Source organism: Ursus americanus, chromosome 3, assembly GCF_024610735.1.
Source record: "Ursus americanus isolate L20-20 chromosome 3, mUrsAme1.1.p, whole genome shotgun sequence".
NCBI lineage: Eukaryota > Metazoa > Chordata > Mammalia > Carnivora > Ursidae > Ursus > Ursus americanus.
The window spans coordinates 6,620,867-6,892,106 of record NC_142129.1 but is presented as its reverse complement, the minus strand read 5'-3'; the positions used below and the strand labels follow the sequence as shown (position 1 = coordinate 6,892,106).

Below are 271,240 nucleotides of genomic sequence, written 5' to 3'. Positions count from 1 at the left end.
TGACCTTTCCCAGGAAAATACAATTCTATACTTGTATACACAGTGTCAAAATATATAAAGCAAAAATTGTCAGAAATACAGGGAGAAATTGACAAATGCAATAGGTTTTAATACATCGTTCTTAGTAACTGATACATCAAAAGGCAAAAAATGATAAGATGGAGAGGACACAAATAACACAATCAATAACCTTGATTTGATAGACCTAACTGATCCCTACAACCAACATTAGAAGATATACGCTCTTTCAAAGCAAACATGGAACGGTTTCAAAGATTTATTACATACTTGATTACAAAGCAAGTCTCAGCAAATCCTTAACATAAAGCAACATCATACACTATATTCTCTCAGTATGAGGTAAAACTCAATAACAAAAAGATAACTTTCAAGTATAAACTATAATGATATAATAACTTTCAAAAGGACCCATACATTTTGAAACTAAATAGTACTTTTGAATAACCTCACGGATAGAAAAAGAAATAATGAAAACTAAAAAATATTTTTAAATTGCAGCCATTTTCACATGGAGGTGTGGACAGCACCATTTGTCTTTAAGAGAAAGCTAGCCAATTTGGGAAAACTATAGCTGGCTAATTCACCAAAAGCCAATTCACAGAATGGCCAGGTAGCTAAAAGCCAAAGATGATGAAAATTAAACCACTGAATATCGATTTGCTGCAAACCCACCTGAATTATTAAGCTTTTAAAAAAAATCTGTTCCATCTGCACTCCTGCCTTTGTCCCTGTCCAGAACTGCCAAATAAACACTTTGAATGGAATTTAGGACAGTTTTCCACAATCATCTTGCCATGCAGATACAGAGGCAGGGGGGATGCAGGAATGGGGTCAGAGGTACAAATAAAACTTTGGGGGTAGAGGGATAGGAAGGTTTCTCAATTACTGGGAGAATTGGCCATTCAGCAAATTGAGTTTTGACAAACTGGTCATTCAGCAAATTGGATGTTGGTGAATTAATTTTAACAACAGCTGACCCAGAGTCTACAAATGGGGTCCAAGCCTGATCAGGTAGAGGGAGGTTGAGTCAAAGAGGTGCCAAGACTCTGTACATGCTACATTAAACATGTGTCTGGGGTGGAGATATTACTTTTTTCTAAATTAAGGGATTTTAAAGTTTAGGGATCCTGAACTGAGAGCCAGTGTGGGGGGGGGCACTGAGAGAAGGGCCACGCTAGCTAGTAGGAGGAAGTCTACCTCAGCAAGAATGTGGGTCACACAGCACAGGCAAGGGGCTTACCACAAGGCTCTATGGCCTTTAGGGATCCTGAGATCAGGTGATGAGCTTGAAGCTTTCCTTTTTCCATGTCCTGAAACGCTTGCGATATCTTTAAATCCTCCTACAGCTGGCTACACAGACACACACAGCTGCTGTGTCAGCGATTCTTTAGGTCTGAACGAGGGGGCTTGGCCCGGGTATAGATCTGGGCAGTGACTGAGAGTGGTCTCCCCCCACGCCTTTCCTTGGAGGCCAGGCCAAGGATGTCAACACTGTACCCCAGAGTTCTGGGAGGTGACCAGCGGCAAGGCCAGCGGAGACCCATCGCAGGCCAGAGCTGCTTCAGGGACCAACACTGGGACTGCTGGGCGAGAAATTATCTTTCCCCAAATATTCCAGAGGAAGAGACCCTACGGGGTAGGGAAGCGGGCTCCCCAGGCAGCGGGCTCCACGGACGGCGGGCATCTCCGCCTCGCTGGACTCCTGCTTCTGTCTCAAAGAGCCAGTTTGGCTCCACACGGCCACCTTCCCCGAGCCGTTCTAACAGGGGGTGGTTCTCCAAAGCCGGAATGAGGCTCCCAGTCCTCAGCCGGGATCCGCCCCCCACCCCCAGCCCACCGCGTCCAGCCCAGATGAATGGTGGGGTCCACGCTTCATTCACTCATCACACATTTGTGAGGGCCTCCTACGTTCCAGGAGCTTCTGGGGTCACCTAAATCAACTAAATAGACCAGCAACTGGTCACACGAGATGTGAGCCGGCTCGATGCCGGTGAGGGAGGGAGCGGGGTAGCAGATCTGAGGGTGCGCGGGGGTCTCGCAGCCACTCAGACCCACCCCCGACCGCGGCCAGCGCAGTCTGGCCTGCAGCCCCCTCCCCACCCCGGAGGCCGCTCCCCTCCCACCCCACACCTCCCCGCGGCCTCGGAAACGGTCGGTTTACGGGATGTGACCTCTGGGAGAGGCGGGTCCCGTTTCAATCCGAGCATCTCCACCTGGCACAGAAGATGAGCTCAGTAAACGTTGGATGAACAGATGATGGATGGATGATGACGGATGGATGCGTACCTCGGAAAAACACATCCGCAAGCTGGCCACCAGGCGGGACCCGGCGCCGAGTCCCTCCCGGCAGCTTCCTGGGGTCTTGAGCGAAGCAGGTGGGGAGGGGGCTTCAAGGAGGCGGCCCCGGCTCCGCCCCCGGCCCGCGCCGCGGTGCCCTCTGGGACGTGTAGTTCGCGCCTGCGCCCAGCGGGCCGCCGAGGCCGGGGGTCTCCGGGCGGAAGCCGGACCACTCCTCTTGTTGGGGGGGGGGGGCGCCTGGAGGCCCGAGCGTGCTCAGCCTCTCCTTTCTCCCACTGCCCGCGACCCCAGCTCCGCTTTCTCCCGCGCTGACCTCGGTCGCCGCTGTCGCCGAGGGTCGCGGCACAGTCTGCGGCCGGGGAGCGGGCGCCGCGGGCCGCGCCGGAAGCTGAGAGCGGAGGCTGAGTCCCGGGATGGCTCGTCAGGTGAGGCGAACTGGGAGGACAGACGGACCGACGGAAGCCTCGGCCGGTCAGCCAGGCGCGGCGTGGTGCGGTGTCGTGGTAGGGGGGCAAAGACCCGGGGATCCTCCAACTTTGGTATCGGGCTGTGCTCGGCCGGGCGGGCCTGGTGCGCAGGATTTCGTGCGGAGAAGTCGAGGCCCTCGGACGACCCCCGGTCTCCTCCCCAGTCCTCGTCTCCCAGTACCCTGTACGTGGAGCTTGTCTCTACCTTCGGAAACTCGTTCCTTTGGGTTACGCATCTCCCTCCCTCGGCGCGGCTTCTTTTAATTATTAGTTAACCTGGGAGTCGTGGGCATGAAGGCCTCAGAGGAATGAGTAAATCTGATGTTTTTATTCTTGGTAGGATCCTGGACCCTTGTTGGAGGGGGCATGAAACAAGGTCCCAGGTTTTATCCACCTGGTAGGGTGTGTAGATTTTAGAGCTGGAGGAAGAGCCCCATCTGCCACAGCCTGGGCCGTTCTGGCGAGTGTGCGGGGTTTGGGAAGACGCCAGGAAAATATGATGATACCAATGGGGAGTTGTCGCAGTTCCTGTGGGTGGGCGCCGGGAGCCAGTTCTGTAATTTTCGTGGCCATGAACTCGGGCCAACCTCAGCCAATTGTAGACTCCGTGGTTTGGAGGTGGGTGGGTAGTGGGATGGCCGGATCTAGCCTCCCAGATCCAGAACCTCCAGTCATTCATGGCCGGCAAGCTCTTGGGAGAAGCCGGGAAAAGTGGGTGTTGTGGGAGCAGGGGCCTCCTTCCTTGCAGCTCTGGCCGTGCAGTGAAGCAGCCTAAGGACACCCTTGCTCAGGTACCCTCTGGCCCTGTGCTAGGCTCTCCTCGGGGTGCAGTTTCCTGTTCTCCAAAATGAGGGGTTTGGACCACCAATCTTTCAGGTCTGCTGATCCAGAAGGATGAGTCCTCACCCTGTGTAGCTTCATGGAGTGACTTTGGGGGCGGTAGATAACAGATGGATAGTTATAGGGAACACCGCTTGTCCTTCGGCCCATTGTGGCTCCTAAAAGCCCAGGGATGTGTGAGCACACCCCATAAGTGGGGAGCAGCAGGGTGCAGGGTCCAAACTGGGAACGCAAGCCTGGCATGCTGGGAGAATGGGTCTAGGCTGGGAAGGACTGCGGAAAGGTGGACGGATCCTGTGGGCACCCAAGCTGTGGTTTTCATGCTGGGCTAGTGACAGGGTAGAAGGAGTGTTTTAGTAAGACCAGCATGGCAGCGGTGAGCTAGGAGGCTGTGCAGTTAAAACAGTCCTGGGTCAAGGGGGGCCTGGGTGGCTCAGTCGTTAAGTGTCTGCCTTCAAGCAGGGGCTTGGGGCAGAGGGAGATGGAGAAGCAGACTCCCCGCTGAGCAAGGAGCCTGACATCCACATGACATCGAAGTCGCAGGGCTCCATCCCAGGACCCTGGGATCCTGACGTGAGCCAAAGGCAGATGCTTAACTGACTGAGCCACCCAGGTGCCCCTGTGTCCAGGACTTCTTAAATGCCAGATTGGGCCACTGATTGGACCAGCTGCTGGGAATGTGGTGAGCCACCCATTACTGAAGGCATTCAAGGAGAAATTGAAGAGACATCCCATTTTGGGTGGAAATCGGCATTAAATGATCACTGCTCCTTAAAGGTCTAGGCAGTTGTCTGATATCTGGTTCACAAACACACAACGTTTGAGAGCTGGCTCCTGGGAAGAAGGAGGGCTGGGTCTGTTTTCAGGGGTCTGTTCCCCAGCATACTTTCATTCCCAGCAGGGCTGGGCAGGGCTCCAGCCTATGACTGGGCTGCAGTGCTCCCCTGCCCTGGGGCTCTAAACTGAGAAACTGTGGAAAACGTAGATTTCTGGTCTTACTGCTGGTTTAGTAAATCGAGGCAGGGAAATCAGCCCTAATAATTAAAAGGAGCCTGAAGTAAATCGTTTGAACCTAAAAGTGCTTTTGTTTTTTCAGTCATTATGTTGTAAAAAGCTTCTGGTGGGAGAAGCTGAGGAGAGAGTATTTTTCACTCAATTTGTTAAACAAAGAACTTGTCTGCTGACATCTGGGGATAAACTGCCTCCCCTCCCCCAACTGTCGCGTGGCTCCCCTGGGGCCTTACGCCCATGTTCCCTTCCCCATCCAGAGCAATGCCATTTGGACTCTGCCACTCAGCAGTGTCTATGGGAACACTTCTTTGTACCCAACATCTGCCACTACAAACCTTACTGGGTAATAATAATTTTGAAAAATAGATGTTTGATGCTTGTTTTTAAGGTTTACCAAGATCATTGGTTATTATAGTCACAATTAAGCACAGCAGAAAAGGCATCCAGATCTCAGCTCAGAGGTCCCAGTCCTAGACTTGGCACTGTAGTTGTCTACCAGCTCAGCTCGCTGCTTCCCCGCTTGGCACTGTGGAACCCTCACCTGTCACGTGGGCTAACAGTGTCTGACCAGCCACCTGCAGAGATCCGTTTTGTGAATTGGTGAGCTCTGAAATGCTCCGAAACGAAGGATCCCACTTCTGATGTCTGGGTGCCTTGAGAATAAAGCCTGCGCGGGACGCAGCTCACTTAGCGTCCAGCAGAGTGCCTGTAACATGTGAGTGTTCGGGTGAGAGGGGACAGGGAGAGGAGAGGGAGCCCATGTGGGCCGAGTGTCTCGGGTGCCTGTGCACGCGCACGATAGCACGTGTCGGGAAACCTGGCCACATGCCCGTGATCTCCGGCTGTCGCCATCAGGGGGGAGATGCTCAGGCCGGCTGTAGTTCACATGACCTGCGTTCCATAGAGAGGGCACGGGGAGAGGGTCAGCAGGTAGACCCTACTGTTGGCTCTGTTGTATCTGTCCAAAATCGGGGAAGAAATGGGCATGGCTCTTTGAGAGGATGTCTGAGCGTGTTCCTGAAAGGGAGCAAGCGTACTTGGGCTAGAGGGTTGGAGATACTTCCAGAGGGTCTGCTGGCTGGCTGAGAGAACTTGAGAACTCGGGACCAAAGGCAGATAGGCCGTGGAGAGGCTGCTTCCAGCCGGGGATGTGGACCGGGTCTGGACCAGTTGAGCGGAAGAGTGGAGGGCAGTTGCTGTGACCGTATGGTGTCAGCTGTCAGAGGGTGACAGGTAAAGTGGGGGGCAGATGCCACTGGTGACCATGGCGAGAGTTGGCAGCAGTGATGGTTTTTAAGATCACTGACTTGAGTTGATGAAACAAGGCAGTAGATTAACTTCTTTGCTTTATTAGCAGTGTTTTCATTTTATTCGATCATTTTTCTTACAAATAGTTTAGCATCTGTTTTACATCAGAAGGACCCTTCCCATAATTTACATTCTGTTTGCTAAATTTGCATGAAGTTAATTTTTGCTGTAATTTTAGATGCATGCCTATCAGGTGCTGGTAATCTTCTAAGGTCTGATGGCCATTTTAAAGCCCACTTAGTGATGATTTTTAAAGAATTTAGGACAGAATGTTTCTTGTATCTTACAAAGCAGGGGATGCTGTCCAAGGATGATTCCAGGTCTCTTCGGAGCCCTTCCCTGCAGAGCAGGCCGCAGCGTACCAGGCTGCAAGCCCACAGGGGTGCAGAGTGGAGAGGTGCAGGAGGGGGCCAGGATGGGGGAGTGGGGACGGGGACAAGGAGGCCTGGAGGATGGCCTGGAAGGGCTCCTGCAGAGCGTAGTGCCCACGTGCCGCACGGGCTTGGTGGTAAGTGCTCTGGGTCACGGCCGTGGGGATCACCGTGAGACCAGGAAAGTGAGGGCAGGCTGAGCCCAGCACAGGCCTGGAGTCCGGCAGAGCAGCTGGGCCAGAGGGTCCGTAGAAGCACTGTGGCCGTAGGATTTGGGGTACCATACTAGCATCTCATAATCAGAAGGGCAAAGGCTTGTGAAGATCAAGGGCCACCAGTGAGCACAGGTCTATTGGCTGCTGTTCTCTGTTCCCAGTCGCACGGTCATCTGTCTGTCCTGGTACGGGAGGGTCTGCCTCCTCTAGACGTGCCAGGCTGTTTGAGGTGTTCTCTCTCGCTGTCCTTGGGCGGAGCCGCGTAAACACTCTGCCTGTTGGTTCCTGACTGTTGGGTCATCCACATTACAAAGTACGGAGTGTTTTGATCTTTGTCGTACCTGCTGTCCGTTTTATCTGTGATCTTGTTTTAGTGCCCTAGTGATAGGACCTCACGTCCTTGCACGTTCGAGGCGAGTTTGCTTATTAACTCCAGTGACTCTCTCCCATGGTGAATTTAGGGCCGGCTGGGCTCCCCAGCCTGGAGCTGGCCTTTTCTCAGGCCCAGACTGAGGGCCACGGACTGGGGGGACCACGGACGGGGAGGGCTTCTGTGGGGCGCTGTCACAAAGTACCACGGACTGGCACAGACTGGCAGGCTTCCCTGGCAAGTGGGTCCTCTCGTGGTGCTGGAGGTGAGGGAACCACAACCAGTGCAGGGGCGGGGGGGAAGGCTCTGGGGCAGGACCCTCCCCCTCTCCTCCAGTCTCCGGTGGTCCCACGTGTTCTTGGCTTACGGCTGCATCACTTCCTTCTCTGCCTCCATTGTCACAGGCCTTCTCCGCCCCGTGTGACTGTGTCTCTCCTCTTCTTATGAGGACACCGGCCATACTGGGTTAAGGGCCCCGCTAGGCCAGTCTGACCTCACCCTAACTACATCTGCAAGGACACCATTTCCAAATAGGGCCCTGTTCATGGGGGACTAGGGTAGGGACTTCAGCATACCTTCTTGTGGACACAGTCCAAACCCCATCACTGTCTGGTGAGCAGATTCCCGCCACTCCTTCACCTGCGCCCACGTGTCAGGCCCCCGCCACACTCTCACTGCTCCCCACTCCCTGGTGTACCCCTGGATACACGGCGAGGATGGCAGCGCTGGGAGGGAACCGCCAACTCCCCGGAGATTGTGCCCGCAGGTGTCCGTGGCCTTCCAGGACCTGGCAGTGAGGTTCTCGGAGGAGGAGTGGCAGCTGCTGGCGGAGGGGCAGAGGGCGCTCTACCGGGACGTGATGCGGGAGAACTACGAGACGCTGCGCTCCCTGGGTAAGGAGCCTGCCCCAGCCCCGTGGGAAACGGAAGGGAGGCGGGATCCAGGACCAGGCAGGTCCTGAGTCACCCTGAGCCTGCCAGGCCTGAGTCTTATCTACAAAACGAACAGCGTTTGGTGGTGTTCTGAGCACCTCAGGCTGAGCCGAGGGCCTCACAGATCTTTTATACCGTTATTGTTTCCCTAGTCTGCACCAGGGTTCTGGGTAAGATTTGGTCGGGGCACCCCAGCACGGGCAGAACACTGAGCAGCCTGGTTTCTGAGCATCCGGCGGCCCCGCAGTTCTCGGGATTTGGGTGATCACACGAACACACACGTAGACAGGTGCATGCGTGATTGTGGTGGGTGGAGGCCAGCTTCCATTCCCAGGGGCTGTCCCTCCCTCTTTTCTTTCCCAGGGACAGATGAGCTGCTCCCCCTCTCTGCCTTCCTGTCTCCTACGGAGGCTGGAGGAGCCATGGAAGGCAGGAGCTCCGCTGGCGAGGGGCAGGAGCCTTCTAGGGGAGGAGGCCCCCCAGGTGAGTAATCTTGACAGATGAAGGTCGGGCCCCGTTGGGTGTCCTGGTCCCCCGGGCAGCCTGAGCCAGGTGGACTCACTCTTGTCCCTTCCACTGTGAGGTCCTCTGCCCCTGGCTTTACTCCTCGGGGAACACTGTGACCTCAGCCCTTGCTGTGCTCTATACCCAGACCTCTCTGTGACCTTTCACCCTTGGCCCCCCGGCACGCTGTTGCCCGTTGTGTGCAATGCTAGGAAGACACCTGAGGTTGCCTGTGGAGAGTATCCGCTGCTCAAGCCCCCCTTCCTGCCACTGACGTGCAGAGCCAGGCTGCAGCTCCCGAGGGCGCAGCCACAGGGCTGACCTCTGGGGGCCTCAGAGGATGGATGTAGCTGGGAGGGTAGGGGTGCCAGGAAGGGAAGAGGGCCCGGCCAGTGGGAGGGGGTGGGGAGGCAGCCCTCCGTGGCATTCCCATCAGAGAAGTACCAAGTGATGAGGGACACTACCTAGAGTCCCCAGCCCGTAGTCCCGGCTGTGCCCGGGGCGGGGCCTTTTCACTTCCCAGACATCAGTCTCTCCTTGGCCGCTGCCCGCGTGGCAGGAGGATGGCACGACACGCTGGTTGGCAGTCCTGCCAGAGCGTGAGTGCTGAGCTGACCGAGGGCGTGGGGGTTCAGTGCGGCCTCTCTGGCAGGAGGAGCACCCCCGCACAGCCTGCACCTCACTGCGCTGGTGCAGCTGGTCAGGGAGATTCCGGAGTTCCTGTTTGGGGAGGTCGGCCCGGAGAGCGAGAGTGGGAGCGCGGCAGTCAGCCTGGACGGGGAGCGGGGCAGCCCCGAGGGTAAGTCGGACGACGTAAGTTCAAGCTGGGTGCCGTGGGCCTGCGCAGCCCCTGCCAGACCCTGGGTGGAGTGGCCTGGGTCGCGAACGCCCCGGTAGCACGTCTGCCCCCGAGAAGGCATGGGTGGTGGGTGAGACAGTGGCGCCTGGCCTTTCTCGTGCTGTCCCATTGTGCCCTGTGTGGCAGGTGAGGCCAGTCCCTATTCTGGAGATGAGGGGGACGAAGCTGTGCCCAGTTTGCGTGGCCAGTGGGGCCCAGTCCCCCCCAGTCTGTGCTCCGCCCACGTCCCCAGAGTCTTGGTCCTCCCCCTGCCCTGTTTACCAGGTGCTTTCAGCTCAGACCGTACCTCCTCGAGAAGTCTGTCCCCACCAGCCCTGGCCTTTGAGCCTGCTCAGTGGATGGCAAATGACACAGAAAGTCGGGGTGGGGGGATCTTACCAGAGCAAGACTGGGGCTGTGAGTCTATGTGTCAGAGCCCGGGAATGACAATGCAGAGGATACTGACATCGGGTCATTGTCAATGGCACAGGGCAAGGAAGGGCCAGGATGGGACAATGTTGGGGGCATTTTACCCACTGCTGGGCTTAAGTCTAGTTTCACATGTCCTCTCCGTCCTCCCCAATAGCAGCTGTGACCGTGGAGACTTGTCCTCTCCGAGGTCTGCTCAGCTGCCTTCCAGACACGCCGACAGGCTGGCCGCGCCTGGCCGCCACATCTACCAGCAGCTCATCATCCAGTGATGTGCCGGGGGCCAGGGGCCAGGGGAGCCCCCTTCCCATCAGTGAGTACAACCCAGCAGGGGCAGGGCTCTGACCCTGGAGGCAGGGAGACTGGACTCTGTGCCCTCTTCATTATCTCTAGGACTCAGTTTCCCTTATTGCTAAAGTGAGCTGGCTCCCCAAAGAGCAGGACAAGGGCCCCTTTCTGTAGAGCAGAGAGGAAGTGTGATACTCGGTCCCCGAGCAGCTCTCTCCCAGCCCTGCATGCGGAGTCCTGTGCACTGACTCACCGTGAGCAGAGGGCAGTTTCCAACATGCAGGCCTGTCGGTGAGGGACACCTATGTGTGCCTGACCTGAGTCTCAGACCTTCTCACCAAGGCAGCCCTAAGAGCAGAGGAGGGCAAGGGTAGCCACTAGAATTTCTCCGGGGTCTCACTGTATTTCTAAAAATTCTTGCAAACTTTGCATTTGTTGGGGTATCTGTTTTTTATTTAAAACATTTTAAATGAATATGGACTAAAATTGGCACTCCTGAAAAACAGACCCCATTTAGCCTGTGATTTTAGGTGTCACCTGGCAGATTGGCTCTGGGGGTCCACATGCTTAGATTTGAGAAGCATGAGTACAAGTTTGGGCCCTGTGTGTCAAGGCTGCTGGACTCACTGAGCCAGAGTCAGAGGCTGGCTTTGGAGGGTTCCGAGTTATTCACAGCAAGCAGTCTTGGTGTTTACAATGACACCAGAAGGAAACAGGGAAAGGAGCCCTGCCTTTGCCGGGATGGACTCCCAGGACAAGCCTGCAGGAGCTGACTCTGCCACAAATCCAAGTTTCCAGGACTTGGCTGCCTCCCGGGGATGCGGGGGGCGCTGAGAGGCCTGTCCTCTAGGGGGACCAATCTGGGGCAGTTCCTCAGGGCCAGGAGCCAGAGCTAGAAAGACCTTTCTGTCTCTCCTCTAACAGAAACTGCTGACAAACCAAGATCTACAGAGAAGGAGGGCCCAGAAGCCCCAGGTGGGGAGCCCAGCCCTCCTACCTATAGCCCCAGCAGGAAGAAGGGCCACGGAAGACAGGAGAGAGGGACCCTGGGGACAGGTGAGAGGCTGGCTCTGCCCAGAGTGGGGTGTGCCCTGGAGCTGAGCAGGGAAGGGAAATGGAGGCATGCTTGGTTCACACAAGCCTGTCAGGTGGCCCTTTCATCTCGGCCCCCTGACAGCCCTGCACGCCAGGTGTCCGGGTTCACACAGGTGGGAATCTCAGGCCGTCTCAGAGTCCCATAGTCGCCATCATCAGGGCGGCCCTGACCTCGGCTGGTCTTGCAGGTGCCGTAGGAATCCCTTCTGGGAACAGCCCCTTGCAAGGCCTTATCAACTGCCTGAAGGAAATCCTTGTGCCTGGGCCGCAGCACCCTGAGCTGTCCCCAGGCTTGCTGCCTCCTGTCCCCAGCCAGGGCGCTTCTCAGCTAACCAGAGCGGAGCTGGGGCCTGGGAGCCCACCCTGGGGAGGTGAGTCCCCTGGGGACCTGTCTCCGGCCAAGGTTTCTGAAGCCCCTGAAAAGCTCGAATTGCCCTTCTGTAGCTGTTTCTCTGTAAATACGTCTTCCCGGAGGAGCACGCCCGGCACAGCTGCTCCCCTATCATCAGCGGCCTGTTTCTGGAGCCAGGTGACTTTCTTAGGAGAATGACATTTGGTCTGCTGGTAGAAGGAAGCTCAAAACAGACTTGGCTCTGGGTCCTTTTGTGTTTTACTTGTGCTAATACGGGACCTCTGAGCAGGAGCTGCTGAGCGTCGCTTTGCGTTGACTCTAAACGGTGCAGAGTAGGGGGTGCAAAGGGCATCGGGCGGCGTGGTGGGGGCAGGAGCAGTGAAGACTGTGAGAGGCGCCTGAAGCCTTTGAGCCTTGGTTTCCCCATCTGTGAAAGGGGGTCATTGTTCCCACCTTCAGGTACAGTGATGTATTTGCGCGTGTGTGTGCGTGTGCGTGCGTGTGTGTGCGCGTGTGTGTGTGCGTGCGTGCGTGTGTGCGCGTGCGTGTGTGTGTGCGCGTGCGTGCATGTGTGTGCGCGTGCGTGTGTGTGCGTGCGTGTGTGTGTGTGTGAGAACAGCTTGGTCCTCCTCAGAGAGAAGCTCTGCTCAGGGCCCAGGGAACCGCGGGCAGGTAGGGACCTGTCCACTCGCTTCCTTCTCCATGTATGCCCCCCCCCCCCCGCCCCCTGCCTTGAAGCCGCGCCTTCTCATCTCCCTCCTTCCAGTCGTCTGCTTCAGGGAGGTGTGAAGACAGGCTTTTTTTTTTTTTTTTTTAGACTTATTTATTTATTTTAGGCGAGGCGAGGCGGGGGAGAGGTGGGGGGAAGGGTCAGAGGGAGAAGGAGAGAGAGTTTCAAGCAGACTCTGTGCTACGTACAGAGCCCAACATGGGGCTCCATCCCACAGCCGTGCCACCCAGGTGCCCCAAGACAGGCATTTTTAAGCCAAGCACCAAGGAGACAGTGGCCTGTGCAGGTCTAAATCAGCTGCAAGAAGACCCACGTTTCCCGATTTCTGGCCCTCATCTGGACTGTCCACTTTTTGTTGTTTGTCGTGGCTGGGCTCAGGGCGAAAATGCCTTCCTTTTTCCTATAGTGAAGACAGAGGCAGTTTCCGGGGCTTGTCCCCTCCAGGGTCTGCTGAACTGTCTGAAGGAGATCCCAGAGGCCCGGCACAGGCATCCCAGCCCCTCAGGAGTGGGGGACCCACCGCTGCAAGAGGACCCAGGGGCCTGCCAAGGGAATTCTGGAGGTAAAGGCCATTGGCTGGGCAGGGGGGGTGCCCTAGGACGACATCTGTTTCGTTTCTCTGCTGCAAGCAGGCCTCCACATCAGGCCTCAGGCCCTCGCCTCTGCGTGTAGGTCAGAGTTGCCACATGTTAGGGACCATCCTTGTCGATGGAGTTAGGCAGGTGCTATGAGGTGTTTCATCAGTCCATGATCACTATCCAGGCTGGCTATTAGAGTAGGGCTGAAAGTTCCAGAAGGGAGGAACAGACCTTAGGGAGGGGGAGGCCGAGAACAGAAGATAGAGCTCTGGTCCTGTAGACGCTTGGGGCATAGTTTTGAATTGGGGGTTCTCGTCATGTTCGCGTGGGCTGGGGTAGCGTTTCCGGACACTGTAGCGCCCCCAAGACTCGGTAGCTTCTCAGACTGTTGGTAAAGTCGAATTGATACAGACTTGCTGGCCTTGGAGGAAAGAGCCTGATTTGGTGCCACCCGAGGAGCCCGATGTGGCTTCTCTGAGTAGAAACCTCTGGAGGCGCCCCAGAAGGCCCAGGGCAAGATGGGAGCGTGAGCTGCTCCATGTGCTGGTGTTCGAGCAGTGACCGCCTTGGAGCCAGAGACTGCGGTGGGGCCAGGGGCCTTGGGAGCCCTGTCCTGACCCTATAGCGCCCTCACGGGGGCTTCCCACAGAGCCCAGACCCCTCCAGACCCCTCCTCCCAGCCCTGGTCCAGGAGCTAGCAGCGCGCTTCCTGTGGTGAAGATGGAGGACGGCTGGGCCCAGAGCCCCCCAGTGCCTGCATCCTGTCAGCTCAGCAAGTGGACCCACAGCCCCTCTGCCACCAGCGGCCAGGGGGGTGATGGAGAGACCAGAGGGGTCCGAGTGCCCAGCTGGGGTCCCATAGCTCAAGGTGAGGCCTGGGGGCATCTCTTAAGTCCTCCAGTGGGATTCTCAGCCCCACCGAGGTTTTGCCAGCCCACAGGGAAGGGAGCAGGTCCTTCTCAGGCAGTGACTCCCCTCTCTTCACCCACATCCTCCTAAATCCGGGCGCTTGCCTGGGAGCTTTCCATTGTAAGGACTTCTGTTTACAGAGATTTCCTGCCTGTCAGGAAACTGGCCACTACATACATGTGGGTCTCCCTACCCCACCCCTGGTCAGGGGCACAGATTGTGTCATTGCCCTGAAACAGTGAATCGAAGTCCCCCACAGGGTGTCCTGCCTGGCAGGCCTCCACACCTGGTGTAGGACTCGTCACCCTGCTGAAGGCAGGTTGGGGCAGCCAGCCTAGGGCCGGGCCAGGGGAACGTGCCCGAGATGGTGATAGGGCCATCTCCCCTGTCCCAGCCGGCAGTGCCTCGAGCTCACCCCTGGAAGCCCTGGAGGCCTGTCTGAAGGGCATTCCCCTGAGTGGGTCGTTACCTCCCCAGCCGCCGGCCGCCTCTGGATTCCGGAGCCCTCAGCCAGGAGACCCCGGGTCTCAGAGGCCCGAGCTTCAGCCCTGCAGATCACACAGTGAAGGTAGACCGGGCCCTGGGCTCAGGGGTGCTGAGGATGTCATTAGGCGCTCTGCTCCTCATCCTGGGCCCCTGGAGGTGCAGGCCCTTCTATAGCTCCTTACTGATGCCTCCTCTAAACATTCCCGAATGTGGTGGAAGCCCAACTCTTCCTGCCCGCTGCCCCCTCTGAGGGCTCTTACTAACTTTCTAGTCCCATGAGACCAACAGTTGGGTTCACGTGGGTTTTTTAACCAGTGCTTGAGCCCCTAACCTAAGGGGAGACCCTTGTGGGAGATCCTTTGGGATAGGTGTTCTGGGTGCCCACCTCCAGCCCAGGGCCCAGGGGACCTCTTGTCCAGTGGCTTTCTCATGATGTCAGCTGTGCTGTTTCCTGCAGAGGTGACTGTGGGGCCTCTTCTGGCTCTGAGTCTGCAGGGCTATGTGAGAGGCAGCCCCGCCCTCCCCTCAGGTCCCCTCAGCACCCCTCCCAGCTTCTCCTCATCCAGCAGCACCGATGGGGACCTGGATTTCCAGAGCCCTGGGGGCAGCCAGGGACGTCCGCCTGGAAAAGGTGAGCTGGCAGGCCTGAGGCTGGGAGTCAGTCCTGGGGAAGCATGGGAGACCTCTCTGACCCAGCCCGGTCAGGCTGCCATGCCCGGCGTGTGGAGCAGAGCTGGGGAAGTGGAAGCAGGAGCAGACAGGGGACTTGTTGCAGGGTGGCGGTGGGTTGGTGGGGTGGGGTGGGGGTGCAGTATCCATTTTAGCGACTTGGCTCCGAAGGGCAGGACAACATCTGAGACCCCTTACAAAATAGAAAGAGGTCTTCTTTAGTGTCAGCTTCTTCCTTACCCCAGCCGTAAAGGAATGCCTGTAATACCGAACTGATCTCTGACTTAGGACAAATGTCCCAAGGTTCATGTAAAAGCACCTTAAGGAGTGTCTTGGTGACCTATGTCTCTCCAAGCCCCCCCCCCGCCCCCCGCCATGCGGAGGCGGCCACGGTGAGCTGTCACACCTCTTTGGAATCTTGCGGGACTCTGTAGTGTCCCCTCTGGACCTTTGTCCCCACTTGAATCATCCAAGCGCTCTTCCTCTGCCTTGGCCACAGACACCGGGTCCCCCGTTGCCCGCCTCTGTATCCTGCCTCGTCTGTTGGCTGCGGAAGGCCTGGAGCTGCCCCAGGACTCTGCCCTGGGCCAGCGGGAGCCTTTGGAGCCGTGCTGGGGCCTCCAGTGCCCGTGGCCACCTGGATCCCTGCACCCACTGTGGCCAGCCGCTCGCTGTGGGGGCTTTCCCTCTCACAGGCGGTGGCATTCTATACACAGCTTTCCCACCTTGCTTTTTTTATTATCTCCCTTTGGCACCTTCCTGAATTCTGTCTATATGTCTCTCGGACACTAGCAGCACCGCGTTCGTCCTGACCACTGCGCAGTACCCATCCACAGGGGTCAGCACGTGGCTTGTTTGTGTGGCCTCTGTGAGTTAACTTTGCTTTCTAAGGAACCCAAACCGCAGGAGAGTTCTTGCTGCCTTGTAGAAGCTTCCAGCCTCGCCGCCCAGCTCCCTCTGTTGCTCCAGAGCTCAGGGAAACCGCATCTGGGGCTTCTGTAATGGAACTCTGCCGTGCCAGCCCCACGCGGCAGCGCAAAGCTCCAGTACTCTCTCTTTCTTTGTGCCCTGCCTCGTCCGGCGTCAGCGAACGCCTTCAGGAGAGAGCGTGGCCACGATGTCAGCTCACGTAGGAAGGGCCTTTCCTTTTTCGGACTGTCCGTTCATCTGCTGCTTCCACAGCTCTGTCACTAGAAGTGCAATATTTGCAATTTATTTGTTTTTTCCCCCAAGTGGCCACTACACTAGCCCTGGCCTTCTCAACCCGCTACATCGTATCTGGAGGTGAAGGCACCTTTAGCGTTTCCCTGTGACTAGTGGAGGGGCCCTTACGGTGCTCGGTCCTCAGGGCTGTCTGTGGGCAAGGTAGCATGGTGGCCTCCCAAAGGTGGAGCGCAGTGTCCGAGGGAGCCCAGCCTGTGCCTGTGGCTGATGGCCCTTGTCACAGCCCACTGACCAGGTTCTGTGTAGATGGCTCAGACAGGTTGGCCTGCCCAGAGCCGGGACAGACACGTGGTGGGGACAGGGCATGACAGGTCCAGTGCTCTGTGCCTCCTCCTGTGGCCCCAGCTGCCCTGGACACAGGGCTGTAGGCAAGGCTCCTGGGCTTCGCAGAGACTGAGCTCTGTCCATCCAAGATTGCAAATGTTGGATTTTTCATAGGAAGCCCAGTGGGCAGCTCCCCACTCCAGGGCCTGGAGAACTGTCTCAGAGAGATACCTGTGCTCAGGCCACAGTCAGCCTCGTCCTGGTCCTCAGCAGGGGACAGGGGGCCCCAGAGAGCGGAGCCCAAGAACTGGATGGCAGACAAGGAAGGTAAAGCACAGCTGCCCCAGTGTCTGAGAGCAGGGAAGGGCGACTCTCACACGGCCAGCCCTGGCCCTGCCTCCCCACGCAGCTGGCCGGCCCACATCCAGCCCTGAGAGGAGAAGATGCTCTGGAAATGGCCTGGGCAGAGGCTTGTGTGAGGCCAGGAAGCCGAACAGTGCTGCCAGCCTCTGAGTCGTGGGTGGAGTCAGGGCAGGATACCCAGGGCTGCATCGGGCCTGGAGCCCGGGCCGGGCTGGGGCTGGGGCTGGGGCCGAGGCTGGGGCCGGAGATGGGGCTGGGGGGCTGGAGCCTGGGCTGGGCTGGGGCTGGGGCTGTAGCCAGGGCTGGGGCTGGGGGTCTGGGACCAGCCAAGAGGTGAATTGCAAGCCCTGCCATCTGCTCTGAGTTCAGGCCTGAGCCAGGGCCTCGGCAGCAGAGTACCTTTCGGTCCTGACTGTGTCGGCCCCCCATGCCTTGGTGTCCAACACAGTCTCTGTGCTGTGGGGCCCCCAAGAGTCCAGGTGGCCAGATGTGGGGATAAAGAGGTCCTGGAAGATTTGGGTGGCTCCTGGGAACATCTGTAGGCCTGGTGTGTGTCCCACACCTGGAGCTCATGTGCCTGAGAAGCCAACAGTGGCAGAAGCTAGTCTCTGTCCAGTGACTTCCTTGCCTCAGTGCCCCATGGGGCATTTCATCGAAACAGGGCTGAGAGGCGAGGCCTGTGAGTCAGCTCACCTGGGACAGAGTCAGGGGGAAGCACCCACCAGGAGCTTCCGGCTGGGCAGCCCCCAGGCGCTTACCTCCGGCAGCGTGCCCATCTGCTACCAGCGAGGACTCAAAGACCACGGGGCCACCAGGCCAGGGCCGTGGAGGTGGCTCCAAGATGGTGAGCTGACATCTGCCTTGGGGTTTCATGGCATGTCTTCCCTCCCAATAAAGTCTTCGACGAGGGACTAGATTCCCCCTTTAGTCTCCTCTGCTCCTTCCACCCCCGCCCAGTGCCCCGGCTGGCAGCCTGGGCTGCGTGCTGCGTGCTGGAGCGGGTGCATTCCCCAGACTGCTGGCTGCATGCCCCAAGGTGCGCTGAAGAAGACCGTAAACTGGATCGTGGAAAAGAAGGGGGGAGGATGGTTTTCAGCAGCTATCAGGTTTCTCTGGGAGACGACTGTTCTTTCCTTTATTGTAGTGGTTGCCTGGGGCCGTGGGGGTAGGGTGGCAGGGTGAGGGAATCTTTCTCCACTGTTGGCACTGTTCATTTGTACTTACAGCGGTGTTCCTTCCTAGTCCTGCCGGAGTAAGCTGGCAGGGTCCAGTTTATTTGGATAAATGTGGTATTTCTGAATATTCCCAGCAGAAAAGAACTGGCTCTGGGGAGCTTCCTGTGGACAGGACTGAGTCTCTGTTCTTGGACCACTGGTCCTGAGTGAAGCAAGTAGGAGGGGCCACCTGGCTCTAATACCCTGGGCCTGTCTGCAGCCAGCAGCTGGCTAGTACCAGGGACTTGAGACTCCAGGAAAGTTCCCTGCTGGCTTTGCTCCTCTCCACCTTCCATGGCCAGAGTGGGAGCTGTTCAGGGTCTCCCAGAGCTTGTGTGAGGCCGTTGGCTGACCTGAAAGGGGACCAGCTCTGCGTGCCTGTTCACTAAGGTAGACGGTCCTCCGGCCTGTCATCAGGCTGATGGACAGAATGTTCTGTTGTCATTTGCCCAGGTGCAGCCACGAAGCTGTCCCCGCTCCATTGTCTGGAGAACTCCCTGAAGGGGATCTTGCCTGGGAGGCCCTTACGCTTCGCCTGCTTGGCAGGTCCCAGCCCCAGCCCCAGCCCCGGCTCTAGCTCCAGCTTCAGCAGCTCAGAAGGAGACGAGCTCTGGCAGCTGCTCCCACAGGGTGAGCCTACAGGGAACAGAAGAGGCCAGGGAGCCATCTGCCCCCCCCCCTCACCGGGGTGCAGCCACTGCCCTGACACCGGCTTTGTGTTGCCAGAGAGGGACCGCCTTCCCGGCTGCAAGGCTCCTGGCCCTCTGTCCCCGCGCCCGGACGGCATCCCCACCGGCAGCAGCTCTGGAGAAGGCCCAGGGAGAACAGAGGCCGGGGACCACTGCAGGCCCAGTGCAGGTGAGCTGGGGGGCTCCTGGGAGGGGGCCTGTATTCTCACTTTGCCTGACTCTCGCCGAAGTTCTCTGCTTTTGTCTTGCCTGAGTTCCCTGCCAGTTGAGCTGCATCTGAGAGAGAAGGTAGGGCATCGTGCCCCAGGATTGTTCAACAAGTGTGTTGAATTAGAAAGCCGGGCAATGAACCTAATGTGTATATGTGCTCGCTCTATAACGTGCACGTCGTGTGCGCCGATAACGTCTGTTCACGTGTATAGTGTTGTGTTGGTCCCAGCCTATCGGAGGTGGCGCTCTCCCAGCCCATGTTACTTGTAGGGAGCCCCGTGGACATTGACCCCTCTGGGGCTAGTCCTGTGGCTCTTATAATCATAGGACGCATGTCAGCAAAAGCCATCAGGGAACTGGGAGGAGCGGGACTTATTACTGCAGTCCCCGCGGGGCACGCAGCGTGGTCGCAGGTAGGGAGGCAGAGCGAGAGCAGCGCACGCACCTGGGCCTCAGCCTGTGTTTGGTTCCAGGGTGGGGTGTCCGGCGGTGGGTTCGCTCTTTACTGGTGAATTCAAAGCCTCAGAGCGGGAGTTAGGGCACGGGGAGGGAGAAGCGGGGGTGCTCAAGTGGCCAGTTACCTAAATGTAGGTGTCGCTGGGCCTTCTGACCGAGGGACATTCATGGCTCAGGTGGGGCTGATTCCTTGTCTGGGGGTTTGCTCATCGCTGTGTCGGGCAGCCAACAGTATGTTCAGCCAAGACAGATGTCTTCTGAATGGACGGCGCAGCGATCCAAAGCTCTGAGTCAGGCACTTCCACTGTGTGTCCGTGTGTGTGTGTGTGTGTGTGTATAATGAGGATGATCGTAATATACATTTTCCAAATTCGACAATAAACAAAAGCAGTGTCAACAGGGAGATTCTCCCACCTGGGAGAACTTAGAGGTTGTCCTGCCGTGAAAATGCTGCCTGCTCTCCCGGCAGCCTCGCTCCTCAATGCAGGCCCGACCCGGTGTTCCTTCCTGCAGGAAAAGCAGAAGTGAAGACGGGGGGCAGGTCCCAGTTGCCCTGGAGAGATGTGTACTCGGAAATCCCGGGCCAGCCTGGCCCCCTGGGCCGTGCTGGAGGAGGTAGGGGTGCGGTGAACAGTCGGGGACGGGAGCTCCCTCACGGCTCAGTGGGCCTAGTGGGACAGGGCAGAGTGGGCTGGGCACCGACCAGTTTCCCGTGAACCACGGGGCGCCACCAGCACGTGCCTGGGGGACCCTCACTGGGGTGGGGCCTGCAGATCACAGCCTCTCTGTCTGCTCCCTCCGGCCTTCACCTCGGGCTAGAGCCAGAGGGGTCACTCCCTGGGCGCAGAGGACTCCAGAACTAATCCAGTGCACCCTCATCACACGTGCCCCAGTGGGCCATTCGGCCAGGGTTAGACTCCCTGACAGGCCAGGCGTGTGTGTCCTGCATCCCATCTAACCAATTTGTGAAAGTTGAAAGTTCCATTTTTTAGGCCATGTCCAAATACCCGCAAATCAGATAGGGGGCTATCCCAGGTGCTCTGTGCTCTTTCTGCAGGGGCAGCTGGAAACCCCTGCCCTGCCCCTCAGCCGGAGAAAAGGCCCGGGGCGGGGCCCTGCCAGCCTCTTGGATCAGCCCCTGGGTCCCTGTCCTGGAAGCCCAGGGTCAGTGAAGAATCCAGGGGTCTGGCGCCTGGAAACGGAAGACCAAATGTTGCAGGTGAACTGGTGGCTTCCCCGTCCCCTCAAGTTGTCAGGAGCCCTGCGGGCACAGGGTGGGCAGAAGGTTGGCATCTGCAGTGGTCCCCCGCCTTCCTTCCCTGCTAATCAGCTCCTTCCCGTGGGGCAGGCTGGCCAGAAGCCTGGGGGAAGCTTGTACCTAGCAGCCTTCCAGCTCGTTCTGTCATAGGCAGGAAGGGTCTCACCCTGAACTCCAGGTTGCTGTTTCATTCAGTGTTTTCTCACAGAAATAGCAGTCTTTTTCATAAAAGTACTTTCTAGAGGCAAGCCTACTAGTGTAGATGACCCCCAGAATCAAAGTCTGGGGTTTGAGGAGACCTTCCAGAGAGATGAGGAAACCGGCCCAGTAGTGTTGAGTGACGTGGCCCAGGGCGTCCGGAGAGACGGGGGTCTGCCTCACACCTGACCCCGAGGGAGCTCCTCCCCGTACCTGTTAGAGGCACGGAGGGAGCGCGTGGGGCTCAGTCTCCTGGCTCGCTGTGGGACCTGCGCCGAGACCCTCACCCCGGCCGCTTGGTTGGAGCTCCATGGCTGGCTCACCGCTTCACTGCTCTGGAGGCACAGTCCCTCAGGTTCGGGTGGACCCGCCACGCTGCCAGCGTCCTAGCCCTTAGCTTAGATCCTTCCTGAAGACGCTGACCAGGCAGCATTCCAGGCCATCGGAGGTGCCCATGGTGCTCCTCAAGTCACTTCCTTCTCCTCGTGCTTCTGTCTGGAGCCTGGGCGTGCTGAAGAGGGGGCAGAGCTGGGCTGGGGTGCAGAGAAGCGGGGGAAAGCAAATCCTACCCCCCAGTCCGGCATGGTAACCAGGCTTTCATGTGAGGTTTGCCTGGGGTGGAGACCAGTTCCAAGGGGCCTTATGGTGAAGGATTAGGTGATTTTTTTAAAAAGTTAATTTAAGCTCTAAAATGCTCGGACTGTGACCTCAGAATAGGGAGGGCGGAGGTCAGGACGGCTGTGCTGTTGAGCAACAGTGCTGGCCCTGCTGCAGGCCCCTGGCCACCCCACTAGAAGCGTCCCTGCCCCAGGCTGCTCCGGCCCTCCGGGCCCCTCTCCCGGGTGCTGTCCACAGCCTTGGCCTCTTGCTGTCTGCCAAGCCTGCTCCAGACCCTGCCCTCTGATGCGGTAGGGCAGGGTTCGGTGGTCTGGGATGCCATTTGCTCTGAAAGGTGGTCCTTTTCCTAGCAGATGGCAAGGCCACTGACTGTCCTAGGAAAGCTTGAGACCCAGTCCATGGTTTACCCTGTCCGTGAATTTGGGGAGCAGCCAAGAGATGTGCCCCCTTTGATGTCCTGAGCACTGGCATCCGTATTCTTGAGCCTGAGTCATTTCCGTCCCGTCTAAAGCCAGGCCTCAGTGCTGTAGGGGCCCCTTGCGGGGAGAAAGGTTCTGACAGCCCGCGAACTCTCACCCTGTGTCCTTGCTTTGGTTTTAGCCGGGACCCACGGGAAGCCACTTCCCAGAGGCCTGCCAGAGCCACCCCCCGCAGCTGCCCTCCGCCCGGCTTTGCCGCAGGCACCCCCCCAGCCGTGCCCCTGCGGAAGCTCTCTGCAGCCCGAGCTCCGCAGCCTCGGCGCCGCCCTCTCGGAGAAGCTGGATCGGCTCGCTGCGGCCCTGGCAGGCCTGTCTCAGGAAGTAGCCACCATGAGGACCCAGGTGGATCGGCTAGGGAGGCGCCCTCGGGGCCCTGGGCTGAAGTGCCAGGCTTCCTGGCCATGGGCCCCCTCCCGGGGACCTCGCTGGGCCAACGGCCCTGCTCACAGGCACCAGCCCTACTGGAGACAGAAGGGCCCCGCCAGGCCGAAACCAAAGATCCTGCGTGGTCAGGCGGACGGAGGCAGGGCTGGTGACGCCTCAGGCCTTTCCTGCCGAAGGTTCCGCCCAGTATCTCAGCTGCCTCCAGATGCCCCCACGGCAGAACCTTCTGGGCCCCACTCCAGCCCTTCCCAGCAGCCACTCTCAGCACGCAGCTGCCGTGCCGTGGTGCCTGTGCATGCCTCCCTTGGACACACTGGGGGTCACCAGAGTCCCCCCACCCCTTCAGTGCCTACTGCCTTACCCCCACAGGTGGCTTCGGCACCCAGGGTCGATGCAGAGCCGCTGTTTGCAGCAGCGGTGCCGCCTGGGGCCCGAAGCCGGCCCAGGGATCCCAACGGCCTGATGGCGGGGGTCCAGAGAGCCCTTGAGGTGGAACTGTGGGGTGGGGAACACAGGGCCCCGAGGTGGGGGGCCCCTAACCACCTTCTTCATCAGCTCAGTCCTGCTGAAGCTGTCCCCAGCCTGGCCACTTCTCCTAGGGGCTGTTCCGTGCCCTCGCCCTGCTCCAGCCGAACCTTCCCCACTTCCGCGCCATGAAGGGGCTGAGCACCCCTGACTCCAGGACGCTGTTCGCTCAGGGAGGCTGCTCTTCGGGGTGCATTTCTCAGCCACGCCTATGGCCTTCTTGGCTCAGGTTCGTTCAGATGCTGCTTCCCCGTCTTGTCCTTCCCCCCCGGATCGGTCCTAGCTTGCAGGTGGCCGGTGTGCCCGCGCGCACGTGCGCACCGCGTTTGCCTAGACGCTCCAGCAGCCGCAGTGGGACCACGAGCGCCCTGCTTCCTCGCACCTGCCCTTCCTGATCTCAGCACTGAGGAGGGCTTGGCCCTCGCTTTCCTGGTACGTCAGGCGCATGGGTTTCACTTGGAGAGAACCCTGCCCCTCGGCTGAACCTGCGTTTGCCCGTGTGGAGTCTAACATGAGAGAAGTGGGGTACTGAGAGAAAGGCCCTTGGCTCCTAGGAAGGGGCCCCGCGGGGCCGGACCGGGACCGCTGTTGGGTCTGTTACCAGGATGAGGACCTAGTCGGCTCAGCTGCCTGCCTCTCCACACCCTCGAGAACTCCGCGGCCTCCCGGAAGGCTGGGAAGATCGGCCGCGGAACAGAATTCGCAGATGGGTCCTTGGGAGAGCCCCGCACATTCTACCGTGAGCGCAGCCCACAGACCGGGCAGGGTAAACAACCGACACTCACTCCCACAGCCTGGAGGCCAGAGTCGGGGGTCAGGATGGTGGCCGGGCCGGTTCCTACTGACGTGGTGAGGGGGAGTTCGCCCCAGGGCTCCCTCCTGGCTTATCACCGGTCATTTTCATGTTCACGGGGCTTTCCCCCTTTGTGTAGGGACAGTGACCGTGTCAGATGGGGCCTGCCCTGATGCCCTCACTGTGACTTGATGACCTCTTTAAAATCCTATCTCCAGATAAGGTCACGTTCTTAGGTACTGGGAGTTAGGACTTCATCATGAATTTGGGGGGCACGATTCAAAGGATAACACGTGTAAGGGACTGGGTTAGTCTTCTTGAGTTCGTCTCGGGAGAAGAAGGCATGACTAAGGTGTCTCCAGGCCAGAGGGGCCTGCTCTGGGCCCCACCCCTCGCGTGGCACTCGGTCGTGTATTGGGAGTACTGCTGTGGCTTACCTGCCTCACATCCTTCCCCAGGGTCAGATCTTTTCCCCCAGCCTTATGTTCCCACTTTCGTCCTTACGAAAGGTGAAGGTAAGAAGAGGTGAAGAATCTTCGGGAATTGTCTGTGTACACGTTGCCCAGGAGGGGCCGCCCGGCCCGTTCTGCTGTCGGGGAACACAGGTGCCGGTGCTGAGGCCAAGCCAACGCGGGGCCCAAAGGGGCCGTAGCCCTGTGGCTGCTGTGCCTGCTCGGGCTCGCGGGACACGCGCAGGGCCCGGCCTGTGCTCCCGGTCGCCCCCGTGGCAGCAGTGCAGGAGGGAAGGGCTGGGCTGACAGCCTGTCCCTGGATGGGCTGATTGCCATGTGTTCAGGACTGAGTCAGTCCCAGGAACCGGCTCGGAAGCTCATGTCTAGAAGGTCACGTAATTGGATGCTTCGAATAGGCAGTGTTTTCACATCTAGCCGCAGTTGACAAGAGAATAAGGAATAGAAAACTTCTAGATTTTCCACCCAAAGACCTCAGGAAGATGAGCCCGTTCCTTTTCAGGCTTCAGCGAGTGAGGCTGGGCCTGTTTCGGAGCCCGTGGAAAGGGGAGGACAGGGCTGGGGGAGGGGGGCGGAGGGTGCAGTCAGGAGCAGAGTTCTGGGCGCCCCTGCTCACCTGCTGGGTGACCCTCCTTGCAGCCTTCATCTCCGCAGCAGACAGGGATGCTCGGGGTGAGCCCGGTCTCAGTGGTCCAGATCCCATCCAACCATGTAGGAAGTTCAAGTCTTTGTTTTTTCTTTTTGTTTTTTAAGAATGTGGAAAACAAGTAATAAAATGAATGGTGAGAAGCTTCCTGATCTGCGTGTTTGCCTCACAGGTGCACTGCCGCACAAGCACAAAACCCTTTTACGGTTGTTAACGAGAAAATCGAGACTCACTAATTTGGTGGGACATCTGTGTGCGGTTTAGTCCGTGTGCATCTCCGTCACCTGCTTCACGAGGAAATGCGGTCTTTGGTGAGGAGGACAGAGGGGCCTTTCTGAACTCAGGAATTCCAGGGGTCTGGGGGGGCAGGGGCGGGGAGAGCAGAGAAGGCTCTAACTCTGCCTGCCCTCTTGGTGGGAAGTCGCTCGGAGAATGGCTCCCAGCTGACCCGGGTACAAACCTCGCCCACCCCGAGCTCAAGGCAGGGGTCCTTGAGGACTGCCCTCTGCTGCCTTCCAGCCTGAGGCCCGGAAAAGTGAGAAGGGGCGCAGCCTATCAGAGTCTGAGCGGGCTCCCCACAGCCTCCAGGCCAGCGGCGGAGGGCTCCAGTGGAAGGGGGCTGCCGTGGGGTAGGAGTGCGCATGGACCACAGTTTGCTGCCCGATGCCTGATGTCACCACTCCCTCCCGGAGGCGCTTGGCACACTGGCAGACCAGACTTTACTCCACCTTTCTGTGTCTGTTCCAGACGTGGCTTCTGTAAAGAGCCTACAGTTGGATTTTATTTTTTAATCCAGCTGGACAAATTCTTTTCTTTATTTAGAGCCCTTAATCCATTTATGTGTAATTATGATAGATTTAGATTTAAATATACAGTCTTATTTTGTGCTTATGTTTGTCTCGCTTGTTCTGGGTTTTTTCTTCCCGTTCCTGCCTTTTTATTTTATTTTTTTTAAGATTTTATTTATTTGAGAGAGAGAGAGAGAAAGGGAGGAGCAGAGGGAGAAGCAGACTCCCCGCTGAGCACAGAGCCTGGAGCGGGGCTCTATCCCACGACCCCGAGATCATGACCAGAGCCAAAATCGAATCAGATGCTTAACTGACTGAGCCACCCAGGCGCCCCTCCTGCCTTCTTTTAAATTGACAGGCTTGTGGATTTTGTCTGTGTTTAATCATTTCATCTTCCCTCTACTAGCCTCAACATTTAAAGAACTAGGAGGAAAAACATCCAAATTTACAATCATATTTGGGCATTTTTAGCATATCTTTTTCAGAATTTGACAGAAGCAGAGCAGGAAAGATATAGATTTGAACAAGCCAACTAATGAAGTCGGCTTGATGGATGAATATATAGAACACTGAACCACAGAAGCCCAGTATATACCCTCTGTTCAAATATACACAGGACATTTATAAAAGTGACCGTATCCTAAGCCCTAGACCAGTTTAAACAAATTTAAAAGTACTAGGATTATACAGAATATGTTCTCTGACCATATTTTACTATCAAGAATCTTTTATTGCTTCCATACTAGAAGCAATTTTTTTTAAAAGATTTTATTTATTTATTTGACAGATAGAGACAGCCAGCGAGAGAGGGAACACAAGCAGGGGGAGTGTGGGAGAGGAAGAAGCAGGCTCATAGCGGAGGAGCCTGATGTGGGGCTCAATCCCACAACGCCGGGATCACGCCCTGAGCTGAAGGCAGACGCTTAACCGCTGTGCCACCCAGGCGTCCCTAGAAGCAATTTTTTTATGAGAAATTCTTATATATTCAAAATCAAGCATTAGGCTCCTTGATAACCCATGTGTCAAAGAATAAGGTATAAGAAAGTACCCTGTATCAAACCTTGTAGGAAGCTAATTCAGTACTTAGAAACGTGACGGCACACACAGGTATGTGAAAAAGGAAAGGCTGGGAATTTGCAAGGAGGTACAAATAGGGTAGCAAAGGAAATCCCCCCCCAGAAAGGTAAGGGCATGTAAAAAGAAGAAATCCGTGCAGCAGCATACATAGAGTAGATCCAATCAAGAAAGCCAAGAACTAATAAAACCGACCGGCCTGTGGTGTCATTTATCAATTAACAAAGAGAAGGCACAATAACCAATCTCAGGAGTGAAGAAAGTGACATCACTACAGAGGCTCCTACAGACCAAATAAAAGAATACATTTCAAGCAACTCTTTGCCAAAAGTTTGACAATTCAATTACAATATACAACTCCCGCGAGAATACAACTTAACAAAACAGACTCAAGAAGAAATAGGAAATCCGAATTGTTCCCTATCATGGAAAAATTGCTTCTGTGATCATACATTTCCCATAAGGGAAGCTACAGACCCAGGAGGCTTCCCTTGTAAATTCCACTTCACATTTGAGGTTATTTCAATAATCAGACTGTATAGGAAGTTCAAGTCTTTATTTTTTTTTTAAAAGAATGTGGAAAATAAGTAATAAAATAAGTGGTAAAACTCTCCCGGTCTTCACCTGTGTTCTTCCCACAGGTCCACCGCCACACAAACATAGCGTCCCAGAGAACACACTTTTTGCTTTCTTTTATGAAACTAGCATAATCCTGAAGCCAAACTTGAGGACAGTACCAGAGAAAATCACAGGCTAAGCTACAGTTACGGAGCAGCAACAATTCTAAAAAAAAAAAGTTTATCAAACAATCTAGCAGTTTATAAAACGAAAATATGACAGAGTTGGGTTTCTCACAGAGGTTCACAGATGGTTTTAGCATTTGAAAATCACTTGTGGTAATCCACAGTCATGAAGGAAAGCATCATGTGGTCATCTCTATAGCTGCAGAAAGATCGTTTGATAAGAGCCAACATCCATAAATAAATGAGGATGAGAAAGGAAATTTCTTAATTTGATAAAGATTATCTACAAAAAAAAAAAAAAAAACGAAACCCAACCTTATAGCAAATAATACTTAATGGTGGAATATTGAAGTGTTTGCTCGGATCAGAAGCAAGAAAAGGAGCCCACCCTTATGCTCTTATTCAGCATTACAATGGGTGTGCCCGGATAGTAAGACAGGCAAAAAGAAGGTAGGAGGACCAGAAAAGAAAAAACAATAGCGCCATCACTCACAGGTGATTGGACTATAAACATAGATAACCGAAAGGAATCTACAGATAAATGATTAAGCTTAAGAGTTTATAGGGTAACTGGCTAAAACCCAATATGCTGAAGTAAGTTGTATTTGCATGTATCCACAACTAGCAGAAAAGAAAAAATTAAATTTTCATTTACAGTAACACAAAATTCAAGTATCTAGGGATAATATCCACGGAAGATTTATACGGAGAAAACTATTGGGCACTTTTTAAATGATTTTCTGTTCTTTGTTCCTCAGAACACTTTAGGTAGATATAAATTAGATTATTACCAGTCTTACTGAACAGAGGAGGAAACTGAAGCACAGAGAGGTTAATAAACTTGCTCAAGGTCACACAGCTGGTGGGGGATTGAGCTGTGCTGGGAGCTGCGGTAATCTGGCTTCAGAACATGGCAGGGGAAGAGCACCCTGAAGGCTGTGTCTTCAGGCTGGATCTGGTCGAGTCTGAAGCCGTTCAGGGAGGAAGAAAAAACATCCACGTTTAACCTAACCTGCAACATTTATTTGTATATTTGTTAACTGTCTGCTCCCCGCCTCCTGTTATAAATTCTACCAATGAGAGCAGATGCGTATTGTTCACCCACCCACACGGGGTGGGGGGGTATTGGGGGGCAGAGTTGGGGTTCGATAAACATGTGCTGTATTTGGATAACGTTTTCATCTGGAATTGGGACTCCGGGGAGCGAGGGCCTTGGATTCTAACTGATACTGCGAGCTGGTACCATCGGCACTGGCACCGGGAGCTCAGCACTATTTCCCTGTGTTAACAGGCTGGTCATGCCTCCTTACAGGAAAGAAGTTAGAGATGGCTTCCTTCCTAGTCCTGGAGCCTCGCCACCACCCCCCGGACTCAGACACCCCATCCTCTCCACTGTAAAGTTATAAAATGTTTCGGACTGGGCGGTGATCTTTAAGGTGGTGAAGGACAGGAGGGCCCTAGAGCTGCGGTCCTCATCCCTCCCGGCACACTGGTAAAGGTTTCAAGAAAGCTGCTTCCCGCCCAACGTACAGATTCTAGTTCTATTGGTCTGGAGTGGGGCCCAGCATTGATATTTCTGTCTTTCTATCAATCTATCACCTATCTTTAGACTTTCAGGCTATTGTGAGCAGAAAGGGAGGCTCTTCCTGGTCTGGGATGGCTCTCGCCGTCGGTCACCTCGCAGGGGACCGCGCGGGCTGGGCTCGGTCATTTCCGGAGCCGCATCTCCGGAGTCCTGGCCAAGCTGGGATCTGGACGACAGACCGGGCCTCAGCGCCACCCGCAGGGAAGGACGAGCACTCACAGCTGGCAGGCTGTTCGCGCGGTGCAGGTGCCGGAAGAGAGGCTGAGAGCTGGGGGTCGGCCCCTCTTGCTCCAGACGCAACTTCAAGGGCCCCCTCGGAGCGCCCACTGTCCTGCACAGGAGGCCATCCTGTGTTCCCGGCTCCTGCGGCCACCATGCTGGGGGGCGGTGTGGGGCAGCTCCTCCAGACTCCCCAGAGGGCACGGAACCGAGTCCTAGGCGGTAGGCTGGCTGGCACCCAGAGCCTTCCGTGAGCGGCCGGGACACTCGCCACCCTGCACTCGCCCACGGACTTCTGTTCCAGCCGCGCTGGGCTTCTCGCCGTTCCCTGTGCAAGCTGAGCCCATGCAGGTGCCTTGCTGCTCCCCGCCAGCAGTCCCCTTCTTCGACGGTCACGTTTTGTTTGACTAAGTCCACTTTATTAGTAAAGCCCAACGTGGGTGCCTGCACCGAGATTCCTGCCCTCAGAAGGGATAAAGTCACAACAGCGACGGCTCGTATGCAGTAAGCACGCCCTATGTCCAGGAACGGTGCTAAGGGCTTGCAAGGTATTTAATCCTCTGAGCAATCTTAAAAGGTAAAGTGTGTTATCCCCTTTTTATGCGTTCAAGTACTGAGCTTCAGAGGTACTGAGTTTGGGAGCTTGTCCTAAATCCCAAATTTCAGAGGTAGTGGGGACTGACTCCGCCTGTCGTTGGCTGCTGCTCTCTGCTGCCCCCTTCCGTTACTGTAGCCTCCGTGTTTCCACGTGACCCTGTCGTTTCCCATTATAATTCTATCACTGACAATATTCCAGGCAACTGAGGCCCATCATTTATTTAGACATCTTTCTACTGCTTGATGTTTGCCTTGCAGTGAACAGCTTTGTGCTTGTGGCTTTTTTCCTGCTTTCAGATCTCCAGAAATAGGCTCACTGAACATGTGCATTTTAGGGATCTGACAGGGAAAGTCTATTGTTTCTAAACGTATTATTTCTTTGACATTAACAGTAGCTAGCTGTATCAGTTTTACAAATATATATCATGGAGTGGAACTGATATTTTTCCCTTTAATTTCAACCCTGCAGAAAACGGGAGAGAACCCTACGATAAACATCCGTATATACTTCACCCAGGATTCACCAGATGTGAATATTTGCCCACAGTTGCATTATCGGTCTATCTCTCTTTCCCTTTCTCTTTCCATATATATGTACAAATTTTTTCTTTTTTGCTGAACCATTTGTAGGTATATTTCAGACATCAGGGTATTTCACCACAAAATATTTCATCATATATATCTTTTTTTTTTAAGATTTTATTTATTTATTTGACAGAGATAGAGACAGCCAGCGAGAGAGGGAACACAAGCAGGGGGAGTGGGAGAGGAAGAAGCAGGCTCATAGCGGAAGAGCCTGATGTGGGGCTCGATCCCAGAACGCTGGGATCACGCCCTGAGCCGAAGGCAGATGCTTAACCGCTGTGCCACCCAGGCGCCCCTCATCATATATATCTTAAGAGGAACAATCTCCCACATAATCATACTACTGCTAACGCCCTGCAAGAAACTGAATATTGAGATAATAACATCACTGCACAGGGGCACCTCGGTTAAGCATCCGACTCAGTTTGGGCTCAGGTCCTGATCTCAGGGTGGTGAGATTGAGCCCCACGTCAGGCTCCACACTCAGATATTCTTTCCTTCTCCCTCTGCCCTTCCCCCACGTGCGCCCTCTCTCTAACATAATTAAATCTTAAAAAAGATCACTGCACAATGCATATATTCAGATTTCTTCAATTGTCCCCAGAATAATTTTACAGTTTTTTTGTCCATGATTCAACTAAGAATCATGCATTGTATTTGATGGCCATGTCTCTTTTTCGTCTCTCTTAATCTAGAACTTTCCCTTACTCTTTTTTCTTCCATGATATTAACATTTCTTTCTTTTTTCTTTTTTAGGGTTTTATTTATTTATTTGACAGACAGAGAGAGACCATAAGCAGTGGGGAGCAGCCGAGGCAGAGGGAGAAGCAGCCTTCCCGTTGAGGAGGAAGCCTGGGGCTTGATCCCAGGACCCCGGGATCATGACTTGAGCTGAAGGCAGATGCTCAGCCGACTGAGCCGCCCAGGCCCCCTGTTTTAGACAAATTAACAGGAATCTCTTTGCAGTGAAAGGTGGGACCCTGTGTTCCACAGCATCTAGAGATCGCTCATGTGCGGTTCTCAAACCTGACTGCGCCCGGGGGTGAGGGCGGCTCTGGTGCAGAGCGCAGCTGCCCCCCACCCCATCTTGATACGCGTCAGCAGTTCTGGGACAGGCCCCAGGAATGGGTGCCTTCCTCCCAGCCTCCTCGCCTGCGGGTCCTCTCGCTGGGAGCTAAGTCCTCAGCATTCTGGGGCCCCAGGGAAGGAGAGGCCGGTCTCTGAGCTAGCTGACTCGGAGCCCTCCAAATGCTATTGCTTATGACATACACAATTAAAAGTAGGCCTGAGGCTCCTGGGCTCAGTCGGGTAAGTGTCTGACTGCTGATCTTGGCTCAGGTCCTGATCTCAGGGTTGTGAGTTCAAGACCTGCTCTGGGCGTGGAGCCTGCTTTTAAAAAAAAAAAAAAGTAGGTCTGCTGTGGGAATTAGACTTTATGTTATCACTACTATCTGAGAGAGAGATGCCGTCTAATGAGAGAGGAATGTCCACAGTGCCGAAGTTAGACTGTCCGACCTGCCCTCATGTGCCCCTTGCATGAACCACATCCCACCTGTGCCTATTGCTCATGGGCAACTTTTCTCCTAAAATCCACCCCCTCCTTATTCTCTCATTAACGTGGTTCTTCACTTTGGGCCTCTCCACCTTTGCTGTGACCCCTGTTTATTGAGCCGTCCTAGTAAGGGGAAGAGAATATTCTGGAACACTCATGTGGGAGGCTTTCCCTCTGCTCTGCTCAGCAACATGAAAGGTGTTGCCTATGAGTTAGTGCTTAAGACAGACAACAAAAAGCCCATGCCAAAATACCAAACAAACCAGCCAGTTAGGGTCCATCCACCCTCCCAGTCTCAGACGAGCTGGGAAGATGCCCTTCTGCACTTACCAACGCTCTCTCTCTTTCTCAGGTGCCATGGTCATACTGCGTCTTCTTTCCCAGACCCCTACCCCTGTAAAACCCGGACCCCTAGCCCCAGAGGGTCTCCATTTTAGATTAAGAAATTATGAGTTTAGAACTCTGGCATTTATCTCAGAACCACTAAACTGACCATGGAGAACAGCCTCCCACGTGCCCCCATGATCCCACCTCTTGGTGTTTAGTCCTTGGTGTGATCCCCTCCTCTGAATGTGGGCAGGAACCTGTAACATGGCCTCTGACAGATGGAATATGACAAAGGTGACGGATGTCACTGCCACGGTCACATTAGGTTTGAAGAGTCTGAGTCTTACCAGCAGACACTCTCTTGGCCTAATGAAGTAAGCACCGTGTTGAGAAGCCCACACGAACACAGACACCTTCAGAAGAGCTGCAGGCGACCTCGGATCCAGGGTGGCCTCCAGCCATCACCCAGCGGGGAGCCACAGCCCCCAGTCCTGCAGCCACGGGAAATGCATCTGCCAGGCTGAGTGAGTCCAGAGCGGATTCCTCCCAGCTGAGCCTCGGATGAGAAAGCAGCTGGGCTCACCCCCTGATTGGACCCTGGGGACCCTGAGCAGATGACCCAGCTGGGCTGTGCCTGGACTTCTGACCCGCAGAAGCTGTCAGATAACTGTGTTGTTTCCAGCCACCGAGCGTGTGGCTCTCTGTCCTGCAGCAACAGATTAGAAGTACGCTTCCATGTGCCAGCTCCGTCGTCTTCATATAGGAATCTTCATTCTGATAGTTTATAAAACGTCGTGACAGAAGATCTGGGAAAGGCAAGAGTATGAAGAAGCACTGCAGATAGCCCACAATATCTCACACTTCTCGAGTGCTGACCATGTGGCAGGGACAGAGCACCCGTTTAAGACCGTGTGATGCCGGCCCCTGGTCACAGTGGATCAAAGCGGGGGTAAACGTGACCTCAGCTTAGCTGCTGTTTCTCTTCCAGGAATTTGGAACTGACCACACTGGTAGCAGGTAAACGTGGAAGCCGTGGGAGGCCACTTTCACCATGCCACGGGAAAAAAGAGGCAGGAAAGCTGGTCCGTGGAGAAGGAATGAACAGATGCAGAGAAGCAGGGGTGAGAAAACCCCTGTCTGGTGAGTCACCCCAGAGGAAAGCGGCCGTCCCAAGGGTGCACTGCCCTCACTGGGGAACAGCGCGGACTGCCAGCGTCCCCTCGGGGAGCCAGCGACTTGGAGGAGCTCAGCCAGCACCTGTGAGAGGAAAGGTCAGGATTCCAGCAGCCTCCTGCCCTTCAGAGGACACTGTGCCAGACGACACCACCGCCAGCCTAACGAGACCTTTCTTCCTCCCCTCCAGCCTGCCATCCCCCGGGAGGGCCAACTGAGGCAGGGAGAGTGAAGAGGAGTGGGGAAGGTCAGGGTGGAGAGACACTGAGGCCTGCGGCTACTTCCCGTCAGTCTACAGAGGCACAGCCAGCCCCGAGCGGGAGGGGGTTCGATCAAACCAGGCGGAAAATGAGGCTGTTCAAACGCCCGGGACATAGGAGGTGCACCTGCTGCGCGGTGCGGAGTGGCAGACTGTCCACAAAGACAGCCGCGGCCCCTCCCGCTCTGCCACGTGACTGCTGCTGTCTGCTCCGGGGTGGCTTCCTGCCTCTTGAACCTGGCTGGCCTTGTGACTTGGTTTGATGGAGAGAACGCACGAGAAGTGACATCGTGCACGTCTCAGAGCCAAGTCCTCACAGACTCTGGTCCCTCCCACCTCTTGAAATACAGAGGCACCCCGTTAGGGAGCCCGGGGCAGCCTCCTGGAGCAGGAGGGGCCCAGCCAAAGCAGCGCCAACCCCCAGACACCGGAATGGGGCCAACTGGGACCAGCCAGGCTCTGTTGAGCCCCAAAGCCACAGGATGACTGCATCTGCGTGGACCCCAGCTGAGAGCGGCCCAGGGTGCTGACCCACTGTGAGCACCGGCCCGTTTTGGAGTGATTTGTTGTACCGCAGTGTAAACCCAGTACCGTGGAGATGGCAGACCTGATAGAACGTGTTCCGATGTGATGAGGGGAGAACAAGATAGTGTTTCTCTTGCCTCTTGCTCCCCAACTACCCAGCCCAGCTCACTGATGAACCAGGTGCGTTTGCAAAAGGCAGATCCCCACGGTGATACTGGACAGGTCCTCGGAGTTTTCCCCCCAGGTCTTCTCAGGTGCCTACTTGACTTAAAATGGATCCTTCGAGTTTCTGGCCGTCTCCCTGTCCCACTCAGCAGTGGCTGTCCAGGCATCACCCCACAGAGCTGTGGACAGCTCAGAGGACTAGCACAGACCCAGGAGGAAAGGAGAAGCCTGCGTCCTGACCGGGAATACAAGTGGGGGTGAGGGTGAGCCCTCACTCTTCTGTTTGCTTCCCGAAACAAAGCTCGGGGGAGCCAGAGAAGCATCGGGCGGGCAGCTGGGGGAGAGCTGTAACGTGAAGAGCCCCTAGTCAGGCTGTTCTTCCCAGAGGGGGGCAGCTCATGAGTGTGCAACCTGGGCTTTCTGGGTCCACCCAGCTAGGCCTCCCAGGGGTGCACTCTGGCCCCCAGGCCTCGCCAGGTGGGTGGGCCTCCATCTGGGTTTGGAGGCAAAGCAGGGGCTGGGGATGGGAGTCCTTTGGCTAATTATCTGGATCTGGCCCCAGGCTCTCGGCCCCCTAAGTTGTGGGTTTGAATATCTCACCCTCCCTAGGCTGCCAAACGAGAAGGTGGTTACAGAGCAGGGGTGTTTGTCTGGCCCCACAGTGATCCCCAAATTGCCTTTAGGCTGGTCCTGCAGTAGGGGCAGTCCGGGCCCAGCGTCACAGGGGGAACCGGACATCTGGTAGCAGGGCCAGCTCTGGAAGACCCTCACATTCCACCTCTCCTTTCCCCCCACCCTTCAGTCCCAGCAGGGGTCTCTCTCCTTCTCTAGCCTTTGCTCTCACATGTGTGGGATGAGGGGTTAAAGTTGGTTCTTAAGCCAGCTTCAGGGACCTCGAGGGCCATGGATGGGCTTGCACAGGTGTCCACGTTCCCTCTGAACTGACATGCACACTATTATTTCTACACCACTTTTCTGAGGAGAGCTTTAAGCAACTTAACAATGTGCTTGGTTAGGCAATACAGAAGGTTAGGAACGTCTGCTCTAGAAAATTCCCAGTCCCCTCTGACACTTGGCTCTTGCTTTCCCTTTCAGTACCCTCCCCAAGTGTCCTCTTCTCCTCTCGGTCTGTGTGGCTGGCTTTTCACCTAGGAGCATACGCGGAGAGCGGCTCCGAGAACCACAATAAAGATGGCACATGACAATAAGGCTGTTAGCGTGGGAGAGACGTGATGTATGTGGCATATACCAGACATCCAACTGGGACAGTGGATCCGAGCAGTAACCTTAGCTTTAAGCGTTCTGGCAGCCAAGGGAGAAAAGTAGATTGGGGCATATTGAGTAATTCTCTAGAATTTGCACTTTGGCTGTCACTGCAACTTAGCTCAAAGCTTTAACTCTGAGCAGGTGGACTCTAGGCCCTAAGGCTCCCTAGCGGGGCAGAGATTTTGAGGAAGGTGGGCTTTCGGAAGGCTCTCTTCTTCCCACCACCCTGTTCAATAAGCTTGCTGTCCAGGGAAGGCACCAGGTCCCGGGAATCCAGAGGAGTACATACCACACCTGGCCTGAGCTACTCGCGGGGGGCTGGGGAAGACAAGGCCGTCACACCCAGATGGCTTACCCGTTCCGAACCTCACCTTCTGTGCCTGTGAGATGAGCATACTAATTCCCCATCAAAGGTGACGGGAGAATTCAGCGAGAGCCTGGGTCACAGTAAGCCCGTAGTAACGTTGAGCTGTGTGGAAATGACTGCATGCATGTCTGGTAAAGTGGCAACCAGCAGGTCCCCAGGGACTCGAAAAGGAGATCCCTGTGGCTGGGCCCTCAAGACAGGCCACCCTGAGGAGGGGACCCCCATCTGGGCTTAAAGAGGAAGTCAGGGTGGGTGGGCACTTCATGATGGGGAAACCAAGGGAGGCAAGGAGGGGAGATGGAAAGGCCTTGGCAGGCTCGGGAGACAAGAGCAAGATCTGTTGGGGGTAAGGGAGGGTTTGTACCCAGGAAGTTTGGAGAATAAGTTCAAAAGGGGTTGTCGGGCCAACTGCAGAAGGCTTTGGATTAAAACCACAAACGTGTATTGAGTGCTGGCTGGCCAATGGGTGCCAGGCTGGGCACCAAGGGAGCTCCCAACCTGTGGCAGGAGACGGATGCATGCAGAGCAGACATAAGACAATGCGCCAACCACTCCGGGGTTTGGCTATTCTGACTCAAGATGCACTTAAGTTATAGGAAATGAATGAAAGTGTATATAGCAGGCTGTATAAGTAACAAGTTAAAGGAAGACCAACCCGTCAGTTTTTGGATAAATTGCGAGGCAGGAGCAGCTGAAGACCAGACCTGATCGAAGATATCGATAGTCCAGGTGGCCCACAAGCCTGGACCTGTGTGGATGGCCAAGTGCCGCAGGGGGAATGTGCATCAGGACTACAAGTGTGCCTTGGTGGCGAGAACCATTGTTCTGGAAGAAAGGATCCCTATGGCCCAGCCTACTCAGAGAGAGTCAGCCTCATCCTCTAAAACTATAGCCTTCTGGGAAGAAGCCATGGCACAATGGTGGTCTCCAAGGGCCCCCCGACAGCCCTCCAGGGAAAGCTTGGGAGGAGAAATCCCAGCAGGAGAAAGGGGGCTCTGCGCTAGTCAGGAACTGCCTCCCTGGGCTGGAGGAGAGCCCAGGGTCTGGCTTCTGGAGAGCCTGAAGGAGAATCCAATTTGCAATGCTCCTAATGATGTTACATAATGACGTTATGTAAGCCCGTGACATAAATCCGTGTTCTGGTGTCGACCAAGAATGCCCCTGCCCTGAAGCTGACCTAAGCCTAGTCTGAAGCTCTGGCCTCTGTTGGGTAGTTGGGAAAATCTGTTTCCTAAAAGCTTTCCATCAGGCCCTGACGGCAGTGCCTTTTCTGCCCAGTGCCCCCTCTCCCCAGTTGCTGCTTCTCAACTCTGCATGGCCACAGCATGCACCAGCCTTTCTCCAGACAAAAGCTCTCAGGAAAAGATAGGATGTCACCTATTTACCACAGAGGGATCACTTCTGACTGTGAAGTAGAAGACTTGTCTCTGGTTAAAGAAATTCCAAGGATAAATAGAAAGCGAAGAGTCATTTTTCTCCCACCCTGGGGGGGCGGGGGCATTGTCTCCCTCCCAGGCCCTCGGAATCACTTTCCTCCCAGACAGCATCTGCCATGCTGTGACCACAGGCCAGGTTCTGCCTCGACACCAAGGAGGGGTCTTGAGTAACCAGGGGCAGGAAGAACTTGCCCTACTGGAGACCAACCTGTCCTCTGCCCTCCCTGTCCCACCATGTCCTGCCCGGCTTCAGTCTGCCCATACTCTCCCCCAGGATCCTGGCCGGGACCCCGCCCCCCCAGCTCCACCATCCCTCCAAACCACCCCCGCCAGCCCCTCTTCAAACTCGCTCACCCCTCGAGGGAAGCCTCACTGCTGTGTGGCTCCTCCACGCTCTATCGCTTCACAGTTAAGCCCCAGAGCAGGCAGGTGCACGCGCACACACACACACACACACACGTTTGCGTGCGGTTTACAGAAACACTAGACAAAGCCGTCATGTTTGATGGAAGATTGCTCCGTTCTCTGATGCTCCTACAGTCACTTGAAAGACAGCTGTGCTTTTTTGTTTGTTTATGGTCATGCCAAAGCTATTTCACTGTTAGAGAAGTAAGGAAATATAAATTTAAAAACTACTTGTGGAATAAAGGAACACAAAGCAAAATTTTTGTCTTTCGGCTTCTTTGAACGCTAGGATGCATCTCCAAAAATGCCCAGCCGATCGCCGTGCCAGTACAAGAGCTCGGGGGAACGCAAGCCGCTGGAGAGCCCAGGTCCGCTTCTGCCGGCGTCTGGTCAGAACCCCTGCCCGCAGCCCTCCCCTGACGGACAGAGCTGGCCCCGTCTCCGTCCCGTCCCCGACCGTCCCCGCCCAACGCCAGGACCCCGAATTCCCGCCTCTCCTCCTCAAGCTGTGGCTCGGCATCGCAGTGAAGCTCTGTATTCTGGGTTGAACCCTGTCCCCTAAAGAGACGTGTTGAAGCCCTAACCCTCGGTCCCCGTGAAGGTGACCTTATGTGGAAATGGGGTCTTTGCGGGTGTCATCAAGTTAAAATGAGGCCATTTGGGTGGGCTAATCCAATGTGACTGGATCCCTCTAAGAGGAGACACGGAGACAGACAGATATACACACACAAGACCACGTGGGAACGGGGGCAGAGATGGCAGTGATGTGCCTACAAGCTGTCAACCTCAGAAGCTAAACAGCAAAGAGTATCCAGCAGCAAATGAGCTCATTTGGGAATAGCACAGGAATCGCAACTCGGAACACACCAAGGATGGGGAACCATGGGCAAGTCTGGAGAGCAAAGGTGGACCCTGACTTTTATAGAGGAAAGGGGGAATTTGGGAAGGGGGTATTATGAACAAAAGTTCATTGCAGGAAAATGGGAGCCCAGAGTGGTGGCGGCCTCTCATTGGCTGCAGGAGATTGAAATGGTGACCTCTCATTGGCTGTAAGAGCTTGAAGTGGTGCCTTCTCATTGGCTGCAGGAGATTGAAGTGGTGCCTTCTCATTGGCTGCAGGAGGTTGAAGTGGTGACCTCTCATTGGCTGCAGGTGAGGGCAGCTTGCTGCTGTGGGGCTGAGAGGAAATCTTCCTTCTGCTGTAGAAGGTGAGCTACTGCGGGTGGTAGTGCATGATAGCCATCCCTCCGTGACTTTTCAGACTCCATTTTGAATAAGGTTACCTTTATTAATTTTCACAAAGACAAGGAACGGCCGGTAAGGATTGCCAGTAACACCGGAAGCTGGGAGAGAGGCCTGGAACGCATCCTCCCCCCTCCCCGACCCGAAACTTCAAAGGGGCAGGGCGCGGATGGTGGACTCCTGCCCTCCAGAACTGTGAAAGAATACATTTCTCAGTTTCCCAGTTTGTGGGACTTTGTTGCAGCAGCCGTGGGAAGTAATCCAGTGCCTTTGGTGAAGGAGCCCTGTAGCCGACTCCGGGGTGTGTGCGTGCGTGTGTGTGCGTGCGTGTGTGCGCGTGCAGGGGAAGCAAGCAGAGCTGGCAAGCTAGGCAAGCAACTTGGAGGCAGGTCTCAATTCCGGGGCCTGGAGATGGGCCCCAACTGGGCAGCGTCACTAAATTTGTGATACATAGGCTCTTGCCCCAGATTCCTACCCACCTGCTCCATGAACACACCCTTCCTTCCTTGTGTTCCTCAGAGCCTCTGTCCACCCTGCCGCATCCCCTCTGCGATGCACTTGCTGGACACTAGCCCCTCTTCCCGCTGCCTCTGTTCAGGATGTTACAAAATGTGCTTACCATGGAGACTAAGCTCCATCACGCGACGAGTCCTCACTACTAAAAATCACAGCTGGCAGCCTTCTCACCACTCAGCGTGACTCCATAACTCACAGTCGCTCCGGGAAGGAGAACATTTTGCAACAGAGGCTCAAGCCCACTTCCAGAAGCTTTGTGTTTTTTCTCAGGTCTGTGCCACCTGGAAATGTGGCTTCCTGTCTTGGGCCTCAGGGGCAGAAGACCCTTTTTCTCTCCCAGGAGACACATGTGCACTAATGCAGTGGGGCAATGTGAACACATGGCCGAGAGCCTAGTCCAAGGGACATGGCCTCAGCAAGTTACCTCACCTCCTCAGAGAGGCCCTCCCGACCCTCCAGGTCTGATCCATTGCTTCCTACTCTTCATTCCAGGACTCTTCATATAACTTCCCTTATACATTGACCCAGTGGGTCCACCCACTTAAGCTCCTTGAAGACCAGGAATGTGAGCATCCTCTCTGCAAGGAAGTAGCAGAGTCAGGTGTACAAAAGTACGGGCCCTAGGAAAATGCAAATCAAAACCACCATGAGAGATCAACTTACACTCATTAGAATGGCTACTATCAAAAGACCGGAAAACAGTGAGTGTTGGCGAAGATGTGAAGAGATTGGAATCGTTGTGCACTGGTGATGGGAAGGCAAAATGCCACAGCCACCGTGCCGAGCAATGTGATGCTTCCTCCAAAAATTGAAAATAGAACTGCCCTACGGTTTAGCAATTCCGCTCCTGGGTGTACACCCAAAAGAACTGAAAACAAGGCTACAAAGAGATATTTGCACATCCGTGTTCCTAGTCGTATTATTCACAATAGCCAAGAGGTGCAAGCAACCCAGGCATCCCTTGATGGATGAGTTGATAAACAAAATGTGATATGTACCTACCATGGACTGTTATTCAGCCTCAAAGAAGGAAGGAGACGCTGCCACACGAGACAGCACGAATGAACCTCAAGAACATTACGCTGAGTGAGATAAGCCCATCCCAAAAAATTAATATTGTGTGATTCTACTTATCTGAGGGAGAGTGGTCAAATTCGTAGAGACAGACAGTAGCATAGTGGTTGTCAGGGACTAGAGGGTGGGGAGTGCCTGGGGAGCTGTCATCTAATAGGTACAGACTTTCAGTTTTGCAAGATGTATCAACCAGAGTTCTGTAGAGAAACAGAACTAATAGGATGTGCATAGAGAGAGAGAAAAGTTTGTTATAAGGAACCGGCTTACGTGATTATGGAAGCTGCCAGTCAGACTCTGCAGGGGAGGCCAGCAGGCTGGAGACCCAAGCAAGGGCCTATACTGCAAATCATGGTTGTTACCCAGAGAAGGTCAGGCTTGGCTCCACTCATGCCTTCAGCTGGTTGGGTGAAGCCCACCCACATCATGAAGGGCAAGTAGCCTTCCTCAAAGTCCACCTATTTAAATATTAATCTCATCCCATCACACCCTCCAAGAAACATCCAGAATAATATTTGGCCTAACATATGGGCACCATGGCCCAGCCAAGTCGGCGCATAAAAGGAACCATCACACAAGACGAGGAGAGTTCAGGAGGCGGACGGACGCGACCGTCGCTCAGCAATGTGAGCTCACTGAATGCCGCTGAACCGTACCCCTACAAAGGGTTAAGATGGTATCTGTTCAGCCTATGTGTATCTTCCTATGACTCAAGACAATCTTGTTTTGTTTTGTTTTGTTTTTAAAGGACCAGCTCTAGAACCAAACCGCTGGGATGCTTTCATCATGTACTGCCGTGTGATTGTGGGCAAGTGACTTAGACTCTCTGAGCCTCTTTTACCTCCTCAGAAAAACTAAACCAAGGACAATGACGCCCACTCATAGGGTGGTAGTGAGGAAAAGGGAGCAGCCCCTGCAAAACCCTTAATTGCGGAGTACTTAGTACAAAGTAAGTGTTCAAGATATTTTAATTTATGACTGTTATTCCCAGCATCTCACAGTGCCAGACACGTAGCAGGTGCCCCATTCATGTTTGTTGAATGAATGAATGTCCTCATTCAAATGACTTACTCACTCTGTGCGTCAGTTTCCTCATCTATAAAGTGGAGATAATAATGGTAGTTATTGTGAAGATTGGCCGCGTTTGTATACACACACACACACACACACACAACACACACACACTCATATGAAGAACTCAGGTCGGGGCCTGGCACACAGCAAGTATTAGGTAAATATTAGCTACGAGTATTACTGGTGGTAGTAACGGCAAACCCCTCTCATACCACCTGCTCCAACCCTCAGTAGCTGCTTTGGAGGGGCTGATCCAGAGAGGTGTGGTGCCCCGGCAGCCAGCTTTGTGAAGTGCTGTGGAAGAAAGGAGTCCCGATTATCTGATGTCCCATCAGAGGAACCAGAGACGTGGGTTTGCTGTGCACTGGCGCTGAGCTAGACAACCCCAAAATACCTGACCTCCGGGCGCATCGAGCCTGACTGCACAGCTCAGCACTTAATTACGCGCCATCTTGGATTGTTCTGGATTCTCCCACCTCCTCTCTGTCTGCTCCGGTGCTGGCATCCTTCAAGACTCACTCGGGAGCCTCGTACGTACCAAGCCGACCCTGACTGCTCTGGCCCGCGCCCTCCCCTTGTCCTGTGCTCATGGCTGGGCCATACCACCACATGGGAGGGTCTGGGGGTTTTGCGAAGCTCAAGTCTTCTCTCCCTAAGGCTCAGGTTTGTGAGTCAGGATGTTGGCTTTTATTTCTTCGGAGTCTCCTGGAGCAGCCAGAATGCTGGGCCCCAGAGCAACCCACGGCTGGTCTTCTCTTCTGGACTCTAAATGCCACGAGGGCAAGATCTTTCCTTGAATTCCTACAGTGTTTGCACAAGGCTGGGTAGACATGAAAGCTCAGCCAATCTTAATGGGTGGAAGATAAAAATCCGGAGTGTCCCTGCCTGCTAAGTTGACCAAGCCTGGGGAAACGCATGGAGTCTTTTTGAGGTGAGATTCGTAGGGATGTCCGGCAGGTCCCACTGACCAGCGGGTCCCCTTGTCCAGCCCTGCCGATGGAGGGGGAGAAGAAACAGGAGGTCAGGCCACATGGAAGTTTCTTTGTCTTACTAACATGGGCTAGGCAGATTTCACTAAAGCCTGGATTAAGTATCTCATACGTTTACCCACTTCGTTTTGCTCACTTCATGGCTGCCAAACACCCTCTTTAGCACTAATTTAATTTCCCAAGCCTGGCGTCATCTAGAAAGACAACAGCAACAGTCTGAGTACACTGGCCATGTGTTTATCTGCAGCACGCCAGGCTGGTTCCTTCACTGACCCTCTCCCCTCCTGCCCAAGGTGACAAGCAGCAACAGCACAGGCGTGGAGAGCCCCCGCTCATTGGTATTCATGCTGGAAGGAGCAGTGGAGCCGTTGGCGATGGTCCTGCAGGCCCAGGCAGGTAAGAAGCACCGTCTTCTGTTCACCACTGTGCTCTGATGCAGGAGGCCAACACAGTTCTTCATCTTTCTCTGCCTCCGCCGGCACCACAGTCATCACCAGAATGGCTCTGGGGCTGCATTCTAAGATCTCCCAGTTAGGTCAGTTGGAGGTTAGGAGTTTGGGATAGGAGGGAGGTGGGAGCCCAGGAGACCTAGAGGAGGGGAAGAGTTTGTCAATCAGGACTCAGTCCCTTGCTCTTATGTGTACAGATCACGTGAGTGGTGATGGCCACCAACAGTCCTGGAAAATGATAGCAATAAGATAGTGGTCCCAGCCCATCCATTTGAGATGCAGTGGAGCTGGGATACAGAGAGGCCTGAGGACTGTAATAAAATCTAGGCCAGAGGAAAGGCTAGGTGGACACCTGGTGGGGGTCAGGCCTCCACGGTGTTTGTCGTCTCTGTGAACTATTACTGTTCAGGGAAACCTGCTGGATATCCTCTACTTCGGTGGCAAGTGAATTTGGACTCCATCTCCCTCACGTGCTAGAACTCAGATCTGTGGGATGGAAGAGTTTTCTAACCTGTTGGCAGCTGTGGGGATGTGAGGTCATTCTCCCAGCTACCAGGACTGCAGGCTGGGCTCTAGGGCAGCTTCCCCCGCCACCCCCTGCTAACACAGCAGGCCTGTACTGTCCTCTCCCTGACCCCAACGGTAACCTTAGTGACATACGCCATGACAAAAACCACAATGGGACAGAGTTTCTGTTTGGGATGAAAACGTTCTAGAAACATAGCAGTGCTGTTTACAGAACGTTGTGACTGTACTTAATGCTACTGAAGTGTGTACTTCGAAATGGTTAAAATGGTCCATTTCATGTGCTGTAGATTTTGCTGTGTTGAAAGGAAAGTTTGGGAATCACAGTTTCTATGGCAGTTAGGAGAGAGGGGGAGGGTCACTGGCTGTGACAGAGCAGGACCAGAGGACCCCACGGGGCTTCAAGGGGTGTGGGAGAGAGGCGTGTGGGGAGAAGGCGGGGTTCGAGCCATCCTCTCCCTCCCTCCTTGCCTGGGCCGGACCCCGTCTACCCAGCTCTGTGTTCAGGCCCACATCTTCCACTCTGTTCTCTCCAGTCTTCAGAGCCACAGAGCCACTCAGCGCTTACGTGGCATTTCCTTGACATTCATCTCTGGTGTCCAGCGTAAGTTCCTGACGGCCACGTAATGTGGCTAAACGCCTCCATGTTTGTCTGTGGCTAGTACAGCCGGGGGGTGCAAAGACCGGGTACTCTCTACCCAGTGGCTACCGTCAATCTTTGTTAGGAACAAGATCAGGGAAAAATCAATAAATTTTAGTGAGTTAATAAAACATTTTGTTTTCTACATAGAACTAGAACATTTGTGCTTTACTTCACGTGCTGGAATGTGGTTCTAAGGTAAAAAGGCAGATGCTTTACCAGGATGGTCATACTGGGCTGGCTCCCCCCAGGGGCGGCGTGGGGGGTGTATCCTGTCGGTGAGACAGCCACTGTTCCGCTCGGAGCCCCTCCCTGGAAGCAGCCCTCCGGGATCCCGGTCTTTCATTGCGGACACACTGCGGTTTTGAGCACCATCTCCTGTTTTGATGACCACCAGGCTCGACATTAAATGCCTTAACTATTTGCAAACAAACTCAAAGGCCAAAGACACACCTTGTCAAGAAGATTCAAGAGAATGGGAAGTCCTGTAAATGTCTGGCACATGGTCGTTCTCCCCAGATATGCTGCAGGATCTAAAAGCTGTGTTTTTTTTTTCTTTTTGTTAAGAGAGAGCGAGCGCGAGCGTGGAGGGAAGGACAGAGGGAGAGGGAGCGAAAGAATCTTGTTTTTTTTTAAAGATTTATTTATTTACTCGTGAAAGAGAGCATGCACCCTTGCATGAGCGGGGGGGGGGGGAGGGGGCAGAAGGAGAGGGGGGAGGAGAATCCCAAGTGGACTCCCTGCTGGGTGCAGAGGAGGCTCTCACGACCCCCGAGGTCATGACCTGAGCCCAAATCCAGAGTCAGATGCTCAACCGACTGAGCCACCCAGGCGCAAAAGAATCTTAAGCAGGCTTCATGCCCAGCATGGAGCCCAACGGGGGGCTCAATCTCAGGACCCTGAGATCATGACCTGAGCCGAAATCCAGAGTCAGATACTTGAACCAACTGAGCCACCCAGGCGCCCCTAAAAGTTGTTTTTACACAAGAATTCCAGAATGTTTAGAGAAATATAAACATTGGTATAACCAACATAAATGTCGCTTTCATGTGTTTGATTTTCAAAGTCTGTGAGGTTACTTTTTTTAGCAGGAATCACAAGTTCAGTGCCTGGGAGGCCCAGGAGGCAACTCCAGAGAGCACAGCCAACGGGGCGGCCGAGGGCCCAACACACCGCGCCCCCTCTTCTACGTCTGAAGAGGCCAACTTGCGCTCAGCTCCAGCCACTAGTCGCTGCGTCTTCCAGCTGTTCCAAGATGAGCTGGAAGTCCAGAGTTTCAAGTGAAATTTCCAAGTATTTAAAATGCTGCTGGGGCCAAACTCAGTGGCTCCTATTTGTGGCCTCACAGCCACAGTCACGGGGAGTCACCTACTCATTCTTGGCCACAAAAGCTAAACTCCCTGCTTTCACAGCCACGTGTCCTCCTTCCTTTGTCTCACGGTCAAAGGGCCTCCTATGCCACCTCAGTCGTCTGCCGGCGCCTTGGTCTCATTTTCTCCTACCTTCTAGGGGACTGTGCATCTGTGATTCCCCGTCGCAACCCGAATTCTGTCCCCACTGCCCCAGAAGCAGCTCTCACCGAGGCTGCCAACGATCTTGCTGCAAAATCCAGGAGGATTCGGAAGTTCTTATTACTTTTTCTCTCGACCCCCTTCAGCTGCTGACTTCCTCCTCTTTCCAGAAACACTGCCTTTCCTCAGCCCCACTGTGCGTCTCGGGGCTTTCCTTTCCACTCTCTGGCACCGCACGCCCCCGATCTTTCCAGGCTTCTCTGCATGCCATCTCCTGAACGGGAGTGTCCCGGGGGTTCTGTCCCAGGCCCCCTCCACACTCACTCCACACTCGCTTCTCACCGACCATCCACTGCCCCGTAGCTTGAGAAACCTGTCGATGGGCCTCAGACCTCTCTCCAGCCCAGACCCCTCCGGAGCTCTGCCCCCACATGGCCTGCTTCCTACTGGGCGCGCACTGGTTGCACCCACTCCACAGAGCCAAGGCTGCTCCTCCTCCCATGTCGCCCATCTCAGGGGAGCGCTGCTGTCGGGTAGTCAGTCATCAAGCAGAAATCACGCCGACGTCACCACCCTCCATCTCCCTCTCCACACTGGGCAACTCACCCCGTGCCTGGTAAGTGTGCCTGGTAAGTGTCTCTTCAGTCTTTCACTTCTCTCCATCTTCTCTGGCACCGCCGTGGTCCACAGGCCCCACCACCTGTCTCCGGGATTGCTGATGGGCTGGTCTCCAGCCTCCCTGCCTCCTGCCAGCCCATCCTCTATAGGCAGCTGGTCATCTTTCTAAAATGCATCCGTGTCAACGTCATCCTAGTCCTGCCCTGCCCAGTCCCTTCCATGGCTTCCCGCTGCCCTTGGATAAAGTCTGAGCTCCCTGATCCGTGCTGAAGGCTTTCCTAGTCTGCCCATCCTCGTCCTCTTTCTCGGGCTACTTGGACCTCTTATTTAGTGCTCACTCTCCACGCCCCTGTGCTGGACTTTGGCCCTCTGCGTGCCGCATCTTCTCCAATCTCCCCCTTCACCTGGCTCCTCGTGCTCATTCTTCAGGCCTCACGGTAGAGATGTCTTCATCCTGCCAACCTCCCTTGACCTTTCCTAGATTTGGGATGCCCTCACCACATACCCGCAAAGCCCTCTGGGCTCGCCCTAGCTGAGGATTTCTGACATCTTTTGCAAGTCTGTCTGTCTCGCTTACTATTGTTTCCCAGTGCCTAGTGTAGTGCTTGGCAGGCAGAAGGCACCCAATAAATATTGGCTAGGGTTATTTTTGGTGATGGTAATGCTAGAGTTGGAAATGGCCTCAGCCCTCATCAACTGACAATCTACGGTAATGAGAAAGCAGAGTCACAAGAAAATGAATGCTCTGCTCCAAGTCCTATGAGAGGCACAGGAGGGGTTAGACCCGAGCCTTCTCCAAGGCCAGCATGTTTCCCATCATCCTCCACTCCCCTTCACCGCCAGCCAGCCAGCCAGCCAGCCACATGCAGCTACAGAGACATCTGGATCGGGCATCCGTCATAAAGCCAGAACGTAGGAAAATGGTGTTGGGGAAGCAACCTTCACCTGCTGCTCATGTCCTTCCTCCCGCTGCCAGGCAGTTCTGAGATCCCCCGGGAGAGTTCCAGAGCCCACCGTTCAGCGTGCCATCTCCATGGGAATGGCCAAAGGGCGCCCTGCCCCTCTCTGCACTCCCTACAGCTGTAGTCTCAACACCCGCCATGAGAAGTGCATGTCCATCTTCCATCAGATGTCTGAGCTAGAAGCAGGGAGCAGGACAGCGGCTTAACGGTTACCTCTGTTATATTCGCATTTGGTAGAGCCATTACCAGCGCCTGGCTAAATTTAGCTCACCCCGATAGGAAGGGATGGTCCTCTGGGGAGGACTGAGGTGCGGCAGTGGATGAGAAGAGTCAGGGGCTCCCACCCTGTGCTCATTTAACAGCCCCCAGAACCTTCAGAATTTAATTTTAATGACACTTTAAGTACACACATAACCATTCTTTCACTCCCCCTGGAGAGGCTCCTGACCCAGTCAGTCCTTGGTGGCGCGGGGGTGGGGGGTGGGGGGGTGTCCAAGAAATAAACGTCTGCTTTCTGATGGGGTCTCTTGGTGGGATTCTTTTCGGGACTCACGCCTGAACTGTTCCCAGCAAGGGTTCACTCTTAACATTGTCTTTGTCACAGAATGTCAAAGCTGGTTATTTTTTCCGGACTTCTCTCCAGCAAGATAAAGAGGGAAGAAGAGCCATCGGGGCCCAGGCCATCCTGCCCACCGTCCAGAAGATCTCCAGCGTGGGTTTCTCCAACCAGCGAGCCAAGGAAGGGTCCTGGAGAGAACAAGGCTCAGAAAAAGAGGGGGGGCGCTGTTACCTCTGTGGGAGCGGGCCAGGCTGGGGCCGAGAGGTCGGCGTCGGGGGCCGGGTGGGCGGCTTCGCCGTGAATGCGCTGGTGCCGCACCAGGTGGGTCTTGCGGCTGAAGCTCTTGCCGCACTGCGGGCAGGAGAAGGGGCGGGAGCCGGTGTGGATGGCCTGGTGGCGCACCAGGTTGGTTTTGGAGCTGAAGCTGCGGGCGCAGACGGCGCAGGCGTGGGGCCGACTGCCCGTGTGCACCGCCTGGTGGCGGCCCAGGTGCGACTTGCGGCTGAAGCGGCGGCCGCACTGCGCACAGGCGAAAGGCCTGGCGCCGCTGTGGGCTCTGGAGTGCGCGACCAGATTGGGCCTCGAGCCGAAGCGGCGGCCACACTGCGCGCAGGCGAAGGGCCGCTCTCCCGGGTGCACGCGGCGGTGCCGCGCCGGGTGCTGCCCGTGGGCTAAGCCGCGCCCGCAGTCCGCGCAGGAGGACCGCTCGCTGGCGGGAGCCCCCTGGGTCGCCGGGGTGTCTCCGGGCGCGCAGGCCAAGGGCTCGGCAGCGGCGGGGTCCACTGTGGTGCCCAGCGCGCATTCGTCGCACCCAAAGGGGCGCCCCTCGGCGCGGTGCAGACGCTGGTGCGTGGCGAGGTTCTTCTTCCAGCCGAAGCTCAGGCCGCACTCGGAGCAGGAGAAAGGCTTGGGCCCGGGAGGGGACGGGGTGGGGGACGGGGCAGGGGAACCCGGCGAAGCGGGCGCGTCGGGGGAAGATGGGGCGCGGCCGGCCGCCTCATGCACCCTTTGGTGCCGCACCAAGTGCTGCTTGTGCGTGAAGCTGCGCGAGCACTGCGCGCACTGGTAGGGCCTCTCGCCGGTGTGGATGCGCTGGTGGCGGATCAGGTGCGTCTTTTTGCGAAAGCGCTTCTCGCACTCGGTGCAGGGGAAGGGCCGCTCGCCCGTGTGCGTCTTCTGGTGCGAGCCCAGGTGTATCTTCTGGCTGAAGCGCTTGCCGCACTCGGCGCACGGGTAGGGCCGCTCGCCGGTGTGCGTGCGCAGGTGGCGGGTCAGGTGGGCCTTCTTGCTGAAGCGCTTGTCGCACTCGGAGCAGGGGAAAGGCCGCTCGCCGAGGTGGCTGCGCAGGTGCAGCAGCATGTGCGCGCGCTGCGCGAAGCTGCGGCCACAGTCCGGGCAGGCGCAGGGGCCCTCGCCGCGGTGCAGCCTCTGGTGCAGCCGCAAAGTCAGCTGGTCCCGGAACCGCCGCTCGCACTCCCCGCAGCCATAAGGCTTCTCCGAGGTCGGGGCCCAGCCGGCCAGCGCGAGTCCGTCCAGTGCCCCTGGGGCCCCAGGCTCCAGCTTGTACGCGGCGGCCAGAGGCCCCAGGTCCGGCGCTGGAAAAGGGCCGGGGAGTAATGACAGATGCTGGGGCCATTCGACCTCCTCTTCTGCCTCCTGATCGTCCTCCTCCACCTTCACCTTCCGTATCATCCACTCATCCCCTGAAAAGTCAAAACCAGACGAGCCAATTAAGCCCCACTTTTATTTATGCCACGTTTATTTGCCAATGGGACCACCACTTCTGGAGCCCCGCAGTCTGGCTTTTGTTCTTTCCATTCTACTGGAAGTTTCCGGGGAATGACCAAATCCGAAGGTCACCGTTCAGTCCTCCTCCTTGGTTATTTGCAGCCCGGGAAGCTGGTGGGAGCCCCCAGCTCCTCCCGGGGCCGTCTCTTACGCTTCCGCCGGCGGAGGAGTGTTTTCCCTGCCTCTGCTGCAGAGGCACAGTGTGCTTGTGTGTCCCCGAAGATAGACGTGGCTCCAAGTTCGGTCCTCAGGCTTCACTCTAGGTTCATCTGCTCACGTTGTTGGCTCCCCCAGATCTTGCAGCCCTTTTTGGAACCAGTCTCCCATGAGCTGAGCAGCTCTAACTCCCCTCTGGTGGCTGCGGAGCTGCCCCTGCCCCTAACTCCCTTCATTCTTGCCTCTGGAGCCAGGTGGGAAATCCCAGTTTAGGAAGAGGAGGATGGAGTTTACAGGAATTGGGGAACCAGTGAACAGTGCCAACTCTGGAGAAGTGGGGAGTGCCTTCTGGGGGAGCAGGTTTGAGGTGGGTCCCACTGGAGCTTTGCCCCTCTTGGGCACTGCAATGGTCGAGCCAAGAGAAAGGAGCTCAGGACCCAGACTGGGAGTGTCTACTGTGTCTACTTGGGTTCTCCTCTGCCACTAGCCAGTACTGTGACCTTGGTTCGCTTACCTCTGTCACTGCTGTGAGCTCACCGTGTTAGTTTGCTTAGATAGAAGGGCTGTATTAGTTCACCGTTCCTAAGCATGGCGCCACATCATACTCTCCTGGGGACTTTTACCAAATGCATCTGTGGGAGCAGGGTGCATGAATGGGTTCTCTTTCTTTAAAGCTCCCAAAGTCATTCTTGTTTAAGAGCCCTTGAACCAGATGATCTGAGTTGCTGTCTGGCTCTGAAAGTCTGAAATAGCCCGAGCACTATTGGACATGCGCACACGGACTGTCACAGATTTACTCTCAATTTCTTTTACTGATCCATCAGTTCCAAACAACTATTTATCCTATTGTGATACTGCTTTCATTTTCATTGCGCCACTGTTCTACTCAAGAACCATCAATAGGGGCGCCTGGGTGGCACAGTGGTTAAGCGTCTGCCTTTGGCTCAGGGCGTGATCCCGGCGTTCTGGGATCGAGCCCCACATCAGGCTCCTCCGCTGGGAGCCTGCTTCTTCCTCTCCCACTCCCCCTGCTTGTGTTCCCTCTCTCGCTGGCTGTTTCTATTCCTGTCAAATAAATAAAATCTTTAAAAAAAAAAAAAGAACCATCAATAGCTCCCTATCATTTACAGGATAAAGTAAGTTCCACCTAGACCAACTTTCTTACTACCTCCAGGCATAAACGCTCTTCTGCAGCCAAGCTGGTCTGCTCTAACCCCAGCCACACGTCAACTTTTCTGTATTAAAGTCTCTTCTCAGCCTAGAATGTTTTCCCACCCTCTACCCCACCATCAGAGCTGATGTCTACACCTCCCTCAAAATGCAGCACAGATCCCCAAAATCTTTGACAAATCCAGCAGGTGAGGATCTCTTATCTACCCATAGCACTTAACTGTTAACGCCGCTACATGGCCTTGCAATGGCTTTATTTTTATTTGTTCTTTTAATTCCTTATTCTATTCAAATTAATGTCATCTCAGCTAGATTTTAGCTTCTGAAAGGCAGACATCTTGTGTTCCATTTCTGTATGTGTCTAATAAAAATGAGGATTGCCACCATTTATTGAGTGCCAACCACAGATGACACCCCGTCCGTCCACTGTCCCAAAGCTTCGAAGCAACCATGAAGTGACTCATCTCCCTGCTCACAGGTGAACAAGCAAGCTCCTGGAGGTGAAGGAGCCTATCTAAGGTCACTTGTAAGGAAATGGGGAGGAAGGATTCAAACCAAGTCTGTGTCAGCCTAGGGGCAATCTCATTCCCTTCTGCCTAACACAGCCTGGACCCAGCAGGCACTGAATAAACCCCTGGAATAAATGATAGCAGTCAGGCAGAAGGTGCTAAGCATGCTGGTAGTGGAAGGGAGTGATGGCAGCATTGTGGAGAAAGAAATCAACTGTTCCATCACCCTGGGTGTGGGGGAGATAAGCCCAGTGCAACGGATTTAGGGCATTTGGGTACCCGTGAGACCAGTGGAGATTTGGGGGAGGGAGCTTGTCTGGGGTGAGGCAATGAAAAGGTAGGTCTTCATGGCAATGGTAATTCAAGTCAAGTCAGCAAGTACACACGTAGACGGGGAGGTGGAAGGAGAAGACTTCTAGAGGATGTTGAGGTGAGGGTCAGTTTCTCTGGGTGACCGGCCTCTCTGAGTTCTGTCTTCTGTGGTGTGGAGTTCCCTCTGGGGGCGGAAGCTCTACAGCAGAAAGGGGCCAGGGACTGATTCATCTTAAGTTGGAAGGGCCTGAAGTGGCTGCCTCATCAGATAGCAGCTGGGAGTTGACAAAGCCCCTGTCCCTGCTGCCTGGGCCCCAGGTGGGCTGGAGAGGTGGGCAGACTTACCTGGGCAGGAGCCCATGGGCTCGGCTTTCTGTGGTGCGCATGCCTGGCCTCCTCTGCAGGCGGCTTGAGCTTCTTCCGTGTGGGTGCCTTCCTCTGGTCTGGGGGCCTCGTGCCCTGGCAGAGAACAGGCTACCTCAAGGACTCCAAAGACATCACAGCCGGACAGAGGTCCCCACTGGTGCTATCAAGCAGGGGCTTTTGAAACCCTAGTCCCAGCCCCACCGGCAGGATCTTGTCCCACATCATACCTGCAGGGACTGAATTCCCAGCCTCCCCCAGGCAGCCTCAGGCTCCTTCAAGCAGGGGCAGCTGCAAGCAAAGGCTGTGCAGGTGGTGAGAGCCACAGCTGTGAGAAGCTTCTGGAATACGTGTGGGAGGTAGTGGAAGCAAGGAAAGGTCCCTGCCCTGAGGCTTGCATAAGACTCCTAGGAGGACAGCTGCAGACCTCCCAGCCACCAGATGGACCCAAGTGCCAGGCAAATCCTTGTGCAAGATCAGAATGTCAAGAAGCCAGACGCGGGCCTACTTTCCGCGTCTTCTCCCTCTGGGAGCTCCTTAGCCACCTTCCTCACCTCTTCCAAATCTTGCTCAAGTCTTACCTTCCCAACGGGGCCTGCTCTCACTCTCACACTATTTAATGCTGCAACCCACCCCACCCCCACCTCGGGCCCTTCCCCATAGCACATATCCCCTTCTGACACAGTTTATAAGTACATTTATTTTTGTATTTGTTGTTTGCTGACTTTCTGCCCTAAGATTAAGCTCCTGGAAGGTAGGGATCTTTATTTGGTCACTCAGGTATTCCAAATATGGAGAATAGCACCCTGGCATTTAGTAAGTGCTCAACAAATAGTTGATGAAGAAGGAAAGGTAGATCCCACCCCAAGCCACTGCTCACGGTCCCCACCTACTTACCAGAGGACGTGCCCAGCATGCTGTCTTCCCTGGAAGGGGACATCCGCTCCTGGTTATTATGGGACCCTTCCCCAGGCTCACTTTGGGGGGCCATTTCCGGCTGTCCCACAGAGAATCCTGTTACAGGCAGAAGGATGGGACCAAGTAAAGCGTCTAGTACAGAACAGGTGATCAAAGGGAGGGCCTCTTTCCCTTCCCAAACACAGCTCAGGGGCTTGTTCCAACTTGCTCAGGAAGGAAGGGTCTCTAGCCAGCATGACAGGGGACAGCCAGGCTCCCCAGCAGCCTGTCCAGGTATCCACCTCAGTCCCTTTGCACTGAGTCAAGGGCAGGTGAAGGAAGAGAACAGATTTAAATATCCGGGTGCTCTGTGAGTCCCCATGTGCGCCTGTGCGCATACAATGCGGCACAGCCTCCGCAGGGCCAGACATGGAAATAGACCCTGGTGGAGCTGAGGCTGCCCTACAGGCTCCCTGGGGGTCTCTGGGGTCTCAGGGTTGCCATCTCCTGACTGTCCGAATGGTAGGGAAGCAGCAGGCCTAGGGTGCCCCTGAATCCTGCCCCCCATCCACCCACGTTCCTTGAGTGCTGCTGGCTCACCCAGGGAGCTGAGGGCCTCAAAGGTCTCTCTCATGGCAACCCAGGGTAGCTCCTCCTGGGAATCAGGCCACACACCCTAAGGAGAAAACACATCCTTGTTCACATTCTTCTCCGGACAGCTGCCACCTGGGCCTTGGCTCTGCCCAGCCTCTCCCCATCAGCGATCCCCAGGAGCTCCAAAGGTGATGTCCCCAGGTACAGGTAAGGGGAATGAGGGAAGATGGGTTTCAGAAAGCAAAGAGATCTTTGAAGGCCAAGGCCTTGAAGCCACTTCTGCAGGCTCTGGTCAGCTCCAGAAATCAGCTGCACCCCTACCCTCACCTGGCAGGTCTCTGAAGCAGGCCCAGCCCACCAGTGCTCCCCTGCCTGGGGACGTCAGGAATCAATCGATTCTCTGGGGAGAGGGTGGAGAGTGGAAGACTGGGGTGGGGAGCGGGAACTTCATCTCCTGGGCCCTCCAGCTGTCACTGCAGGAGCTGGTGAAATAGGAGCCAGCGGAGGGGGCGGAGGTGAGTGTCACTGTTGGGCAACTGGTGGGGGAGGCCCTCAGAAGAGGGTCTTTGCTGAAGGCAGGAAATGGCTTTTGCTTCCTCTCCCCAAAACCCTACCTCAAAACCATCGCCCCTCCCCCTCAGGGCTTCCCCTGGCAGGGACACCCCGCCCTCGAGCCCCCTTCCCAGCTCCTCCTCCAGCGGATTCCCTGCCCCTCCCACTTCAGACTCCCCTCCCCCCCATCTCTCTGGCAGCCTTCCCTCTGCCCCTCCCTTCTCCGACTCCCTCTGCCTTCCGCCCTCTCTCCCCACCGAATCTGGCCGGCTCCCCAGCTCCGCCCCCTGCCCCGCCCCTCCGGCTCCTGCCCCTGCTCACAGCCGGGCCAGCCCCTCCCGGCCCCCACCGGTAGGCCCTCCCCAGCCACCGCCCCCCTGACCCTCAGCTCTGGGCAGTCTCGGCGACAGCGCTCCCCTCCTCCTCCCCGGCTCAGGGCCGCCTTTCCCTTCCCTCCCGGTTCTCCCCCCAGGCTCCATCCCCCTCCCCGGCTGCACACCCTCTCCCTTCCTTTCCCCCTCCTCTTTTCCTTCCTCCCTAACGCCGCCCTCCTCCTCCCCGCTTTTCTCCCTCACCCCGCACTCCCCTCCCCTCTCCCTCTCCTCCCCCACTCTGGTTTCCCTTCCTTCTCCTTTCCTCTCTTCACCTCAGTTCCCTCCCTCCTCCCCCCTCCCCAGCCCTCCTCCCCTCTCCCCACACCATCCTCCTCCCTCCCTCCCTCCCTGCCTCCCTCCTGCAGCTTGCCTTCCCCTCTGAGGCCCCCGTCTCCCTTCCCCCTTTGCCTCCCCAGCAGGCTCTCGCTTCCCTACCCTCCCGGTCCCCAGTCCCTAGAACCGCTCTTCCCCTCCCCCTTCCAGTCCGCTCCCCGAGCTCCTTCCCTTGTCCCCAGGCTCCCCCAAGCCTGGGAGTCTGTGGCTTACGGCTCGCTCTGGACCTTCTCCCTGACTCTGCTCCTCCCCACCCCTGCCTCCCAACACACCTCCGCTTTCCTCCCCTCTCTCTCAGTGGCTACCTTCCCCATTTCTGCTCCCCACTGACTTCTACCCCCCCCCCAAGTTTTCCTCCCGACCAAACCCCTGCCGTCCCACCTCCCCGCCTCCGTTTGTCCCCTAGAGCCTCTCCTCCCAGACCTCACTCCAAGGCACGGCCCCTCCCCGGCTCCTGGGCTCACCTGTCAGCGCCCTTCTCTCCCGCCCCTCCCGAAAGGCCTGATCCCTTGGCCTCGGTGCCCCCCTTCCCCCACGACCCCCTCCCACACTCTCTCTCCCCATTCCGGAGACTCCTCACTCCCTCCCCTCGGGAGCCTCCCAACCTTCTCCCACCGGACACCCACCCGGCCCCCACTCTGCAGCCTCCGCCCCTCCCTCCAGACCCCCGGGCTTCCTTCTCCTCTCTACTACCGCGACCACCCCCTAGCCAGGCCCTCTCTCCTCAGCCCCAGCCCCTCCCTCCTCCAGCCCCTGCCCCTCCCCTGCCCTTTCTTCCCCCCCCAACCCCACCCCACCCCCTCCAGCGCTCCCAGCGCCCCCACCCCCGGGGCTGTCACCTGCGCGGAGCGGGCAGTGACTGAGTGTCGGTGTAGAAGGGGAAGCGGGCGGAGCCGCCTGCCGCTGGGCGCCTCCACGGCCCGTACCTGGCGGGCTGGCCGGTCGGGTCTCCCCGCTGCTGGCGGGACCCAGGCGCCCGGGCCTTCTGCCCCGGCCGGTTCTGCTCGCAATGGCGCCCGCTGCCTGTAGCTCGGGTGCCGACTGCCCGAAAGACTGACAGACTGACAGCCCCGAAACTTCGCGGGGAGGGGAGAGGAAAAGACGCGGAGGGAGCGGGAGCGGGGAAGCAGCGCCCGGCAGGGGGGAGGGGAGCGCGGAAGCGGGAGGGGAGCTGCGGGGCACCCCGTGGGGGAGGTAGGGGCAGGGGGGTGCTGGAGTGGGGTCGCGGGAGGGCGCACGGCGGGGTTAGGCGTGCAGGTGACGGTGTGGAGGGACGGAGGCCCAGAGTAGGTGATGGAAAGTGGGAGCCTAGGAACGAGGAGGGGGGGAAGGGAAGAGGGGGAAGGGAAGGGAGGAGTGTGGGGGAGGGGTGGAGGAGGGAGAGGAGGCAGGGAGGAAGGGCACGCTGGCTGCGCGGGAGGGTGCTCGCAGGCGCCGAGGGAGGAGCCAGGGGAAAGGTGGAGCGCGAGGGGAGGGGGTGCGGTGAGGAGTTGGGGAGGGGAAGAGGAGGGGGCGTGCTCGGGGGAGGAGAGCCCGTGAGTGTCTGTTTTGCTGTCTTTGAATCGCGAGCCCCCCCCCTGGAGCGTATCCGTGCAGCGCTTCGCGGTGGGATCGAGTCTCCGGACTGTCGGTCTGTGGTGTTGGTCTGGGAAACTCAGACCCGCCCCTGCTCTCCACTCCGATTCCACCCGGATCCGCTCAGACCCACAACCGCCGACCCCGATTCCGGAGGACCCGATGCGACACCCGCGGCGGGAGCCGGGTCCCCTGGGGCAGCGAGGGGTGGCCGTGGCCGAAGGAGACAGAGCTGAGCCTCAGCGAGAACGGGCCCTTTGAAGCAGAAATTGGGGTGGGGGCACTGAGCCGGGTCCCCAGGGAGAAGGCGGGGCTGGAGAGGAGGCACGGGGAGGGGGGTGAGGCTGAAGACGGGCTGGGCAGAGACTCTGAGGGCGGGGTCCGGGGGAGGGGGCTGCGGAGAGGGGCGAGTTCTCTGGGCGGGGTGGGGGCTGGTCCTCCTACTGGCCTGGAACCCTGTCCCAGTTAGGTGTGGAGCGATGCCCTCCGCCCTCAGATCCGGTTTCTGGGGGGACTTGGGGGTCTTGGGAGTCCCTGCCTGGGTTATGATGGTGTTCTTCCGCCTTGCCACCCAGGCACCTGACTCCTTTTGGAAGCTCCCTATATCCTGTCCTTGTGGAGCTGAAATGTGGGCTGGTTATTCCAGGCCCCCTCTCCCACATCTCTTTCTGCAATCTCCCCTGGCTTCCAGCTTCCTCCCTTCTGTCCCCTTTAGGGGAAAGGGGCATTGTGATTTGGGTTTCTCCCCAATCCAAGGGTTGCCTTCTCACCTGCGGTTAGAATCCATAGCTGGGAGTGAGGCCTCCAGAGAGAAGCACAGCGCACAGCAGGGGCACCATCAATATTCCTTGATGTTTAGGAGAAGCATGGGAGCAGGTGGTGCCTGGAAGAGCGCGGGGTACCTTGGAATCAGCTGGGAAAGGCTCTTCAACCTCCTGGATGGGCTCCTTCAGCTAGGCAGTGCCCCCGGCCGTCTCATGGCCCTGGGAGCAGAGTGTGTCTCTGTGCTAGGGTGAGGTGTGAGCACTTGTGAGACCTGCAGCGGGGGTGTGGGAGAGAGTGTATGGGGTACATGTGTGAGAGATTAGCAACAGCAACACACCCATGGCCCAACCCTGGCCTTTTCTGAGGACCCCACCTGAGAGTTCCCTGAGGAACTCCCTGCACCCTCTTTGGGCCACAGGACCAATGGTGGGCCCAAGAGAAATGCCTAGCGTGGCTCTGGTTCCCAGCAGCTTCCTGGCCCTAGGTGGGGTAACTATGTGGGGTGCTCAGCAGGACAACAGATTTAGGGGATCGAGGTTTACGGAATCTGAGGCCCAGGCCACATTCTGGCCTGGGTGTCCTGGGAATTGGTAACCAAGATGTAACCAGGATTCACCTGGGCCACCTCCGGCCCCAACCGGATACTCAGATGATCCCATCCGGCTGCCTTGCCCCCAGGGTTGGGGAGCTGCCTTCCAGCCCCTCTGTCTCCTACCCCCCCCCACACACACACACTTTCCACCCTTGCCAGTCCTTCCTGAAGCTTGCTCTGTTCCCCTGCCCAGGCTTCCTGGTTCTGGACCTTAGGAGACTCTCTCAAAAGAAGACCAGGGTGTACCCAGCCAGCCACACATAATCACCCCCAGTAAGAAGTCAGACCACAGAGGAAAGGGCACATGCTCTCCCCCTGTCTCCACACAGTCCAACCAGCCTGGAAACTCAGCTCCTTCAGCTCACTGGTCCTGGCTGCTCAAGTGCCTGCTGGGAGAGGGGGCAGGAGGAGGCAGGAAAGGAAGCAGGGAAAGAATCAGAGTCAGAATTTTAGGGCTAGAAGACCATATCAGTCATTTGGCACAATAACTTGACCATTTTGTGGGGTCCTGGTTCCTCTGGAGAATTGAATAACAATTACGGAACTATCCTCAGGAAAATGTGTACACACACAATTTCTTTCTTTCTTTTAAGATTTATTTATTTGAGAGAGAGTGGGCGCTTGTGCAGGTGTGAGGTGGGGGGAGGGACAGAGGGAGAGAGAGAATCTCAGGTAGACTCCATGCTGAACGTGGAGCCTGATTTAGGGCCTGATCCCACAACCCGGAGATCATGACCTGAGCCGAAATCAAGAGTCCGATGCTTAATCAGCCGAGTCAACCAAGTGCCCCTGCCCACACACAAGTGGAGCCCCTGAGTCCCCCCCCCCCCCCAGCATCCCTGGGAAGTCCCTAAATTTTTTACTAGCAAGGAAATTGAGGCTCAGAAAGAGAAGGTGGCTTGTCCGGAGTCCGCCTTAATTTGAGGTACAATTGAGGGTGGAAAAATATCAGAGGCTCAGAGTGTCTGGCTGTGGCCTGGGGCACATGCACTCCCCCACCGAGCGCACAGACACACGCGAGCACGCACACACACATGCATATATACACACACACAAGAAGGGTAGGAAGGGGACTGTTTCCAGGGAGAGCTGGCCTCTGAGGGGATTGTGCAATGTGCAGGCAGGTCCAATCTGGTTCCGAGCAGCTGGTGCCCCAGGGCACGGGCCGAGATAAAGCCTCCCCAGCCCCACGGGCCTCATTCTAGCTGTTTGGGCTGTCTTGGGCACATCGACGCCTGGCTGCCGGAGACTGCAGTGTGGGGCGGGGAAGCCCAGCACTGGCCTTTCTGCTCACCTGCCGCAGCATTGCCTTCCCCAGACCCAAGCCTCACAGCCCCCCAAAGGTGACCTGGGGGGCAGCACCATGCTGCTGCCTGCCCTCCTCTTTGGGATGGCATGGACCCTGGCTAACGGGTAAGCAGCCCAGCCTGGGGCCCCTCTGACGGAGGTCCTCTGCTCCCGCCTCACCAACAGGACCCTCTGGGGCAGCCAGGCGCTGTCCCCTATGCTTCTTGCTCCCAACCAGCCTCCTCCTCAGTTTGCTAACACTTCCCTGGGAGGGACTCTCTGGGGAGTGGGATCACAGGACAGGGCTTCTTGGCAATAGAAGGGCTGGTGGCAGTGGCTGTCCCCATCTGTGGGCAGGCGGTGGTGTGAACATACGGAAACCTTCCTGGTGGAGGAGGAAGTGACCCCCCGCCAGGAGGACCTGGTGCCCTGCACCAGCCTCTACCATTACCAGCGCCTGGGCTGGCAACTGGATCCGTCCTGGAGTGGACGTGCCGGGCTCTGTCCCATCTACAAGTGAGTGAGGCTCGGAGCCTGGGTTAGCTGCTGAGCAGGAGAGAGCAATGGAGCCAACATTCTGGGGGGAAGGTAAACCGGGTGGTATTCTGGGGAAGCAGGTGTTAGGGCAATAGGTCCGGCTGGGTTTGAGAAGACTCAGGGGTGTGGGGTTGGGGATAGGCAGCGCAGGGATCAGGCAGCGCAGGGAGAGGTACGATGTCTGTTCCCTGTGCCTCCCCTCCACTCTGCCTTCCCAACATCATTCTCACTTTGCACAAGGGGAAATTAAGACCTGGAAGGGAAATTAGATGCTAAAGCACTCAGAGAATAGAGGACCAGAGTGAATGTCCCAGGCCATACTCAGGGACCGAGATGGGGCTGGGATAAATACTAACATCTTCTCTCTGCTGCCCGCTCGGTGGACCCAGGCCCCCAGAAACCCGGCCTGCTGCAAGGAACCGGACAGTGAGGGCTTGCTGCCCAGGCTGGGGGGGCACCCACTGCACGCTGGGTAAGCACCTGCTATTAGCCCAGATCTGTGGTTTCGTGGAGGCGGCGTGGGGAGGGAAGCTGGGTCCAGGCTGACTGTCTGGGTCGCCCCGTTCTCTCCCTCCAGCCACCACAGCCCTTGCAGGAGCCAGCCCTGGGGGCCACTGCTTTGCCACACAGCAGTGCCAGCCGCAAGCAGGCTCAGCTAATGCTTCTGCAGGAAGCCTGGAGGAGTGCTGTGCTTGGCCTTGGGGACACAGCTGGCGGGATGGCAGCTCCTGGGCCTGCCTCAGCTGCTCTAGCCGACACCTCCCAGGTGGGTCTGCAGCCTTGGCCAGCACTCTCTCCCCCTGCAGGCACTGCCACAGAGAATTCTTGAGCTCTGGGCCTTCCTGCAGGGCTCATGCCCATTCCCTTGTGCTCTCGGATGAGTCACCTCCCATCCCTCCCGCGTCCAGAATGACCATTCACTCTGACCTGCCCCCTGCTCTGGGAGAAGCCCTGCATCCTCATCCTCCACGCTCCTGCCTTTGCCCTCAGCGGCTCACCGTGGGTGTATTTCCTCCAGGCAACGCTCCCGCGCCAGCCCTCCTGCAGCCCCTGGCGGGGGCCGTGGCCCAGTTCTGGAGCCAGCGCCAGCAGCCGTCGGCCACCTGCGCCACCTGGTCAGGCTTCCACTACCGAACCTTTGATGGGCGCCACTACCGCTTCCTGGGTCGCTGCACCTACCTGCTGGCAGGGGCCGCTGATGCCACCTGGGCTGTCCACCTCACGCCCAGGGGGCATTGCCCCCAGCCTGAGCACTGTCAGCTGGTGAGGGAGGCAGGTGGGGAAGGACACAGGAAGGGAGCTGGACGTGGGAGGAGGTGAGCCACTGAACCCCTCTTCCACCCTGTGTCTCCCCCAAGGCCCGAGTAATGATGGGACCTGAGGAGGTGCTGATCCAGGGCAAAAACGTCTCTGTGAACGGGAAGCTGGTACCTGATGCGGAGTCTCAGCTGCTCCACGGTACTGTAGGGAGCAGGGGACTTCCCAAGGCCCCATCTGTTCCTCGGGGACAGCCTGCCTATCCCCCGGGGCAGGGGGCAGCAAAAGGGCCAGCTGAGTGGGAGACTGCTGTCCCGCCCCCACTGCTACAGGGAGGTATTTGGAAATGAGGGAGGCCGCTGAGGAGCCAGGCACGGACCTAGTGTCCAAGTTGACTCCTCCTCACAGTGTGGCTTAGGGCGAGTCCCCCTACTTAACCTCTTTGAGTGTCAGGATGCCTGGCTGGCTCAGTTGGTGAAGTATGGGACTCTTGATGTCAGGGTTGTGAGTTTGAGCCCCATGTTGGGTGTGGAGATTACTCAAAAATAAAATTGTTAAGGGGCTCCTGGGTGGCTCAGTTGGTTAAGCCTCTGACTCTTGATTTCGGCTTAGGTCATGATCTCGGGGTCATGAGATGGACCTGGTCTTCCGTCCATGAAGTGAGGTGGGGGTGGGGTTGTGTGTGTGCTCGCGGGAGCTTTGTAGTTTAATTACTACTTTAGTACTTGCTCAAGAGAGCACCTGTAGTGTCCACGAACTTCTCAAAGAGGGCTCTGATGGGAAAACCACCTCCTCTCCTTCCCTGGGCAGTCTGTGCCTTGGCGTGATGGTGGAAGGGGTAGAAAGGGTGACTCCTGCCTTCTCCTGCCCAGGGCTAAGCCTGCAGTGGCAAGGGGACTGGCTGGTGCTGTCAGGGGGCCTGGGGGTCACTGTGCGCCTGGACAGGTCCAGTTCGGTCTCCATTTCTGTGGACTATGAGCTCCAGGGACAAACTCAAGGTCTCTGTGGAGTCTACAATGGCCAGCCTGAGGGTAAGTGGGCATGCCTCGGTTGCGGGTACAGGAGGGAAGGAAAGACTGGAGAGCCCAGACACCACACCTCTGCCTCGCCCTTCCCCAGATGACTTTCTGGAGCCTGGAGGGAGACTGGCTGTGTTAGCTGCCACCTTTGGGAATTCCTGGAGGCTCCCTGACTCAGAGGTGAGCCTACAGGCCTCACGGAGCCCAGGCTCTCTGCCGTGCTCCTGGTGGCCCCCCAACTCCTGGCTTCTCTGATACCTCCAAGCCTCTGCTCTCTGTATTCATCACTGGCCTTTTCTCAGGGACAGGGCCTGGCCCTCTCCCAGGTCCTTGGTGGGGGGCAGGTTCAGGGTCCCCATGGAATTTAAGTGGTGAACTGACTACCCAGGGGACACACTCAGCAACCCGGTCACTGACCAGTTTTGGTTAACTAGCTAGTTATCAAACCTCCTGCCTCTGGGTTGATGTGACCCCAGCTCCCCCACCCCCTACCAGAACTTATGACTTTGTTGCCACCCCCCAACCTCAGGCTGTCTGGGCTGGTGGCCATGACAGTGCAGACTTGAAGCAGCCATGAGGGTAGTGTCCATTTTCCTGGTGTCCTGGTTAATGTCCCTCATCCCCCATTGACCTGAATTCAATTGTCTCCAGCCTGGGTGTCTGGATTCCGTGGAGGCAGCCCAGGGCTGTGAGGACCCCCCAAGCGGCACAGAGGCAGGCATGGAGGCTGAAGCCCAGGATGTGTGCCACCAGCTGCTGGACAGTCCATTCAGGGAATGCCACGCCCAGGTATGGCTGGGGGTGGAGGCGGTCTCCACCACCAGAGGAGCGGGAAAGGGTGGGTGCTAGAGAGGTGCCAAACAGGGACTCTGGTCCTGTCACTGCTTTGTATGTAGAATCTCAGAGGTCCCTCCGAGTGCTCATTCTGTTTGATTATAATAAGTCAGGGCACGATGGAAACAACCTGGTGAGGCTGGTTGACTGAGGGGCTGTCCTTTCTCTGAAGGTTCCCCCTGCTGAGTACCACCAGGCCTGCCTCTTTGCCTACTGCTCTGGGGCCCCAGCAGGCAGTGGGCGAGAGGCCCGTCGGGAAGCCGTGTGCACCACCTTGGCCAACTATGCCCAGGAGTGTGCCAAACAGCATATCCACGTGGGCTGGAGGAAGCCAGGCTTCTGCGGTAGGGCTGGTGCCTGTCCCTCCTTTGCATAGCCCCTGGCCTCCCCACCCGGCAGAATTGGGAACGGCCAGACAGCAGCCCTATGACCCTGGTTTCCTGAGAGCTGGGCCTCCTCCCAAGCACCCTCTCTTCGGGCTGCAGGCAAGGGGGGTCTGGCAGGAGGAGGAGGACCCTCGGACCTCACAGCCCACTCCTGTGCCCACAGAGCGTCTGTGTCCTGGGGGCCAACTGTACTCGGACTGCACCTCGGCCTGCCCACCCAGCTGCTCGGCAGTGGGTGAAGGAGGGGAGGGGTCCTGCCGGGAAGCGTGCGTGAGCGGCTGCGAGTGCCCGCCCGGCCTCTTCTGGGACGGCGCCCTCTGTGTGCCTGCAGCCCGCTGCCCCTGCTACCACCGGCGCCGGCGCTACGCCCCGGGAGACACCGTGCGCCAGCTGTGCAACCCGTGGTGGGTCCGCCGGCTGGCCCTTGGCTGGGGTTGGAGTCCGCGCGGTCCCCTCGGAGCCCTCCCTTATGCTATCTCCTGAACCTGCCTCCCCTTCCGGGGGCCCCTCACAGGGGACCTGTGACCCCTCCTGGCATAATTGATGGCCCTGCTTAAAGACCTAGCTAGTGACCTCCACCAGCTGACCTCCAGACCTTGCAGGGTTAGAGGGGTGGCTGGGGGAGGGAGGGCCACGGGCTTGGGCGGGGGCAGGAGGTCTTGGGCGCTGAATGAGTGCGCTCCCCGCCCCGTGCGCCCAAAGCGTGTGCCAGGACGGCCGCTGGCTCTGCGCGCAGGCGCCGTGCCCAGCCGAGTGCGCGGTGGGCGGGGACGGCCATTACCTCACCTTCGATGGGCGGAGCTTCTCCTTCCGCGGCAGCCCGGGTTGCCGCTCCAGCCTGGTGCAGGTGGGTAGGGGGTTAACGCGGGGCGGGGGGAGCCCTCATTGGGGTGCTGTGGGGGAGAGGTGACTGTCGGGGAACCTCTAAGTAAATCAATGAGAAACACACAGTCATTCCGGGAAAAGCTGAGAGAACCGACTCTGGGGGAGGATGGCTTGCCGCAGACCCCTAAAATCTCCCCTTGGGGTCCTCACTTCCGCCTTAGGTTCCCGCGAATGTTCCCACCCTAGCCCAGGAGCACAAGGCAAAACCCATCCTCACAGTCCTTTCTCACAGATGGGACAGGCTGGGCTTATCACAGGCTATTTCCTGCAAAACAACCCCAGGAGAAATCTGGGTTCTCCTTCCTCCCCAGCCCTCCCCCAATCAAGTTAGGTGATTTACCATGTTCAGGTCCATAGACACAGGCAGGTGTGTACATATGCAGCAGGCTCATGCCAGTGCACATAGATTGAGCTGTGTATGCATAGAGACAGAGACATGAGACTACATACCCACGGGGAGGAGGGGGGGAGGCATCTTGCACCAACATGCACACACACACACACGTGTGCACACACACCTCTACACACTTTTACACACACACATGCCTGTGTGCATACACACATAGAGATACTCGAGAGTGCCAACGCTTGCCAGGGTTAAGCCCTATACCTCACAGAGTCTGGCTGGCAGGAAGGTGGTCATGCGCTGGGTGGGAGCTGCCTCCGGGTGGGTGCTGTAGGTGTCCTGGAGAACAGGAGGAGGTGCAGAACACTCTGTTCTCGGGGTCCTCCCCATCCCCACCCTACCACCTTCCTCTCCATCTGCCCCAGGACTTGAAGGGGCAGCTGCTGATTGTGCTGGAGCACGGGGCCTGTGACACTGGGAGCTGCCTGCACGCCATCTCTGTCTCCCTGGGGGACACCCACATCCAGCTCAGAGACTCAGGTAGCCCTCTCCTGTGATGTGCTCCCCCCCAGTCCTCATCAGCCCAGCCCCGCAGGGGCAGCCCCTCACAGGCTCCCTATTCCAGGGGCTGTGCTCATTGATGGGCAGGATGTGGGCTTGCCGTGGAGTGGGCCTAAGGGCCTCAGGGTCTCCCGCGCCTCCTCCGCCTTCCTACTGCTGCGCTGGCCTGGGGCCCAGGTCCTCTGGGGAGTGTCTGACCCTGCAACCTACATCACTCTGGACCCCCGCCATGCCCACCAGGTATGCTGGGGGGCAGGCGAGTGGCTGGGCAAAGCTACTGTGGGCATGGATTCGACTGTCCCATGCCCACTCCTGTGGCCCAGGTGCAGGGTCTGTGTGGCACCTTCACCTGGAACCAGCAGGATGACTTCCTAACACCTGCTGGCGACGTGGAGACCAGCATTGCAGCCTTTGCTAGCAAGTTCCAGGCAGCAGGCGAGGGAAGGTGCCCCTCAGAAGACAGCGCCCCACTTTCCCCCTGTGGCACCCACACTCAGCGCCACGTTTTTGCGGAGGCAGCTTGTGCTGTCCTGCGTGGCCCAACCTTCCAGGTAGCCAGATTGGGGGTGCTCCTGTTCGCACCGGTAAGACGGGGTCAGCACCTGCTCTGCCCTCACTCTCAGCTATTGGGAGGGCCCTGCTCCCTGCCGTGGCAGGGCTACCAATCACAGGGAGGTGGCAGTGGAGACCCGAGGGGACAGGGGAATCTGCGGAGGAGGGGCCGACCCAATTTTTCCCTCCTCTCCCCCCTCAGGAATGCCAAGGCCTGGTGGACAGGGAGCCCTTCCACCTGCGCTGCTTGGCAGCCGTGTGCGGCTGTGCTCCTGGCAAGGACTGCCTGTGCCCTGTGCTCGCTGCCTTTGCTCGTCGCTGTGCCCAGGAGGGTGCCCTGTCTCTCTGGAGGACCCAGACACTCTGCCGTGAGTCTGCTCAGTCAGCCAGACCCTGCCCTCTCCCCCCAGCTCCTCGTCCCCGCCCCTTCTAGGAATGGCCCAGAGGGCTCCAAAAGCTTCACAGCAGGGGAAGGTCCCCAGGAGGCCCTCTGACCTTGGCAGATTGCTGGGTTTGCCTTCTTTCAGAGGCATAGGGGGTGTGAATTCCAGAAGGGTGGGCGGAGCAGCAGCAGTTATGCCCCTGACCTGCATGTGTCTCTGTGCCCAGCTGTCCTGTGTCCTGCGGGCCAGGAGTACCAGGAGTGTGCCCCAGCGTGTGGTCAAAACTGTGGGGAGCCAGAAGACTGTGGGGAGCTGGGCAGCTGTGTGGCTGGTTGTAACTGCCCCCCAGGACTGCTGTGGGACCCCGAGGGCGAGTGTGTGCCCCCCAGCTTGTGCTCCTGCCAGCTTGGAACTCGTCGCTATGCCCCTGGCAGTGCCACCATGAAGGATTGCAACCACTGGTGAGGGCGGTGGCCTTGAGGGGAGGCAAAGAGCTTGGGGGTGAGGAGGGGGAGCTTAGAGAAAAGGGGCCAGGCTTGTAGCCTTGTGGGTTAGGGCCTGACATGCACACACCGGGTGACAGAGCACTGATAACTTCTCCTTGGTTCTGGAGCACTTCAGGCCTATAAAGCTTAAGTTGTCTTATGTAACTCTACTGAATTCTTACAATGACCTAGTAAAGTAGGAAGTGGAAGAATTGTTCCCATTTTGCAGATGAGGAAACTGAGGCTCCAATAGGCCACACCACTTGCAGAGTCACACAGCTGGTTAATGATGAAGGGCTAGAACCCAGATCTCTGCTTCAGTGTGGTCCAGAGGCTCTTCCAAGGGTGAGGGAGAAGTAAAGGCTGGTTCTGGACCCGTGGAGGCAGGGCCAGTGGCCGGCGCTCGGTGGGTGAGGATGAGACTTCAGAGAATCCCTCTCCTTCCTGGCTGGGAAGGGGGCTCTTTGAGAACCTCAGAGCCCAGAGAATGGCCCCACTGGGGCCGGGGCAGGAAAGGGTGGCTGTGTCCATCCCGGGTATGGCTGGTGCGGTGAGCAGCCCCACTTCCTGTGCTTATAACTGGGGTGTGGGGACGAGACAGTCAGGTCTCTGGAGTCTCCGTTAGGGGCTTGGACGCCCCTGGGTTTCTGAGACTCTTCCAGGTCAGACCAGAGGCGCCTGGAGGTGAGTCCTGCCTTGGGCCTGCCTCTTACCTGCCTCCCAACCTCGGCAGTGTCTGCCAGGAGAGGGGCGTCTGGAATTGCTCTGCTCACCGCTGTGGTCCCCAGCAGACATTCTGCCCCCGTGACCTTGTCTACATCCCTGGTGCCTGCCTCCTCACCTGTGACAGCCCTGGTGCCAGCCACCCCTGCCCCCCGGACAGCACAGGGAGCTGTGTCTGTCCCCCAGGCACCGTGCTGCTGGTAAGTCTGGGACGGGCTGCTCTACGCAGGGCACTGGCCTAGCCCCCTGGCTGTCTGAAACAGTGGGTGGCGGGTCAGGCAGCCCTCCAAGGTGCCCCTTTGTCCCCGACCTCTGCCCAGAACGAGCGCTGCGTGCCTCCTGAGCTCTGCCCCTGCCGTCACGGCGGGCAGTGGTATCCGCCCAACGCTACCATCCAGGAGGACTGCAACATTTGGTACGGCTAGCTCCTTGCACTGGGTTGGGGTGGGATATCCACACTGGTCTGGGCAAGGGGAGCACTCCAGGATTCCCCCACATTGAGGGTCTGCTGCTTGCAACCTGGACAGCTACTTCCCCTGGATACAGCCCTGGGTCTTTGTCCTCATGCCTCTGTCTCCCCCCCCCCCGCCACAGCGTATGTCAGGGGCGGCAGTGGCACTGCACCAGCCACCGGTGCGGCGGATGGTGCCAGGCGTCTGGTGCCCCCCACTACGTGACCTTCGATGGGCTGGCTTTCACCTTCCCTGGAGCCTGCGAATATCTGCTGGTGCGAGAGGCCAGCGGCCGGTTCACCGTCTCTGCCCAGAACCTGCCCTGTGGGGCCAGCGGCCTCACCTGCACCAAGGCGCTGACCGTGCAGCTACAGAGCACTGCTGTGCACATGCTCAGAGGTGGCCACCACGTGGAAGGGTGGCACTGCCAGGGGGGAGGGGCACGCCGGCTGGCATCACACTTCTGTAGGGGGCCAAGGCCTGGGGTCCCCCACTGCTCACCATCAGTGCAGTGGGGCGGGTGCCTCTCCTCTCTCCTCTTGGTTGGGAATCCTAATTCTGGAAGGCTCCAACAAATTAAGGCCCAGAGAGGCCTAATGACTTGACCAAGGTCACATAGCCAGAGAAGCAAAAAAGAAGGTTGGAGGCAGGCTGGGAAAGGGCTCTAGGAATCTGGGAGCCCTTCGACTCCAAGGCAGAGACGGAATGCTTCTCTTCCTCCCTAGGCCGGGCAGTGATGGTGAATGGGGTGAGCATAACACTCCCCAAGGTCTACACGGGCCCGGGGCTGAGCCTGCGTCGCGCTGGTCTCTTCCTGCTGCTCACGACCCGCCTGGGCCTCAGCCTACTCTGGGATGGAGGTCAGGCCCCCACCCTTAACCACCTGACCCATGCCCACCTTAGCATCGTGAGGCCGACTCCCTCCAGACTCTTCCTCTTCCATACGAGTGGTGGGAGTTCCCAAATTATGTTTTTAAAATTATGTTTCTCTTCAATGTAAAAGCAATACCTCCTCGCCAAAGAAACATTTAGAAAATACCCAGTTTGGGAAAGAAGAAATGAAAACAAATCTAACCTCCCACCACCCAAACCCAAGCAGTTAGCATTTGAGAAATACCAGTTACTAAGAAATTGAGGAAAACCGAAGTAACCCCTGACAAGGGAAGGAGTTGCCTCGGTAGCGCAGTGGGGCTGCCTCTGAGCCTCCGGCCACCAAGGTCTCTGGGGCGGGTGGGTGTCACAGTCCGTCTTGGAGCCTGGTTCCCACCTGGAATCCAGCCCACTGGAGAATTTCCCTGCTCCCCCTAACCTGGGTTTGGTTAGGAGAGTAGGCTCTCACTTCTGCCCTTGCCCCCCAGATGTACGTCTCTTATCATGGCCAATCAGCCTCTGGGAAAAACCAGGCGATGGGCCTTGTGCAGATGGTTGAACAGGCCCACAGAACACCAGCCCCTGGCCCTGAGGAAGGTCCATGGGGTCATTTCTCCACAACGCTGCCCCCTGCTGCCCTCCCTGCCCAGGCACCCGGGTCCTGGTGCAGCTGTCCCCGCAGTTTCGCGGCCGTGTGTCTGGGCTGTGTGGAGATTTTGATGGAGATGCCAGTAATGACCTGCGGAGCCGCCAGGGGGTCCTGGAACCCACAGCTGAGCTGGCTGCCCACTCCTGGCACCTGAGTCCGTTCTGCCCCGAGCCAGGAGACCTGCTACACCCCTGCACTGTGAGCATGGGCAGGCAGGGGGAAGGGCGTGGGGGGCAGCTGCAGGAAACCTGCTGGGGGTGGGGGAGGATCCGGAGGCTGGGTGCTGTGGATGGGGTCTGGTGGCCCACGGTGCGGTGCCCGCAGGTGAATGCCCACCGGGCCAGCTGGGCACGCACCCGCTGCGGGGTGATGCTGCAGTCGCTCTTTGCCCGGTGCCATGGAGAGGTGCCCCCACAGCAGCACTACGAGTGGTGTGTGCATGATGCCTGCGGGTGAGAGGGGCGAGCCTGGAGACAGGGTGGGAATGGGTCGGGAGGGGGTGGGGAGGGGGTCCAGCGGCTGAACAGTCCCTTCCACAGCTGCGATTCAGGGGGCGACTGTGAGTGTCTCTGCTCGGCCGTAGCCACCTATGCAGACGAGTGTGCCCGGCATGGGTTCCACGTGCGCTGGCGCAGCCAGGAGCTCTGCCGTGAGTGTGCCCTGCCCTCGATCCCCAAAGCCCTGTCCCACCATGCCCTCAGCTCCTTTGTGCGTGTCCCTCCCGGCCTGCAAGCAAGCCATGTATTCATTCAAGGGCAAATATGTGGGGTGGGCACACTTTCTAGATGAACCAAGCATGCTGAGCTTGCTTTCCTGGAGAACTTTCATGTTGCAAACAGCCTTGGGAGGGGCTCAGTAAGAGTCTACACTGTGCTCCCGGTGCCCTCCGTGTGAATCATCGTGGGCTGGTTTTCTTGCTGCCGTTGCAGCCTGGCGCCCTTGCACCACAGTGACTCAAGCCTCTCTCCTCTCTACCCAGCTCTGCAGTGTGAAGGGGGCCAGGTGTACGAGGCCTGTGGCCCCGTGTGTCCCCCCACCTGTCATGACCATGGTCCTGAACCAGGGTGGCACTGCCAGGCTGTCGCCTGTGTGGAGGGCTGCTTCTGCCCCGAGGGGACTCTGCTGCATGGTGGGTAGGGTCAGAATCTGAGGGGGGGGCAGCGCTGGGACGAGGAAGACAGCCACAGGGCCGTGGTGACATGGCTGGCGCTAGGAGCCGCTGTGTCCCATCTGCTCCTGTCCTGCCCTCTGTGATCCCAGGAGGAGTCTGCTTAGAACCCGCTTCCTGCCCCTGTGAGTCAGGGGGCAGCTTCTTCCCGCCGGGGACTGTGCTGCAGAAGGACTGTGGCAACTGGTGAGTGGGGGGGCCCCAGGGGAGCCCCTGACCCTGGGCTGGCAAAGCCCAGCGCCGTGGCTGAGCCCAGGATGCTGTGTGCCCAGCACATGCCAGGAAAGTCAGTGGCTTTGCGGGAGCACCGGGACCCGCTGTGAGGAGCCGGCGCCTGGCTGTGTGGAGGGGGAGGCCCCGTGCCAGGAGAGTGGGCACTGTGTGCCCCACACGTGGCTTTGTGACAACCAGGATGACTGTGGCGATGGCTCAGACGAGGAGGGTGAGTGTCCTTGCCCATGTGGGGCAGTGGCTGAGTGACGGGTCGGTCCTTGTACATGTCCCTAAAACGTGTCCTGAGCTGCTGCTCACACTGGCTGGCGGGCAGGGCTGTTCTGGTCTTTCGGGGTCAGGGGGCTTCTCTAGGACTCTCTGTCATCCTGACCCTGCCTGTTTGCCCCATGCCAGGCTGTGCCACCCCAGGCTGTGGGGAGGGGCAGATGTCTTGCAGCTCCGGGCACTGCCTGCCCCTGGCCCTGCTCTGTGACGGGCAGGACGACTGCGGAGACGGGACGGACGAGCAGGGCTGCCCATGCCCCCACGGATCACTGGCTTGCACTGACGGGCGCTGCCTGCCTCTGGCCCTGCTCTGTGACGGGCATCCCGACTGTCCTGACGCCGCGGATGAGGAGGCCTGTCTGGGTGGGTGGTCTCTGCTCTGGGCTCCAGTCCACCAGGCACCCCCTCCCATAGGCCTGCCTTGTGAGCCCCAACCTTCCTGCCTCCCCTCCTTCACCAGATCAGGCTGGTGCTAGGAAGCTGGCACCCAGAGATGTATGAATAGGGGTACCCCAAACAGCGAGTGTGAGGGGCGGTGCCTTGGGACCAGCTCCTCCTTTCTCTGGCTGCAGGGCAGCTGAACTGCACTCCTGGGGAGGTGTCCTGCGTGGATGGCACTTGCGTGGGGGCCATCCTGCTGTGTGACGGAATCTGGGACTGCCCAGATGGAGCCGACGAGGGACCTGGTCACTGCCCCTTCCCTTCGCTGCCCACTCCCCCAGCTGGCACTCTGCCTGGCCCTTCTGCTGGCTTTGGGGAGACTGCACCCACTCCCCTGGCCAGCACCAGCCCCGGTGAGTGTCCTAGAGGAGCAGCGGTGAGAAAGCTCAAGTCCGGAGCCTGCAAAACGGGGTGGAGAGAGCATCTCAGAGGGAGGCACTAGGGCAGGTGCTGGGGAGTGAGGAGCAGGCATAGACCCAGCCTCCTGAAGGGGGTTTTGAGAGGGCCTGGAAGAGTCCAGATCTTACTTCCTGCCATCCGAGGCGCTCCCACTGTGAGGGGGTTGGGGTGATCAGCGGAATTCCTGGGCTTGGGAAACCAGTGGCGGGGTGGGGGGGGTGGTGGAGTGTGAAATGCGGGAGCGCCTGGACGTGGGGAGGGGCTGCAAGTGGGGGAAGTCCTGGCGCAGGAGAAGGGCAGGCGGGCCGACACCGGGAGGCGGGTGGGTGGCGGAGGCGGATGGGACGGCGGGCCCGCAGCCGGGTCTTCCCGCCGGGTCTAGCGCGGGTGCCCGCCGCAGCGCCGCCCTGCGGCCCCCTCGAATTCCGGTGCGGCAGCGGCGAGTGCGCGCCCCGGGGCTGGCGCTGCGACGGCGAGGAGGACTGCGCCGACGGCAGCGACGAGCGCGGCTGCGCCTGGCCCTGCGCCCCGCACCACGCGCCCTGCGCCCGCGGCCCACACTGCGTGTCCCCGGCGCAGCTGTGCGACGGCGTGCCGCACTGCCCCGATGGCTCGGACGAGGGCCCCAACGCCTGCGGTGAGAGCCCGGCCGGGGCGCAGCGGGCGGGGCCCCGGCTCCCCCCAACCCCCTCTCCAGCCCCACCCGGCGGCCCGGAGAGCCGCTTAGGTCTGCGGCATCAGAGCCTCCTTTGATCTTTTTCATGAAACTCTCTTTGAAGACTTTTGCCCTCCCACCCAGGCCCAGGGGAGAGAAGAAAGGGGCTTTTGTCTTTGCCCACATTTGGGCAAGAAGGGATAAGAGAGTGGGCAGTGGCTCTGCAGGCGCGGGAAGGGAGCCTGTTTGGGGGGCCACCCCTCCAGCTCCACCCCACCAGATCCGGGAGTTCCCTTTGTGCCCCTGCAAATCAGCCCTTCATATCCGGGCCACCTGTCCCTGGGAGGAGGGGCCGCTGTCCACAGGCTCTGGCTCCTGCCCAGGTCGGCCTGCCCCTCCTGGACCCCTCCCAAAGACGCTTTTGAGCTAGCTTCAGATTCATTGTTGGCTCTGCCTCCTGCTTGCCCTCCCCTCCGGGCGCCTTTGGTTCCCCCTGCAGCCCCTCTGCAGAGAGAGGGTTGGAGGCCCAGGGGCTCAACAGCACACTCTTCTGGGGTCCACAGGCTCCCCCCAGCCGCCCCGGCGGTGGCCTCTTCTCCTGTGGTTTGGCTTCCCAGGTGTGCCTGAACCTCGAGCAGCTCTGTGATGGGCTGTCTGCCTGTTCCCAGGGCAAGGATGAGCTGGGCTGTGGTAGAGATGCCAGTCCCCTGATGGAGGCCAAGGCTGGTGGGGGATGGAGGGCAGTTCTCACTCCTGGTCTGTTTTCTCTTCCCTTCCCCTCAGAGGGGATGACAGCCCCAGGAGGCCCCAATGGGACCAGGGTTCCCTGCCCGGAATACTCCTGCCCTGATGGCCTCTGCATCAGTTTCCAGCTGGTGAGGGGCGGGGTGGGGGGGAGAGGGTGGCTCAGGAGGCAGAGCCATTGTGCCACCCAGCTGGAAAGGAACCTTGCTCCCCTTCCCTCCCCAGGTGTGTGATGGGCAGCCTGACTGTGGATTCGCAGGGGAGCTAGGGCCTTCCCCAGAAGAGCAGGGCTGTGGGGCCTGGGGCCCCTGGAACTCATGGGGGCCATGCAGCCGGACGTGTGGGCCTGGGGTGCAGAGCCGGAGCCGCCACTGCTCCCCCCCTGATCTCCCAGTGCTGCAGCACTGCCTAGGCCCTGAGCACCAGACTCAGGCCTGCTTCACGGCTGCCTGCCCAGGTGCGGGGCCTGGAGTGCCTGGGAGGGCCAGCGGGGCAGGTGGGGGTGCAGAGAGAGCAAGGGAGAGAAAGACCACTGGGCTCACAGCCCGACTTCATGCCCCGTCCCCACCAACCTATCTGGCCCCTCCTCCTCACAGTGGATGGCGAATGGACCTCCTGGTCTCCCTGGTCCCCGTGCACTGAGCCATGCATGGGCACCACGACCCGTCAGCGACAGTGCCACCCACCCCAGAATGGAGGCCGGACCTGTGCCATGCTGCCAGGGGGCCCTCCCACCACCCACCAGACCAGTGAGTGCAAGGAAGGAGGGCACAGCTGGGAGGAGGGTGTGGAGGGCTTGCTGGTGGGTGGCTTGTTTCTGCAGGGGACCCACCTTTCCCAGACTCTGGCTCTGATTTTCTCTCAGGGCCCTGCCCTCAAGATGGCTGCCCCAATGCCACCTGCTCCGGGCCGTTGGTGTTCTGGCCCTGTGCCCCCTGCCCTCTGACTTGTGACGAAATCTCGGCTCAGGCTGTGTGCGAGGCTAACCGGCCCTGCAGCGGCCCAGGTGAGGGGGCTCTGGGCCCAGGGGGTGGCAGGTGTGTCTGCGGAGGGGGAGCTCCCCGCAGGGAAGCCTCACCCTGGGCCTCCCCTAGGCTGCTGGTGCCCTGCAGGCCAGGTGCTGGGCAGCGATGGGCGGTGTGTGTGGCCCCGGCAGTGCCCCTGCCTGCTGGATGGCACCCTGTACCGGCCTGGCCAGCGCATCAAGGCCGACTGCCAGCTCTGCACCTGCCAGGACGGGCGGCCCCAGCGCTGTCGGCCCGACCCAGACTGTGCCGGTGAGGCCCTGCCTTGGCCTTCCCCCAGGGGTCCCTCGTCCTCTCCCAGGCCACCCAGCTGGGCACCAACGCCCCTCTGACTCCTGGCTCTTGGCCCTCCCTCAGTGAACTGTGGCTGGTCCTCCTGGTCCCCCTGGGCTGAGTGCTTGGGCCCCTGTGGGAGCGAGAACATTCAGTGGTCCTTCCGGAGCCCCAACAACCCCCGCCTCTCCGGCCAAGGTCGCCAGTGCCGGGGCATCCGCCGCAAGGCCCGCAGGTACTGGCACCCACCCCTGCAGGACCTTTAGCCCTCACCTTCGGCTCCCAGTTAGGAAGCTGCTGGTGAACTCTTTCTCACTCCGTTTGCTTCCGTATGTACCATGGACCCCAAATGAGGAACCCCCCCAAGCCCTATTAGTCTAAACACCAGGACTCCCAGCAGAGTTTTGGGGAACCCCTGGCCTTCTCCTGCATCAGCTTTATGCCTTCCAAGTCTGAAAGGGGTTTGTGGGGAACCCAGAAGTCTGGGGGCAGGTATGGGTCCTCTGGTTTGCACCCCCGTGCCTCTGAAGGTAGCGGGGTTGGTAGGAGGGCTTGCAGGGGTGTAGCCGTATCTGCCCGCCCAGCCCCCATTTCAGAGGCTTTTGGCACAACTTGCTTCCACGCCCCTCTCTGGGGCCAGTTGCAGTTTCTCCGGTGCAGGGGTGGGATCTGGGAGAGAGAGAAACCAAGCATCCTAGTCGGCCCAGGACTTGCCTGGTTTTATCACTGGGAAGTCCTGGGAAGCCACTCACTCAAGGCAAATCAGGACAGGTTGGGGGCCCGGGTGAGCCCACTTGGCAGGCAAGCGGCGGCCCTTCTTCCAGGTGCCGGACGGAGCCCTGTGCGGGCTGTGAGCAGCAGGGCCGGCCCCAAGCCGTGGGGGAGCGCTGGCGAGAGGGCCCCTGCGGAGTCTGCCAGTGTCTGCACAACAGCACCGTGCGCTGCTCCCCCTACTGCCCACTGGGCAGCTGCCCCCAGGTGAGCGGGCAGAGGGGCCGGGGGGGGGGGCAGGGGGGAGGGGCAGGGTGCAGAGGCCAGGGCTGCAGGCAGCTGATAGACTGGGTCAGAGTTGGAAGGTGACCAGCTCGGCATGTCCAGCCTGACTCTTGTGTCTGCAGGACTGGGTCCTGGTGGAGGGAGTGGGAGGCTCGTGTTGTCACTGCGCCCTGCCTGGTGAGTGGGTCTGGGGAATGGCAGGGGAACTTCAAGGGTAGGAGGATAGCAGGTGCTCAGCGGGAGCCCCAGGGGGCAGCACTGAGTCAGGAGGTGGTTGGCTACCCCCGCCTCAGGGTGGTGGGAGCCTGGATCCTGGATGCTGGGGAAGGAAGGGACCCTCTGGGTAGGAGAGTTTGTTTCTGCCCTCCTAAGGTCAGGTCTCAGTCTCTGCCTGCTTCTGTCCTTTTGGGGCTTTCTGCCTCTGGCCTTGAGGGTGCTTTATTCTCTGGTTCTACTCAGCCAGGTCTGGTTCCCTCCCTTTCCCCTAAGAGCAACCAAGATGAAGTTGAACTTTTTCAAGAGTAGCTTTACTTGGAAACCGAGTTATAAATGAAACAGGAAGGGGCGCCTGGGTGGCTCAGTTGGTTGAGCGTCTGCCTCTAGCTCAGATCATGATCCCAGAGCCCTGGCCCCACATTGGGCTCCCTGCTCAGTGGGGAGCCTGCTTCTCCCTCTCCTCCCTGCTTGTGCTCTTTGTCTCTCTCTCTCTCTCTCTCTCAAATAAATAAGTAAATAAATAAATAAATAAATAAATAAATAAATAAAATCTTTAAAAAAATAAAAATAAATAAATGAAACAGAATATACAAAGGCTCAAAAACTAATGCATTCATGGGTCCAGATTCCTTATCCGTAAAGTGTACCTACAGGTGGCTGAGGTTAGAGGAGAGCCAGCATACACAGTTGTACAGGTTGTACACTGCACAAGTTAGTTGGCAAGTGGGAGCTAGACCACATCCCTGGCTTCCATCCAGAGATACTCTTTTCTAGTGCCCCCAAAGGTCCCCTGTCTGCAACAGTAGCCTTGGATGCGGATCTGCAGCTGCTTGGTCCTGGTCCTGAAGTGGTTTCAGACTGGCGGTTTTATTCTATGTTCTCTCAATATTTGGTGCAAGTGGGAATCCCCAGCTCACGCCAAGGGAAGGAGGACAGGCCTTTCCCAGCTGGGAGGTGGTTCTGGGGGCTCTTGGGAAGTCCTGGGAGAGAACGTGCTCCAAGAAGTGGGGAGAGACTGAGTGCCAGGCCAGGGGCTGGTGTGAGCCTGCCTCTCTGCAGGTCTCTCCCTCCTGAGCCTTGAGTCTCCCTACACAGGTGAGAACCAGACGGTCCACCTCCTGGCCACTCCTGCCCCCTCTCCAGCCCTCAGTGCCCAGATCGGATCGCCTCTGGTGGCCCATGTTCTGCCTCCGCCTGGAGGTGAGGGCCACGTGCTGTCGCTGTCGAGCGGAGGGTGGATGTTGCCCGGGGTCGCCCTGCCTAGGAGGGGAGGCAGGCTCGCTGGGATTTACCCCCGCTTTCCATGGGAGGACAGTTATCCTAAGGATCTGGAGGTCATCCTGGCTCAAGTTGCTGGTCTGACTCTGCCCTCTCTGGACCACTCTTCCATCCCGGGTCAAGGTCAACGCGGAGCCCTTGGCATCCCTTAGCTCCCCTTGTGACTTCCTGACTGTACCCCTGGCAGGCTCCTGCCACCCTCTGCCCTTCTCCAACTGCAGCCTCTCTCTCCTCTGCACCCAGACCCCTGCTATTCTCCGCTGGGCTTGGCCCTACTCCCTGAGGGAAGCCTGAAGCTGGAGTCCCCTACCCAGGCTGCCCTCCTGGGGGCTCCCACCAAGAGGCCTGGTTTTCTGGGTCGGAGCACTCAGCAGCATACCCGGCCCCCCTACCTGCAGCTGGACCTGCTGCTGCCCCGGAACCTCACTGGTCAGTGTGGTGGGGGGGGGGGCTGGAGGACTGGGCGGTGATGGTGGGCTGGGGGTGGGACTCACTCTTTCAGCTCGGACCCCTGCCCCACCCCCCCAGGCATCATAGTGCAGGGGGCTGGGTCCTCGGCCTTCCTTCAGTTCAGCAGCGATGGTCTACACTGGCACAACTATACTGACATCCTGCCTGGTATCCTGCCCCCAGCCAAGGTATGGCTGCCCGAGCCTCCTGAGCCGGTGACCCACCATGCCTCTTTGTGGGTCCCACCGTCTTTGTCCCTGAGGGCCTTCCAGTCTCCTTGAGGGACATTCTTACCTTAGAGGCTTGTTGAACACCTGCTAGGAGCAGGGGCTGTCAAAAGGGCGACAGAAGCAATCACGGTGGCTGAGGTGCAGGGCAGGTGTGCAAAGCTCTGTGGGGGGAGGGGACTAGCGTGACATCAAGTTCATTGAGGATCTCAGGGACCACGTCAAGAGCAGCTGGGACACAGCCCTGCCCTGATGGGGTTTGTATCCTCCCCAGGGAGACAAGCCTCACGAAGCAGGAGGAACCAGTCTTTACCATGTATTTACTCTTAATTCTGTCTCTGGGGAAACACGAATGGCCACAACGTGGCCGCGGCCCTCGAGGCACCAGGGCCAGAACCCACAGCCTTGAGGGATGCAGATGATTCACGCCAGGAAAGCAGGAGCTCTTCGTGCCTTGAAGTCTGGGGGGCTTGAACAGGGTGGGGCCGCTCAGCAGGGTCAGGGTGGCAGCCCGGAGAGAAGGCCGGCACCCCTGTCCCTGCAGCTTTTCCCTAGGAACTGGGGTGATGGGGCCCCCACAGTGCAGATGTTCGGCCAGATGGTGCAGGCGCAGCACGTCCGGGTGTGGCCGCACGTCCCCCGCGGTGACCCCAACCAGAGCATCCCCCTGTGGGTGGAGCTGCTGGGCTGTGAGCCAGGTACCGTGGGCTGGGGGCGGGAGGGGCAGACACAGGAGGAGGGACAGACAGGAGCTCTCAGCCACCCTCTCCCGCCAGTGTCCCCGCTGGCTGCGCCCCCGTGCCCAGGGGGTGGGCACCGCTGTGCCAGTGGCGAATGTGCTCCACGGGGGGAGCCGTGTGACGGGGCAAAGGACTGTGAGGATGGCTCCGATGAGGAGGGCTGCGTGCCCCTGCCCGCAGCCACCGGCAGGTAAGGGGTGCCCTGCTGCCCCCTCCGGGGAGGTTAATACCCTGAAAACCACTGGGATAGTGTCCTCTTTGTCTAGTCTCAGTGGGCAGTGCCCTCCTGGAGTGCCCCAGCCCTGCCCTGCCCAGGGCCCACCCAGAGAGAGCACTGACCGCCCTGCCTGGGGTGGGGGGGCTCTGAGGTTGGGAAAGCCCCTCGAGTCCCTTGCTGATTTGTCTTCTCAGAGTCTGGTCCACAGCCAGGACCCCCGCGCTCTCCTCCGTGCAGCCCGGACAGCTGCCCTCCCGGCCCACGGAGGTAAGTGGGGAGCTGCAGGCCCAGCAGGTGGGGTGCAAGGCACGGGGCCCCATGTTTGCTTGCCCCACCATCCCCCTCCCTCTTTTCACACCTTCAGCCAGCACTGCCTCCCTGTGCATCCCCGGTCAGCTCTTGTAGTCAGCCTCAGCCTGTGAGCCTTCTGGGGGCCAGCCCGGTGCTGCATGGGGAGCTGGAGGCCAGAGGGGCAGGGAAGCACGGGCACATGCCTGCCCGGGAGGGGTTTGGCGGATAGGACAGGTCTTCACCGCTGGGCAGTGAGGTTATGCCCATGGGGCTGGCACCAGGGCCTCAGGCGCTCAGAGCTGGGAAGAGCCCTATTTGTCCCCAGGGTCCTCAGAGGCTTCCTGGAAAAGGCTTGAAAGATGAGGAAGTTCTGTAATGTGGAGCTGAGGGGTACACACTCCATGTGGAGAAGAGCCTGGTCAGGAACCCAGAGGGGAGAGTGATCACAGCACTGAGGTCCACACGTGTGGATGCTGGGGGAAGACAGGGGTTGGGGGGGGACAGGAGCCGAAGCAGAACCCTAGGCGGGCAGTGAGAAGAGCCCCTGAACTCCTGGTATCTGAGGTGTCCAGCCCGGAGGTGTACAGGGCAGTGGGGCTCCACTTCCCAGCTCTACCCTGCACGTGGGGGACAGGTGAGGGGCCGTGGGACCCAGGGGCATCCTAGTGGGAATGAGAGGTGGGTGCCTAGTCACCAGGCAGAACTGGCCTCAGGGCCCAGACCGCATGCATGGCTGAGCCCTCTCCCTCCACAGGGTCTGGCAGAGGCTGAACGCTGGCATCCCTCGCGAGGGTCACCCATAGCCCCCACAGGTATGTGCACAAACTCCAGCCCCCGCCCCGTCCCCAGCTCCCAGGGTGAGGGACCGTTACATCTCAGCGGTCAGTCTCCTGCTGAGCTCTGACGTCCTCAGTGGAGCAGGGTTGCCTCCAGGAGGACGACCTGGTCATCAGGGACGCCTCGGCCGAATCCTGCCCCTGCCCACCTTCCTGGATTCCAGGGTGGGATGCGTCGCAGTATGGCTGCCTTCCCCAGGCCCCTGGCTGGGACAGGTCTCCCTGGGGCTGTGGAATGAGTGCTGCCCGGCCCCACCTGCGCTCCCTCCGCTCGCCCATGAATGTGGCAAGGCACCCCTTTCTGAAGGCCTTGCTGGCAGCAAATGACAGGGAGGATGGGGTCACCAAGTTAGCACATTCCTAAACTGGATGAGGAAGGAACTCCCTGCTGGTCACGTCCTAGGCTCCCCACGGCTGCCCGGTCTGTCACGTGTGCCTTAGCCCGAGGAGAGCTGTCTCGGAGTGAGGCGGGGAAGGGGTGGGCTGTTCTTTTGTGAAAAGCACATGAAGCAACTTGTCCCATCACTTGAGTCCGTAACACGCAGACTATGGATGAATTCTAATGTTATTCTAAATCTGCTTTTAGAAAAACGGCTGTCTCTTAGTATTCATCTCTTGTCGGCAAAGAAGCGTCTCGAACCCCTTTTCACTGTAGCTGCCAGGAAGTCCTCGGGTGCAGGGCCTTGAACACTGTACTGTCCCTTTGACTTGGAAGCTGCCACATGTGTCTCCTCGAGAGGCGGGGACACATCTTGGCTCCAAGCTAAACTCTTTTCTACTTTCATGTAAAACCCTCTTGTGCTCCTTGGACTACGGAATCCCACTTCATCTGTGGTCTGAAGCCCCTCAGAAGGTGGGGTATGGTCTGGCCTCACCCTGCACCACGCAGAGCCTGGATGCCCTTCCGAGAGCCCGTGTCTGCTTCATTTCATGGGAGGGGAGCTGGCAGGTCTCACCCTCTCCCTCCTGCACCCACAGGGAAGGAGCCAGCGACTCAGGCCCCAGCCTCCGAGGCTCTTCGGTTGAGTCCTAGGGAATCTGTGCAGACCATGACCACCACCCCCACATCCCAGATGACCCCAGTGGCCCCTGCTGGTAAGATTCCGTCGTCTTCTGCCTGCTAAAGCCTAGCATCCCAACAACGTCCCTGTTGGAGAAACAGAGGCCCTGGGAGGTTAGCCATTTGGCTCAAGATCACACAGCTTGAGGTCAGGGTTGTGGAAGGAACTAGGACCACGCCTCCTGAGGCAGTTCACGACTTTTCCATTGTCCCAAGAGAGGCAGGAAGCGGGGGCACACCAGACATCAGGAGGAGGGAGGTTGGGGGCCGAGGGAGGGAGGAGGCGGTGGGCAGGTGTTCCATCAGCAAGCTGTGGTGATGCCCACAGGCCAGAGCGTTGCCCCAGAGCCCTTCCCACCTGTGCGGTGCAGCCCGGGCCAGGTGCCCTGTGAGGTGCTGGGCTGCGTGGAGCAGGGGCAGCTGTGTGACGGCAGGGAGGACTGTCTGGACGGCTCCGACGAGAGGCACTGTGGTGAGCAGGGGGCCCTCAGGGCGCCCTGGAGGGTTTCAAGTCATGTGGGTGGCGGTTGCAAAAGGGCTTTAGGTTTTGGGAAGTCTCTACCCCCTGCTGTGAGCTCAGCTGGGAAGGAACTGTGAGAGGCTGGGGGTAGCAGAGAGAAAAGAAACTGAGTGGGTTAAACAGCCAGGAGTGTGTGTGTCTTTGGCGATGGTCAAGAGGGGAAATAGGGTAGGTCTCAGGTCCTAGCCTGCTTCACAAACCCTGTCTGATCTTTGAGGAGATTCCTCTAACCATCCATTCATCCATCCGTCTCCCCATCCATATACCCACTTACCCACCCACTCACCAGCCAGCCCTCCAACATTCGTTCAGCCACCCCATCCATCATTCCTCATCCATCCATCCGTCCGTCAAAAGTAGATCGCTGTGCTCAAAGTCTAGTCTCTCAGTCAGGGAAGGGGCACCCCTGGAAGTCCCCATTCAAGAAGAGGGTATCCCAAGGAACTGTTCTTCTAGGCAGTTTGACCTCTCTCTGGACACTCAGAGCCATTACCAGAGAGACCGTGTGAGAGCCTGTAGCGAGCACAGAGCCCCTGATCTCACCCACACGGAGTACAGAGAAGGCTGCGCGGAGTGTGGGAAGCTTCAGGAGACAGGAGAGGCAGGACCTCTGGTCAACAAGCTGCTCTGCTCTTGGCTGAGGTTGAAGGGGCTCAGTTTATCATCGGTCAGGAAGGTCAGGAATCACTTATGTGGCTCCCTTCCCCCTGGCCTCACGGGCAGCGAGCCCTGTGCCCTTCACGGTGCCCACCACAGCCCTGCCTGGGCTGCTGGCCTCGCGAGCCCCCTGCTCCCCGAGCCAGCTGAGCTGTGGAAGTGGGGAGTGCCTGCCAGCTGAGCGGCGCTGTGACCTGCGGCCAGACTGCCAGGACGGCTCTGACGAGGACGGCTGTGGTATGTGCCTGGCCAGGGGACACCTCTGAGGGCCCCGCTCCTGCATGTGCCCCCTCTGAGTCCCGTGCCCCCGTCCCCCTGCAGTGGACTGTGGGCTGGCGCCCTGGTCTGGCTGGAGCAGCTGCAGCCGCACCTGTGGGCCGGGCCTCGCCTTCCAGCGCCGGGACCTGCTCCGGCCTCCCCTGCCTGGGGGCAGCTGCCCGTCTGACAGGCTCCGCAGCCAGTCCTGCTTCGTGCAGGCCTGCCCAGGTAACTGGTGCCCAGGCCTCCTCAGGACCCCCAGGTGGGACACCTGCCGTGGGCTCCCATCCAAGACCCACACCAGGGGGATGCCTTTGCTCTCCTAGGGACCCCAGGGTCCAGGCTCCTCTCCGGGACTCTAGGAGGACAGCCCCTTCTGATGTCACAGCCTCGTGCTTCCGGAAGGCTAATCAGGAAGACTGCCCCTGGCCCTGCCCTTGGCCCTTTTCCTGCCTTAGTGGTTCTGGATGGGTCCCTAACCTCGAGTGTGGGAACTAGAGCAGCAGAGCTGGCCCCACTTCAGAGTGAGGGTGGTAGGCTGTGCCCAAGACCTGTAGCGCTTTTGTTTTGTAGATCCGGGGGAGTAGTTCCGGCCTTGCCTCTGCATTGCAGACAGGGGCTTCCTGTGCCGGGGTCTCATGAGCCCCATACCTGGCCTCCTAACCTGGTCTCTGTCTGCTGCCACCAGGAGGCGCCCTGCTCCAGGATTCCCACTGTCCCAGCCTTTTCCAAGGGACCAGAGCCTTTATCCTGGGAGGCACCCAGAGATCTTTGCTCAGGTCCCCCCACCTAGGGGAGGTTTTCTGGGACAGGAGAGGAAACTGTGGAGTCCCCGTAGTGCTGCCCTAGGCCACCTAGCTGGCCACTGCCCAGCCTCCTCTCTGCTCTGCCGCCTTGCTCTCTCCAGCCCAGTCCGCGTCTCCTTGGGCTGAGCTGGTCCACCTCCATTCTTTCTTCCCACACAGTGGCCGGGGAGTGGGCTGTGTGGGGGGCTTGGGGGCCCTGCAGCGTCTCCTGTGGGGGTGGCCATCGGAGTCGTCAGAGGAGTTGTGTGGACCCCCCGCCCAAGAATGGTGGTGCTCCCTGCCCCGGGGCCTCCCACGAGGGGGCACCCTGCGCCCTGCAGCCCTGCACAGGGGACACAGGTAAGGGAACTGGGCTGGATGGGGGCATCCAAGGCTGGAGCCCCGCGGGGGTGGGGCTGCTGGGGAAGGTCCCTGGGCCTCCTGTACCCACCCTACCTAGTGTCCCTCTCCCGCCAGACTGTGGGCTGGGCCGGATACATATCAGCGCTGAGCTGTGCAGGAAGGGGCTGGTGCCCCCGTGTCCACCCTCCTGCTTGGATCCTGAGGCCAACAGAAGCTGCAGCGGACACTGTCTGGAGGGTGAGCCACACCCAGCAAGCAGGAGTGCGGCTGGCAGAGCCCTCGGGGAGGGTGCCCGTCAGCCCTCAGTCTCCAGCCTCCCCTCCCCACTGCCCCCTCCTTGGGGCTGAGCGCCTTTCTGCCTACACCCCAGGATGCCGCTGCCCCCCCGGGCTCCTCCTCCATGATGCTCACTGCCTGCCTCTCTCTGAGTGTCCTTGCCTCGTGGGTGAAGAGCTGAAGCCGCCGGGGGTGCCCTTCCTTCTGGACAACTGCAGCCGCTGGTGAGCGTGTCTGCTCCAGTGGGGAGGGCCAGGGTCAGGCGACCAGCCAGTCCTGACCTCTGCCTTCCCCTCCCCTGCAGCACGTGTGAGAAGGGGGCCCTGCTGTGTGAACCAGGGGGCTGCCCCGTGCCCTGCGGCTGGTCAGCCTGGTCCTCCTGGGGTCCCTGTGACCGCTCCTGCGGCTCTGGAGTGAGGGCCAGGTTCAGGTGTGCAGGACGGAGCCATTGGCGGAGTGGGGGAGGGGAAGGAGTGTGGGAGAAGGAAGGGAAGGAGGTGGTGGAGGGTGGGTGGCGGTTGGAGGACAAGGAAGACGGGGTGAGGGCAGGGAGAGGAGCGGGGGTGCTCAGGCTGCCTCTCCCCCCAGATCCCCTTCCAACCCTCTGGCTGCTTCCGGGGGTGCCCCGTGTGAAGGCGACAGGCAGGAGCTTCAGGCCTGCCACGTGGAGTGCGGGACAGGTACATTCAGGAGCCAGGATAGGAGCCAGGACGCAGGAGCCTGCTACCCATCCCCCAACCCCCGTGCCTGCCTCCCTCCTCCCAATTGCTGCCCTAGGAACACAGCACGACGGACCGGGCCACTGGTCACCTGCATGGTGGCCAGTGCGGCCTTCTGCTCCAAGAGGCAGCCCTGGAAGAAGCCTTGGTGCCAGGGCCTTTGTCGGGGACCAGACAGAGGGTGGGGCCCGGGCGGCATCCTCCTCCCACATAGACAGCCCAGGTGCCACGAGCAGGCTGGTCTTGGGGGCACAGGGTGTCTGAGAGCAGGGTTCATGAAGCTGGTCCTGCTGGCCGAGAATGTGAGGCTGGAGCGGGCCATCAGGAAAACACAGACTCCAGAAGGAGCCCAGGCTGTCTCCCTCTCCTCTGCCCGGGGTCCCCTCAGGCACAGGAGGTGCACCAGAGACTGCAGAGCAGGCAAGGGTGGGGGGTGGGGGCGGAGGCGAGAATAGGAGTCAAGGGCGCAGGCGTGGGTCCCTGGGGTCTGGGTCAGAAGTGGGAGGAAGGGGGCAGCGGAGCATGGCTGCTGGGGCACTGACAGGTGTGATTGCCAGGTGTCTGTGGGGGCTTGGGTTTCCAGCATTGAAGCTGAATGAAGCACAGTTGTTTAGAAGATTCTGGAAGAGTTGATCTGGGGGAAAATGTGAGGGTGGGTAGTGGACACGAAGTGCCAGCTGGGCCCACAGATAGAGGTGTGGCCTGAGCCGGAGCTTGGCTGAGCAAGGGGCTGTGCTTGGAGAGTGAGCCGTGGGCCCTGGGGAGGGGGTCCCAGGGGGACAGAGGCTGAGCCTAAGCCCAGAGAGGCTACCCATCTTCATGAGTCCTTCCCCGGCCCCCATAGCGTCTCAGACCCAACCTGGCCTCCCAAGCCTCCCCGCTCTGCCAGGATCCCCATGTGGAAGGCCTGCCCTTTTCCTGCCCTTTTCCCTCCAGAGGCGCCGGGCTGGACCCCCTGGACACCCTGGTCCGTCTGCTCCCGGAGCTGCCTTACCATTGGAGGAGGCCCCGGGTGGCGCAGTCGTTCCCGGCTCTGCCCCAGCCCCGGGGACACATCCTGCCCAGGAGAGGCCACCCAGGAGGAGCCCTGCAGCCCCCCTGTGTGCCCAGGTATGCCCCCCTCTGTCCCTGGAGTGGCCTGGACACTAGGATGAGATGAGGAGCAAAGGGGAAGAATGACTCCTTGGGCAGGTTCTAAACACCTGGGGCGAGGAGGGGGCAGAGGGGCTAGAGCAGACACGTTGTCCCGAAGCTTCTCCCCTGCCCCCAGCCCAGGATTAACAGTGTGGGCCTGGCCTAAAGGGATGTTCGGGACAGCCCTGGCTGCGCAGATGCAGCCGAAGACACAGTTCAGATCCTGCACACCACGCAGCACCCCCTCCCTGCTCCCCGCCCCCTGCCACACCTCTGCCCACGTCCTCTTCCTGACAGTGCCGAGCTCCTGGGGTCTGTGGGCTCCCTGGTCTGTCTGCTCAGCCCCCTGTGATGGAGGCATCCAGAGACGTGGGCGCAGCTGCTCTGGCTCCACCCCCGGGGACCCCGAGTGCCCGGGACCTCACAGCCAGACCAGGGACTGCAACACGCAGCCCTGCACAGGTGCCAGCCTCCCCCCACCCCTGCCCTTCTCTACCCAGCCACACTCAGCCTGCCCCTGGGGATATGGACCTCTCTTCATCCTACCTACTCACATCGCTGCCCTCTGGCTCCAGGGCAGGCCATACCCTGAGCTAAGAGGCTTCCGAACTCTCTGCGTCTCCCTCCTCTGGCTCCTGCACCCTGGGGACCAGGTACGGGTGGTGGCCCAGGGCTCAGGCTCTTTCCCCCGCCCAAGGTCTCCTTCCCAGGCATGTGGCTGAGGAAGTCAGACTGGCCTTTGGGCAGAACCACTCACTGCAGGATTAGCAAGAAGCAGAGCCTGCCTGTCTTTAGAAGCCCCCGGCCCCATTGCCCTCGCCTTTCTCCTTTGAGCCCCCTCCTGGCCCGGTGATCCTGGCCCGGTGATCCTGGCCTGGTGACTGCTCTACTTTCAAGGGTATTTGTGTTGGGGCTCCCGGGTGGCACAGTCGGTTAAGTGTCCGACTCTTGGTTTCAGGCCCTGATCTCAGGGTCTTAGGATCAAGACCCACATCGGGCTCCATGCTTAGCATGGAGTCTGCTTAAGATTCTCTCTCTCTCTCTCTCGCTCTCTGCCCCCCACCCCCTGCAAATAAAAAGAAATCTTAAAAAATAAAAAAAATAAAAGGATATTTGTGTTAAAGTTAGACAATCTGTACTGGCAATCTCCAGACGCTGGAGCGAGCCTGCAAAGAAGGAGAGTGGGCGGGGGGGCTTCCTCTGACTTCTCAGTCCCACTCCCCAGTCACCTGCATGTGGCTTCCTCTCACCCTCCTATCGCCTGACCCTTTCCTCTTGCCTATGCTGAGACCTGCTCTGTCTTCCCATCCAGCCCAATGCCCGGGGGACATGGTGTTCCGCTCAGCAGAGCAGTGCCAGCAGGATGGGGGCCCCTGCCCTCAGCTGTGCCTGGCTCAGGACCCTGGGGTAGAGTGCACCAGCTTCTGCGCCCCTGGCTGTGCCTGCCCCCCCGGCCTCTTCCTGCACGATGCCAGCTGCTTGCCCCGCAGTCGATGCCCCTGCCAGTGGCACGGGCAGCTCTACGCCCCAGAAGCACGGGCTCAGCTGGATTCCTGCAATAACTGGTAGGCCACCAGTGTCCATCGAGGGTGGGGGAGGGGCTCGGTGGCCCCAAGGGTGGGCAGGCGTGGACACACCCCCTGCAGGGTCGGTACGCCTCTGTGGTGCCAGGCCTGGGCCCCGGGAATACCAAAGCGAGTGAGGTACTGCCCGGTCTCCGGGCTGGGCATCCGTGGGGAAACTGAGGCTCAGATAGGTGTGGTGATTTGTGAGGGAAGTAGGGGCTGGAGAGGGTCTTCTAGCCTCCCCTTCCAGTCACCTCCACTTCCTTTTCCTGGATGTTCTTCCCTACCTGGAATCCAGTTGATCTCTGCTTAAAAACCTTGAAGCCCGGGGCACCTGGGTAGCGCAGTCGTTAAGCTTCTGCCTTCGGCTCAGGGCGTGATACCGGCGTTCCGGGATCGAGCCCCACATCGGGCTCCTCTGCTGGGAGCCTGCTTCTTCCTCTCCCACTCCCCTGCTGTGTTCCCTCTCTCGCTGGCTGTCTCTCTGTCACATAAACAAATAAAAAAAAAAAATCTTTAAAAACAAAACAAAACAAAAAAAAACCTTGAAGCCCATACCGGGCCCTGCCAGCAGAGGGCACCCGCCTCCTTGTTCTTCCCACATTTTTGTTTTCTTTTCCTACCTTTCAATTCGTTTTCTCCGTTCTTCATGTTCCTCTTCCTTTTTCTTCTCTGTCCCCTGCCCCCCATTCCCCTCTTCATGCTTCCTCTCCCCCACCCCCTTTCTCTTTTGCTTTTTCTCTCTTAGATTCTTTTTTTGGAATTTCCATGTATTTTGAAGGGGGGGGGGCTTTAAGCCACTGGAGAAAAATAAAAGAAAAGTACACAGTTCTTCCCAAGAGACTCAGGCTAGGGTCTACTCTTTCTAAATCGCTCCTACCTGGCCCTGAGGAGCAGCTGTTCAAAGTCCTTTCCAAACTGTAATAAATACCAACAGAGTGAAAGTATGCAAAGGTGACTCCTTGATCAAAGTGAGGAAGGAAGGACAGCAGGGTGCGGGGGGGGGGGGCGGTGTCAGGGAGCCCACGGGGGGGGGGGGGGGACTGGGTGGGAGGGACCGGATGAGAACCTTCAGTCACCTCATGAAGTTTGAGGGGGACACGGGGCAACTTGCTTTTCTTTCTAGACCCTCCCTCGGGTTTCTGTTCTGTGTGGTGGACACGGCAGTGCCGGCCGTGTCCCCCTGGGGACAGGTACAGAGCCCCACGGGGCAGGGCCTGATTCTGGCCATGACCGGCCCTCTCTCTGTAGCACCTGTGTCTCCGGTGAGATGGTGTGCACCTCGGAGCCCTGCCCAGGTACCCCTGACCCCCAGGAATCCGCAGTGGTGGGTCCCCCGGGACCATAGAGGATGCTGGCCCCTTCAGATCGACTCCTGGGGAGTTGATGCTGCCCCAGAGAAGCTGGGGACCAGGGACGACTTGATCTGGCTTCACACCTGCTATGCCCCTCCCCACCCCCACCCCGGCAGTGGCGTGTGGCTGGAGCCCCTGGACCCCATGGAGTCCCTGCAGCCGCAGCTGTGACGTGGGCGTTCGGCGGCGCTTCCGGGTGGGCACTGCGCCCCCAGCTGCCTTCGGGGGTGCTGCGTGCCAGGGCCCCAGCATGGAGGCTGAGTTCTGCAGCCTGAGGCCGTGTTGGGGTGAGAGCTGGGACTGAGGCCCACAGAATCCTCCAGAGAGGAGCAGGAACACTGCAGTCACTCCCCCAGACCCCAAGAAAAGTGCAAGGGCCTACCCTAAAAGATGTCAGGAAGTGTCCCCAGAGAGGCCCGAGAGTCATTCCCTAAGAGGGGTCCTCCGTGGAGGCCAGCCCCGCTCCAAGCCGAGAACCGAGAAGGAGTGAGGCCCCCTGAGGTGGGGCTGTGATGCTGCAGGTTTGAGGGAGGGGTACCCTCGGGTGTCTGGGTGAAGGAGGGGGGTGTGGTGGTTGTGGGAGGTAGAGCCCGCAGTGACCTGGCTGCCACCCCAGGTCCTGGTGGGGAGTGGGGCCCCTGGTCTCCGTGCTCCGTGCCCTGCGGCGGTGGCTACCGGAACCGCACCCGAAACGGTGGCCTGCACGGCCGTGTGGACTTCTCTGCCTGTGGGCTGCAGCCCTGTGCAGGTGAGGGCTGTGGTCACCTGCTCCACTGTGCCTCGACCCTCAGTAATCATCCCGTCCAACCCAGGGCCCTGTCAGCCCCTCCCTCTCACCCCAGGGACCCCTGTCCCTGAGCTCCCGTGCTGCCCTAGGACCCCTCCCGGCCACTCCTAGAGCTGATGCCTCTCCTGGGTTGGGAGCCTGGGGAAGAATTGCCTGGGCTGGGCTGTCAATTTCTGTGTCCCCAGGGCCCGTGCCTGGCATGTGTCCCAGGGGCAAGCGGTGGCTGGACTGTGCCCAGGGCCCTGCCTCCTGTGCGGAGCTCAGTGCCCCGCAAGGGACTGACCAGACCTGTCACCCCGGCTGTTACTGCCCATCCGGGACGCTCCTGCTGGTGAGTGTCTTCCCTGACCTGACCTCCTTGGGCCCTGGGCAGGGGCAGAACCAAGGGCATGGGGCTTCAGAGTTGAGGAAAAAGCACTGAACTCAGGGTCACGGCTCAACTCTGCCAGCAGCCTACAGGTGACCCTGCGTGAGTCGTATTCGTGCTTCCATGAGCCTCTCTTTTTCCTGTTTGTGACATGGTGATGGGTCTAGAACATCTTTATGATTCATGTCTACTTGAGCACTCAGTTCTCTTATGTTATCATTAGTTATTCATTGAGCACCTTGGCGCTGAGTCTTGGGGGGGGGGTCTATGCCATGGAGAAAAGTAGACTCTGCCCTCAAGGAGCCTCTAGTCTGGGGAGACCAGACCCAGAGCCCCTAGAGTGAAGATAGAACCATCCTGACACAGGAAGTGAGCTTTGCATATCGTGGAGCTCAGGATGCAGACTGGCCAGGGCTGGGTCAGTGGCGGCGGGCTTCCCAGAGGAGGTGATCCTGATTGGTCTGTCAGAGACTGCAGGGTGTGGAGAGCTGGAGGCGGCGCCGCTGGTGGAAGGCAGTGGGAAGCAGGCTGGGAAATGAGGCGGGAGCCATGGAATCTGGACAGAGGCTCGGGGGGTGGTGGGGAGGCTCACAGAGGTGCCGCTGAAGCCTGGGGTGTGGGCAATGGGCCAGGCTCCAGTGGGGTCTGAGTTCAAATCAGACTCTTCTACTAGGAGCTCTGTGACTTTGGGCTGTGGAGTCTTGTGCCTCAGTTTCTTCATTTGTCAAATTGGGGTAATGACGTGCCTAGCCATCCGAGTCGAAAAGGCTGATGTGCCTCCCAGGGCCTGGTCCACACCTCGGTACACTTGACTTGGAATCGTGTGCTGCTGGATGGCAGTTTTTTAAAATTTAAGACACTAGCAACTTCTGTCCAAACTCCCTGTGTGTATAATTTCATCGGTTTAAATTTTCTTGATGAAATGTGGAATTTTTTTTTTTAAACATCATTGCTCTACGAATTGCACGTTGTGTATTTTGTTAGCTGATTTCATGGGCATTTGATAGTTCAGTCCCATGTCCTGCAATTGGAGATGGCCTTTGGCTCCTAGAAACTGGGGGTCCATGCCCCTGGCCATGGCTCCTGTAACGGCTGGCATGCATTTCCCCGCCGGCGGCAGTGGGAACAGACGGGCTGTCTGTGGAAGGAGCATGGTGGCGTTGGAGGTTGGGAGCCTGGGAAGGGATGCTGGGTTCTGACTGTGGGGAGCAGGCCGGGCCAGACCCACCTGGAATGCAGAAGATGATGGAGGGTTTTTGGTTCCAGAACAACGTGTGTGTGCCCTCCCAGGACTGCCCCTGTGCCCATGGGGGGCGCCTTTATCCCCCAGGCAGTGTGGTGCTTCGTCTGTGCGAGAACTGGTGAGGACCCCCCACCCGTGGCCGTGACTGAGAGCACCTTGCTGTCCGGCTCAGCGTCAGGGATGCCGGCCTCCAGGGGGCCGTGGAGCCACCCCTTGCCCCTCGGGCACAGCTGACCCACTCCCTGAGGCCCTTGCCCACGCCCTCCCCGCCCACCCATTCTCTCCCCACCCTCCTTGGTCGGGTCTGGGCTGCAGCAGACCCGGGGCATGTTCTCTCACACTTCTGGAGACAGAAATCCAAGATCAAAGTGTCAGCAGGGTGGTTCCTCCCAAGGGCTGTGAGGCAGAATGCACTCCAGGCCCTTCTCTTCCATGGTTGCTGGTGACCCCTGGCTTGTGGCTACATCCCTGCAAGCCGCCTTTGCGGGGCCGCCTTCTCTTTGTGGCCCCCTCTTCACATCATCCCCCTTGTGCACGTCTGCGCTGAGTCCATGTGTCCCCTTTGTAGAAGGACACCAGTCATGTTGGACTAGGGCCACCCTAGCGCCCTCACTGTAACTCGATCACCTCCGTAAAGACCTGGTCTCCAAGGTCACATTCTGAATCCCGGGTGTTCTGGCTTCAGTGCGGGAATTTGCGGGAATACGCTTCAGCTGCGGCAGCACCCTGACCTTCTGCTGTTTTCTTCCAGCTCCTGTGTTTCTGGGCTTATCACGCACTGCACCTCCTGGCCCTGTGAGGAGGGTGAGAAGGGGGCTCCAAGCCTGCCCCCTGCCGGCTCCCTACTGGGGAGGAAAGCTTGGGCAGAGTGGAGGAAGGGAGGAGGGACGCTCTGCCCACGCCAGTGTCCCCAACCTGCCCTCACTCCATCCCGTTCTGCCTGTCCCTCCTGTGTACCCCAGGTCAGCCCAGGTGGTCACCGTGGACCCCATGGAGCGAGTGCTCAGCCTCCTGTGGCCCTGCCCGACGCCACCGGCACCGCTTCTGCTCCGAGCCCCCCACCACGGACCCGTCCATCCCAGCGCTGCTATCCCCACCAACACTGCCTACCCCTCTTTGCCCCGGCCCCGACGCTGAGGAGGAGCCCTGCCTCCTGCCAGGGTGTGACCGTGAGTCCCCTGGTGCCCAGGACGGTGCCCTCCACGCTCTGGGGATACCCGCTGCCTTGCACCGGCTGGCCCCCAGTCCTCGCCAAGACCCAACACCCCCCTGACAGCTGCTTCCTTTGCTGTCATCCCAGGAGCTGGAGGCTGGGGTCCTTGGGGGCCCTGGTCTGGCTGTAGCCGGAGCTGTGGGGGAGGCTTGCGGAGCCGGATCCGAGCCTGTGACCAGCCCCCACCCCAGGGCCTGGGGGATTACTGTGAGGGGCCTCGGGCCCAGGGAGAGGCCTGCCAGGCTCTGCCATGCCCAGGTACCGGCCAGAAACGGGGAACGGGGGGCAAGGAGCACCAACTATGGAGAGACGGGCCGGGGTAGGCCACCCACACAGCTCTCAGCCCCTCCTGTCCCCTTCCCCAGTGACCAACTGCACCGCCATTCAAGGGGCGGAGTACAGCCCGTGTGGCCCTGCCTGTCCTCGCTCCTGTGATGACCTCGTGGTGAGTCCGGCTCCCTTGGAACGAATGCCTGCCTGACCTCTGGCCCCAAGGGTCACTTTGCAGGAAGGCAGGGTACGGCTTTGGGTCATGACCTTCTCAGGCCGGGGGCAGCCTAGCACTGGTGGGGAGGGAGGGGATAAGTGCCCTCCAGGCTGGCTCCCCTTTGTTCCAGAGAGTCTCTGGAGTGAGCCTCCCCCAGCAACCTTGCGTTCATTACATCAGGCCTTTCTGAATTTAAAGATTGCTTGACAAAAAGAACATAAACACCTAGGAAGGGGGAATCATCCTATTACATCATCTTAAACACTGCGAGCATGTCGGTGTGTGGACCCTGACTCTGAGGGTACGTGTGCATGTGTGTGCACATCGGTGTGCTGCTGGGTGAGACTTCACCGAACGCCAGGCCAGCACCATGGAGAGGGACAGAGGCACGCACACCCAGGGTCCCCGACCACGACCACGGAGCCTGCAGTGCAGGGAGGAAGCTGACCAAATCAGGGATGCCCCGGGATGGTACCATGAGGCCCTGCACAGGCGTCTAAGGGGCCAGGGAGGTGCCACATGGGGTTCGCAGGGGGGAGGAAGGGCCAGTGCCTGGCTCCTGGCTTCCCCAGGGGACTCCAGCTCCTTCCCAAATGATCCCCTGCCCCAAGCCAGCTTTCTGTTGCCCTCCTCCCTACGTTCTGGGGAGGTCTGGGAAATGCGTTGGTTCCCAGGCACGGACCAGGTCCCCCATGGAACCCTCCACAGGGTTCACATTTGGAGAACATTCCCCCCCTCCCCGTCCCGGGCTACCCTTCTCAGGCTCTCGTTCCTCCTGCCCTACTCCTGCCCTGGGGAGGAGACGAGGCAGAGACTGTGTTTAAACATAATGACTATGAACCAGAGCTCCACGCCTCCAGCCTCTGCACCCCTCCACCTCCTCCTTCCCTTCATCTTTCCCCTGTGGCTCTGTGCTCTCCCCAGAGCACCCCTCCCTGCCCCCTTGGCCCTGTCTTCTGCCGACCCGAACCCTCCCTTGCTGCCTCCAGCACTGCGTGTGGCACTGCCAGCCCGGCTGCTACTGCCCTCCAGGCCAGGTGCTGAGTGCCGACGGGGCCTTCTGCGTGCAGCCCAGCCACTGTGGCTGCCTGGACCTGCTGAGCGGGGAGCGGCACCGGCCAGGGGCTCGGCTGCCCAGGCCTGACGGCTGCAACTACTGGTGAGGCGGGCATGGGGGTGGCAGCAGGTGCCTGGGTGAGGGCAGGGTGCACCTGAGCTCTCCTGGGTCTCAGCTGTTGCAGGCTAGACTCCACGATCCCCGAGGAGATGCGGGCAGGCATGCTCACCCCTGATAGGTGGGGAAACTGAGGCAGCCAGCTCTGTGTCTGCCCTCTGGGAGACATGGCAGGCTGGGTGTATGCTCGGAGGGGAAGAAGGGGTGACAGGCACAGAGTTCCTCCTCACTGTCTGGCCCTGGCCAGCAGCAGACTACCTATGGTCATTCCCCAGTAGGGCACACTGGCCAGCGACCAGCAGGGAGCCCACAGGACACCTGAGGGGTCCCTGAATAGGACAGAGAGCAGGGTCTGGATGCCCTGGAAAATGGCAAGAGGGCATCTGAGACCCCGAAGGCAAAGAGGGGCCTGGGGATAAGGGGAAGGGAAGAGGCAGCTTAGGAGGGGTGCGCGTGGAGGGCAGGGGCAGGGCTGAGCTGCCACTCTCCTTCCTGTGCCTGCGTGCGCTGCCCAGCACCTGCTCGGAGGGGAGGCTGAACTGCACAGACCTGCCTTGCCCAGGTATGTATGTCCCAGCTCAAAGGGAGGTGAGGAAAAGTGGCCAGGGTCACGGAGAGGGCTGGGACTGGGGAAGGGACACCTGCGCCCCAGTGCCCTTTCATCATCCCCTGCAGTGCCGGGTGGCTGGTGTCCGTGGTCGGAGTGGACAGCGTGCTCCCAGCCCTGCAGGGGTCAGACAAGGACCCGCTCCAGGGCCTGTGCCTGCCCCGCCCCTCAGCATGGGGGGACCCCGTGCCCCGGTAAAGCAGGGGATGCAGGGACCCAGCATCAGAAGGAGTCCTGCCCCAGCTCCCCCGAGTGCCCAGGTGAGATGCTCCCACTAGTCGGCTCAAATCTCAGTAGGCTGGGCACCTCCTAGGCCTCCTAGGACAGGTGATTCTGTCTTCTTGGCACAGTGGATGGAGCCTGGAGCCCGTGGGGACTGTGGTCTCCCTGTGACCCGTGCCTGGGGCAGTCCCATCGGAGCCGGGAGTGTATCTGGCCCCCCACCCCTGAGGGAGGCAGGCCCTGCCCTGGGGGCTACAGGCAGAGTCGGCCCTGCCAGGACAATTCCACGCAATGCCCAGGTGAGGGCTTCTGCAGAGGTCTGGGAGGGTCCCTTAGAAGGCGAGGGGGAATACTGCCTCTGACCTTTGACCCCAATATACACATGCATGTCACTTCCTTCCTGGGGCAGCCCTTAGATCACTCACCCCATAATCCTGGGGCAACGTGGAATGCCAGAGCCGGTGGGGGGCGTGGCAGGAGGGCTTGTCACCTGCATGCCGGGATCCTTTAGGCTGGGCCCCCCCGCTCAGCGTTCACCCTCTCTGCTTCCCTCCTGCCGCAGACTGTGGGGGTGGCCAGGGTCTTCTTCCCTGCGGGTGGCCCTGTCCCCGCTCCTGTCAGGACCTGTCTCCTGGGAGCGTGTGCCAGCCAGGCCCGACGAGCTGCCAGCCCAGTTGTGGATGCCCCCCCGGCCAGCTGTCCCAGGATGGCCTTTGCGTGCCTCCCGTCCACTGCCGCTGCCACTACCAGCCCGGAGCCATGGGTCAGTCCTTCCCTTTGCCCTCTGCCAATGATCTGGAGCACTGCAGTGCCCACCTGCCTGGCCTCTGCCCATCTGCCCCCGGGGCCCAGCCTGGAGCGGCAGGAGGGGAATGGGCAGCTTGTCCTCCCTGATGCTCCAGGTGCGTGTCTCCCATGCATCCCACGGCATCCCGGGCCTGCCGCAGGTTGGGGCTTCCACCTCCCAGGCCCAGGATCTGGGGCACCATGGGGTGAAGGCTGAGAAGGAGGGAGGTAGAAGCCAGTGGGGTAGGAGGAGGGATTCAGGGTGGGGAGCACACTGAGCTATCTGGAGTCCCACCTCCACTCATGCCTTCAGGGATTCCTGAGAACGAGAGCCGGTCAGCAGGGCCAGGGCTTAGCTCCTGGGAGAGCCTGGAACCTGGAGAGGTGGTTACTGGGCCCTGTGACAACTGGTGAGCCCAGAGAAGCAGGGAGGGAGTGGGCTGCAGAGCCGGGCAGTAGGGCCCTTGGGGGAGGTGGCCGGGGTCCTGTCTTCTGAAGCCCCCTCCCTGTCCCCAGCACCTGTACGGAGGGCATCCTGCAGTGCCAGGAGGTGCCTGGCTGCCCCGGCCCTGGGGTTTGGGGTACCTGGGGCCCCTGGGAAGACTGCAGTGTCTCATGCGGAGGAGGGGAGCAACTCCGCACCCGGAGATGTGCCCGCCCCCCCTGCCCTGGGCCTGCTCGCCAGAGCCGCACCTGCCACACCCAGGTCTGCAGAGGTGAGCCCCAGCCCGGGTTCCGCCCTTAACGCTCTCACTTAGGCTGGATACCCACGTTGGCCTTTAACATGGACTCATAGGTGCCTTTGCCCTCTTCTATCCCATCCCCGTGGGCTGCCCTCTCCCCGGGCCAGTGGTGGGCAAGCGGAGGAGGAAGTAGCCAGATTCAGGGAGGGGAGCCTGGAGGAGGGTGTGACATTGGTCCTGAGGGGCACAACCCAGGGAGGATGGTGTGGGCACAACTGGGGAGCCATGGGAGGGTGCGCGCAGGGGTGAGTAAACAGGTGGTGGGGCGGACGTAGAAGTAAGCACCGCGGGCAGCGCAGGCCAGAGCTGGGCCCTGATGCAAGTGTTGCCCCAGAGGCAGGCTGCCCAGCTGGACGTCTGTACCGGGAGTGCCCGCCCAGCGACGTGTGCCCCTTCTCCTGCACCCACGTCACTCGGCAGGTGGCCTGCTTCTCTGATGGCTGTGAGGAGGGCTGCCACTGCCCCGTGGGCACCTTCCAGCACCGCTTGTCCTGTGTGCAGGTCAGAACCCTCTCAGCCAGGAGCCCAAGCTCCCCCCTCCCCTGCCTTTCCTTCCTCTCACCTGCAGCCGCTCACCCCTGCAGACCCTGTCCTCTGGACAGCGCCCAGCTTCCTCACGTGACCCCAGGCAAGCATTTGGCCTGCAAGGCTGTCTGAGGCCTTTGCTGCCTGAGTTAGTCAGGCGGAGGTCGAGCTCCCAGAGCAGACAGCTGGTGTGATGCCCCTTCAGGATGTCGCTGGTTCCCTTGCCTGGGCTCCCGCTCTCCAGCAGCGGCTCTCCCTGGCTCCCTGGCTCCCTGGCTCCCAGCTCCCGCGTGGAGCTCCAACATGGAGCCAGCCATGACTGGCATGTGGTCAGGTGCTCCCCTGCCCCCAGGGCAGTTTCCTGCCAGGCTCAGTGCTCCCCCCGCCATTCAGGCCATGGCCAGGAATCGGGGGTCCTCACTCTCCCAGTTCCCCTGTCACACCCCTGTGGGGAAGCAGACCCTCACCTTTACTCTGCCTGGCCCCAGACTCCTTGTTTCCTGTGCTCTGGGGACCAGACAGCAGGAAGGTGCCAACTAGGTCTCAGGGGGCCGTGGTTCCAGACTCACTGGGATGCTGAGCTCTCCGGGTGCGTGGGGATTTCGTTCCCTGTCTTCAATGCTAATCTTGAAGCTGGTGTCCAGTGGCTGCCCCAGCCAGAGTTCCAGAATGCCCCTCCCAGAAGGGCCTGAGCAGCCGCCTGCCTGACGCAGAGCTGATGACACTGCGTGAGCTGCAGGGAGGGAGGGACACACCAGGTCACAGACAGTTATCGGTAAAGCTAGCAACCAGGTGCCTGATTCCTGGCTGAGGCTCTTTCTGCCTCCGTGTTCCCTCCAAGTCCCGCCCTGTAAGGGCCTCTGCTGATCCTGCCTGGGTCCTAGCTAAGTGCTCTATGCAGGAAAGCCATTGGCCATCTCGGTCAAGCTCATAGGCCACTAGTCTCTCACGTTCAAACCCCTGACGCAGGGAAGCAGTCCCACTTACTCCAGGGAATGCTCTTCTGGGGCCCAGAGCCCCTCTCCCCCACAAGCCTCACAGGCCCTTCCTCCCTGTCCCCCTCATGGAAGTGCACAGGTGCAGAAAGCTGCCCGGGCCTGTGGCCTGTGCGATCGCACCTTCTCCTCTGCTCCCGCCCTGCCAGGAGTGCCCCTGCGTGCTGACAGCTTCACTGCTGCAGGAGCTGGGAGCTGCTGGCGCTGACCCTGGGGCTCGGCCCCCCATTCTGGGACAGGGTGGTCAGCCCCTTGGGCCTGGGGATGAGTTGGGCTCAGGCCAGAGCTTTCGTACAGGCTGCAGGAACTGGTGAGGGGATGGTGAGAGTGGGGGAGATTTGGAGCCAAGGGAGGGGGTGACACTGGCTGCCCTGCCCCTGCCCGGCCTGACTACCTTGGGTCTGCCCCTTCACTCTTTGGGGCGGAGACCCTTGCCCACCCCCCTTTCTCTCAAGGTCTGTCCTGCCCAGCCCCTCACCCCCATGCCTGTTCCCCAGCTCCTGTGTGCATGGGCAGCTGTCTTGCTCGGTGGGGGACTGCTCCAAGGCTGCTGATGGCTTCAGTCCCTGGGGGCCATGGGGCCCATGCTCCCGCTCTTGTGGTGGGCTGGGTACCCGAACCCGCAGCCGCCACTGTGTGCGGCCGTCCCCCGCTCCAGGCAGCCAGGGCTGCGAAGGGCCCCGCCAGGACCTCAAGTACTGCCCCAGCCCAGGCTGCCCAGGTGAGGGAAGCGGGAAGGGCGAGCGTGGCTGTGCTTGGGGCATGGGGTCCATGGGAGACCCAGCTGAGGGAAGGGCTGAATCAGATAGGGGTGGGTTTAGAGCTTGGCCACCAGCCTCAGGTCTGGTCCCGGTGTGCTGCATGTCAGAAACATTCTGAGCAGCGCTTTTCTTTGGCACAGGGGCCGGAGGGTCCACAGTGGAGCCAGTGACAAGCCTTCCAGGTAGCCCAGACTCTGTGGATCCCAGGCCCAGACTGCCTATACCCCTCACACGTGGCCTCCCTCTGGGAAAACAAGCCCAGGGCCTCCTCCCTCCCCATCCCTGCTTCCTGGGAGGCCAGGAGCCCAGGGTTGACTCAGCAGGAGATGCCTCTCCCTTCTTTCCCCACAGTTGGCTGGGGCCCATGGTCCCCATGGTCCCCCTGTTCTCACACCTGCACAGACCCCACCAACCCTGCTTGGCGCAGCCGCACTCGCCTCTGCCTGGCAAACTGCACCGGGGGGGACACGTCACAGGAGCGCCCTTGCAACCTGCCCTCCTGCACAGGTGCGCCTTCTAGTCTTGACCTCTGACTCTGGCCCGCGACTGAACTGTGGCCATCCCCTCTAAGCCCAGCATCCTCCCCCCAGAGGCTCATTCTGACCCCCAACATATCCAACCTCAGAACCCCAACATTTAATACTTTTGAAGCAAATACCGAGTTCTTAGCCTGACATCGAATCATGAACCCATGTGTGGCTCTGGACCGGGGTGCTCTGAGCCAGCCCTGGCTGCTGTTGGGGAGCCCTGCCCACACCGGCAAATCCTCACTTGTGTGTGTACTGAATACTCATCCAAATTCCCATCCAAATCCCTGAGCATCCCGGTGAGTCTGGAACCACGGCCCCCTGAGACCTAGTTGCCAAAGCCCCACAACAACCAGTATCAGATCCGAAACAAGACCCCGAGGGTCTGGATGGGGCCCGGCCGGCCCCGGCAGATGAGGAGGTCTGACTTGCGCTGAGGCAGGGGGGTCAGGCCTGGCTCCAGCTCGCTTCGTTTGGTCCTGTCTCGGCCCGCAGAGCTGCCCCTGTGCCCCAGCCCTGGCTGTGTGGCTGGGAACTGTTCCTGGACTGCCTGGGCCCCGTGGGAACCTTGCTCCCGAAGCTGCGGCGTGGGCCAGCAGCGCCGCCTTCGGGCCTACCGTCCGCCAGGACCCGGCGGGCACTGGTGTCCCGACATCCTTACCGCTTACCAGGAGCGCCGCTTCTGCAACCCACGGGCTTGCCCAGGTGAGAAGGGCTGGTGAGAACCAGCGCATGCCCTACCCTGGCCCCAAGTGCCCCTGTGCGCTTCCGTCTTAGCGCGGGACCCTGCCCCAGGCTCCTGGTACATTGGGGGGGGGGGGCTCTGTCTGAACTGGATCCTTCATGTGGCCCTTCTCTTTGCCACACAGTGCCTGGAGGCTGGTCACGTTGGAGTCCCTGGTCCTGGTGTGACCGGAGCTGTGGGGGGGGCCGATCCCTGAGGAGCCGCAGCTGCTCAAGCCCCCCACCCAAGAACGGGGGTGCCCCCTGTGTGGGGGAGAGGCACCACATTCGACTCTGCAACCCCTTGCCCTGTGGTATGGTGGTGGGGACATCACATCCCTGGTGGCCTTCGCACTGTGCACAGCTCTTCCCATCTCATCCCTAATTTAACTCCCATGACACCTTGTAACAGTGACATGCAGCGGCCAGCCGAGAAAACTGAGGCCCGCAGGGGTAGATGGCAGGATCTGGGCACTGTGTGGGGACTCGCTGTGGCCGGGGCTGAGCTGCCAGAATCCGTGCCCCTGCCTGCCCCCACCCTGCACTAGAACTCATTCTCATAGGTGTGCCCACCCTCCGGCTCTGGAAGGATCAGCCAGCAGGTCAAGATTTCCGGAGGGTTTGAGGGTTACAGTCAGGAGTGCACCTGCGCCTGGGGTGTGCACAGAACCAGACCCACCCCCTCCCGGCTTCGGCTCCTGGGATTGGTCCTTCTGAGCTCCCGACCCCGTGGACCTTGGTTCCTCTAGGGCCTTCCATCCTCATACCCCCTCCAGGTGAACGTAAAGGAGCCGTGCAGGTGAGCGTGTTCTTAGATGCACCAATTCAGTCCAGCTCAGCGACACTTACTGGGTGCCGGGCTAGGTGCTGAGAACCCCCAGGTGGGTAAGAGGGACTCCCTGTCACACAGAATGTCCCAATCCCGGGGGTCTCCCCAAGGCCCCATGTTTCCATGAGCACCAACGTGGGGAGAAGGACGGGAGTATAGCTTCACAGAGGTAAGAATGGTTCCCTGGCAGGCAGGCGGAGGGTTTCTGAGCCCCGGTGCTCAAAGCCCTCTTGACTCTGGTCCTCCCCGTCTGCTCAGAGGAGGGCTGCCCAGCAGGCACGAAGATGGTCAGCTGTGCCAACCGCTGCCCCCGCCGCTGCTCAGACCTCCAGGAGGGGATCGTGTGTCAGGATGGCCAGGGCTGCCAGCCAGGCTGCCGCTGCTCTGAGGGTAGGACGTCCCCAGCCCTGTGGTGTGTCAGAGTGGTTCAGTGGGAGGGCAGGTGGGACCTGGGTGCTGGCACAGCTCTGGAGGGCTGCCTCCCCTGCAGGCTTCCTGGAGCAGGATGGTGGCTGCGTGCCGACTGGGCACTGCGAGTGTACAGACGCCCAGGGCCAGAGCTGGGCCCCAGGCAGCCAGCACCAGGAGGCCTGCAATACCTGCACCTGCGAGGCCGGGCGGCTCTCCTGCACAGCTCAGCCCTGCCCAGCACCTGCCCACTGCGCCTGGAGCCGCTGGTCAGCCTGGAGTCCCTGCAGCCGCTCGTGTGGTCCCGAGGGGCAGCAGAGCCGCTTTCGGTATGGGCGGGGCCAGGCTGGTGTCACCTCCCCCAACCTCAGTCTCCCACTACCTGGACTCGGTTTCCTTCTGACACAGAGCTCCTGGATCTTGCCCGCCTGTGGCATACCCTCTGTGCCCTGGCCCCGGCTCTCGTCCCTGGTCACCCTTGCTTTCTTTAGCCGCCCCAGGTTTTCCATCAGGTATCTCACCAGGAGACGGAGGAGTGAGGAAGGGCTCTGGGCCATCTGTCGCCTACTCTGCCCCGGGCCCTACCCAGGTCCTCCACATCGGGCTCGTGGGCCCCAGAATGTCGGGAAGAGCAGTCGCAGAGCCAGCCCTGCCCTCAGCCCCCGTGCCCACCCCTGTGCCTGCACGGTGCCCGCCTCCACACCCTGGGGGACAGCTGGCTGCAGGGCGAGTGCCAGCAGTGGTAAGCCTGGGGCAGGGGCAGGGTCTGGGTGGTCCGTACGGATCTGCCGGAGGGCAGCACTCCTGAGTCCAGGCTCCTCCCCTCAGCTCCTGCACCCCGGAGGGCATCATATGTGAAGACGTTGAGTGTGCAGGTCTGGCGTTTCATCCCAATCCCACCTGCCCCCACCCTCCTAGCCTCAGGCTGGCCATTCGCTTGCTCCCTGTCTCGAATTTCCCTCCCAGCCCTGTTCACCACTGCTGCCCCCTGTGCCATGAAGTCTCTGACCAGCCCTCGGGGCCTCTGCTCCTTCTGGCTTCTCTAACCTCACCTGTGCCCTCCCACAGTACCCGGGGCCTGGACGCTCTGGTCCCCCTGGTCTGAATGCCCTGTCTCCTGTGGAGGTGGAAACCAGGTTCGCACCCGGGTCTGCATGGCCTCGGCCCCTGACCACAGGGGGGGCCCCTGCCTGGGCCCTGGCACCCAGACCCAGCGCTGTGGATGGCAGCCTTGCCTGGGGCTGCTGGAGGCCTGCTCCTGGGGCCCATGGGGGCCCTGTTCCCGCAGCTGCGGCCCAGGCCTGGCCTCCCGCTCTGGGTCCTGCCCCTGCCCACTGGCTGAGGTCAACCCCACCTGCAACGGCACCTTCCTCCACCTGGACGCCCAGGCCTGCTACCCAGGGCCCTGCCCAGGTAAGTGTGCACAGGGCAACGAAGCCCCTCCCCTGATTTCCTGCCTCGGGAAAATCCAGGGAGTAACGTGGTTTCCCAAACCCCAGATTTTGCCCCCCAGATATACATCTATCTCCCTGATATTTTGTCTAGTTTCTTTCCTCTTCTCACCATCTCTTCCTCTGAGCTCTTGGGGATGTGCCCCTTGCCCCTGGGTGACAGGAAACACAGTGAATTAGGACTTGTCTGAATTCTTGCCTCCCTTTTGCCCTTTTCCTGTACAGGGTGTTGGCTGGGGCTGGGATAAGAGTGGAGGGGAGGGGAGGGAGGAGCAAGGCTGGAGGAGCCTGGCTTGCATCCCCCCACCTTGGTCCCTAGAGGAGTGTGTGTGGAGTAGCTGGAGCAGCTGGACGCGATGCTCCTGCCAGGTGCTGGTCCAGCAGCGCTACCGGCACCAGCACCCAGCGCCCGGAGCGGTAGGGGCCGGGGCGGGCTCTCCCTGCACGCGACTGGACGGCCACTTCCGGCCCTGCCCCGTCGCCAACTGCTCGGGTGAGGCCCCGGGAGCAAGAAGCCAGACAGCTGTGCCCTGGCAGGGCCTCCCAGCTCCTCTCCCAGCAAACCTCCATGCCCCCATGGCGGGTGCCCTTGCCTGCGCCGAGCCCTGCCCTCAGCAGCCCAGTTACTCCCCTGCCTCGCCCTCAGCTACTCTCCCCTCCCGGCTCCACTGTGATTTCCCCACTTTGGAGCTGCAGGCTTTGTCCACTGGTAGCTGCGCCCGGCACAGAAGGTCTTGTCCACCTCCTGTGGTAGCCACCGTCCTGTGTCCCACCCGCCGACCCCGGGAGTACCTGCCAGGCCCCTAGCTCCCCAAAGGTCCCGTCCTCTCCGAGGCCCAACCGTCATGACCCTTCCTAGAGGCACCCACAGGGGCTGAGTGGGTGCTCGATGGGATGACACTAGCCAGTCCTTTGGGCAGCATGGGGACAGGTTTGTCCTCTTACAGGGAGACCCCAAGGGGCCTTGAGGGGATCGTGTACTGTGTGCTCCGGGCTTGGGGGGGTGGAGGGTGTCTCTGGGCGTCCCCCCAGCAGCCTCTGCTCCCCCGCAGAGGACAGCTGCACACCTCCCTTTGAGTTCCAGGCCTGTGGGTCCCCCTGTGCTGGGCTCTGCGCCACACACCTGAGCCATCAGCTCTGCCAGGACCGGCCGCCCTGCCAGCCTGGCTGCTACTGCCCTGCGGTGAGGGGCGGAGCTGGGGGAGACACCCCCGGAGGAGGGGGGCTCTGTCCACACTCCTACCCTTCCCCCCATCATGCCTGTGGCGACACCCCTTCGCATGATGTCTCTTAAGAGTCCCTCACGTTCTGCCTCGTGCCCACGTGCCCACATGCTCAGCAGATCATCAACGCACCCGCCCTGAGCAGACACAGTAGTGGCACTAGGGTACAGAGACGGCTGCCACACAGTCCTGTCCCTCTGTCCCCTTCTCAGGGCCTGCTGGAGCAGGCCGGGGGCTGCATTCCCCCAGAGCAGTGTAGCTGCCTGCACCTCACAGAAGAGGGAGCCTGGGTGACCCTGGCCCCCGGGGACCGCCTGCACCTGGGCTGCAAAGAGTGGTGAGTGATGGGGGTGGGGAGGCGGCGTCAGAGGGCTGGGGTCAGGGAATGGGGGGAAGGAGGCCCCACAGGGAAATGCCCTAGGCCTGGGCCCAACCCCAACCCCAACCTCATTCTGCTCCAAATGAGCCCAGAGCTCAGGTCACCCCTGCATCAGCCCCCCAACCACCGCTCTGGGCTGAGTCTTGCCTCCGCAATCCCACCCCGACCACCCCTTCCCACAGTGAATGCCAGCGCGGGGAGCTGCAGTGCACCAGCCAGGGCTGTCAAGGTAACTCTGGACTTGAGAGACCTGCCGTCCCCATTTGCCCAGGACTGGGGGGGTTTCCCGAATCTGGAACTCTTAGTGCTAGGACCCGGACAGTCCCAGACAAACCAGGACAATGAGTCACCCTACCCTGGCTCCCTGACACCTCCTACAGCCTTTCCTGTTTCCAGTCCTTCCTGGTCATACCTGGGGCTCCTCCCTCCCCATCCACTGGGATTCGTGGTCTGGGGGAGGGTCCCTGGGAAGGGTGCCCACTCGCTGCCCTTCCTAGGTTTTCTGCCTCTGAGTGGGTGGTCCGAATGGTCACCCTGTGGACCCTGCCTGCCCCCTGGCGTGCTGGCCCCTGCCTCCAGGACTGCCCTAGAGGAGCGCTGGTCTCAGCACCCCGCTGGCCTCTCCCCGACTTTGGCCCCCTCGCTGGCTTCGGAGCAGCACCGCCATCGCCTCTGTTTGGACCCTGAGACGGGGAGGCCATGGGCTGGGGACCCAGACCTCTGCACCGCACCACTCAGCCAGCAGCGCCTCTGTCCGGACCCTGGGGCCTGCCATGGTAATGAGGAGGGGCAGAGACCAATCGGGCAGGAGGGAGCCTGAAATGAGAGTGGTGGGGGGACCTGGCCAGGTAGGGCTGGGCCATGCTATTTATTTCAGTAGCCAGGTGAGCAGGCCTGCTAAGCCTCCTGCTTGCCTCCAGGGCCTGCTGGATTTCATGACAGGTGGGCCAGCGGCAGGGAGCATCCATGCAGCTGCTGAAAAGAGGAGGAAGGGGGGTCCTAGGGGCTCAGGGCATGTCAGAGTGTCTGCAGGCCTGGAGCCCAAGGCCTTGGCGTGGAAGCAAGAGGCAGAGGGGAGGTGGACCCTGGGTACTGACTTCCATTTTATCTCCCCAGACTTATGCCAGTGGAGTCCTTGGGGGCCCTGGAGCCCCTGCCAGGTGCCCTGCAGTGGGGGTTTCCGGCTACGCTGGAGAAAGGCAGGAGGCCCCCCTGGAGGGGGCTGCCGGGGGCCATGGGCTCAGACTGAGAGCTGCAACGTGGGGCCCTGCCCAGGTAACCCCCATGGTGGCATCTGGGGGAGGGGCCAGGGACTGTAACATACAAGATAGCGCCTGAGGGGATGTTGCCTCTGCTCCTGGAGGCACGCCGTGGAGGGCAGGCTGCTGTCCTGGGAGCCCAAGAGTTGGCTCCCGACACAGACTCCTACCTTCTGGTCCCCAGGGGAGAGCTGCGAAGCCCGGGACACTGTGCCCACCCTTGACTGTGCCAACCGATGCCCCAGAAGCTGTGCTGACCTCTGGGACCGTGTGCAGTGTCTGCAGGGACCGTGCCGCCCAGGTGGCCACGCCATGCCCGCAGCCCAGCCTGGGCACCCTAGGGCCTCTGACCAGGGCAGCCTGCTTCGCTGCCTCCTGCTTCCAGAGAGCATGAGACCTGTGGGTGGGGGGGCATGCTCGTGTACTGGATCATGGGTGATAGGGCAGTAAAGTCGATCCTTGGGTCACTTTCGGCAACCAGGTAGGGTTCCTGCATAGAGCGAGCCTTAGCCAAGATGGGCTGTGTCCGTGAAGATGCTCTCAGGCAGCCTCAAGGGTTCCTGGGGTGGTGCCCACACAGGGTGGGCTACAGCACCCCCTTCCTGTGCTCCAGCGGTGGAAACAGCATGGAGACCAGGTCAAGTGGGGACTGGGGGTGGGGGTGAGGGGAGGGGGCTTCAGTGTCAGCCTGAGGCTTTGGACTCCGTCTGGCTGCCAGAGGGATCCTTTGTGCGTGCCGGCCGGAGAACCAAATCCTCCCCACCCCCACCTCCAGGCTGCCGCTGCCCCCCTGGCCAACTGATACAGGATGGGCACTGCGTGCCCATCTCCTCCTGCCGCTGTGGCCTTCCCAGCCCCAATGCCTCATGGGTGGTGGCCCCAGCCGAGGTGGCACAGCTGGACTGCAAAAACTGGTATGACTGCCCACTGGTGGCCGGGGTGGGGGGGCGCTGGGGAGCTTTAGGTGGGAGTCTTGGGGCAGGTGAGGGTTATGGGCATTACTGGGCAACAAAGGCTCTGTTCCCCTTGACTCATGCCCTGGACCCCTGTTCACAGCACCTGTATCAACGGGTCCCTGATGTGCCCACACCACGAGTGCCCGGTCCGTGGGCCTTGGTCGGTGTGGAGCAGCTGCTCTGCTCCCTGTGGTGGGGGCACTATGGAGCGACATCGGAGCTGTGAGGAGGCTCCTGCGGGGGTACCATGCCAGGCCCGGGACACAGAGCAACGGCAGGAATGTAACCTGCAGCCCTGCCCTGGTGAGCACCTGGGGTGGCGGGTACCCCTGCTCAGGCCCCCGTCCCAGCTGGCGTGCATTCACCAGGGCAGGGGAACAAATGTGAGGCAGTCCCTTCCCCGGGGCCTCCACCTCACTGTCCGTGTGCTCCCCCCAGACTGCCTACCTGGCCAGGTGCTCAGAGCCTGTGCCTCCACGTGCCCGCGCCTCTGCTCGCACCTGCAGCCTGGCGCCCTCTGTGAGCAGGAACCCTGCCAGCTGGGCTGCGGCTGCCCTGGACAGCAGGTACGTCCAGATGCCGTGTCCTGACCCCGTAGCGGGAGCGGGCAGGTGTGCGTGGGGAGAAGTGGGTCTGATTATAACCGGAGCCTGCACTGCCCCAGCTGCTGCACAATGGCATGTGTGTGCCCCCTGCTGCGTGCCCCTGCACCCAGATCTCTCTGCCGTGGGGGCTGACCTTGCCCCTTGAAGAGCAGGCCCGGGAGCTTCCTGCGGGGACTGTGCTCACCTGGAACTGTACCCGCTGGTGAGGGCCAGAGGGCTGGGGTGGGGAGGGGGCGGAGGGCGGGGCTGCTGAGAATGGGGGTGGGGAGCAGGGCCTGGGAGGCATCTGAACCCATGCTTCTGTCTTCCTAGTGTCTGCCAAGACGGAGCCTTCAACTGCTCCCTAGCCGACTGTCATGGTGAGATGTGGCTGTCTAGGCCCCCACCGGTCCTTCCAAAGCTGGGGGCGGGGTTTGGCCCTGCCAAGGGCAGAGGCAGTGCTATCTCTTTCAAGGAGCCCCTTCCCTGCTCTGTCCACATGGGTGTCGAGGGCATTCCTGTGTGCGCACAGAGCAGGGCTGTGAGCGATGCAGGAAATGGAGGGCTCGTTCCCTGAAGAGGAGGAAGCAAAGGTTGAGGGGGTGAGCTAACATAGGACCCTGTCTGGCAGTCCCCCAGGCAGGTGATGTCTGCCCTGTGCTGTTTTGCCCCCATGTGGTCAAAGTCAACAGGCCTTTGCTAAGGGCTCCCCTGGGCCCAGCCCTGGCACACTGGGCTCTGTGTGGATTCAGAGACACACAGGTATGGTGAGCCCCGGGCACCCCAGGCTGGCTGCTGAGGGCAGACTCACCCACCAGAACAGAGACAGGAGACGGTTTCTGGTCTACTGACAAGCAGGCTGCACCCACAGGATGGGAAATCGGTGCCACAAGAGAGATCAAGGTGGACAGGACTAGTCAGGGGAGGCTTCCTGGAGAAGGCAAGACTCGAGTTAGGCCCCACTAGTATTTGGGAAGCTGGACAAGAGCAGAAGGCTGTGTTTGGAGGCCTAGACATGCAGAGGCTGTTGGAACCAAGTGGGCAGCACTGGGGAGGGAGGAGGGACGCTAGGGGTGCCTGGCACGGGAAGGGGGAGAACTGAGGTTGGACCCAGGGCTGACCTGAGTGGTGGGGGGTGTGCGGGTCTTCCCTGGCAGAGTGCCCCTCTGGGGAAATGTGGCAGCAGGTGCCCCCTGGGGAGCTGGGGCCGTGCGAACGGACGTGCCGGGAGCCCAACGCCACGGAGACTTGGGGCAACTGCAGTGCGGGGCCGGCCCCGGGCTGCGTGTGCCAGCACGGGCACTTGCGCAACCAGGCGGGCCTCTGCGTGCCCGCACACCACTGCGAGTGCTGGCGCCATGGGCGTCCCCACCCGGTGAGACACCACAGCCCCTCTGTGCCACCCGGCCCTCCTCAACCCAGGCCTCCCTCCTGTCCGTGGGCTCCTCCCCCTACACCAGGGCCCGCAGCAGCGCGCAGCTGGGCCATCGGCCATCGGCTATCCCACAGGGACGGTCTCTGGGCTCCGTCGTCCCACCTCCCTCCTGAAACTCCTGTTGCTACTTCAGTCTCTGGCCGCTGGTTTCAGGGAGGGGGTCGTAGGGTAGAAAAGTCTAACCAGCAGAGAGATGGACATCGAGATGGAGAGGAGAATCTCCCCCATTCTCCCCAGCCTGGGTCCGAATGGCAGGAGGCCTGTGAGAGCTGCCGCTGCCTCCGTGGGAGGAGTGTCTGCACCCAGCACTGCGCCCCCCTCACCTGTGCCCAGGTACCCACCAGCAGCCTGGCTGCCCTCTCAGAGCGGCTCCCTGCGTTCCTTCCTGGGTCTCTCCCCAGAGGCTGGTCTTAGGGTCTCGAGCAGGCAGTGCCAGGGCCCTGGGGCCATCCCCCTGAGTAGGCTGAGGACCGCTCCCTCCACAGGGCGAGGTGATCGTGCAGGAAACAGGGAGCTGCTGTCCCACTTGCCGCCAAGAGATTCTGGGTATACGGGGGACCTGGGGACTTCCCGCCATGCCTCTCCCTGCTCTGGGCCCTTCTCCCAAACTTCCCCCATGCCCACCCTAGGAGGCCTGCCTTTCCCAGTGCTGCCGACCATGGGGATTAGTGGAGTGGGGACCCCCAGTGCTGCCTCGTGGCGCCTGGCCGCCCCTGCCCCAACAGCCGCAGGTGCCCCTCAGGTCCGCGCACTGCTGTCCCCTTCACACAGAGCCCCCTTGCGTTGGCCTTCTCTCTCTGCCCTGCCCCCACCCCCTGCATTCATCCGCTCCTCCCCCACAGAGGAGCAGCCAGCCTCCTGCCGGCATCTCACCGAGCTGCGCAACCTCACCAAGGGCCCCTGCTACCTGGAGCAGGTAGAAGTGAGCTACTGCAGTGGGCACTGCCCATCCAGCACCAACGTCATGCCTGAGGTGAGCGAGGGGGCTGCCGCGCACCCTGGAGGGCCTGCCACTGCCAGCCTAGACCTGGGCAAGGCCTGGGGGACGTGAGGGTCGAGGTCAGTCTCAAGGGGATACAGATCAGAGCCAGGGGTGACTTTTTACCAAGGTGGTGGCCTCCACCTGCTGCTTGGCCCTGTGACCCTCTGCGGGGCTTGGGCTCTAGAACCTACTGCAGGCCTCCACCCCTGCCAGGGGCGTCTTCTCCTGCTGTCCGCCCACCAGGGCATGAACAGGAAAGGCATAAATTAGGAGCTAAGTTAGGCTCTGAAATCACAGTCCCGCCCACAGTGAGAAGTTCCGTGGGACAGACCGTTCATGCACAGCCTGGTCCCAGACGTTCCTGGCAAGGCATTATGAGCATGCCCCAGCAGACGGACAGAGCTCGGCCCTGCACTTGCTCTCCTCCGACCCAGACGGCCCAACTCTGCTCTTCCCCCACCCGACTGCCCGGCTTGGCGAGGACTATTGGGATCCGGCCCTCCCCCCCATGGGAAAGGCCACGAGAGGGAAGGCGGGTGGTTTGGGCAAACGCGTCTGGCCCCGGACCAGCTCAGCCGCGCCCTCCCGCAGGAGCCGTACCTGCAGAGCCAGTGCGGCTGCTGTAGCTACAGCCTGGACCCCGAGAGCCCGGTGCGGATCCTGACCCTGCGCTGTCCCGGCGGCCGCACGGAGCCGGTGGTGCTGCCTGCCATCCGCAGCTGCCAGTGCAGCGCCTGCTTGGGTGGGTCTGGGCGGGGCCAGGGACAGGTGTGGGGGGGAAGGAGGGGACTGGGGGGGCTGAGCTCTCCCCTCTCCGCCGCGGGGGCGGGGCCGGGGCGGGCCTTCGGAAAGGCCACCCGTTTCCCAACTCGCCGCCCCCGCGGGATTCCTCTTTCTTGACCCTTCTGACCCGCTCCATTCCCCTTCTTGGCTCTCTTGTTGAGTTCCCCAATCTTACGCACGCTTGGGGTTTGGAGTCAGTCAGAGCCGCTTCACAGCCGCCCGTCTCCTTCCTTCCTTGCTGAGCGTTCTGACCTCAGCCTCGCCGCCTGGCGGACAATGCGCACAGGCTTTTGGGAGGGCTTGGTGAGAGCGCACGTGTGTGAAGCGCTGGCCAGGTGCCTGGTTCTCTTAGGTACCCGAGGCCACACCGCGGCAGGTGAGAGAAACAGGTGCAGGGGCGCTGATACGGCCTGTATGGAGCGAGTGCGGGGCGAGAGCGGGCCTTTCTCTGGGCTTCCTCCTGGCGGGTCTTCCTCTCCTGCCAGTTCGCTCCACTGCCCTCCCTCTAGGCGCATCCCTTCCGGGCCTGAGCACTGCCTCCTTACTAGTGCCTGGCCCCCTCGTTTGTTCTCCAGGAGGTGATTTCTCAAAGCACTGACGGCTCCGCTGCACGAGGCTGCCTCCAGCCCTCCTGCGATCACCAGGCTCAGAGGCACTGGCCCCCTCCTCCCGCGCAGACCCACCCACTCCACGCCCTGGTACCAGCATCTCCCAAATAAAGTGACATTGGCAGCAAGCCCGTGTGCAGAGTCTGCCTCTGGGGACAAGGGGGTAAGGGGGGCAGGGTGGGTCAGAGCCCTGACCTCAACCTGCACAAAGACTGTCTCCAGGAGGCTTCTGTTAATCAGCCATGCCGGTGAACTCGGGCGAGTCACTTCCCATGTATGTGCCTCAGTTTCCACCTCAGCAGGTTACACATAAAGTCTGAAGTTCTAGGGTGCATGGCTTCTGCCGGCCAGTTCTGCCTCTTCGTCCCACAAAGAGCCCAGCTCCACCACCCTGTCCTGCTTACAACTGCCATTCCCCCTCATCCAGGGAAGACTTCAGCTCGTGGGTCTTACGCCTTGTCATGGACGCTCAGTGTCTGTGGATAATCCCCTTATGTACAGTGACCTTCCTATTCCCTCCACAGCTCAGCCGTTTTCAAACACTTTCAAGTATTTACTTACCCATCGCGACTTCCTATCCGTCCAGCGTACTTGCTCTAGTGCCCCACTGTGATCATTTATTTCAAATTCATTGAGCCCGCCAGGTTCTCACTTTTCATCAGCTCCCTCCTGCCTCCCCTCAGGAGTCATGGTCTGCATGGTGATTCTCAGCACCGACTGCACATTAGAATCACCCAAGGAGCTTCTGGAAACCCTACCAATGCCCAGACCCCATCCCGAACCCACTAAATCAGGTTCTTTGGAAGCCTCGTGGGTAATTCCATGTGCACGGAGCTGGAACTGAGAACCAACTTTCTGTCATTATAAATCACTCCAATGCAAATACCATTAAATCCCTCGCTTTTCTATCCCCATTCGTACCCACCTGGCAATATTCCAACTCAAATATCTGCCCAAGTTTCTGCTGCTGGACAGAATTTTGCTTATTAAGCTGTTTTTAACTTAAATTTGTGATCACAAACCTCAAACAGAACTTTAATTCAATTTGGCCATTCTACCTACTCTGTTTCCCCATAAACTCTATTTCCTGTTCTCTGCAGTGACTATGCATGCCTTCTCTTCCCCACCCCACCCCCTTTCACTTTCACGAGATGACCTTGTCCCACAGAGATGTCATCAGATGGGAAAATCTATAGCAAATCTACAAAACAAACAGACACCCACTCCATCTCCTCCTTCTTCCCTCGTGGTGTCATCTAGAAGTGTCCCTAGCCCTGGAAAGGGCCCTTGGGGCTGTGGTCCTGGCTCCTCTTGCCTCCTCAAGGTCTTGGGTCCTTGCATTGCCCCACCTGGGCTTAACCATCAGTTCCCTTCCCATCAACAACAGAGACATGATCTCGTGTCTCACATCTTAGCCTCCTCTCTTGACCCCACGTTTCCCTCCGGATACTGCCCATCTTTCTGTACCTTTTCATGGAGAAACTCTTCCAGTTATCAACCTTAGCTGTCTCAACCACGTCATCTCCAATGTTTAAACCCCAAAACAAGAATTTGTTACAAGGTGACAGGGATAACTCATGGGCAGAAACACAGCTCTCTGAGGTACATACTAGAGGAATAGCTATGGCTGAGCTAGGAGCTGGGGATGAGAAGGCCACCTGGAGTCTTCGGTCTCATTCCTGTGTATCTGCCTCATTTGACTTTCTCAGCAACACGGACTCCCCTACCAGTGACTGCTCCTGGCCAGACAGAGGCTGCTCAAAGCACACAAAGCTATGAACTGAATTTTATCCCCCCCAAACTCCTCTGTTGAGGCCCTAAACCCCAATGTGACTGTATTTGGAAATAGGGCCTATACAGAGGTAAATAAGGTTAAATAAAGTCAGAGGGCTGGTGGGATTAGTGTTCTTAGAAGAAGAGACATCAGAGAGCTCATTCTCTCTGCCTCTCCCTGAAAACACACAGAGAAGAGGTCATATAAGGCCACAGCGAGGTGGTGCCCCCTACAAGCCAGGAAGAGAAGTCTCACCAGAACCTACCACCTGGAGACTTCCAGTCTCCAGAACTCTGGGAACGTAGATCTCTCTGTGTTGTTATAGCAGCCTGAGCTGAGGTCAAATATTACAGTTCTACTCACATGGACCGAACACTCTCACATTTCTAGAAAAGCTATTCTCATTGACCCCTCTGAGTTTAGCTCTATTCGGCCCTGGCTAGAAAAGCAGAGTCGTGTAGTATAATGGAAAATGGTTATGTGGGACCGGCTCAAGGTTGCTAATCAAAATATTTAACAATCAGTGTGGCAATATGTATTAATAAAAATTTAAAATATAAACTATATTTGCTTGATTTTTTATTTAAAACTTTGACTTGTGACTTACAACACACTCACACGAAAGTACATGAAACATTTTTATAGTTTTTTTTACCAACACCTTTTATAGTTAATTTTACCAACACCTTTATAATAATCACTTACTTACTTTCTGTCATTTTCCCCTCTACGTATATATAAAGGGAGGGCCACGAGGGAGCTTTCTGGAGTGCTGGAAATTTTCTGTATCTGATTTGAGTGGTGGCTACCTGGTACACATGTAAAACCACATCAAGTTATACACATAAGATTTCTGCACTTTACTATTTATTATTTGTACTATGATTATTATACATATCACACCCATATATATCACAAACTAAACAATATATTGTTATAATTACTTCATATGATATTTTACGTCTGTAACCAGGGCACAGGGGTACAAGAGCATCTGGCTCCGGGGGTCCCAAAGAGACCAGGTTCAACCATTCACTGCAGCCAAAATCCAAAGGCAGAGAGACGAGTGGTGGTGAAAAGAGAAAGGAATTTATTTCAGTGAGGCCAGCACCAGAAAGACAGCAGACTAATGTCTCAAAGACTGTCTCCAAAATGCTGAAAATACTTCTAAGTTTATAGAAGGTGAATGTGGGACAAAAGTTGGCGGGTACATGCAAGTGGGCAGGAAAGGTCAGGTTGATTGGTATCTTGAGGTCAGTCATGTGGGGTCTTGCTGGCTCAGGGCAGTCGTTACTGCTCAAGGGGATAGTTTTGGTTCCCATCACAGAATGCTTTGCCTGAGTTAAGACATGAGCTGGAAAAACTGAATCAGTTAGAAAGTACAGAGTGAGGTCAAAATGGAGGCAGGTGAAGTCTTCTTTCATGTCTTTTAAAGAAGAGGAGAGAAGAAAGGAGAGCAAGTATATTTTTATAGAGTTTGGTCTTCTATCTTTGCTCCTTAAATTCACCCTTTACTCTGCAATAGGACTGATCCAACTAAAGGGCAAATTTGCCCACACCATTCACTGGCTTCAAACTCATTTCAAACGCCCTTAGGGAGCATACACTGCCTTCCGCATCCAGCTCCCAAGTATCTCTCCAATGCTATTTCCCATAATTTCCTGTCTTACACCATCCCTGCACGCACCATTTGCTCAGCTGTCTGGCTTTGCTTATGTTATTTCTTATGGCCAAAGGCCCTCTTTGCAACACCTTTCTCCCCCTCCTATTTTAGTTAGCTCAGGCTCCCATAACAAAATACCATAGACCAGACATTTATTTTCTCACTGTTCTGGAGAATGAGAGTTCAAGACCAAGATGCCAGCATGCCTGAGTTCTGGTTTATGGACTTCCTGGCTTATGGACAGCTGCCTTCTCACTGTTTCCTCATATGGCAGAGAGAGAGAGCAAGCTCTCTGGTGTCTCTTCTTGTAAGGACACTAATCCCATCATGAGAGCCCCATCCTCATCATCTCATCTAAACCTAATTATCTCCCAAAGGCCCCACATCTAAATACCGTCCCATAGGGGTTACATACAAATTTGGAGGGTACACAATTCCACCCATAGCCCTTCACCTTGCTAATGCCTACGCCTTAATTCAGTTCAGAAGCCACTTCCTCAGGAAATCCTTGACTAACCATCCTGTATACTCCCACCACCATACTCTAGACAGTGACAAAGTGTGCTTTAGTAAGGTCTTGTGCTTACCTCTTTCCTTGCACTTATGTCTTTATTTTACAGTTATCTGTTTCTGGTCTGTTTCCCCAATAGACTATAAGCTCCTCGAAGACAAAGTTTTGTTTCATTCTGCTCTGCATTCCCAAACCTTGCACAATGCCTGGCAAATGGTAGGCAACCAATGATGCTTTTTGAATGAATGGGGGCGGGGGGGGGCGGGGAGAAGCACTGCCCTTCTAGATTAAATAAAACTTGAAACCTTAAAGATTGACACTGGCCCTAAAAGTGCGAGGGAACAGACGAAAAACAGGCATTCGCATAGCCCATTGAGAACGGGTTGCCCTTAATGCGGGGTCTGGGAGAGCGTGGCGTGGGAGCTACCTAATAACCATCGCCCTTGAGCGAGGCGTGAAGGGCCGAGAGCGAGCTGCTCGACGTCCAATCAGGGCCCCGCATTTCGGGAGCCGATAGCGGTTTGAGAGCCGCTTAACTAGGCCGGACTACGCTTCCCGTGATGCCCCGCCGCCTCCGGCCAGGCGGCGGCCGTAAAGCGGTTCGCTCGGTACGGCGGTAGTCCCTGCCGCTCGCCTCTCCCGGCACCGGGAGCGCTACTGCTCTCCCGACGTGGGAGAGCCAGTTCCCGGCCGTGCGCCCTCCCCGTCCGGGTGCCCCGCCCTCCGGGGGCCCCGGGTCCCCAAGGTGGTCGCGGCGGCGGCATCCCCAGTCCAGGCCGCGGGGGGAGGGGGCGGCCTGGAGACAGTGGCGGGGTCAGCACCGGCCACCGCAAGCGGGGCTATGGAGCCCAGGGAGTCGGGGAAGGTAGGCCTGGAAGGGCCCTGGGGCCGCCCACTTCCCTCCCGTAGTTCCCTGACTTGGGCTCCGGCGAGGCGGGCGGTACGGGCGGAGTCCCCGCAGATGAGCCAGCCTTGCAGGGAAGGACTCGCCCGCTCCCCCGCCGCTTCTTCCTCCGCACTAGGGCGGCCTTCTCCGCGCGCGTGTCGCAGAGAGGAGCGAACGCACGGCTCCAAGCCCCGCGCGGCCTCCTTGCCCACCCCCCACTGGCCGAGCCGCCCTCTGCCCAGTGGCCGCTCGGTTAATGCTGGGGTGGGTGACCCGCTCAGTGTAGTGAAGTAAAGGTGCTCGCTGTTTTCCCACACCTCTGTCGGGAGTTTCGGAGAGGCCCAGCGTGTTCTAAGGCTGGATGAGACCGGAGTAGAAGCTAAGGGGTAGGGGTCACCCAGGGGTAGGGGTCACCCAGAGGCAGGGTGAAGCTTTGGCCCTGACTAGATAGACTCCTCCTTCCCAAGAAAGGGCAGAGAAGAAAAAGAGAAGGCATCTGGCATATTTCCTGCCCGCTTAAAGTTGCTAGCTTATCTACTTCGTGTAGTAGCAGTAGCATCGCCTGGAAGCATATTCCATACACTTCCTTCAGGCTTGGGGCAGAAGGCTGTGACCTGGAAGAAGAGGTGGAGGAACGTGCTTGACGCTAGAGTTAAGTAGGTTGACAGGATTGCTAGGGTCCAGAGGCAGTGTCAAAGGACCAGCTTGGTTGTAGGCATTTGACTTGGAGACAGTGGCAGCCTCTTGTGACTAAGATCTTTCTGGATGTTTTTTTGTTGCCCACTTCCAGTTCTTGAGGATTGCTTCTTTGGCATGGAGAGAGTTCCTTCCACATATTTTCAAGTGTGTATTGAGTCTCTCCTTAAAAAAAAAAAAAAAAAAAAAAAAAAAAAAGTTAATCAACATGTGGTCAATGGTTACTGTGAGGGAGTTGGTGGAATACAGGATAAACATGAAGTGGCCACATTTCCCTGAGGAGATCTCCCACAGATTTGACTTCAATGACTAGGACAAGCCTGGAAGGGTTGTCCCATAGACAAAAGAGGGAAAGGATGATGAGGTTATTTTCACACTGTAGCTTCTCCTGAAAAGGCTGGGAAGGACTGAGTTAACAGAAGAAGTTACTCTTTGCTTAAGCCTCTCTTCCACACACCCTCCCCTCCACAAGCTACAGTGATGCATTTAACAGTTGAAACAACCAAAGTAAACAGTCTAAGACAAATAAAGCTCAGCTGAACCTAAGATTGAAGGGAACTGTGTGCCAGCCTCATGTTAAGCACTACAGGGGATATCAAAGAAGTAAAGGAGATGGCCCTTATGCTTTAGTAATATCCCGTTTAGTTTCGAATGAACCTAGTCTGGGGAGCACAATGTAATGGGGAAGAAGGATCATAAACAAGTGGCATTGAAAATTGGACTTAGTAATTTGAGGTTGATTTCAAGCTATTCCATTTAGTTGTGGGCTTTCTTAGCTTTTGTTACCACATTTTATTTTTTGTTTTTGAGAGAGAGAGAGAGAGAGACAGAGCAAGCGGGGGAGGGGCAAAGGCAGAGGGAGAGAGAATCTTAAGCGGGCTCCATGCCCAGAGCCTGATGCAGGGCTAGATCTCACGACCCTGAGACCATGACCTGAGCTGAAATCAAGTCAGTTGTTTAATTGAGCCACCCAGGCACCCCTAGGCTTTCTTGGCTTTTAATGGGAGAAGAAAGAAATGCAAACATTTTGGGAGGTAGGGGAGAGATTTGATGTCCTGTTCAGGCCCAACCACTAATTGAAAACCCCGGGGACTGGAACTTTGACTCTTGATTCTAATCTTGATTGCAGGGTGTCTCAAAAAGATGCTCACCCTTCCCAGTGCGTGAGTTTTCTAACCTGGGAACTTAGAAGGTTATCCAAAGGTGAAATAAAGTGATTGCAAAACAAACTGGCAGTGTTAGATACCTTGCAAATGAGTGGCAGCAAGTAGGCTGGGTGGAATGCCTGTGCTGTTCTAAAGTTCCATTGGGAGTATATATATACATGTTTGGCTCAGGCCTGGGAGCCTGGGGGTCCACTTGAGGTAGTAGCTTGGTCTATTATGAGTATCTTCCTTTGGTGCTATTTTGTGATATTTATTAACTAAAAGCAGTCTTGGCCTGTTGGACTGGGTGTGGGGGGTATCTTGCTTGCCATTGGCAGAATAATGGATAAGAGTCAAAGACTTGCCTCCATCACTCTATCCCATTATCCTGTTTTATTTTCCTCCCAGTCCTTCTCACTATATAAGATTCTCATTTATTTATTCACATGTGTGCTGACTTTACTCTCTGCTATATCCCCAGCTAGAATAGTGGAGCTGCATCTGGCATTTCATAAGTTCTCAGTATTTTGGGGATGAGTGACTCAAAATAGAATCATTCCAGGAGCCCTTCTGCTACAGGGTGTGAATGCACTGAAGAACACTGCAGTCTGACGCCTCCTGTGCCCTCTGGGAGACATTTGATTTTTGGTGCTGCCAGCTAGGAGTATTTATTGTGTATGTATTTGCCGCCTCGGCATTTCTGGTTCCTACCCCTCTGTCTTGTCCATGGAAGTGATCATTCTGATCTCATTTTTCTCTGGACCCAGTTCTGTTATTGCACTTATATCATTGATGACTGTCACCTCCTGATGGATTTTAATTTCCCTGACAATATCGATTTTATTTTGCATGTCTTAGGATCACCATGCACCAAGCACAGAAGAAACAAATAATGAATGAAATAATTAAGCACCTATGAAAAACTTTCTGCATAATGTGGTAGGGGGAAGGGGTAGGTGATGGTGAAGGAGGTTATAAAATAAGCCAGTCAGCATAGGCTTCCTGGATACCTCCAGTTCCATGAGGGATGCAAAGGCTTCCTTGCTCAGGGGAAGGAGAAATGCTTAGACCAGGTAGTTAGGAAATCCCTCATGAAAGAGATGGAATGTGGATAGGACCCTGACAGTTGGATAGACTAAGTAGATAGGAGGAAATAGAGTCAGAGAATCTAAAGTTGGGTGTGTAGAGGGAGGAAAGGTGCAAAATATGTTAAATGATTGCAATTAATCTAATCTGTCTGCAGGAGAGATTCCAGGTGTGGCATTACATAGAGCTAAAGTTAGGAAGGTGGGTTAGGTTCAGATCCAGGGAACTTGGTGCCGGGCAAAGTCAGAGTTCTGCCCTATAGACAGTGGGAATCACTAAAATAGAACATCCAGAGATATTCTTTGCTTTATGTATAGATAAGAAATTTGTCTTATTCAAGATTGGTGTTTTCTTTACATTGAGGTCACTTGGAATCAAAAGGCTCTTGCCATAATATTGGTTAAAAGAGAAATACCAGAGTTAGGGCAGTCACTCTTGTTGGGAAGACACTTCTTTATCCTCTAAGGATTCAGTCCTGCCCATACTCTCCATCCTTGGGCATGCTGAAGCTAAAGTGATGGATCTCTTGGCTTTCATTATAAGCCCACCTGTTCCCTCAGTAGGAAAGGGGGAGGGGTGGGCATGAATAGGGAGTCCTGCTTGTCCTTGGTCACAAGTTTAACCTGTCCAAGTCGGAACAGCTTGCTCGCTAGTCCTGGTGTACAGTAATCATCCTGGAATCTGCCTTCAGTATAATCTCGAATGTTCTCTTCCCCCTTCCCCATGTTGGCTCCCTTAGATCATTTCTTATGTGTACCCCTTTCCTGTTTGACTGCCTTGTCTGTTGGAGCCCATCTTCCAGCAGGATTGTGGAAATATAATCACATTTTGCTTTGGAAGACACTCTGAGAGCAAATAGTTATTTAAAACATACACGTTTGGCAGGACAGTTCTATTTTTTTAACATTTTATTATTGAAATATAGTTGCCATATGATGTTATATTTGTTTCAGGTGTACAACATAGTGATTGGAGAATTCTATACATTACTCAGTGCTCACTGCAAGTGAGGTCACCATCTGCCACTGTACAACATCATTAAATATTGACTATATTCCCCATTCTGTATTGTTCACCCCGTGTAACTGGAAGTTTGTGCCTCTTAATCCCTTTCACTTATTTCTCCCACCACCATCCCTCCTTCCCTCTGGCAACCATCAGTTTGTTCTCTGTGTTTATGAGTCTCTTTCAGTTTTTCTGTTAATTTGTTTTGTTTCTTAGATTCCTTATATAGTTAAAATCATATTCTATTTGTCTTTTTTGTCCGACTTATTTCACTTAGCATAATGCCCTCTAGGTCCATCCATGTTGTCACAAATGGCAGGATCTCATTCTTTTTTATGGCTGATATGTATATATATATACACACACACACACACACACACACACACACACTTACATACATACATACATACATCTTCTTCATCCATTCATCTATCAATGGATCAATGGACACGGGTTGATTCCATATCTTGGCTATTGTAAATAATGCTTCAATAAGCATAGGGGTGCATATATATTTTTGAATTAATATTTTTGCTTTCTTTTTTTCTTAAGATTTTATTTTTTGACTGAGAGTACAGCAGGGGGAGGGGCAGAGAGAGGGAGAAGCAGGCTCCCTGCTCACAAATGTGGGGCTTGATTCCAAGACCCTGAGATCATGACCTGAGCCGAAGGCAGATGCTTAACTGACTGAGCCACCCAGGCGCCCCAGTACTTTTGCTTTCTTTGGGTTAATACCCAGTAGTGGAATTATGGATCATACAGTATTTCTATTTTTAATTTTTTGAGGACCCCCCCATACTGTTTTCCACAAGAGCTGCACCAATTGTACATGCCCACCAACAGTGCATGAGTGTTCTCTTTTCTCATCCTCACCGGTACTTGTTATTTCTTGTCCTTTTTTTTTTTAAGATTTTTTAAATTTTTGAGTAATCTCTACACCCAATGTGGGGCTCGAACTCACAACCCCAAGATCAAGTCGCATGCTCTACTGGTTGAGCCAGCCAAGTCCCCGTGTTATTTCCTGTCTTTTTGATACTAGCCATTCTGACTGGTGTGAGGTGATATCTCATTGTGGTTTGATTTGCATTTCCCTGATGATTTTTGCATGTGCCTGTTGGCCATCTGTATGTCTTTTTTGGAAAAATGTCTATCCAAATCCTCTGTGCATTTTTTTAAAGAGTTTATTTATTTATTCGACAGAGATAGAGACAGCCAGCAAGAGAGGGAACACAAGCAGGGGGAGTGGGAGACGAAGAAGCAGGCTTCCAGTGGAGGAGCCTGATGTGGGGCTCGATCCCACAACGCCGGGATCACACCCTGAGCCGAAGGCAGACGCCCAACCGCTGTGCCACCCAGGCGCCCTTCTCTGTGCATTTTTTAATTAGATTTTTTTTCTGGTGTTTACTAGTGTTAAGTTCTTTATATATTTTGGATATTAACCAGATATATCATTTACAAGATCTTCTCCCATTCAGCAGGTTGCTTTTTGTTTTGTTGATGGTTTCCTTCACTGTGCAAAAGCTTTTTTTGGTTATGGTCCCAGTAGTTTATTTTTGCTTTTATTTCCCTTGCCTGAGGAGACATCTGTAAATATGTTACTAAGGTTGATGTCCAAGAGATTACTGCGCATGTCTTGTCTTAGGAGTTTTATATGATTTCAGTTCTTGCGTTTAGGTCTTCCATCCATTTTGAAGATTTTCATGTATGGTGTAAGAAAGTTGTTTAGTTTCACTCTTTTGCATGTAGTTGTCCGGTTTTCCCAGCACCATTTATTGAAAAGTCTGCCTTTTCCCCATTGTTTATACTTGCCTCCTTTGTCATAAGTTAATTGACCGTGTATGAGAAGGTTTATTTCTGGGCTGTCTGTCCTGTTCTGTTGATCTATGTGTCTATTCTTTGTGCCAGTACCATACTGTTTAGATTACTATAGCCTTGTAGTATATCTTGAAGTCTGGGATTGTGATACCTCCAACTTTAGTCTTTTTTCTCAAGATTGCTTTGGTTATTCGAGGTCTTTTGTGATTCCATACAAATTTTAGCATTATTTTTTCTAGTTCTGTGAAAAGTGCTGTTGGTTTCTTGATATGGATTACACTGAATCTGTAGATTGCTTTGGGTAATATGGACATTTTAACAATATTAATTCTTTCAATCCAAGAGCACGGTTTATCTTTCCATTTGTGTGTGTGTGTGTGTGTGTGTGTGTGTGTGTGTGTGATCTTTATTTCTTTCATCAATGTTGTACAGTTTTCTGTTCCTAGTATTTTATTATTTTTGGTTCAATTGTAAACGGAATTGTTTCCATAATTTCTCTTTCTGCTACTTTGTTATTAGTGTAGAGAAATGCAGTGGATTTCTGTATATTAATTTTGTATCCTGCAGCTTTACAGAATGCATTTATTAGTTCTAATAACTTTTTGGTGCAGTCTCTAGGGTTTTCTATATGTAGTATCATGTCATCTGCAAATAGTGACAGCTTTACTTCTTCCTTACCAATCTGGATGCCTTTTATTTTGTTTTCTTGTCTGATTGCTGTGGCTAAGACTTCCAGTACTACGTTGAACAATGGTGGTGAAAGTGGACATCCTTGTCTTGTTTCTGATCTTAGAGGAAAAGCTTTCAGTTTTTCATCATTGAGTATGATGTCAACTCCGGGTTTTTCATATGTGGCCTTTATTATGTTGAGGTATGTTCCCTCTAAACCTACTTTGTTGAGAGTTTTTATTGTGAATGGATGTTTATTTTGTCAAATGCTTTTTATGCATCTATTCTGATGATATGACTTTTATACTTCCTTTTTTTAATGTGATGGATCACATTGATTGATTTGTGAATATTTAACCATCCTTGCATCTCTGGAATAAATCCCACTTGATTGTGGTGAATTATATTTTTTAATGTATTGTTGAATTTGGTTTGCTAATATTTGTTGAGGATTTTTGCCTATGTTGATCAGGGATATTGGCCTGTAGTTTTGTTTTTTTGTGGTGTCTTTGTCTGGTTTTGGTTAGTGCTGCCCTCATAGAATGAACTGGGAGGTTTTCCTTCCTTTTCTATTTCTTAGAATTTTGAGAAGAATAGGTATTAACTCTTCTTTAAACATTTGGCAGAATTCACCTGTGAAGCCATCTGGTCCTGGAATTTCATTTTTCGGGAGTGGGTTTTTTTTTTTTTTAAGATTTATTTATTTATTCATTTATTTGAGAGAGAGAGAGAGAGAGAGAGAGGAGAGCGATTGAGAGAGAATATGAGTTGGAGGGAAAGGGTGGAGGGAGAGGGAGAAGCAGACTCCCCACCAAGTGGGGAGCCCTCTGTGGGGCTTGATCCCAGGACCCTGGGATCATGACCCAAGCCGAAGGCAGATGCCCAACTGACTGAGCCACTGGGTGCCCTGGGAGTTTTTAAATTACAGAATAAATTTCATTACTAGTAATCAGTCTATTCAAATTTTCTGTTTCTTCCTGATTCAGTTTTGGAAGATTGTATGTTTCTAGAAATTTATCCATTTCTTCTAGGTTTTTCAATTGTTGACATATAATTTTTCATAGTATTCTCTTATAATCCTTTCTATTTCTGTGGTATCCTTTGTTATTTCCCCTCTTTCATTTCTGATTTTATTTATTTGAGTCTTCTTTTTTTCTTGATGAGTTTGGCTGAAGGTTTATCAATTTTGTTTATCTTTTCAAAGAACCAGCTCTTGGTTTCATTGATCTTTTCTACTTTTTTTTTTTTTTTTTGGTCTCTATTTCACTTATTTCTACTCTAGTCTTTATAATTTCATTTCTTTGGGCTTTGTTTATTCTTCTTTTTCTAGTTCCTTTAGATATAAGGTTAGATCATTTGAGATTTTTCTTGTTTCTTGAGGTAGGCCTGTATCGCTATAAACTTCCCTCTTAGACTGCTTTTGCTATGTCCCAAAGATTTTGGATCATTGTGTTTCCAAACCATTTTTATTTTTAAAACTGTTCATTCATACATATTTATAGACAAAAAACTGGAAGTTTACATACTGAATGTCAATAGTAATTCTTGTTTTAGTAAGGGGGTTGTGGGTGATCTTAAAACATTTTTTCTGCTCACTGTCTTAATTCTGCAGTGAACATGTATTGACTCATAAGAAAAGTACTCAGATTGTTTTTTTTAAGCATACAACTCAACAGTGACTGATAAGAATTATCTGTATTGTTTTTCTCAAGAAGCTTCTACTGTTGAAGTTAAAATAAGTTATTTCATGTGCTTGAAATCTGACCATAAAGGTACAAGGCAATTTTAGACAAATATACTAGAACTTGTCATAGATGGAAACGAATGTGTCCCTTTCACAATTGTCACTCTGGAAGGACTTCTACTTACCCCAAGATACTGATTCCCAAGATGTTGTTTTGCTTTGGTGGTGGGGAATTATTTTTTGTTAATAATTTGTCTGTTGCTGGGTGAGGATGTGATTTTCTTGGATCTGCTTAGTTATTACTTTTTCATCTGCTTTTCTGTTTCCAAAATTGTATTGCTTTTGTCCCCTTGTTTTGTTTCCCACCCTAGTGGGGGTTTTGCTTTGGAGTGTTTTGGTGGGGGGGTGTCTTATAAATTCACAAGGAGGATGCACAATTCAGTGTACTTGTTTAATCTGCCATCTTACTTCAGTACTCCCCAAATATTTCCTGAACCCCGTACCCCTTTTTGGCAGAACAGAGCCACTTTACAAGCCCCATGGGGTATAGTTCTCCACTCTAAAGCTTTGCCTATCTTGATCGCTGATTTCATTGACAGACATAGTTCTGAATGACTTTCAACTGTTTCTAGGAATCAGATACAAACTCCTTACCAGGTTCAAGATTTTGCACAAGAATGTGCCGTAAGTGGTTGCTGAGGCCCTGGCTGAGAAGTCCTGGGGCAGGCAAAGAGCATGTTAGGGAAAGGATAATGGAATTCCTGAGTCAGCCTTCTTGATGACTCCTGTTTCGGTGCATGGCCCTTCCTAGAAGAGAGTCTCATTCCCACCGTGATTTGGACCCAGAAGGAGAGAGAGGTGGGGTGTAGGTCTTATATGGAGATGGACAATGCCCCTCCCCCAATCCGATAGGTTCCCAGAGTACAGGTGCCCTCAGGCGATCATGAACACAGGTGTGAAAGTCTAATATAAGGAGGAAGTTGGTGCTTAGCTGGTGTCATTTTTTCCTCCAGGCTCCTGTGACATTTGATGACATCACCGTATACTTGCTTCAGGAGGAATGGATGCTGCTGAGCCAGCAACAGAAGGAGATCTGTGGTTCTGACAAGCTGGTGGCACCACTAGGTATGGGCTCCTATTCACTTCCCCACCACCTGAATCTAGATCAGCATTCCAGACTGTATCCAACTGCGACATATTTGAGAATTTTCTGGACTCCTACCATTTTTTTCAGACCTGTTTACATTATTTATCTGCTCAGTCCCATATGTAACTTAACTGCATGTGGATTCATATCCTACCATTTCTCTTCTCCCCTTCAGTTGGCCTAGAGAAGTGGGGGAAGTCGGGCATGTCAAGGCTGGACCTTGATGTCTCACCATATCGTAGGGTGCCAGGTGGGAAGCCTCGCCTGTGGGTTTTGTTTCAGGTGCCCATAGGGCCCTGGAGGTCATGAATGGTGGTAGAAAGAGCATCATCTGATCTATGGGAATCTGCTCTGGGTCCCAGCCTCCACCATGTGACACTGGTGTGCCTTCGACCAAACTCTTTAACTTTTTTTTTTTTAAGATTTTATTTATTTAGAGAGAGAGTGCACACGCGCGCATGCACGTGAGCATGGAAGGAGAGGGAGCGAGAACCTCCAGCCGACTCCGTGCTGAGTGCAGAGCCTGATGCCAGGCTGGATCCCACAACCCTGAGATCATGACCTGAGCCGAAACAGAGTCAGACACTTAACTGACTGAGCCCCCCAGGGCCCCCCAACCCTCTCACTTTTTAAGCCTTGGTTTCCTTCAGAGGGCTGTCATAGAGCCTTAATGAGCTAAAACAACTTCAAACTTGGGACCCCTGTAGGTTTTTTTAATCTTTTCTGTTTTCTGAATGTCTTTTCTCTGCTTCTGGGTGAACTTTCGGTACCATGGACAGAGGTGATCATTGTTCAGCATGTGGGTACAACAGTTGTACTATTTTCTCACCTGCTGTGCCTTTCTCTTCTTGTCATCTTGGCCCCTGTCCAAGGCTAATGGGAGCCACAGTCTCAGCTCTCTGTGGGTGGAAGGATTGCAGCTGGGTTGGGTCTTCTCCCATGCCTGCCAAAACCAGTTTGAAAACTTCTGGTTCTTTTAAACCAGAAATTGCAGAGTATTTAAAAATATTTTTAAAAAAAATTTTTAAGTTTATTTAAGTAATCTCTACACCTAACATGGGGCTTGAACTCACAACCCCGAGATCAAGAGCCTCATGCTCTTCCAAATGAGCCAGCCAGGTGCCGTGGTTTCTTTATAATATTTAATAAGTTGTCAATATTTAATCCCGGGGAGCTTTCACATGGAATTATTTCTGGTTTTTCTTGAAAAATAGGACAGTCTGGCAGTACTGACCCTGCGTTCCACATGGTGGCCTCCCCCTTGTGGGGGAGCGGTGACTGCCCACACACATAGGCAGGTCACCACAGCCTCTCACCTGGCCCGGTTTCCTCAGTTACGTTATCGGTCTGACCCCTCTCAGCATTTGGGTTTATGAGCCTCTGTTCTGAACCAGTAGTTTTCCTACCTTTTTAGCTTCAAAAGGGGCACAGAGCCTTGCTTGTGCCCCTCATTGCATTCACTCAGACCCCCATTCTTTTGGAGGCCTCATGGATATCTGAGTTTCTCTGTCTGAGTTTCCAAACCACTATGCTAAAGCATCGAGATTCCTCCCTGTATCCTTGACCAATTATCTTACAGTGCGGAGAGGATGTCCCAGGTAGACCCTTCCTTAATGTTGTGGTGTGACCTGGATCCAAGACTTCATAAGTGCTTCTCTCTGTTCCTGACTCAGGACCAACTATTGCCACCCCAGAGCTGTTCTATAAGTTTGAGCAAGGGCCAGAGCCATGGCTAGGCAATGTCCAGGGCCAGAGGAATGTCCTGAGCCACCAGCCAGGTAAGTGTGGGTCTGCACGGGAGGAGGGGTGCTAGCTGGAGAGAGGGAGCAGAAAGATGGGCACCAGGACTCCTGTCTCATCCTTGGCCTCTCCCTGTTCTCTGCCAACTCACACACGAATGCTGTCCTTCCCCAGCCACCACCTTATCTGAAATATGCACACACACCCCCAACATCGTTCTCCAACCTCTCCATCTCCCTTTATTTTATTTCTTCCTGAGAGTATATGTTGATTTATCTCTATATGCTAAGTTCCATGAAGGCATGACTTTGTCTTATTGACTCCTGTGGTCCCAGTGCTGAGAACAATGCCTGGTGTGCAGCGGTTACACAATAATCACTGAGTGAATGAACAGATATCTGCTAAGTTCTAGGGATTTATCTTGGCTTTTCTCCCCTGAGAAGCCTGTCCTGTTGAGGGACTGCCTTGGCTAGAGCCGAGCCAGATGACATCTTGTCCTTGGATGAGATGGTTGAGTGAAGCAGCCCCCACTGTAGAAGAAAAGGGAGGCAGAACGAGCTCTAATAGGAGCCGACTCACAGGCATCTGCTCTCCCCCGTGATCTGTCTCAGAGGGACCACAGGGAGCCTGAGACTTCAGAGGTACTAATTTATTTTGTTTTCCAATGCTTGGCTCTTTTTAAAAAATATTTTATTAATTTATTTGACACAGAGAAAGAGAGAGAGCAAGAGAGCGTGTGCACAAGCAGGGGGAGCAGCAGGCAGAGGGAGAGGGAGAAGCAGGCTTTCCACCGAGCGGGGAGCCTGACGCGGGGCTCCATCCCAGGACCCTGGGATCATGACCCAAGCCCAAGGCAGACGCTTAACCGGCTCCTAATTTTGACCCGGCTTTCTCTTTATCAGCCACTTTGGCTACAATTGGAGTAAATACTGTTGAGTCCCTGGCCACTGAGCATCTGCACTTACGTTGGTGCATGAGAAATGGCCCTGGAGGAGTTTAAAGCCACCTACCCTGCATTTCAACTAAGGAGTGAATAAAGAAACTTCTAGTTTAGTTTGAGGAAGAAAAATCTTAGTGAGTTCATGAGAGTTGTTGCCTCTTTGGAAGGGCTGTGGTGTGAGAGAGGACTTGTGTTTCTCTGGAGTGCTGAAGCAGCTACCCTGAGTGGAAGAAACTTAAAAGTGGATCGCAGCTTAAGGCAAACTCTGGGGACCAAAACCGTCTACACAGGAGGTAGATCGTACGCTTGCCCCAAACCATGTGAGCAAAGTGCAGATGTCTGTCTGGCAGGGGTACCGGAGAGGAGATTCCTGCTGAGGTTGGAGTTGCAGGATTTGGCTTTAATTATCTTCTTTAACCAACATTTTATTAAGTTCAGTGTTCTTACCCGTAAATAAGCTGGAACTCCTGGAGATGGTGCTGCTATCTTAGGTTGCAGAGATGAAACTGCAGAGGTCTCTTTTTGGCCAGGCGTATCTGCCCTTTAATCTTCAAAAAGGGAGAGATGCTTAAAGCTCACTTGATTTTCTTCTGGCTCAGGTGAGGTGGGCCTGGGGAGCTGGGGGTCTGAAAGAAGAGAATCCAAGTAGAGCCTGGGCCACTCTTGCATGTGATTTCCAGCTTTCATATTTGCTACACCGAGAGGCCTGTGAGGTGCAGTGGCTCTAACTATAGGATTTCAGAGCAGATGCCATCAGTCTCTTTTCTCTAAAGGGAAAAACAAGATGGGCCGCATGGAAGAAAGGGACTCTCGAAGTCCAGCCAGAGAAGCCAGACTGGACCTGCCCCCGCAGAAGAAAGCCTGTCTTTCTCACTTATGCACAGAGCATGGCAACACTGAGGTAGACTGTACAGGAAAAAGCAAAAAACCCTTGAAACCCCGCTCTATCCAGAAGTCTTGGTTTACACAGTTCCCGTGGCTGGTCATGAATGAGGAGCAGACGGCTCTCTTTTGCTCTGCTTGCCGTGAATACCCATCTGTGAGGGACAAACGGTCAAGATTAATAGAAGGTTATACAGGACCATTCAAGGTGGAGACTCTCAAATACCACGCCAAGAGCAAAGCTCACCTGTTCTGCGTCAATGCCTTGGCAGCACGGGACCCCATGTGGGCGGCCCGTTTCCAGAGCGTCCGAGGGGAATCTGGAGATGTCCTGGCCAGCCCGAAGCACCTCTTCACGGCAGACTACCCCATATTGTACCCCCCAGGGCCTCTGGGAGCCTATGATAACATGGCTCAGCTCCTGCCCAGCCCAAGAGCTGAACTGGAGGACCCCGGGGGGAATGGAGCAATTCCTACATTGTATCTAGACTGCATTTCTGAGTTGAGGCAAAAAGAAATTGTTGATGATGTCCACAGCTCCTCAAATGGGAACATTTTGTGTGATGACACTGCTGAACCCTGCAGCCAGGTAATGTGTTTGTAATAATCGCTGGGTCTCAAGGGGAAGGATTTCGTACTAGCAACAGCACATGTCACATGACGACGATGGGAAAATTATAATAGCCATACCCGCTGCGACCATTATAATGTTCCAGACCCTAACATGCTTACGGTGCACTAGGCGTTATGTGCTTTACTAGTGTTATCTCATTTATCTATTTAAAGATTTTCTTTCTTTATTTTAGAGAGAGAGCACGCAGGGGGAGGAGCAGAGGGAGAGAGAGAGAGAGAATCTCAAGCAGACTCCACACTGAGCATGGAGCCCCATTCAGGGCTCGACCTCACCACTCTGAGGTCATGACCTGAGCCGAAACCAAGAGTCCTTGCTTAACCAACTGCCCCACCCAGGCGACCTGTGTTATCTCATTTATTTAACACAACAGCCCTATTATTTTCATCTCCTTTCACAGATAACAAAACATAATTAGTGGGACAGAACGCTCCAGCTTCTGATATAAAGGAAACCTCTAAGTTTAGGACGATAATCTTTATCCAGAATCCAAAACAGTCACAAAACTCAGTAAATAATACGCGACCACGAAACAACCACAGAGCTCTTAATTAATTTCTAAAATGTTTTCAGCTTTAGCTTCAGAATCATGCAGCACTGCTACACACTGCACAATTTCCTCACACACGTTGTTTTATGTAATGTTTTTGATGCCACTCTGAGGCCGTTGGAGCAACTCGGACAAAGTCTCTTGTTGGGAGGGCACAGACTATCAGGGGAACAGACGTGGCCAGAGCCCCCAGCTGGCCCCGCCCCTCCACTCCCTGCGCACGCGCACAGCAGGCCGGAGGCTCTAGCGCTCGCTCGCGGGTACCTTGTAAGTTCTTAGTTCCTCGCAAAGTTGGTCGTAAGGAACCTGTGTGAACTGGAATTTGGAGTAACGAGATCCTTCACCATTTCTCAACTATTTCGTATAAACAGGATTTTACTACAAACCATTTTGAGTGCCCCTCTGGTATTCCCATGAGAATAGCTCAGCTGTTCCTCTTCCCTCGTAAGGGCCCAGCTAAAGTTAGTAAGCTTGAATTTTTCCAGGAGCTAGAAAAGTGACGAAGCTCATTTCTCTTCATGTTCATGTTCCTTCTACTTTTTAGTATTAGAAGCTAATAAATTGGTCTAACCGTTTATAATTTGAATTCCTTTAGCAATAAGGCGTGTGTCAACCGAGTAACTGAATACAAGCATCTTTCGTTCTTCTGCACTACTGCTTCTTCTTTCCTCTCCCAGTGGGCAGTCTTCGCAGGTGCTAGAGGCAGACGGTCACCGTTGTAGGCACAGATGAGTAGAAGACACCCCCTTAGGACTGCGTAGGGCAAGGTGCAGTCATAATGCTCTGCCAGGACCCCTGTTCTTCAGCGCATTTTTATTTCCTCCTAAGAGACCTAGGATCAGACTGAGGCTCATTTTTTTTTTTTTACCTACTAACTCTGGGCCTCACAAATTTGCTTCTTTGACTTTCGGTGGATACATTAATTCCTCAGAGTTACATCTGGGCCTCTTGGCAAGCCTCCCAAGAGAAATTAGGCCTTGAGAAGGAACCTAAAAGTACCACGCTGGGCGTCTGGCATAAGAGGCCTGTTGAGTGACTGCTGCTCTTTGTTGCAGGATCCTTCTGAAGAGGGGCTGTTTGAGGAGGTTCCTGTGGTGTTTGAGGAGCTCCCGGTGGTGTTTGAGGATGTGGCGGTGTATTTCACCCGGGAGGAGTGGGGCATGCTAGTCAAGCGGCAGAAGGAGCTGTACAGAGACGTGATGCGGATGAATTATGAGCTGTTGGCTGCCCTGGGTAAAGATTCACGTAGACCTTTGTTCGCCACCATCGTCTGACATGGGAAACCCACAAGGGCAGCTGTGGCTTGTGGTCATCTTCCCATTTCTGCCTTCTCCCTGTACATAGGCAGAGAGAGATGATATTTTTTGCCCCGCAGAACTCTCCCTGCTTTGAGATGCAGTACTTTATCCTCTCTTCATCTATATCTCCATCCATCATCACCTTCCACCAAACATCCATTGAATACGTCCTACGTGCCAGGTGAACACAAGCGAAGCAAGGTCTCTGCTTTCAGGGGGCTAGCAGGTTTTCGGGAGAGACAGACACTTGAATGAGAAATTCTGAAATAACACTAGCTCTGTAAAAGAAGTTCAGGAAAAGTGCCCTGAGGCTGCTAGAGAAGGGTGGTTTCATTTTGCGGGGCATTGGAGGGAGGGAGCAGGAAAGTCTTTACAGAGTCGGAGGACAGGACAAGTGGACAGGGAGAAGGAAGGCCATTGGGACATGACAGAGGGAGGGACGGGATGGGCAGAGGCCTGGAGGCGCCTCTCCTTCTTCTGTGCCAGGGCTGTTTCCTCGTGCCCAGGGGCCAGCAAGGGCGGGCTTGGCCGAGGTGTCACTAGAGGGGGCACTGGAGAAAGATGAACTTAATATAAGTGCTTGTTACCTTCTCAGAAGAGTGCTCGCTCTTGCATCTGCCTCTTCGTCTCTTTGCCTCCTGTTTCCGTCACATGCCCCCATACTCAGGGGGCATCAGAAGGGGAAGACAACTTTTCATCTTAGCTCTTGTTTGCCTACTAGCGTATCTGGTTACAGCAGCCTTCCAGAAGAGGCTGCTGTACGTGACTTAGGAATACAGCAGCAATCTGCATCGTGACTTCTACAAGATAAGAACCTAGAATATTTGTGATTTCACTGATGTCCTAGCCCTTGGTTTATACCGCCCTTTCATGCACGGATAAGATATGGATTATTTTCTGCACATTCCTGACCTGTATGCTTGTTTTTATCATTGTTCATCATTTTTAAATGGCTCCCCAAACATTCAGATATGAGGTAAAAACCGATTTCTTTTATGACGATAGAGGTGTTTTCATCATGTCCTCGGCCCAGGGCGCTCGTACAAAGTACGCATTCAAAGTGCATCACTATCCCCAGCACTGTTTAAAAGCACTGAAAATGAAGGGAAATTCATTTTTAAGAAGTACACACCCACTTATAAAAAGTTGGCTCTTCCTTGAAAGGAAAGCACAGTAGTGATGTGCTTTGCCCTGGGGACCCCTGTGGAAAGGGGCAGGTGTCTGGTATTGACCACAGGGCGTCTCCTGATGCCAGGGCTGGCCATGCTCCATGGAAGCATTTGGTCAATTTCTTTTTAACTTAAGTGAGGAATGGGGAAATCTTCACTCCCTGGGGGAAATAAGGGACAGTTCAGTGTGGGTTACATTCTGTTTGGATGAACAACAAGTATAATCAGAGGAAGGGTAATTAAGTTTGCTTGAGTGTTGCAGGCAGGAGTCAGGGAAGGCTTTATAGAGAAGGAGGCTGTCCTCGTCAGTCGTCTGTGAGCCTAAAACAGGTACAGAAGTCTAGGAACAGAGTTTGTGTGTGTGATCCATTTTTGTGACTTTAATTAGGTCTCCAGCGATTATCCTTTAACTGCTGTCTGATTTAGACAGTTTTCATGTGTGAGGTATAAAACTTTAAGGAGCCTTCAGAATATAACTGGGGCCAAACACAAATGATTTGTATGTTTAAAAATGACCTTTTAAAGGGCATTGAGCTGATCACTGGGATATAAAACAGTATTGACAGTGCAGGGCTATTTGGCTTTGGCGAGTGTTTTTTCTCCCACACTTCATCCTCCTGTGGCAACCACTTTAAGAGCTGAGAATCAAATAGTATTTGGTGCTATCTTTCAATTAATTTTTTTACAAATAGGACTTCACCATGGAGTGAACTTAAATTTTGAAAAAGAAAACCCCATCATAATTTTCACAGCCAAGAAAAGTTCGGTTGGCCTTTGAGCAAAATCTGTCCATTTTTAATGTTTCTTATACTTTGTCTTGAAATACTGTGATCTGCTTATCCTGGGTGTTTGGGAAGCTTTGTGTCTTTTATTCTAACTCCTGGAAATCAGAACAGTGGCTTCTGCCGGTCACTGAGTATCTACTGCGTGCGGGTCCTCTGTTGAGTCTCTTGTATATATATCCTCTCTAATCCTTAAATCAAACCTCTCAGGCCGGTAGTAGTAGTATTTGCAGATGAGAAAACAGACCTGGGAATCGCAGCCATCTAGCTGGACCACGGAGAAGCTGAAATGCTTTCTACTGTGTGCATTGCGCGTGCCTCACCCTCCTTAGCTTCCTGCTTGTGGATGTCTACTGCCAACTGCACTCCCTCTCTTTCTGGTTCAAGATTTGTGCTAATTGTGGTGTTAATATAATGATAGTAATAGTAATAGTAATAGTAATAGTAATAGTAATAGTAATAGTAATAGTAATAATATACCAGGTATAAGATGAGATTATTTAAGACTTCAAACAGTATAAGAATTTTCTGAAAGTCTCCACTCCCATGCCTAGGCCCCCTTGCAGGAGGTTGCCAGTTTGTCCAGCTCTTTCAGACCTTCTGTGCAGGTCACTGTTAGCCTGCCTCCGCGAGGACTGGCTGGAGAAAGGGGACTGGCTTCCTCCCGCCCCCCCCCCCCCCCCCCCCCCGTGATCAGCTCACATTGCTGCAGATCAGCTCAGCTCAGGTGGCAGGGCTTCGGGGCTTCGGGGTCTGATGGTCTAGTGCTGTTGATTTCCTGTTGTTCGGATCCTTTGAGGAAACCCAGCTAATTCCTCCATTGCTCTTGTTAGGGTTTCCAGCTAGTAGATTTGTCCTTTTAGATTTTATAATTATTTTACCGGTTCTTAAAAAGACAGTCTCAATTTGATGTAGTCAGACTTAGTATTAATTTCTGTTGGGTTTTTGGCACTTAAATCACATAGACTGAAGCTTTTCAACAGATAGAATGTCTCCAGGGTAGGTGCACTCACCTGTCACACCCTCCTGGGCCTCACCAGCTGTCTTGTCAATAGCACTGAACCTGGAGGGGACGGTCGCTTTGTTTGTGGAGAAAAGAAGACGTGTGTGTTTTGTTTTTAGTGCTTTCCTATTACAGCCTTTTTTTTTTTTTTTTAACGTAGACTTGCTTATTTAGAGCTATTTACTTTATCATTCTATGGAGTCTCCAACTGTTCTTTTATTTCCATACTTTAAATTCTGGTTTTAGACTTTGGTTATATTTGATGACGTCTCTCACTTTCCCCCAGAAGGAAAACTCAATTAGATTCCATTGTTAATAAACAAATATTTGTCAGAAACAAAAATAGACATGCCAGTAGAGGGACTTTGTGGAATCCCTTGTTTTTATTAGTAAAAGTGTCGTCACCTGCTAAGTGGCAGGTCGTGCACTTGAGGTGGGCCGTGCCTTTTCTACAGGTGAGGTCATCAGCTACAGCTAGACCTCACAGAGAGCTGGGGCCAGAAGTCACGCCTCTAGGTAGAAACCAGAACTGAGTGGGCAGGCCCTCAGTGAGAGATGAGCAAGAGTTCAAATGGCTCACATAATGTGTAGGGGGCCACTGCTGGATGGTGGGCCGTATGTGATGGGCTCCAAGTGGGGGCAGTGCAGGAGCTAGGAGAGAACCAAGGCAGGGTGCCAGGGCAGCTCTCTCCCAGTGATTCATGGGTATGGCCTGCCAACCTTTGGATGGCAATAGCCTGGAAGGGTTAGACGTCTGTGTTTGTGAGCCAAACCATTTTTAAGGACTTTTATGGAATGTGTGTGTGCATGTCTACGTGTGTGTGTGTGTGTGTGTGCGCACACACGCACACACACACACATGCATGCACTTGCTATGGTTAGGTCCCCTCTGCCGTTTTTCCATTACTAAGACTTAGGAAAATCTGCTTGAAATTTCCCTCTGTCTCACTCATTCTGAACGGAACAAAAAGAAAAGGTTTTTGGCAACATTTTAGCCACAGCTTCCAAGAAGTCCAGTTGGGGTACAGAATTCCCGGGGCCAGTGTGGTGGTGGCGGGGCAGGCAGAGGTGGCCGATCCCCAGGGAGGATATAAACGAAGTGCACCGATTCGGGGCTATTCAGTCTTCTGTGTGTTTCCAGTTATTTACAAATATTTCTTCATAATTACTTTTTTAATATACATAGTTCTAACAAGACTTAAACCAAAAATGACAGTACCCTGTCCCACCTTTCTCTGTTGCTCGGTCCTCCTCCCCAGAGGCTCTTAGCTGCTTCCTCTAGTAATGTGCCTCTTGATTTCTAAGAGATACGCACAGACATGAGTTTCCAAAGAATGAGCCTCCTAGGGTGCACTCAGAAGACAGCTGTATTCTTTCCCATCACTACTTGTTTGGATCAGCTCTGTGCAGCTTTTTTTCCTTACCCTTTGGGTTGACAGAAGAAAATTCAGGGTGCTTTACTCGATATGAATATCGTATTGAGGAAGAAAGGAACTGTTCGCGAACAGGGAGTCTTCAAACCCAAAGTGGTTAAGAGCTTGGCTCTCCACATTTAAAGCTCAGTTTATAAAATATGAACGAGGGAGTACTTTGGGTTTGTTTGTTTGTTTTTAATTGTAATTGGTTGCTAGAAATGTACATTCTTTTTAGGGTGGTAGCACTGTGTAAGTTTCCTTGCTCGTAGCAGCTGGCTTGGAACTGTAGTCAGGTCGTACTGTCATGAAGAAAGCGTAGGTTTTAAGGCCAGCATCCCCATGTAGGCGAAATGAGGGCTGTTTAAGATTTGATTATGTGATTATGAGTGTTTGGCCTGAGGCTCTATTCAAACTGTGGCCTCCATTCTGGCTTCTCTTTAGCAGGCGAAATCAGTTGCCACACAATGAATTATCACAAATCCAGTGGCTAAATGTTTAACTCGTTTATTATCTCACAGTTCTGGAGGTCAGAAGTCCAGATGGGCTCAGGTGGGTTCTCTGCTTAGGGTCTCGTGTGGCCAAAGTCAGGGTGTCCCTCAGACTGGCCTCTTACCAAGAGGCTCTGGGAAGAAATCACTGCCAACCGCACTCAGGTCGTTGGCAGAATTCAGTTCCTTTCGGTTGTAGGACAGGTCCCGTTTGCTTGCTGGCTTTCCACCAGGGATCATTCTCAGCTCCTACAGGCTGCTCTCACGTCCCCCCAACTTGGCCTTCTCCATCCTCAGTCCAGCAGCCATGTGTCGAATCCTGCTGGTGCTTTGAAGATCCAACTGGCCCTGCTTTTAAAGGGCTGATGTGGTCAGGTGAAGTCACCCAGAGAGCCTCTCTTTCGCCATGTCCATGTAACGTCTCAGAATTATGGCTGTGGTGTCAGGTCACAGGTTCGAACCAGACTGCAAGGGGCAGGGGTGAGGAGGGCCCAGGTCACAGAAGCTCATGTTAGAATTCTGCGTACCCCAGAAGAGAATGTCCTTTTTCTTGAATGATATGCTCAGGAGTACTTAGGGATAAACGGGGTATGAAAACAATTTCCTCTCAATGGTTTAGAAAAATACTGCATCTATATTATGTATATATTATTCATACACACATACAGAGGAGAGGAGGGGGGAAGGGGAGGGCACATGAATGCATGAGCATGATACAGCAAATGGGACAAAATGTAAATGATTGGAGTTCCTCATATTATTATTGAAACTTTAAAAAAAATTTAAATTTTTTATTATTGAAACTTTTTTAAAAAATTTTTATTTATTTATTTGACAGAGAGAGAGAGAAAGAGAGCACAATCAGGGGGAGGGGCAGAGGCAGAGGGAGAAGCAGGCTCCCCGCAGAGCAGGGAACCCGATGTGGGGCTCCATCCCAGGACCCTGGGATCATGACCTGAGCCGAAGGCAGACCCTTAAGCGACTGAGCTACCCAGGCACCCTATTGAAACTTTTTAGTAAGTTTTAAATGCTACAAAAGTGTACACTCTCCCCCCAAATTCGGAAACAAAAGTGTAGTCTTTGTGTAGCAGTCAAAAATCGGGACTTCAGCTAAATCTGAAGTTTCTCGCCTCTCCTACCTCACCCTGGCCCAGGTGTGGAATCTGGAATGCCGAGGTAAGAAGGTGGGAGTTCTCCTCCTCCTCCCCTCTGCCCCCAGCTGGTTCCAGGACTTCTGCTGTGTCCTCACTGGTAACAGTGGTGGGTGAGTGGGGAGGAGAGGTACGACAAGGGTTTGACCTGGCATCCACCTGTGGCTGGGATCGTGGAAAGCTGATTCTCTGGGTGAGTGTGGGTTCTCCGTTCCCCCCCATCACTCACTGCAGTCCCCTCCACACCAGTGACTGTCTGCTTTGGCAGTTAGCCCCATGTGGGCTCATTCTTGGGCTGCCAACAGACAGTCAGGGGCAGAGTCCCTTGAAGTGATTCCGGGCTTCTCTTTCCCTCAGGGTCCATGTTTGGACCACAGAAAACATATCCTTTGGTCCGACAGACCCTGGGAATGTAGGCTGTTTCCAACATGGCCACCATGAAGGAGCCCATCAGTCAGATTCTGCCTTTAGTCTTCTGCAGGCCTGGATTCATGAGGAGCCCCAAAGCCCAGGGGTAAAGGTCAGGATATCATTCCCATTAGGCTTAAGGTCCCAGGAGAGCAGCCCATGCCACCGCTTCCATAGTGTGGGGGGGCTCACAATACACTTGACATCTCTTTCCAGAAACTTCTCTCATATCCAGCTTCCTGACCTCTTCACTCCCAGTGCTCCGACTCCTTTGTGTTGAGAGCTAGGGTCACAGCCCCGTGTTTTGGCCACCCTCATTTCCAAGGCGGGCCTTGGTGGTCTAGCTTTGGGATGGGGGACAGTTGGCTCCTATCTTTTTGGACCTTGAGCCGAAACAGGCAGGCAGACTCACTTTAATTTCCTGTTGCATATGTTTATTGCTGTTCCTGATTTGTTGATTTTACATTGATATTCTTTCTTGATTCCTACCATGGAAGATGAAGATCCAGCCTTCTTCCGTCACCCTGGGCCCCCACTCTGTCCCTCCACCCTCTCAGAACTAGTACATCACACTTTCTTGATTAATTCAGTGTAGATTGTTTGCCTAATTATGGTTACGTATTACTTATTTCTGATCAAAGTGACATATTATGATGATTTTCCTTTTGTTGCAGGATGTTCCCCCCCCCGAACTGAAATATTTTCTTATTATTTTGCTAGTTTTCTGTCCTCTCAACAATTCTTTTCCAACTCTTCTGAGGAATTATAAAACTCCTCTGAAGAGTCTTTTCCCCGTGGTCAGGCATCCCGTGACGGATCAATTTCACTCTTTTCTGGGGACGTCCATTATCAGGCCTTTCTGCTCTGTCTAAACTGGTTATTCTTTAGGCCTGCACAGCTGTGGTCTCATGCTTTCCTTTGTCCCACTCCCGTTCCCTGGCTCTATGTCTTCTTCCAGGTTTATATCTTCATTTCGTTGGAGCTCATCTTCCAGTAACTTCCTAAGAAATGGTGCATGGGAGGACATGCCTTATTCTGCCCTTGCAATTGGAAGCCTGGTTGGACAGAGAGTTCTAGGTTGGAAATCATTTTCCTCAGTATTTTGAAAGCATTACCTTTAGGTTTTACTGGTGCTGAGGAGAAGTCTAAATGCTTTTTTATAACTAAATCTTTGAATACAGCCTATTTTTTCTACTCCGAAAGGCTTTAAGATCTAAGTCCAGTGTTCTGAAGTGTTTAATATCAGTGATTTTTCACTTCTTGTCCTGGGCGTCTGGTGCTTCCCTTCCATTTGAAAACTCAAGTTTTCCAGTTTGGGGAAGTGTTCTTGTACAATTTTTCGTATCGATTTTTCTTTCTTCAAGAAAGTCCCATTTGTTAGATATTGGATTTCCTCAGTTGAACTTCTGGTTCTATTTAATTTTTTTTCTTCTCTATTTTCTGCTTCTGTCTTTTTCATTCTACTTTCTTGGAGATTTTCTCAAGTTTCTTTTCTTTTAAAGATTTTATTTATTTATTTGACAGAGAGAGAGCCCGCGAGAGAGGGAACACAGGCAGAGGGAGTGGGAGAGGAAGAAGCAGGCTCATAGCGGAGGAGCCTGATGTGGGGCTTGATCCCAGGACTCTGGGATCATGCCCTGAGCCGAAGGCAGATGCTTAATGACTGCGCCACCCAGGCTCCCCTCAAGTTTATTTTCTTGAATGTTTTAATTTCTTCTATCATATTTTAAAAGATTTTATTTATTTGAGAGAAAGAGAGAGCACACTGGGGAAGGAGCAGAGGGAGAGGAAGAGGGAGATAATCTCTAGCAGACTCTGTGCTGAGCACAGAGCCCCACATAGGACTTGATCCCATGACCCCGAGATCACAACCTGAGCCAAAAAAAAAAGTCGGAAGCCTAACCGACTGAGCCACCCAGGCGCCACTCTTCTATCTTATTTTTAATCTCAAAGCCCCTGTTGGTCCTTTTGCAGATGACTCTCACGACTTTTCTCTCTGGGAACACGAATTCTGGTGTTTTTGAGTTCTGCTTTGTTCCCTGCGGTTTCTGTAGTTCCTCCGATCCCTTTCCCTACTAGTTTCATGTCAGAGGCTTGTCTTCATTCAGGTTTAAGAGTAAAGCCTTGAGAAACCTGGCTGGCAGCTCTGCGTGGTGCCTGGGGCTCATCACGGAGTAGCTTTCTCCGCCGGTCTCGCTGAAGAGCCTGCAGAAGTCAGTGTCTCGTGGGCCTTTGGGGCAGGAGAGGATGGGAAGGGGCAATTCTGTTTCTCCAAAGGAGTCTTGCCCCAGCGGCCGAGCCTGTGTCCTTGGAGTTGAGTAGCGCACCTTTCAGAACACAGACTTTCTTCATCACTGCAGCCCTTCTTCCTCTTCCACTCTCCCCACTCTCCCCGGGTCCGGAACATTCCTGGTTCAGTTTTTCTGAGAACTAAATCTCCATTCTCCTCCTCGGGTGAGGGTGGGTCAGGGTTGCAGGTTCTCAGGTTTCCTGGAGTAGGTGGGAGGCCCCAGGCTCCCTGCAGACTGGGCGCCCGCCCTTTCCCGCCTGTTCCTTACCCACCACCTTCTGCCACTCCTGGCGCTTCCAGTCCCAGAGTCTTTGGGGGATTCTGCAATCGGACTCGCTTCTTTCTCCTCGCTGCCCCCTTTGCCAGCATTTGCTGTTCAGCTCTGTTCGTTCTCTTTTATCTCCTTTCCTTCTTCCAAAAATGTATTAACGTTTCTTTGTATTATTATTATTATTCCTTGGCCCTCATCTTAGAGATGTTTGAAGAAGGGTATGTGTTCAGTCTACCACAGCTTAACAATTATTTAATTATATTTGTATTAGTGGTAAATACATGGATGCACACACACATATAACTAATGTAAATATATACATGGATTCAAGTGATCCAAAAGACGCAGGGCGGCAATAATGACCATGGCCCAGAAGCACCCACGGTTAGCTGCTCCGTATCCTCCCACGGAAGGTTCATGCGCACGGTCACACGCTTACCAACGAATATAAGTAGACATTGATGGATTTTATTTTATTTTATTTATTTTATTATTTTATTTTTTGGATTTTATTTTAAATCAAGAAAGCAATTTCTTTTCATACCCCTGTGAATATTCATATCTTAAATAAAGGGCAGTGCTTAACCCAAAGGCACGAATCTCTTCTAGTCGGACTGAAGGTTCCACGGCAGGTGGTGGACATTTTTAAGGGGCCTTTCAAGTCTCGTGTGGCTCTCTTCGTCATCCCTGCCCTCTCCTCCTGTTGCACCCCGTGTCCCCCCCATGTCCACCTCCCTCCAGACACACTCAGCTGACTCCTGGCTCCCGTGGCTGGCCTGCAGAGCTAAGGACGTTATTTATTCTGGCTAAGGGGTGCACCTGAATCTGACTGCCTTTTGGGTTTTAGGAGTAGACTGGCACACAAGATGGGAATATTTTCATCATGGCCCTGGCTGAATAGACTTTATGAAGAGATAGAGGCTGAACTGAACATTTCCGTTTCCACGAATAGCTTCGGGCGGGCTATCTGACTTGATGGTCCATAGCAGTGACCCCAGTGTGACTCTCCGTCCCTGCAACAGGGCCTGCTGCTGCCAAGCCAGACTTGATCTCAAAACTGGAACGTCGAGCTGCACCCTGGATTAAGGACCCAAACGGGCCGAAGTGGGGGAAAGGTCGTCCTCCAGGTGAGTCTTGGCCTACTGAGTTTTGAAGGGCACATGCCGTCGCCCTGTGGCCGTGGCAAGTCATCCAGTGTCCACTCGGCCATCCCGGTGCTGCTCCTGTTGTGACCCGGGCCTTGTATCAGGCTCTGCTGGACAAAGAGGAATAAGAAACTAACTCTGCCCTCTGAGTGTCAAATAGGGAAACAGGGACAGTATGGGCAAAAGGAGGCCCTTTGATGAGCAGAAGTGCTAATGGGACCTGTGGCGGAGCTGACAGGGGAGGCGTGGGAGGCCCTGGTTGTGAGGAGCTGTGTGACCCGTGGGCCTGTGAGCCGCCCTTCTTCCCTCCTCTTCCGGTTTCCAGTGGCAGCACCACTGGTCTGTGAGAGCTTGCTGTTTTGTGTATCTCAGTCACGGGCTTACTGGCTGGTAGCTGCAGTGTAGACTGCTCTACCTCCCTTCTTTCCAAGGCTCAGAAGAAGACTTACAGATGTTTAACCTCATTTCTTTGTGCTGCCTCAAAAGAGGATTAAAGTCACCTGTTTATCTAATAGCATTTATGGCCAAGGTGGCTAATTAAGCTTATTAGCAGCTGATGTCACATGATCCCAGGGTAGCTGTGTGGATAGAGACGGGGAGCCCGCAAGGATTAGCACACACCTCTTCGGGAGCAAGCTAACTTACATAGATAATAACGGGAAAGGGTTTAAAGAGAAATCACTAATGATCTCTAGAAAGGTGGGCCACACTCAACTCCGCTTTGCATAAGGGATACTCAGTAAATTGGGATGTCTTAACTGATGGGCGACTGCAGAGTTCTGGGCAGCAAAACCAAGCTCATTTTTATTTGTTCCAAAGGGAAGGAGAAGATGGTGGCTATAAGAGAGTCAGACACACAAGCCTTGGCTATGGGATCTGCAGTGCTTCCAGATCCTTCTACAGAGACCTGTAGCTCCTACTGTAATTCCAGCCTCTGTGAAGTCAAAGTAGATGGCCCTGGGAAAATCAAGAGGACTTACAGACCCCGTTCCATTCAGAGGTCATGGTTCGGGCAGTTCCCATGGTTAGTAATTGACCCAAAGGAGACCAAGCTCTTCTGCTCAGCTTGCAAAGAAAGACCGAGTCTCCACGACAAATCGTCCCGGTTAGTGCGAGGTTACACGGGGCCTTTTAAAGTGGAGACTTTAAAGTACCACGAGGTCAGCAAAGCACACAAGCTGTGTGTCAACACTGTTGAGATCAAGGAAGACGCCCCTCCAGCTGCCCTGGTCCCAGAGATCTCCAGCGACCTGATGGCAAACATGGAGCACTTCTTCAACGCCGCCTACTCCATCGCGTACCACTCGAGGCCTCTGAATGACTTTGAGAAGATCCTGCAACTCCTCCAAAGCACCGGGACCATGATTTTGGGCAAGTACCGCAATCGCACCGCATGCACTCAGTTCATCAAGTACATCTCAGAGACTCTGAAGAAGGAGATCCTCGAGGATGTCCGGAGCTCCCCCTGTGTGAGCGTGCTGCTGGACAGCTCCACGGACGCCTCGGGCCAGTCGTGTGTGGGGATCTACCTCCGCTACTTCAAGGGCACGGAGGTGAAAGAGTCGTACATCACTTTGGCCCCTCTCTACAGTGAGACGGTCGATGGCTACTTTGAGACCATCGTCTCTGCGCTGGATGAACTGGACATCCCCTTCCGGAAGCCCGGCTGGGTGGTGGGCCTGGGAACCGACGGCTCCGCCATGCTGAGCTGCAGAGGAGGCCTTGTGGAAAAGTTCCAAGAGGTCATCCCCCGGCTGCTGCCCGTCCACTGTGTCGCCCACCGGCTGCACCTGGCTGTGGTAGACGCGTGTGGGGGTATCGATCTGGTGAAGAAGTGTGACCGGCACATTCGAACGGTCTTCAAGTTTTATCAGTCCTCCAACAAGAGGCTGAATGAGCTGCAGGAAGGTGCGGCTCCCCTGGAGCAGGAGATCATCCGCCTCAAGGACCTGAACGCCGTCAGGTGGGTGGCCAGCAAGAGGCGCACGCTGAACGCGCTCCTGGTGAGCTGGCCGGGCCTGGCTCGGCACCTCCAGGGCGTGGCGGAAGCGGGCGGCCAGACCGGGCACCGGGCCAGAGGCGTGCTGAAGCTGATGAAGAGCTTCCACTTCGTCAAGTTCTGCCACTTCCTGTTGGACTTCCTGAGCATCTACAGGCCTCTGTCCGAGGTGTGCCAGAAGGAGATCGCGCTGATCACAGAGGTGAACGCCACGCTGGGACGGGCCTACGGAGCCCTGGAGACCCTCCGTCACCAGGCGGGGCCCAAAGAGGAGGAGTTCAACGCCGGCTTCCGGGATGGGTGGCTGCACGGCATCTGCCTGGACAGAGTGGAGCTGGCGGAGCAGCGCTTCCGGGCCGACCGGGAAAGGATGATCCTGACGGGCATCGAGTACCTCCGGCAGCGGTTTGACTCGGCCCGGCCCCCGCAGCTCAAGAACATGGAGGTGTTTGACACCGTGGCCTGGCCCAGTGGGATTGAACTGGCCAGCTTTGGGAACGAGGATATCCTTGCCCTCGCCAGATACTTTGCGCTCTCGCTCCCCGCAGGCTACAGCGAGGCCGCGCTCCTGGAGGAGTGGCTGGGCCTGAAAGCCGTCGGCAGGAACCTCCCGTTCTCCATGCTGTGTAAGAACACCCTGGCCCAGCACTACCGCTTCCCCCTGCTTAGCAGGCTCATGGCGGTGGTGGTCTGTGTGCCCGTCTCCACCTCCTGCTGTGAGCGGGGCTTCAGTGCCATGAACCGGATCAGGACCGAGGAGAGGACCAAGCTCTCCAACGAGGTGATCAACATGCTCCTGATGACAGCGGTGAACGGGGTGGCGGTCACGGAGTACGACCCCCAGCCTGCCATCCAGCACTGGTACCTGACCTCCTCAGGCCGGCGGTTCAGCCACGTCCACGCGTGCGCCCCAGTGCCGCCCCGCTCCCAGGCCCGTAAGTACACGAGACGGAGTCCCCAGGCATGGGACAGCAGAGGAAAACAGTCTTCTCTTCCCAATCCCATGCTGACCTTGGGGTCTGGGAGAGTCTGGCGATGGCAGCCATCACCAGAGTCTTGGTCTCGGGTATCCCCAGTGGGTGCTCGAGATGTGACGCGTACCCTCAAGGAGCTTCTGATCCAGCGAGGGAGGCAGGACACACACACGCACGCACACGCACACGGGCACACACACACACAGTGCAGGCAGTGGGGCATAGTGCTAGGAGCACGAATTTTCGGAGCCAGTCTGCCCAGGCTTAAATTCTGGCTCTGCTGACTAGTGTGTGATATTGGGCCAGTTCATCTCATTGTGCTTTGGTTTTTCTGTGGCAAAGGGCACAGCATCTGGCACGTGATGCCAGTGGCACTCCGTAAAGGTCCAGCCCACGGCTAGAAGTAACCAGAGCACAGGACAAGCTAGGGCAGGGACAGCACATTCTCCGTGGGCCTGGGTAGACTTTTTCGGGAGGGAAGAGGTCAGTGCAGGTCAGAGGGGCCACGTAGAAGGTACTAGGTGGAGGAGAGGCTTGGGGCATGCCGGGTGGGGAGGCATCTGTGAGGAGCACAGCCTCACAGTCCCCTCGGAGCGCTGGGCTGGAGGGGAAGTTAGGTTACGTGGCAGGTGAGTTACTGAGTCTTCGGCAAGACATTTTCCTTTTTTCAAGTAGTCACCGAAAACCAAAGAGGTTCTCCAGGCTGATCACGCTGTACTTCCCAGTGACAGCAGTGAAGTTTCTTCCTTGACACCTTCGAATTGCTGGTCTCCTTCCAGTGCCTGTGCTTTCATGGGTGACCTGCCGCCAGGGCTGTGCTCAGCAGTGGCCTGGGCCTCAGGATTGACAGAGGCTCCATAGGAAGCAGGGCGGCCCCGGACCCATTGCTGGGCGGAGGGGGTGGGGGGGATCGAACTGGAGAGGAGTGACGGGGAGGCCGAGGTGGGGAGCCAGGCGGTGCATCCTTCACCCATGCATTTGCTGTGGGAGCTGCTCCCCACGTCCGGCCCTGTGAGGGTGAGGGAGAAAGAGGCTCTCAGGTGTGTTCTCATTGGGGCAGTGGGGCTGGTATGTCTGAAGCAACGAGAGGACACCACCCGATTTGCTATGATAAGGCCGTCCTTCCCAGGCAGGGTTGTCAATGTCTGCACTGTCGCCACTGAGGGCCGGATCATTCCTCGTTGGGAGGCCTGGCCTGTGTGTCGTAGGGTCTTCAACATCCTTGACCTGTACCCCTTACATACTCACTGGGTCCCCCTAGCACTCACCCAGCTGTAGCGATCGTAAGTGTCTCTAGGTATTGCCCCCTGTCCCCTGGAGGGCAGAGTCGCCCCAGGTGAGACCTGCGCCCCAGGGTGAGAGAAGACCAGAGCAGGACTAGATCCGGCCTGCCGAGAGCAGCCCTCGGCCCGTCTCGTCTGTTCTGTGTGCCTTTTCTCACCGAGCATACCTTGGGATGCAGTTGGACATGGGAAGGGGATCATCAGCCAGTCTGTTTTCCCCTTGGTGTAATTGTGGGTTCTCTTTCCTCTCGCACAAGGAGCGGGGCTCAGGAAGGAGAAGATGGGGGCGCTCTATATGCAGGAGGCTGTGACCCAGAAGCCACCTGTTCCATCCTACAGGGAGCCAGCAGAGATCCTAAAGGACTGCATCATGGACACTCCCGACAGACTCCTGTACCCCCATACCAGCCAAGAAGCCCCCGAGCTGTCCTGATCGAGAGCTCACTAGGGATCGCCTTGAAGACCCCCCTGCTGTCCTGCCTCTTGGAATCGTGGTGACAGGCTGTTCACAGAATCTAGACTGCCCTAGAATCTTCATCTGGGGGGACTCTCTAAGCACCAGGAAGTGGGCAGTGACAAGAGAGTTAAGCCCACCTCCCAGAGAGGCAGGGTAATCAGGAGCACAAGCCTGTTTACCAAGGCCCCTCTCTAAGCAGCGGTGACCTCACAGCACTGAGATAGGCAGACGGGGTCCTATCTCAAACTCATCTTTAAGGTGCTTCAGGAAGTGATCCTATCAGGAAAGATTTCACCCCATGTTCTGGTAGCGAGAGGACTTCTCTGCCGTGGGAGAGACTGTGGGGGGGAGGAGCTTCAAGGAGCATCCCAGTCCCCTGGGTGGTTGGGGAGCATTCCAGGGAGGCTGCCCACAGCCGCAGTGGCACGGAGGAGGCGCCTGGTGAGGGACGGAGGATGACCAGGCTCTGGGGACAACTGGCCTGGCTCTGGGATCTGTCACCATGGCTCCATGGCAGACACAGGGAAGCTTCAACTCCAAACAGGAGACTTGCAGCAGAGAATTTCCTTACCTCGCCCCAGGGCCTCCCTTAGGATGAGGCCAGCAACACCCTCTGCGCAAAGCACTCAAGAGACGCCATCGTCCTGTAGCCCCGGGACGGTGGACAAGAGTCTTTCCGGGAGGGAGCCTGCTGCTTCTCACGGTGGCAGCACTTCCGTGTGGCTGCGCCAATGCTGGACGTGAGCCCGGGTGGACTCGTCCATGCTTGCCCTGCGGAGGCTTGGGACCCAGCCCCAGCTCTGCTGCAGGCAGAGGTTCAACCATAATCCCTTCCTCTTTTCTGCGCCTCAGTTTCCCTCTCCATGACATGCAGCAGAGAATTCAAGTGCCTGCTGGCTCCTGGTCTGCCGCAGGACGGACAGCGCCTCCAGCTCCCTGAAAAACAGACCTCGGGCGGCACAGAGTGGACTTAGCTGCCTCCGGCCCTTGTTCTTATCCCTTGCCACCTATGTCCTTACTGTGGGAAGAGGTACTCCCTAAGTGTGCCACTCTTCCCGAAGTTGCTCTGAGACCCAGCTGGGGAATCACTAGGGGTGCTTGATACCTGCCTGATCAGAGCCATGGGACTGGGCTCAGGGGTGGGCCGTTGTCCGCAGGATCCTCCAGGAACTTTGTGAGCGCACTCAAACTTGAGGACCCCCACCCCACCTTTTCTGCCTCCTAGAAGTAAAGCACTTTTCCCTCCAGGGCAGCTTTATTTTGACAGGTTCCTAGGCTGCCTATCTGGTGGGGATGATGTGGGGCCTAGGTCCCGCCTTTTTGACCCTGGGAAACGGGGAGGTTAGAGGGAAGGGCTTCTTTGCCCCCTGCCTTTTGCGTTTTAGACAGGCAGGAAGTGGTGCTGCGTCCCAGCCTCGCACCTGGGGTCCCCGCCCTGTGATGCAAGTACAAGTTGTCTGGCCCTCAGCCAGCAGTCTGTCCTCTTCCCAGTCCCGGGGGGTGGGGTATGCTGGGATCCTGTGTCCCCCTGGTTCCCGATATATCGATTCTCCCTTCCTGCCACCCACCCTTAGCACTTAGCCTTAGTGCCATCACCTTCCTGTTTGCTTTAGCTGCAGGCCAGGAATTCACTCTTCACTATCTGCCTTTTATTTAGCCTGTGGAAATGTCTCTCCCAGCCCCGGGGTCTGGGATCTGAGGTATAGCTTGCAGCTACAGCTCTGGCCACACGTGGAGGTGGGAGCCCAGGCCTCCCTTCCCCATTCACATAAGGTTCTATGGGGAGTTAGGAGTCTGCCCGAGGCTAGGTGTTGTGGGTGTGAATTGGTGGGATGGAAGAGAGAAAGACCCTTCAAAGTGGGGGTTGTCACCCCCACCCTATTCCTAGATTCCAAATTGAGGTGACTTTCTGGCATGCCCATGGCCTCTTCCATTCTTTAAGAACCCTCAGAGCATGAGGCCAGTCCCTCAAGCAGTGACGTGTGTGAGCTCCGCACACACAATTCCCTGTGCCGCTCTAGGCACGGAGGTGGAGGCCAAGTAGGGAAGCATCCAGCTTCCATATCCATGTACTGAGGAAGCCTCCAATGCCAGCTTTTGAGAAGATCAGACCCCTTGGAGGGGCGACTGAAAATGCTGTTTATTGTAGAGATTTGCACTATCTACGTTTCTCATGGGGCTCAGGCATGCTAGCTAATGACAAGAGGACTACCCACCTTTTTGTGCAGGACCCAGGGCTGACACGGTGAGCGCCCTTACCGGAGACTATTACACAGCCTGAACTCTTTGTTTTGTTTCAAGACACTTGCCACGTTTCAAATCCAGGGCCTGGAGATACCCTTGTTGGATAGCCGTCCTGTTTTTGCCTCACAAACAAGCTGAAGGGCACAGGGAATAGAAGGAGCAAGCCTTTGGCCAGAGACTTGGCTCTGTCTCCACCCTCCTTCCCTTCCTGTAATCTTCATTAGCATCTCCACGTTCTGATCCGGGCATTCCCCCCCTCCCTACACCCACCTCATAACTGCTGCCCACAGGGTCTGACGTTCTGGGTTAACCGGCATTATAACCGATGGTTTGATTCCAGTAGCCATAGAGACCAGGCGGGAGGGAGGGACCTCAGCCCCCTGTCCTCGCCAGACACCTTAGCGTAACCCACTCCAGACCTTTTGCTTCTCTCTCAAGCCCATGTGGAGTTCCTAGGGCGCTAAGTATTTGGCAAGACGGTGTGAAGATTGGCCAATTGCCTCGTGCAGGTGTCTGTCAGCCAAGGATACTCAGGGTGATTGGCAAGGGGATGTCCTCTCCTCTTCTGGTTTCAAAGATGTGCAAATGAGGTTTATAAAACCATGTTTGATTCTCAGCCTTTTGCTACCTGAATAAAGCAGAGTTTATTTCGACATATGCCTCTGTCCTATAAGTCCCGGGGGTCAAAGCGAACTAAATCCGGCGGCTCGAAAGCCCGCCCCCGCCGGAGTGACGCGCTCGCGCCTGCGCGGGAGCGACTGTGCGCGCTCCCCCGGGCCGCCCGGTCCTGCTGCGCATGCTCGGCGCCCACTGCCCGGTCCGAACCCGCGCTCCTGAGCATCTGCAGTTCGGCCCTGCACCCCAGCCTGGGCATCCGGCCCCAGCCATGACGGCTCATTCTTTCGCCCTCCCGGTCATCATCTTCACCACGTTCTGGGGCCTCATCGGCATCGCCGGGCCCTGGTTCGTGCCGAAAGGACCCAACCGCGGGTAAGGATGGCGCGCGGGCCCGGCCTCCCTGCGGACCCCTCCCCGGGCGGCGGTCGGCGGTCGGCGGTGCAGCGAGCCCTGGGCCGAGGCAAGCCCCATGTCGCACTCCTGCTTGTCCGCACTGGCCGCGTTCATCTCGGAACAGGCAGGCGGTCGGGGCCAAAGGGCAGAGCCCGTGGTGCTTTAGAAAGGTGGCGAGCCCACTGACACCGGAGGCAGTTAAGGGTCCCCTCACCTCCAGCCAGTGAAGCCAGAGGCCATGGCCGGCGCCTAATGGGGTTTATGCACCCCTCACCAGCAGTGACCTTGAGCGAATGTTACTGCTTCAAGCCTCACTTTCTTCATAGGTAAAATGTGGATGATGCTGATACCTGCTTTTAAGGCTGCTATGAGGGTTACCCGAGATAATGCTTGTAAAACTCTTACCAGCGCACGGCGCATATTATGTATTGAATAATTTTTAGCCGGTATTGGTTTTTGAAGGACCCTTGGCAGATCTCTGCATCTGTTGCACCATTTAGCGGCGTCTGCATCATACTATCCTCAGTTACCAAGTGCTGTCTCCTCTTGATTACAAGTTCCTCTGGGTGGAAGATCTTCACTATAGACCTCCACGCCCAGCACGGGACTAGCCTTCAAGGCTTAGTAATGTTCAAAGAATGGATCGGGTGTAATTTCCCTGGCACTGACTTTCAGGTGCTTTAGACCAGGGGCCCTGGGACCTGGCTTGGATTAGGTTTAGCTTTGGCTGGAGGCTGCTTGGACGTATGGGAGCGGTCTCTGTTCTTCAAGATCTGCAGGGCCGGGGTCCCACAGCATCACTTTGTGAACCATTTTTTAGTGTCTCACCTCTCCTGCAAACCCTGGTGAGTTTTGTCTAACGGAAGGCTCTCCTGCTGCATTTTAAGCTTCTGTCTCCAGTGCTCTTTGTGTGGACACTGGTAGCTAGTCCCTGCTCCCTTTATAACCACTCACACTGCCTCAGAAGTGACTCGTGGTCTCCTTGCCTCTTGCCAGCTTCTGTTTTCCATCCCCTTCCCCAGTGAAGTTTGCATTCCAGAGACACTGCACAGTGGGTTGGTGCAGATGCAGCTGGGGGTGGGAGTGGCGCTGCATTAAGATGGGGAAAGAGTGGGTGTGGACAAGGGAGATGAAAGGAGTTCGGAACACAACTTAGATATGGGCAAGGTGGGTTTCCCCCTGAGGTGACCCTTAGAGTTTTTATCTTCCATCTTGCAATTCTCACCCTGAATAGAACTTGGCCTCCTGTGCTCATTTGGCCTCAGGAAGGCCGGCAGGCAAGGGGCCGACACCAGGAGCTCTTTCTTTGGCCCTGGCCAGGCCTCCGGAGGGTGCTGGTTCCACCCATCCTGACCTGACGCCCTCTTCCATTGCAGAGTGACCATCACCATGCTGGTAGCCACCGCGGTCTGCTGTTACCTCTTGTAAGTACTGCCTCCTGGCTCAAAATCCCCTCCTCTCCCCAGCCAGCCCTGCTCTCCCCTCCGTCCCGGTGGTCACAGATTCCACTTTTGAAAGGCTGAGTCTATAAAGCCTAGGAGAGAAGGCGGTTTGAGATGGCAGAGAGAGCGATGGGCTGGAAATCGTGGACTCTGGGGTCTGCTTCCAAACGGGTCACCTGAACAGGCTTTGTCCCGTCCATGGGCTGCGGAGAAGTGAATGCAGTGGGCCAGCGCAGTCCGGGCATCAGAATCTCCTGGAGAGATCGTAAAACACAGCTTTTAGGGCCAAGCCCTAGACCCACTCGACCGCAGTTTTCAAGGGCTGCACTTAGGAGTTCATATATTTGATACGTGCTCGCAGGTGTCTGATGCGGCTGGTTTTGAACCACCAGATGGGTGGGAGTCTTCAAACTTAGGACGGGGGCCCTGGGGATATCAAAGAAGAGTTCCAGGGGATTCAAGGACCTGGACAGGGTGAGGGAGTCAATGTCCAGGTCCCAAATATCCAGATGTTCTCTTCCTAAAACTGCCATTCACCATAGCCCCTGCCCCGTTACGAAAAAAGACACCCCTCCTTCCACCCCCAGTCCTTTCACGTCACCTTGCTCCACGTTTTCATCATCCTGCCTGCCAAACCAGGGAATAAGTCCAAGTTCTGGCTTTGAGGGAAGCATCTCCCGTGAGCAGTCAAGCCACGAAGCCTATATGGCTTCCCATCCTCCTGGGTCCCATACACTCTTTTTATGGCTCACGCTTGGCATCGTTGGGGTGTTCGGAATTCGGAAGAGTCCAAATAGGACAGGTAACAGTGATGAGCTACTGATTGTTTAGAAGGTGACAGATCGTTTTAGAAGTAACTGGAATAACACTTCGATAAATAAAAGTGACTGGAATATTTCTCAAGACTGCCAAATTTTTCAAAATACATAGCATAAGGCCCACACTTAAAGAAAATGTACGCAATTGCTTTCAAATCTGGGGTGTGTTTTGTAGTTAAAACCTGCTTTATCTGATTGGATCACGAGCTATTTATTCCTATTAGCCAGTTCCCTCCTTTCACTTTATCTAATGTTAAATATTTTCTACCTCCTATTAACAACAAAAAAATAAAACTCATCAAAAACAATGATGATTCTTAGGTGTCCACTTACGTACATGGGAGTGTACGGTCTTTCAGAATTCTCCCCAGACAGAGCGTCTCTAAGGCCGGTTATGCTGTTCCTCAGTCCTTCGGGGCCTGGCAGAGTGTCCCTATCGGTCCCAGGAAGGGCCTCGAGGGGCTGGGGTTTGCTGGCTCAGAGACCAGGACAGAGCAGGTGGTGGCTGGGAACGGGCTCGGGCTGTGCGTAATTAAAAACACCGAATGGACGTCTGGGCAGGGGAGGCTGGCCGCAGAGCAGGTGCAGAAAGGCAGAAAGATGGGGCAGCTTAAGAGAATGCTAGGCCTGGAAATTATGTGTACAAAACATCAGCTCGGGGATAATGTGGATGATAGGCAGGTTATGATTTCTGACAGCTTCCTGGGCATCAGCCACGTGACGGGCTGTCGTGGCGGCGCTCGGGTGCAAGAGCTGGAGCCATGGGCAGAACCAGATAGAGCACACCGGTGCCTGTGTCAGGCGTGGAAGCCGTGCTCCTCTAGGGTCTTTGGGGGCCTGCTGCCGTGGGCACACAGAGTCGTGCCAGTGGGGCCCGGCCCCCCACCCCCAAATGTGCAGCCTGCCGGCGGTCCCTGGAAAGCTCCTGTCCTGTCCCCGGCAGGCCTCAGTGGGGCTTTCTGGTCATCAGCCCTCCACAGGAGGTGGCTCCTTCATCTTGCTATTAAATGTTGGTGATTCTGACGTGCTTCTCGTCGGACCTGTGCTGTCCTGCTCCCAGGTGCGGGCTGGGGGCGGCCTAGACCAGAGATGTACTAGGGCACAGCCGGGAGTCACTGTCCGTGTGCCTCTGGAGGCCGCCTTACTTCTTCTGTCATCCCAGAGCCCAGCCCCAACTCGGGTCTCCTCAATGGACAAAACATCGAGCCAAACCAAACCTAAGCCCAAAGCCACAAGGCCCAGGCCACGCTCGTGCGCTGGCTAGGGTGTGGGTGGCTTCACGGGGCCCTTCGCTCCCAAACACGCACCCTCCACCTGCTGGCTTGGCCACGTGACCAGAGGAAGTGCGTGGGGTGCAGAGGTGGGGTCCTCCTGTGTCCTGGCTTACCCCCACTGTGCTGTCCTCGGCAGCTGGCTCATCACTATCCTGGCTCAGCTGAATCCCCTTTTCGGGCCGCAGCTGAAGAATGAGACCATCTGGTACGTGCGTTTCCTGTGGGAGTGACCGCCGCCACTTCGGCCGCAGGTACTGAGGGCCCAGGCCCTGCGGGTGGGAAAGGGCACTGCTGTGTAGGAAGAGAGCAGGCAAGGCAGTCATGAGAGTTCACGTTTGCTTTATTTTATTCTGTTTTTTATTTGAGAGACAGCACAAGCCAGGGGGGCCAGGGTTGGGAGAGGCAGAGGGAGAAGGAGAAGCAGGGAGCCCGACGTGGGGCTCGATCCCAGGGCTCTGGGATCGTGACCTGAGCCGAAGGCAGACGCTTAACTCACTGAGCCACCCAGGCGCCCCAAGAGTTCATGTTCGGATTCAGGCACTCGTTTACTTGGCAAAAAAAGAAAAAGGTGCAGAGTACCTAATACTCCTCCTGCCTGGTATCCTGTAGGGTGAGTCATGGTGGTCAGTTGGCGGGCTGCAGAGGGGTGGCCGGGGATGCAGAATCTCTTCAGAGGTAGGGGGTGTTGGGGCACAGGGGCCATGAGACGCTAACTGGACGGAGGGACAGCCGAAGTGAGCCAAGTGGCCAGGGCAGAGACAGGGACAAGGAGGTTCTCCAGGGGGCGTGTAGGAAGGGGCGGTGAGACGGGATCTCCACGGCAAGGAGCTGACCCCTTCATGGGATGTGCTTTTCAGGTGCCCCAGCTCTCCGGATGACTTTGGCTGTCCTGTCCCCGACGACCCCTCTGTCCCCACCCTCACAGCTGTATCTGGGTCCCTCCATGGCTTCCTCCCCCAGGATCTGCCTGGTGCCAGCAGCTCCTGCCTTCTCCATCCAGGGGGCGGCCCGAAGCTGAGTCAGGCTGGAGCAGAAGGTCTCCAGCCCTCAACTTCCCCTGCCCCTCCCAAGTAGACCCCAGCTGGGAGCTGACAGGGGTGGGACCTGTCTTTTACCAGTGAGGCAGCCCCAGGAAGTCTGCGTGTCCTGTGGAGAAGGGGTGTCCAGCCCGGGATGCTCCAAGCCTGGGCTGGGCTGGGCTGGGCTGGACCTGGGAGAAAGCCCCGGATGGGGAGTGCGCTGGTTCCCTTCAGCTCTGTCACTGTCCTCCTGCGCGACCCTGGGAAGCATCTCTGGCTCCTCTGAGAGACGGAGAGACCTATTAGGGTGTCACAAAGGCCTTTCCTGGGATTCTTTAATTTTCGGACACATAGAGATGGGAAATTTTTGAGAAAGTTGAAGTGAGTAATGGAAAAACACTCCCACACAAAAAGCAACATAGTGATTTGGGTCAGGATTGAAACCAATCTGTTTAGGATTCTTTACGGTTGTGAAGTCACGTCAGTGGGCTTGCTTGGAAAACCGTGTCTCCTTAGACTATCCTGTTCCACCTTCTTCCCTTGTCCTGGTCCCTCCTCTGTGAATAAGCTCCCCGCTGCCTGGGGGCTCAGTCTGAGCACTGCGGCCTGGATTCCCTCATTTGAGTGTAGTGGGCGTGGATTTCAGAGCCCCCCAACCCCATAGCAGCAGCTTGGTCGCCTGGAGTTAGGATGAGAGAGACAAGTGGGGGTGAGGTGTGGGCGCTGCTGTGGCCCACTGGGCCCATCCTAGCCCCCAAGGGCAGCACCAGACCTGTCCGCCCGGAGTGGCCTGAGCTCTGTGCTGGGACGGTGAGGGCGGAGGAGCACCAGGCCTGACGAGGCCTGGAAGGCAGAACGTGCAGGCCTCAGACCAGAGGGGACCCAGGACTCCCGCCCGAGCCCTCACTCCTCCCGGGAGAGTTGAGGTTGAGACCTCAGGCAACCCCCACCCCCACCACATTGCCTCCCTGGGGGAAGGCGCCAATCTTGAATATTTATTGAGTGTATTTATGTGATTAACATTCCATTTAGTGGGCATTACTTCAGAACAGTGGTCGATTGCGATATGTCTCACGTAGATTTCCTGGTTCTGGGCTTGGCCTGTTGCTCAGAGCTCTGACTGGGGTCTCCCTTTGACATCCCACCTCACCCACCTTTCAGACTCCCTTCCCGTCCTGCCCTCTGTGGGCCTCCTGGAGTGGGGGATGCTGAGTGTGGGTTGTACTGAAAACCTGATCCACGTCCAGTGGCTCATGAGTGGTGGCCAAGTCCTGGCTGAGGCCGAGTTTGCTGGCTGCTCCCGTATGCTCAGTGGGTGGGTGGGGGGCACCGGGCTGGACGCTTGGAGCAGCGGATCATGGACACTGCAAACGACATTCTCCTGAGACCTGAAGGAGAAGACACGGCATCCCTGATTCTGCCCAGAAACAGTCCTGGCAGAGGGAAGACTCAGGATGGTTCAAGTGGAACTCTGACCACCACTCATCTGTACCCCAGATACAGCACACAGCTCCTGAGGCTGAATAATAAAGCAGGTCCCCCAGATCTCCAGAGCGTGTCCTGCCTCGTTCCTAAATGCCTGAGTGCACCATCTGCCTGTTCCCCGGCCCCTGGGCAGTGACCAGCCTCCTGCAGGACGCTGGCATTCCAGGGCCAGGGAGCGTGGTTCCCGGGTGGAAGTGTAAGAGGATTCTGGGGGCAGGGAGAGGCACTGGGACAAATGAGGGACCAGACCATCACAGGCCTGGACACTGGCTAAAGAGCTTGCATCGATCCGAAGGGCAATGCAAAACCACAAAAGCAGAGTGACGTGACCCTATTTGATTTCTGGAATGATTTCTATAGGACAGGAGCCTGTCGATAGGGCACCGGAGGACAGTGGTGGTGAGGACGGAGGCGAGTGGGCAGATGGCAGGTCTGGTTAGGGCTGAAGGTGACCGGCCTGTGGGCTGCGGGAGAGGGGGACGTGGGTGTGGGTGCAGACTGCTCTGGCTGGGGGACCCAGTAGTGAGCAATAGATCAGGAAGTCCCTGGTCCTGGTGGCTGGCTGGGCTCCGTGAGGGGCCACAGAGGAGCAGGTTTCAGAGGGGAAATGGTGGCCTGCAGTTTCTTTGTCTCCTGGTGCATCTGGTGTGTCCAGGGCATCCGTGTGGAGATGTCCAGTGAGTGGTTAGGTAAGGGGTTTGGAGAGTTGAGGGTCTTTAGCATAAAATAATGGATGGTCCCTGAGGCCATGGGGTGGAGTGCAGTATGACACAAGGCTGGGAAAGAACCTTCAGGAACCCCAGTGACCACAGGGTGGGCAGATGGAGATACAAGGGGTTCTCGAGGAGGCAGGAGGGGAGCTGGGTGCCTGTAACTGTCACCGAGTTCCCGGAAGTGGTTTAAGAGGAGGGAAGGTCCAGGGCATCCGAGGGCCCCTCCCAAGAAGTGAAGGGGGAGGGGAGAAAGAAAGCGACAGCAGGACCCTCTGAAAGACCTAGGGAGGTAAAGGGAATGGTACAAGGAAGGGACTTCTTGGGTCGCTTTTCCTGGGTCCCTGCAGGTCAGGCCCTGGGCTTGGGGACCCATCCCGTAAGGCTGTATGGCATCTCCATCCCTGCTACTGTAACTTAAGCTCAGCACAGCCTTCTGGGACCCCTGCTCCCCCAGCAGCTCCCCCCTTAGGGCCTCAGGTCCGGGAGGCTGAAGATCATTGGCCCGGGTCAACCAGGGTTGGGGCGGGGGGGGGGGGCAACATATGGTTGATTCCCCCACTCGGTTTCCCTTCCCTGGCTTCTCAGTTTCCCTGGTGTTGGACGGCTGCAGCTCCTCTCAGACTCCCCCAGGTTGTGCGTCCGTCCCTCTGTTCAGGTGGAGTCCTGGGGAGCATCCCCTGCTCTCCAGGCCACCTCGGAGCCTCTCGGGGCTGGCAGCTCCCTCCCCAGCTCAGTGACTTCCCCACCTATTCCTTCCCTTCTTCCTGCACAGCCTTTCAGGGACAGAGGAGAGCAGCTGAGAGCATGGGTGCACGACTCCCTCCCAGGATCTGATGCCCACCCCTCAACCACTTGGTGAGGATTGCGTTCCTATCAATGCTTTCATCCCCCCACCCAAGGCAGAAACCACAATGTGAGCAGGATTTGTCAAACAGGAACATACATCGGTTAAAGCGGGGAAAGCAGGTTTTATTCTGAGACCACTGACAGCAAGGGAAATCTGAGCTCTGTCCCATCAGCACTGAGTTGAGGGGCAGTTTAAAGGGAGGATGAGGGAGGAGGGAGAGGGGCTAAACGGGGGCTCAGGTAGAGTCAGCAAGGTGAGAAATCACAAAGGGCTGGTCAGTGGAAGTGCCGCTAGGCCAGCTGTGTCTCCCACAGAGACTGGGAGCAAGACCCGATTCCTCCTGATTTCATTTTGGAGGAACAGGGTTCAGGTCCTCGAGAAATACCTTACTGGATTGCGGGAGATCTATACACGTATGTCTCGCAGGGACAGAGGAAGGAGTCATGACTGTAAGCGTTTTTTTAGTAAATGCTTTAAGAAAGGGCAGAGGGCAGAAGGCCGCAGGTCTGTGGTCAGGTACTGGCTAGAACGGACAGTAAATTCTTCGGACAGCCCAGAGCTTTTTCAGACAAGAGCTCGATGGGGCTAGGCTGTTCCAGGGATCCAGCCTTAGGCTGTCTGAAGCCATACTAGCTTGGCTGAATCTCTTAATGCCGGGTCTGGATCGAAGCATTATGTGCCGAGATCAGTTCTTTTGCAGTTAGTTTCAAGCATCCGCTGCCCGCCACATGGGAAGCAGAGCAATTAACGTCAGCCTCAGACAGAGACTCTTGGAGAACTTACACGAAGCAAAAGATGCCTACGAATCGGCAGTGGCAGAGAGTGGGCTACCCCTGCACCATGCCTAGTGGCAGAGTGGGAAGGGAAACAGCGTCTGAGACCACCCTGGGACCGGACAAGCCCAGAGAGAAGAGCAAAGGCAGCCAAGGTAAGCTAGGCTGCACACACACAGGGTGGCCGACAGAGGGCAGTGCTCCAACGACGCTCTACAACTCCGGAGACCCCTTTATGCCACCACTGGGGACGCCTCCAACGGATGTTAGAGGTTGCGGCCTCAGAACATGGCTGTTGGTGGGGGGCAGGGACAATTCTCCAGAGGAGACCACAGCCTGGATGAAATGTCCTTCAAGGATATGTAAGAATGACCACGGCTAACGTTTACTGAGCAGTTGCCACCTGGTGCCAGGCACTGCTTGGCAAAACCAGAGGACAAGGAGCTAAGGAAACTTGCCAACTGAATGCTGCTCTGATGCCAGCCTTCCCAGCAATCTTGTGAGCCCTTTTCCCACCTCAGCATCCCCGAGAGATCTGGCATATTCCCGTCCATAGAAGGGACATCCCTCAGCCCAGATTTGGAATGGGGGAGAGGAGATACAGACAGAATGTACCTTTACTGCAGGCCACAGAGTTGCCCCTCCTCGATGAAGACCCTAACGGAAGCCCCTTGGTGAGTTTTAGTTGCTTGGAACAGAATTAGAATAGTTAATAACCATGGGAATGTGAGGAGCAGAGGGGAAAGCCTGTTGGAATGGTTATAAATTCCATGTCTGTGTGCTGGAAGTGACCTTTGTTTACAAACCTTGGGGTTTCCCGGAACAAAGTCAGTTGGCAGCCACCACAGTTTTGCTTCACATGTAATACCAGAAAAGTGAGGGCAGTTCTGGCTTGATAAACTGAGTGGTTGATTCTAGAGTAGTGGTTCCCAACACAGGACTGGGGAGGACTTTGCCCCCATTTCAAAGTTCAAATTCCTATTTCACTGTTAGTTGAGTGAAAATTACTTAATCTTTATGATCTTCAGTTTTATTGCTCAGTTGGTGTAGTAGTAATAGTGCCTGCCTCATAGAGATTGTGAATATGAGCCGAGAGAATGGGTGAAAGCGACAGTCTCACCAGTAAGTGGGGGCTATTAATCAGCTATTACATTATTTTAATATACGTTAGTTCTGTGCCACTCTTTATTCTGCCAGGATCTCACTGCTTTTGCCTGTTTTTGTCCCATCATGGACACCATGATGATCCACTTTGTGGAAAAGGCAGTGACAAGCACTGTGAGCAATCTGATATATAAGCTAGGGCCTGGGAACTGAGGGCCATGAAAGATACCTGGGGCCTGTTTATGTATCTGTATTTCTGTTTCCTGTCAAATGTCCATGACATAACTTACACATGCAGTATCAATGAAAACACTGAAGTTTGGGGGGGGGGGTGGCGGTTATTAGAATACATATGCTCATTCTAAAGTTCTCAGGAAAAAATAAACATGGCAAGAAATAACCAGGAAATTACGGAGGGGGGGGGGAACCAGTATTAAGAAGGATACTGCCAGATATTTGAAAGTATGATGAAAGTCACGATTTGCAAAGCCACAGAAATGGAAACAATGGTGCTGGCACATAAACAACTCTGAGACATGGAGAGAATCAAGAAAGACTAAAAATGACTGCATGAAGTGTAAAGATGTGTTCTCTTGTTGCAGAGGTCCTAGTTTTAGCCCAGACTGGAGGACCGGACCAGCCTGGAGTTGATTTGCTTGGGGCCAGAGGAGGAGCGCTGGAAAGAGAGGAAAAAACCGAGACCACCCCTGGGAAGATGAATAGGTAGGACTGCCCAAGGCCCAATCATGACCCCAGCCTCCGTTCTTCTATCCGTCTGACTCTAAAGGTGGAAAGCTGGTCAAGGTAGCCTGCGAGACAAGACGTGGGCACTTTGGTGGGGGAAGGGACGGTCCGTCTCTGCTCAGCCCAGGGAACGCGGCCACTGTGGCCCCGGAACAATTCAGTTTGGGGAGGTGGTAAAGAGCGCCCCAGGGGACGCGGGCACGGACGCCCCTTGGTCGTGGGCGAGGCCTTCGCGGCTTCAGCAAGCAGCGGGAAACTGCCCCGGGAGACACCCTAGGAGGGCTTCCTGACAGGCCGGGTGAGCCTTCGAGGCTGGAAGAGACTCCCCAACAAGAGGACCACTACAGTTTTTGCGGGCCCTTCTGTCTGCGCGTGCGCGCCAGACGCGGGTCCCGCCCGGACAGGAAGGGACCCTGGAGATCAGTTAGCGGTGGAAGACTAACACCAATACGCCAGCGTTATTAAACTAGCACGGAGGAGACCCAATCACCGGGAGAATAACTTGCGACTTCCGGCCGAGCAGACGGTGCAACCCCTTCGCTTCCGGCCGCGGCCGCCCGCGCCTGCGCACTGGGGGCTAGTCAACCCCTGGAGGAGCGTACCATCCGCAGGCGGAGAGGTGAGTGGGTGAGGGTCGCTCCCGGAAGTAGCCCTTGCGCGTCCCGGAACTCGAGCCCCCTCCCCCGGCTCCGCTGGGCCTTTGGCGCCTTCCGGAGGCTCCCGCAGTGGCTAACTGGGGAAACGCGGTGGCCGGCTGGGCGGCGGCTGGTTACTGACGGCCGCGGTGGGGTTGTCGGCTGCGGCGGGAAACGCACCTGGCTTCGCAGCTTCGCGTGCCTGGTCTCAGCGGGCCTAGGTAAGCCGGGGAGGGGGCGTTTCGGTGCCACTTCACGGACTGGGACGCCGAGGCTCGGGGGACCCGGGCGCCCTGGCCTGCCCCCCCCCCCCGCCCCTCGGACTGCCCGGCTGCGTCCCTCCCAGGCTAGGCGCCCCTTCCCAGTGCCCCGCGCCTAAAACACGCCCGGTGAGGCAGCCTGTACTGGACTGTTCGTGTCCAGCACCGCTCTGTGCCAAGAACTGCCCCGGAACACTCACTTAACAAGCCTAGGAGGTGGGCGCTGTTATCCCTGTGGTGTAGATGAAAAAGCCGAGGCACGCTGGTGCAGGATCAGAGCTGTTGCGTGGCAGCCAGGATTTCAGCCCACGTACACCGGCCGTGGACTTCATACTCTCAATCCGTTATGGAAAGCAGCCTCACAGAAAGGAGCAAAGGGTTCTCCTGGGGTATATTTTAAAACAGGTCTCATTTTATGTCCCTTTTGCATAATGGGAAATCCAGTGATGCAGGATTATTGCTTAAAACATTTCCTTTAGGGTTTGCAAGTAGCCACATTTGCATGTGGGTCAAAACCCAAAAATATATAGTAGTTGGCTCTGCTCTTTTCCTTCCACATGTGCCTCTCCTCCCATTCTTCTCACCACCTTTCCTCTCCTCACAGGTGAGTGGGTGGGGGGATGAGAAGCCCAGGAGACTTGAGGGCCCAGCAAGCCCTTTGCAATCTCCTGGGGTCTGGGATGGATAGACAGTGCAGGAGCTGAGACAGGAGGGGGACCGGGCCGTGAAAACTCGGAGAAAGGTGTGGCATAGTTATGGGATGCCCCGGGTGGGCAGAGCTGTGCACAAGGCTCTGGGGTGAGGCAGTCACGAGAGCAGTAGAGAAGTGGCTCCTTTCCTTCTGGGTGTGCACATGGAAAAAGGGCTGCTAAGAGTGGTTAGAAGGAAACCCCTAATCCATGCAGCTGGCACACGCGTCAGTGCTGAGGCACCTCCCAGCTCGGGCTCAGCCAGGAGGCTGTTGCCTCTGGAGATGCACAGCTTCCCCCTTGGAAATCTGTAGCCTCAAGGGCATGAACTGCCTCACTTTCTTCCCCCACCCGCACTCAAGGGCTTGCCTGGCACCACAGCCTTCCTTCCTTCCTTCTTTGCTCTCAGAAAAAATAGATTTTCTCATCTCCAAAGATAAACCTGCTCACCGCCTATGCCCTGCACCCCTGACCCTGTATCTGTCACATGTACTTGTAAAGATTTGTTCCAGAAGAACCTCAAGTCAGTATATTCAAAAGTGAACTGCGTTGGTAAATGGCATCACGAGGGAGTCCCTCTCTATCCCCTGATTCTCCTCCACATCTGAACTCAGGCACAGTCTGCCTTCTGGATAGCTCTCCAAACTGTCCCTGCTGCCCTCGTCCCTCTGCCGTTACCTGCTCCAGTCCTCCTCACCTCCTGCTTCCCAGTGCTGTGCCCGCTTCCTGGGGCCCTGCGGCGGCACTCTGCCTGCTGCCTGCTAGGTACCTCGGGGCTCCATCTTGTAGGTGTCCTCAGATGTGCATTTGTCATTAATGTGAGAAATGTCACCGGTACCTTCTTACTAATAAAGTACTGGAGTTTGGGAATGATTTTCTTTCCAAATTTTACATTTTAGATTCATGTAGAGGCTCTCCACAGTGTCAGCCTCATAGTCATCATCCCGGTGTGCTTCGGTGGAAGGGAGAGCGGTGGTCTGACCGTCGCTGCCGGTGATTGCACAAGACCCCAGATCTACCCAGGGAGTCCGTCTGGAGTTGAGGATCCTGAAGTGTAGCCTAAGGTAAGTGACCTCTCACAAGACAGAATCTTAAGTCCAATGTCACAGATTCAGTTTATCCGTAGGTCAGCCTGAGGCCCGGCCTCCACGGCACACACACAGCTTGCCTCGTTCTGGTGCCACGGGCCCACTTCCAAGTTGTCTTCTTGTCCTGAGCCCCGAGCGCCGGCTGGGCGCTTCCTCTCCTGTATTTGTGTCTTTAGGGCACAGTGCTGGCTGATAGTAGGTATCTGACGAATTCTTGTTAAATAGTCAAGTGGATGGAGAGTATCTGCAGAGAACAGATGTGCGGACGGGACAAGGCTAATTGGAGAACAGAACGGGGTTGGTGTGGCCCCGGCTGCAGTCCTAATGCACGGGTTTTTCCTTTTCCTGGGCTGTCGCCAGTGAGGCAGGTCTGGCGCAGGCCCAGTTTCATAGCCTGCTCCGAGTTCTCAGTGGGGACGATGCCTACAGACTGCTTCCGGAGGCCCGCGGCCAGCTCTCCTCTCCCGCTGTGTCACTGATTATCACGCTCCTACTCTGGATTTCCAATTCTTCCACCATAAAGTCAGAGCTGAGGTAAGCCCGCTCCAGTTCTGACATCTCAGGGCACTTCTGGGACCAGAACGGTGTCTCCCATCTCATCGGAGACCTCGTCCAGCCCATCCGCAGTGTCCTGTGGAGGTCATATGTTTGGTGTGGCAGCTGAGTTCCTGGGCAGTGGGCCCGAGGTGATGCCTCTGGTCATTCTGAGGCTTTCCCAGCTGGAGGGGGCTCAGCACGAGCATCACGTTGCCCACCCTCCTCCCCGGGCAGAATCTTCAGCAGTGGGCTTGTCACCTGTAAAGGCAGTCCTGCCATCCCTGGTGCTTCTTAATGTTTAACATCACTCAGTGTCAGAACGTGCTGGTTTTACATCTCGTTGAGCCTATATGTCATTCTGGCGTGAAGAGACAAAGCCCACTTGCTTTCTGATGTGTGTGGTGGGGCTGTTAGGTCACCTTCCTCTGAATCTCCCTTTGTCCAGAGAAATGCATTCAAGCACTGAGCTTTACCTTTCCTTTCCTTCCCTTTCCACATACTTCTCTTCTGACTTCTTCGTGTTTCTTTTCTGTTGTGCCTCAATCTGAATGTGACCTAATCTCTAGAACGAGCAGGGGAAGGGAATTCAGGATTGTGCCTCGGCTTGGGGTCGGAGCATCTGAACAAACAGCTGTCCCGTTGACGAGATTGCGGTGACTGTAGGAAGAGCAGGCGGAAGAGGGGAAGCTGAAGAGAAGGCTTTGAGCCAGACAGAGGCTCGTGTGTCAGTGTGTGAACGCAGTCCCAGTCGGAGAGGGTGTGCAGAACGAGAAATGGGGCTTGGGAAGGAAGAGGCGGGAGGAAGAGAGACCAGACCAGAGAATGCAAAGGAGTTGCAGGTGAGAGGAAAACCAAGAACATGTGGTGCCGAGGGCCACAGGGAGATAGGGTTCCAGACGGAGGACGTGGGCCGGCACCCCAGCGCTTGCCAAGAAGTCCATTGGAGGAGGTGCCAAGGGGGACACTGGTGGCCTTGGCAAGAGCAGTGTCAGGGAGTGTGGAGGCCAGAGCCAGAGGAGCAGGCTTCGAGGGGGGTGGGAGGTGAGGAAGTGTGAGCAGCCCTTTGGGAGTCTCTCTGGGATGGAGAGGGGAGTGGCAGGACACTAGGGGGCATGAGTTGCTGGCATTAAGGGGCTCTCCTGTTCTGTGCTCCTGTCCCGTGTTTCCTGGTGCAGGCTGCCTTCTAGGGAAAGAATTTCAAAAGATCTAGCGAGGCCACTGGCTGCATCGCTGCCTAGTACCGAGTGTCATAACCTATTTCTGGTGCCCTGCTGGTGACAGGTTCAGGCCAGGTGTGCGGGATGCAGAGACCTAGGCTCTGCTCCCTCCTGCACCTTTTCCACGGAAACCTGCCTGACTTCTTGGCGAGGTCATTCCCCTCCTTGGGGTCTCACAGCTGCAAGTGGTGCTCCTTCCCACCTGCATGGCCGCCCTAGCTTTCCATGACATGAGCGTGAGTCTTTTATTCCCATCTGTCTCACCAGGCAGCCTGGAGGCCATGCGCACACAGGGGCTTTGCCTGTCTTACCGTGTATCTGCCACAAAGGAAACTTGCCAAGTGCCTGCTAGGTTCTCAGTAAACATGGAAAGGAAAGAGAGAAGCCTCAGTTAGCCTGGCACAGATGGCCGTTGAGCCTGCTGGGGTATGGAGGGCTGTGGGGATTCCTGTTGAGGGCCTCTCTGTCCCGTCTGCAGAAGCGAATGCCAGCCTTCGCCAAGGAGGTTGTGGTCCTGAGAGTTTTGTCCTGGGGCTGATTTCCTAGGATCTCACTATGCCTGCATCCTCTGCTCGCTCCTATCCCCTCCCGGCCTTACCTCCCCCTTCATGGTCCCCAAAGGTCAGTAGGGCAGCTGAGAGCCATTCTTTTCATCTTGCTTTGCAGCCTGGGCCTGTCTTCTCATTTCCCCCAAGTTCCCAAGCATGTTGGAAGTAGAAAAACTCAGGAAGCCCCCCAAGAGACATACACCTTCAGGATCAGCGGGGCAGGACCCGCCTGTGCGTGCTGACTCCTCCGTGACCAGACCGAGGAGCCCGGCTGCTCCCCTGGCTTCTCCCAGCTCCAAGTTTCACACCAGAGCTAACAGTACCTCTCATGAACTTGGCTGGGGTGCTGGGGAATGCCTGCTGGAGACCGAGGTTAAACTAGAGTTTGTAGATATAGAAGAGAAGGCTGTCAGTGGCCACAGGAAAATCAGATCCTCTGTCTCCCCAAAGGGGAGTGAGAGGGATCTGCCCCTACAGAGGAAGAGACCTCACTCCCTCCCCAGTTCCGTGTCGGTCCCTTCACCTGATCAAGTTTTCCTGGAGGAGCAGAAAGAAGGCACCGTGGGCCTCCATGTCCACAGCAAGAAGAGAAAAGCCTGCTCCCTGGGGAGCCCCGATCTTCACCCAGCTGCCTCCCGTACAAAGTGCCTGGCCAGCCCTGGGCGGAATAAGCCAAAGGGAGACTCTGGCCTCTATAACTTCAAATCTGTGCTTGGGCAGGAGCCCCCTGGGCAGCCCGTGAAGAAGGTGTCCAAACAGAAGGCACGTGGACAGAGAGAGGAGGGGGAGCCGACACTAAAGAAGTCAAGAGACCCAGTGCTTAGCTCTGGCCAGTTCCCCTCTACCCCGGTGCCAGTCGAGGCGGCCAGTTCGGACAGGTCCGAGGTGGGCCAGCCTAGTGAGAGCGAGAAGGTAAAGCAGGCTGACATCCTCATAGCCCATCTGGCCAGGGAGGTGCGGCGCCTCAAGAAGTGGAAGAAGAGGCATTTGCTCGCTGCTGTCGGGGAGACATCATCCCTGGGGGGCCTCCAGAGGCTGCCCTGCCTCAAGAAGCTGGTTAGAACTCTAAAGGCAGAGACGAAGGGCTGGGCTTTCCCCAGGCGTTCCCCCGGCCCTCTGGATGCCGCAGCTCGCAAGCCCGCGTCAGATGTCCGGCAGTTGTTTACCATCAACTGCAAGAATGTCTGCCACGTCACCTGCACTGTGTGTCATGCCAGCATCAGACAGGGTAAATGGAAGGGGCATTTCCAAACCTCAGGCCTGGTCCGTCAGTTGGTGAGTAAGCATGGGCTGGAGAGAGAGAGAAGGCCGACTGTAGCCAGCCCAGGGGAGAAGAGGGGAGGGACCGAGGAGAAAAAGCACCAGGGCCCCCCCGCCAGCGCCACTACCCTTGGCCCCGAGGGGCTCCCATCGTCAGGACACTGCCCCGATGCCTCTGCTTTGGAAGACAGTGGCCAGCAGCTGGCCCTGGGCAGGCCTGAGCAGCTGTTCCTGGCTCCAGCACTCTTGCCTGCCTCCACCAAAGATGAGCATGCCGCTCTCCCACTGGCGGTCACGGAGGGCCAGTGTGGCACCTACGCCCCCAGCCCGCCCCGAACACAGGCCTGGAACCACAGCATCACAGAGTTGCTCAGTAGCCTGGCATTGCCACTGTCCTTTGTTTCGTCCCCGCCTTTCAGAAGGTTTATGGCCCAGGCAGACCCTTGCTACCACGTGCCGCCTCTGGCCTTCTTCTCTGATAAAGCCTTGCCGCTGCTCCATGAAGCAGTCGACGAGCAGGTGTGTCGGGAGATGCAGCAGGCCAAGGGCGGCTGCGTGCACCTCACTGTGTCCACTGCTGCCCAGGATGCAGTTGTGGACTATGTGGCCGTCACTGCCCACTGGGGAGCGATAGGGCCGGGCAGCCGGCAGGTGGCGTCGGAGAGCCCAAGAAAGCAAGCTGTGCTCTGGGTTCGAGGCCTGGCCCGGGAAAGCACCCCAGAGGAGAGGCAGCAGGAGCTGCGGGAGCAGGTCCGCCTGTGGCTCAGCCGCAGCTCCCTGCGACCAGGCTTCCTGGTATCAGGCAGCTGCCTTAGCCTGGAGCAGGCAGGGAGGACGGAGGGCTACACCTGCCTCCCCTGCTTTGCCCATTGCCTGGACTCCCTGGTGACAAACTTCCTGTGTCACCATCAGAGCGTCCAGATCCTCCTGGGTACAGTCAGGGCCATCTGCAGCCATTTCCAAGGCTCTGCAGGGGCCCGGCAGCTCCTGACCCAGCTGCAGCGGCAGTGCGGCCTCCCGGCCCACCAGCCCTTTTGGGAGCTCTCAGACCACTGGGTGTCCGCCCACCGCTTGATGGAGTGGCTGGTGGAGCAGCGGCGGCCGCTGCAGCAGTACGAGGAGAAGCAGCAGCTGGGCAAGGCCGGCACGGCCCTGTCGGCGGTGTTCTGGAGCCTGACGGACAGTCTGGTCACACTTCTGCAGCCCTTCCGGACGGTGCTCCAGGAGGCGAGCGCCGCGCGGGCTTCCCTGAGTCAGGTGCTGCCACAGCTCCGCTACCTGCACATCTTCCTGGAGCAGGTTCACGGGCACTTTGAGGAGCAGGGCGGTGCGGAGGCGGGTGCCGCTGTCCGGCTGGCCAAGGGGTTGGCCCTGCAGCTCTCCACAGACTGCCAGCTCAACGAGCTCTTCCACCGCAAGGAGTTCGTGCTGGCGACCCTGCTGGACCCCCGCTTCAAGGGCAAGATCGAAGCCATCCTGCCCACGGGGGCCGACATCGACCACTGGAGGCAAGTCCTTGTGTACAAGGTGAAGGAGATTATGGTGTCTGAATGCTCCTTGCCTCCCTCGCTCTCCCCGCACGGCCCGGAGACCATGTGTGCGGGCGCCACCCTGAGTGACAGAGGAGCCGGGAGCCTCGGGGCTGAAGAGAAGGGCTGGAAAGAGCCCACGCAGAGAAGCGGCTCTGGGTCTCTGCTGCTCAGCCAGAGGGAGAGGAGCTTGCTGGAGCAGCTGGAAAGTGTGGGGCTGCTGGCGTCTGAGAGAAGCGGAGCCTCCCTCTCCACCGAGAGCCACCTGGCCAGCGTCATCGTCAAGAAGTACCTGCGTGAGAATGAGGCGATTGGCGCCCAGGATGACCCGCTGGTGTACTGGGAGAAGAAGCAGGAGGTCTGGCCAGCCCTGGCAAGACTGGCTACGGTCTATCTGTCCTGTCCCCCGACAGGGGCCTTCTCTGAAAGTGTCTGTGCCTCCCTGGACAGCCCTGCCTTTGTGGAGCACGGCGCCCCTGTCCCAGTGGAGACCGTTGAGCGTCTCCTCTACTTGAAGACCAACCTGGAGAATTTCCCCAACTACACCGCCCCTCCCCTCCTCTTCCCCCGTGGAGACCTGGCTGAGGGGGAGCAGACAGCGAGGCACACCTCCGCCTGACTCCCTGCAAGTCCGCCTGTGGGAACTCTGCCTGGGCTCAGCGGGGAGAGCAGAATGCGCATTCTATAGCGTTCGACAGGGAGGGCCGGAGTCCTCCGTTTGGAAGGAATAGGGACAGTTTCTCAATTCTTGACAGGTTGCCTTTTCCCCCCAGGGAGATGTTGTTTTCCATCCACCAGTGGCTTAATTTATTTCTAGCAGTTTGTGCATAGGAAAGGGTAACTCTGTCCAGAAGGGACTGTAAGTTGCACCACACCGTTGTCTAAGCCACAGAGCCCTTCTGCAGTATGGGTGGGTAGTAAGGGCCCGTGCAGCTTGTCCACGTATGTTGCATGTCCTTAAGAGCCCTGCTTTCTCAAAAAGTGATGAAGGACAAGGAGAGGCATGGGTGCTGGCCCATGGGAGATCTTAGCCACCTAGGGCCTGGTAAGCTGTGGAAGCTTTTTCCGCAGTTGCTTTCACTGGAGAAGAAAGAAGCCCAGAGGTAGAGTAGCTGTGTTAAGAGGGAAGCGTATGCACACAGGCACATACCAGCGTTCTTGGGGTCCGTTTTTTCTCGTGGATCCCAGTGTGGTCAGAGCACCCCAGCTGATGGGACCGCCCAGCCGGAGAGGAGGTGTGAGTTGAGGACTGCTGATGGACCTAGTTCTCAGAACAGCCTTCTAGCCCATGGTTTGTTTCCAGACTGCTGGAGACCCTGGGGTTTCTTCCTTTCTACAGCAAAAGCAGTCTCCAAAAGAGCTTCACGGCCTATCCGGGCTCTAGGTAGCTACGTTTATGTCCCACCTGCAGGGCCCACCCCTCCCCTTCTCCCTGGTCACTTGTAAAGTACAAATCCCCTACCTGGAAGCAAGAAAGGATGTCTGTCAGACGCACTGGTGCCAGACTGCCCAGAGTGCCTTCAGGGCAGGGTCAGGAACTGAGTGTGCGAGCCCCAGGAGCCAGTGGGATCAGGTGCGGAAAGGGAGAGGCTGGAGGATCCGGGGCAGGCCTGTCACCCCGCCCATGATGCAAGCCAGGCTCTCCTGAGGTGCTCAGGCGCCAGGAAGGGGGCTCTGAGAGGGAAGGTCGGTAGGCAGAGGTGGGGCAAGGCACTCGAGGTAAGTTGTGCTTGGGTCCTGGCTGTGGGGGCGAGCCCGGGAAGGGTTGGCAGTCATGTGTCACTGTGAGTGATTCACTGTAGGATATTTGGAAGTTACTGAGAATGAAAGGAAGCAGGAAAAATTAACCATAATCCTTACACTCAGACAGCCTTGTTAATACTTGGACATATTTCCTTTATTTAACTTTGGGATTATACTCTCTGTCCTGTTGAATATGTTGTATTTTCATAATTACCACATCTTCTGTCTTAAATAAAGCTTTGTAAAGGTCATATGTTATGGTTGGAGTAGCATGATTTAAAGTCTGGCCTCCAAATTGCTTAGGTCACATCTCCCTGCCCCCCCACCCCCCACCCCAAGCTGTTTTAGGCTCCCCTGTGACGGGGGGTGGTGAGGCTCGTCTGGGGGCGGGGCCTGGACGATGGCTGCACCTCTTACGTCCCCAACTGTAAATCAAGTGCAGTTGGGTGGTAAGGTCAGAGCATGGCCCTGGGCCCCTCTGTGCTGCTCTCAGACACTCGGCATCCTGTACCTCCCTCCCAGATTCTGACTCAGTAGGTGGGGTGGGAGGCAGGAATGTGAGGTGCCCTTAAGTCGCCCTGAGGTGGGGGGGGCATGTTGCTCTGTACTGCGGTCCCCTGAGCTGTTCCTGCTGGGTGGCGTCACTGAGCTGGCTCTGCAGTGTTGGCAGGCGAGGAGGGCTAGGCAGCAGGGTTGGGAGCATGTGGGAGTTGGGGGAGTGGAAGAGGGTGACAGAGAAGCCTTCTGGTCCCAAGCAGTAGCTCTGGGCGGGAGCAGGGACATTTGTCAATGTTTGGAGACATTTGACTGTCACGGCTCGTTGGTGGGATTGCTCTTGTCCTCTTGTGGGTGGCAAACAGGGACGTTGCCGAACACTCTACAAGGCACAGGATAACCCGCACAACAAAGATGGCCCCGCTCTTGAGTGCCAGTAGTGCGGAGGTAAAGAGCCTGATCTGCACTGTGGCTGTTGGGGGGGACGTGGGCCGGAGGAGGGATCTCCAGGGTCCCTGCAGCAGCAGGTGACTGTGCACTTGAGGCCGCTCTGCATTAACCCTCTCTCCGGGGACGGAGCCCTGGCCGGCTCATGGGCATCATTTTCCGGCCCACTCCCTAGGTAGGTAAACTGAGACTCAGCAAAGGCGGTCCCGAACAAGGGAAGACAGGCCTCCCGCCGGGACGCCGAGTGTCGGCTGTGCCTTCATCATAGTCTAGTCTCATCCACGTAACCATTGCCAGTTGGCAGACACACGCGGGACCTGGAGCTTCTGTGCACTGCTTCCCACAGGAGGAGCAGGATGGGAGGACTCTGGTTCCGTAGAGAGGGACGCAGCAGCAGTCGGGTGCGGAGGAGCCATTCCGTCCTTCCCTGCTCCGTGCTGCCGGCCTGTGTGAGTGGGGTTTGCAGGGCGCCCGGTTGTGCCCACACCTGCCTGGATGAGGTGTGCAGATGTCAGATAAGGTGGGACCGGGAGCAGAGCAGAGGTCCATCCGCTGGAGAATCCGTGTTTCACCTTGGTGACTATGCAGTGCTGTCAGCGGCGAGGGCCCCGGGGCCCAGGGCGGGAGGTGCAGAGTCCTGAGCTGGAGGGCTGCGCGTCCCCTGCCAGGCAGGGCTTTGGGGCACGGAAGTCCCGATTTCCAGTGAATGTGCTCTTGGCTCCTCTGTTTCCTCTTCTGCAAAAAGGGTTCCTCCCAGCTTTTATGTGGGAACACGTTACGGTTCCCTCCCTTCTCCTCATCCCCACCCTGTTCTGGTCCCCTGGTCCTTTCCTGCCACAGCAGCCACTCCATCCAGACGGTCACAGAGGTCACTGAGCCTGGGTTCCTCAGTGCATCACTCCCTAACTGTCACGCTTGGCCTGTGGGCTTGCCTCCGCCTGACACTGCTACCCAGCGGCCTCATCTCAGTCCAGTGGGCATTTTCATGCAGCGTGCCTCACTGTGTCCTCACCCACCTCCCTCTGGCTGCTCGTCAGTGCCCTCCATTCAGCCTCCTAAACGTTGGTGTTCTCTCGATGTCAGTCCGTAACTGCTCCTTTTCACTGGACGCCAGGGCCTCCTGACCACTTTCACCCCCAGAATAGTGTGTGGCTATTAATAGTGGGAGGCTGTTCATCATCCTGGAGAGAGGCCTGCAAATACTTAAAGACGTCTGTGTCCCCCCGAAAGGCGAGCCCAGGGAGCCGCACGTTACCCCCGGTGCCTCTGCAGGTAACGCTTGAATCCCTTCAGCCTAGAGCTCCAGCTGCCTCTGAGGCCCAATGCACATGGTCCCTCAAACTGGACGTCTTCTTGCCCTCTTGCCTGCCTGTGTGTCACTGCTGGAGAAGGGATCCCCTGCATCCAGTAACGTGACTGGATCCTTGGAAGTTGTTCTAGACTCTGGAGAGCGCTCCTCTCCAGCGCTCACCACCTTCGGTGAAGCCCTTGTCTCTCTAGAGCGTTTATGGCAGGCTTCTAGGGCCTGTGCCCTTCTTGCACCCCTCCCCCCCACGGGCAGCAGCTTTAACGCCCTCTCGCTGCTGACAAAAGCCCTAGCAGATCCCATTCGAATACAGTGACCCAGACTTCTTAGTGGATGCCTCGAATCGCTTTTGGAAAGAAATGAAGTAGAAATGAAGGGGTGTTGCAGACTAGGGGGGAGCTAGGTTAGGACAAGGGGACCCCCTTCTCAGAGATGGGGGAGGGGTGTGGGGAGGGAGAGGAATTCTCTGGGCCTGGTTTCCTTGGAGAGGGAAATAAAAAGTGGTGTGGATTATGTAAATGCAGACTTAGGACTCGTTGATTCCCCTGGAGCCCAGGTTTTATAAACAGCAGGAGTGAATAGTCCCATGGTTCTTTGCAGGCGTCACCCTGCCTGGCCTAGGCCTGGCCGGAGTCTGCAGGGCTGGGAGGCTGCCACTTGGAGCAGAGGTCCCTTCTTGTTTTCCTCTCTGCTGAAACCTTGACCCCTCTGTGGGCAGCATTGCCGCTGTCCTTCCCCCAGGCCTCCTCCCTCGCACTAGCACCTGGCCTCATGCCCGCAGCCACCAAAGCCTGGAAAGGCCCTCCCTCCCCTGCCCCGCAGCCACTGGAGACTGGAAAGGCACTCCCTCCCCTGCCTTTCGGGACCTAGGTGCCAGCCAGGTCCTTCCCTCCAGCATGGCTTCTTTGCCTGGCCTTCTGCCCCGCTTGCCTTCTCTGGCTAACCCTAGCCCCTGTGCCAGGCACACAGGGATTGACGCCCTTCTGTTGTCGCCAGAGTGAAGAGCTAGTTGTGGCGGGCGCTGGGGCTGAGGGCAGACAGCCGGGGCCGCGGGACTGCCCATGCTGCCACCTCCTCTGGGGCCTTCACTGTCCCTTTCCTCCCCTGACCTCAGTCTCCCCATCTGGGCGGAGAGCTGAGCCTCCAGGCCCCATGACCACAAGCCGAGGTTACAAGTTGCCCCACGCAATCTGGAAACCATTTTGAATTCATTGCTCATGTTTAAAAAAAAAACATTGAGTCAAGAACATTTTTGAGAACGAAGTGAGGCCCAGCACGCGTCCTTCTTGTCTGCATATGGAAGGGGACAGAAGAGGTTGTTGATGGTGGTGACCTGTTAGCTGTTCAGGAATTAATTGAAATGGTTAAAAAGAAACACCTCAGAATTAATAAGGAGAGATCATGAGCGGGTACCGAAAAAGGAAAATGAAGAGATTTTGCCTCCCGGTGCAGATACGGAAAATGGGAAGAATCGGTTACATGGCACCCGAATTCCATCCAGTGTAGCCATAGCTGCTGGAGCTGTGTCAGGGGCCCCCCTTAGGTGGGGCCTGAGCTTGGCCCATCTTCCCCAGGAGGGCTCTGTGTCCTCGGGTCTGGCCGGGCCACCTCGGTCTCTGCCGCCGCCGTGGGAGAGGCTGGGCGGTGCCTCATGCCGTCGTCTGCTGCGGGGTCAGGAGGGGCTCAGGAGAGGCCCACTTACTGTGTGATTGTCTCTCCGTAGGAGCCCGCTGGCTCTCGAGCAGGGGTGTCGGAAATAGGCCTCCAACGCTGGCCCAGGCAGAGCGGAAGGTGCCTTTTTCGGGGCGAGCCGTCAGCCAACCCCCAGTGGTGCCCACGTCCCCGTGCCAGAACCACCAAGGCCCAGGCCTCTTGGACTGACTTCATCCGATGGAGCCCCAGGGTGAGAAGCCGGCAGAGGCGGACGGGGTGCGCGTCACGCCCCAGCTGCTCAAATCTCGCTCGGGTGAGTTCGCCCTGGAGTCCATCCTGCTGCTGAAGCTTCGGGGCCTGGGGCTGGTGGACCTGGGCTGCCTGGGGGAGTGCCTGGGGCTCGAGTGGCTGGACCTGTCGGGCAACGCGCTCACCCAGCTGGGCCCGCTGGCCTCCCTGCGCCAGCTGGTGGTGCTCAACGTGGCCGACAACCGGCTGACGGGGCTGGAGCCGCTGGCCGCCTGCGAGAGCCTGCAGAGCCTCAACGCTGCGGGCAACCTGCTGGCCACCCCCGGCCAGCTGCAGTGTCTGGCCGGCCTTCGGGGCCTAGAGTACCTGCGGCTGCGGGACCCTCTGGCCCGGCTCAGCAACCCGCTGTGCACCAGCCCCTCCTACTGGGCTGCCGTCAGAGAGCTTCTGCCGGGCCTGAAGGTCCTCGATGGCGAGCGTGTGACCGGGCAGGGCAGTGAGTTCTACCAGCTGTGCCGGGACCTGGACAGCTCCTTGCGCCCCAGCTCCAGCCCTGGCCCCAGAGCCACGGAGGCCCAGCCCTGGGTAGAGCCGGGCTACTGGGAGTCGTGGCCCACCCGGAGCAGCTCTATCCTGGAGGAGGCCTGCCGGCAGTTCCAGGACACCCTACAGGAGTGCCACGATCTGGACCGCCAGGCCAACGACAGCCTGGCCCAGGCTGAGCAGGCGCTCAGCCCTGCCGGCACCACCTCGTCCTTTGTGTTTTGAGTGTGCCGTGGCCTATGACAGCTGGGCACACTGTGGTCTGGCTGTCCAAGTCTGCTCCCCGCCCCCCCCCCCGCCCCGGTTTGGTGTGTGTCTTCAGTTCAGTTTCAACACACAGGCCACAGGGCCTGCAAACCCGGCTCTTTGTTTCTCTGTGTTGCTAAGAGCAGCTCCCTCCCTCCTGCTCCTAGGGGAAAATTCCATATCCTCCCTGCACACAGTTCAAGGGCACGCCTCCCCAGTGGCCTCTAGCAGGTGTAAGGGCCCTGCTCAAGCAGCTGGCCCAGCGTGAGGCCATCCCGCCACCTCCACCGTGAGCCTGGGGAGGAGGCCCCGTGTGCAGCCCATCCACAGCTGCTGCCACCTCTGGCCGCTCCGTCCGAGGCTCAGTGGAACAGAGTTGCTTCTTCCTAAGGCTAGAGGTGAGAAAGGCAGGGAGGGGGTGTGTGCTGGCCCAGCCGGTCCTGGTAGAGGAGGTGGCAGAGCCCAGAAGCTGGCGTTACCCACCTCCCAAAGTTGCCTGTCCCAGTGACCCTCTGCTGTGGTGGCCCCATCCTGTGTCACCCTGGAGCCCTCGCTGCCCGTTCTCACCCACGCTGATCCCTATTAAATCTTTTGTTCTAATAAGCATCACTGCCTGTCATTTTCCTGGGTGAGCTTTGTTTTCCCAAGCCCAAGCGCCTGAGCGCCTGAAGGCAAGACGAGGCCTCTGCGGGCCCCTCGTCTCTCCTGCTTCCCCTGCTTCCCCAGCGTTGGGCAGGAAGTCTCCTGCTCCCCCTGGGGCTCTGCTCCTCCTGCAAGAGCTTACTCCTACAGCGGAGCTGAGGGGAAGGGGGCATGCGAGAGGAGGAGAGAACGAGTCTGGGAGAGCAGTTTATTAGCTCTGGGATGATGGGATTGTCCTCCCTGGGCTCAGGGACGGCAGGTCAGTCTTTCACCGGTTACCTCCTGCAGCTGTCCGGGAAGCAGGATAAAATTCTAGAGGAAAGGAATAAGAAACCTAAGATTTGGGTGTGAGAGAGGCTATTTGGGTCGGTCCAAGCTCTTTTCCCAGGCTCTGAAGGCTTCCCCCACCACCGCCCTCAGCTTCCATCCCCAAACACGCGAGCGCTGTCCCAGCTCCGTTCTGTCCCCCTTGTCCTGGGCACCTACCGTCAGGCCTCAGCTGGGGGGCAGGGCCTTGAAGAAGGCAAACTGTCCTGGGAAGTAGTAGCTGTGGGGGTCCTCGCCGGCGCGCTCCACCCTGCCGCACTGGGCCTCCTGGTGCTCCTCGGGCTCCTGCCAGCGCCAGCCGCTGCTCAGGCCCGGGGGGCAAGCAGTGCCCGGGCAGGGTGTCCCCGGGCAGGGTGTCCCTGCGGACGGTGCCTGCATCCTCTGTGTCTCCCATTGCCACATCCCTTAGGGAATAGTGGGGCCAGGCCCAGAGCCCCTCCTCGCCCCTCCTTACCGCTCCTCATCCCTCCCACCCTTGTTGCCCCTCCCAGCTTCCTCACCCCCTCCTGGTCCCTCCTCATCCCTCACCTCCTCCTCTCTCCTCCCCTCTTTTCTCATACCCCCTTGCCCTTCCTCACCCCACCCACCCTCCTCGCCCTCTATACACCTCAGTCTGTGCTTCTGACCTCTCCCACAGACCTAGCTTCTCCATCTTGCCAGCCTCTTCCCCAGCCTCCCCACCTCCTCCTCTGCCCACTCTTACCCGGTGAACCTGCGTGTGTATGGGGCAGTGGACCATCCGGCCGAGGACTTTATCTGCAGAGTTCAGCTTGATGCAGGCCAGGCATTTCCGCTTCCTCTGGGGAGGGGAGCATGGGGCCAGGAGAGGAAAGAGGTCAGGGCCGGCATGCGGCCCCATCAGAGTGGAAGCTGGGGGCTACCTGCCACGGGGGCCGGCTCCCCTGGCAGGCCCTAGAGCAGAGAGGTGAGGGGTCATGCAGGCCATCTGGCTTCTGGCGCAGCCCATCTGGGGACTGGGAGATTTCAGACATCAACCCATCCTGCAGTTTTCAAACTATGGAATATGTGTGTAGGCAGGACTCCTTCCCCAGATGGGTTCTCCCCACCTGACTTTCACCTCGAGCCACTCTGCTGGTCTGTTATATTTATTTGCATGTTCTTAAAAGATTTGACATGAACACAAGGGTCCTGACATGAAGTCTGGAAAAATCACTGATAGAATCCAGTCCTTCCCTTAACAGACGGAGGGAACAGGCCTTCAAAGAACCTACTGAGTCACAGGCTGGTGCTTGGAACAGCTGGGACTGGGGACTCCCCCACAGCAGTGGCTATGCCCCCAAGGGGGCCGGTTACAGTCAAGCCCTGTTATGAGTCAGCCCAGGCTGGGCCATCTCTACTTGAGGACTCACAGAAAGTGAGGAATTCACCAGGCCTGGGGTGGGGGCCAGCCAAACCCCATGCCGTGGGCGTCCTCCACCACTGACCTGAAGCCTGAGAGAGGAGGAGGCCGGGTGGGAGGAGGACTCTCTCTGAAGAACGTATGTCCTCAGAGTAGCCCAGCCCTGGCCACCCACAGCATCACAGCCCAGGCTCAGACTGAGCCAGCTCAGTGTGGGCTCTCTTCCTAAACCCCAGTTACATACCCTTGCACTGAGCAAATGCCCCATCTCTGCCCCCACCCCACCCCGCGCATGCACACACACACACACACACACACACACACACACACACACACACAGGACTTCACTCACCCCGTTGGGCTTAATTTTGCACTCTGCTTTCTTCCAGTCCTTCTTCCGGCAGCTTGTCTGCTGGAGCTTAAATTCCAGCCTCACAAAGGTCCCTGCGGGGAAGGGCTGCCCACAGACAGAGAAAGGCCAGCAGCCAGCTGAGCGATTCCTGGACGTGACCTGTCCCTCCTCCCAACCCCCCCTACCCAGTGAAACAGCACATCTGAGAAGGGGCCTGGGATGTTGGCCTCTCCCTGGAGAACTGGGTACTCATCGAGCGCAAGTGCTTTCCGCACCTGCTTCCTGGGAACATGCTTGTGGCCCTAACCCTCTTCCCTCGCCAGGCGATGCCGCTAACCATTTCCGTGGCACTGTCCACACCGGTCTCCTTGAAGGCCCACTGAACGGGCGGGTGATTGTGAAATTCTTCCAGGGCCACCTGCAGGCCCCGCTGCTGCGTGGCTGTGAGCTCGGCTCTGCCCAGGCCCACCGCGCCCAGCCACAGGGCCAGAGGCATCAGCAGCTGCCACATGGCGTCACCTCTGTCACCCCGGCCCTGCCAAGAGTGTTCAGTCCTCAGCTCTTCAGGCCAGCCAGCGGAGCCACCAACTCCCTGGCCCAGTAGCTGGGGGGGGAGTGTAGGGGAGGGTGCCTGACAGAGCTCTGGGCTGAGGTTGGAGGGACAGGAAGTGGCCCTTCAGTCAGATCCCCCCTGGTATTCCCCTGGTCCTTGCTCTCCTCCCTACCCTGCCCCCCACTGTTCCCTGGGCCCAGCTCAGCCCATGTTTGGCCTTGTCCTGGGTAGGTTCTGAGTTGGCTTTTGTCCTCGGGCCAACAGCCTGGGAAGCCCTCCTGTTGCCCACTCTCACCCTTCCGCCTCACCCTTTTCTGGCCCATTCTTTCTCCCCCACTGTGTCTCTGATCCCCTTTCCTGCCCGCTGCCCTCAGAGCCCCCCTCGGTGTCCCCCACCTCAGCCTCTCCAGGTCTGCTTGTCCCCCAGCACTCTGAGCCTGTGGGCTCCCTCCAGTTCTGGGAAACCTGGCTCTGGCACCCCCTTTGTCCCCCAAGGCTAACTCAAGGGGGAGGGGCAGGATATAGAATGGAGGGCAGCTGGAGGCCGAATATTTTTGGGAGGACGTAAACACATGGGAGGGGCCCAGAGCGGGGTGGGAACCGGGAGGATGTTTAACCCTCCCTGTGCTGGGGCTGCTCCTGATTGTGCCCCTGACCCTAGATGCTGGGGTCTCACTTCAGCCCCATCATGGCTTTCTTCTTTAGGCAGCCTCTCCCTCCCTTAACTTCTTTCGTGGGGCCGTTCCCACCACCCCTCTCCTAGCCTTTCTGATCCTGTCCCCTAATCCATGACTGGGGTTGCTTGAGGCATGGACGCACCCCAAGAACTCTGTGTGGACTGGTGGTCTTAGGACCAGAAAGCTACAGATGTGGAAATGGAGGCCCCCCACAGTGAGAGACATCAGGGTGTTGCCTTATGACAAGGCCTTACAGACGGGTTGACAGATCTCACCCTTGGAGCTGCCCCATTTGGCCTGTCTCCTTCCAACCAGCTGCCTCCCTGGCCCACTCTCCCCTCCTCACCTTCTGTCCTGTGTCTTGGGGTCTCTGCTTCGCTGCTTCCCGTGGCTGACTCTAGGCCAGGCTGTCAGCCTCTTCCTGCACCCCCCCACCTCCGGTCGGCCCCCATCTCCTCCCATTCCCACCCCCTGGGCCCCTCCAGCTCCCAGCCCGCCCAAGGCTCCTCCCCACCCCATTAGGACCGGCCTCCTGGCAGCCAGCCCTCTGAGACCTCCCTCCCATCCACCCACAGGCCTCCCAGCCACAATCTTGCTGTCAGACCTTGACCCCTACCTACCCGGGCCGATCCTGGCTAACCCTGGCCAAGCTGTCCTCCCCTCCCCCTCCCCCTGGCCAAAGAGCCCAAGCATTTGGTGGTCTTGGCCCAGTCTCTCCTCCATGGGATGTGGGGCTGCCCTGCCTCCTCCCCCGTCCCTGCCACCCCAGTGCTGCCTCTGAAGGGCTGCCCTCTTTGGCTCCTCCTGGGTGACCAGTCCCCAGCATCCTCACCCACACATTTCAGGAAAGTCTCACCAGAAATACAGACATCTTCAAACCCAGTGAGACCTTGAGGAATCATTCGACCCCTTCCCCTGCCTCCCAAGCCCTAAAACCACACGGAGAAGGAAGGCATCCCTGTCGGAGATGCATCTGGTATCCAACGACCTCGATAAGCAGCACACGTGTTCAGCCTTGATCCTGCGTGTCCCATCCTTGGTGGTGAGAGATCCAGGGGTCTCACGGGGGTGTTGGGAGCCTGCAGGCACAGCAGAAGGGTGTGATGGAATTCATGAGGCTAGCGTGGGGTGGGGGGAAACTGTCCAAATATTGCTCAACTCCGTGCATCCTGCCACCTCCCTGGCTCCAGGCCCCACGCGAATGGCCCCAAACAGGGTCTCATTTACCTTCCCAAATCCCCAGCGACTGATGGCTGATGATTGGCGCAGATTTTCTCCCCGTCCCTATTCACCCCGGCCATGGATCTCCACAGGGAGCTGACAGCTTCCTTTGCGATGTGCTCTGGGGGCACCAGAAAGACGCTTGGACGACTACCATGGTTCCTTCCGTGCCGTGTTGTAGAACGCGTCATGGGTCTCGTCGGTGGGTGTCTCCTCTCCCATCTTCTTTCTCCTTGTGAATTTATACTTTCTTATTCATTTACCATTGTTCTGATGGAGTTTTGGGAGGGAGTAGGGATAAACACGTGTGTGATCTGCCATGTTTAATCAGAGTCTATGAGTTACTAAAGAAGAAAAATCACTATCTCGCTACTATTTAGGTATAGTATATATATAATTATATATAATATTATATGTATAAAACTGTGTGCCCCTAAAATTTCTATGTTGAGATCATAACCCCAAGTACCTCCAGAATGTGACTGTATTTGGAGGTTTGGACTTTAAAGAGGTAATTGAGGTAAAATGAGGTCAGATGGGGGGTGAAGAGGAAGGACCGATCCAATATGACTAGTGTCCTTATAAGAAGAGATCAGGACACAGAGGGAGGACTGTGTGAAGACACAGGGAAAAGACAGCCACCGACAAGCCAAGGAGAGTAGCTTCAGAAGAACCAACCCTGCCAACACCTTGATATCGGACTTTTGGGCTCAAGAATTGGGAGAATAAGTTTCTCTTGTTTAGACCACCCAGTGTGGACAGTGCTAGCAAAACTACACACACACAGAGGAGACCCTTTCCTAAGACTAATCAGGTGCTTTGTGATCAAAAGAATGAGGCTAGAATGGCTAATACTAAGTTGAAAAAAATCAAAATGGCCTTTTCGAGAATAAATATATGAATCCTGTATTTATCTGGAAAAAAACGTATAAGAAATCAGGATGCCTTTTGTAATGTTTTAACATGGCAGGAAATGAAACTTGAATTTTCATTAGAGGACGTATCTTAACACTAACATATCATTAACGTTTTGAAATTTATAATAACTCTTTCAAGAAAATTCAGCAAACTAATAAGAGGAATTTGCATCTTTATGAAGTACATTTAAACAGTCAGCTTCATGGATGCAAAAATATTTTCCTAAATCAAAGTGGTTGGAAGGCAGGCAGATACCAGGCTGAAGGTCCATCAGATCTCACCGAGTCCGGGAAGCCTTGCTCAGGGATCCACCACTAGATGGAGACAGTGGGCACAGGCTAGGTCCTTCACGCCGCCAGTTCTCTGCCAGTTTTTTCAAATAACAGGCAGTGGAATTATTATTATTTTGGGAGAGAGAGAGAAGGAGCGAGCAGGGAGGGACAGAGGGAGAGGGAGAGAGAGAATCCCAAGCAGCCTCCACACCCAGCTCAGAGCCTGATGCAGGGCTCAGTCTCACAGCCCTGAGATCATGACCTGAGCCAAAATCAGAGTCAGAGGCTTCATTCAACTGACGAAGCCACCCAGGCAGCCCAAGAATTATTTTTCTTACATAGTTGTGGTAGCCTATGGTCGCTTTTTGATTCCTGGTTTAACTGTAAGAACTTCTTTTAACTCCATCCGACCCATACATCATGCTAATTCGTTGCAGTGCTTTTATCTGCCATACGCCCATTCGTTAGAACTGCTCCCCGGCGCAGGCACAGATAATAAGCAGCATCTCTGCCAGTGGCCGGCGCGTAGAGCAGTTTAGATGCTGCGAAATTACACACTTCCCAAATGTTCTTTTGAGAATGAATTTTATTTTGTATATTGTTTGTCAGATGTAGTAATGTAATAGAATGTTACCATGTGTAGTCAAATGTGCTATATTGTTGTCACTTCTAATAACATCCCCGAAATAAACCTTCTTAAATCATGTTCAGAGGAAACTCTCTTCTCATGTTTGAAGACAGCTGAGGCCAACCACTTCTGAGCACATTCGAGACCTCAGCGGCCAGCTCTGAAGGCACCAAATTTAACTGTGACCCAGATTGGGTCTTTGAGCCCTTGAGGAGGCTCTGAGTTGAAACCAAGTTTACATTCTGACTCACCACGTGAGGTTATCTGAGAAGGGTCTGGGCAGGCGCGAGCTAGGGTTGGAGGTGGCATTTCTGTGCCGTGGCGACGCGGACAGAGGGCGTTTGTGCACAGCGGCACGTGCCACCGGCGACAATGAAGCACTTGCAACTACCCCTGCTTCTGCCAAACTGCGAAGACCCCACAGAGGTTCCGTTTAGAATTTCCCTGGTGTTTCCAAATCAAGCTTGGCTTTTAGATTTTAAACCAAGAATGGATACACACAAGGCTTCTCAATCCATCTTTTGAATTAAGTTGAGGAAGACACAACTGATGCCAGTCTGGAGTAGAAAAAGACGTAGCATCATAATCATAGATGAGATTGGACTTTGAAAGGGTAAAAATGTCGATCTCTAGGTAAAGTCAAGTACCTTCTCTCTTGGCTGAGACGCTGCAATGGTTTGTGGCCGCATTTCCTGGTGGCATAGGGTCCCGAGAGCAAATCACCAAGCAGTGGTAACCGTGGTCTCCAGAGTGTCGGGCGCCCTCCTCCCCCTGAGCTGCGGTCCCCTCAGAGCCAGAAGTTCCTCAAAGGTGCTCGCATTCCTGTCATTCTAGAATAATGTTCCAGATAAAAGAATGTTAGATAAAAGAATGCTGCCTACAGTCAGAGTCCTTGAAGGAGGAGAGCTACAGACTCAAGTTTTCTTCTAAATGTCTTCTTCTTTGCCTCACTCACATACTGACTGGAATTCTCCTATGAGGAAAAGTGGTATTTTTCTCTCACCCGAAGGTCTATCAGACTCCCACCCTCTGCTTAACAAGCAGGGAAGAGACTTTGAAGTTTGCGAGTAAACGATGGTCCGGACTGTGTGGTCTAATCCAGTTCTCTCCCCGTGGGCTCAAGCTCTCCCATGTCCTTATTCATTTGGCCCACGGACACTTGCTGAGTTCCTGTCACGGACCTGACGCCCTTCTAGAAGCTGGCTGCAGTAGAAAAGACAGGCCAGATCCCTGCTTTCCGGCGACATGAGCTACGCACAGCAGTAAAGTAGGGGAGCTAGGAGGGGATGGGGTCGGAGTAGGTGGTGGGCTGATGACGACCCAAATCCCTGCTCAGGTCCCAGTGGTTGCAGTCTGTGAATGTTACCTTATATGGCAAAGGGGACTGCGGATGTGAGCTGGCTAAGAGCTTTGAAATGGGGAGATCACGTTGGGGAACTATAACTGAAAACAAAATCTCCTACCAACCCAGAAAGCTCTCTGCAAAGGCAGAAAAGAAAGAAAACAGTTTTATTATCCAATAAGCACGAAAGCAGAAAGAGAGGCGCATCACAGGCAGCCCGCTGAGAGATCAGGAAAGCAGAAGGAGATCTCCCTGGTTCCACAGCGCAGCAGATGCCGCCCGCTGTACACGGTCTCCAGCTAGAGCCTAACTCGTCCTCAGCAAGAGGACTTGCGTCACCCGGAGTTCATCCTAAACTCACCTGGCCATTGGGGTGGCCGCCTGTGTTTGCTAATTGCCTTGCTCCCAAGGAACAGGGCGCGTCTCCTATCTTTAGGACAGGAGACAGTTCTGCAGCTTGGAGCCGGGCGCCCGCGGAAGTCAGGCCCCCACCCACGCTCCCGTGGGTCCCTGTCTTCCTCGGTGTTTACATTTCAAGGAGGTGGCTCCCAGGGCCTTGGAGGGAGGGGGTGTGTGTGTAAAATGAACGCGTGTGGTCTTCAGCCACCAGATCTGAGGTGGCTTGTCACGGCAGCCACGGGAGACTCCTGCGGGTGGGGTGCGGAGAGGAGAGGCTCACTGGGAAGCTCGTTTTGAGGGGAGGATCCTTGAGCCTGAATCAGAAGGAAGCAATGAGTGAACGCTATAAAGATCTGCAGGTAGAGCTTTCTAGGCAGAGGGAACAGCCTCCGCAAAGGCCTTTGGGGGGACCGGGCTACTGAGGCTGGGCAGCGTCCAGCCGGACCTCGGAGGCGCCCAGTACAGAGGCTGGTGCGGTCAGACCAGGTGGAACCTTAGAAGCCCCAGCAGCCGTCTGCGGGGTTCTCAAACAGAACTGCGCTGTGTTTAAGAGGACCATGCTGGCCCAGGCTGGGGAGGGCCTGGGGCGGCGGGAGGGGCTGCACAGGGCTGGCGGCAGGGGGGCGCAGCCGGGAGGCAGCCAGGTACTCTACCTGGTTTCCTTTTGACCAACCCTGTGCTTTTCCTTTTAGAAGAACAGACTCCTGGAACTAGATATGCAACAGCAGAGAGTCTGGTGCAGTCTTCTGGGGGTGACATTTGCTCTCGGTCTGGGGCTGCTCTTACAGGGGTCCTTGCCATGCACAAGGAGGACCGCTGTGATCGTTTCCTGGGGAGTTTCCATGCCAGCTAGCAAGATCCCTTCGCCAGAGATGCCAGCCTGGGGCACTCAGGGCCTTCCTCAGTGGGGGCGGCGGCCGCTTTCTCCCCAGGTCTAGGCCTGGAGGGCTCAGGATGGAGGGCTGCCTGAGCACCTGCAAGGGGCCAGCAGGCGTGACCTCCACACAGCTCAGCGTGGGACCGTTCTGCCTCCTCCCCGCACTGTGAGGTTTCCCATCTGCCTGCAGGATGCTGTCTGAAGCTGGACTTAACAATTGTGAGTTGCATTAGAGTGAAGTTCTGTCTTCTCGCTTGCTTCTTACTCTCCTCCAGCTTTTCAACAGTCATGTATTCAAGGTTTATCAACAAGTACTTGGTTTTGGGGCACCAGGGTGGGTCAGTTGGTTGAGCGTCTGACTTCGGCTCAGGTCATGATCCCAGGGTCCTGGGATCGAGCCCCACATCGGGCTCCCTGCTCAGTGGGGACCCTGCTTCTCCCTCTCCCGCTGCTTGTGCTCTCTCCCTCTGTCAAATAAATAAATACAATCTTACAAAAACAAAAACAAAAACCCCCAAGTACTTGGTTTTTATTTCCTATTAAGTACTACCCCAAGAAAGATTTCCATTGCTAAACTGGGCTAAACGTCCTCTCGACGTCCTTTCACGTTGTGGGAAAACAGCACGGACCATTTCCGCGTGGCTCATGATAAGGACCAGCACGTGGCCCAGTGGCAGATGGCAGACACTGACTCAGTATTTGTTGGATGTGCAGTAGTCCTGTGGGGAGCACTGGGGCAGCGTATCCGCGAGAGGTGGGTGCAGATACAGGACTGCTTCTACGCTATACTCGGTCCTCTTCATAGAGCATTTCTGGAGACGTTGCTCCCTCATGCCCTGGTGTGCCCACCTGCTTTGCCATCTAAACCAGTAGTGGGGGCCAGGCATGGCTGGAGGGCAAGAGGATCCTCCCAGAGCCCCTGTCAATTTTTGCTGTCTGGCGGGTTCTCAACCCGGTGCAGACCTACCATTCTCTGGCAAGCATGTCAGAGCGGAAACGATCTCCACTGGGTTCGGCCATTTGGCTGGCTGCCGTGCCACCCCCCCCCCCATCCTCCTCGAAGGCATATTGGGGGGGGCGGATTCCCAAATACCAAGGCCTGGAATTCCTGGCTGCCGTAAGGGCTTGGGAATCCCTCACAACGCCTGTGTCCCTTTCCCTTCTGCAGCGTGAAGGCCGTGTCATTTCCTTTGGCTATGCCCAGAGAGGAAGGAACAGCTGCAGGTGGCTAACTCCTGATTGCACGGAAGACACTTCTAGTGGGGGCCAGGGAGGGAGGGAGTGGTTTTTGGACTTAAGGGAGGAGCCTTTTGGCTAAGAGAGGCTGCTTACCAACAGATGAAGATACTCTGGGGGTCCATGAAAGGAATTCCACTTTGAAGGTGCTGGCGGGAAGGAAGTGTTGGACGTGCCATGTTTACTTGTGAACTGCTGGGTATCTCGCAATTTTTCTGTGCTGGGCCCAGCACTTGGTGCTTTGCCCACACATACGACTTTAGTGGAGAAGAGTAGGGCTGGTTTCCTGTCAACCCCTATCTAGCTGTGTGGCCCTGGGTAAATTCCTCAACCTCTCTTGAGTCTCAGTTGTTTCGTTTGTAAAATGAAGACTAGAAGAGTATGTTTTCTAGGGCTGTAGAGGGGATTGAGATGTGTATACGAGGAGTTTATCACCATGCCTGACACAAGATAAGGACTCCCTACATATTAACTATCCTTACTAAGTACTTAGGTAAAAACTAGACTATCTTAGGGGCACCTGCGTGGCTCAGTTGTTTAAGTGTCTGACTCTTGATCTCAGGCCAGGTCTTGATCTCAGGGCTGTGAGTTCAAGTCCCCATGCTGGGCTCCACGCTGTGTGTGGAAGCTACTTAAAAAAACAACAACAAAAAACTAGAGTATCTTCTGAATCTACCGATAGAGAAATCCATTCTTGTAACCATCAAATTTGACATACATTGTATAATATGCAATATGCTATGAACATATTTTCTGAACCCCAAAACTCATGATCTAACAAAAGTTTTTCTTTTCGTATTTGTGAATTTTATTATTTAAAAAGTACAAAACTTATACATTTAATCTACAAATAGAAACCTTGACTGTGAGAGATAAAATAAGACCTGAATAAATGGGGGGACATGAATCTTAAATCTTCAAATGGATTTTAAAATATTGACAAGAAAAAATTTAAAAATATTCGACAAATTCTAAATTTGGAAGAATAAATGAGTGATTGTAGCCAAGACAATTTTTGGGGGGGAAAAGGAATCTGTGTGTAGGGGGAGTACTTATACTATTAGATATTAAAACTTATTTTCTGTGATAAAAATACACATAAATTTTAATATAATTTAATATTAAAATTTTTAAAATAAAATTTAATTTGGGGAGCTGTGGCTGCTCTACATATGACACCAAAGGCAGAAACCATAAAAGCCTTTTACTTTATAAGATACGAACCCCCAAATAATATGAAATAAAACCAATTTCCCAACTTTAAAAAATGGACAAATAAAGTGAGCAAAGGGACATAAGCAAATTCCCAAAAAAGAAAATACAAATAGGCAATAAATATGTGAAAATACAAGCCAGCTAACTAGTAATCTAGGAAATGATATTCAAAACAATGAGAAATAATGACTTTAAATTTGAAAAAATAGCCTTCGTTGTCAAGGATCTGGAAAAATGGGCATTTTTCAAGGGAAAGCTGATATTTTTCCTGGAAGATAATTTAGAAATACTTGCCTTTGATCCATCAGTTTCCCAGTCCCCGAATTTTAAAATCAGCCCTGTGCAAAAAAAGATGAATCTCTAATGGTCTAGAAAACCAAGAAAGTTTACTTGTACATTTATGCTGCCATTAAAAGTCACGTCCTAAGAGAATATCTAATAAAATAGGAGAAAATTCACAATATTGTTAGCGAAAAGGGCAGAATACATTTTTGCAACTCATTATCCCAATTACGTCAGACATGCATAGATAAGCATAGAAAAACACCGGAGGAGACATACCAAAATTTGAAGTGTAATTGACTCTAGGAGCTCAAAAGTATGAGAGATTTTTATATTCTTTTCTGATAGAACCGATGCAACAGATCTGTGTTTTAAAAATGATTGCACAATTAACATCGACTCTGTTGAAAAGCATAAAAGTACATGACATTGTACTAGCCTCGGAAAACCCAGGAAGTGTTTGTATAGCCACGGCCACCTGCTCGGCGGTGAGTCACGGGCGCAGGCTCGCACCTGCCTCCGCGCTCGCCGACCCGCTGCTCCGCGGTTCCAAGCGAAATGCCCGGGGCGAGAGCGGCCCCTGGGCCAGGCCCCGCGCCCCCGGCCACGGGAAGCCGGGAACGCCTGCTCGTGGTAATTTCTGGAATAGGGGTTATTCTCTTTCTAAAGTTCAGGCGGTCGGGCCTTTCCTTTCTCCACTTGTGAACAAATCAGAAGCCAGACTTTCGGGACAGCCGCGCCGCCCCCCACCAGGGGCATTTCGGAGCTGCAGCGCGGCCAGAGGTCGAGGTGGCCGGCGGCGGCCGCAGCAGTGGAGGGGTGGCCCGGGGACGGCGAGCGCCCTCTCGGAGGAAGCCAGCAAGGCCGGGTCTAGCCGAGGGACCGCGGTCCGGCCACGCGGTCGCGCAGGGACGCGCGTCCTCCGCCGGGACAAAGGGTCGGGAAACTTGAGCCGGGCCTGTCCCGGAAAATCCGGGCTGCGGTCGCCATGGCTACGGAGCCGGGCTCCGGGCGGCCGCCCCCCGGCCCAGCCCGCGAGGGGGCGCTGGGAGGGGGGCGCGGAGGGGACGGGCCGCGCCGCCCGCCCCGCCCCGCCCTCCGGCCGCGGCCGCCGGCCCCAGCCCGCGACTGACCCTCGGCAGCTCCTGTAGTCACGTGGCGCTGGGAACCGGCGGGGGGGCTGGGCCCGGGCCTGGCAGTTGTGAACTCGAACCTGCCGCTGTCGCCGCGCGGGGTGGGGAGCGCGGCCGCCGGCGCCGGCGTTCCGGCCTCATGGACGCGCGACGCGCCTCCGCGCACCCCGCCGGAGAGGTTCGTCCCGGGCAGGGCGCGGGGTTCCACGCAGGCCCGAGGCGGGCGGCCCTACCTGCCGGGCGCGTGACTGTGTGTGCGCTGTGTGGGGGGGACAGTGCTGGACCGAATGGGGGGGCGAGCCCGCGCACCTGCGCACAGGCTTCGCGAGGTGCGCTCTGCGTGGGGACCCGAAAGGGCCCACTCGGGGTGCGCGGAGCCGTGTGTCCACGGCGTGGTCGGGGGACACGCGCGAAAACAAAAGGGGGTTGTGGGGTCTCCACGACCTTTTTGCCATTCAGAGGCGCAAGGGGATTGTGACCGAGACCTGGCCACACTAGCTCGCCCTACGCAGCCCCTTGGGAACCGGGCCTGGAATTCCTGTTGGGAGGAGGGTGGGGGAAGGGGAGCCAGCAGGGATTCCAGAGTTTCTGCCGTCAGCCGGCCTTTGGCCATCAGCATGGAGAATTCATGCTGTGACCTTACCCGTGGAGGAAATGACCCCCGAACGCTGTCGTGTACTTCCTTGGTGAAGGGGGCACATTCATTTATTAATCCAGTATCCATTAAGGTTACTCGGCCGCTCGGGGTGTGGGGCTTGGGTGGGGGAGGGGGTTGTGGCTGGCGAGGACACAAAGATGACTGCCCTGGAGGAGCTCAGAGCCTCATGCGTGTTTTCTCTCCCCTCCCCGCAGGTAAGGCTGGCCTCTCTGCACTCAGAGGTCTGAGCTCTGCCATGGGGGTAGGGGTGTCTTTACTGCTGCAGTTTTCTCTGACATCTGGGGGCTACCAGAGTGTGGGCGGAAGCCGGCGCTACAGCCGCAGAAGTATCCCCAGGAACATCCCCAGGAGGAGCTGGAAAAAGCCTCATCTCCAGCTCCACGGTCTCCAGGGTAGAGTCTGGCCTTCCTTGTTGGGTTCCCAAACCATTCCACAGCCCCAGTGCTAAGATCTCCTCATCCTGGAGGAAGGAAGTCACCTGTAGGGGGAAAGGATCACATTCCCACGTCAGCGTCTTCCCTGTGCTCTGACTGGCCATGGGGAATGAGTTGTGTCTGAGCTCCTCAAGAGGAAGGAGTTCGGCTCTAGGGAATTCAGGAGGATGTGTCTGGAGTTTGCAAGCCGGTAGTGAAGGTCCATTAGGAGGCTAACCACCACCCATCCCTCAGTGGCTGCAGGACGCGCTCCTGGAGGAATCTGGGCTCCCCAGCACCGTGGAAGAGCGGAATGTGGGGCAGCCCCTGGTGGGGTTGGGGCATGACCTGGCAGGGGACAGGGATTACAGTCTTGTCTTTCCTCCCCCTCTCTTGCCCCACTGGTAATCCCTATCACCCCAAGGGAGGCAGGGATCTGGGCCCCCAAGGGTAGCCTGCTGTAGGTGTTCCTTGGATTCGGGAGAGCTTTCCTTCCCGCGATGTCCTAATCATGTGTGTGGGTAGAGGAGGGCAGGCAGGCAGAGTGTGGGCACAGTCTGGACAGGTAGTGGCCTGGCCTTACGCAGCTCTGCAAGTAGCATCTAGCACTGCCCTCCTGTTCCCCAGAAGCGCTGCTCTCTCCTGCTCTCCAGGCTTCTGCCCTGAGCGACTGAGGATAGGGAGGCCAAATACGTTCCCGTGTGGTGTGATTAGAGCCCAGGAGAGGATAGATACGATAAAGGCTGTAGGAGTTTCTTTTCTGTGGGAACTTTACAAACCCAGGTGTTTTAGAGGCAAGAACACTGGCCTGGGAGTTTAGAAGACCTGTCCTCTGGTCTTGGTTCTGCTGTTGGTTTACTGTGTCCCCTCGGGCAAGCCCCCCTCCTTTTCTTTTTTTTTTTTAAGATTTTATTTATTTATTGGACGGACAGCCAGAGAGAGAGGGAACACAAGCAGGGGGAGTGGGAGAGGAAGAAGCAGGCTCCTAGCGGAGGAGCCTGATGCGGGGCTCAATCCCGGAACGCTGGGATCACGCGCGGAGCCGAAGGCAGACGCTTAACGACTGAGCCACCCAGGCGCCCCAAGCCCCCCTCCTTTTTATGCCTCAAAGTTGCTTCATCTGTCAAACTGGGAGCTTCATGTCTGCTTGTCCCGCCTCACTGTTGCTGTGAAGCTCAAATGTAGCGGCAGGAAATACTAGAAAGGAGCAGTGGCAGCAGGGAAGCACTTGTGAAAAGCCTAAAGCACCATAGGGAGAGAGGTGACTACGTTCTCTGGTGAGTCCGAAGGCAGGAATGTTTGTGCAGCCAACTCTGGAGTGTTTACTCCATGCCAGACACGGAGTGACTGGCATGAGGGGGGATTCCAAGAAGCGTCAGAGTTCCTCCCTCCTGGTAGTTTCCAGGGTTAGTAAATACTTAAATACACTTGCAGTGGTTTCTAGAAGCGCAAGATTGAAATGATGTAGAACATACAAGGAAATAGAAGAATAGTCCAGATTCAAGGGCTCTAGGCGTTCAGAGAGACGAGCTCCTCTCGGGCCTGGGGTCGGCCAGGGAGGAACTGGGGCAGGATAAATTGATCTCCAGAGTGACACTCCTTTTCCACCCTCAGCACAGGAAGAACTCATGCTGGAACGTCGCTGCAAGGGCCCCCTGGCCATGGGCCCCGCCCAGCCCAAGGTCTCTGGGCCCTCCCAGAAGTTGCCCCAGACCCTGGAGAAGGAGCCCCACGGGCTGAGGTTACGAGGCACTTCCGTGGCCCAGTCAGGCAGCCAAGCCCCCAGTAGGGCCCACCGCTGTGCCCACTGTCGAAGGCACTTCCCGGGCTGGGTGGCCCTGTGGCTTCACAGCCGGCACTGCCAGGCCCGGCTGCCCCTGCCCTGTCCTGAATGTGGCCGTCGCTTCCGACACGCCCCCTTCTTGGCACTGCACTGTCAGGTCCATGCCGCTGCCACCCCAGATCTGGGCTTTGCCTGCCACCTCTGCAGGCAGAGCTTCCGAGGCTGGGTGGCCCTGGTTCTGCATCTGCGGGCCCACTCGGCTGCAAAGCGGCCCATCGCCTGTCCTGAATGTGAGAGACGCTTCTGGCGACGAAAGCAGCTTCGAGCTCACGTGCGGAGGTGCCACCCCCCGGCTCCGGAGGCCCGGCCCTTCATATGTGGCAACTGTGGCCGGAGCTTTGCCCAGTGGGACCAGCTAGTCGCTCACAAGCGGGTTCACGTAGCCGAGGCCCTGGAGGAGGCCGCAGCCAAGGCTCTCGGGCCTCGGCCTAGGGGCCGCCCGGCTGTGACCGCCCCCCGACCTGGTGGAGACGCGGTCGACCGCCCCTTCCAGTGTGCCTGCTGCGGCAAGCGCTTTCGGCACAAGCCCAACTTGATCGCCCACCGCCGAGTGCACACGGGCGAGCGGCCCCACCAGTGCCCCGAATGCGGGAAGCGCTTCACCAATAAGCCCTACCTGACCTCACACCGGCGCATCCACACAGGCGAGAAGCCCTACCCGTGCACAGAGTGCGGGCGCCGCTTCCGCCACAAACCCAACCTGCTGTCTCACAGCAAGATCCACAAGCGGTCCGAAGGGTCTGCCCAGGGCGCCCCCGGCTCGGGCAGCCCCCAGCTTCCGGCCGGCCCCCTGGAGGCCTCGTCTGAGCCCCCCGCCGAGGCCCCGCTGAAAGCTGCCCGGGAGCGTGCGCCGGAGCCTCTGCTGGAGGCCCCGGGAGCGCCCCCGCCCGACGCTGCGGCCGCGCCCCCGTCCCTCTTCAGCTGCGAGGACTGCGGCCGGAGCTTCCGGCTGGAGCGCTTCCTGCGGGCCCACCAGCGGCAGCACACCGGGGAGCGGCCCTTCACCTGCTCCGAGTGCGGGAAGAACTTCGGCAAGAAGACCCACCTGGTGGCGCACTCCCGGGTGCACTCGGGCGAGCGGCCCTTCGCCTGCGAGGAGTGCGGGCGCCGCTTCTCCCAGGGCAGCCACCTGGCGGCCCACCGGCGCGACCACGCCCCCGAGCGGCCCTTCGTCTGCCCGGACTGCGGCAAGGCTTTCCGCCACAAGCCCTACCTGGCGGCCCACCGGCGCATCCACACTGGCGAGAAGCCCTACGTCTGCCCAGACTGCGGCAAAGCCTTCAGCCAGAAGTCCAACCTGGTGTCCCATCGGCGCATCCACACGGGCGAGCGCCCCTATGCCTGCCCCGACTGCGACCGGAGCTTCAGCCAGAAGTCCAATCTCATCACCCACCGGAAGAGCCACATCCGGGACGGCGCCTTCTGCTGCGCCATCTGTGGCCAGACCTTTGACGACGAGGAGAAGCTCCTGGCCCATCAGAAGAAGCATGATGTCTGAGAGGGCAGGGGCTGCGGAGGCCGAGGGAGGGGGGGCCCGGGCGTCATTTACGCGAGAGTGTGGCCGTGGGCCTGGGCCTTGGGCGAGGGGCCTGTGTTGCTGCTGGTGTAGGCGAGGGGTGGGAGAGCAGCCAGTGAGCTGCGCCCTGTTAGAGACGGAGGTCCAGCCCCCGGCCGCCAGGGAAACCACTCGCAGAGCACGGGACTCCGGCCTCCAGCTGGTGTTCCCTAAGGTTCTGTCCTGACTGTCCCGTGCCCTGGAAAAGTAGCAATAGCAGCTCCACCTACCCCTTAGAGCCCTCCAGCTGGAGGGGCCACCAGGGGCTAGGAAGACCCTTCCCCCCTGGTGTTAACGCCTTAATGTCCTTGTCTTTTATTATGAGTTCCTTCAGCTCGTTTTTTGGAAGTAGGTGTGGTACAGTCCTTAGTAAATGAACGCTTGGGAGGAAAAGTGGACCAGCTGGCTGTACACCCGGGAGAACCTGCTGGCCTTGTTAGACAGCACCTGGGCCTTTTCCAGCACAGAGAGGTGAGGCCGCGCTGCTCTAACCGGTCCCACCCCGTCCCCTTCCTCCTGCCCCTGCGTAGGCACCGGGACTCAGAGAGACCCATCTACTGTTAGCACTCAGCTCCACTCCCCCTCCCTGAGGTCCACGCACCACCCTCCCAGCGCTTAGAGCATCCCCTGGACACAGCAGCACTGTGTCCAGGCTTTTGTCTGAACACCCCCACCCTCCACTCGTTCCAGAACTTGACATGGTGGAAAGGACTGCCCCATTGATAATGGAGGGTCGGCTGACAGGCAGAAAGGGGCAAGTTTCCTCTTCCACATTTCCAGGTTATGGATGCCCAGCCCCTGCTTGAACACTTAGGTGACAGGGAGTCCCCACCTCCTGAGGCCCTGGTTCTATTGTAGGATAATTCTAATTGTTAGAAATTCTTCCTTATAATGAATGGAATCTGCTCTCCTGTAATTTCTACCTATTGGGCCTTGTTCTGTTCTCTGGAATGAAACAGAACAACCACTTACCCTCCTTTTCAAACTAGAGAATAAAGATTTGGTTTTAGAGCTGGTGGCTGAGTGTTCCTTTCTCCTGGGGAGCTGTGTAGTTTGAAAGAAGGGCAGCATGCTCTGCTCTGGGCTGGGGGGAGGGCGGTGGAGGAGGGGTGCTGGTCAAGGGACAAGTGCCCCCACTTGGGCTCCTTTGCACCCTGCTTTCAGTTCTTCCCCAGGGGAGGCCAGGCACACCCCGCGGGTGGGACTAGTTCTGCAGGGACTTAGCTTTCTGTGGGGTTAGACCAGCCAGGGGCCAATTATCAGGAGGAAAAGGTCTGATTTGAATGTTCTGCAGTGTCTTCCTGGCTGGCCCGCTGGTGCTTCCCTGCACTGGCCGTTTCATACACATTAGAGTGCCTATTCTTGACGGGTATCAGTAGGCCCTTTTCCTGCCGGTTCCAGTAATTTTCGCAGAGATCCAGCACCTAGCACACCGTGCATAGTAACAACCACAATTTGTTTATGGGAGTGGTGCCTTGCAAAGGAGGTTACCTAAATTATTTCACATAATCCCCGCGTGGTAGGTACTTCTTATACAGATGAAAACATTTGCTCAAGGTCATATAACTGGCAATCACCAGAGGCAGCTTAAACCCAGGTCTCTCTCACTCCTGGAACGTGTGGTCTTGACCACTGCCACGTGTTTGTTGGGTGAATGGAGTATGCTGCTGCTTTGGTGACGATAATTATTAAATGCCTACCATGCTTGATGTTGTGATGGCAACTGGGGACTCAGCAAGATAAGACCCTGTTTTTACCTCTAAGAGGCCCAAGTCTGGGGAGGACGTGTCTGTGTACACAAAGAATGAGCAGGGGGCGATGGACAGGGGTGAGTGGGGCTCCAGGTGTGTAGAATGGCAGCAGACAGCTTCCAAATTTCATATTGGTTGAAGCCACTTCACGCCTTCATGGGGCCACTTAAAAACCTGTATAGTTAATGGCAAATTATCTTTCGGAGACTAGAAGCATTGACTCAAGAATGCCGTACGTCAGTATGTCTCTTTCAGGGAATTTAGGGCTTCAAGGGAAGGGGAACAATGCTTTTTGGGGGGCAGGAAAGTAGGTCAACGTCTGGGGATGATGGGCAGGGAGCAGGAGCCAGGTCCTCAGGCATCTAAGGTTTGTACTTCGGGGTTGGGGAAAAGGATGATGGAGAGGGAATCTGACCAGGGTGCCTGACTTTGAAAGATCAACCTTTAAAGGAAATGCTTGGGGGTGGGGAAGGCTGGCATTGGTTTTTTCCTAGTGCTGTGCTGCACCTGTTTTTGGGTAGAGATGGCTAGAAGTCCAAAATTCAGGGAAAGCCACAGAAGTGGCCTTGAGGGGGCTGGTAAAGCTGGGACAGTGAACTTGTCCATAGGTCCTTCCTGGGTCCCTCAGAGGACCTGGTGGTTCCCAAGTCCTTGCTCAGTATGGCACATGCTGACAGTAGTCTTGAGGGAGGAACTGCTCAGGTTGGAGGGGTCATAGTTCTGGTGACAGGAGCTACACTGCTGTTCTGAGGATCCAGGGTTTTTTCCCCCCTTTTTTCTTCTACAATTATAAACGTTCTCAATTATCTTGTCAAAATTTAATAATGCATACTTTTTTTTTTTTTAATGTGGAAGTCTTTCATTCCCCTCCCTCCCCGTTCTGTCTTTTCTCTCTCTCTTTTTTCTTAATGTAAATAGGATCCCAGATGTGCTTCATTCTTTCCGTCCTTGAAATACCCTTGGTTATGAAATGCCAATCCGGAGAAGTCTTTCACTCTGTAAAGGAGGAAACATACCCAGAGAAAAGTGGGTTTTCTCACTCGTAACCAGTGGCAGATCTGGAACTAGAATACTGGAATTCCACAAGCCTTTGGTAAACCTCCAGTAGGCATTCTAGAAAATAAAGAGGTGAACGGGATTCTTTAAAAAAAAATTGACGGCCTAGAGGTATCTGACCTCTGTGTAGACTTTTATACTTTACAAATGTTTACACAGACAACAGAACAAATTTGGGTCCTGCAAAAGTCTGGAAAGGTAAGTATGTAACTAGGAAATTACTCTTTCACAGATAAGTCAAAGTCCAGAGACAGAAAAACTGCACAGAAGTTAGTAGCAAAACCGACAGAATCTCAGCGGGACAGTGTCTATTGTCCTGAGGCCAAACAATAGCCGGGCCCACCGCAAATGCTTAGCAGGTGGCTACCGATTCATTAGAATGAGGTCCACCAGCTTCTTGTAGGTTAGTAGGAAGTCTCAGAGAGAGAGGCCAGCTTCTGTTTTTATCAGCCTCAAGTCCCAAAGGCAGTTTCTAAGCAGCTCCAGAGAGAATCCTGCCAGTGGGAGTTGACCTAGCTGGCTTGAGGTAGCAGTGTGAGGACTCTTATTGGCATAAAGGAGCATTTGCTTCCAATTCGTGTGGGTAGAAGAGAAAATTCTCTTTTCTGAAGATCTCCAGGAGCAGTCAAGACCCTCCTTGGCCGTCTGGACCCTGCCTCTAAATCAGCAGTGACACTCCATCGAGGAACGTGACCTCTTCAGACCGCCGTTTCCTGACGAGAAAGCGAGGGGGTGGATTTAATGAGGTCTCCGTCTCTCTCGTAGAGACCCCAGGATCTTTTATCGGGGGCCCACGACGTGCCTGGCGCCGCGTGGGGTACAGAGGGCGATTTCTCTCGGGTCGCGGGAGACAAGTACAGCTTCTCACCCTAACACTTGGTGTACTGTAGTGCCAAGTGCCACCATGTCACATGTACACTCGAGTGTGAGCGTCAGAGTGGGGTTCGTGCGTCCTGTTCTCCCGATCCCGGCGCCAAGAGCGGTGCGGGCGCGCCCCGGAGCCGGAGGAGAGTTGCGGAATGACGGGATCGATCTGAGAGCGCGTCCGCGGGGCCAGAGCCAGAGGGAGAGCCCGGCGGAGCGGAAGAACAGGGTGCCGCGGCGCCGACCGGTCACCAGCACCCGGCCTCGCCCTCGCTCCTCCTCCCCTCGGAGCCCTGGACTCGCCTCCCGCGCCAGCGGCCAAAGCGTTAACGCCGCGCGGGGCCCCGCGAGGCCCAGCGGGCAGCGGGGTCAGCCCGCCCACCAGGGCTATTGGCTCAGGAGAACAAAGGGGCCGCCCCGCGGGCTTCTCCGATAGGGCAGAGCTGGTCATCTGAGCGGCGCAGCCAATCAGGCGGCGGGACGGCCCCGGGGATGGCCAGGCCCGTTAGCCAATCAGAGGGAAGGCGCCCGCCCCGCCTGTCCCGGGACTGGCAGGGCCGGGGAGCCCAGTGCCCAAGTCGCCCCGGGGTGGCAGTTCCCGTTAACCTTAACCACAAAGTCAAGGTATTTATTCCCGTCCCCTCCCTCCGAGTCCCTCCGAATCCGGGCGGGAGGGGCGTGCGGAGGGACGGACCGTGCTGTGGGGCCAGCGCCCGGCCCGCTCCTCCCGCGCTGCCCCCACCCAGCCTCGGGCTGGCGGCGGCCTCGGGGGTCTCGCGGTCCCCTGAGCCCCTGGCACTGCGGCCCCGAACTTTCTCCGCCCCCACACAGCCCCTGGGGAAGGGGGTCGTGCGTGGGAGGGGGCTGCAGGCCGGGGCAGAGAGCAGGAGGGGGGCCGTGAGAGCGGGAGGGACGGGGTGGTGAGCGGGGGGCTGACCCCTGGTCCCTTTGGCGCGTTTTGCCCAAGCTTTGCCCCTATGTTCGCGGCTGTGTCAGCTGTGTCAGAAAGACCGAGCTTTTGGAGGACAGGAACCCCAGTGCTCGCCGCACAGTGACACAGAGTAGGTGCTTAATAAATGATTAAGTGAGTGGGCATAAAGATTGGGAGTGCGAACAATGAGAGGGAAGACCACAGAAATTGAAAATGCGTGTGTGTGTGTGTGTGTGTGTGTGTGTGTGTGTGTGTGGTGTGTTGGGGGGGGGGCTCCATTCCAGGAAAATGGGCACAGGAGTCAAGACCTCAGTGGGGGTGGGGGTAGGAGCCGGGGGCTTCTTCCCCTGTAAAAGTGGAGGATAACGGAGATGCTGCCTCCTCCAGTCCTTTGGGCGGGGTGGAGCCTGGAGTGGGTCCTGGTCAGCCAGACCTGGGGCTGGGTGTGGTCAGAGCCCAGGAGCTTGAGACTGGCTGATGTCCAGGCTCCACTATTAGCTATTCTTTTTGGGTCCCTGTGTTCATCTGTAAAACGAAGCGATTAGAGGATATTAGTCTCCTTTCAACTCTAAGGTTCCATGATTCTGTGTTTCTAACCCGTTTTGAACTTAAATTTCTGTATTGTGTTTATTAAAATTTTTGTTAATGGTTTACAGCACATGGGACCTTCGGCTGGATGTTGGGGAGACAGAAATACTCCGTGTTAAGATGTTTACAGTCTTGTTGTGGAGAGAGATACATTATTATACTATGTACATGGTATCAGGCTGAGTGGGTATACCAGGTCAGACAGAGAAGGGCCCCTAACTGAGCGTTGCATATCCAAAAAGGCTTCCCGCTAAGAGTGATCCCTGGTCTAGGCTGGGCAGGGAAGAGCTGGGCAAGAGTCTTCCAAGACTGGTCACGGGCCAGCCAAAATGCTTCAAGGTCAGGGAGTCACATGCTGGGACAATGGGGAGCTGGGAGGCAGGAGAAGCCAGCAGAGGCCGGGTTCTAAATGGTCTTGCCAAGAAATTTTTAGCTGAACCTGGAAGTGCTGGGGACCCATTGGGAAGTATTTTAAGCAAAGTAGTAACCTGTCCTCATTGTAATTTTAGGGTAATTGCTTTGAGTTCTGGATGATAAATGGATTGGCGGGGGAAGATAACCTATAAAACGAGTACATTCTTTGGGCAAGAAGCAGTGAGGCCTGAACTGAGGTGGGGCAGTAGGAGATCTTGGAAGTATTAAAAACAGCACTGGTATGACTTACCGATGTGTGCATTGTGACAATTGCACTCTGGGGTGGTGGAAGGTGGTGGTGGTTTTGAGAGGCCTGAAGATCACTGTCCCCCTGGAGAGGCAAGGACTACCCAGGACAAAGTGCAGAGCTTGGTGGAGGTGGGCCGACCCCTGCACCTGCCTCCCTGGCGAGGGTTAAGCTGAGGAATCCAACATTTCCCTGTGCGGCGGTGGCTGGTGGCTGGGAGGGAAGAGCGTGGTCAGAGTGTGCAGAGGGGGACCTTAGGTCTAACTCTCTATGAGGCAAGGGATATCACCTCTGGGCTTTGCGTCCCTCCCCTCATCCGGCAAGCGGGTGGGTGGGTGGGGGCACTCCTTACCCTTTCCAAGCTCTTTCGAACAAAGCAAGGGTTAGAAAGTGGTTACAAATGAAAATGTGGCATCTGATCAGTGTTGTTAGCAGTCAGTTTCATCTCTTGTCTTCGGATCAGGTCATGAGGGGTCCCCAGGCCCTGGCGGGCTTCTGAGTCTTAGACCTTGGGGCTGAGGAATGTGGGTGCTGCTCTCTCCTCTAAAGGGAGATGGGTGAGCAGAGACTGGGGATGTGGAGGCCACGGGTGAGGGACAGGCATAGGGATAGGGAGGTGGGGTGGGGCAGTCCCAGCAAAGGGGTGAATGCTGGGCTGGTGGAGGCAGAAGTCCTGGAAGGAGGTGTTTCTGAAACTGGCCTGGGGTTAGATCACGGACCTCCGGGACGGGGCAGGCATGATAGGATAAGCGGCTGCCCTGGCTGCCCCGGCCGTTCGTGGACCTGGTTCCCCAGGGATCCCTGGTGGATCACCAGGGATCCTGATGTCACTAAACTGGGCTGCTCTTGTCAGGCGGCCCTGAGGTACAGTTCGTATAATGTGGGAGGCAAGGAGAGGGTGACGGTAATGTGGTGACCTAAAAATACTTTGTCTTGCACTTTGTGTTTCCCGGAGTCCTTTCACTCCGTTTCCCCCCCTTGCTTGATAGGACAATTCCATCCATAGGAATAAGTGTTATTATTTTCGAAATAATAATTTAATAATTTCTGTGGAATAATGGCCCGCCCTTTCCCCTTGCTCCTCTGACCCCTCTCCTAGGACTTAGGACCACAGTGTTTGGGAGACCAAGGTCTGAAGGTGCTGGAGGAGTAGAAGAAGGGGAAGGGGCGGAGCTCGGATGAAAGGCCACAGTGGGAGGTGCCCAGAACACCTGATCGGGTGCTGAGTGTGATCTGGGGAAGCCGGGGAGGAGGGAGGCGTTCTTGAGGAGCAGGGCAGGTGAGAAGAGAGGAAGCTGGGTTGGAGGCTCTGGAGCGGCTGGGGAGTCTTCTCGGAGTCGTAGAAGGACGTTGGGCATGCTCATGCTGGGGTGAGGGATGGAGGTGGGCCTCCAGGCGGTGGAGGCGACCCTTCCTTGGTCTGAGCTGAGACCCCTGGGCCTGCTTGTCTGTCTGTGGGCCCAGGGCCATATAGGGAAGCAGGTCTCCTGGGGCTCGGGCAGCAGCTGCGCTGTTTCTTCTAACATTTTAAAGCCACTGGTTTGTGTGTCCTTCTTGGTCACACACTGTGGATGAGAGGAGGGTGGGAGGTCTGATGTGTCGAGGGACTTGATACCTGGAGAGAGCAGACTATCCAGAGGCCAGCCAGAACACAACCCCAGGGCACAGGCCTTGTACAGGAGTGGCATTTGTGGGACTGGCCTCGGGGGAGGGCCTGGTGGCTTTGGAACAGGTCCTGGGAGACAGGATACACTGCCCCCTTCCCCTCAGTGAAGCTGAGGCTTTGAGCCTTAGGCCAGCAGAAGCGTCCAAGGCTTCTAGCCCAGCCCCCATGCCTGGCGCTCAGGCCCCCCAGCCTCCGGCCCTGCTTTCCTTACCACCGTCCATGCAGCCCCCTCCACTCCTACCCTGTTAGGCACCTGAACCAGCCCAGAGCCCCCCCCCCAGGGCTGTTGGGGTCCCGTGACCTGCCATCCAAGGAGCTGTGCACGGCCTTGAGATGGTTCCAACAGGAGAATAGTGCACACCCTCTTCCTCCTGCCAGGCCCGCTCACATCGGGGAGCGGAGTTTGGGGTGACTGTGTGGGCAGTGGGGGCCTCTGAAGATTCTGAAGCAGCTGGAGGAGTGAAGGTTTAGGAAGAGTGAGCAGCAGCGGCCGGAGAGGGCGTAGGGAATGGGGAGTGGGTGGTTCTCAGTCCGTAGGGGTGGGAGAGAGACGTGGCTGGTTTGTAGGCTCCGGGGAGTGCCGTGTGCTGCAGGGTCTCATCCAGTGCTCGAGAAACCTGGGGGGCAGGCCTTTTCAGTCACCTTCACCTTAGGAACCCGAGGCCCAGAGGTAAAGTGATTTGTCAGCCACCGGTGGCTTAGAACTCAGGGGCCCCATTCCCAGTCTAGGTGTGACATGGGCTTGAGGAGAGGGGCAGCCTTTGGGAGTGGACTTTGTTGAGGGGCCAGCCGTGTGGGGCTTAGGTTCCCAGGGGAAAGGGTCTGCTGCTTCCTCTGGGGCTAGACCCCCTGCAGGCCCGGGAGGGGGTCTCTCGCTGCTTCGGGCTTGCCCAGCAGATTCCAGTTCTCTGTCCGTGGCTTTCTGTACCAGGCCAACTCCTCCCCAGCCAGCCGCAGCCCTGGCTGGCCCCATGCCGTCCCCCGCCCCCAGCATGGGTGACCTAACAGGTGACTGTCCCCCATCATACCACCTCGCTTCCGTCTCCCTGAGTTCCCTTTCTTGGAGCAGTGGGCAGCTGGGAGCGTAATTGTGTCACACACAGACCCACGTTTCTGGTTTTGCGAGCGCGCTGTGTGGTATTGGTATTTCTGTGGTTCGCGCCTGCGCGCACTGGTTTCTGCAGGTCTGCAGGTGTATCTGTGGGTTTCTAAAGGCCTCAGTTTCTCCGTACTTTGCATACGGTTTTGCAGCTCTTCTCTTATGTACGAGCGTCTCTGTATTTTTGCGCCCCTGAACCTCGGTTTACCGAGCTGTGTTAGATGTTAGATACGTTTCTGGATGTGTTAGTGTGTGCGTTTCGCGTTTGCGTCAGTTTCTTCGCAGATGCCTGTAATCGCATGTTGTAAATGAAGACACCCCCTGACAGTAACTGCAATTGGGTTCCCAGGCAGAAAACACCATCACCTTGTCCCAAGATAGTTGTCATCAGGGGCCAAGGACTGGGGCCAGAGGAGCCCTCTTTACTCCACCATTCATTCATTCACTCATTCATTCAATATACAGGTGCACCTCGGAGATATTGCAGTAAAGCAAATACTGTGATAAAGCGAATCAAGTGAGTTTTTTGGTCTCTCAGTGCACACGAGTTATGTTTACACGATACAGCATCTAGGACGTGGGCAACAGCATTATGTCTCCAGTGATAATGTACGTGCCTTCATTAAAAAATACTTTATTGCCACACCCTGCTGGCCATCATCGGGGCTTGCCACAGGTCATAATCACGGATCACAGATCACCCTTAGCAAATATAGTAATACTGAAAAAGTTTGAAATATCGCGAGAATTACCAAAATGTGACACAGAGACACGAAGGGAGCAAATGCTGTTGGAAAAAAATTGTGCCAGTAAACTTGCTCAGTGCAGTTTGGCCACAGACCTTCAGTTTGTTAAAAAAAAAAAAAAAAAAAAAAGTAACGTCTGCGAAGTGCAAGAAAGCGAGGTGTGCCTGTCAATGGAGCAAGGCTGCTGCCCTCCCGGAGCTTACAGTCTAGTGCAGCGCCATCCACTGGAGCTCCGAGAGCATAGGCATGTCCTCTGCTGTCCTGGTAGCTCGGGGTCCATGAGGCTTTAGAGGACTTGAAATGTGGCCAGTGTGATTGAGAAACTGAATTTAAAATTTAATTAATGTAAACTTGAATAATCACGTGTGGGTATAGAAGCCAGACCCCTGAAAGTAGGGATGGGTAGTTTAAGGTTTGGTAAGTCCTGTACTTTCTTCTAGGAGGCGACATTGTTCCTGAGAAGGAGCTCTGGCGGGGGCAGGTTGACCCCAGTTTGGTTCTGGCTCTATTTCTTACCAGCTGTGTGACCTTGAACAAATGACTTAACTTCTCAGAGCCGTGGTTCCTCAGCTGTAATTGGTTGGGAAGGAAGAAACGGGAGATGCCTGCTCAGTGTTCTGTGCACAGTGGTGCTCAGCAGACAGTGGCTCTCTCCCTGTCCATACCAGAGTCTCGGCTGAGCAGTCCTCTTTCCACGACCAGATCAATGTCAAGATCTCAGGGATGTCCCCTATGCCCCTCAAAAAATGAGGTTAGGAGAGGAAGAACCTCGGCCCCTAGGGAGCACTCTGAGCTCATCCCCCCAGGGTGGAGGCTGGCTGGAGCCTGAGCAGGGCCACCCCCTTACAAATGCTGTCCTGGGCCACAGTCTTGAGTCTGGTCCCGGGCATCTGACCTGTGTGAGCCAGCGCAGTGGGTCAGGGCAAGGAGGTGAGAAGTGGGGCCTGCCCGAAGGGAACCGGGAACTCTCCAGGAAAGAAAGCTGGGAGCGGCCCAGGCAGATTAGAGCATGGGGGTGGGGGCGAGGGTGGGAGGCTGGGTGGGTGGGCTGTGCACTGTGGACCAGGTGGGTCAGACCCGCTGAGGGGTGGGAAAGATGTGGTTACTGGAAAGGTAGGCCGTTCGGGAAGCATGGCATCCTCATTGGCATGGCAAAGGGGATCAGCTTGACGTGGAGGGGGCATTTGGGAAGAGGACCCCCTGCCCGCGGTTTCCTGTGGGGTCAAGGAGCTGTTGGTGTAGGGGAGCAGTGGTGGCTGGTGAGGACCTGGGTGTGGGCCCGGTGGGAGCTCACGGCTGAGAAGGGCCTGGGAGCTGGGCCTTTGGCCGTGGTTCGGGGAGATGCCAAGGATAAAGAGTTCCAGGGGCCATGTCCCTGCACTGCCCCTCCCATCTGCGGCCTTTCTCTTCACCCCAGCTGCTGTCCGCTCCCCTCCCTGCCCCCAGGATTCTGCTGAGAGCAAAGCCCCTTTGTTACCTTCCCCTGCCCCCAGACCTCACCACCTGCTGCCGGGCACAATCCTCGCTTTGTGTGGTCTGGCAGTTGTCCTCCAGCTGCCCCCTGGAGGCCTCTCGTGGAGAGGGCTCCCACCCCAACTGCAGCCTGACTCAGTGGGGAGGGCCAGGCCCAGAGCCAGGTGCTGGGAAGGGGGAGGTGACCGGGGCATTGTCCCGAGACCCATCCCCTGTGTGTGTCCCACACTGCATAGAACTTGCTGCGCCAGGAGGGGAGAGGTCACTGGAGACCGGGGTGAGGGCCCTGCATGATAGGCCAAGCGACCTTCGGAGACTCAGTGTGGGCACTGTCAGGGGTGCTGGATTGGTCTCATTGCCTTCTGTGTCAGCCAGGCGCATTTTGCTGGGCATCCTGCATGTCAGGCCAGGTCGGGTGACCGTGGGTCAGGGACAGTGGGTGAGTGGCGGCTAAGAAGGGGCCTGCAGGGCAGCGTAGCAAGGTGGAGGCAGAAGAAGAGGGAACGAGAGAAAAGGTGCAGCTTGGGGGGGCAGACACGTGGCCACAGGCAGACACTTCCCTCTGTTTGGCTTTCTTAGAGTTTTACCTGCAGTACACCTGCTGGCCTGTTTTTAGACACATTCCACCTGAGCACGCAGTTGGAGGTGAGCACTCAAGACATGGGGGCCTGCCCCCCATTCCTGTCTTCTGTGCCTCTTCTGTGCCCTGCCTCTCATTTCTTACTACTTCCCCTTGGGCCCATGGGGGTCCCCTTCCCTCTGTTCCCACTCCTGAGCTTACTGGGACCATGTTCCAAGACCTGGTGTGGCTGGGACAGAAGTTCCCAGGGACACAGGGAGCTGCTCTGTAGCTCACTGTGAATAATTCACCAAGAACTGAAGCCTTTCTGCCACCTGAGCTGATTTTTAGGTCCTAATACCCCTCGGAAGACAAAATGGATGAAGTAGGACCTATTTGATTGGGCTCAAGAGGCCCGTTGTGTAGCAACCTGGAGGGAAGAGGTGGTGCCAAGGCAGGAGTATCAGCATCCATCCACCCATTCATCCATCTGTCCATCCATCCGTCCATTCATCCATCCATCCATCCATCCATCCATCCATCCACCCATCCTTCCGTCCATCCATCCATCCATCCATCAGTCCATCCACCGACCATCCATCCATCCACCCATCAATCCATCCATCTGTCCATCCACCCACCCATCCATCTGTCCATCCATCCGTCCGTCCATCATCCGTCCATCCATCCATCCACCCATCCATCCATTTGTCCATCCATCCACCCATCCATCCATTTGTCCATATTCACTCATCCATCCATCCATCCGTCCATCATCCATCTGTCCATCCATCTGTCCATCTATCCATCCATCCACCCATCCATCCATCCATCTGTCCGTCCATCCACCCATCCATCCATCCATCCATCCACCCACCCATCCGTCCGTCCATCCATCCATCCGTCCATCCATCCACCCACCCATCTGTCCATCCATCCACCCATCCATCCATCAGCATCCATCGGGGCCTTCCCGCTGGGCCTTTCCCTCCCCTCTTCCTCCCTGCCTGCTTTTTCTCTGCACCACAAGCAGGTTTTAGCCATCTGTAAGAAACCACAGTAGGGGTGCATAGCAGACCCCTTTTGGGGAAATAGAATTAAAAACAAAGTCTCCTGCCAACTCAGAAAAGCTCCCCACAAAAGGAGGAGAGAAAGAGAAGCTTTTTTCTTTTTTTTTTAACTGAATACGCATGAATACAGAAAGAGAGGCACATCACAGGCAGCCCGCTGAGAGATCAGGAAAGCAGAAGGAGATCTCCCTGGTTCCACAGCCCAGCAGATGCCGCCCGCTGTACACGGTCTCCAGCTAGAGCCTAACTCGTCCTCAGCAAGAGGACTTCCCCGATGGCACCGTGCGTCACCTGGAGTTCATCCTAAACTCACCTGGCCATTGGGGTGGCCGCCTGTGTTTGCTAATTGCCTTGCTCCCAAGGAACAGGGCGCGTCTCCTATCTTTAGGACAGGAGACAGTTCTGCAGCTTGGAGCCGGGCGCCCGCGGAAGTCAGGCCCCACCCACGCTCCCGTGGGTCCCTGTCTCCCTCGGTGTTTACATTTCAAGGAGGTGGCTCCCAGGGCCTTGGAGGGAGGCCCGGGTTGTAAAGCTGGCAAGAAGCTTTGTAGCTTTTGAAAAGATTTACATGCCTCTCAAAGGGGCAGAGAAAAATTTACAATGACAACTTTTCTCAAGTAAATGCCCTAAGAGAAAAGGGCAGGAGTTTCTTTCCCTTTTTGCCCCAGGGAAAATGATATTTCTCTTTTTTAAATGCATATTTGCCCTTCTACCCCTGCCCCCACCTCTCTTGTCAGGGCCCAGATTCCCAGCCTGGGTCCCTGCCCTCCAACCCCCCAGGGTGGCTGTTGGAAGGGGACCTGGGAGAGGGGAGGCGGATGCCCTTGGGATGGGGTGTCTTGAGGGCCGGAAGTGGAGAGCAAGAGGAGATGGGTTTTCCTGAGGTGGCTGAGCCCCTGTGCGGGGAAGAAAGCCCTGTGACCTGGAGAAGCCCCACTGTAGCAGCGGGGGAGCCGAGCATCTGGGCTGTGTGGGGCCGGTGCCACAGATCCTCACTCGGGCCTTGGCAAGTGGGCACTAGGGGGGTACAGGCATGTGAAACAAGATCCCTGTCCTTAGGGGAGGCAGCCCACGGCACTGTGTGCAGAAAATGAACCCCCCGGCTGCAGCATCCCCCCTCTGCTGAGTGCAGGTCAGCCAGCCGGCCAGTCAGGCCACATAGCACCGGGAGTGCCCTTGGGGTGGGGGCTCTCTCCCAGGCCCTGGACATTCAGCAGCGAGCATGGAAAAGTCCTGTCTTCTCGAAAGATGACGGGATACGCAGACAAGTAAATACCATGTCAGGTGGTGAAAAGCGTCAAGGAGGAATGTGAAGTGGGGTTAGGGTTGTGACAGGGAAGGCCACTCGGAGGAGGGGGCATTGAGGCGGAGACTGAAAGGCAAGGGGCATGCAGGGATCTGGGGAAGGGCACCCTACGCAGAGGGGCAGCCAGTGGAGCCTGGGGCCCCCCAGCTGACCTGTCCCTGACAATGAGCCAGTCAGGACGTGCCTAAAACCTTGAGCATTAAAACAAGGAAAAAAGATGAGCCCCAGATTGGTGAACTCTTTCACGGGTCCCCCAGATGGCTTGTGTGTGATCTTGCATGCAATAGGGACGGGAGGGGACTTTGAAGGAGAGGGGCTGGTGGTTTTGGAGGGCCAGTCCTGCCTTCCGGGGTGTCTCCACGACCACTCAGGCGGGTGTCAGGCTTAGCTGAGTTTCCTGGGGTGCACCTCTCACCCTGACCCTGCTGATACTGAGCCCATGGGCTTGAGGCTCTGGTCAGGAGTTAGAAGAGCTGGGGCCTCCCCCGGCGTCACCATTCAGCTGCCTCGGTGACTCGGGGCATGTCAGAGGCCCTCCCTGGCCTCAGTTTCCTCCTCATAAAATGGGAATAATGCCTATTTTACCTGTGTGTACAATTTTACAAAAGCCCTGCACTTTCAACTGAGGTCAGGGACAGAGAAGCTCTTGAAAAAGAGGGAACATGTTCTGTGAGGTGGCAGGAGGGCGGGGGGCCCCATTTGGTCCTTGTCCCACTGGCCAGCTCTCCTTCCTCTGCCCCCTTCTCACCCACAGACGGCAGGGCAAGCGTGGTGCTCGGAAGGCCTCCGCCGATGGAGTGTGGCCCGGCTGGCGCGAGCACAGGTAAGGGAGCGCAGGGACAGGTGGGAACCCACTGCGCCCTCCTCCGCCAGGCCCGTCTTCCCCGCCCTGTCCCCGTCCTGCCCCTGAGTGTGAGGCGCTGCCCTCACTAGGAGCCTGTGGGCTGTAGAACTGCAGAGCGGGACCAGGAGGTGGAAGGTTATGTCAAAGAAGGCAAAGAAGACAGACTTTGGGAGCTAAGAAAATGACAAAAGGCCACCGTGCCTTGCTAGGCAAGGGGACGCGCACACACCCGTGCAGAAAGCCAGGCGGGAGGGTGAGTGAGGCCTTTGCTAACTGCTGGCGGTCACTCTGATCCAACATTGAAAACCAGCACTCCGGGTAAGACGATCCCTGTGGGGTTTTGATCAGGAAAGTGCCTTCAGTTTGGTCCCTGAGAGCTTCCTGGTGTCACTCAGAGTTCACAGGCCGTGGGAGGAGACAGGCAGGCAGTTTCGGTGTCCACCAGGCAGGTTCTGCTGTGAGCGGAGATCCTGTGTGCTCGGCACGAGCCCCCCAGCCCCCAGCACCCCCGGCCTCCTCGCCACCCTGCTGCCGACTGGCTCTGGTCCTGGGAGAGGGGGCGAGGCCTGTCCCTGGGAATGCCGCCCCTTGGCTCAGTGACTCTGGTTTCTTTACCCCCCTCCCCTCCAGGGCCTTGCCCCACGGACCCCAGAGCCCCCACCTTCCCAGGATAATCATCACAATGAACCTAAGATGGAGGCAAAAATCAGGCAGTAGGGTGATAAAGGAATGAAGCATCCAGCTCAGAGGGGGCAGGAGGATCCATGGATACCGTGCATCCTGGGGCCGGGTCCTGATGCAGACTTTAGGGAGCACAGTCACCCCACTTCCCAGTCCAGCTCCCCACCACTGCCATGTCACTTCGAAGGCTGGGAGCCCCTGGGTGTGTGTGTGTGAGAGAGAGTGAGAGATGCTGACGTTACCATAATTACAGTAAAACCGAGGACAGATGGTTCCAGACGTTTTAGCAGAAGGAACCTTTTCCCAGGGAAACTTATAAGCAGACTCCCAGTTCAGGCATGAGAAATGGGGTCAGCCAGGGCCCTCTCCCCCACCCCTGGCAGCTTCTGAGGTGCCCTGGAGTCTTAGGGAAGAGGTGGAAGACCACCGGCTTTGATGCTGGAGGACGGAGGCACTGGGGGGCTGGGTGCCCCTGGGGCTGCAGCCACGGTCTTGCCAGGTCTGGGCCTTCCACAGGCTCACAGCACCTGCCGACCAGGCTTAGGGAGGGAGGGACTCTTCCTGGGTGACCAAAGTTCTCAGATAATTACAAGTTTACCTCTTTTAAGCACCTTTTAATTTCTATTTATTTTATGTGTTTTTTCTTTTGTGGTGAAATATACACAACATGAAATTTACCATTTCAGCCACGTTTAAGTGTACAAGCCAGTGGTATTAAGTACATTCACACGGTTGTGCAAACACCACCATCTCCAGAACATTTTCATCACCCCAGAAACTGTCCCCAATGAGCAATAGCTTCGCATTTAGCAGCTTTCTATTTTTCCTGAACCATCTAGAATTTTTTAAAAAAATTATCCTTTTTGTGATGACGGAGGAGCTGAACCTTTGTTTTAGGACTCCTTCGACAGGCAGGCCAAGGCCTGTTTTCCTTGTGTTAATACCTCAGCCTCGAGGTAAGGTGTCCCTGATGACCAAGGACCCCATGTACGTACTTCAGAGGGGCCTATACACGCACAACCCAGGCACTTGTGTCTGCTCTGGGCCGGGTAGCATTGGACAGGAATGTTCTCTGGGCTTTGAGGCCAGGCCCATCTTTTTGGCTGGAGAGGGTGAGCCTTCCCAGCCATCAGCCACCATGATGAATATCAAGGTCAGGTTTAATCGGAGCAAGGCAGTGAGTTTTGTGGGGCTCTGGGGCATTAATTGGGACCCTGTCACTTGGGGACAGTGATGTCCCGCTTACCTGAGTATATTTTGGCTTCACTACCTGATCGCCGGTTTGGACACCTATTCTGTTAAATATACTTCTGCTGGCCAACATTTCAGGGCATCTAAAGAAACCTCTTAGAGTCAAGTAAACTCATTACAAATGGGTAGTTCAATTCTTGCCAATGTGCAGTTTAAATCACCACTTTCATCGACAAATTATGACTCCTGCTAAAATGCTTTCTCACAACCAAGCACCTGGCGAGGCCTTCTGGGGTCGTGTCGCCAGTTGGGAAACTGGCCCCTCACAGGTGGGCCCCCACCCTTCCACCCCATCCCGCGGTCACCACATCCCTTTCCGTGTCCTCATGGTGGCCAGTGAGGCAGAGGAGGGGGGCAGGGCTCTTTGGCCCTAGAACCAAAGGCCACCAGATTCTAAGTGAGGTTTTCTTTTTATTTCTTAAAGTGTTTTAAAGATTTTAAAATTCTGATATTTGAGTATTTTCACAAAAATTCAAACAATGCAGATATTAAGATTTTAAAATTCTAATACTTGAATATTCTCATACACATTCAAACAGTGCAGATAAAGTGAGGGTCCCCTTTGACATCTGCCATCTGGTCCTCGTATTGTCCACATCGTCTGCAGGGCGCCCACCGTCAGGCTTCAGTGTGGACCGTCCGGAGCGTGTGCATGTCTGTACATGGAGAGCTAGCCTGTTAGTTTTCACAAATTGGGTCAGATGACTGATCGTTGTTTTTCAATTGATTTTTTGTTTTCTCTGCAAATGTTTTAGAATCTTCCCATCAGCGTATATACGGCTGCGTGGCATTTTTTTTCGGTTGCCGCCTACTATTCCATATTATGAAGGGAGCGATCATTTTGTGGGACTGTTACTGATGGGCAATTAGACTGTTCTCCAGCTTTTGCTAATTACAGATAGCACTGCCGTAAATGCTTGTGGACATTGCTCTGTACACTCCTGTGTCAGTATTTATTAGGTTGAACGCCCAGGGTGAAACTGTTGGGTGGAGGAAGTGGAAGTTTCGATACATTCATAATTTTAATAAGCACTGTCAAATTGTTCTCCAAGAAGTCGGAAGTAGTTCATGCCCCCAGCACACCCACGGAGACACTTGTTCTAGAAACATCTGTGTGCAGGTTTCTGTGTGGATGGTTTGCAACATACCCAAGGGAGTGATTGCTTATTGTATGGAAAGAGTATGTTTCATTTTGTCAGGAACTGACAAACTGGCTTCCAAAGTGGCCGCACCGTTCTGCATTCCCAGCAGCAGCGGGTGACGGTTCCCGCGTCTCCCCAGCCTCGCCAGTATCCAGTTTTGGCAGTATTCTGGGTTTTGCCCATCCTCATAGGTGTGTAGTGGTAGTGTTTTATGTTTATTTTTATTTTTATTCATTCATTCATTCATTCATTCATTCATTCATTCATTTTTTAGTGGTAGTATTTTAGCTTTCAATGTTGTATAAGCCAAATTCTTCCTTGCTCATTTTTAGAATTTTCTGGATGGTCTATGCACATCAGAAATTTTGTAATTCACTTAATTAGGATGGCACTGGATTTAAACATTGTTTTGGAGTGAAGAGCTTCCTTCCTTCTCATCTAGGACTATGATGTATCAGCCCTTTTAGTTACATTTTCTTTATCCTTTCAATAACATTTAAGAGTGTCCTTGATGTAAGTTATGTATGTATGTTAGGTCTATTCCCAGTTATTTTATAGCTTTTATTGCCATTTTTTAAAAGTTATGAGTTTTTATATGTTTTTGTATCTGGCAAGCTTGCTGAAACTTTTTAAAAGATTATTTATTTGAGAGAGAGAGAGAGAGAGAGGGCAGTGGGGAGGGGCAGAGGGAGAGAGAGAATCTTGAAGCAGACTCCTGGCTGAGCGCGGAGCCCGATGCAGGCCTCGATCCCAGGACCCTGAGATCACGACCCGAGCTGAAATCAAGAGTCTGCCGCTTAACCCACTGAGCCACCCAGGCGCCCTGCTGAAACTCTTTTATTTCTCATATTGTCAGTAGATTCTCTTGCACATTCCATGTTAATGATTATCAGCAAATGACACTTTTCTTTTCCCTTCCAATATTTATGTCTATTTTTCTTTTCTCCCCCTACTTTGGTAGCTCCTCCAGGACGACGTTGGAGAGTGGCAGTGACCGCGAGCATCAGCTTGTTCCTAACCTGAGCGGGCTTTTCATGCCTTGCCCTTCGTTATACCATTTGCTGCCGTTTCTAGAATGGCTTCTTTGTCAGCCTAAGAAAGTTTCCTCATAGGCCTGGTTTGCTGAGAGCTTCCTTCCTCCTCCCTCTATCCCTTCTTCCTTCTCTCCCTCCAGAAATGATGGTGGACTTGAGCATATGACATTTTTACGTGGATTGAGATTGTGTCAGGTTGTTCTTGTTCAGAAAGCCAATGTCAGGAACTATATTGAGCCATCTTCGCTTTCCTGGGAGGATCCCAGCAAGGTCATGATATGTTGTTCTTTTAATGCTGCTGAATCTGCTTTGCCAATGGTTTTGCTTGTTTGTTTCTGGTGTCTACTTTCAAATGCTAAACCTATAGTATCCTGCCTGCTCTGCCCTTGTCTTGTTGACACGGGGTCATGCCAGCCTGTGGCCCCCTCCCCGGCTAGTCACTGTCACAGTTTATGTGCGCTTCGGGTAACCCTTCCCTTCGAGTTTTAGTACAACCTGTCTTTACGGTTAAGAGGCCTGTTACCCACTTTTGAGGTAGAATGTTAGCTTTCTTTTCTGTCTCTTTTAGGACGTGTGTTTTTTTTTTCTTCTCCACCTCCCCCTCTTCTCGAGTCACTTTTGTTAATTTATATTGTCTCACAGAATCATCCATTGTATATAGATTTTTCAAATTGATACAACATTTATGCATTAGTGTTTTAGGATTTTCAGAATCCTTTTTACATCTCTATGTTCCCTTTACCCTATAGTCTCTGCTTTTTTTTTTTTTTAAGATTTTATTTATTTATTCGATAGAGATAGAGACAGCCAGCGAGAGAGGGAACACAGCAGGGGGAGTGGGAGAGGAAGAAGCAGGCTCCTAGCGGAACAGCCTGATGTGGGGCTCAATCCCATAACGCCGGGATCACACCCTGAGCCGAAGGCAGACGCTTAACCGCTGAGCCACCCAGGCACCCCTATAGTCTCTGCTTTTTATCTATTAATTCCTTCCTCCTACTTCCCTTGGGTTTATTTTGTTGTCTTTTAAATATCAGAACTCATTTAGAATTTCTCTTTTTTGTTCACAGCTGTTTTATTTCACCTACTTTTTACTAAATGTAAACTTTTTGTTGACGTATAACACAGAAAAGTGCACAGATCATAAGCTCTGTACATTCTGACAAAGTGAACATATGCATGAAACCAGCACCCAGATCGAGAGAGGGAACAGTGGGGCGCCTGGGTGGCTCTGTCCCTCAAGCTCCCGACTCTTGATTTCAGCTCAGGTCCTGATCTCTCGGGCTCCAAGGAGCCTGCTTAAGATTCTCTCCTTTGGGGCGCCTGGGTGGCTCAGGCGTTAAGCATCTGCCTTCGGGTCAGGGCCTGATTCAGGAGTCCTGGGATCGAGCCCCACATCAGGCTTCTCTGCTATGAGCCTGCTTCTTCCTCTCCCACTCCCCCTGCTTGTGTTCCCTCTCTTGCTGGCTGTCTCTCTCTCTGTCAAATAAATAAATAAAATCTTTAAAAAAAAAAAGATTCTCTCCCTCTCCCTCTGCCCCCCCTCCCCCGCTTGGGCTCTCTCTTCCTTAAAAAAAAAAAAAAAAACAAAAAACCCAAACGTTGCCAGCCCCCCTCAGGCCCCCTTTCCAACCATTGTGCCATCCCCAGGCAGCAGTTTCCTGACATCTAACTCAGCTGTTAGTTTTGCCAGCTTTTGACCTTCCCGTAAGTGGACTCCTACAGTCCGTGTGCAGTGTCTGTAGCGGGTCTCTTCCATCGTGGCTTCAGTCCGTGAGCAAGGGGGACAAAGCACCCCTGTAGACCCGAGCTCGCTGTAAGAGGTAGGTCCGTAGCCGTGTGGCAGGGGACTCCTGAGACTGATGTAGGAGGGCTTAGGAAGGGCAGGACAGCACCTATTCTGGGTGCTCAGTCGTTTCCGGCCTACTTTCTGGTTCTTGGTTTTGTGGAAGGAAGGTGAAGTTGCCAAACAGCCCAGGTGGAGGAAGGTGAGGCGCTCAGGCCGGGTCGCTGCTGTGGGGAGAGCCTGGCCGTGAAATGGAGCCTGGTCTCCCCAGCACTGGGGGACTGGGCATGCACTCACTCAGCAAGCTCCCAGCACATGGATCCTCTTAGAAAAACAATGAGAAGCGTTGAAGCTTGGCCATTTTCTGCTTTTCCCTGGGTGGGAAGACCGTTCTTGTATCTTGGGGGCCTCCGGTTGGAGAAGGCGGGGCAGCAGGTGTGGCCTTGGAACAGCAGCTTCTCCTCCTTTCTTGTACTTTTTCTTCTCCAGGTCCCAAGTTTCCCTTTCTCTGACTGTTCTACCTCTCCTCTCCTCTTTCTCCCGCCTGGTGCCCTCTTACACCCTCTCTTCTGCATCCTTTCCTCCCCCCGAATTTTCTGTGCTCGGCCCTCCCAGCACTTCTTTTCCTCCACCCCAGGGGGCAGTGAGTGACTCTCCCGTCCTCTCTCCCTTTGCCTCTGGCAGGAGATGGGCTGGTGATGAAGATCAAGCAGGAGAAGCCGGAGTGGATGCTGCAGACTCTGGTACCGCAGGCCGTGCTTTCCGAGAAGGATAAGGAAAACATTTTCCAGCAGCATCGGGGCCTCCCGCCATGCCAGACCATGGGGAAGCCTCGGGCCTTGGGGGGACAGGAGGAGACTGGGGGTCCAAGGTGGGTCCCTCCCACTGAGCAGGCCGAGGCGCTGGCAGGCCGGGCCCTTTCTGCCGGCGAGGGTCACTTTGTGTGCCTGGACTGCGGGAAGAGGTTCAGCTGGTGGTCGTCCCTGAAGATCCACCAGCGCACCCACACCGGGGAGAAGCCGTACCTGTGCGGCAAGTGCGGCAAGAGCTTCAGCCAGAAGCCCAACCTGGCGCGCCACCAGCGGCACCACACGGGCGAGCGCCCCTTCTGCTGCCCCGAGTGCGCGAGGCGCTTTAGCCAGAAGCAGCACCTGCTCAAGCACCAGAAGACCCACTCGCGGCCCTCCACCCACTCGTGCCCCGAGTGCGCGCGCTGCTTCCGCCACCAGGTGGGCCTCCGCATCCACCAGCGCGCGCACGCCCGGGACCGCCAGGGCGCCCGCGCCGGGCTGCAGGAGTTGCTGCGGGACGCCGCCGCCCGCCGGGGGTGTCGCCTGCGGCCCGGGCCGCCGCGGGGCCGCCCCGAGTGGGCCTGGCTGGGGCTCTGCCAGGGCTGGTGGCGCCAGGCGGGGGCCCGGGCCGCGGTCGCCGCCGCCCCGGGGCCGGGCGAGCAGCGCCAGTTCATCTGCAACGAGTGCGGCAAGAGCTTCACGTGGTGGTCGTCCCTGAACATCCACCAGCGCATCCACACGGGCGAGCGGCCCTACCCGTGCCCGGAGTGCGGCCGTCGCTTCAGCCAGAAGCCCAACCTGACGCGGCACCTGCGCAACCACACGGGCGAGCGGCCGCACCCCTGCCTGCACTGCGGCCGCAGCTTCCGCCAGAAGCAGCACCTGCTCAAGCACCAGCGCACGCACCTGCCCGGCGCCCAGGCTGCGCGCTGCCCCAGCTGCGGCCAGAGCTGCCCGAGCCGCGCTGCACTGCGGGCCCACCAGCGCGCGCACGCCGCCCCCGCCGCCGAGCCGCCGCGCCCTGGGCCAGCCGTGCGGGACGCGATTCCGCGCTCCGAGCCGCAGGCCGAGGCGCCCCCGGGCCTGGCGGCGCAGCCGCGCAACCTCCAGCCGGCGCGGGGCCCGGGGGCCGTGCCGTGGGGCCGGGCGCGGGCCGGCCTGAGCGCGCCGGGCGAGCCCCGCCAGTTCATCTGCAACGAGTGCGGCAAGAGCTTCTCGTGGTGGTCGGCGCTCACCATCCACCAGCGCATCCACACGGGCGAGCGGCCCTACCCGTGCCCGGAGTGCGGCCGCCGCTTCAGCCAGAAGCCCAACCTGACGCGGCACCGACGCAACCACACCGGCGAGCGGCCCTACCTGTGCTCCGCGTGCGGCCGTGGCTTCAGCCAGAAGCAGCACCTGCTGAAGCACCAGCGCGTGCACCGCGGGGCCCTGGCGCCCACCCCCAGCGCCAAGGATCAGGCGCTTTAGTGCGCCGGACCTTAGCGGACACGCGGTGGGGGTGGGAGGGGATGTTTGTGGGCGTGCAGTGGCCAGAAATGGTGGTTTCTACAACCCCTGGGGTAGAACCCGTGAAAGGGTGATTTCCTCAAGGCTCCGAAGGCTAGAGAACAGAATTGAATTCCAGAAGCCTCTCAAAGGGGACAGCCCCAGGGTGGGCTGAGGGAGGAGGTGGGATGGAACAGATTTCACTCTGGAGCCTGAATGTGTCCGTCGGTCCGTCAGTCTTGGGACCGCAGGCCTCAGGCCCCGGGGAGGCTCTGTCAGGGCTCTGGGAGAGGCTCCCCGGTGTGAAATGGCCCAAGGCTGGACTGATCAGCTGTAGCCGCAGCCTGTCAGGTGCAGGCTGCCGGATGGCCAAACGCCGGTCTAGTGGGGGAGTTTTAACAGACTCTGATAGCAAGGATGGAAGCCAGCCGTGGTGGCTGTGGAGGGGCAGGCATAGTCCCAGTGCCAAGGGCGGTGCCCGGCACTTAATGGCCATTCAGTGCGTATTTTTGGAAGGAGTGAATGGTTCCCTGGTCCTTCTCAACCGTGAGTGCCCCAAAGCCCAGGGTGCTGTCATGGCGGGCGGGACCTTAGGCCTGGTATGTGTGCGGTGGTCGGACTGGGGTATAAGAGGGGTGGTGGCAGCTGAGGTCTGGTAGCTTGGGGAGGGGGCTGCAGCAGGAAAGAACCACAGGAGCTGCTCTTACTTAGCAGCCCAGGGGCACTCCCGACGCTGTCACTGACTTGGGGCTTTATCAATGCCAGTGTTGCAGAAGAGAAAAATGAAGGATTGACTGTCTCATGTGGTCTCATTGTTCTTTGTAAACCTCCCTTTTGGAACTCCCAAGTCTGTGTGGGCTCTGGGGTACTCATGTGCCCCCAGGACCAGGACAGGAAGCTTTGGCCACGAGCCTAGCAGCTCCCTATGCCTAGTTCTTGCTGGGGGTGGAGGGAGTATTCTCTTGCCCTCTCCAAACCAATCTGATATCTTCCCACATACCCTCCTCAACCTCTACCCGCCCCCCCCAGAGGTCTCTTCCAAAGCAGGGTGCTGGGGCCCTGGCACTGACAGGAGAACCCAGGGCTCCAGTCTGGGCCTGTGGCCTTGGACGGCGTCCTCCATAGGAGGGGGGGGAATTGCAGAGAAAGCGGGGTGTTGCGGGTACTTAGGGTTGGATAGCTGGGAGGTGGGAGGGAAAAGGGGGGACCGTAGCATTCTCTAAGAGGAGGAACCGTGTCCGCCTGCCTCCCAGGAGCCCACCGGCTTCTCTTCACTCAGGGAAGTGCTGCCTTCCCCAGGAGCTTCTCGGTCACTGCGTCTCGGATTCTGTTGAGTTCCGTTCATGTGGCAGGGGTCTCATTGTTGCAGCATCACAGAAAGACCTGGGGAGGTGATCCCGCTTGCCTGGGGAACAGTGCCAGGAATGCTTAGCGCTCAGCCGGGCCGCCTACTCCTGGGCCAGGTCTTGCTTGCATCATAAACCCTGCTGTGTGATCTCTCCCACTGGGCAAGCTGTGCCCGCTGGTTGCTGCCCATGTGAGAGTGAGGCTCTCAGTCCAGCGGGGGTTTTCTAGGCTCTCGGTGCTCTCCTACCTTCCCAGAATGCCTGTCCCCTCCTGCAACTCCTTTCCCAGCCTGCCCTGCTCAGGGAGGCCAAGCGCCCTGGATCTGGGCAAAACCTACTTTACCCATGGGTCATTTGCTTCTTCCACTTTGCCACTTAGCAAATCCTGAGACCCACTCAAGCAAGCCCGCCTCCTCCAGGCAGGCATCCCAGAGTACCACTCCTGCATTGGAAAGCTGCTGCCTGCAGGGATGAGCCTGCCAGAGCCTGGAGCCCCGTGGGATCAGGTGCGTGAGGGGCAGTGCCGGCAGCCACTGAAGATCTCAGGCAGGTGGCACTTTCTGTGCGATTGAAGGTGTCCTCATCCACCAACGGCCTCTGTTTAATGATCAAGCCAATCCAACAGCTATGTTGGTAGGACGTGGGATTAATGAGGCCTAATCGTGGCTTTCTTCCTTGTGCAAATTAGGAGAAGGCTTGTTCACTAACCCAAGGTGACTGATCCTCACAGATGGGTGCTTTGGGTCACGGGGTCAGGGCCACGTCCATGAGAGTGAAGAATTACTGAGAGGTATGCCCCATTGGCCAGGTCAGGGGATGGCACACGTCGATTCACTAACAAGCCTACTGTGCACCAGGCACTTGGGCCGCCATGACAAAGGACCACAGACTGGGGTAAGCAGTCTTAAGCAACAGGTGTTTACTTCTCACAGTCTGGAGGCTGGGTGTCCAAGATGAAGGTGCTGGCAGATTCGGTTCCTGGTGAGGGCCCACTTCCTGGCTTGCAGATGGCCACCTTCTCCCTGTGTCCTCACATGGCAGGGGGAGGGGGGAGAGTGCCCTCTGGTATCTCTTTGTAAGGACACTAATCTCATCAAGGAAGATCCCAGTCTTATAACCTCATCGAAACCTCATTGCCCCCCAAAGGACCCAGCTCTGAATGCCATCACATGGGGGGGGGAGGGTCAGGGCTTCAATATATGAATTTGGAGGGGGACAGAATTCAGCCAGTAGCAGCCGCGGTCCCTATCCTTGAGGGGTTCCCGCACCTTCGTGGGAAATCACTAATACACACATAGCTCAGAAAGGTCTGTCCAGTCAGCCCTTGAATAAATTGTCCCAGCCCCAGCTCCCTGACTAAAGCTTGTTCACTATGTCATTTAGCCTCACTGTGAAGTCAGTGACTGTGACAGGGCAGTGGTACAGGGCAGGGGGGATGCTGCGGCGGGATTGGCCCACCAGGTCATGTCACAAACCAAGGGCAGGTCCCAGGCCTCCTGTTAGCCAAGCCCCTTCCACTGCCAGGATCACCGGCTTCTCCAAGGGTGGCCTGGCATTGTTGACTTCAATTTTTTCCCCCCTTCATTGTAAAATACTAAAACTAGGCCGGGGAATACTTAGGAAGAGCATGTCATAAAATCAGACGAGAAGGTCAGATCTGTCTTAGTGGTTTACAATCCCAAATACTCGAGAGCATGCTGAGATAAAAGGGTTTCTCAGGTGAACAGGAAACGACCATAAGCAGATCAAGATTGTAAAGGACTTTGGTCCACCTCCAGGTAAGTGCAGGTCCGTGGTGAGGACCCACAGCCAAGCTTCGAACGGGCCAGATGAACTTGGGGGAGCTGGGGTTCCCGGAACCGCCTGCGTCATCCCTGTGTTCCTCTGTGAGAAGCAGGCTGGGAGCTAAGAAAAATGACCTAGGAACTGGGAAAATGGTGGTTCTTTGGCAAGCAACCCGAGCTTCGAGTCGGCCAGCAAGCTGGCAGCCTCCTCAGGAGGACTGGGCTTCCTGCTTGCCCAGCCCCAGCCCCAGCCCCGGGGAGCTGCCAGAGGGAGAAGAGGCTGGGAGGCCAGTGGGCAGGTGCACGGACAGGGAGAGAGCGGGACCAGCAGGCACTTGGCGGACAGCACCTGGGGGATGCTTCTGAGACCTTTTCCTTTTATTCTTTAAGTACTTTGGTTTAAAAAATATATATATATATCGACCTTTCGGCAAGAGGAGAAGTGTTGGGGCTGGAAATAGTATGTTCTCACAGGTCACTGCTCCTACTGGATCATGGCAGAGAAGAGAGAAAAATGAACAACATCCTGTAGGTTGTCCCTTGGGTTAAAAAGAGAGTGGTGTCTCCTAGGTTGCTCAGATCTGGAGGGGGCGGTGCCCCAGACAGGCACTGTCCAGGTAGAACTTTCTGGGATGAAATATTCTATAACTGTGCCATCCAATCCCATAGTCACCAGCCACATGTGGCTACTAAGTACTTAAAATGTGGCGTGTGAGGCTGAGGAACTGAATTTAAAATTTAATTTTAATTAATTAAGCCACGTGTGGCTGTTGGACAGTATAACTCTAGGAATAACGCCCCTATTAAGAAGTAGGAATGTTGGGTCTCTCCCTGCCACCACCCAAATCTAGAAAGAGCTTGCTTTTGTTGTTGGGAGCCGTGGATAGAGTCGGAGAGCTCTGGGGCTGAATCCTGGCTTTACCGTGTAGGCTGCAGGACCCCGTGCAAGGAACCCATGCAATGCTTGTGGTGTAGCGCCTGGCACACAGCAAGCGCTCAATGAATAGCCGTTACCACCGTTATTTTAACAAGCCCTGTGTGTGGCTACGTGCACAGTGTTTGTACAAGTGCCAAGTTTACTATGGAAAGAGAAGAACAGGGTTTTCCCCAAACAGAGCTCCATCCCATAAGGAGGGAGTCTCCACCTGTGTGAAGGAGGCCAGCTGTAAGTTTAAGGGCTTGGCTGAAGTGATCCTAGGTCCCATCTTGGGCTTTAATGTCAAGGAAAGAGAACTTCGGAGCCGATGAGATCTTGCACCCACAGCCCCACGTCTCCAGCCAGGTGCCGGCAGGGTCTCGCGGCCGGGGTCGTGGCTGTGCCTGCAAAACCTCATTCCTTACATCGCATCGGCATGCTGACTGGCCGCGGGGCCACCGTCCCTCCACGGCTAGCAGCTATGGCTTCCGGACGTGCATTCATTCATTCTTTCCGCAGAGATTGGCTGAGGGGCAATTAGATGCCGGGCACCTGGGATCCAGAGATGCCGGAAACACAGCCCCTGCCCTTTGAAGCTCACAACCTGGTGGGAGAACAAAGGTGTGGTAAATCCCAACTTGAAGTCAGCACAAGATGCTTGAAAGGGGATGCGAAGTGAGAAGTGATAGTTGTCCTTTTTGGGGAGATGGGAGGAGCGAGTGGGGAGGGGGGAGTGGTAGCCCCGTGGAGCAGGAAAGGCCTGGGGTTCAGCCCAAAGCAGGAGGAGCTGGAGGAAAACCGGGCTGGGATCTGCAGGGGCAGCGGTCTGGGGCTGGCCAGGGGAGCACACGGGGTGACTGTCCCTCTAGCACGGCCGCGGTGTGTGGGATGGATGCTGTGCAGGGCCCTGGGCAGGGCTCCGCTGGGCTGTCCACACCTCTGCCCACAAGGGGGCCATGCGCCTGCTCTCTGGGATGCTTTGGCTGTGAGCAACCTAGGCCTTTGTTGGAGTCCAACGTCCAGCTGTCACACGAGCCTTGTGGTGTGGTGGTGACTGCCATGCCTGCCCCGGGCCCTGCCTGTATGAAGAAGCATGGCTTTGTTTGCAGAAAGTCTCACCATCTCCATTCTGGGGTGTTCACCACAGCACATGGGAACCGTGGGGGGAGATGCGTGTGTGTGTGTGTGGGGTGCATGTGTACGAAACTAGAGAGATGAAGTGACTCAGCAGAACTCATTCATGGGCAGAGCAGAGAACAGAGGCCTCCGGGAACCCCGGGTCCTCGGCATCGCCCACCAAGACGGGGTGGGTCTTAGGGGGTGTCACCTCCCTCCCACGCCCGTCCCCCAGCTGTGTGCCTTGCCTCTTCGGCACAGCTTACTTAGAAAATGCTGCTAAAAATATGGGTGACATCCTCGGGTACGTTGTTGGTTTTGCTTCTGAAAAACCTGGTCGTTGACTAGGTGTCCCCATTTGTGCTGTTGCTCTGTCAGCTGACAGCCTCTGCCACCGGAGCTGGACAGCTGGCAGGTGTGGCTGTTGGGAGAACAAAGCTCCAGCACCAGGGCCGGGGGTGGGGGCGGGTCATCAGCGGTTAGGGGGGCCTTTTGGCAATGTCATGGGGACATCTGTCCTGGTGGATTCATTTCTTGTGGCTTCCCAGGATTCCCTCCCTGGTGCCTCTATTTTAAATGCCAATCTCCTTGGCATGTCTGGCTCGGGAAGCCCCACTTAGCTCTGTGGGAGCAGCATGGTTGGGGTGGCGTGGGGAGTGGGTCCTGCAGGGGCTGAGAGGGCCAGAGGTGGACCCGCTGGGATGGACTTGTCCTCAGAGCGAGATGTGATAGCGGCCAGGGCTGATCTTCAGGTCTGCTGTTGAGAATAAGGGGTGGAGTGTATTTCCAGGTGGACCCCACCTGGAACTGTGCAGTTCCCAGGAAGGCACACTGAACACCTGCGGGTGACCGGGCCTGCCTCATGGGGCCGGGAGGCCTGCGTCTGCCAGAGCCCCTCCTCAGGGATGGCGCCACCCCAGCAGCCACAGCCACCATCTGTTGTAAGGAGCTCCGCCTGGGCCGCCACCTGGCAGCTACCAGGGGCCACAGAGAAAAGGGCTACTCGATATTCCTCCAGCACTTACAGTTTTAAAAAAAATCACTTTCCCTTCTGGTCTCGGTTTCTTCATGGAAGTATTAATTCGGGGGCACTTTTTTACCCTGGACAAGATGATTTCCAGTCATAACCATTGCACCCTGTTTCTGTTTGGGGTTCTAGGTACCAGAGTCGTGCCGGGGAGAGTTGGGGGGTAGGGGCTGCCTTCCCATCTGGCCTCTGCGGGTCTGTGGGGAAGCTGCTCCGTGTTTCAATTTTATTTTATTTTCCCATCTATAAAAGAGGATAATGATACCTGTACAACCTAGATGGCACACGGTTATTGGAAGGCTCCCACGAGATAATATATGAGAAAAAGCTTTGTAAAGAGACAAGTAATGTGTAGGTAAGGGGTATTATTATTGAGGGTGGTTGAAAGCTGGAATTAGCCCAGCCCTGTCCACTGGGGTGTTCTAGGTGTTCTAGGGGGCGCTTTTATGGGATATCTTGTATGGGGTATCTTTGGCTTGACCGGAATGTGTCCAGTTCGGAGGAGGTGGGGAAGTTGGGGGTGTCACTTCTTCCAGGTCCCCTGCCGTCCTGGGGGCAGAAACCGGGCCAGAGGGTTGTGGGGAGGCTTTGGCCACACAGTTAGTTCGGGCCGCTGATTCTGCCCCTTCCACGGCTGTCTCCCACCCTAGACACCCCGCTCAGAGAGGCTCCCTGGCAGGGGCTCCCGCCTCACCCCCTGCTCTCCCTCGCAAGGAAAGGCCCCCACACCCCGCTTCCTGGGCTCTGGGGGCAGTCCGTGGGCCTGGCCAGGGTAGCGCGGCTTTAGGACGAGGGAGGTGAGGACGAGGCTCTCACTGCCGGCTTGGGGCTCGGACCATCCTGAAATGGGAATGGCTGAGGCCGGGGGCCGGGGAGCTTGGGGCGTCCCGCCCGGCGGGGCGTTCTGCTTGCGAAGCGGCTCCCGCCGGGTTCCCTCTCCTGCCTCCTGCCCGGGCGGGCGCAGCGCTCGCAGCCCTCCTTCCTCCGTCAGCCAGGTCGTTGGCGAGTTAGACCTCCCAGCCTCACGGGGCTGCTGTGCGGCTGCGGCGACGCCGGCGACTGCGGCGCTGCGGAGGAGACGGAGGGGCTCGGGAGGCGGCGCCATGTGAGTCCCGGGCCGCCGGGGCTGGGGCCGCGGCGGGAGATTACCGTATTTATCGAGGCCGGGGCCGGACCCTTGGGGGCGGGTCACTGCGGGCGCGCTACCGTATTTGCCGGGAACCGCGCAGGCCCTTTTCCCGGAGCTGGGAGCGCCGCGACTTAATTACGTATTTATCCAGGGTTGCGTGGTCCTCCCGGGGGTGCTGCGGGAGCTGGGGGTGGGTTGCATCCGTGCCCCGAGGCTTGCAGCGGGGCGGGGTGGGTTGAGGCAGCAGGGTGGGAGGCCTACGTGTTTTCGTGGGGGCGAGGTTGCGGCGCAGAGTTTACCGTGTTTCTCTGGGGTCGCTCGGGCCACGGGAGTTTGCACGGTTGTGTGCGGAGGTCGGGTGGGTGGGGTCAGCTGTTTTGATTCATGCAGCTATTTCATAAAAACAGCGGTGCGGGAGGCTGGCCGTCTTTATGGGGGCGAGGGAGAAGGGGCGCGGGAGTCGCTGCGGGAGAGTTACCGTATTTGCGCTGGGCAGCGCAGACTCTAGAGGAAAGAGCCACTGCCGGAGACCGGAGGAACAGGGGCGCAGCCTGGGCTGTGAGTGCGGGAGGGGATGGAGGAACTTGGGGGAGAAGAGGGGGCCGTTGCTTTAGACCTTTCTCCGTAGTTGGGGGGCCCTAGTCAGGGATATAGCTGGGGAGAGTGGGGAGGCTGCCTGGAGACAAGGCCAGGCTGAGATTGGCCAAGGGGACCATGAAGGTCTGTCTTTGCAAATGTCAGTGCCGCTGGCTGGGGAAAGCCTCGTGGGTGGGTCTACTGCAAGTAGTACTTGTCTCCTTCGCCAGGGTGGGTGTGTGTTCCACCCTGGCCTGAGGGGCGGGGGAGACAAAAGGGGTATCTCGGAGCTCCCACTCTGCAGATAGGTGGACTGAGGTTGTAGTAAGCAGTGCGATCTGCGAGTGTGAAGGCCTGCGTGGAGGTCTAGGTCCCTGATGGGGGTGGAGGACTGCAGGGGGGTGCCCGCTCAGCCTCCTCTGGAGCAGGCCCCAGGGCTCTGCAGGGGCCCTAGGTTTGTTGGGGGGCATGCAGGTGGTGGCGGCAGACAGGGCCCTCCAGGAGCAGGGGTGCTTTGGGTGTCTCTAACCCCGTGGTGGTCGGGACAGTCGTGGTGGTCGTGTGTGTGTGTGTGTGTGTGTGTGTGTGTGTGTGTGTGTGTGTTTTGAGGGGAGTTCAGTTGATGAGCAGCTGGTATATTGAGAAGAGCTTTTGCCAGTGAGTCAGGAAACTTAGGGCCTAGCCCTGGCTCACCTTGTGTGACCTTGGGTGAGTAAGCTGACCTCAGTTACCCCATCTATAAAGCGGGGCTCAGGAAGGTCTGCTCCTTCCCCCGGGTTGCTGTGAGCACAGTGGGTAACGATTTTAGAGGAATAAGAGGAATGCAGTGCCCTGGGGAAGAGGACCCTCTGGAACCAGCATGAAAGGGGTGGAGCTGAACTTGGGGGTGTTTGTCGAGCGTGGAGCCAGGCTTCCATATCTTGGGGATGCCAAGAGGAATCAGGCTGAGACCAGCTCCTGGGAGCTCACCTCCCCCTCTTTCAGGGATCTGCAAGCCTTTTACAGGCATGCCTCATTCTGATAAACACAGAGCTGCTGCCCTTAATGTTTGATTGAGATGACTCTCAAGTTTACAGGGTTTTCGTGTTGTTTCTTCTTTCAAGCTTTTCAAAAATATCTTTGAACCACCGGTGACCCCACCCTTCCCTCCAGATTGGGTCTGCACCCCCCTCCTTGAGATTCTAGAATGTTGGAGAGAGAAGACCTATCCAGGGGCAGGCTAACTTACAATACTAGAAGCCCCTGAATCTCACCTATGGTCATTTATCCAATGCTTGGAATGGCAGGCACAGTGCTTGGCACTGGGGATAAAAGAAGGAGACAGCTCTGTCCTTAAGGCATGCGCAGGGCTGGGAGACCGAGGTGGCGTGACTGGCCTGGATGCAGTGTGATGACGGAGGGTTACAGGGTGGGCCATAGGGCCCCGGAGGGGCTGGAGGGATCAGGGAAGGCCGTGGGAGCAGGCGGCACTTGAGAAAGGCCTGAAGGAGGGGCGGGCTGTGATTAAGGTGTAGAGGAGAGAGAAGGGCATTCCAGCAGGGAAACATTGGCTCGACCAAGACTGTGGAGGGGCAGATGCTGAAGTTGTGGGGAGCCAGTGCAGTGTCCTCCCTGAGCTTGGGGGCCGGCTGGTCCTTAGATGCCCCCCACCTCCCTTCTGACTCCTCTCTCTGCTTCTGCCTCTCCAGGGGCTGGTGACTGCAGCTGGAAGTGCCCATGACAGAGCTGGCGTCGTCGGGGGGCGGGTCCCCTGCGGGGGACGGGGAGGAGGGCCTGGGGGACGAGCGAGGCCTGGTCATCCACCACCCCGCCGAGGAGCAGCCACACCGCTGCCCACTGTGCGGCCAGACCTTCTCGCAGCAGCCCAGCCTGGTGCGGCACCAGAAGGCGCACGCGGGCGCGGGCCGCGCGGCCGCCTTCGTGTGCCCCGAGTGCGGCAAGGCCTTCAGCGTCAAGCACAACCTCGAGGTGCACCAGCGCACGCACACCGGCGAGCGGCCCTTCCCGTGCCCGGAGTGCGGCCGCTGCTTCAGCCTCAAGCAGAACCTGCTCACGCACCAGCGCATCCACAGCGGCGAGAAGCCGCACCAGTGCGCGCAGTGTGGCCGCTGCTTCCGCGAGCCGCGCTTCCTGCTCAACCACCAGCGCACCCACGCGCGCATGCCCGCACCGCACCCGCGTCGCCCCGGCGTGTTCGGGGAGCGGCGGCCCTACTTCTGCGCCCGCTGCGGCAAGAGCTTCGCGCGCGAGGGCTCGCTCAAGACCCACCAGCGCAGCCACGGCCACGGGCCCGAGGGCCAGGCGGCCCATTTAGGCCGCGTGCTATGATGAGCCCCAGGCCTGCCGCCGCCTCTCTCCTGCGCCAGGGCCGCTGGGGCAGTGACTCCTGGAGATGGCGCTGGGCTGAGGCCCCCTGTCTGGATGCAATCCCTGGAGACGGGGAGGGCTGGCTTGGGGTCTTGAAGGAATGGGCCGCTGCCGGGCTTGGGACGCCTCCTTCCGTGTCTGCGCCACCCTCTGGCTGGCCGCCCACAGCTGCTTTGGGGCCCTGCGTTGGTTTTCCTCCTCAGGCTCACCCGGCCTAGAGTAGGTGAGACCCAAGGGCCACCCGGAGCCCCTCTCAGTCCTGGGCAGGGGTTGGGGGGACAGGCAGGGAAGGTGGGGTGCACTGGGCTCTGGGTCTATGACTAGCTTCCTACTAGATCTTCATTCCCAGAATGTCAGAGTTGAAAGCCACCTGGAGAGGGCCACTCTCCACAATGCCCAGGCCACCCTCAGCCCCCAAGGTGTCCTGGCTCCAACACTTACTATCTGGTGTACTTGAGAAGTCATTTCACTTTGTGACTCAGTTTGTTCATCTGTAAGTTGCATTTAACAAGGGACTTCTTCCTGGGATATTGTGAGGATTGTGGTTTAACATTACCAGATAAAAGAGGGTGACCTCACTGGTCCGAAAACATCTATTGGGCACCCCGGTGTGTCATGCACGATGCTGTGCTCTTGGGAGGAGGTACAGACATAAAGCTTTAAGGGGTGACACTTGGTGCTCACACAGGGTATGCAGAGCATCCTAAGGGACAGCCTATCGGGTGGTCCGGGAGGTTGGGGGAGGGGATTGGTGTCACCCAAGGCAGTCTGATGGCTTGAACTGGGTTCTGGGGATGAATAGAGGTGCTCTAGGGAGAGCAAAGGTCGAGAGTCTCTGAGGCAGGGATCAGATGGAGGAGGCTGATGTTTGCCCTCCAAGGGACTTTGTGGTGGGGGAGAGAGGACACCAAGATGTTTAATGAGGAGAGCACGGTGATCTCAGGCATGCAGCTCAAGGAGAGATGGAAGCACTGTGAGGACAGGTCAAAGTGCGATGAGCAGGAGCCTTGAGAGTTGTGGGGTCATCTGGGCAAGAGAAAATGGGGCCCCTAGCCAAGAGGCTTGACCAAGGGGAGAGTCGGGCCTGTACCCTAGGCCCCTGATTCCAAGTTGGTGCTCCAAAGCACAGGCTTTTTCACCATTTAGCAGATGAGGAAACTGAGGCTCACCCAAGCTTGCTCCAAATCTCACTTAGTACGTAGTGGTAGGGCAGGGCAAGCCTGGTTCCTAAGACTCTTCATCTCTACCGTTGTGCCTTTGAGGGCGGCTCTTACTGGTGGGACATGGGGTGTCAAGGATGTGGGGATGTGAGTGGAGACCAGGTGCCAGGATCCTGGGCAGGGGTGCCCCTGGGTGGTGTGGGGGCTTGGGGGGCCATGGCATCCACAGTAGTGGGTTGGGAGGAAGGGAGCTGGGGGCTTGGAGGGGACCTGCACTCACAGAGCTCTTGCTCTCTGCCCAGCCTGTGCCACCACCTTGCTAGGTGCTGGAGACCTGTCCCCGCCCTCTGCCCTTCCTTAGAGCTTCGTGTCTCCTTGGGGTCAATGGCCCTCTGCTTGCCACTAGGTGGCTGCTGCAATGTGGCCGCTGCTACGTGGACGAGTACTTAGTGGCAGAGATGAAGAGATTAACCCGGGACCTGGGACATCTGGAGCTCGAATGCCCTGAACTCAAGTTGTCTCAGTGGTAAATGGGATTGATAATCCTGGAGTGCTTGGTAGGGGGCTAAGAGGACTGGCTCAAAGCACCGGACAAGTGCAGGGTGGCCCAGCTGACCGCTCCTGCCTACCCATGGGGGGTGGGGGTGGGAGGGGGCGAGGGGGCCTGGGCAGGGCCCATGTCTGAGCCCCAGACCTGACCCTGGTCTCTTTGTCTCCATGAACAGATGTGGAGTGGGCAGGCCCTCTGGGCACAGAGACAAGGAACTGGGCCCCATGGGGACCTGCCCACTGGCATGAGGACACGTCCCCTAAGAAGACCTACCTTGGGAGGTGCCCTGCAGAGGGGAACTGTGCAGCCTGGAATTGGAAGCGGGTTCTGTGCTCAGTGGAAAAACTCCCCAAACCCGGTGGGAGTCCCAGCTGGAGAAGCTTGTCCTGGCTGCCCGGCCACAGTCCACACTCCTGTGGCCGCAGGGACAGTACCTGTGTGGAGAGCCGGCTTCTCTGTGCCTGCCTGGCCCCCCAGAGACGGCGAGGAACTGGCCTACGAGAACACAGCAAGTCGGTGGCAGACCTGGCTCCAGAGGCAAAGCCTTGCCCCAGGTGTGACCCATACCTGCGGGCTCCACTCGCCGCTCAGAGCGGTGGTTCTTAATGCGTGGGGGGCATGAAGCCCTTTGAAAGTCTCACAAACACTAGGAAGCTTCTCCCCAGGAAAACACGCATAATCATGTAGACACAAGAACCTGCAAGCAAGCTCGGAGCTCCAGGACCTAACCTGCCATGCGCTCCTCACCTGACCAAGAGCCTGGGCCACCCTGCAAGTAGCATTTCTCCCTCCCCGGGCTGAACTTCCTTCCCTCGTTCAGGAATAAAGGATTCTGAGGAGGGGACCCTTCCAGTCACTCTCTTCTCCCGGGCCTAACAGTGCCCCAGGCTTCTGGAACCTTTCCTCCCTTCCGCAGACATTGCTGGAGGCTCCCTGGGCGGGGTTTCTCATCTCTGGTTTGGGGCTGCTTGCTCTGGCTACCTGGCTGCTGGTTTTCCCCACGCAGCCTGGACTCCAGTTTCACTGTGGAGGTGGCCGGGAAGCTGGAATTTTCCTTGGATGTGGGGTGAGCAGGAGCTTGGGCCAAGTCTACCTGGGAGAGGGGTGCTGCTTCCAGCATCCAAGCCACGGCGGGGCTGTGTCCTGCCAGACAGGAGTTTAGCGCAGCTGGGCATGGTGTGGGGACGGCTGGGGAGGAAGCTCAAGCCTCGCTCCTGGGGCCTGCCAGTGTTGGCGTGGACAGTGGGAGCAAGCTGGCCTGGAGCTCACTGGCCTCCTTGGAATGAACCACTCAACCTGAAAAGGTGTGGCCAGTTAGGGCTGGGATGGGTTTCCGATGACAACCAGGCGTCACGATGCCGGTTCTATTTAGTGAGACCCTTGGCGGGTGGGGAGAGGACTCTTGCCATGGGATTCAGATCAAATCCCAGCAATGTGAGTTGTGGGGGGCACAGTGGAGTTGTTCAGGTGGGATGTCCCAGGGCCAAGCTGGGGTTTGGTTAGGGTTGTCGGGAGGCCTCCTGGGCTCCCAGCCCGGGACCTTGCTGGTCGCGTCTCCCATGCGGTTCGGTTTGGCACAGAGGTTCTCACGGGCCATCTGCCATATGCCTCATCCTGGAATGACACACCGCTCGGCGGGGGGGGGAGATCAGAGGAAGAGGAGGCAGTCTGAGCTCCAGAAGCTTCCACGTGCTCTGATCCTTGGCGCACCTGAAGGGAGCCTCGCAGATGCACCCCTTCTCCGCTGGTTGTCCTCTCATCTCCTCCCTTCCCTGTAACTTCACGGCCTGCATCCGCTGTTGCCTTCTCCATCTTCCCTGGAATTGCTCGGAAATGTGGCCCTCTGCCGCCCTGCTGAGCCCTCTCCTCTGCCAGGCCCTCCACCCCCGTCCTCCGAGCCGTCCCCGTGTCAACACGCCGTCTCACCCTCGGGTAGCACGTGCAGCCTTGCACTCCGGTTTTCTGTGCACGCGTGTGTGCATGTGTGTGTGAGTCTCCAGCTAGACTGTGAGCTCCCTGAGGGCAAGGGACGTGCCATGTCTTCTTGAACCCCAACAGGGTCCAGCACAGGGCTGGGCTCATAACACTCAGGAAATACTTGTCGACTGGCTGGTGGGCTGTGGGGTGACTGGTGGTGAGGAGAAGGGGAGGGCCCGTGAGTTCACACGCCGGTGCATTTCACTGGGGCGTGAATTGGCTCCCCTGGGGCAGGAATGGCCATGGGAGCCCTCAGGTCCCCCCATACTTGGGGCAGTGGGACAGGAGGGACCCCCCACATGGCTACGCAGGAGTGCGTGGAAACGGTGTCCGGGCTGGATGTTTCTGTCGGTCACTGAGACCTGCTGGGGCTGACCAAGTGGAATAAATGTTCTCTCGACATCAGCTGGTGTGAGCGGTGGTCATTTGGGGCTCAGCTGGGAGCAGGGGTGGCTTCTAGCTCTGCCGCGTTCCTAGCTCGAGGAGGCACATTCCACGGTTGCCCAAGGCTGTAGAGAGCAGAGCTCACGAGCCACAGCATGGCAGCGATGGTCTGGATGATGACTGCAGTCTGGATTTGGGTAATGGATTTTGGGGCCCCTTCAAGCAGCTTCAGCTGTTTGCTTGGCTGGGAGTGAGGCCGGGTCTGCTGAAAAGCTGTGTGGTGATCCCGGTCACCCCTGACACATGGCCGCTGAGCGTGCTCCTCCCAAAGGCCATCCGTGCTCCAGGCCCGCCACTGCCCCCCGGGGCACCGTGGCCCGCCACGTATCTCTCCGGAGCTTGGTCCCCTCGTCTGTGACTGCCGTGCTCCTCCTACCTGAGAGTTGTGAGGGCCGAGTTAGAATGTGCATAAACTCTGCCAAGCAGGACGCGGAGGCCGGGGTTTGCCGTCCCTGTCCTCGGGCTGAAGGGGGACCTGGCAGTGCACCCCTTGGTGTCAGAGCCCAGGAGTCTCCTGGAGCAGAACGTGCTGGAGGGCGCGGGGATGTCAGGTCTGCCACCGGGTAGCGGTGGATGAGTGATTTCCCTCCTGCGGTTGGTGAGGCGCTGGGCCTGGTCATGGCCAAGGCTCACCCCAGAACCTTGCTCCTGTGTCCTATTCTTTTTTTTCCTAAGATTTATTTATTTGAGAGAGAGACAAAGAGAGAGAGAGCAAGGGAAGGGGCAGAGGGAGAGAGAGAATCTCAAGCAGACTCCCTTCTGAGTGCAGAGCCTGACCTGGGGCTCCATCTCCAGACCCTGAGACCATGAGCTGAGCCGAAATCAAGAGTCAGGGGCGCCTGGTGGCTCAGTCGGTTAAGCGTCTGCCTTCGGCTCAGGTCATGATCCCGGGGTCCTGGGATGGAGCCCCTTGTGGGCTCCCTGCTCAGTGGGGAGCCTGCTTCTCCCTCTCCTCCACATTCATGCTCTCTCTTGCTACCTCTGTCTCTCTCTCTCTCAAATAAATAAATAAAATCTTAAAAAAAAAAAAGAAAAAGGAATCAAGAGGCAGACACTCAACCGACTGAGCCACCCAGGTGCCCCTGTGTCCTCTTTCAATCAGATTTGGGGCCACATCGGTTGTTTCTATCAGCCAAGGAAGGTCCTGAGGGGCAGTAACTCAAGGAAGGGGACTTGGGAACCTGGGTCTGTTGGGGGAGAATCAGGCAGGACTCTTGTTCAACTGGAATTGACTAATGCCGAAATGGGGGAAGTGTGAGCTCATGCAGTGGTGCAGTGACTTGATGGTGACAGCGGGGACCCTAACCCGTCTTTGGCTCTGCCCTCCCTCTTGGGGGCTGCCTCCCCAGCTCGCACACGGGGCAGGAAGAAGCCCTCTGCCTGCTGAGGCTCGTTTCTCCCCTAAAGGTCTGAACCCATTGCAGGGCTGCCTGGGCGGCAGAGGGCAGCGATCTGAATGGCCAGGCCCTGGGCCCGCACTGTTGCCGAGGGGTCAGCCCCGCCTGGAGCCCATGGTCTGCAAGTGAGGGGGGACGACCAGAAGGAGAAGGCAGTGAGTGGGCTCCAGGAGGGTGGACTGACGCTCTGGCTCCTGACCAGCGCCAAGTCACCTGGGACCTTGTAAGTGCATGCTTGCTGCCCCGCTCCAGAATGTGGTCGGGAGCTGCGTGTCGGGGACACCCCCCGGGCAGCTGGGTGTGTAGGCTGTCTGCACCGTCTTCCCCTCCTCCCCGAGGTGGGCCTCTGGACTCAGACGTTCCGTCCACACTTCCGTCTAAAGGAGGAGATGGGGATGTGCATTCCTCTGAGGCAGGCTCGTGGGTGTGGAGACAGGATGCCACCTCCAGCGGGGTCCACGTCCCTGGCCGCCGCAGTGCCCACCCCATCCTGGGGATGTATGCCAGCAGCGCCTATCCTGACCTGGAGAGAAGGTACCGGAGGGTGGCCAGTCCTGGGTGAGGAAGCAGGTGGCTCACAGAGCAGTTCCTCCCCCCACTGTGCACCCTCCGGGTCCACCTCTCCCCTCTGTCTGAGCCCCGTCCGTCCAAACATGGCCAGGTCTCAATGTCCTCCCTGTCATGATGCCCGAGTGAGAGGATGTCTGCCACGGCTGCTGCTGGTGCCACGCCAGATCCCCTGTCTGAGCTGTTGTGAGTGCTGGCTGCTAAGGGTTCACAGCTTGTCACCTGTGGGGCTGCCCCAGCCAACCCCCACTGAGGCTGACATGGGCAGGGGGGGCAGCTCTGAAGTGCAGCATGGCCTCAGAACTGCCCGGGGGATCAGAGGACACCAGTTTCCAGCCGAGACCCCATCCCTGGCTCTTTTCCCCACCCGATCTTACTTCCCACTCTCTTTCTCCAGAGAGCACTTTGCAATAGTACTTATTCACCTTGGACAGAATCCTTGTCTCAGGCTCTGCTTCTAGGGACTCCAGACTAAGGAAATGTCTTAAGGAATACAGGCTTAAAGCACTTTGCATGTGCAAGAGGTCATGACAAGTATCTTTTTTTTTTTTTAAAGATTTTATTTATTTATTTGACAGAGATAGAGACAGCCAGCGAGAGAGGGAACACAAGCAGGGGGAGTAGGAGAGGAAGAAGCAGGCTCATAGAGGAGGAGCCTGACGTGGGGCTCGATCCCATAACGCCGGGATCACGCCCTGAGCCGAAGGTAGACGCTTAACCGCTGTGCCACCCAGGCCCCCCATGACAAATATCTTTATTCGGTTCTGTGTGGGGCCGGTTACCCGTAGGCTTCTAGCGGAGAACTGCCAGTGGATGAACAGATTGGCGTGGCCATCTCTTCTGTGAGGGGCCAGGCCAGAGGCCCTAAGTGCTGGTGTGGCAGCTCCTCACCCACTGCTCTAGGGCCCCTCCCAGCTGCAGACAAGGCCTTAGAATCTAGACGAAGGGTCAAGGGTTGGGGTCTAGTATAGCTGTGTGGCTTTGGCCAAGATCCTTACCATTTTTTAAGTAGTTTCTCTCTCTCTCACTCTCTCTCTCTCTCTCTCTTTTTTTTAAGATTTGTTTATTTATTTGAGAGAAAGAGAGAGAGAGCACTAGCGAGCCAGGAGAGGGGAAGAGGGAGAAGAAGCGAGAGAGATTCTGGAGCAGACTCCCCACTGAGCAGAGAGCCTGACATGGGGCTTGATCCCATGACCCTGAGATCGTGACCTGAGCCAAAACCAAGAGTTGGATACTCCACCCACGGAGCCACCCAGGCACCTCAAGATCCTTACCATTTTGAACCGCAATTAGTTCTGATCCATGGAATGAGCCATGTAGACGAGCCACCCCCCAAAGTTTCTTTTAGGGTTGAAGTTCCATAGTCACTTTCTGACTGCTTGTGTGGGCTCTTTTGGGGTTGTAAGGAGCCGAGACCACTCTGGCTGCAAGGTCTCATGAGATGTGAGGGAGGCCCTGTAGCTGTGTCCCCCAGGAGGGCATTCCTCCTCCTTGGTCCCAACACTTCTCCTGTGACTCAGCTGAGCTCCTTCCTATGGCTGCCACCTCTTCGACTCTGGAGCAGAACTAGAACTAATTTTTTTTTCTTTAGGCAAGATGACTACAGTTTCTAGCTGCACAGACGGAAAGACACCTTGGAGCAGACCTTTGTTTCTAGAAAGTCGTCCGTTAAACCCATGTACAACACATTCTCACGGCTCGTCTCAAACTAGCCTGGGACTTGGACAGCATTTCAAATGCAGATGCTTCAAGACAGCGTGTTAGCTGTGTGTTTGATAATCATCATTGTGATTTTATTCTATTTTTTCCAGATTTATTTATTTGAGAGAGATAGAGCGTGTGCTGAGCGTAGAGCCGGACTCAGGACTTGATCTCATGACCTGAGAGTCGGATGCTCAACAGACTGAGCCCTCAGCAGAGCTCCTGGGGATCGGGGCCTCTGAACTGTGGGAAGGACCTTTCATTTGTGAGGGGCCGAGCTGGTCCTTCTCCTGGCGCGTGGAAACCCGCTAGGGGCAAGCAGTGCCCCTGACGTTAGGTTTAAGGCATGTGGTTCAAGAGAGCCTTTGTGTCTAGGAGCAGTGCGAACTGTGTCCACGTGAGGGCCAGGGGTGCGCTGGAGGTGGGTGGCATGGGGGTGCACAGGGGGTCCTGGGAGGTGAGAGAAACACAGCCTGAGGATCACTGGGGACAGGGAGCCTCCCCCGCAGATGAGCACTCCCAGAACCCCCTGAGTGTATGTGCGGCGTGGGGCTCCTGGAGGAAGAATGGATCATACAGGGTTCTTGGGATCGGGGAGGACTCGGACTTGATGTGAACATAAGAAGTGTATTTTGGGCCAGCAAAGGAGGACACACTGGCCGTCTTTCCCTCCTGAGGTCCGGTGTTTGCCGCGGCGCCTTATCGCTAATGCTGCTTTCTGCCACTGCCCTTGGCTTCCTCGCCTCCTGCCCTGTGTGTCCTTCTCTTTGTCTCCCACACAGAGTCCCCAGGGTGGATTTTGGTGTGACTGGCCACTGTCCCTTGAGGGAGTCCCTTGGATACAGTCCATTCTCCCGGCACAGCCGACCTCGCCAGTGAGCCTTGGGAGGGTACCTGCCAAGCAGGCACACACCGGTCCTTATGGCCAGGGTGGTGAGGGGCAAAGGGTTAGGGTCAGTCCGGGGGGCTTATGAGGGCATGTCTGAGCATGTGTCCCGGACAGCAGTGAACTGACAGGCGGTGGGCTGTCTTTCTTGTCCAGCCGGTACTCTGCTCTCTCCCTTTGACTGTGCAGATTATCCCATATGCCTTGTGCGCTTTTTTTCTTAAGATTTAATTTCTCAGGGCGCCTGGGTGTCTCAGTCGGTTAAGCGTCTGCCTTTGGATCAGATCATGATCCCAGGGTCCTGGGATCGAGCCCCGTGTTGGGCTCTCTGCTCAGCGGGGAGCCTGCTTCCCTTTGCCCCTCCCCCTGCTTGTGCTCTCTCTCTCAAATAAATGAATAAAATCTTTAAAAAGAAAACATTTAGGGGCGCCTGGGTGGCGCAGTTGTTAAGCATCTGCCTTCGGCTCAGGGCGTGATCCCAGCGTTCTGGGATCGAGCCCCACATCAGGCTCCTCCGCTAGGAGCCTGCTTCTTCCTCTCCCACTCCCCCTGCTTGTGTTCTCTCTCTCACTGGCTATCTCTCTGTCAAATAAATAAATATTAAAATCTTAAAAAAAAAAGAAAATATTTAATTTCTCATGTTTTTGGTTGATCTCCAATAACAACATTTGAACATCATTTGATGGTTCATTTTCTTGTGTGTAAAGCCCTCAAAGACTCGGTGAAATTTTGCAGGTCTGGGACCGAGGTGCCTGACCCTGGGAGCCCAGGGAAGAGGTCGATGGCCTGGGTGCATGAATGCTGGCTTTGACTGGGTTTGTGCTCTGGGTATAGTGCTGGAGTTGGAACAAAAATATCATTTTGGGAGCTTCTTTCGGTTTCTATCGTCTCCCCCTGGTTGGTACGTATTTATAGTCACTTCCCCCTACGGACTGGAGAGTATTATACAATGGGACTGTTTTGTTGGCCAGCGTGGGAGCATATTCGGGAAATCTTAACAATATGAGAAAATTGAGAAATAGGACCAGTAAATACAACAGTCCTATTTATGGGGCAACTCTCAAAAAACCCCCAAAGATCACTGGAAGATCATATTCTGTGAACTCAATGCAATAAAATCAGAGGTAATTAATAACAAAACAACAAAAGTTTCTGTACATTCAGGGACTTAAAAACGCACTAATAGTTCACATCACAGAAGAAAATGTAATGGACATGACAAAATATTTATGAACGGATGGCTATGAAAACACTGCATTTTAAAACGTGTGCTGTACAGGGGCGCCTGCGTGGCTCAGTCGGTTGAACATCTGACTCTTGATTCGGTTCGGGTGGTGATCTCAGGGCTGTGGGATCGAGCCCTGCATTGGGCTCTGTGATTAGCGGGGAGCCTGCTTGAGATTCTCCCTTTCTCCCTCTCCCTCGGCGCCTCCCCAACTAGTACTCTCTCCCTCAAATAAATGAATAAAATCTTTAAAAAAGCCAACTTGTGCTGTACAATGAAAGTAGTAATTAGAGGGAAACTTTAGCCTTATTGCACTCATCTGAAGAGAAGAAAGTTTGAAAACCGATAAGTGAAGAGCTCAACTTAAAACGTTAGAAAGCATACAACAGAATGTGCCCCGAAGAAGAGGAACACAGATAGAAGTCGATAGGGTAGCAAACAAAATCCTATTAGCGACTCAATAAAACCCGGACCAGTTCTTTGAAAAGACAAATAAAATAGACAAACCTCCGGCTAAAAAGAGAGAAGACACGTGTAAATGATGCTGGAAACGGAGAGATTGTAGCTGTGCGCACAGTGGAGATTTTGAAAAATCACAGAAGAATACCACAATTCATGACCATTTACAGTCACAGGAAATGAATAATTTTCTGGAAGAACATAAATTATCCAAAGACACTTAAACAATCTGAATACATCTATGAGCCTAGAGTAATTGAATCAGTCATCAACTACAACACTCCCTCAACCCCCCAGATCAAGATGGGAGGCCCAGGTCACTTTAACCGGGAAGGTGTGTCAAACTTTTGTGAAGAAATGATCCTTCATCTACAGTCAGTTCCAGAGAATGGGGGATAAACATTTCCAAACTCTTAATGAGGTCAAGCAAAAGCTTGAAAATGAAACCAAACAAGGACAACACAACAAAGGAAGATTTTTAGGTCAATGCCACTTAGGGATATAATCACACAAATCCAAAACAAATATTAGCAAATCAAATCCTGAAATCTATTGAAAAATATGTCATGGCCAAGAAGATTTTATGGAACAAATATATGGATTGTTCAACTTTGGAAAAATCTGTTAAAGAAATATACCCCTTCAACAGAGTGATGGAGGAAAAACACGGTCATCTGAATAGATGTAGAAAAAGCTTTAGCTAAGACTCGATGTATTTGTAATTAAAAACCCAAAACAAAACCAAGTAAATATAGGACAAAACCAAACCCAAACCCATCTTTCATAGTTACCGCTGTTGTCTGTTCCTATGAATTGTTTCAAACGTAATGAATCTTTTTGAGATGACACTTCAAAGTTAGCAAAGTTGATACATTGCTGGTTGTAGACATTTCAGTAAAGATTTATTGATTGCGATTGTGCAGATTTTTTTGGGTATTTTGAATTAAAAACAGTATTCAACGTAATCGTAATTTTACAAAACCCGTAAGCCTTCCAGTTGTACCTGTGGCTAATGGATAAATGGACCTGCTTGGGAGAATTATAGAATTCCTATCTTTCCCTCTTTGTGCACCCAGTAAATGAAGTTATTTCCTTCTTAAGGTTCAGGACGTGTGCGAGTCCTCATTTGGCTGACTATGTGGTTAGGTATCCAGAGCCTAAATAAGACAAAGAGGATCAGATTGACGTTGTTTAAGGATACAAACTTGCAAGGCAGAGTAAATAAACCACAGAGATCTATCCCACAGTACAGCGAGTATAGACAACAATATTGTACTATAATTATGTAATGTGATAGATATCAGTAGAACTGCAGTCATATTAAAATATAGAAATATATCAAAGCAACACATTGTACATCTTGAACTTCCACATGTTGTGCGTAAAATGTATTCAAGTAAGAAAACAACCCGGAAGAGGCTGCATAGTTACGCTAGACTTTGCAGCAGAGGTCGAAGGGAGAGTGGTGCCCTCTAGTGCACGTTTGGAGAACTGACGTTCAGTGCCTTGGACTTCGCAAGGAGGGCTGTTTCCCGAAAGGTGCCCCGGCCACGTTTATATTAGAAGCGGCAGGTCCGGGAGCTTGTGGGCTGTCAATAAATATGCCTTGAATGAATAAATAGAGCCATCGGGTTTTTTCGGAGCCTCCGTGGAAGTGAGTAAAAAAAGCCGACTTGTCAAAGTAAGTTGTCCCCTTAGAGATGAACTGGTCTGACGGCTAATAGAGGAGAGAAGGGAAAATACCAAGCACAGAAGCTTTGTGCGTGTTTCTTTCCTGGGTTTCGAGAGGAAATAAGATGGAAACTAGAGTCACTTTCTGAAGAGAGCTAGCCAAAAAAAGCTAGAAAAGGAAGTTGGCTCCAAATAGCCTGACTCGTCCTAGGCGGGAATAGCTGTGATATGGGCTGGTGCCCGGAGCCCCTGGCTGAGCCGGCCTCAGGACCAGAGGGAGGGAAACTTGCAGTAAGAGTGGGGAAGCAGCCACGAGCTCAAGAGCTGTGGGCTGTTTTCATCAGTCAATAAGTCTTCAAAGTGTGGATGCTCTGCAGGAAATCTGAGCGTTTACTGGGTATTCAATAATACAGCTTCCTCGTAGTTATAATTAGTTACTGTACTCATGTTAATAAAGGATCTTTAATTTCAGAGATACACACGGAATGGAATGCTGTCTGGGATTTGCTTCGACCAGGACGGGGGGTGGGAACCAAGGGGATGGAGCACAGGGACCACGTGTTGATAATTTGAAGTCAAGCAACAGGTAGCTGGGCTCCTCTCACTCATTCTGTCGTTGTTGTGTGTTAGAAGATTTCGTAGTAACAGCTTAAAGCATGCTTGCGCTCAATGCTAGCCTTTCAAAATTTCCCTTAATACTGCTAGCAAAGCTAGTGTTGGTGGGGGAGAGGAAATGTTTGAGTTCAACCCCTGCCCACCCCTCGGAAGGAAGGTTCTGGAAGGCTCCGGGCCATCCTTGAAAAGAGCAACTGTGAAGAAGCCAGCACACACAGCTCGCAGTCTGTTTAAAATGGTAATTTCCTGGTGAAGGTCCAAGGAGCGGGGTGGGCGTCCATTCCAGCACTGTGTCTTTATCAGGCTCTGAGAAGCCATCCCTAAAGCCTAGCGGTTTAGGGGGAGCGTCCGATCCCCTGCCTGGCTCAGGCATGGAGGGTGTCCTGGCGCTCCAGGTGACCTGCCCGTTGGAGTCTGGATCTGGCGGTTCCACTGGTGGGAGGCACTGAGAGATCTTGAGTCAAATGAGAGAAATGCTCAGAGAGGCTCTCTGCTCCACCCTTTGCCTTTACTGGCTTTTGCGGGGTGCCAGGGACCCCACTCCTCAAATTCGATGTTCACATACTTCACCAGTCCCTCCGTGCCTGCTTGCCACTCCTGGGGCGTGGGTTACAATCTTTTTTTTTTTTTTTAAGATTTTATTTATTAATTTGAGAGAGAGGGAAAGCGAGAGAGAGCACGGGGTGGGGGTGGAGGAGCAAAGGGAGAGGGAGAAGCCGACTCCCCACTGAGCAAGGAGCCCTTTGTGGGACTTGATCCCAGAACCCTGGGATCATGACCTGAGCTGAAGGCAGCCGCTTAACCGAGTGAGCCACCCAGGCGCCCTTGGGTTATAATCTGAGCTAGCATTTATTAGGGACCCCCACGGGATGGGCACTTGATCATTTACAAGCAGAGTCTCATTCAGTCCTCCCCCCGTGAGTCTCTGAAGTGTGTTCCACTTTCCCTATTTTATAGGAGAGAATGGACGCACGCAGAGTGCCAGCACTTAGCCAGGGATGTGCCGTTCAACAGTAGCAAAGGCAGGACGCAGACTTCCATCCACCAAGCTGCCATCATGTGCATCAGGGAACACAGGAAGCAGGTCTTCTTACCTCCCTTCTCGCAAGGGGGCACCATGCTTGGACAAGTGCACAAAGTCCTGTGGGGGGTCCCAGCTGGGAAGGCAGAGTTCGGGTCGGGCCCCTTCCTGCAGCTTTGGGCTTTCTCCTTTCTTCTCCAGCCCACAGCTTATCTGCTCTCCAGGGCGGAGCAGCTGTGGATCCAGAGCATTCTGTGGGCCTTGGTGCCTCTCTGCCCTTTCCCACCAGATTTGAGTGCCCGCTCTGTCCTTCCTGGAGCAAATTCTCCGTCGGGTATTCCACACTCGGGGCATGAAAGGCTGCTTGCTCTGCGGCACCAGACATGGCCAGTTGGCTTTTCGTGCCCATTCTGCCCTTCCAGCTTTACCTCTGGCTTTCTGCGTCTGTGGCCCCAATGCCCACCTGGCCTGCTCTCAGCACCCCTGAGATCCAGCTTTCCTTATTCCTCCACTCACCAAAGTATACTCGTCTCATGACCCATGCCTGAGCCCCCTGCTAGGGCTCATGAAAATTCATTCAGGCCAAGGGGTCACAAATGACAGGGGCTTCATGTATTAACCCTCCTGCATAAAATTAGCATTCTAACTGGGTCTTTTATGCCTTAGACCAGAGGCCCGATGACAGTGTGGTGTTTGGGACATGGGGGAGAGAGTCTTTAGGGGAGAGAGGCCTTTCTCGTGACCCTCCAGCCTCTCCTGTCCTGGGGTTTGCCAGAGACACCTGGGGGACAATGGGCAGAGGCAGCTTTAGCCACCTCCCTGCATAGTGAAAGGTGCATCCACTTTGCAGTGAGAGGACCTGAGATTCAGCTGCGGATTTTTTGTAGATGCCCTTTATCAGGAGGAGGAAGTTCCTTTCCATTCCTAATTTATGGAGTGTTTTTATTACCAAAGAGCATTGGATTTTGTCAAATGCTTGTTCTGCGTCTCTGATCATGTGGTTTTTGTTGTTTATTCTAGTGATATGGTATATTGCGTTAATTGATGTTAAGCTGTCAAACCAACCTTGCATTCCTGGGATAAAGCCCACTTTTTCTTGGTGTATAATTCTTTTTGTATATTTATGGATTTTGTATGCTAGTATTTTGCTGAGGATTTGTGTGTCTGTATTCATAAGATATATTGGTATTCTATTGGTATAATTGGTATATGCTGATATATCTGTATGTATATACAGTGCATGTGTGCATGTGTGAGGTCTGTTTTGGAGGGAAGTATCTTTTGTTTTATTTATTTTAAGATTTTATTTATTTATTGGAGAGAGAGAGACAGAGGGAGAAAGAGAGAGAGATAGAATGGGGGGGTGTAGGGGCAGAGGAAGAGGGAGAAGCCCACTCCCTACTGGGGAGGGAACTTTTAAATGTAATTGACGAAGGGTTGCTAACTCAGGATGACCGGCTGGTGTAACTGATGAGTGCCAGCAGGTGGCAGCAGAGAATCATCCCCAGTGGTCAGGAAGCCAGGGCAGAAAGCAGGCGTTGGGGATGGGTACCCCGTGGAGACAGAGCTAGAAGCTGCCAGAGCCGGGATCCAGGGGGAACCAAGAGCAGTTTGGAGACAGAAGCAAGAGAGAAAAAGGGCAGGCTGGTCCTGGGAGCACCTGCTCCGGAGTCAGGAGGTGAGGAGGGTAGAGGTCGACTTGATTGCTCCTGGCTCCCACCTGGGACTTGGTGCAGCTTTACCTGCCCTGAAAGTTCGTGCCCTTTCCGGCCGTGTTGCACTGTCTCTTACGTTGACTTTTATGGTCCTGATGCTTCTAATTCATTATGCTTCTGGAATGCATGGAATCAAATACAGGTGTGGTGTGGCAGGAAACATCGTGGGCCAGGAGTCAGGACACGTGGATGTCACACCATTGCCGTTAACTTTATTTATTCAAAAGAAAGGGCCTTTAAACTTTTGAAAATATTTTTCTAGCTTTATTGTGATATTATTGGCATATAACATACATAAGTAATGTGTCAATGTGAGGATTTGATACCTCATGTATTGTAAAATGATGATCAGACTAAGGTTAGATAACACCTCCATCTCTCACATAATTCTCTTTTTTCGGTGTGTGTGGTGATAACATTTATGACCGACTCTCTTAACAACTTTCAAGTATATAATGTGATTATTCTCTGCATCTCGGAAAGAGTTGACTCAGTCCTTGGCCCAAGAGACAGGCTTGGCGGGAGTGTCCCAAGGCCACCATCTGCAAACCAGGCTTTTCGGGAAGTTTTCATTTAGCTCAGAAGTTCTCACGGCGAATGATTCTTTATTATCCGTCCATATTTGGTCCATCAGAGCCTTAGCGCTGGCCCTTAGCCCACGGAGCAGCACCCAAGTTTGAGAAGCAGGAGGCAAGAGACCCCGAGGTTCTTTCTGGCTCATGGCTCGTCTGTTGGCCCCCTTGCCTTTCAGCCCGCTGTTGTTCTGGTATGCCAAGTCGCCTTTGTCTGCTCTGCCCTAGGGTAAATACCGTACCACTTTTTATGGTATTTACGGTACCGTAAATTACGGTAAATACCCCTCACCACTTGCTGCTGATGTCACTTTAGCGGTGCTAAAGGCCTTGACACTGCGAAGTGCATCTCCAGGAGAGCTGGCCCAGGGCTAGATGCCTGCTGATTTGCCCAGGCTTGATTAATCCCCGGGAAGGAGGAAGACGTAGCTTTCCTTCTGGTAATGTCTAGTTGGGGGGGATGGGGGGGGGGCTCTTGAAATGCTCGCACTCACATCCTTGGTCCCCCAAGCCCCGCAAAGAGCTGTGTGGCCAGGCGAGCTGGATTCTACCACCTGCCATTCCTGGTACCGGGGGTACCAGGATGATAATATCTATGGGTTGATAGCAGAAAATGCGATTCTGGCCACATATATAATTATCAATTTATGATAAGCCCAGGCGAGAAAGGGTAAGAGTGACCATGAGTGATGACTGACTGCTTCCTTGATTTTTTCTAACATCTTCCAACTTCTTGTCCGTAGGTCCAGAAGAGCCACAAACTGAAGTTTTGTTAAGCCACATCTTAACAATTGGCGATGTGAGAAGGGAAAGACCTATTGGTCAAAAATACAGAGGGGAGGGGAGAAGAGGGCAGGAAGGGGTTGGGAAGCAGGAAGGGGAGCATGTCCTTGGGGAAGGGGGACAGTTTGCCCTTGGAGGTGTCCAGCGGTCCCTCTGTCTTTCTGCTTCTCTTCCTGTTCCCGGTATGAAGTCCTGGAATGCTCACCTGTGGCCCAGGCCACGTGAGGAGGCTGAAAGACGGGGTCGTGGCTGAGGGGTGGGAGGCGTCGGTTTCTACCACGCACCAAGTCCTGAGGAAGGCAGACCGAATTCCCATTCTTCCAGACACACAATCGAAGGAGGCTCCGGGAGGAATGTGTCACTCCTGGGGTTTATGTCAAGAAACCCAGAATGAAGGAGTGTGTGCTTTTTCTCATGTACTCATTCATTCCTTCCCGCACTCTTTTGTTCATCCGCGGATGGGCGCGCTGTCCCTTATGTGGGCTGCGTGGCGGGAGTTGGAGATGCAACTGGAAGCAAGATGACGAGGTCCTGGCGCGCAGGGATCTCTCCTCGTGTGCAGCGGTGTTCTGAAGAGGTGGGGATGAACCAGACACCCGAGAGGACTAACTTGGTGTGGAGGTCGCGTCATGGCCGAGAGCCTTGCCTTTCCGCTCCCAGTGTGCGGCCGGTCAGGATTCGCAAGGTCACGGTCATGCCCGTGCAACCATGCCCGCCATCCATCCCCAGCGCTCTTCATCTTGTAAAGCTGAAACTCTCTGTCTGTTAAACCATAATTCCCCATTCCCTTCTCCCGAAATCTTTGCTCTTTATAGGTGAACAAATCTGGAGAATTTGGAGAAACTTCTGGAAGAAGAACCAGTGTGAAACTGTCTTCCCTCACAGGAAGCTCTAGGAGGCTGTAAAGCTCTTGCTGAATTTCCCAGAAATTCCCCTCCCCTTTATGCTGACATGTTCCTTCTCTCTGGGTGGTTTTCTTTATGTCAAAATCAGGTCTCTCACTAGCTTTTAACTACTCTTGACCTTTCAAAAGTCTGATACAAACACACTTTTAACCTCCAAAAAGCTGTTTTGCTACCATTATCAATCACTTGGGGTTTAAGAACTTCCTATTTTCACTGCCGATTCAGATCTCAAGGACTCTTGGGCCTGGCCTGTGTCTCTAGAACCTTCCAGAAGCAATTCAACTCTTTAATTTCTTTGCTGACAGCTGAGGTGCAGAGAGAATGACCATCACCGTAACAACAAGGGAGCACTTCATCTTGCTTAGCAATAAACACAGCAGGACACAGCCAGAAATCAGGACAGCCCTGTGTGGCCCTTCACTACAAGGGACCACCACGGGTCTCACGGGTCTCCCTGCTCCGTGCTCTGGAACCTCACTGGAAGCGGCCATCTTGGGCCTTATGGAGTGGGGAGGTGGAGTAGTGGGGGGTGGGGGTTCTCACAGTTGCGGAGGCCACAGAAAAGTGTCTCATGACTGTTTTCCCTTGGGAAGTAGGGAAGTAGGAGTGACACTCCTCTGCCTCTAGATATGCTTTTTGGCAGCAGCCCACTGGGTGTCTGGTGGGGGTTCTCCTCGGCCTGTCAGGGCCCCTTTTTAAACACTTCCACCTGCTCAGCACCCGATGGCAGCGTGGGCAGCTTCCCGCTTTCCTGGGAGACAGCAAGGTCAGCCTGGTCCTGCCAAGACGCCAAGCTCGCCGCCCGGGGCTCACCCCCTCTGCTGAGTCTCCTTTGGAGAAGAAGGGACAGAAAAACGAAGATTTCAGAAACCAAAACCAAAAGTAGCAGCAGCATCAGGGGGGAAAAAAATAAAACCACTCAGAAAACCTCAAACCAAAAACAAATTAAGAAAACAAATTAAGAGCACCCTGGGGGACTCACAGAGTGGGGGTGGTGGCTGCAGCCCAGGGGGTGGCAGGGGACCCAGAGGCTCCAGGGAGGCTGTAAGTTGGAAGAAAGCTCCCTGCAAATCCTCTTCTGCTTCTTCTCCAGCCAGCAGCGGGGCGGTGGCAGGAGCGGATGTCCCGGGATCCTGGAAAATGTCCTGCCAGGTGCCGTCAGAACCATTTGCAGGGGGAGCTGCCCTCCCTCCCCAGTGCCCTATGCCTGGTGTTAAAGGCTGAGGCCAGGGCGCCTGGCTGACTTTATCAGCAGAGTCTGTGACACTCTTGATCTCAGGGTTGTGAGTTCAAGCTCCATGTTGGGTGCAGAGATTACTTAAAAATCAAATCCTTAAGAAAAAAATGAAAGAAAAACAAAAAGCCTGGAAAGATCACCTCTTCCCAAGGTGATCTTGGGCCTAGATACTACACCTGCAAAATTTGCAGTAGGAGAGAGAAATTAGGTGGTAGCCCGAGGGGAGAGTGGGGCAAGGGAGTTTTCTTTTTAAAACTGGGAGAACATGCATGGCCGCATGCTGTTGGCAGTGGTCCAGGAGAGAGGGGGCACAGATGGTCTGGGGCGGGGGGCACTTGCCAGAGTGACGTCCCTGAGAAGGGTGAGGAAGAGGGTTGATGTACAATCGGAGGAGCTGGGCTCAGGCCAGGGTCTGGACAGGTCGGTCGCGGTAATGGGAAGGCAGGTGGAGTCCGTGGCACAGCCCAAGGCTGGGGGTGGGGGTGGATGGGGGGGTGGAGGGGATGTAGCAGTGGGGCTTTTGGACCCACTGGTTCTGCTTTCCTAAAGAGTGAAGAAGTGAAGGCACCCACTGAGTGGGGAGGGGAGGTGGGGGAGCATTAGAAGAGAGGAGAAGCTAGGAAGTAGTTGGCTGGGGCGGTGGGGAGGGGCTGGGGCTGCGCCTCCTGGGGGTGATGCCCAGCATTCAGAGCCCGTCAGACCCCGGGACCATAACCAGGAGCGTGAAGAGAGGCCAGCCAGCAGGTGCGTGTGCCCCCGCCAGCCACTCCCGCCAGGCAGGCACAGGTGTAGCCAGGTGTGTTCGCGTCCCCCAGCCCGGCTAAACTTGAGATGGGTTGGTCCTGACTCTTGGTCCACCCCCCATACCTTCCCCTTCTTAGACAATTTACTTCAGAAAACTTGTAATTGCAAATTCTTTCTCCACTCTTTGGAGATGCAAATCTTTATAAAGCCTCCTGCCAGTGTTACAACCCAGAACTGTCTTTCTCAAAGATGTGGGTGCCATCCCTTTGAAATGTACCCATCCCTGGCGATGCCGGCCCATCTCCCAGTCTCTGTGGGAGGGTAGAAGCCTAACTGATGTGGGTGCCTCTCCGCGAACCCACGTGGCCTAATCATGTTAACCAGTGTCCCCTTCACGTCCTCTAGCACTTTGCCACCATCTCATGCCAACCCTTCCAGTCCCAGCCCTGCTTCAGCAGCTGGCCTCTTGTGCTCACCACTGAGCCCTGAACAGTCTTCCTTGATGGGGTAGCTTCGTCCAGGGCAGGTTTGCTCTGACCCTTCCCACGGGGCTTTGGTGTCTGATCCCCTCTCCCAGGGAGGCTGCAAAGCAAAGGTTCTCATCTTTCCAGGACTGCCCCCCCCCCCCAGGGAAAGGATTCCTACTTGCATTTCCATTCTTGCTGTGGCCCAGTAGTTTCTTATTGCTTTATTGCTTCCTGGATGCTTTTGAGCAGAAGAAAACATTTTTCTCTTGTTTAATTGCAATTGTTTCCAGTGGAGGGTTGATATAAATAACATGGGAGGAGGGAGCAGTCATGACCTTTGGGACTTCTCTGCCTATCTTGTCTCCAGTGCCTGAGACTCAGTGTCCCCAGGCTGAAGCGCCCATCTCTCCCCCGTCCCTCCCAAACATGGGCCTCCCACAGCTCTGTCTCCACGAAGGCCCCTAAAAGTGCTGTGACCCCAGACATTCCACAGCCAATCGGCCTGGGGTGACCACTGGCCTCTATGTGAATGAGAAAATGGTGTCTCTTCTTCAAGTGAAACATTTATAAATAAGCATATTATTTCTTAATAATTACTGTAACAAACAAAGACTCTGTTTGAATAAGACATTTCATTCCATCAGAAAACTGTCAAAATATACACATTTAGTTACAAGAGACTTCACTACCATCTGCCAACGTTGTGGTAAACACAGCTCCCATCGATGAAGTTAAACAACAGATAACACAACTTTTCTGAGAGAAGGCACTGTCTACGCTGTGAACAGCCTCCCCTTGATGTGGCAGCCTGGGCCCTTGCAAGGGCAACCGTTAATTAGTCTCTTTAAAAATTATTTCGTTGTTTCCGTCTTTTAAATATATCATCAATATGTTCCTTTTTCCACTGTGCGTCAAGCTTGGACTATTGCAGTACCCTCTAGCTCGCTCCGACCTCCAGCCTGACCCCACCTCCCCATGCTGCTCACAGCACAAGGAACGCCTGCCTGCGGGGTTTGCCTGAGGGTCCTTTGCAGGGACATTTCTACATGCCCTTCACGACTTAGGGTAGGGGGAAGCCCCACTGTGTGGAGCTCCCGTGTGTCTTACAATGTCATCCATGACAGTATCTGCCATAGAAAATGAATGGTTTATGGATTTGTTCCTACGTTTGTTTCCCCACTTGGCTGTTTCTCATCTTGTAGGATTTATGGAGCTTCCTCTTTGCTCCCGTGGCACCCTGACCACATCTCTATATAATACATGTTCTGTTTCTCCATAACCATAGTTCAGTCCCTCTTCCCATCATTTGACTTCAATGGAGATTTGTCTTGCGGGTCTTTGAGCCCCTGTACCTAATATGGTGCCTGGCCCGGTAGAGTCCTCCTTGTTTGCACAGTTTGTGTCTTCCAGGCTTATATAATGTTTAGAAGGTCAGCCCTCTCCCTCCTCACCCCCACTGAGAGGAAGGGAGAAGGGAGAGGAAGTGCTGGGGAAGCAGTCTTGGTGCCCTTGTCATTAGCCAAAAGGCCACTAGGGGGCAGAAAACCCCCATCCTTCCCCCGATGCCAGCCCATCCAGCCTTCCCCGCAGAATTCAATTTTCCAAGAAGCCCATGTGCTGAAAGATCATTTTGCAAAATGGTCAACTCAGCAGGTAATCAGCTTGCTAAATCAATGAGGAATTACTTGAAGCTGTGGTTTTACTCAGAATGCTCCCCAAATGCTTAATGTTTCAGAAGAAGCGAGCTTTTCCTGAACTCAGTTTACTATTTTCTCTATTTTGGGGAAATGATATTCCACTAGGCTGTGACTCTCTGCCCTCGAACTGACCTCCACTCTCCTGGGATGATCACGGGGTGGGATTGAAGGCTTTTGTCTGATTATTTTAATGAATTGATTTTATGTGACTTGACCTAGCACCCTAAAGAGGGTGGGGATTGTTTCTAGAATGGGTCCTCCTTACTAGGGGCATAAATGGGTGGGGAATGGGAGACACTGCTTTTTTTTTTTTTTTTTTAAAGATTTTATTTATTTATTTGAGAGAGAGAGAGAGAGCAAGAGCAGGGGAGGGGAGGGGCAGAGGGAGAAGCAAACTCCCCACTGAGCAGGGAGCCCTACTCAGGGCTGGATCCCCAGGACCCTGGGATCATGAGCTGAAAGGCCGCCGCTTAACCGCTTAACCGGCTGAGCCCCCCAGGCGCCCCTGTCACGGTGTAGCGCCAGTGTCTCCAGGTTTTCTTTGGCTTTCTAAGGAGGTGGAACATGAAGACCAGCCCAGAGGGGAGGTGGACCCTTACTTAGGACAGAGCAGCCCCTCAGAACCTGCTCAGGGCCCTCCCTGTTCCTCTGGGTCTCTCTCTGGGAGTCTCAGCACCACCTCAGACCTTTCAGACCAAGCCTGGTGAGCTAGTGTGAGCTTAAGGCCATGGCTCCTCAGCGTCTGCAGCGCATTAAAGTGTTGTCAAGGGGATGAGCCTCCAGGACACGCCGTAGCCAAGCGAGGAAGGCTAGTCACAAACGGACAAACACTGTCGGATTCCACTCATACGAAGTATCTAAAGCCCGCAAAATCATAGAAGCAGAACGTAGAGGGCTGCCTCGGCGCCTGGGTGGCTCATCTCGTTAAGCACCTGCCTTTAGCTCGCGTGGTGATCCCAGGGTCCCCGGATGGAGCCCCCCCCCCCCATGCGGGGGGGTGGGACTCCCTGCTCAGTGGGGAGCCTTCTTCTCCTTCTCCCTCTGCCCTTCCACCAAGCTCTCTCTCTCAAATAAATCAATCAAATCTTAAAGAAGAGGAGGAGGAGGAGGAGGAAGAAGATGGAGGAGGAGGAGGAGGAGGATGAGAAGAAGAAGAAGAAGAAGAAATAATTAGAGAGGCGGTTACCAGGGCTGGGGGAGGGGAATTAGGGGCTAATGGGTACAGAGTTGCATTGTTGCAGGATGGGAAAATTCCGGAGCTCTTTGCAGAGCAACGAATGTACTCGAGGCTCCTGAACTGTGCACTTAAAAAAAGCTAAGATGGTAAATTTATGTAATATTATGCGTGCTTTGCCTTTCTAAAAACCATAATAAAATAAGTCTGTTTCAGTGTTCAACTGCGTTCGGCGGTAGGGAGCTTTCGGAAACTGTCATCACTCACAGAAAGGGAAGGGGTGGCAGCTCTAGCATTTCAAACGTCTTACTAGCTCTAGGAAGGAACCTCTTCGCCTGGGAAGCAGCGCGTTCCCCAGGTCCGGTTGGAAGGTCCCCCTGGAGGGGTGTGAGGAGTTGCTGGAGGTGGGGGTGGGAGAAAGAAAACAGCATCTTCCCGGTTTCCGCAGTCTTGGGAAGGGGCCTCGGAGCCGGGGTGGCGGAGATCACCCGGAGGAGAACGGCCCCTCCCTGGCCTGGCTCAGCCTCCGCAGGCGTCACGGTGTCCGACCCGGGGACGGGGAGCCCCTTCACAATGACCGTCTCTGGGGACCCTCCCGAAGCTCGGCCTGGGCCCCAGCTCCCGTGCCGCAGCCCCAGACCGAGCCTCCGCTCTCGCGTCCCCACTTGCCCTTCGGTCGGCGGTCGCGCGAACCTGACACCCCTGCGAACTCCACCCCCACCCCCAACTGCCTCCCGTTTGTACATCAACGTAGAAACCTCTTCCTGCTCGGAAGCGGAGTTCGTCAGAAGGATCCCGCCCCTGGCGCGCCGGGCTCGCCGCTTCTTTCTCTCCACGCTGCCCGCGGGGACCTCAGCGACGTCCCCGGAGCCATGGAGCCTGCGACGCGCCCGGAGACCGGATCGAGGTGCGTGCGCGCTGGCGCGGGGGCCGAGATGGCGGCAGGTGGCGACCAAGGGGGGCAGCGGGGGCCCCTGGAGGGCGGGCAGCGGGCTCCGGGCTCGGGCTCCCTGGCAGCCAGCCGCTCAGGCCGGGCCTTGGTGGGGGGCTTGGGGGCTGGCGCGCGGGTCACGGCCTTCCAGGGGGAGGGCGTCCTCGCGGGGCGCCCCCACCCGACGTGGGGGGCTGATGGCAGGGCCGGGTCTGGGCCGGAGGGAGCCCGCGGGAGGACACCCAGCCTCCCTGCGAAGCTAGCAGCTCGGACGTCGGTCTTCCATGTTCGCTTTTCTAGTATTTTCCTCCCTGTGCACTTTTGGATCCTGTTAACTGAGCACTGAAGATGCCAGGGGTTGCCAAAAAGACTCTGATTTTAAGCCTCCTGGGCTCTCACCTTTGAACTCTTTCTCCTCCTCCTGATGACTGACCTGCTGGGCTGGGACTGAGTCCTCACCAGACTGGGTTCTGGAAGCTTCTCTGGCCATCTTTTTCTGTGGGTGTGAACTGCCCCTTAATGTGGGACAGATCCCCACAGCACTGGGATCTTTGCTTAGATGGCTGAAGCCACGTCCCCCTTGGGCTATATCCTGAGAAGTGCAGGCTGCTGGAGTGTCTCAACTAAAGTTTTGGAGAGAAAGTTCTCTTTCTTCCTCTCCATTAACCTGCTGGGTGTCTCCAGAGTGGTCTGGGAGATGATGGGAGGGGAATGTGGGTAAAGGAGAGAGTGAGGGAAGGCGGTGTTTTGGCTCCTTTTTGTCCTTAAAAGTGTTTTTATATGCTGGGGAAAAAATGCCACAGGTTAGCAATTGCCCACAAGAAGGGAAGGGGGTCCCGTTTCAATATGGCGGCCTGGCTAGGAGTTTAGCAAAGACTAATTTAGTTACTATGATGGACAATCACGTAAAACAGTGGAGCTTAGGTGGGAAATAAATTCCTTTCTTCTTTAGACCTGCTGGAGGTGTCTGCTTCCTTCAGCTATTTAACCACTGGGGTCTTTTTTTTTTTTTTTTTTGAATTAAAAAAAATTGATGTACAAAAAATACCACTTCACTGGCTTGGGATACAATATAAAGTTACTTCTCTGTCTCTCTTTCTGAAAAGACTTTATTTATTTGACAGAGAGAGAGAGAGAGCACAAGCAGGGGGAGCAGCAGGCAAAGGGAGAGGGAGAAGCAGCCCCCTGCAGAGCAAGGAGCCCGACGGTGAGCTCCATCCCAGGACCCTGGGATCATGACCTGAGCCGAAGGTAGAGGCTTAAAGGACTGAGCCACCCAGGTGCCCCCAAGTTATTTCTCTTTTATTATTCAAAGTGACATCACTACATCAAAAACTAAGGATGTACTCTATGTTGGCTAATTGAACATAATAATAAAAAAATAAAATAAATACCTAATAAAACAGAATGAAAATGAAAAAGAAAGTGACATCACTTTTATCTCCCTCTTCATTTCTAAAAACTGTTTTTCCTCCTTTCGTCACCCCTCTCCCCCATGATCATTCATTTAAAGCCCCTTATGGAGCATATGCCACCTGCCAGGCACGGTACTAGGACCTCAGGACACAGGAGAAGACAGGCGTGGTCTCTATGCTTGTGGAGTTTCATACTAAGGGAGAAACTAGAACATAGAAGCTAGGGAGAGGGTCTCTTCATTCAGGGGGGTGTCGGGGTACAAAGGTACTCTTAGAAGCGTTGCAAGAGTGATTGGACCTCAGCCACCAAGAAGTCTGTTTCTTCTTGGCGTGACAACTCTGAGGTGTGTGGTCCCAGTGAGGCTGCTTTGCCTCCTGCATCCTGTGGAGATCCAGAGACACAGGTCTAGAGAACAGCCCAGGCCTCCATCCATGGCCCGATGACCTCCTCTGCACCTCACTCAGTCCACTGCATTTTTTTCATGGTAGGCTTCTGGGAGGAGGAGTCTGTGCACTACCTTTCCTGGCTTCTCCCAGCTGCAGGGCTCTCTGGGCCCACTCTCCAGTTCCTTCAGCTGCTCGTCTTTGTTCTTCAAGTCCACAGCCATCCACTCAGTCATAAGCCGGTACTTAGCCCCGAATGCCTTCTCTAAGCTGTAGATGCGATGGTGAACAAACCAGGGCAAGTCCTCCTTCTCCCGGGACTTACCTTTCAGTGGTAGGGAGACACAAAAGAAGCAAGTCAAGGCACCGTGTGAAAGGTGGCTGCCGTGGTTTCTGGGAAGCAAAATAGAATAGGGTGGGGGGGACGAGGAGTGCTGGTGGGGTGCAGCAGGGAGGGTTGCTCTTAATTATAGGATGACTACAGAAGGCCTTCTGCACTACAGGGACAATACGGTAAAGACCTAAAGGAAGGGAAGCTGCCTTGCACAGGTCTGGGGGAAGAATGTTCTAGCTCAGATGAACAGCCAGCACAGAGCCCCAAGGTTGATGTTTGGGGAACAACAGGGAGGCCAATGTGACTATAGCAGACAAAGCAAGGTGGAGAGGGGTGGGGGATGAAATCGGAGAGGCAGGTAGAGCCCAGATTGGGTAGGGTCTTGCTGACCACTGCAAAGGCTTTGCCTGTTACTTCAAGTCAGTGGGAAGCCATTGGGGGATTTTGGACTGATGAGGGACATTATCTGTCTCTTGTTTTGGTAGGAGCACCCTGGCTGTTGATGGACAATAGACTCTAGAAGGATGGAAGCAGGGGGACCAGTGATAGTGATATTGCAGAAGTCCAGAAAAGAGCTCATGATCAGTTCAATCTGGAAAAATCACAAGAGGCTTGACATGGAGGTGACACTTCAGCTAAATGGTGAAGAATGGGGAGGAATTTTCCAGACAGACAGGAGAGTGGTGCAGGGAAGGGCATGCTGGACCTTCTGGATAACTGGAGCCTAGGTGGCAGAATTGAGGTGGGGTCCCTGATTAAGAAGGCACCCCCAAATGCAGGCTACACATTCTTTTTAAGCCCATGTGAAACATTTACAAAAATTTTATTGGGCTAAAAAGTAAATCTCTACCAGTGACAAATATTTTATACAGATGTTGTTCTCTGGCCAGAGAGTAATAATATTGGAAATAAATAAAAAGATAGCAAGTCTCCCAATACATTTTTAAATTCGATAATCACTTCTCCTAATTTATGGATCAAAAAGAAATAATGGTTGAAATTAGACCATGTTTAAGACTAACCAACAAAAAGAGTGGAGGGAATGACAACAACATGAAGATATCAGTTCTTCTAAAACTAAGCTACACATTCAATGCAATGGCATTCTAGATTTCAACAGGATTTCCTAAAGACAAGGACAACCGATTTTCAAAGTTGTACATGAGATTAAAAAGGCAAGAGGAGTGTGACAATTTTGAACAATAACAAGGTGTTGGAACCTACCTTCTGTATCACATAATGAAGACTTAAAGTTATGTTTTAAGTAGAATAATATTAAGTCATTTTGGTTTTAGTAACTAAAATTTTCTGGTTTGGGAATAGACTGAGCGAGCATCTAATGGACAGAACAGACAACCTAGGAATAGACTCATGGAATTTCGGGCACATGGTATCTGACAGAATCATTTGGAAAAGGATGGACTGTTCAAGAAATGGTGCTGGGAAACTTGGCTCTTCAAGTGGATTCTGATTCAGTTGGGAATGCTCATCTTGAACTAAGGGTGGCTTATACCAGTGCTTCTCAAACTCGTGTGTTCGTGAGAAGCATGAACCTGGAACTTGTTCAATGACAGATTCTTATTCAGGAAGTCTGGGTGGAGCCCGAGATTCTGTATTTCTGACATGGTCTCAATTATTGGCAGTATCGCTAACCTGTGAACCACGCTTGGAGTAGCAACAGCTAAATCTTTAGAATACCAGCTACTTACTTAACAAAAAGGTGATCTCAAGGCAGCCCAGTGAGGTCATCAGGGATTCTTTCATCTCTCTGCTCTGCGGTCCTTCAGCGTGATGGTATATGCTGACTTTTTGTTCTCTTGTTGGTTACCTCATTGCCTCGTGATATCTTCTGTGATTCCAGATATCACATTTATTTTTTTTAAAGATTTTATTTGTTTATTTGAGATAGAGATAGAGAGAGAGCATGAGCAGTGGGGGGCGGCAGAGGGAGAGGGAGAAGCAGACTCCCCACTGAGCAAGGAGCCTGATGCAGCGCTCGATCCCGGGACCCTGGGATTGTGACCTGACTGAAGGCAGATGCCTAACTGACTGAGGCACCCAGGCGCCCCCAGATATCACATTTAAATTCCAAATAAGAAGAAAGCCCAAGGAAATGTTTTCTCAACTGTCATCAGGTAGAACCGGGTCACGTGGCCACTCCCAGTTGAAAGGAAGCTGGGAGAGAAAGTGTATTAGTTTCTGTTGCTGCTGTAGCCAATTGCCTCACAATTAGTTGCTAAAACCCACCAACTTATTATCGTACGGTTCTGGAGGTCAGAAGTCCTCAAATCAAGGTGCTGGGTAGGGTCCTTCTGAAGGCTGTGTGGGAGAATCTGTTTCCTTGCCTTTTCCAGCTTCTAGAAGCTGCCTGCCTTCCCCTTGGCTGGTGGCCCCATATTCCATGTTCAAAGCCAACAGTGTAGCATTTTCAGATCTCTTTTCACTCTCTGACCTCTGCTTCTGTCCTCACATCTTCTTTTTCTTACTCTGACTTTCCTGCCTTCCTCTCGGAAGGACCTCTTACAGTGTGATTATATTGGGTCCACCTGGATGAGCCAAGGTTATTTCCCCATCTCAACATCCTCAACACATTGGCAAAGTCCCTTTTCCCACGTAAAATAACGTAGTCACAAGTTCCAGGGATTAGCACATGGACATCTCAGGGAGGGGGCATTATTCTGTCTATCATAGTGTCTCCATTTCCCCCAGTATGTATAGTGGGGGATGAATATATAGAGAAGGGGTTGTTCATTTAGCCAACCAACAGTGGGTGACGTCTTACCAATATGGATTTATTTCAGAGGCAAGAGCACAGAGAGGATCCTGGGAAACAGGATTTCTTATCCCAATCTAGTCTGAGTTGACGTCAGTAGCCCCAGTCCTTGGCGAGAAACTAAAAAGAGAATGCATTTTCTTGCTGTTCCTCTAGCGACTCTTGCATGGTTGCACATTGATACGTTGCTTTTTGTCCAGCAGAACCAACGAGAGCCCGTGTCAGGAGAGAGAGCCGGAGCCTGGCTGCTCCATGCCGGAACTGAGGCTTCTCCTCTTAGGGAGCTGTGGTGCGGGAAAAAGTGCCACAGGAAACACGATTCTGGGCAAAACTGTGTTTGTGTCCAGATGTAGTGGCCAGATGGTGACGAAAATGTGCCAGAGAGAGAGTGGGACCATAGGAGAGGGGAAGGTTGTGGTCATCGACACCCCCGACCTTTTCTCCTCCATGTCTTCTGACGAAGACAAGCAACGTAACGTGGAACACTGCTTGGAGCTCTCTGCGCCCAGCCTCCACGTCCTGCTGCTGATAATTCCCATCGGCCGCTATAAGGGGGAGGACAAAGAGGCAGTCAGGGGCATCCAGAAGTTGTTTGGAGCCGAAGCCAGGAGGTACATCATTATCGTCTTCACTCGGGAGGATGATTTGGAGGGTAACTCGCTGCAAGAGTACATCAAAGGGGAGGAGTACCTCTCGGAGCTGGTTGAAAACTACGGAGGCCGGTACTGCGCTCTGAACAACAAGGCAAGCGAGGAGGGGCGGGCCCGCCAGGTGAGGGGGCTCCTCTGCCAGGTCCAGCGTTTGATGGATGAAAACGGAGGACCGTATATCGTGAACTTCAGAAAAGAAGGCAGTAGGTTCCTGGTAAGACATTCTTAAGGTCTGCAAGGATCTTTCTTGCTAGAGCTCGTGGGTGGATGGTGGGCACAGATAAGGGAGGTGCGGCGTTGTGTGATGGACCACAGGCTTTTTTTGTCCATGATCTGCAAAGATGAGACACCGGATGGTACGGTGCTTTGAGTATTACCCTTTGGACTTCGGATTTTTGGTAAATTAACGGACACATTTATGTCCTTACCTAACTTTATCCCTCACAGTATTGGACACACAAATGGACCCTGTCTTCCCTTGGCTTCAATACAGCTGCTTTCTTTTGTTTTCTTCCTCCTGCCCTTTCTGGCTACTCTAGTGATTCCTGAGCTCTCCTCACATGGCCTCTGAACGTTGGCATCTTCAGGGCATGGTTCTAGGCTTTCTCAACTTTCTGCCTTCTAGCTTTGAGCTCTGTCGATCACTAACGGTTTCCAGATTCATCACGCCAGTTCTGGCCTCTCCTCTGAATCCTGCTTCTTTATCTGACTGCTATTTGGTATCTCCACTCGGCTCTCCTGTAGGATCCCAGACTTCACACATCCAGACTTTTGGTTTTCCCTCTGAAATCTGTAGGACTTCCGTTTTTCTCTCAATTGGGTAAACAGTCGTGCTGCTCACCATACTCTTCAAACCTAAACCCAGAGGTCAGCTTTGCTGCTACTACTAGCTGCCATCTGATATCCGAGACGTCATCAAGTTTTGTGTGGTCAGTGTGCCTGGAACCCACTCACTTCTCTCCATCAGCACTCCCCCCATCCGGTCCAAGCCAGCCTCGGTTCTTGCCTGTCCTGTCTTACAAACAACCTTCCCCCCATTCATTCTTGTGCCTTACCCCTCAATCCATTTCATACACAACAGCCAGAGTGATATTTTATTTAATTTCTAAACTTGAATGGAACAAGAAAAATACAAAAATTCAGGCTTTTGCCTTTGAGGAGCTTATACTTCGGTTTGAGTGACTCGTGTATAAGACACAAAACAGTTCCTGATTCAGGATAAGTAAGTGAATGTTGGGACAGAGGATTCTTAACACAAATGCCAGCGGAGGTAAAGCAAGCAAAAAATCCAGTGTGTGGGGGGGTGCTGGTCAGAGTGAAACTCTGAGAACTGCTGAGCGTTAAGCCCAAACAGGATGGAAATGAGAAGGAAGGCTGTAGTTACTGAGTATCTACTGAGTTCCAGGCACATGAACGGATGAAGTCTTCACAAGTGCTCTGGGTACTCATGTTCTACAGGTGAGGACCCTGAGGCTTGAGAGAACTTGTCGCTCTCTTATCTCCTAGCTCTGCCCTCCCTCTTTCTCCTTTATAGCCGTTTGTCTGTCTCTTGAAGGCTGTCTGGAACAGGGATGTCCACAGAGAGGATCAGAGCACAGAATGAGCTCTTGCAATGTACCCTGAACACAACACCCTCTTGTTTCAAATGCTGGAGTGACTGTCCAGTGATCTTCGGATCGAGTTCAGAATCCCTGACCTGAGCTGGTCCCTCACCCTCTAACTTGCTCTTCATGTGTTGGTCTCACTGGCCTTCCCTGTGGTCCTTGACTTGCCTTCATGTCCACTCTGAAGCTTCCAGCCTGTGATTTGGTCCACTTGGACACTTCCCCTCTGCCATCCCACCCCGTACCAGGTCTGCTTTTCTGTATCCGTCTGCCTCAGTGTGAGCTCACTTCCTCGGAGAGTCTTCCTCACCAGCCCTGTTTCCATCATGGCACTCCTCGCATGGCCACCAGCGAGTCACGTGATTGCTGTGACTATACTTGCGGTGGTTCCCTCCCTATAGACTCCCTGAGGGACAGAACTCATATCCGTTTTGTTGACCCAGGATCTTATTTTTGTCTTCTGTAAAACAGAGGTAATAATATAAATCTCAGGGATTTTCGTGAGGATTCAGTGAAATATATGCTTACAAAGTTATTTGCAAATACTTGAGATGTAAGCATCCACTGATTATCAGCTGCCATTATTATTGTTATTAGTATTATTATGGATGTGTGTAAGGTTCACATAAGTTATGGAGACATTAAGGACTTTAACAACACGGAGACTGAGCAAGATTCCCACTTTTAGGACTATTATCCAGGAATAAAAACATTCCCATATATAAAGATGTATGTATAAGGGTAATTATCGTGGCATCTTTTGAAATAGTAAAGCCAGAAATAACCCGATAGTCTACCAATAAAGGAACTGTTACATTAGTGCGGAATGTTCCATGTCCATGTTGTGGAGCAAATAGCATCTCCTGAAAAAACGGGGTTGAGCTACGTGTACTGACTCGTACAGCTGTACAGGACATATTATGAAGCAGATTGCCCAGCAAGATGCTTAGCAAGTCTCCCTGTGTGTTCACATAGGCTTGTGTGTATGCGTGTAAACTTAGAAAAACACAGAAGGATGTATGTTAATTAGCAGCTGCTCCTTTTACAGTGGGTTGGAAATTTAAAAATTATTAATTTTTAGATCGAACACATTTGCCTTGTAACAATCTTTGGCATTTAAAACACATGGAAGAATTTGAGTTGTGCCAGGTAAGATGAAAGAAGTCTGATGGTCAGAGCTGAGCAGAGAGGATCCAGGGAGAGAGATGGTGGAAGGGATCCACAGTCTGGGGTAAGGCCAGGTAAGAAAGCAAAGGGAAAATTTTCCTGGCTGTCATGGAGATTAAGAAAAATAGAGTTAAAGTATTGGAAGCTTCTAGGAATCGCAGATCCATCAGGATTATGTATCATGTTTACCTTCTCTTTTGATTCCATGACAATTTAAATTTTGGGAGCAAGTCTGCTTTGCCAGACAGGGGAAGGGAGTACCAATTGTGTGTTTGGCTCCAGTTGCCCACCTGGGTGGGGAAAGTTCCAAATTTCCCTGGTTCTTATGTCAGAAGAACCTTCATCTCTATTTTGGGGGCACAGTGTGGGGAGGAGACACCAGAGATGTGTGGGAGCTTCATGCCCAATCTTCCCCCTTCCCCTGGTCCCTCAGATGAACATCCCAGACATCAGGGGGCTAGTTTCTTCTTCCAGGAAGTCCAGTAGCTCTTCTTAAGCTTCTGGACTTTCTCCAGGAACAGCAGAAACTCTGGAAGACTTTGAAAGGAGTTGCCATTACTACTGGGGACAGGGGAGAAGGAAAGTTAGAGCTTCAGGCTCAATGCCTTGGTTAGATGGCATTTGTGAGGCTCCTCTGAGCAAGAATAAGACCCATTTTCATACTTCTGGGAAGCCTATTGCAGTGGCAGCAGTGGGGTCTCAAGATTGGCTGTCATTGTGGACAGGACTACAGAAGCCAACAAGCAACATGACCATGGCCTTGATGTGGCCACATCCTCCTCATCAGATTACTCTAAATTATATATTTGTGTCTCCATTTCTTTGTTTTGTGAAAAGATGAAATTTTAGGTCCCTGTGTATCATTTCCACCTTTATTTTCTAGAATTGTGTGAATGAAGCCGCGTCTCAGAAGGGGGACAAGCCACATGGTAAGATGATCCTTAAAAATGTTAAGCTTACATCTGTATCCTTATGAATGCATCATGTGTCAAAATGAAGTAGAGAGATTAGATAAGTAGGAACAAAGATGTACCTAGCTCAGGTTGGTGCCCACAGCCTGTCCCCCAGGGAACTTCTAATACTTGGGAGTAGGTTCTGGACATGGTATGGGTGTCCCAGGTCTTGCCTGAAATGTTATAGAGGTGGACTTGCCTTCGTGGCTTCTTCCCCGACCCAGCCTTGTCTTTCTGGCCCTGGATCCAGGACTACACAATGTTGACTCCCTCTGGGAAAGCAGAAATCACCTTCATGGATAACACTCATTTGTAGAATTCAGTGGTGGAGGTCAGGATCCATCCTGCACACTGCACAGGTCAATCCGTATAGATCCACCTTGTTCTGTTTAGTAGGTGCGATTTTGTCCACAGTAAGGGCATACATGACTAATTTAACCATCCCTTTACTGATGGACTTTCAGGTTATTTCTGGGCCATCTGTGCAAGAACTGAATATTCAGCAGTGAATAAGATAGATGAGATCTCTGTCCTCATAGAACTTCTCCAAGTAATAATAATAATAATAATAATTATAATTATAATTATAATTTCAACTTTAATGATAATCACAATTGACATTATGTACTGGAAAAATATATAAATAATTCAATCTTCCCAGCATACAACATAATTCTCATAATAACCATACACATATATTCCTCTTAACAGCCCTATGAAGAGGGTGGTATTATCATTATTCTTAATTACAGATGAGTAAACTTACCCAGAAATATGTGAATTCAGGCAGAAGTAGGGATTTAAAATTCTGTTGATGCCCTTCAGTCAAGACCTCCAGGAACTTTCCTGTTATGTCCCCAAATGATTCCTCGCTGCCTTGAGGAAATAGCACGCCATGGGGAGCCATGGGAAGCCATGGGGTGTCTCAGAATGAGGGCATTGGAAGGGACTTTCGATAGGATGCAGACTTGTGTGAGGCGATTTTGGGGAAAGTCGGAGCTTTCGAAGACAACATAAGAAGGACGAACCATCACTAGCATTTCAGTGGCTTTCTTTAAAGGCCATGTTCATTCCACCTCCCAGACCTGCGACTCCTAGCACCCAGGATGCCTCAGACGCTGACTATTCCCTGGAGTGGCTGACTCTGCCATTTGCTCAGCCTGAAGTTCTGGTGCTGACCTTGGGTTGAAGAGAAGTGGTGGGGGCAGGGCACGTGTGCAGAGAGAGTTTTGTGGCACAGGTTTCTACAGTAATTTACTGAGGTACAATTAACAGAGAGTAAAATGCACAAATCTTAAGTGTGTAGCTCAATGACTTTTTACAGATCTGCGCATATGTGACCACCATGCAGATAAAGATCTGGAGCATTTCCATCACCTCACGAGTTTCTGCTGCATCTCTCCAAAGGGAACTGAATCCAGACTTCTGAGAATGTAGACTAATTTTGTCTGTTCTTGAACTTCATACAGTGGAACCCGATAGCGTGTGGTTTTGTGTCTGGCTTCTTTCGTTTAGCATGTTTTGAAGATCCATGCACGTTGCGTATCAATAGTTCATCCATTCATTCTTTTGGGTTTTTTTGACTGCTGAGTAGTATAACAGTTTATAAATATACTACCAAGGGGCATTTTATTTTATTTTATTCATTTATTTTTTCCAAGGGGCATTTTAAACTCAGATTCTCCCTTGTCTTGCTTTAGCCCATGGACTTCATAGCCCAGACACTTATCTTTGGTAGCACAATGAAAGGAAGTCTAAGGACCAAGACCACTAAAAGCCAAGCTTAACATTTTCACATTCCTGGGAAGTCTTGAGCGTTTTACATACCTCTCCGTTTATTCATGGCCCGTTTTGTGGCTTTTACTCAGAGGGGTAACTTCTGACCGGGACTAGAGTCCTGCTGCTCAGAGCAGTACTGGCGTTCTCTGTAAAAACTGAGAAGGCTGAGAAAGCATAGGACCTGTCCACATCTCTGTGTTCAGCTGCAAGAAGAGACTCTGAATCTGCTCTTTTGTCCCTCAGGGCGAGGGGAATTGCAGCTTCAGGCCCCAGGATGTGAGCCGAACCCTAGGCAGTCGGACCTGAAGGTCCTGCTTGTGGGCAAGCGTGGAGCTGGGAAAAGTGCAGCCGGGAACAGCCTTCTGGGGAAGCGAGTCTTTGAGACCAAATTCAGCGAAGAGTCAGTCCCTGGACGTCAGAGCTTTCTGTCTGATAGCAGAATCTGGAGAGAGAGGAAAGTTGTGGTCATTGATACTCCAGAAATCTCATCTTCAAAGGGCGTTAAAGCGGAGCTCCAGAGACATGAACTTGGATGCCCCCACGCCCTCCTGCTGGTGACACCGCTGGGCTCCTTCACCAAGAAAGATGAGGCGGTACTGGACACCATCCGAGGCAGTTTTGGAGACAAATTTGTGAAGTACCTGATCATTCTCTTCACCAGGAAAGAAGACCTAGGGGATCAGGATCTAGAGATGTTCCTGAAAAACAGATATGAACATCTCTACAAGCTCATCAAGGTGTACAAACGCCCCTACTGTGCCTTCAACTACCGAATCACGGGGGAAGAGGAACAACGCCAGGTGGATGAGCTCCTGCAAATAGTTGTGAGCATGGTGCAGCAGAACGGTGGCAGGCCCTGCAGCTTCAGAGGGGAAGGTACACAGCATCTAAAAACTTGTTCTAGATGCTTTTGGAAACTAGTTATGAAATATACGAGAAGGGCGTAGAGAAGACAGAAAAGACAAGTCCAGTCTACTAACTTTTCTCTTTCTCCAAGGTTACTAAAGTTATGTGCCTTTCCATGCACACTGTCTTTAATTCTCTCCTGACCCTTATCCCTTCTCTCCAACTGGATGGTGAGGGTCTTGAAGGAAGGAGTTGAGCTTCTTCCAATCTCTTTTTTTCCCCACAGTGTGTCTGTTGCCCGGGGCTCAAGACTCAGTGCTGGTGATGAGCTAGATGGTTCTGGACCGTTGGTTTGCTCTTCTCTTTCTCTTAAGCCCACTCTGACACTCCCTCTCCCTCTCTTGACTTCTTGGTTCTTAACTCTTCTCTCTTTGGAGAGGGAAGGCCATTTTGAAGAGAGGAGGACAAGGACTGGGAGCCTGAATCCTCACATGGCACTAGATGGGTTTCTTAGACCAACCGCACTGCCCACTGCTTTAGAGAAGGCCCCATGCACTCGGTGCTACACACTCTATTGCCCTGAGCTGAGATTCTTCCAGGTCAGCATGACTCACCCCTTTGTCTTCACTTCAAATGCCCTCCCCTGAGAAGAACAAGACTCAAAGGAGTGTATCTATTTATGAGCCCTTTCATAGTCGTCATGGAGGGCCAGGTGCTGGGGAGCCCTCTCAAGAAGTATAGACATGCAGGAAGGTCAGGAGAGGCTGTGTGGAGAAGCCCAATTTGAAATGGGTTTTGGAGAATGTGCAGGGTTTGTGCGACTGGCAGAAAGCTGGAAGACATTGCAGAGAATACTCCAGCAATTGGAAGCAAGGAGGTGGGACTAAGCCTACCACTTGGGAGGGAGGCCAAGGGAGTGGCCATGATGGAAATGGAGGGTTTGAGCCTCTACGCGATGTGGGATGGGGATTATAGACCAGATCACAGAGGTTCTTGAGAACCACCCCCTCTGAGGGTGTGGAAGCAGGGACTGAAATCCGTGACAAATATGGGACTGTTGGAAGATGAATCTAGAATCCTTTAAGTGTAACTGTGACCTTGTGGGTTCGGGATAAGCAATTCAATGATTTCCCCTGGAAGGAAGAGCACAGGGTAGGCTTTCCTCCCTCTTTGTTTTAAGGTGGATATGGGTAACTTGGCAAAGAATGTATAATTGAGAGAACTGTGAAAAGGCCAGCGTGGAAGAGAAAGACCACAGGACAAGTGCAAAGTCCTAAGGGGCCCCCACTAACACCCACTGCAAGGTCTCTAGCATCTGTCATTCCATTTGTAAGGACATCTGTTCTCCGTTATCACCAAACAAAACTGTGAGTGCGCATCGTTATTATAACCATGAAGTGCCTTTTGGCTCATCGATGAAAGATGAAGTTCAGTTTGTTGTGGTTTTCATGAGGAGTGAAGTTTCGGTGATCCAAAAGAAGGAACTAGGAGTATGTCGATGGTATATGTAGTTGCTTTTTCATGAAAAGTCAATTCTGGGGAATAATTTTTCAAATCCATCAAGGAGATTTTGCTGCAGTTAGCATTAGTTGGCAATAGGAACACATCACTGCAGCAGGAACGGAGACCAAGGGATGAGATGTGGAGGCTGGACGCAGCTGAGTAGGCGACAGGTAATAAAGACAGTGGCACTCATAGGGTGCCAGGGAGTCAGAGAAGTTACCAGAAGGAGGGAGCAAATTCAGAGATGGGAACAGTGCCATGTCATGGATGAGCGTGGGACAGAGATGGCGGTCCAAGCCACGCTTCTGGTTCCCAGAGCGCGTGCCCGGAACCGTGCTTGGGGATAGAGCTGCTGGGTGAGAGGTGGCCGGGGTGCTCTCTGAGCATTCTCTACCAAACAGCTGGCAGCACTCTGAGAGCTGCACCCGGATCAGCCCGTGGTCACCAATCTTTCCTGCTTCCTTTTTGACAGAGGGCCTGAGCATTGTCCTGATGGGGAGGAACGGCACTGGGAAGAGCGCCACAGGGAACACCATCCTGGGGAACCCCGACTTCCGCTCTCAATTCCAAGCACAGCCCGTCACCCAGACCTGCCAGAGCAGCAAGCGGATGTGGCACGGGAGGCAGGTGGTGGTTGTGGATACGCCCTCATTCTGCCTGACGACCGGTGCAGAGGGGCATCGGTTCCAGCTGGAGGAGGTCAGACGCTGTTTGTCCTGCTGTGAAGAAGGGAACAAGGTTCTGGTCCTGGTGTTCCAGCTGGGGCGGTTCACTGAGGAGGACAAAAGGGCAGTGAAGGACTTGGAGAGCATCTTCGGAGAGGAAGTTTTGAAGTACACGATCGTGCTGTTCACTCGGAAGGAAGACCTCGAGTCAGGGAGCTTGGAAGAGTACGTCAAGAATACAGATAACAAAACTCTGAAGAACATCATTAAAAAGTGTGGCGGGCGAGTCTGTGCTTTTAATAACAGAGAAACGGGCCAAGCCAGGGAAAACCAGGCAGAAAGTCTTCTGACATTGGCTGACGAGCTGATAAAGAGCCATGGAGGGCAGGGGTACCCCCACGAATGGGAGAAAGTCCACAAAATCACTATAAATGCCCAGGAAAAGCACAAGCCCACAAATATACTGAAGAATATAAAAGAGTTTTTATTGTAGGCAGCTGACATGAGTGGGGGTGTCTCTAAGGTAGAGACACCCTCACTTGGGGATGGGGTGTGGTAGGACTAGTGGGATGGGAGGAGGCTCCGGGACGTTGAGGCAGGCGTGGTGGGTGCATGCAACGCTGCGGGCACTGCCTCAGCTCTTTGTGGCTAAGTGAATCGTCAGGCTGGGGCAAGGGATTGATTCTAAAGGAGAAAGAAGAAATTGGGTGGGGAAATCTGGAAAGAAGCTTTAGAGACTGGGTGGTTTTGAGGGTCAGAATTAAGTGGTGTGAATCCCCTCACCTGTGTGCATAGATTAGCATCAGGACAGACACTGCAACCAAGGCCAAGGCCAGCCTGGGGTCAAATACAGAGACCTACCCAAGGACCAGGGGATCCAGATCCGTGAGAACAGAGCAGCGAGCACTGTCCAGCCAACTCCTGGCATGGCAGAATGGAGAAGCCGGACTCATGTGGGCCTCCACGGGCCCCGGGCTGCTTGCCTGGCCTGCTGCCCAACCCTCCTGAGCTGACTCAGGGCCAGCACATCCCTTTCCTCAAGGGGAGGCTGCTCCTTAGCGCTCCCTTCATTCCAAGCCTGAATGAAAAGTGGGACCCAGTCTATTCTTTCTTGTCCCTTAGGAAATGAACACGAGTCTGGGAGGTTTCAAAAGACTTTATTGCTAACCATCACCATAAAATAGAGTAGAACAAAAATCAGACATGTGGTGAAATTGCCAAGATTAGATGATCTTGCAAAGTTCCAAAATTCTAAGTAGAAGCCTAGATTGCCTCTACAAAAGTTTATCGAAAACTCCTTTGCACTCGGTGATGGTCATTGGGGAAAGTATGTGTTGTAATGAGCACTGGGTATTATATACGACTGATGAATCACTGACCTGTACCCCTGAGACTAATAATACATTTGATGTGAATTAATTGAATTTAAATAAATAAATAAATAAAAATTTTAAAAAAGAAAACTCCTTTGCACTTTTCTCTTTTTTTAATCCCCGAGGGTTAGAAATTAGGGTAAAGCTCCGAGAACTCAAGTATAATGTCTCGAACACACTGGGGGCTTACTGTGGCCACGTCAGCAAGTCCAAGGAGAGGCAGTCCAAGGCTGGCGTGGCCTCCGCGCTTACAGTCGCTTCTCGGATCCAGGGTGGCCATGTTCTGCCAAGGCTGAGCCGGTGGTGTTGAGGGCTGCCTAGTGCGGGCGATGTACAAGGCGAGACCTATGGGGTCTTCTCCCAGGTAATTGCGGTTGGATGTTATCACTATTAACCGTTTTGTGGGTGGGGTGGGAGATTTTAGTCCAAGGGCGCAAAGTCCCAGCTATAAGATGAATAACTTCCAGGGATCTGATGTACAGCGTATAGAAAAGAAAAGAAAGGAAAACTTCCACTCTGCTCCGAGAAGAGCAGTTAGCTGTCAGCCTCCAGCTGCAACACTTTCAGGACCCACTTCAGCTTCTAGGCCAAGGCCATGCCCTTCCCAGGCAGCCCCTAGCCAAGTGCTGAGCACCGCGGAGCTGCCAGTGTCTGCCCAAGGCAGGACATCGTCACCGTGCATCAGTCTTTGCCCTAGAACTCCCTATTCAGAGGGCGCCCGCTTGTCAAAGGTGCCGCTCTCCTTACCCAAGCAGCGTCTCCCTCTTTCTTTCGGCATGTGTCAGATCTGCATCACAGTGTGAACACTCTTTCAGCCCACTCTGCTTCCTCTTTAGTCTTTAACAGCCATTGCTTTGTCCCCTGCGCCCCCCTCAGGGAAAACTCTCGCACCGCTAACTCCTAGCATGTGCCCCTCCCCTCCAGGGAACTGACACAGCAGTGTCGTCCCACCCCTCACACATGGTCCTAAAGGAAAGTGGAGATGGATGTTAGGTCCTACCTGGGAGAAGATGTCGCATGGCTTAGCCCACACATCCCCCACCTCATGCAGCTCCCAATGCCACCTGCTCACTGGGCTTTGTGCCTGCCTTCCAACAGAAGGGCAGCTCTGGGAAGAGGCACAGAACGCCTTCTAGACTTTACTCCTCCCGCGCTCCTGGTTCTAATGTATTTGTCTTTGCTATAGTGAAATACCTGGAGTGGGTGATTTTTGAGCTGGCAGAGGCCTAGTAAAGAAGTACCTGTCACTCACTCCGAAGGTCCTCACGCACAAAAGATGGGTGGTTTCGATTTGCATTTCCCTGATGATCAGTGATGTTGAGCATCTTTTCATGTGTCTGCTGATATTTGTGCGTCTTCTTTGGAAAAATATTTGTTCAGGTCCATTGCCCATGTTTTAATCAGATTGCTTTTTTTTTTCTATTAAGTTGCCTGATTTCCTTATAAACTTTGGATATTAACTCCTTCTCAGATATATCATTTGCAAACATTTTCTCCCATTTTGTACGTTGCTTTCTCATTTTGTTAATTGTTTCTTTTGCTGTGTCAAAGCTTTGCTTTGATGTTATCCCACTTGTCTATGTTTGCTTTTGTAAAAAATTACTGCCCAGACCAATATCAAGGAGTGTTTCCCTGAGCTCTCTTCTGGTAGTTTTATCATTTCAGGTCTTACACTTAAATCTTTTATTCACTTGAGTTAATTTTTGAATAATACAAGTCCAATTTCATCCTTTTGTTTGTGGATATTATTTCTCAACATCATTTATTGAAGAGAGTATCCTTTCCCCATGTATTCTCGGCTTCCTTGTCAAAGATTACTTGACTAAATTTTCTTGACGGGACAACCTTCGAGAGTGGTGCACCTTCATAGCTGTCACAGCTGGCTGGCACACTCTCTGCAGAGCCTCTTCTCCATATATGTTCAGAGATCTGTTCCTGCAGGGTTCCACTGGGCCTCTCTTCCTGTGAGGCAACTAAAAGAGGAAGATTTCTAGGATGAACTGCGGCCCTTGTTACTGAATTCAATCTTGGGCTGCATGCAACTCCTCGTCTTCCTCCTCCGCTGTCCCTTCTCATTTCCCTCGCCTTTAGATTTCTTTTCTGTTCCTGTCCCTGTGATCCACACTCTTGTTTCTGAAGCATCTGAGACCCTGGTAAAACTCTAAGACTCAAGCATATGTGTCTTAGCAAGGCCACTAAATGCTGACTGTGAATTGCTCATCCTGTCTCTTCAGTGAGGTATGTAACGCAGTGGCTCCCAACTGGGAATGACCTTGCCCCACAGGGTAGGTTTAGCAATCTCTAGAGACATTTTTGGTTGTGACAACAGGGGGGTGCTACTGCCACGTAGTAGCTGGAGGCCAGGGATGCTGCTAAATGTCCTCTAACACACAGGACAGTCTGCATAACAAAGAACGGTCCAGCCCAATATGTCAGTAGTACGGAGACTGAGAGACCGTGATACAATGGATCAATGTGGTGCATTGAAGGATGTCCAGACGTTCTAGCTGTTTCTGAATTAGAGAGTGGGAGAAGTAACTAAGGAGGTGGTTTTTCCTTATTCACAGTGTTTCTGTTGCACTAATGCACTGCGTAGGTACCTATTTGTCACATGGGGTCATCCAATGTCCCCAGACTCCCCCCAAGCCGCCCCTTTCTCGCGGTGACCCCTTTCACTTCCTCTTCTCGCTCTTCCTGCCATGAGAACGACCTTGTGCAGAATGCGGCATTTGCGGTGAGTTTAAATTCCAGAGTAAAAAAAAAAAAGTGTGCTGATTACAAAAAGACAGAAAATCTGAAAAAAACTTCATCTTCCTATCCCATTGTTACCATGGTTGGTGCCATGGACCCATTGGTCCAGCCTTCCCCGCTGGCATATTAATCTTCTCCCCAGCAGACTGAGACATCAGCATATCTCACCTTCCAGTTTTCCACGAGAGGCAATGCAATGCTAACAAGAAGGCTTCGGGTCATAATTCTTGCATTTATTTCTGAGAATAGACACAGGATGTACTTACCACATCGGTGTGAAATCTACCTGTGAACATGATACACTCAGCTCTTCAGCTACAAACATTTCCTGTTTTTCTCTTCTCACCTAAACCTGTCTTCATAAATGTTAGTGGGTGCTAGGGTGGAGGGCCTGTGTTTCCTGATCCCCAGATTAAAAGGGGTTAAGCTTGGGTCAGGTGTTATGCCCCAAACATAGCCTTTGGCAATATATTTGTAATTTGTCTGTAATAAGGCTACCGTTAATTTACGATGAGGTCATTTGCATTACGAATATTTTCCTAGCTTTCACTCTTCCTGCTTTTGCAGCCCTCCAGAGCCCTCGCAAGTTCTGGTTTGTTTTCCTTGGGTATATTTCTGAGGTTCCCCAAAGGAGGAATTCTATAAGCGCTTGAAAACTTCTGTGACCTGCCATGTGGTCCTTACCATGCTTTTCTTCTTTTCCTGATATGAATCCTCTGCTGGGTTCTGCCTAGAAGGCACTATTATCACCAGGCATTACTCTCAGTCTTACTGGTCACCATATCTTCAGGTTGTCAACATCGCCAGGTCTATGTGGACTGGAGCATCCGCCAAATGCCTGGTATTTCTTCTGGGCAATGAGGTTCTTGTGGGCACCACTGGTGGCTCCTCTGGCCACTCACCCCCTTCCTCCCTGGGTTACCTACATTGGAAACGGTGGCACACTCCATTGAAGCTCACGCCAAGAAACTTGACTTAGACAAAAGTCGCCAACAAACTACTAGCAAATTGAATACAGCAACTTATAAAAAGAAGCGTAGACCATGAGTAGTAAGCACCATCTGAAAATACATATACCTGGGATTTAACCCCGGGAATATAAGATTGGTTCAATATATAAATATCGATCGGTGTGTTTTACCACATTAATAGAATGAAAGACAAAAATCACATGATTATCTCAATAGATGCAGAAAAAACATTTGACAAGATCCAACACCCATGTATGATAAGATTCTCGATAAACTAGGAAGAAATATAATCAAGCTGTGTTTCACAACTGTCCAAGCTCCTTCGTAGTTTAAGCAAAGCTGTTCATACTGTGGCCTCCATATAACTCTCCGCTCACAATTCTTACTTCTGCGGTCACACCCCAGGGTCCTGCCTTCCTGCCTGCAGTGCTTCCTGCCTCAGCCCTTCCCACCTGCCGCAGACACACACGCATGCTGTGGATGACCACGCCAACTCATTGCTTAGATTTAATGATTCATCTTACATCTCATATGCAAGGAGCCCAACGTGGGGCTCGAACCTATGACCCTGAGATCAAGACCTGAGCTAACATCAAGAGTTGGACACTTAACCAACTGAGTCACGCAGGTGCCCCACATTTCATATTCTTAAGGAAAGGTTTTTGATCCAGCCAAGGATGGCTTAAGCACCTTTCCTACTTGATTCTGTCACGTTCTACGCATACCCAGATCCACGACTTACTCTTTCTTGTCTATATACCCAAGTACATTGTAAAATCCTTGGTGACAGAAGCTCCTATTGTTTAAGTTACATCCCAATATTTGATATGTCCAAGGCCCTCAATTTTTAATTTGTCACTCAGATGTCAGTTAAGTATCCCCCAGTCCTTGATGAATTGGTTAAATTTGGTCCGGTCCATCATTACACAATATGTGGGTGCTCCAAGTACTCTCTATTTCTAAGAGTTCCCTTCACTTCTTCCTCAGCCTTTTCTGTTTCCTCATTTCTATGAAAGTGTGCACTGTTTCTGTTTCAGCCTATGCCCCTGAAAGCCTAAAATGCAGTGTTTTTACTGTTTTTCTTTCAACTGTCTTCAAACACAATTATTCATTTTCAGCTTTTTCTTTCTTTTTTTAATTTTAGGAACTTCACTGGAGACTGTGCAGAGTACAAGAGTCAGCCCATAGCCTTCCTCTTTCATTTTGATCACTCTATTCGTTTCGCTGTCCTTGCTTTTAAAAACAATTTTAAGATGATTTACTCATGTATATGAGATCCTGTCCCTTCATGGACAATAATGACATTTCTCTTTCAGTCTGCCAAGCTTTGGTGAAAAAAAGCCCCTCAACCCCCTCCCCTCATTATATTGAAAGGTAAGAAAAGTCAATTTAATAAACTTATTTTAAAATTTAAAAAGTCCTACATATTCAGAATATTGGATAAACTATAGATAAACATCAAGTGTGGACCAAAAAATGTGCAGGGAACTCCATCAGGTTCAGCAAGAAGATACATTTGTGCTAATTTTTGGTATCCTGCTTACTTCCTGTGAATAGTTAAAAGGCTCCATTCTAAATCTTCCAGCTCCTGCAGAAGGGCGGTCTTTGGAATGTTCTCCAACTGTTTTTTTTCCAGCTGTTTCCAGTCGGTTGTTTGCTGCTAATCCCTCCTCTAGGTTCTTGCTCTTCCCTCTTTCTCAGGGTCTTGTGATTTGGGCTGAGAGATGTTTTGTGCTATGATCTTGTTTTGCAGCTTTTGGCCTCATTCTTCCTTTGTCTTTTAGGAGCTGTTTTCGATATGGAGTCATTACTTTGCTCTTGTGGTTTCATGGTCTGGGCATCTTCTCATGCAGGTTGAGAGCAGAGACTTGTTTGTTTCTTATGGCTGGGGTTCTAAAATTCATTCCCATATTGGCTCTTCACTGGGGACTTTGCTTAGAACTGCTTGAGAAGTTACTGATTTCACCAGAGATACTACGTCTGAAGCTTTCTGCCAAGAAAGCGACTGTATTTCTGCATCTGATGGCACATTACTCTTGTGCAAGAAGGTGCTCGAATAATGCAAAATCTTGTGCTTATCTGGGCCCCAAGCAAGCTTGGTAACATTAGAGGCCCTTGGTTTGGAAATAAGTTTGTGTGTGTGTGTTTTTTTTAAAGATTGATTGATTGATTGATTGATTGATTGATTTTAGAGATAGAGATGGAAAGAGAGCAAGTATGCAAGCAGGGGGAGGGGTCAGAGGCAGAGGGAAAGAGAGAACCCATAAGTAGACTCCCCGGCTGAGTGCAGAGCCCCACTACCCTGAGATCATGACCAGAGCAGAAACCAAGAGTCGGCCACTTAACCGACTGAGCCACCCAGGTGCACCCCAGTGGGCTTGTGTTTTTAACACCCCACAACTCCATGTGTCTCCTTGTCTTCCAAACCCAGGCAGTACTAGGGTGGCTATGTGGAAGCTCTAGCGGGCTGCCATATGAGAACCAGCTCCGACGTGAAATTTACAAACACAGAGCACAGAGCAACAAGCAAATTGTTGCTTTGACACGAGTTTGGCTGGAAGGCCAACCTCATCATCACCAGGGTCGTCTTCTGGTAGTCGCGCTGTGGCTCTTTGTTCCTTCGTGCCCTGTAGAAGAATGTTTGTCATCCACAGGAGGAAACAGCTTTGTTGACATCTGCACGAGCTGTTGTGAACTTGCCTGAAGCTCTGAATCTTTACTGGCCTTAGACTCTTTTGTGGCCAAAGTTTCATGATACCGACCAAAGAAAGGTACAGATTTACTTCAGTTAAAGAAGGTGCAGTCTTATTTTCAGGAACATACATCCAATTGTATGAGATTGAAGTCCTGGGGAGAGTATAAAAGCATTGATCTTTTTTGCCAATTAATTCATGTCTTATATAATCTAATATAGTTGTAATGGATTTATAACATTTCCTACATTTCATTACCTCTCAAGAAACTGTGAGTTGACTGGGCTTGTGGGATGGTTCTACCTCATGTGACTTTGGCGGGAGTTGCAGTTACTGGGTGTCCCAGCTAAGCTGCCATGTACGAGATGCTTCGCTCATAAGCTGCTGGTGGATGCTAGCAGTTGGCTGGGAGCCCAGCTGGGACTGTGAACTGCAGCGCCCATGTGGGGTTTTCTCCTCCAGTCTGAGCTTCTCAGAGCGTGGTGGCTGGCTTCTCAGACAGACTGTTCAAAAAGCAGCATTCCATGAGTCCCCTATTCTTTTCAGAGAGAAACTCTTGCTCCTCAATTTCCAAAGGAGAGAATATTTAAATTCCACTCCCTGGGAAGAGAATAATATTCACTCCTTCTCATACAAACAGAAGTAATTTGGGGGAAAGAAGTTGGAGGAAAGCCTGACATCCACTTTTTCCAGATACTGGAGTAGAGTTTCTCAAACCAGGATATGGGTTCCATGTCCCCTCTCTTCAGTTTCCAGTCTCCCTGGAGCCATGCGTCACCTGCTTGGGGATTCCTGTGTCCCCACTCTCAGATGACCAGAGAAGGCCTATTCCTGGCAGACTCAGGTGAGTCTTCCTCTTCAGGTTTACCCTTCTCGGTCTCATATGGTGTGGCCTGAGTAGAGGTCCACTCTGGGCCCGATGGCCCTCCAGTCAGGGAGAAGTTTTGGGGAGCTCCATTTTGACCTTGATTCCTGCTACATTCAGTACTGCAGCTTACTAGGAGGCTCTGTGTTTTGGGTGAAAAGGTACTAGTTTGCCCAAATGACTCCATTCTCTGTGTGTATATGCTTTTTTTCAGAAGCATAGAGGAAAGAAGGGGTTCCTTGGTATTCTGAATAGAAACAGTGACATCTGGAATAGCCGTTCAAAAATTCTTAACATGCTTATTCTTTTGTCTTTCTAAGCACATGAACATGGCCAAAATCTGTCAGAGGCATTTTTAAATGAATCATTCCTGAAGAGGAGGAATCACACCTAAATGCAGTTTGATATGTATTTCTTTCCACATGCGTGAGATTAAGCATCTTTCCGTATGTTGGGTATCAGTTTTTCTTCTGTCTTCTTTTCTTTTGTCTTTTGTCTTTTTCTGCTGTCTTTTCTTTTCTCTGGTCTCTTACCTTTCAATTTCCTAGGAACTGTACATATTGGACAGATTAGTCATTTGTCTATTATATGGGTTACAAATATTATTTTCTAGTTTGTTATTCAAATTTTACTTTGTTTTTGTTGTTTTGAATGATTTT

The 271,240-nt window shown here is 55.2% G+C and overlaps 11 protein-coding genes and 1 long non-coding RNA gene across 39 annotated transcripts; 9 read left to right on the top strand and 3 right to left on the bottom strand.

Moving 5' to 3' along the window:
- Window positions 1-7,405: 7,405 nt before the first annotated feature.
- On the top strand, window positions 7,406-25,354 carry KRABD3 (KRAB domain containing 3). 6 transcript variants are annotated; one of them, XM_087860716.1, is made up of 18 exons: window positions 7,406-7,794; window positions 8,197-8,316; window positions 8,990-9,136; window positions 9,762-9,917; window positions 10,817-10,948; window positions 11,176-11,358; window positions 12,476-12,631; window positions 13,297-13,515; window positions 13,951-14,124; window positions 14,500-14,673; window positions 16,374-16,526; window positions 17,224-17,406; window positions 18,230-18,406; window positions 18,503-18,634; window positions 19,645-19,746; window positions 20,189-20,350; window positions 21,806-24,813; window positions 25,022-25,354. In XM_087860716.1, exons 1-17 carry the CDS (start codon window positions 7,761-7,763, stop codon window positions 22,723-22,725), a joined length of 3,324 nt encoding a protein of 1,107 aa, XP_087716842.1. In that variant the 5' UTR covers window positions 7,406-7,760; the 3' UTR covers window positions 22,726-24,813; window positions 25,022-25,354. The 6 variants fall into 6 exon arrangements, with proteins under 6 accessions (XP_087716842.1, XP_087716843.1, XP_087716840.1 ...); XM_087860717.1 differs by having other exon boundaries at window positions 7,527-7,794; window positions 9,765-9,917; XM_087860714.1 differs by having other exon boundaries at window positions 7,671-8,316; window positions 9,765-9,917.
- A 22,180-nt stretch (window positions 25,355-47,534) lies between these two features.
- ZNF467 (zinc finger protein 467) lies at window positions 47,535-56,139 on the bottom strand. 5 transcript variants are annotated; one of them, XM_045792377.2, is made up of 6 exons: window positions 55,612-56,139; window positions 53,841-53,995; window positions 53,520-53,595; window positions 52,920-53,036; window positions 52,005-52,118; window positions 47,535-49,427 (listed from the first exon to the last, which is right to left on the bottom strand). In XM_045792377.2, the coding sequence occupies exons 3-6, from the start codon at window positions 53,551-53,553 to the stop codon at window positions 47,929-47,931; spliced, it is 1,764 nt and encodes a 587-aa protein (XP_045648333.2). In that variant the 5' UTR covers window positions 53,554-53,595; window positions 53,841-53,995; window positions 55,612-56,139; the 3' UTR covers window positions 47,535-47,928. The 5 variants fall into 5 exon arrangements, with proteins under 5 accessions (XP_045648333.2, XP_045648335.2, XP_045648336.2 ...); XM_045792379.2 differs by having other exon boundaries at window positions 55,699-55,816; XM_045792380.2 differs by lacking the exon at window positions 53,841-53,995.
- On the top strand, window positions 55,782-110,253 carry LOC123789635 (SCO-spondin-like). Its single transcript, XM_087860616.1, has 105 exons — window positions 55,782-55,806; window positions 56,431-56,685; window positions 57,531-57,601; window positions 59,311-59,507; window positions 59,918-60,000; window positions 60,115-60,294; window positions 60,547-60,791; window positions 60,887-60,986; window positions 61,658-61,816; window positions 61,905-61,984; window positions 62,456-62,593; window positions 62,811-62,982; window positions 63,188-63,428; window positions 63,727-63,871; window positions 64,681-64,795; window positions 64,881-65,056; window positions 65,140-65,367; window positions 65,571-65,736; window positions 65,978-66,212; window positions 66,970-67,159; window positions 67,280-67,374; window positions 67,554-67,810; window positions 68,137-68,271; window positions 68,932-69,128; window positions 69,255-69,382; window positions 69,470-69,579; window positions 69,910-70,059; window positions 70,191-70,284; window positions 70,371-70,540; window positions 70,726-70,959; window positions 71,169-71,390; window positions 71,837-72,073; window positions 72,875-72,966; window positions 73,061-73,292; window positions 73,432-73,584; window positions 73,701-73,841; window positions 73,930-74,112; window positions 74,218-74,368; window positions 74,958-75,111; window positions 75,252-75,306; window positions 76,441-76,545; window positions 76,867-77,052; window positions 77,152-77,261; window positions 77,845-77,998; window positions 78,077-78,230; window positions 78,452-78,524; window positions 79,303-79,360; window positions 80,363-80,479; window positions 80,773-80,916; window positions 81,688-81,858; window positions 81,943-82,107; window positions 82,845-83,024; window positions 83,142-83,264; window positions 83,398-83,527; window positions 83,608-83,733; window positions 83,892-83,983; window positions 84,959-85,132; window positions 85,454-85,618; window positions 86,469-86,721; window positions 87,973-88,019; window positions 88,193-88,363; window positions 88,693-88,824; window positions 89,049-89,194; window positions 90,497-90,591; window positions 91,225-91,277; window positions 91,436-91,642; window positions 91,774-91,944; window positions 92,052-92,131; window positions 93,163-93,332; window positions 93,863-93,909; window positions 94,023-94,214; window positions 94,305-94,475; window positions 94,739-94,939; window positions 95,276-95,372; window positions 95,479-95,678; window positions 96,040-96,206; window positions 97,375-97,535; window positions 97,723-97,946; window positions 98,127-98,168; window positions 98,338-98,493; window positions 99,009-99,218; window positions 99,383-99,550; window positions 100,324-100,455; window positions 100,556-100,802; window positions 101,063-101,215; window positions 101,302-101,348; window positions 101,542-101,886; window positions 102,244-102,417; window positions 102,977-103,107; window positions 103,360-103,484; window positions 103,709-103,755; window positions 104,024-104,302; window positions 104,643-104,801; window positions 104,970-105,086; window positions 105,561-105,699; window positions 105,842-106,044; window positions 106,180-106,307; window positions 106,406-106,548; window positions 106,659-106,705; window positions 107,483-107,700; window positions 107,998-108,093; window positions 108,246-108,306; window positions 108,603-108,733; window positions 109,334-109,484; window positions 110,101-110,253. Exons 1-105 carry the CDS (start codon window positions 55,782-55,784, stop codon window positions 110,121-110,123), a joined length of 15,675 nt encoding a protein of 5,224 aa, XP_087716742.1. The 3' UTR covers window positions 110,124-110,253.
- A 4,463-nt stretch (window positions 110,254-114,716) lies between these two features.
- On the top strand, window positions 114,717-147,987 carry ZNF862 (zinc finger protein 862). 4 transcript variants are annotated; one of them, XM_087860709.1, is made up of 9 exons: window positions 114,717-114,946; window positions 117,290-117,483; window positions 124,081-124,192; window positions 125,888-125,992; window positions 127,668-128,365; window positions 130,013-130,190; window positions 140,255-140,359; window positions 141,197-143,311; window positions 144,891-147,987. In XM_087860709.1, the coding sequence occupies exons 3-9, from the start codon at window positions 124,132-124,134 to the stop codon at window positions 145,064-145,066; spliced, it is 3,438 nt and encodes a 1,145-aa protein (XP_087716835.1). In that variant the 5' UTR covers window positions 114,717-114,946; window positions 117,290-117,483; window positions 124,081-124,131; the 3' UTR covers window positions 145,067-147,987. The 4 variants fall into 4 exon arrangements, with proteins under 4 accessions (XP_087716835.1, XP_045649633.2, XP_087716836.1 ...); XM_045793677.2 differs by lacking the exon at window positions 117,290-117,483; XM_087860710.1 differs by lacking the exons at window positions 117,290-117,483; window positions 125,888-125,992.
- Window positions 147,988-148,102: 115 nt separating this feature from the next.
- On the top strand, window positions 148,103-154,449 carry ATP6V0E2 (ATPase H+ transporting V0 subunit e2). The gene is made up of 4 exons (XM_045792375.2): window positions 148,103-148,324; window positions 149,722-149,769; window positions 152,016-152,130; window positions 152,737-154,449. The coding sequence occupies exons 1-3, from the start codon at window positions 148,131-148,133 to the stop codon at window positions 152,107-152,109; spliced, it is 336 nt and encodes a 111-aa protein (XP_045648331.1). The 5' UTR covers window positions 148,103-148,130; the 3' UTR covers window positions 152,110-152,130; window positions 152,737-154,449.
- Window positions 154,450-156,973: 2,524 nt separating this feature from the next.
- LRRC61 (leucine rich repeat containing 61) lies at window positions 156,974-173,615 on the top strand. 6 transcript variants are annotated; one of them, XM_087860718.1, is made up of 5 exons: window positions 156,974-157,390; window positions 158,423-159,183; window positions 161,048-161,212; window positions 161,597-161,770; window positions 163,657-168,321. In XM_087860718.1, the coding sequence occupies exon 5, from the start codon at window positions 163,695-163,697 to the stop codon at window positions 166,944-166,946; it is 3,252 nt and encodes a 1,083-aa protein (XP_087716844.1). In that variant the 5' UTR covers window positions 156,974-157,390; window positions 158,423-159,183; window positions 161,048-161,212; window positions 161,597-161,770; window positions 163,657-163,694; the 3' UTR covers window positions 166,947-168,321. The 6 variants fall into 6 exon arrangements, with proteins under 6 accessions (XP_087716844.1, XP_045648326.2, XP_045648324.2 ...); XM_045792368.2 differs by lacking the exon at window positions 156,974-157,390 and adding an exon at window positions 157,725-157,838; XM_045792371.2 differs by lacking the exons at window positions 156,974-157,390; window positions 163,657-168,321 and adding exons at window positions 157,734-157,838; window positions 172,042-173,615.
- A 230-nt stretch (window positions 173,616-173,845) lies between these two features.
- On the bottom strand, window positions 173,846-177,382 carry RARRES2 (retinoic acid receptor responder 2). Of its 2 annotated transcripts, none has more exons than XM_045792373.2 (6): window positions 177,267-177,382; window positions 176,028-176,225; window positions 175,691-175,795; window positions 174,682-174,777; window positions 174,138-174,263; window positions 173,846-173,963 (listed from the first exon to the last, which is right to left on the bottom strand). In XM_045792373.2, the coding sequence occupies exons 2-5, from the start codon at window positions 176,199-176,201 to the stop codon at window positions 174,147-174,149; spliced, it is 492 nt and encodes a 163-aa protein (XP_045648329.1). In that variant the 5' UTR covers window positions 176,202-176,225; window positions 177,267-177,382; the 3' UTR covers window positions 173,846-173,963; window positions 174,138-174,146. The 2 variants fall into 2 exon arrangements, with proteins under 2 accessions (XP_045648329.1, XP_045648330.1); XM_045792374.2 differs by lacking the exon at window positions 177,267-177,382 and adding an exon at window positions 176,640-176,789.
- Window positions 177,383-177,535: 153 nt separating this feature from the next.
- On the bottom strand, window positions 177,536-181,435 carry LOC148110328 (uncharacterized). The gene is made up of 3 exons (XR_015723778.1): window positions 180,607-181,435; window positions 178,148-178,411; window positions 177,536-177,999 (listed from the first exon to the last, which is right to left on the bottom strand). It is a non-coding gene; the product is annotated as an uncharacterized LOC148110328 (long non-coding RNA).
- A 4,346-nt stretch (window positions 181,436-185,781) lies between these two features.
- On the top strand, window positions 185,782-191,923 carry REPIN1 (replication initiator 1). 6 transcript variants are annotated; one of them, XM_087860722.1, is made up of 3 exons: window positions 185,782-185,943; window positions 187,296-187,493; window positions 189,129-191,923. In XM_087860722.1, the coding sequence occupies exons 2-3, from the start codon at window positions 187,337-187,339 to the stop codon at window positions 190,853-190,855; spliced, it is 1,884 nt and encodes a 627-aa protein (XP_087716848.1). In that variant the 5' UTR covers window positions 185,782-185,943; window positions 187,296-187,336; the 3' UTR covers window positions 190,856-191,923. The 6 variants fall into 6 exon arrangements, with proteins under 6 accessions (XP_087716848.1, XP_087716849.1, XP_045648321.1 ...); XM_087860723.1 differs by lacking the exon at window positions 185,782-185,943 and adding an exon at window positions 185,992-186,621 and having other exon boundaries at window positions 187,367-187,493; XM_045792365.2 differs by lacking the exon at window positions 185,782-185,943 and adding an exon at window positions 185,993-186,621.
- A 1,955-nt stretch (window positions 191,924-193,878) lies between these two features.
- ZNF775 (zinc finger protein 775) lies at window positions 193,879-214,495 on the top strand. 3 transcript variants are annotated; one of them, XM_045792363.2, is made up of 3 exons: window positions 193,880-195,207; window positions 205,437-205,505; window positions 212,102-214,495. In XM_045792363.2, the coding sequence occupies exons 2-3, from the start codon at window positions 205,475-205,477 to the stop codon at window positions 213,676-213,678; spliced, it is 1,608 nt and encodes a 535-aa protein (XP_045648319.2). In that variant the 5' UTR covers window positions 193,880-195,207; window positions 205,437-205,474; the 3' UTR covers window positions 213,679-214,495. The 3 variants fall into 3 exon arrangements, with proteins under 3 accessions (XP_087716852.1, XP_045648319.2, XP_087716853.1); XM_087860726.1 differs by lacking the exon at window positions 205,437-205,505 and having other exon boundaries at window positions 193,879-195,207; XM_087860727.1 differs by lacking the exons at window positions 193,880-195,207; window positions 205,437-205,505 and adding an exon at window positions 205,512-208,791.
- A 7,218-nt stretch (window positions 214,496-221,713) lies between these two features.
- On the top strand, window positions 221,714-224,040 carry LOC123788800 (uncharacterized). Its single transcript, XM_087860728.1, has one exon. It carries the CDS (start codon window positions 223,307-223,309, stop codon window positions 223,916-223,918), a length of 612 nt encoding a protein of 203 aa, XP_087716854.1. The 5' UTR covers window positions 221,714-223,306; the 3' UTR covers window positions 223,919-224,040.
- A 23,197-nt stretch (window positions 224,041-247,237) lies between these two features.
- Window positions 247,238-263,370, top strand: GIMAP8 (GTPase, IMAP family member 8). Of its 3 annotated transcripts, XM_045792360.2 has the most exons (6): window positions 247,243-247,282; window positions 247,679-247,831; window positions 252,962-253,625; window positions 257,066-257,111; window positions 259,158-259,790; window positions 261,736-263,370. In XM_045792360.2, the coding sequence occupies exons 2-6, from the start codon at window positions 247,797-247,799 to the stop codon at window positions 262,419-262,421; spliced, it is 2,064 nt and encodes a 687-aa protein (XP_045648316.1). In that variant the 5' UTR covers window positions 247,243-247,282; window positions 247,679-247,796; the 3' UTR covers window positions 262,422-263,370. The 3 variants fall into 3 exon arrangements, with proteins under 3 accessions (XP_087716834.1, XP_045648317.1, XP_045648316.1); XM_087860708.1 differs by having other exon boundaries at window positions 247,238-247,831; XM_045792361.2 differs by having other exon boundaries at window positions 247,240-247,831; window positions 252,965-253,625.
- The last annotated feature ends 7,870 nt before the right edge of the window (window positions 263,371-271,240 follow it).

What these genes read in the sequence shown, in the direction of transcription:
- KRABD3 (XM_087860712.1), top strand. Translation starts at nt 8,127, where the DNA reads ATGCGTGATTGTGGTGGGTGGAGGCCAGCTTCCATTCCCAGGGGCTGT. An exon ending in CTGCAGATCACACAGTGAAG is followed by an intron (nt 14,125 to 14,499) that starts GTAGACCGGGCC and finishes TGTTTCCTGCAG; the next exon opens with AGGTGACTGTGGGGCCTCTT. An exon ending in CCACTGCAGGCCCAGTGCAG is followed by an intron (nt 18,635 to 19,644) that starts GTGAGCTGGGGG and finishes TCCTTCCTGCAG; the next exon opens with GAAAAGCAGAAGTGAAGACG.
- ZNF467 (XM_045792377.2), bottom strand. Translation starts at nt 53,553, where the DNA reads ATGAGAGAGACCTTTGAGGCCCTCAGCTCCCTGG. An exon ending in TGAGGCCCTCAGCTCCCTGG is followed by an intron (nt 53,037 to 53,519) that starts GTGAGCCAGCAG and finishes TGCCTGTAACAG; the next exon opens with GATTCTCTGTGGGACAGCCG. An exon ending in CATGCTGGGCACGTCCTCTG is followed by an intron (nt 52,119 to 52,919) that starts GTAAGTAGGTGG and finishes GTTCTCTGCCAG; the next exon opens with GGCACGAGGCCCCCAGACCA.
- LOC123789635 (XM_087860616.1), top strand. Translation starts at nt 55,782, where the DNA reads ATGGCGCCCGCTGCCTGTAGCTCGG. An exon ending in GTATCCTGCCCCCAGCCAAG is followed by an intron (nt 77,262 to 77,844) that starts GTATGGCTGCCC and finishes CTGTCCCTGCAG; the next exon opens with CTTTTCCCTAGGAACTGGGG. An exon ending in GCAGGGACCGTGCCGCCCAG is followed by an intron (nt 105,087 to 105,560) that starts GTGGCCACGCCA and finishes CCCCACCTCCAG; the next exon opens with GCTGCCGCTGCCCCCCTGGC.
- ZNF862 (XM_045793677.2), top strand. Translation starts at nt 114,923, where the DNA reads ATGGAGCCCAGGGAGTCGGGGAAG. An exon ending in TGAGCTGTTGGCTGCCCTGG is followed by an intron (nt 130,191 to 140,254) that starts GTAAAGATTCAC and finishes TCCCTGCAACAG; the next exon opens with GGCCTGCTGCTGCCAAGCCA. An exon ending in GCCGCCCCGCTCCCAGGCCC is followed by an intron (nt 143,312 to 144,890) that starts GTAAGTACACGA and finishes CTCTCGCACAAG; the next exon opens with GAGCGGGGCTCAGGAAGGAG.
- ATP6V0E2 (XM_045792375.2), top strand. Translation starts at nt 148,131, where the DNA reads ATGCTCGGCGCCCACTGCCCGGTCCGAACCCGCGCTCCTGAGCATCTG. An exon ending in CCGAAAGGACCCAACCGCGG is followed by an intron (nt 148,325 to 149,721) that starts GTAAGGATGGCG and finishes CTTCCATTGCAG; the next exon opens with AGTGACCATCACCATGCTGG. An exon ending in GCGGTCTGCTGTTACCTCTT is followed by an intron (nt 149,770 to 152,015) that starts GTAAGTACTGCC and finishes TGTCCTCGGCAG; the next exon opens with CTGGCTCATCACTATCCTGG.
- LRRC61 (XM_087860718.1), top strand. Translation starts at nt 163,695, where the DNA reads ATGTTGGAAGTAGAAAAACTCAGGAAGCCCCCCAAGAGACATACACCT.
- RARRES2 (XM_045792373.2), bottom strand. Translation starts at nt 176,201, where the DNA reads ATGTGGCAGCTGCTGATGCCTCTGGCCCTGTGGCTGGGCGCGGTGGGC. An exon ending in TGGACAGTGCCACGGAAATG is followed by an intron (nt 175,796 to 176,027) that starts GTTAGCGGCATC and finishes GTCTGTGGGCAG; the next exon opens with CCCTTCCCCGCAGGGACCTT. An exon ending in TACACACGCAGGTTCACCGG is followed by an intron (nt 174,264 to 174,681) that starts GTAAGAGTGGGC and finishes TGGCGCTGGCAG; the next exon opens with GAGCCCGAGGAGCACCAGGA.
- REPIN1 (XM_087860721.1), top strand. Translation starts at nt 186,731, where the DNA reads ATGGGGGGGCGAGCCCGCGCACCTGCGCACAGGCTTCGCGAGGTGCGC. An exon ending in TTTCTCTCCCCTCCCCGCAG is followed by an intron (nt 187,296 to 189,128) that starts GTAAGGCTGGCC and finishes TTCCACCCTCAG; the next exon opens with CACAGGAAGAACTCATGCTG.
- ZNF775 (XM_045792363.2), top strand. Translation starts at nt 205,475, where the DNA reads ATGGAGTGTGGCCCGGCTGGCGCGAGCACAG. An exon ending in CCCGGCTGGCGCGAGCACAG is followed by an intron (nt 205,506 to 212,101) that starts GTAAGGGAGCGC and finishes TGCCTCTGGCAG; the next exon opens with GAGATGGGCTGGTGATGAAG.
- LOC123788800 (XM_087860728.1), top strand. Translation starts at nt 223,307, where the DNA reads ATGACAGAGCTGGCGTCGTCGGGGGGCGGGTCCCCTGCGGGGGACGGG.
- GIMAP8 (XM_087860708.1), top strand. Translation starts at nt 247,797, where the DNA reads ATGGAGCCTGCGACGCGCCCGGAGACCGGATCGAG. An exon ending in CGCCCGGAGACCGGATCGAG is followed by an intron (nt 247,832 to 252,961) that starts GTGCGTGCGCGC and finishes CTTTTTGTCCAG; the next exon opens with CAGAACCAACGAGAGCCCGT. An exon ending in CTGCAGCTTCAGAGGGGAAG is followed by an intron (nt 259,791 to 261,735) that starts GTACACAGCATC and finishes CCTTTTTGACAG; the next exon opens with AGGGCCTGAGCATTGTCCTG.